Below are 269,310 nucleotides of genomic sequence, written 5' to 3' on the forward strand. Positions count from 1 at the left end.
GGGACTCAGAGACTGGAATGCATGGAAGTCGATTCACCAAAATGCGAGGGGTAGCAGAAGTAACATCATATACCCCTTGACCTTAATGATGTCACAGGAAGGGACACCATATGACCTTTGACTTGAAGTCTTTCTAGGCAGTGATGTCACATTACCTTAATTCCACTGACATCTCAATAATTAACACTGGTGAAGTTCCATAATAATTGCATGATTAATATAATAAACAAATGTCTATCTTTGGACATCATCTATGTTAAAGGTGCAGATATAGTATGTTAAGGGAACAGTTACTTGAATTGTAGTAAGCAAGCAAAGTGAGTTTGATATCTTCTACTGGATACTGGAGGGGGGGGTTTTCTCTCCCTTGAGAGAAATTTGAAAAAAATGGCCCTAATAGTCCATTTCAAAACCTTTTATGTTGTTCCAAGCTATTGAATTCTGACACTCCCTATGAGTTGAACCAATTGTTTTTAAACTGTCCTATATGTGCCCCACATGTCAAAAAGTACCTTCATTGCTGGGGCTAGCATTTCGCTATGGGCGCCTCTTTTGCCGAAGCATTACATACAGTTTACCAGTGGCAGAATTTTGCTAATACTACTGTCCATGTACTATGGGGGGCCCTTATGTAAAAAGTTATGTCTAGTATGTTGAGGACCACATTTTGTCAAGGAGGGCCCTTTGACATATGCACAATGTCCTCCCATATGCCACAAATGTCCTCCATTGTGCCAGCATCAATTTGCCACAGATGTCACCTATGCCAAGAATTTTCTCCAGTATATCAACACTGGCATTTCTCTTTGGGTGCCCCATGACAAAATAGACCTATAGAGCGGCCACCTCTAGCATTTTGCAGTGGGTATCCCATATGCAAGTATTGCCTCCAGTGTGCCAATGCCATCATTTTGCCAAGAAACGTGCCAGGTCCAACATCAGACTTGAAAGCATGACTGTAGGAAACTGGCACTCATTGCAGTTATTCCCCCCCACACACTTTTTTGCGTGATACTCATACTGACTTGACTGAGAGTGTGCTGGGACCCTTCTAACCAGGCCCCAGCACCAGTGTTTTTCCCCCAAAAATGTACAATTATTTCCACAATTGGCACACCTCTGTCACACACATAAATCCCTTGTAAAAGGTACCAGTGGTACCAAGGGCCCTGTAACCAGGGAGGGTCCCTAAGGGCTGCAGGATGTGTTGTGCCACCCTAAGGGACCCCTCACCTACAAATGCACACTTCCATTGCAAAGTGTGTGTGCTGGTGGGGAGAAAAAGGCAAAGTCGACATGGCATCCCCCTCAGGGTGCCATGCCCACAAAACACTACCTGTGGCATAGGTAAGTCACCCCTCTAGCAGGTCTTACAGCCCTAAGGCAGGGTGCACTTTATCACAGGTGAGGGTATAGCTGCATGAGCAACATGCCCCTACAGTGTCTAAGTCCATTCTTAGACATTGTAAGTGCAGTGTGGCCATACTAAGTATATGGTCTGGGGTATGTCAAAACAAACTCCACAGTTCCATAACGGCTACACTGAATACTGCTACCCACTAGCAGACGGGTTTCTGACCCCATGGGGTGAGGGCCTTTGTACCCTCTGAGGCTAGAAACAAAGCCTGCTCTGGGTGGAGGTGAGGTGCTTCACAACTCCCCCCTGCAGGAACTGTAACACCTGGCAGTGAGCCTCAATGGCTCAGGCCTCCTGCTACAGTGCCCCAGGGCACTCAAGCTAGTGGAGCTGCTCGCCCCTCAGACAAGCCCCCAATTTTGGCAGCAAGTTCAGCGGGAAACTTATGAAAAACAAGGAGGAGTGACCACCCCTAAGGTGTCCAGAGCTGAAATGACCCCCTCCCTGCAGAATCCTCCATCTTGGTTTGGAGGACAGGGACCAATAGGGAAAAGGAATGTACCCCCCTCCCCAAAGGGAGTGGACACAAGGAGGGTGTAGCCACCCTCAGGGACAGTAGCCATTAGCTAATGCCCTCTGACCCCTGTAATGCCCCTAAATCCTGTATTTAAGGGCTCCCCTGATTCCAACTCACCAGATTCCTGGCAGCCTACAAGAAGAAGAAGGACTGCTAAGCTAAAACCCCCAGCAGGGAAGAAGGAAGACGACAACTTCTTTGTCCCAGCCCTACCAGCCTGTCTCCTGCTTCAAAGAACCTGCACAAAGACCAACGATGCTTCCAGCAGGCCCAGCGACCTCTGCCAACTCCAGAGTACTGCCCTGCACCTAAAAGGACCAAGCACTCATGAGGACAGAGGTTCTGTCTGAAGAAACCTACAAAGAAGGACTCACACCTCACTCCGAATGCATGACTCTTGACCCCTGTACACCTGATGCCCACAGTCCGTGTCTAGGTGGTCCACCCAACCAAAGAGGGTCCCCAGGCGATTGTGAGCAAGTGCCCACCCTAGGTTGACCTCTCCACCCCTCCACAACAACACCTGCAGAGGGAATTCCGAGGACCCCCCTGACCGCGAGCCCTGGACAAAGGTATCTGATGCCTAAAGAACACCCTGCACCCTCAGCTCCCAGGCCTTGGAGAAACCGACCCCGAGTGCCTCATCTTTCAGCAGGAGGCCCTCCTCTCTGTCTGACCAGTGGTATGCCCGAGACACCCCTCACCCCCACCCCCTGGACCTCGCCTGCAGCCTCTGAGTGACCCCCAGGGTCTCCTCATTGACCAGCATTGGAAACCCGAAGTCTTGTTTGCACCCTGCACCTGGCCACCCCTATGCTGCTGAGGGTGTGTGTTTGGTGACTATGTGTGGCCCCTCCAGTGCTCTTCTAATCCCCCCTGGTCTGCCCTCCGAGTCACTGGTACTTACCTGCTGGCTGACCAGATTCCAATTACCCCCTGTCTCCATAGGAGCCCACGTTAATTTTGCTCAACTTTGACCTCTGCACCTGACCGCCCTGTGTTGCTGGTGGTAGGTGTTTGGGGTTAACTTGAACCCCAATGGGAGGACTTCCTAAAACCTGGAGACTGAGACTGTAAGTGTGCTACTTACCTGTGAACAGATCTAACTTTTCTTCCCCCCCAGGAACTGTTTGAAAATTGCAATGTCGATTTTTAAAATAGCTTTTTGCCAATAATTCAAAAACTGTATTACTTACCTAATTCAAACAAAGTACTGTTGATACCTAGATGAAATACAAAACTTTTAAGGTACTTACCTGCAACTTGAATCTTGTGGTTATAAAAATAAATTAGGAAAATACATTTTTACAATATAAAAACCATTGGTCTGACGTTGTCATTGAGTGTGTGCTTCTTCTATTGCCTGTGTGTGTACAAAAAATGCTTTGCACTACTCTCTGATAAGCCTAACTTCTTGACCACACTACCACAAATAGAGCATTAGTATTATCTATTTTTGCCTCTGTCAAGCCTCTGGGGAACCCCTGGACTCTGTGCACACTATATCTCACTTTGATATAGTATATACAGATCCAGCTTTCTGCAATAATACATTCTCACTGATGCTTACTTACATTCACTTACACTCATTCACTCAGACTGTCTTGCTCACTCATTAGCGCTCACTTGCTCTCCTTAATTTCCACTGACTCTTACGCTGACTCACTCATTCACATTCTCTCATTCACTCTTACTCACTTATGTTTATTCACTCACACACACGTACACGATCCCACATGCAAACATAAATGCTCACACATATGAACACTCTCTCAGACAAATTCACTCTCACCCACAAGCACACATACAATATACATTTTAAGCATTTTTTTCTTACCTTACACGGCAGTGAATGTCTGTTCCAGATCCTGCTTCTACACCTTTTACTACACTAATAGTGAATAATAGACTTTTATTCACCATCAGTGTAATAAAAATGAGCTGGAAATATGAGATGAGGCCAGGGGTCACTAGGGCAAGCCAGGGGTCCCAGCTGAGACCCCTGGCGACCATTAAATGACGTCCATGCTGAAGTGTGAAATCTGAGTAGGCAAGATGTGTGATTGTGTGGGTGGGGCATTGCAGGACGCCTGAACATGGGACTGCAGCCACAGGTGGCAGGGTGGCATGTGAAAGAACTATTCTTGCTTTATTATTCGCGAAGGTCCGTGTATGGAGACCTACCCCGCAGCCGCGTTCCCGAAAGTCCTGACGGTGTTCGCGAATAATAAAGCGTTGATAGTCCTTTGGCACGCATGTTCTCATTGCGCCCCGTCCCTAATGGAGGAGGGTCCTCACCTATCTAGGCTGTTAGATGCAGAGCATTTTGAGTAAGTCAACTCAGAATTCCTTTCCCACAACCCATGACAAGTGTAGCTTAGGAGAAATTGATTACATTGATCCTGATGAAGCGCCATTAGATCCTTTGGAACTTTTTAGGTGCGAAACATGTTGACCTTTATTAGTGGTTGAAGGAAGAATTTTCTTTCACCCCCTTTGTTCTGTGTTTTGGTAGAGTGGTGGAACATTATCTCCATTCCACTCCCTAGTGTTTTTAACCTTGACCGAGACCCTTAACGATCAATAAAATATAGGTTTTTGAGGTTCTCTAACCAATTTTATCATTTCTCTGTCCAGCTCCTTTTTGCCTGTAGGTTTAAATTTATCCCACATACTCTAACCACGGCACGCACTACCAATTAAGATCTCTGACAACGAACTCCCTTGTGGGCCCATCAGACATTGCAGTGCCAGTATGATGAGGAGCAAGCCCTATGATGAAGCATGAAATCCAATGGATGTGTAAGGGCTCCTGCTTCTATTTTTAGAAGTGCCTTGTGGACTGTCTTTTCTTGTGGAACAGTCTATTTTTTTATTTGTATTACTGGTAGGGAGGCTGTACACTGAACCATATAATCTCCCTGTCCCTCTTATGGTTATATACGTTGACATTCCAAGATAGGACCTTGAGTGGATGGGGGAAGAATGGGCTTGGGGCGGCCATGGAAGTGGCGCGAATATGGGGCTGACTAGTGGGGGGGCGAGGACGAGAGGAAATGTCAACGGCCTGACCCAATATATAAAACGTAAGAAAGTCCTCTCGTACCTCCAGTCCAAATGGCAGATGTGGCTCTCCTCCAGGAAACACATCTCGATGCAGCTGAGTCAAGTAAATTACAGTGCGATTGGGTAGGGAAATCTTTCTTCAGTTGCTGCCCTAATCCACAAAAGGAGGGTAGCAGGACACCCAGGAGATTTGGAGTGGCAGTCCTGATCTGCAAGGCACTACCCGTCACGTGGTGAAGACGTGGTCGGACCCGGAGGGCAAATATGTGTTTACCAAACTAAAGAGTGGGGGCTTTGTGCTGTGTGTCAGTTTGATTTACATGCCTATCGGTCCCAAACGCTCGTTCTGTTTCCAAATCAATCGGCTACTCACTGAGATTAGAGCATCCCACTACATCATAGGAGGGGATTGGAACCTAGCCCGCAATGCAATACTCAACAGGACTGGCCCCATAGATGTTGGTAACCATCAGGATATGGACATACTAATGGATGTGTCCGTGGATCATGGGCTTGTGGATCATTTGAGGCTCACACACCCAGTGGATAGAGAATACACATTCATATAGCCGGCCCACAGGACACAGTCACGACTGGACTACTTCCTGGTGACACAAAACATAGTGGCCCGACCTGGGACTCCTGTATCCTGGAGTGTGCCCTTTCGGACTACTCCCTGACACCGCAGACTGTTGATACAGGGTTGGTCTCTCCAGGCCGTAAACCATGGTGACTAGCTGTATATCAATACTGCACACCTCAGGGTAAAGTACAATTGCGGTCACATGTTTCCACCTACATGCATGATAATAAGGGTACAGTTTCATCCCAAAGAGTGCTATGGGCGGCCGTGAAAGCAACCTTTGGCGGGTAAATGATGCAAGATTTGCAGGCCAATAAACAAAGGGCGGCTCACCATACAGAATTGGAGGGTGACATTGTGTGCCTCACCCAACAATATAAAGCTCAACCCTCATTAACCACGTGCCAGAGCCTTGAACGAGCCCGGTGGCCCTTAATGAGCTATTCACGTTGCGGGCCGAATATGCGCTGCAACGACTGAACGGGGGGGCCAGTAGGCTCTTAGCAGCTCAGCTTAGGCAGAGAAAAGCAGCGCAGGCCACCCCTGCCATCTTGTCCTCCAGCGACCAGCTGCTGACTCAACCGCTAGACATTGTCAACGAGTTTGAGACATTCTATCGCGGTCTTGCCCAAACCCGGGTGTGAACCCCTTCACTGTCGTAGCTATCGCCCTATCTCTCTTCTGAATGGGGATATCAAAATACTCGCCAGTGTTTTGGCAGCCTGACTGCGCAAGGTCATCCCATCCCTAATAAACCATACTCAGGAGGGGTTCGTCCCCGGCCACTCCTCTGGAAACCACCTCCTCACCCGTTCACATGCCATATGGAAGGCCAGGAACATACCAGACGAAGCCCTAGCACTCTCTCTCAACGCTGAAAAAGCTGTACCGTATCGAATGGGGTTACCTATTCGCGACCATGAGGAAATTCGGCCTGGGTGACCAATTTATTGCAAAAGTGCGGCTGCTGCATGATAACCCCACAGCACAGGTCAACTGCGGTGGTTTTATAGCAGACCCTTTCCCAATACGCAGAGGTACGAGACAAGGCTGTCCCCTCTTGCCCCTTATATTTTATTGGCCAGGGAACCATTGGCAGCTACAATTCAACAATCTTCTCAACTAACCGGTATCCCTTTGAGGGGGGGACGTGTCAAAACTCTACCTCTACACAGAGGACATACTGCTCACCCTGATGGACCTTGGACGCTCCCTCTCACCCTATTGGAGATTATTGATGGCTTTGCAATCCGTTCGGAGTACTGGGTAAATTGGGATAAGAGCGAAGCACTGCCTCCCCTTCTGTTGGACGCTGCTACACCTTAAATACCTGGGGATCCTCGTCAACCGAGGTCTGAACCACATGATAGCAGACAACCTAGACCCCCTCATCACTCGCATGGCTGGGGACTTCGAAAAATGGTCTCAAGTAGGTTTCTCTGTGTGGGGAAGAGTGCAGGCAGTAATTGTGGTTATGTTGCCACACTATACGTATGTGTTAGGCTTGTTCCTTTTACAGGTGCCTCTCTCAACCCTTAGACTGATCGACAAGGCAATCAGAGGTTTCATGTGGGATACCTCCCCCCCGCTTGTCATCAGCCAAACCAATGGTGCGCCACCCCCACAGAGGTATGGGGCTTCCGTCGATAGAACATTATGCCTTAGCCCTCCATGTCTCTCCGATAGCATATCTACTACTACCCGAAGTAACGGACCCGCCATAGTGGGTTGTCACAGAACGTACACTGTTGGATTGCGGAGGTGGACTTAACGTCTTGTACAGCACTCTGCCAGGTTCTGGTAACCCGATGCTGATGGCAATGATGAGGCCTGGTGTAGGGCACATCACCTTTTAGCGACCCATCCTTTCCTCCACTCGCGGGCCCCTATATGGGATAATAACGATCTAAAGATAGGAGGGATCTCTTTTCACTGGGAGCCCTGGAGCGCGGTAGGTATTGAATACCTAGATCAGTTGTTCGAAAACTGTGAAATTGAACCATTTGAGAGCCTAAGGGAGAGATACGGCCTCCACCCCTGTCAGGCATGGCATTATATGCAACTCGCACACTGCATCCAAAGTAGTATGGTAACCAGACCCAGGACATTGCAGGTCTCCTCTATCCTGTTTAACCTTAAGTCGTGGGGCAGCCTCAGGGGCATAATGGTGGGCTTATATGGAGTTCTTACATGTCACCTTTATTCCTAGCCCCTCTTAGACAACCTATGCTCTAAATGGCATGTACGCCTGTGGGCGGAGATCGAGGTGGAGGACTGGATGTATATGCTGGAGGCCCTGGACAGAGGAGTCAGAGAAGCACGCTTGAAGTTTTGTCTTTTTAAAGTGATTCACGACTGGTACTGGACTCCTGAAAAACTGCATAGAATGAGCCTCCTATCCCATGCCGACTGCTGGTGCTGCCCAGAAACTCGCTGCGATCTGCGCCACATCTTGTGTGAATGCCCATCGAACTGGCCCTTCAGGGAGGCTGCGGCCTCTACCCTTAGCGCTTCCATGATACTATGGACACCACTCTTCTCCTTCATACTCTTACACAACATGAGAGATACCCATGAGCTAACCCGGCTGCAGAAGTGCCCACTACATACGGCAATAGCGACGGCCAAGATCTGTATCATCCGCCATTGGAGATCCTCTACACCTCCCAAGTTGGAAGAATGGATTGTGGCAATGATCCGAACCGTCTCACATGAACGTGTTATATACATGATGCAAACCAATCCACCTAGTATGAGCAAACATGGGCACCCTTTATCACAGGTAATCCGCACACCCAGAACAACCATGACTGACAATGCCTTCTCCCCTCCTCCTCCTAGATGACTGCCCTCATAGCCCCTCCTCTCTCTGCGTACCGCCCTCTCCTCCATTGCCCCCTCCCACCCATTCACCAACTCTCCTTTTCCCCTGCTTACAACCCTCCCCCCCAGGCCCCTTTGAAATACAATGGATGCCGGGCACCCTCCCACCCCTCTCTCCCCCCCACTTGCCCTTCCCCCTCCTCTTTTTGTGTTAAATCTTCTACATACTTCGTCCTTGTCGCCTTACGCCGCTATATCTCCTCCCCTCCATATCCCCCTTCTTTATTTTGTTTTACTCTGTTAAGCTGAATCCTGTTTGTTGTCGTTCTTGCCCCCCTCAATTTGACCTTGCCCCTCTCTGACCCATCCAACCAAATCCAAGCACACTTCGGCACTTCGTCCTCTCTCACAGCTCACAACATTACATCCTCGCACAGGCTGTCCCCACAATCCCCTTCACCATCCCATGGCAGGGACTCCTGGCCCTGACATCAAACACAGTTGCCCATAGTCTTTGACCTTCCGGTTGAAGCACTCTTCTGTCCCTATTCCTCTTTATGCCTCACTACCGAACGCTCCCTTCCCATCCCCAGCCCCTCTGCAGCAGGAAGCTCGTAACACCTGATGGTCAGCTCTACCCACGTCCCTCAGCGCTCCCTAACTGCTGAACATAATCCTGGGTCTGGGCCATGGTGTGGGTCCCTTCGACACTTAGGCCAACATGCACTTGGCTGGAACCAGCATCCTCGTGGCCCAGCAGCGGTCTGTCACCTGCCAGATGGAAGCTCCCCTGCAAAGGAGACTTTTCGTACAACTGTACCCCGACTTTACTGTTTATGCACCATATGATGGTCAGTTGTGCTCTGTTCACTTTTTTTATATGTATTGATCCACAGCAGCTTATACTGCGTATGTGTATACAGCCTTGTTACACCTATATATATATATTTTTTTTTTAATTAAAAGAATACGTCACATTCCTGCCTTTATCCTTGCGCTGGTGCCACTCTGGCTGCCTAGCACCAATGCACCCTGTAGAAAAGTCTTCCTTTTTTGCCCTGGTCATCCCTAAACCTTTTGGACAGATATTGGTGGTTACTGACTCTTGGCTGTGCCCTGGGTACTGCTTACTAGTCCCAGGGCCAGTGCTCTTTGTAAAGTGGATATGCAAATTAAGCTAAGTATAATTGGTAATTTTACCCTACCTATAAATCCGTAGTATATGGTAGGACATGAAGGTTAAGGGACCCGAGCATAGACAGTTCACCCAAAGGTGCACTTCTGAGGTGCCCAGTGTCATTTTAAAGGCAAGCCTGCCTTTCTGCCTGCTTTGAAATTAAAGTTATATGCAAATTCGACTTTGGAATTAAAAGTACTTCCAAAGCCTTAAACTACCTTATTTTGACATATGTCACCCCTAAGTTGTGCCCTATGTGCCCCTAGGATTGGGTGCCATGTAACTATAAGCCGGGACCTTATAAAAACAGTTTTATAAGCCCTGGTGAGGTAAAACAACCAAATTTGTTTTTCCCTCATTGTAGTGAATGGCCTCCATTGGCTAGAATGGGAAGTCTTTATTTTAATTTATAAAGTCCCCTTAAGTGTCAGATACCACACGTTTAGTATCAAATTAATTGTTAGAATATATCCCATAACTTACAATTGTTGGATTTATCATAACTTGTTCAGGTAAAGAATTTTAAACTCTACCTAAAAAGTTACCAACTACAGCCCTGTAGTGCCCTTCTCTGATTGGCCAGCATCTGGCAGCCTGGCCAGGCTGCGTTGATGAGGTGTGAAGAGGCCTCGGCCGAACACTAAGAGATGTGCCTAGAGGAGGAGAACTTCCCTCACAAATGGAGAAGCAGGAAGGGGGGAAGGCAGCCAAACTGGTCTTCAAATGCAGGGAAGGACATTTGGAGCAACCCAGCACCTCCCTCACATCCTGCAAACCCAGACAATTAGGTTCCCGCTTGATTAGGTAAGGAGAGGGCAGGAGGGGGTGTTTTAAGATTTTTAGACATACCAGTGGGTGGGCTTAGCCTTAGGTAACCTCCAAAAATCAGTTTCAGCCATAATGGATTTTTGAGGAATGTTGCTCCCAGCGATAGATTTTTGCCACACTTCCCAGGAAGTAGTCATCACAGGGGGAAGGACCCTGCACCTGATTGGAGAACCAGGACCCCACTGTTTGTCACGCAGGAGCAAAGATAAAACTGGCATAGATGCATCCACACCTCAGATCCCTACGAAGAAGAACTACAGGAGAAGAAAGACTGCCCTGCTGGACCCTGACCTGCACCTGGACACTGCACTATGGAGGGCTGCACCAGCTGCACACTTGGGCTTTACCACAAGAAAGACTTTGCCTGTCTTAAACTGGTTCAAGGAGGGACTCCCTGTTTACTACAGGTGAAAAACTGCTAACCAGAGTCCCCTGCACCAACTCCTGAAGAAACTGACCAGCTGACCACTGTCCAGTGGCCAATGTTGAAACTGCACCAGGTGCATTCTGGGAATTGTACTCCGCACCCTCAAGGAGTAACTAAGAGCTTCTGGAACCTTGGGGTGAGCTGTGGACACCAAAAAACCTTAAAAGAGCATCTGGACGAAGATCCAGAAGTTTAAAGAAGTTTGGAGAACTTTTGGAAACAAAGCTCCATAAAGGGACCTCCCAGGCAGTGTATCCAAAGAGAACTCCAGGGACGTCGGATCAAGATTCAGGTTTGCCTTGGTCAAAGGATTTTCATATCGAAAAATCATCTAAGTCCAAATGTAGAAATGTCCCACGACGGCTCCCGTGACGCGTATCCAAGGAAGGGTTCCTGGAGGTCAGACAGGACTGGTGACTTGGTCCAGCTGAAAAAAATCTTCAAGAAAACAACTAAGTCCAAAGGTAAACTTTTGGACGAGGCCTCCTGCTTGCTTTAGCCGAGCAGGGCTCCATCGCGGTCAGCCTGTCAAGGTGCAACCAGATGACTAGTTTGGCGCTATTTGTTGCTGCGCGCTAAAAAGCATTAATTCTTTTAAAAAATCTTATTTCCGGTTCGCTTTATCTGATTTTATTCGTTTTCGTGTCATTTTAAAGCTAAACATATTTCCTATTTTTATAAATTGGTTTTGGATTTTTAAACTGTTTCCTGTGTTTTTTTAAAATTACTGTTTGGTGATACTTGAATGCTTTACACTTTGTCAACTAAGTTAAGCCTTGTTGCACATTGCCAAGCTACCAAGGGTTGAGCTGGGGTTAATTTATTGAGACCTAACTGAACCTAGTGGGGGTTAGTGGCCTATTGCTAGGTGAAGGTACTTATCTGCCCTTACAAATAACCCATTTCTCAACACAGGCACTCTTGCACCATGATGCAAGGGTGCCTGTGTTGTAGGGAGGATTGTTTTGTGTAGGAAGGGGCACCTTCCTGCACAAAAACAATCCTCTGAGGCATTGTCCTCTTTCTCTGTGTAAGGCGGAATGCAGCACACATAGAAAGAGAAAAAACAAGGAGAAATTAAGATATTTCTCCTTGTTACACCTCACCTGGAAAGGAGTAGCATTTTGGTGCATTGCCAGGTGCACTAATTCTGCGTTGCCTTACTCCATATTTATGAAGCCACTCAGGGCCACGCAGGGTGGCCTTGCGTGGCTTGATAAATGGCATTTTGGGCTAGTGTTGTAAATGCACCACGTTGCGTGGTGCAGGAGCGATGCAACCCTAGTCATACATATGTCCCTAAGGCTGCAATAGGTTTCTGTTACAGGTTAATAATTCACTATGAGGAGGTGGGGTAGCCGATTCACTCAGTTTAATTTGTTTTGCCACATCTCAGAATTGTACCCAAGGGTATCCAATGAACTTCACATCCTGATCTTAGTTTCAGCTGGTCAGGGGTTTCACCGAAAATGTTCCTTGATATTAAGAGGCATGTTTTTGATTGGGGTTACGTCGCTCTTGCACCACGTTGCGTGGTGCAATAGCGACACAATAGGTCCATAAATATGCCTCTTATTTACTACACAGACACAGGCGTTTGACCAGTTCTAAAGGGATGAATGCAGTGGCAGTTTCTTTTCGAGTGTGGGGAAGCATCGCCCCCCCCCCCCCGCCGCCCACTGCAAGCCACAAAGGAAAAAATCAAATGCATTGAAAATATTTTTTTGCCATTTGATTTTAGCGGTGCAGTGCGCACTGCAGCAGCGCCAGCCCCAAGACATGCTGGGCATGTCCTCTGCTGCCACTGCAATTGGCAGAGGAGGACTGAAGCAGGGCGCATTTCACTTTGGTCAGCTGTTTTGCACCAGCCAAAGTGACATGCACACTTTGAAGCTCTCAAGACAGCTGGGTGGAGACCAAGCACAGGCCTCCAGGGCCTGAAGAAGCATCCAGCAAGCCTGCTCCACCCAATCCAGGCTCTTCTCTCATGCAGGTTAACAGCACAAAAGCAGCGCCTGGATTGGTTAGTAAAGCCCTTCATGCATCAGAGAAGGAGAAGAACACCGAGGAGGTCGTGGAGCCAGTGGGGAAGTGCCATTTTATTTTATTTGGTATGTGTAATGCACGTAAGTGTAGTGGTTGTGTTTTATTTTGTAGTTAGTGTTATGTTTTTATTTGGGCTTTTGGAGGTCAGAGGTATTTTATTTGGGGCTTTTGAAGGGAGGGGTGGTTTACTTTGGGGTTTTGGAGGGAGGGGTTGTTTTAGTTCGTTTTTTTGGGAAGTGGTGGGGCACTCGCCCCACCACTTTGAAAGGGTACCAGCCGCCCCTGGAGGAATATTTTTCATGAAACATATCTACACACATTTTATGTGGCCACCAGAATCATCGCCCTTAAATCATGTTATGGGAGAATAAAAGCACACTTACAAGTTACGTAGCATAGTAGTCTAAACATAAACTTGTGTATATTTGATGTGTAACGAGACCACATTCAAGATACTTCAGGTCTCGCTCCGTAAAAATTGTGTTTTGGCTCTTGTGTTTTTACTATTGTTTTATGTAAATAAATTAGGCACCGTGAGAGGCTTTTGTGGTATAACTCAATTCAAACAAAATAACAGCAAAGCTGGTGAAGTAAGATGTTCGACGCCTGCGCCCATGTTGCTCTACTTTCTGGATATTTGAATTCATCATTGTTTGTTAGTACAGAGATGTCCCACACTTGTGCTTGATGCCTTAATTGTGTAACTCATTTAGATGAGTTCGGTGCTTCATTATGTTAAGAAATGTATATATTGCTTTTTTGCCATTAGAAAGGCTTTGCATCACTATTATCTTCCTGCCTATATCTTGAGGATTTCATCACAGACCAGTCTGCTTTCAGTTTGAATACGATCATTATCAGTGCAGGTGTGAAAATGCCCATTAACAATGACATTCAGCAGTGACCGGAACTTTACTGTGCACTGAACTGTTCTACTTTCATGGAAGGAGTCAGTTATAGTGAGTAAAAGAAAAGTAACAAGCCCAAACATTTTAGAACATACGTTAACCCACCCTTAGCCCGCAGGTTTCCCCACCCCGCCCTACTTTTCAGGGAATCCAGGTGAATAAAGATGAGCGTAGCACCCTGCTCATTGTGTCAGTCTCCATTGTCACCTTTAATTATAACACAATATTCCAGGAACCTAGGACACGCTTCTAACCCGTAGATTACCAGCAGAACCTCTGGTGGTGCCCCACCCAAACACTCATGTGCATGTTACCACTGAGAATTGTGATCCTTGTACAATAGTAGTAGACATAGCAATGTCTGGACTTCAGGCACCATCCAAATATGAGAAAAAAACCACTTCTTGCTCGAGGTTCTGTGGGACAGTTGCATGAAACTGTTTAGAAAGAACACAACTGTAACCAACATTACAATAGAGCTCTCATGCTGAAATTGAAATTAAAAAAGGGCAGCCATTTTTCAAAATCTCATATATTAATGGTAATTGATACTGGTAACCCAATTTGGATCTTTTTCGAGCCTCAGAAAATGGAAATATGCAACCTGGAAGTACACACATATGTGGCCTTTGCTCTTTCATGGCCCTCTAGTAATACTTGTAATCTGTTCATCCATACATCAACAACACATTTGTGATCTCTGTTGAAGACAAAAACAAAAAAACAGGCTTGAAATTAGGCTCTTTTCACCAAGAACACAAAGTAATTACAATCGTATTCGATGTCTTCAGTAAAGTATGAGAAGCTGGTCAAAATGTTGGTCATTGACTTGAACGATTATGAGAATTTCTTTAGGCCATTTGTTCAAAATGGCTGTTGTCAAGCCACACGTACTTTTCCACGGGTTCTGTCTCTTTGCTTCCCTGTGGGGAGCATTAGTGCATACCATTCTCCTGACAATGGATATGTAAAACAGTAAGCAGTTTACATAATATATGTGCATTATACACATACCTTCAAGGCACTTAAACCAGGACAGCCACAACTTGTACTGCCTTGCAGCTTATTCATCATCATGGAACTATTCCTATGTTTAGCCTGCACAAGGCCTATACATCTGTCAACATTCTGAAGGGGAGTTCCACCAAGGGCTTTGCCTGTTAGTGGTGTTTAGTCTGACAATGGTAGTACTATAGATTGTGCTCTTCCAGATAACAAGTATTTCGACATACATTTGTCTTGAATTGATTGTGCCTCACTTTGCTGGAGTACGTAAGAATTAATAAGAGCTTGTCACCATTGTAGTCTAAGTAAGCTGAAGTGATAAAGCAGCATTTCCTCATATAGGATGTAGAAATCCAATGGAATTCAAGTTCGTACAAGATCAACAGATGCTTGAAAAACAAAAAGCCACCAACAAAAGCTGGGCCCTGGAATCCACTCTGGATTTGGCTCTTCCACATTGAGATTTAATGAAGCACCAGATTCTCAGTCTGTTCGAATATGGTAGACAGCCAGTGCTGCCATGCTATTGTGAGCCATAACATCCCTCTGTTCAGGAATGTGAAAATATCAACTTTTTCTCTTAATGCATAGGGAGAGGGTCCAAGGTGTGTCCTCGAGAGCAACAGGGAGAAGCAGAATTCAGTAGCTTCTAGATATTATGGAATTCAAGATTATAACAGATCCCAAGTCACATGCCCTATGATGTGATGTAGACGATGGGAAGAATATTTCAGAGATTGTGAGGATCACAAGAATCAGACCGTGGCCATGAAACAACTCAATCACACCTCAATCACTAAATCACTGTGATCACAATGATTAATGAGTTCAAAAATATGTGAGAGAAATGCAGTTCTATGTTGTACTTAATGAAAAGCAGTAACAGAGCTTTTCCATTTATATGAAATATCTTATTCCTATTGATGAAATATTAATAGTGAATTTATAATTTGCATAGAATATGTGTTTTGCTAAAACGTATTAATTAAAAGCATTTGATATTGTCTCTTGCGTTAGCATGAGTGAGGCCTGTTGTAGCTTGTAATTTCTGATTGTGTTATAAATGTTGATTCATTTCCAGGCGTGAACATTCTTTTAGGTTATTTTTTCATGAGAAGCTTAGCTAATTAGTAAAATATTCTATTGTTTAAGTGCAAAGAAAATGTAGCTTAGTGTCCTTAACAGAAGAACAGTGTCCAACATGGACTGCTTTCAGGTACAATTGTTTCAAACATATGTGGAGTCACACAATAAAAGATGTTCCCATGACAGACCTGGGAAGAAATTGGACTGTTTCAATTTGGAATCATACGATTAATTTCCATTGGATAATGCCAATTCAACAAGACATGAACTGATACCTTTGACGAATCAGAATGGTTTGTGAATTCTATAATACTGATGGACATTTGAACTTTGAGTCAGTGCTGAGCAGTCCCAGATGCTGTCCAGATGCTTGCTGATCTTGATGCTTTGCTGGTTAGGATTCCCTGAATGCTGTACACTTGGAGAGGTATATCCTTCTCAATCATTGTCCCACTGAAATGCTCTTTTAGACTTAGGAATCTTTATTTTTCCCTTCAGAAGACTCTTGATCGAACTTCTGAGATGCTGACGCTTTCCCTTTTTACTTATTTTTGTTAAACTTGGTTAGAGACCTGGAGTCTGAGATTATCTTTTTCCAAATTATTTTTTGCCCTTATTATGCTTTTTAACTTTTGTCTGCATGTGGTTCTCCCCACACATGTATTTCCCTGATATGGTAAGTTATATGGTTGACCTGTGCCCAGCCAAAGATTATTGGCACTGCTAATTTGAGCTGATCAGCGAGTGTTAACTCTGAGCAACAGATTATCTCAGTGTCTCAGATATTCATATTGAAGTTATGCGTTAATCTTCTTGAAGGCCTACTTTTGTTAATGTTAGTTCACCTGAACCTATTTCGACATCGTGGGCAACCCTTGGTGAATATATAATTTGATGTTGTGTACATGACTTTGAGCCTGTGTTTGTAATAGATCCTAAACATTATTTCCGGATTGGAGCTTTCCTTTCTGCAACCACATTGCTCATAGTGTTTAAATTGTTTGAGTTGGTATTGAAATTTGTTGATGGTTTTACCACACTACTTAGTGGATCCAAAGATTAATCGATCTCACTGAGCATTTGAGCTTGCAAAGGATGAAAAATGTTACAGCAGATTTGATAGCAGAGAATGATTTCGTCCAATAAGAAGGGGAACCCTATGTTTGTTTAGAGTAGGGAGTTAGGGATTGTCCCCATGTTATTGCCCAATCCAAAAATTGTCCATCCTGTAATTCGTCCCATGGTGCGTCCCAGCCTACAATTGACGTGTTGTATGAGTATTAATAGGATTATACGCTTGCAATGCTTTATGCTTGAAGATTGCAGTGAAGGATGATGTTGTGAAGTGTTTTGCAGAGTCGTCCTACTTGAAGTGATTGCAGCGCATTTTGCTCCAAAATGTCTGCAGTTGTTGTTGTTGACATGTCCGTAGTGGCCTACCATCCGGGGATAATGCACAAGTGTAGAAAACACTTGGTTAATTTATTGTCTGCAGTGAGGTACTTGTCATGAGGCATCATTGATGGTGCCATTAGTCTTTCCTTGAGTGAGTGTGAGTTGTTGGTTGGTATTTAGTGAATCTTAAAGGCACATGGACAATGTATATCAACCGGAGTGAGAATTGTTGGTCAAGTTTAACACATTGTGTAATTGTGAAAGCTACAGTCGCAAGTGTAGCCTGTGCTCCTTTTGAAGTGTTTGAATTTCTACCCGCATAGTTCAGAGAGGTTGTTGGCTTTTGCTTTCAGTATTTTGCATTTAGTGTATGAGTGATTGGTTGTATGTGAAAAGACAGTCGCAAAGTGACTGCAGCTGCAGAGTGTGATATAATTTTGGTTGAGACAGGAACGAGAAGTGAACCAGTACAGAATGTAGTCCTGAATGTGCCAGCTGCTCCAGTTGAGCAAACCCAGAATCAGATAGTTCCAAGTACACCTCCTAATTTAGTGACACAAGTGCTGGTGGTTTATTCACCAGTTCTGACTGTTAATACAGCACAGTCCTTTTTAAGTTCAGTTGTAAATCAAGCAATATCAAGCCCAGTTATGAATCAGGTAATGTCAAGTACTAATGTGAATCAGACAGTGCAGACACCTAGTGTGACTACGCCTGTTCATTATTTTAATCATAATCAGCCTATGGCTATGTTTATGCCAGTGCAGACAATGTCAAATGCTACCCCAAATCAAACAGGACAAAGTTTCAGTGCTGTTTTAACAGGTCAAAGTGCCAGAATAACAATTCAACAGAATCAGATAAATCCTATAGGCCCCATGCCCTAACAGCTCCTGTGACTATAAGTCCAGTTGTTACCTTGTATGTTTCAAGCAATTCTGGAAGTAATACCCATTCAATAATGTTTTGACAGTTTTTGAACCTCCAGCTGCATCTGCTGGAATATCTCAGAATATCTCAGAATTGGTATGTAGAGATCAGTTCATGCAAACAACTCAGCGATGGAGAGATCAGTTTCTCTTGTTCCACCTTTGACTTTTATACAAATTGCAGAACCTAACCGATGTTAAATCAGGCAGGACCAGTTCTTGATGAAAGATTTCCCAGCGAACCCCACTTCCTTACATGCCCACACCTGATCAGGTTACGAACGTACATTGCAGTAACCCTCAAGCAGATGTGCCTCAGAAAAATACTATAAGTTTGCAAGGTCTTTCAGCACACCAGTTTGTGAATTGGTTAAATAATCTGAGCCTGCAAAGTGCAACAGGAGCAACAAATGGCAACGTTAGATCTGAAGAGACACCAGAGAGAGAGACAGGACTGTAAATGTCCCCAGATGGAAATTAGAGTTAAACAAGTTAATTTCGAGAACATAAGACATGGCTCAATTGGAATCGTACATAGAAGGTGAACTGAGATTCATGTGGAAGAACGTTACTCAACGAGCGGGACAGGTTTATGAAAAGGTAGCAGAATTGGCTGTGAAATATGAAGTGGACTCAGAAAAACCTAAACACCTAAAGAGAAGTTACAGATTATAGTTCAACACCAAAGACATTAACATGAGATCACCCAGAATGAGAATGCACATTAAAAAATTAATTACATACATTAAAAAATGGGGAGCATTAGATAAACGGAAGACAGATGGGCAAAGAGGAGAGAACAAGAGAAAGCTAAGCAGAATTTGTCTTTGGAAGCAGAAGATCGAGCTGATGACAATGTAAAAATTATGCATTTGAGAGAAATACCAGGTGGAGGTTATGTGCATGTATCCTGGAGTAGGAGTGATATATTGTCATTCACTAATAATTACCCACGATTAAGAGAGAAGATAGTGGAAAGGCACAAGCAGACAATAAGGTTTGTGAAACTTTCAAAATGCCTGTAGGAAGATCTGAATATTTTGTTTGACATTGTGGTTCTGGCTGACTTGTGGCCTGAGTGCAAAAGAAGTGTTGATTGGCCGGATCGTGAACCTCCATGAGATCCAGTAGCACATGCGGTGTCTGACGAGGTGATAAAAAAGTATTATAAGGCAATTGAATTCCTGAAGAACAAAGTGTCTCTAAAAGATATTGACAGGCAGGAAATTGATGGACATCACATGAAACCAAAGTGTCTATTCATGCTCTTTATGAGAAATTGCTGTAAGCTTTCAAGCAGAATAGCAGTACAGAGAACATTGAGCTAAAGGATAGGGGTGATTTTGTGTTTAGGCTTGGTAAAAGATAGTGATGTTGCTCAGACTCACAGTATTAATCAAGGTTCAAATTCAAAGAGTTCAAAAACCACAAATTCAGAAAGTACATGCATCCCCTGGACAATTGATGCAAGTGCCACAAGCACCTAGGGTACAGCAAAAGCAGGCAACTGTTCCTCCTCAGAAACAGTTGAATCAGGTTACATATGCAAACCTGAATCCAGTAGCATCTCAATCCCCCTTATAGGTTTGAGTGAAGTTGAATTATCAGAAATCCTTTCACAGAATAATTCTGATGATGATGAGTGCATGTTAGCTGCATCCTTAGCGGTAGATCAGCTGGTCCCTATGTAAATACCAACATTATGGGACACAATGTGTCATTTTTGGTTGATATTGGAGTTATGTCTTGCACTGTCAGAACTGCAAAAGGGCCAAACTTGCCCCTATCAGGAAGGAGAAATCAGGGTGTAAGAGTATCAAAAAAGCAGTTGACAAATCCTGTTACAGAACATATCCCAGTAAAAATAGGTTCATTTGAAGATAAGCACCAATTTGTGTTCTGCAATTCAAGCCCAGTAAGCCTATTAGGATGCAACCTGTTGTGTAAGCTAAACTGTTCCATAAGCTGCACACCTCGAGGAACAGAAATACAAACAATTGTGGAAGAAAATGTTCCCTCTAAAATTGTACAACAGTACCCACTTGCTTCACTGTATCCAGTGATGACATGTAATGATTTGCCTGAAGAATTGCAGAAGACAGTTTTTCCTGAGGTTTGGGATTTTTCAGGAAAGGATATAGGACTCACAAAAGGAGATGAACTAGTCAAAATAACAGTGAAGTCAGATGCAGTATATTCGAGGATGCCACCTTACAATGTGACACCTGAGACAATTGCAGGAATAACTCCCTTGGTTGATAGTTTGATTGAGCAAGACGTTCTGAAGAAAATTTTAGGAAGCCCTTGTAATTCCCCTATTTTAGAATTGCGGAAGCCCAGGCGAAAATACTGCATAGTTCAGGATTTGAGAAAAGTGAACAAGATTGTTGTTCTGTGTTGTCCAGTGGTACCGAATCCAGCAGTGATTTTGTTTCAGATCCCGTGTGAAGCAGAGTGGTATATGGTCATTGACTTGTGTCAGGCTTTATATTTCATTCCCCTTCATGGAGAGTTCCTATATGCATTTAAATTTGCCATTTATATTTTAACATGGTGTCATACTCCACAAGGGTATACGGCGTCACCATAAATTTATAATCAGATTTTGAAGAAGAATTTAGAAACCCTTACAATGCCTTATCATTCAGTTCTAGTGCAGTATATTGATGACCTTTTGGTTTGCATTAAATACTCTTGAAATGAGGGGGCGTGGCTTGGCAATCCAGCAAATGGCCACCACTCTGTGAGGCTCTGCCAGGCTGGAGCGATAATCTGGCATTTCTCCTGCCGGGACCGGCCGCTGGTGTTGGCCGGGCTTGTCTCCTGGTGCGGAGGGGAGACGGGCCGCGGCAGTGACGCAGGTGAAGGAGATTCCCTTTGACAAGCGGTGGCCGGTGCGCGGAGCACGGAGGTGGCGCTGGGCCTGGTGCCATCTCCCTTGGAATTGCGCAGGTGCGGCCTAGGATGGAGGTGCTCCCTCGGTCAGAGGTGTGGTGCGGTATCCCCCTCCCCACCCTTTCCTGCCTGATTGTGGCCCCGCGGCTTCTTGGCTGCTCCACGGAGGCCATTGCTGGTGACGACCAGGGGGGCCCGATTGGCTGGTACTTCAGCCCACGGGCCCCCGGGTGCTGTAGTGAGAGGTGCTGGTGGCCTGGGCAGGCGGGCAAGCAGGGCTACACTTGTGCTCCGCTCTGCCGCTGGGCCTAAATAGTGTGCTGCGGCGATCCACTTGACGGGGGATCGCACATTGGTGGCCTGAGGAGGTGCAAAGGCCTGTTGTGGGGTGGTCGCAGTTGGGTGGCGGCCCCACCCCTATTTTTAGAAGAGGCATTTGGTGGCCCTGCCTGGCGTTTTGGGTAGGGGCCTTGGGCGGCGATCTGTGCCGCGTGGCTGCAGCAGAGATAGCCATGGTTGGGACCCGGTGAAGGTGTATTTTTTGGAGGACGCTGCGGGCCGGGGTCCGCTTATCCTCATCCTGGACTAGCAAGCTGGAGCCGCCTTGAGACTACAGGCTAGGGCGCTTGGCCCCAGGCATGCTGGGTGATCGTCAATGCCTCTTGTCCTCCCTTCTGTCTGGGTGGCTCTCCCCGTTGGCGTGTTCTGGGGTGTGCGCCTGAGCGGCATGGACAGTGCTGTCTGCCATGGGGAAGGCAGATCAGAAGCAGCCCAAACTCACGTTTGAGGGCAAAAAGAAAAGTGGCCAAGCTGGGCGGTCATCGGACAACCTACCCCAAGAGGAGGACATGTAGATGTCTTCTGTGAAAGCTATGTTTGTTGACCTTAAACACAGCCTGGCTAGTATTGACAGTAAACTGGACCATCTGGCTGAACAGATGGATTGCTTGAAGGAGCGGGTGGATGGTCACACCACCCATCTTGAGCAGGTGGAGTCTCACACATAGGATCTAGAGGATGGCCGCCATGAGGATGGAGAGAAGCTACTGCGGATGGAGCGGGTGTTAGAACTTATGATTTTAATGTGGTCTTGGACCCGGTGGCGGATCACGAGAGCCAGACCAGACCTCAACATACAGCAGCTGCGGGGGCGCTGGCGCATGTCATGGCTGAGGGCGCTTTGGTGGATTTAAGGAGGGCCAAGCAAGGTGGAGACAGGCAGGGCATGTGTGTTAATTATGTACATGGCAGCTGGTCTAGATTAGATAGGTGGTTGGGTACCAGAGATGTGGAATTATGGAGGAAGTCTATTGAGCATATGCCTCTCACTCTTTCGGATCACTCCCCGGTGTTGCTGGAGCTGCAGGTGCCTGATGGACCCGGCCGCGCGTATATGTGGCGGTTGCCTAGTGTGGCGTTGAGAGACCGGATCCTCTGGGAGGAGATCCGTACTGCTATTGTGGACTATTTTCGTATTATTCAGGGCTCGGTGACATCTACTGGTACTCTCTGGGAAGCCTTTAAGTTTGTGACCCATGGTATCTGTTTGGTCAAGCAGCATGGAGTGCTGAAGGCAATTCATCAGGAGCTGTCGGCGCTGGAGGTGCGCCTTGTCAACTTGGAGAAGCGGCTGGCCTCCAACTGGTCAATGGATCTTCTAGCTGAGATCCAGGAGACGATATCCTGCTATGAGGAGGTGGCGCTCCGCGAGGTGTGCTTCCTGGGCAAGGAGGCAAGGGCATGACGATATGGTGAGGGTGAGCGTGCTGGGAAAATGCTGCCAAATATGCTTCGCAGGCCGTGGGCTGGGACCTACACTGTGGAACTAGCTGATTCGGCTCCGGGACAGGATGGCCTGACACTAAGTCCTATAAAATCAGGACAATAAACAACTAAAAAAAGAACACAAATAGTTTATTGTCCTGATTTTATAGGACTTATTGTAACCCCTTACCTGCACTCTAATCGGTTCTCCCACCGCTGTTTGGCGGGTCCGGTCTCTGGGGTATTGATTTTGGGCGCCATCTTGGAGTGGTGATCACTCTGGGTGGGGTTGCTGACGAGCGGTCTAGCGCTCCGGCTGAGTGGAGGGACGCCTATTTAAAGCTCCCCCCACCGCGCAGCGGATACGCGCAGCGGGCGTGCCTTCGCTGTGCCGGAGTCGTGCCAGAGTCCTGCCCGTCTGCGCCCGTCCGCGCTAAGGAAGCACGGCTCGTGGCAGAACTCTGGACCTGGTAATCATGACTGTTCGTTTGAGAACCTATAGTAGGTCCGATTTACTGGCCCTTCGGGGTCAATGTACACGTTGCGAGTGTTCGCCTGTAGGCCCGTTGTGTGGCCCATATCACTGTAGGTGCGGTGTATGGTCATTGGAACCCCCTTCCCTTATACGCTCCTTAGGGCCTGCTGTAAAGAGGATAGGACAATGGGACTTGAGTATCTGGAGCTTAAACGTCAGATCTGTGGTAAAGCACTATCAGGAGATTTACGACCTTCTTGCTGATGGTTCGCCGGATGTGCTTTTTCTGACGGAAACGTGGCTCCAGGACTCTGACTCCTCGATAACTAACTTAGCTTTTCCCCCAGAATATGCTATTTTTACTTTAAATCGTACGACTAGAGGTGGAGGTATTGCGATGGTCACCAAACGGTGCTATCCCTGTCAGTGGAAAGCCGCTGAACTTCTGGGGTGTGAGGGTGCCCTATTTAAAATAGCGTTTAGTCATCAGTTTACCCTCTCTGGGTTATTAATTTACCGGCCTCCGGGCTGTGATTCTGTTTTTAGGGCTGCTCTTTCTGAGTATATTAGCATAGAGGCACTAGAATGCGCAAATTTTAATGTTGTGGGAGATCTTAATCTCCATTTGGACTGTCCTTCCTTACCTACTATTAGGAGCTTTTTGGCGGATCTTGAGGCTTTACAGCTCTCGCAGATGATTTCCTTCCCCACACATAAAGGTGGTCATATTCTTGACCCGTTCTTCACAAATTTAGAAGGTCTCAGAGTTCTTGGGTCCTCTCAGTTGGTCTGGACAGACCACATGCTGGTGAAAATGGCATGCTCTCTGTCTGACTCTCCTTTTGTATCTCAGGATAGATTTGTTCTTAAACGACATTGGAACAAATTAAGTCTGGAGGATTTTTATCATCAGCTCGAGAAGGCTCCTTTAGGTCCGCTCACCGAGGTCGATTGTGGATACGACTCCTTCTGTGAGTGGATTTCTGGTGCCCTCGATTCTCTGATTCCTATGTGTTGGTCCAAGTGTCACCGGAAGGAGCCGAGCCCTTGGTATGACACTTCCTTGGCATCTCTTAAGAGGGTCTGTAGACAGGCCGAAAGATTATGGAGGAAGTCATATGACTCTGATCTGAAAATATGTTATCTTGCTAAAATCAAGATTTATCACAGGGCAGTGTGTCAAACTCGTGCCTCCTTTTATGCTCAACAGTTTCAGAATTCTACCAATCCATCGAAACTTATTTTTAAAGTATTAAAGGACCTGATGGCGAAGAGAGTAATTGCAGGGGAATTATGCTCGGATTCACATTGTGAGGGTTTGGCCTCTTTCTTTTATGAAAAAGTGCAAGCCATCTATCGCACTTTCCCAACGGGTTCCCTGATGCTAGAGCAGGTTGGTCGCACCTTAGGTGAGGGGGAATGTCTTTCCATCTTACCCCCCTTATCTCTGGAGATGTTTGACTATCTCAGCGCCAAAATTAAGTCTGGCTCTCCGGCTGACCCGTTGAAACCGGCCCAACTTAAGACTCTGGCACCGGTTTGCCGCTCCCCGGTACTGTCCTTGATCAACCTGTCTCTTTCTTCTGGAGTGGTTCCCGCTAGATGGAAGCAGGCAGTAGTTACGCCAATTCTGAAGAAGGCGACCCTTGACCCCCTTAAACCTGAAAGCTACCGCCCTATCTCCCTTCTTCCTTGGGCCACGAAAATAGCAGAGGCCCATGTGAATGCCACTCTTACAGACCACCTTGGTAGGTTTAACATTCTTGATCCTACCCAGAACGGGTTCCGCGCGGGTCATAGTACGGAGACGGCCCTCCTCTCGATGGTCGAGCATCTGCGCTCCGTGATGGATTCCGGTCGGACGGCGGCACTGTTGTTATTAGATCTTAGTGCCGCCTTCGACACGGTCTCGCACGGAATTCTGGTTCGGCGTCTTGAGGAGGTGGGCGTTTCTGGCTCCGCCTTGCACTGGTTACGTTCCTTCCTTACGGATAGGTCATTCCAGGTGGCGATCCCGCCTGGTAAGTCGTCATTCTACCCGTTAGACCAGGGAGTCCCACAGGGGTCTTCACTGAGTCCCACCCTTTTCAATCTGTATGTGAGACCGTTGGCTGCGGTCGTCAAGCGGTGGGGCCTAACTATGGTGTCCTACGCAGATGATACGCAGCTGGCGGTCACACTGAGTGGGGACTCAGACCTGGAGGCATCCAGGTTTTGTGAGGGTCTGCGGGAAGTGGCTAACTGGATGAAATCCAACTGTCTCCAGTTAAACACCAAAAAAACTGAGATTATGATGGTTGGTAAACAGGTGGTTTTGTGGGATGATAAATGGTGGCCTTCGGAGTTGGGTGTGACTCCCCTCCCAGCGGTAGAGATAAAAAACTTGGGGGTATGGTTTGATTCTTCTCTGAGTTTCATCTGTCATACCAAGAAGGTGGCGGCTTCCTGCTATGGCATTATCAGAGGACTTCGACCTATCCTCAAATTCTTTGATGCACCTACAAGACAGCTGGTGGTTCAAGCATCAGTGCTGTCTAGGTTGGACTATGCCAACTCCCTATTGGCGGGGATAAACCAGTCAGAATTTCGGCGGCTCCAGCGGGTTCAAAACGCTGCGGCCCGACTGGTGACTGGTCTCCCCAGGCGATGTTCAGTGTCCAATACTCTGCGCTCTCTCCACTGGCTCCCTGTGCAACAGAGGATTAGATTTAAGGTTCTCTGTTTTGCATTTAAAATCTTAAAGGGTACTTCCCCGCAAATCATGGAGAAATTGCTGATTCCTTATGTTCCCTCTCGCACTCTTAGATCGTTAGGCCAGAACTTAGCAGTGGTTCCGCGCTTTAAGCTGAGCAGAATTGGGGGTCGCTCCTTTCGAGTCCTGGCAGCGTGTTGGTGGAATTCTCTTCCTCCACAAATCCGGGCCATTGATGAGCTTCTTTAGTTTAGGCGGGCTATTAAGACCTTTTTATTTGTCTAAGTTTATTTGTTGTGTTTTGTCTTCTTTTGCCCGCTTTTAGTGCTGTGTTGTGTTTTCCTTCTCAAAGCGCCGGGACGCCCCTTTGCTGGGGCAGCTGTGCGCGGTACAAATAAAAATAACATAACATAACATAACACTAGCCTTCCATAAGGAATCCGCAGATGTTCTGGCGCCACATCTTCTCGAGGTCTATGCAGAAGCACTTGAGAGGGGTGTCCTTCAAGCTCCACTACGGGATGCTCTTATAGTGACGATTCTGAAACCTGGGAAGGACCCTAGTAGCTGCGATTCGTATCGGCCACTCTCGCTAATTATAACAATAATAAATATTCATAACAAGATCTTGGCCAAGCTCATTGCGACGCGTCTTCAGCTTTTACTTACATCCTTGGTCTTACCAGACCAGTCTGGCTTTGTGCCTGGGCGTTCGACACTGTATAACTTGCGTACCTTTTTTGCAATTTCTAGTGGGATCGAGCATGACAATTGAGCGGCGACAGTCTTCCTGGACGCCGCAAAGGCATTTGATTCATCGTATATGTTTGCCCTGCTGGCCAGAGTGGGTCTTAGCGCTAGATTTAGTCAAATGATATGCTTATTGTATTCTCGGCCGACTGCTCGCTTGAGAATCAACGTGATGCTGTCGGCTCCTTTTTTGATTGGTAGGGGCACTTGTCAGTGTTGCCTCCTTTCGTCGCTGCTCTTTGTGGTGGCGATGGAGTCCCTCACTGTGCAGCTGCAACAGCACCATAATAATAGGGGGCTGGTGTTTCGGCAGCGTCCTATTCTCATCTCTCTGTATGCAGATGACGTTGCGCTGTATGTCCGTGACCTGCAGTTGCATCTGGATGTTCTGCTAGATAAGGTTGTTCAGTTTGGCCGGCTCTCTGGGATAATGATTAACTGGTCCAAGTCGGTGGTGCTACCTCTTTCTGATGCCACTGTGCAGTGCTGATCTAGTTATCCCTTGAGCTGGGCGGATGGGCCAGTGCGCTACCTGGGTGTTTGGCTGAGACGGAAGATGGATGAGCTGTGGCTAACTACGGCGCAGCTGTTGTGTGGCTGGAGGATAAGGTGGCAGTCTGGCACTCGATGCCATTGTCGCTGACCGGGCGTATCGTGATAGCAAAGATGGTGGTTTTTCCGAAATTCTTGTATCTTTTTGTCAATCTGACTCTGATGCTTATGATGGGCTTCTTGAGGCGGCTGCGATCCTTGCTTGTGACCCTTGTGTGGACGGGGGGCCAGCCTTGAATTGCATGGGAGACTTTGACTCCCGAGCAGGTAGGGCTTGCGGCCCGGATCTGGAACTTCACTATTACTGCATGCATGCCCATTTTATAAATTTCAGGCTGCATCCTATACGTTATTTGCCGCACTTGACGGCTGAGCATGACTCAGTTTAGCCGGACAGACTGGAAGAGGTACTTGGAGGACTGACTGGACCCCGTCGGCAGGGTGTGGACACTGTGGGGTGCTCGGCGTGGGCTTGGAAGTGTTTAAGCGGTGCGCCCTGGATGCCGGTGCGTGTTGCGGTGGCCCTCCCCGCTGGAGGATGGCTAGACATTGGAGAACCTCCAGGAGTTAGATATGGTTGCTTTGGGGTCCTGGTTCTCTGCAGGAATGTTTATCTCCTTGGAGGATGCACTGGGACCATGCAGTGACACCGCATTATATTGCTTGCTCTTTTTTAGCATTCTGGCCTTACTGCGGGCGCAATACTTCTGCTTTCCAGCAGAGCCTCCTTTGTGCTGTTCGCTGTCTTATCACGAGCCTGAATGCTTGCTTGCAGACCGCGGAGTCCCTGGCTGATTCTAAGGCCAGGGTACTCTGGGAGGCGGAATTGGGCACGCCGATCTTGGAGAAGTAGTGGAGCTATTGTTATGCTCAGATGCGGGAGCTCTGCCCTAATTATAGATTGCGCCTAATCCATTTGAACTTTCTGCACCAGCTGTACTGCAAGCCCAGTCAACTGAAGAGAATGGGACTCAGAGTTGCTCGGCCATGGAGGCGGATTTTATGCATTTGGCATGGGGCTTCAGGGCGCTGCGTGGTTACTGGTCTGAGGTGTTCCAGGCTATTGATGAGATGACTGGGCTTGTGCTGCCACTCACTCCTGTGATGGCGCTTCTGGGTTATGTGGGGGGTGATCCTGTCCACGTCCAGGCGGCTGGTGGGATTGCTGCTGCTATTGGCTAAGGGCAGGGTGGCGATGTGTTGGGGGCGGAAGCAGATACCTCGCTGTGATGATTGGCTGAAAGATGCTGCGTACTGTCAGGAGCAGCTGGCGGTATGTTGGGAGCTGCTGCCGGAGGGTTCCCGTCCAAGAGATATATGGGCCCTCTTAACAGCTTTTCTGGCAGCTCGAGCACAGGGAGAAGACTAGCCTTCTGTGCCTCCCCTTAGGTCTCCAGCTGTGATGGTTCTGCTTTATATGCTATAGTGCGTGGCCCCCTCCTCTGTGGGTGCTATGATGGCAGCGCTGCTCTCTCCCCTTCCTTCACTATACCTTTCTCTTTTCCTCCCTCTGCTGTTTTCTGTTTCTAACGTTCACCTACAATACTGAATTGAGGTGCCCATGTATGGGATAGGTCTCTCCTGGTGATTATTTTGATAACTTGGACAAGCTTGCGTCTACTGTGGGATCACCCAGCAGAATCTGTTCTATATACCCTGTATGTGAACGCTGCTTTGTGTTGTTTGTTTTCTAAATGCAAAAATAAATGTAAAAATATATATACTCTTGAAGCGTGCAGGAGAGATACCATAGCTCTCTTGAATCATTTAGGAGAAAATCGACAAAGTTTCCCCAGCAAAATTGCAGCACCGTAGAAAGAAAGTCTGATATATAGCTCATCACACAGAGAAAGGTGCAAGGAATGTGTTCCAAGTCAGAATTTTAAGAATCATGCAGATGAATCCCCAGTTACACAGAGGGAAGTCAGACTATTTCTGGGAATGGTTGGCTACTGCCGCCAATGGATTTCAAATTTTTCCCTTTTGCCCAAGCCCTTACAGACGCTGACATACAAATACGTTTCTGATCCAGTACCATTTGATGATGAATGCATGCCTGCCTTCACCGAGCTGAGAGGAAGCTTGTGCCGAGCCTAAGCTCTGGGAATGCCTGATTACAACAAATGTTTTTCTTTGTTTTGCTGTGAGAGGGACGGATGTGTTCTTTCGGTTTTGACACAGTTGCATGGACATGCAAACAGGCCTGGGGTTTATTTTTCAGCCACACTTGATCATGTAGCTGCAGCATTGCCTGGTTAATAAGAGCCATGGCTGCCTTTAGTATCAGCATTGAACAGTACGAAGGCATTGTTATGGACCATCCACTGAACGTTTTTATCCCCGACTCAGTGGAGATTTTGTTAACCTGCACCAAGACTCAATAACTTACCAATGCATGTTTGACCTGTTATGAGCAAGTTATATTGAGTTCCCGAAATGTCAATATGAAAAGGTGCAAAAACATTGAATTTAGCCTCTCTTTTGCAACAACCAGTTGCAAATGTGAGTGACAGTGAAGATGAGGTTGAGCATGACTGTCTCAATGTGATTAAATTATGCACCAATCCAAGACCTGATATTCAAGATGGCCCCTTAGGTGACAATGACTATGTCATGTTCGTTGATGGCTCCTGTTTAAGAGACCCTGATGGTACCCTGAGAGGAGCTTATGTAGTTTGCAAAGTCTCAGGTGTGATAGAAGCCTCCTGGCTTCGAGGAGTCTTTTCAGCCCAAGTAGCCGAATTGATTGCTTTTACCAGAGCATGATGTGTTTCTGAACAGCTCAAAGTGGCCACTTTTACTGACAGCTAGTATGGTTTTGGTGTTGTTCACGACCTTGCACAGTTGTGAATACAGAGAGGTTTCATGACCTCTTCTGTATCACCTATCCAAAACGATGACAACGTTTAGCAGTTGTTTAAAGCATTACAGTTACCTGTGAAAACAGCAAAATATTAAATGTGCACCTCACCAAAAGTCAAATGATTATGTATCTTTGGTTAATACCTATGCAGATGAAGTAGCTAAGTATTGTGCCCTGCATTGCACTTTCTTTAATGAGGAATGAAGCATAAGAAATGACAATGAGACAAGTCAAAATTTCTTTATGACAGCCGTTGATACTTGGGAAGGACTTAAAATATTGCAGGAAGAAGTGCCAGAAGAAGAAAAACAGGGTTGGATTAGATCAGAATGTGTCCAGAGGAATGAGGATGAAGTTTGGGTGGTGAGTATTGCCAAATAGCTTATTGTCCCTGATGGAAAGCTATCACCATGAACAGGCACACATAGGTAGAGATGCGATGATCATAACATTCAGTCAAACATGATACAACCCAAGATTTAGATTATTTGTGGATGCAGTGTGTCACAGATGTGTAACGTGTTAGCAGATTAATGTAGGGAACACACTGTTGTTATCCTGAGGCACACAGACAGATCAGGAGGACCATTCAACAGAATGTAGCTTGATTTCATTGAACTGCTAATGTGCAATGGGCTGAGCTACATTTTGGTTGTGGTGTTTGTATTCTCCCATTGGGTAGAAGCTTACCCAACTTGAAGGAATGATAGCTTTAAACTTGCAAAGCTACTATTGAAGGAGATGATACCTCGATTCTGCTTTCTGACCTCTCTAGAATCAGACTGAGGAACTTATTTCAAATGTGAGATTCTTAAATTATTGTGTGCAGCAATACAAGTTGAGCAAAGATTGTACGCAGTTACAGACTACCAGCTTCAGGATTGGTAGAGCAGATTAATGGAACAATGAAGTCTCCACTGGTAAAATTATGTACGTTGTAGGAAGCTGGATCCGTATATACTAGATCAAAATGAGATATAGTGTGCACAGAGTCAGGGGTTCCCCAGAGGCTTATCAAAGGATAAAGTAGAAAATACTAATGCTTTCTTTTGTGGTAGTGTAGTCGAGCAGTTAGGCTTATCAGAGGGTAGTGCAAAGCATTTGTTGTACACACAGACAATAGAAGAAGCACACACTCAAGGACAACTCCAGACCAATGTTTTTCATATAGCAAAAATATTTTTTCTTAATTTATTTTTAGAACCATAAGATTCAAGTTGCAGATAAGTACTTCAATAGGTTTGTATTTCACACATATATCAACAGTACTTCATTTGAAATCGATAAGTTATACAGTTTTTGAAATATGGGAAACAATCTTTTAAAAATGGACATTGCAATTTTCAGAAACAGTTAGATTGTTTTACAGATAAGTACAACACTTACAGTTCCAGTCTCCGCGGGTTAGGTAGTCCAGAGTTTAAGTTAACCCCAAACACCCACCACCAGCAACACGGGCCGACTGGGTGCAGAGGTCAAAGTGTAGGCAAAATAAACATGGGCTCCTATGGAGACTGGGGGCACTCGGTTTCAAATCTGCAGGCAGGTAAGTACCTGTGACTTCAGAGGGCAGACCTGGTGGGTTTAGAGGAGCACAGGGGGGGCCACAAGTAGGCACCAAACATACACCCTCAGCGGCACTGGGGCGGCCGGGTGCAGGGTGCAAACAAGATGTTGGGTCTCCAATGATTCCCTACGAGGGGTCCCTGGGGGTCACTCAGAGGCTGCAGGCAAGGTCCAGGGGGTCACCTTGGGCAATTCACCAGCTGGACTTGGAGGAGGGTCACCTGCTGAACGTTGCTGCACCGGATGTCGGTTTCTCCAAGGCCTGGGAGCTGCGGGTGCATTGGGTCCTTAGAAGTCGGATATCTTCGTCCAGAGCTTTCGCAGTCAGGGGGGTTCTCGGGATTCCATTAGCAGGCGTCATCGTGGAGGAGTGGAGAGGTCTACCCAGGTTTAGGATTTGCTCAGAATCAGCTGGGGATCCTCTCTCGCTGGTTCGGCCATCTGGACAAGGGCCATGGGCGTCGGGTGCAGAGTGGTTAGGACTCACGCATTTGGAGTGAGGTGGGAGTCCTTAGTTGTTGGTTTCTTCTTCGACAGGGCCATTGTCCACGGGAGTTCTTGGTCCTTTTGGGTGCAGGGCAGTCCTCTGGAGCTTGGCAGAGGTCGCTGGTCCCGCTGGGTGCATCTCTGGTCTTTCGCAGGTTCTTTGAAGCAGGCGACAGGCCAGTAGCGCTAGGGCCAAATCAGTTGTCGTCTTCCCTCTTTTGACTGGGGGTTTCAGCTACGCAGTCCTTTTTCTTCTTGTCAGGTCACCAGGAATCCGAAGACTTGGGTTCAGTGAGGCCCTTAAATCCTAGATTTAGAGGTGTTTTAGGGGTCAAAGGGCATGAGCCAATGGCTACTGTCCCTGAGGGTGGCTATTCCCTCTTTGTGCCCATTCCCTTTGGGGAGGGGCACAAATCTAATCCTATTGATCCCTGTTCTCCAAACTAAGATGGAGGATTCTGCTGGGAGGGGGTCACATCAGCTCGGGACACCTTAGGGGTGGTCCTGGCTAGGGTGGTCACTCCTCCCTGTTTTCCCTAATGCTCCCACCAGACTTGCTGCCAAAATTGGGGCTTTGTCCGGGAGGCGCGCAGCTCCACTAGCTGGAGTGCCCTGAGGCACTGTAATCCAGGGCTTGAGCCTTTGAGGCTCACTGCCAGTTGTGAAAGTTCCTGTAAGCTGTGGAGCTACTGGTAGCTTGCTAGCTCCCTGGAAGTAGCTAATGAAAGCCCATCCCATTGTGTCAAAGGGAGGGTCTGGGCACATTGAAAGAGATAGTGAGCCTCATTTCCAGGCCCTTAAAATCCCAGCCAGAAAAAAACAATGTCAGGTTCCCACACAAACACACACTGACAGCCTGCTGCACTCGGATGGTCTTCAACATGACCACATACTTTGTCTCGCAGAGCATCAATATTGAATAAAGATTGGTCATGTTGCATACCTCATTATGTTAATCGCAGTGTGTAAATTAACACTCAGCCATGAAAGAATAGGAGAAGGAACAAGAGTATATTTGCTTTAGTGGGGGGCTACAAGGAGTGATTCACATTAGTAATTTTATAGGGGAAGGTCTGTACTGGAATCTTTTTTGACCTGGTAATCTTTAGAGGTGTGACAAATCTGCCTAATTTGCTTTTGTACGTAAAAGGACAAATAACGACTGAAATGCAAATCCATAATTTCATGCAATATTTTAGCGCAAAATGTGTCCACTAGTTAATTTTTAATGCTAGGTTACAGTTTTCACAAAAAAAGTGCCAAAAAACACAGCTGCCGCAAACAAAGAGTGCCTGTATTTGTCTGTTTGCATTTATGCAGCACACCAGAGCGAGTTAGTTACATGACGTGCCGTAATGCTGTAACGTTTAGTTTTATAACATGCGTACCACAAAATTACGCTGGTGTAACTTAAATTTCACCCTGGCCTAGTCATATTGTAACAGTGATAATATTCATGAGTAGCTCAGGGTGATATTCATTGACCAAAAGTAATTCCTGTCATAGAAAAGGTTGGAGACCCCTGCCCTATGGTATGTGGTCACTTGGGCCCAGGTGCTTTAATGGCTATGTCCTGCTATGCTTGTCCACTGAAGCTTACTGTGTATGTGCCCTTGTTTGCTATGCATATTTGCTGTTTTGATCAGTTTCAGGTACCTCACCACAGGGGCTTTTACTCCAACTTCCCAGTGCTGCCTCAGCCCCGCCACAAAACTCCTTGCTGCTTGTATCAAGGCAGAGGGTGGCACGAGCATGCTGGTGGTTGTACTGGTGGCTGGCTGGCTGGTGCATGCTGTTGGCACCTGTTTCTGGTCTGTTCCTGCTGAGGCTGAGTCCAACAGACCTACCTGGGGAGGGGTGGGAGCACACCCGGTGGCAAACCGTACCCGGAGTTAGCAGGGCTGCTTCTGTGACTCAGGGCTCAACCAACCGGCAGGAAACTAACATCTCTGCCCCCCCACAACTGTAGCCGCTTGCAAGGAGGGAGTAAATAACAATTTTCCAAGATGAGCAGGTGGCAACAGGGGCAACTTGGGCACTGTGCAGGGGTGGGAGAGAAGGTGTGGAGCAGGGGAAGTGGCGGGCGCCTTGGAGCCGCAAAGCTGCAGGAGGTCGATGAAAGTCTTGAGGTAAGGCAGGGGCAAAGGGGCTCTAAGCGGCACCACAACTGCAGTGTGGGCACGCTGGCACTGTACCCCTTCTCCCATAATCCCTATGCTCTTTCCCCTTACTTGGCTTCACCGCTCTGGTGTCCTCGGTTTCAGGACTGCAGTAGCAGCAGCCGCAAAGCCACAAGGCTTCAGAACCTCCGTGCACCCCCCCCCCAGAATCTCCACTCCTCTCCCACAAGCTTCTCGTTCACAAGCACCGTCCACAGCATTGCGTCATTGAATCACAAAACGTGGCCTTGTAGATAATATGTAAGGCAATGCAGCACAAGTCACTGCATAGCCTTACACTGCGGCACGGAGGCGTACCATGGACATTGCAGTGGGTGTTCCCAGATTTACAAGAAGCTGTAGGCCTCCCTAGGACATGCACAATGAGGAGTAATATTTGTATTTTTGTTACTTCCTCTTTCTATGTGTGCTGCATTTTGCACAACACATAAAAAGAGGAATATGCTTCTCAGGGTAGTTTTTGTGCAGGAAGGTGTCCCACAGGGAAAAGGACAGAAATGCACTGTATTTTGTTAATACAGAGCATTTCTGCCCTTTCCATGTGGTGCATGGCAGCACAACAAGATCACTTGCTCCACTGTCCTGTACCACAGGCTTTTAAATATGCCCCTATATATTCAAGGTCTTTGAGTTGTACTAATAGCGGTCCCTGTCACTCAGGGTCTATATGATCCACACTGAGAGAGACTAGTGTTGGCAAAATGTTTGCTGCCAAAAAATAGAAAATAGAAGAAGATGGTTCCAAAGAACTGTGATGTGGTAAGTGTGGGAAAGGCTGGCAATGGAGTTCTTAACCTAGAGTATAAACCAAAATAGAACGGAATTCCTGAACACATAGATTCAATCCCTATATATATATATATATGTTAGGAAGTGCCTAATTTGTAGAATAATGAGTGCTGTATCTGAAGCTCTGCTCAGAAGCCTATGGCCAGTGCAATAAAATCTCAGTGTGCTGAATACCAAGGATTCAGTGTCTTGAATCCACATCATGTCTCTTTTATTCGAGAAAATACAATCCCTGCCTCCCTTAGTGACAGTTTTCAAAGACACAGATATTGGGACTCAAGGGATACAATCATAAGTGCAGTGGAGGGGTGAGCTTTATCAGCACAAAAAGTAAAACTATGGTGATAGTGGTGTATCCAAAATCAGGACTATACACAGTTTTAGGCCATGTGATGGCAGAAGTCTACCATACAATTATTAATTAGCTAATACAAATTACTTGTCTATTGCGGGAATGTTCTTCTGGGATAAAGGGTTTTATGTGCAATACCACCATTAAGCCTGCCAGCTTCACCTCATGGTGCCAGATATCAGCCTACAAATGATAGCTGCTTTGATGTGCATCACATGCAATTCTTTCTTCCTATGTTTGTCAGAAACTCAAGTCTTAAGACAATACTGTTTATAAACAATATCCCAGTAGCCTAAGCTAGTGGTTGGGACAAACCTGATGCAAACCTTCTACAAAAAACAAAGGTAATGTAAAAACAGGAAAGACAAAGCAAGTCATGCAGCCAAATAAAAAGCCAAAGAAGCAATTAAAAAAATATCCCTCTTTAAAAGATCACAGTACTAAGAAAAGAGAGACACAATGTAAAATAATAGCTGAAAATTCCTTTTACAGCTAATGGTACTACACTCACCAGCTGTTCCCATTGGGTACACTCACAGTAGTATGGCCAGGGAGTATACACAAAATAGTATGCCCAGGGATAACACTCACATTAGTATGCAAACGTGAGTGTATCTAACTACATCATACACAAGGAGAAGGAGCATCCCCTCATGGGATTTATGCACAGTCCCTTCTCCACAAAACTAATATGCGACAACCTTTTTAGAATGTGCTCTTCATTGTTTGCGTAAACAAGCAAAAGTGTAAAATGCCAACATTTTCTTCCTGACTGAACAAACCTAAATGTATATATATCCTAACTTCATGGGAGTCCTCCAGTTGACTATGGCCCTCATTATAACTTTGGCAGTCTCTGAGCGAGACCGTCATAGCCACGGGCGCCAGAAGCCCACCCGTGCTGATGGTCTTCCGCCCGACATACAATGGGTACTGCTGGATTTCCGCCGCACTTTGGGAGGATATCCGGCAGTAGCCATGCTGGCGGGTGGTATAGCTCTTGCGTTGTTGTCACCTGCACTGCCCCGCCAGTAGGATGCTGCCAGCCGTATTAGGACCATTAATACGGCCTGGTGGTGTCCCGCTGGCAGGGGGCTGCTGGCGGTGGCAGTGCCCCTTCCCATTCCCTGCCGGACGACCTCCCCGCCAGACAAGGTAAGTCGGGCATTCGACAGGGGAGAAGGGTGGGAGAGAGGGGGGTGTTGTGTATGGTGTCTATGTGAGTGTATGAATGTGGGTGTGCATGTGTGAATGCGACTGTGAGTGTTCTGGTGTAAGCGTGGTTGTATGCATGTGAGTGAATGTATAAATGTTAAGGTGAGTGCGTGTCTGCATGTCAGTGTGTATGCATGAGTATGCATTTTTGGATGTCTGTGTATAAGCGTGTGAGTATGTGTGTTTGGATGTTTGTGTGTATGCATGTATGCATGTTTGGATGTTTGTGTGTATGCATGCCTGAGTGCGTGTGAGTATATGTGAGTGAATGCATGTATGGAGGTGTGTGAGTATGTGTGAGTGAATGCGTGTGAGTATGTGTGAGTGAATGCCTGTATGGGTCAGTGTGAGTTAATGTGTGTCTGGAAGTGTAGGTGAATAGGCGTATGTGTGGTGCTTGTGTGTGTGCATGTAGGCAGGGGTGTCATGGAAGTAGGGGGGTGGGGGTGTCATGTGAGTAGGGGGTGGGGGCACTGTGCCTGAGGGGGTGGAGGGATCAGGTGCTTGCTGGGGGGGTTGGGGGAGCCATCTACTGGTGACAGGGAAGGAATTCCCTGTCATCGGTAGCCCTACCACCATGGTTTTCGTGGCAGTGTTACCGCTGCGGAAACCATGGTGGTAGGCCAGCTCCTAATACTGCCGGTGGTCCTCTATGGACCGCCAGGTCAGAGATGAACATCTCCAGCCCAGCGGTCCATGCCACCATGGCAGTATGGGTAGAGATGTGGCTGGTTGGCAGCTGCCAACCCGCCACACTCATAATGTGGCAGTCTTCACCGCCAGCCTGTTGGCGGTGATACCGCCACATTAACCCTGGCGGTCGGTCATAATGACCACCTATGTGGGGTAAGGTATTAGAGGCGTGGAGTCTCAAGGGTGACCTCCAACCATAACTGTTAAGCACAACTAAGCCACCCGAGCAACTGTATACAACAATGCTGCACCTTACATCAGCCTACATCTTGGCATACACACAAATGTAACGGCTTGTCCTCACACACCACCCGGGGCCATGCTTCATCATAGGACTCCCTACACTGTTCGAAAACAGGTTTGACGAAGAGCGGTCTTACACCTGGAGATCATGGAGGCACTTCTAACTAAGTACGGACCTTTGACAAAATATAAGTAAAAACCAATGTGATATGCAAAACTGACCTTTATATGAAAACACAATGTGGAGATAAGGGGAACTAGTACCCCATCACCATTCAAACCATCAACATGTTTCTGCCTGTTGGCTCATGCGAGTCCATGGCATTCTTCACGATGGAAACATGGGATCTCTGCATAGCACATACCCTAGCACATGCCACTATCAATACAAGGCTGATCTTTGTCGACCTTCTCAATCTTAGGTACCTGTAAAAACAGTAGTGATACAATTGTGTTTTATGATTGAACATAGGCGACCCGCCACAATAGGCAAACAATAATAATGCAGCACTCGCATGCAATGTCAGTGGCACTGCACTTGTGTATTGTATATAGACAATAAGAGTACTGTGAGACCAGTCACACCATTTTACCCCAACTCTGGGTCATCTAAGCCCTATGGAGGAACCCCAGTTGTCAGTCTATACATAAGAGAATCATCAATTAAATGTATATTAGACACCATTCTCAGGCACTTACATCAAGCAGGGGATGCAAAATGATGATCCTGCCCCCCATCATTACCCTCTTACTTTGTTAAGGTGCATTCCTCTCTGTAAGCCTACTCATATTGGCTCCTTCCTCCCGATGAATAAGGAAGGCTTGGTACCGATGTTTTTTTTTTTTTATATATCCGAGTGCACTCTTCCTATTGGCAGGCTACTCTTCCCTTTTTTCCATTATAACTCTGCACAGCTGCATGCATAACATCCATGTGACTGTCAGCACTGAGGTCAATCACCGCCCCCATGGTGTTGTGCAATGAACACAGTGCGTGCTATTCTAAAACGTCACGCCTCCCTGCCTGAGGCAGAACTTCTTGGTACGGTGCATCAGCACGTAGGCTGAGCAGCCCACGTCAGGAATCATGGGAAGTGGAGTTCCCTGGGTCAGCACTAAGGCTGATTACCGCTGATTACGCTATTCTGAAATGTCAGACCTCCCCGCCCAAGGCAGAAATTCCTGATAAGGCAGGACAGCATGTAGGCTGAGCAGTCCACATCAGGAATCATGGGAAATGGAGTTCCCGGACTCGTATGACTATTGAATAAATGGTAGCCTGTTGGTAGCCCCACCTTTTTGGAACACTGCTGAAATTCAACTAGCCTTCATGAAATAAGTGTATGTCTATAATTGTAGCCATGGTATCTCATCACTGAAGCCCCTTATCCATGTTTTTAGGCAGTATACCCACCTCTGTTTGTGTATGAGCAGTTTCTTGGAAATGTGAAGGACGTTCGTAGCCACTCTTTTAAGAAGCACCTAGCCAATGTCTCTTATCATTGTGATTTGGTTCCAGATAGTGGTATTTCAACTTAGTGTTGTTTTTCTTGCAATGGATTGTGCTCCGGTGTTCATTCATGCACACCTTTATTTTTTGAGTCGTCATTCCGACAGAGAACAAGCCACATGGAGAAGTGATCAAGTACAGCACATTCTTGCTATTACAGTTTGCCAAGGCCTTTAAGGCACATGGTCTCCCTGTTTTAATGACTATTTCCTTCGTAGGTTTCATGCACTGACAAACTACACAGATGCTGCAGGAATAATGTCCCAGTGGGGGTTGATTATTCTAGAGGGTTGTCTGTACTAGATTGGAAGGTGCTTGAGCTTTGGTATGTACCTGTAAGTCACGTAGGTTTGTGCTCAGTTTGAAGGCAAACAGTGGGGGAGACCACTGTTTGGTTCCATAATTCAATATCCTCCAATGTTATCTGATGATATCCTTGACTTTATTTAAAATGGGAGTATATGTTGTCAACAAGACATTGTGTCAGTATTGGGTTTCTGGCAGGTCTCTAACAGTGACTCTGTTTTTGTTCTTCGTCCTTTTATGTTCCTTCCTCACTATTTTACTACGGTAATGGTGTGCCAGAGGTTTCTCTTCAAGTACGGTAGCCTGCATCTCAAAGGTTTCTAGGGAAGAGCAGTTGTGCCTTACTCTCAGGAACTGTCCCACTGGAAGGTTCTCACACAAGGCCTTAGGGTGGAAGTTATCATATAAAAGCAAGCTGCTTGTCTGTGGTTTTATTGTGAATCCTTGTCTTAGTGCCACTGTGAGCAATAGCAATCAGGTCCAGGCATGCCGCCTCTTTTTCACATATCGTACGTGTGAACCTCAGGTGGCCATCTCTAGAGTTAACCTAATTGTCGAAATCTGTGGCCTGCTATTCATTGCCATGCCATATCAGTACATTGTGAATGTATCTGTGCCACAACTTGATGTTGTCTCTGAATGGGTTCCCCTGGGTAACAATGTGGTCCACCTCAAATTGGTGCCCGTTGAGACAGGCCATACTTGGGGCAAAGGTGCTCCCCATTGATGTTCCCTGTATCTGATGGTACCACACTCCTTCTAATTCAAAGAATGTTTCTGTAGGTGCCAATTCTGTACATAGCAAAATGCTTCCGAGCCATGAAATCCTACTTAGGATTTTGCCCTCTGGCCTAGAGGAAACAGGCTACAGCATTGTCTCTGGCTCATAATCAAGCAAAGCAGACAGTGAAGATTGCGACAGTGCTGGGCAGGGGGGCCCTTTGCACTACCCATGCCAAATGGGCAGTGCAGGGACTACTCTGTGGACCCCTGCACCTGCTCTCCGCCAGCCGTTTCATGGTGGTGTTACCGCTGGTGGAGAACAAGGTCATAATCCGCAGGGTAGCGCTACCCTGGGGAATTAGGATCTCCACCACCTCCAAACCACCGGTATCCAAGATCCTGGAGGAGCTGGCCGCCCCTGGCGGTCTGACCACCAGGGTTGTAATGTGGCAGTCAGACTGTCGCATTACGGTGGTCCAGACTGCCACCGCAACTGAGGCAGTCTATAAACCGCCACATTCGTAATGACCCCGTTATTGTCTACATACAATACAAGAGTGCAGTGCCACTAACACATTGCATTTAAGTGCTGTGTGATTTGTTCACCTACCCTTGCAGGTCAGCCTATGTTCAATCATAAAACACGATTGTATCATTATTGTATAACAGGTCTGTAGGGATCTTAGGATTGAGAGAGTCGACAAAGGTAAGTCTTGTATTGATAGTGGCATGCTATGCAGAAATCCTATGTTTCCATTCTAGAGAATGCCATGAATTTCAGTCGTGGCTCACGGGGATTACTGGGGCGGGGTGGTGCGTGTGGGTGGGAGGGGGGTCTAAAATGTAATAATAAAAAAAAAATGAACACTTAGCTTTTCGCCGCCGCACCCTGTTCCACTCCTCTCCTCTGCTCTGATGGCGGCAGGCAGGCACAGGCTCCCAACCTGCCCTGTGGCCAGGGCATTCCCAGGCAGACTGGGAGCCTGTGCAGGCTCTTTCCAGCCCAGCAACTGTGTTGCTGGTCTGGAGAGAGCCCTAAGTGCATGTGTGTTTGGCTGGCCAAGACTGCCGGGCAAACACACGTGCTCCAAGGGGAGTGCACTCCCCTCTGTTCGTCACCCCATTGCCCCTTCCCTTTCACAAGCAAAGGGGAGGGTTTATTATCATTTCTTTGCATCGGTTGCTGTTGGCGGGGACAACGCTCCTCCACCACAGTGGAGGAGCCGCCACTGACAGGTTTGCATTGTTGCGTAGGCTCTCATTATTCTAATGAGACTACTGCATTTGAGCGGCAGAAGTGCCTGCGGTGTGGGGGGACTGAGTCTGACCCACTGCAGGTGACACCTGTTGGCCTAATCCGGGTTTTGCTCTGGCTAACTAGCAGTGCCTCATCTCCACCCAAGTGCAGGGATGATTGGGCAGCCGAGCGCATGACACAATTGACTACTCAGGGAAATTGTGGTCACTCAGATCGCATCAGTTTCTCTCAGTTACATTAGTCTCACATATACAAGGAAACGCCATAATGTTTTAATGAAGTAACTGCATCTTACATAATAAAGCATGAACTGCAATAATCAGGATGATGAAGCAGGACAGGATTAAAATAGTGACGAGGAGAGTAAAGAATAAAAATAACACTACCATATTGTCACTAGAATCATTAAACTAATTCCTACCTAGGTTATATTAGAGCACAGCATGTTAAGCTCTAGTTCTGCCCTTCAGGTTCCCCTGGGAAGACATCATCCCTCATACCTGAGCAAGAGGCCTGGAGTCTGCATAAGCAGCTGTAGCGAAGCGTTCAGCAATCAGCATACAGTTGTGGTCATCTGGATGGATTCGCCCTCTAATGTGTATGGGACAGTGAAGTGTTTTTATAATAAAACTGCTAATGTTCTAAGAAAATGTCCCTACTAAGGATGTGTATGCTTCTATGATTACCAGTGACAAAGCGTTACCACGTTTACCGGCAACCTATCTTACTACAGCCTTGAGAGAAGCACAGAGTGAAATAAATGTCTTGTTTAAGAACACAGTGCTGGCCCCGGCAAAGAACAGCTAGACAGAGAGAAATAAAACAAGACCACAAATGTGGCTATTGTAAAAATAATAAACGAAACTGAAATAAAAATAGCTCTGTGTTAAAGTGCACAGCGGCAGGCCTAGTGACCTAAAATAACATGTATGGAGCTATAACTAAAATGGCTACACAACAGCATGAGACCACAGGCAGAAACATGTTAACGGTTTGAATGGTGATGGGGTACTGGTTCCCCTTAACTCCACATTGGTTTTTAATACAAAGTGGTATTCATTCCATTTCATTTAAAGGTCAGTTTAGCATATCACATTGCTTTTTAACTATATTATGTCACGGGTCCATACTTAGCTAGAAGTGCCTCCCTGCTCTCCAGGTGTAGTCCCATTCATCAGATTTTTTTCAATTATATTATTTCACGGATCCATACTGTGTTAGAAGTGTTTCCCTGATCTCCAAGTGTAGGCCCTCTCTTCATCAAACTGGGTTTTTGAAGAGTGTGGGGAGTCCTATAATGGTGGTGTGTGAGGACAACCCATCACATTTGTGTGTATGCCCAGAGGTAGGCTGATGTAAGGTGTAGCACTGTTGTATACGATTACTCGGGTGCCTTAGTTGTTCTTAACCGTCATCCAGTTCAAACATGGCGCATACCAGCAATCCTAAATAACTCCGAAAAACGTTCTCCAGAACCCTCAAATTTACTTCCTGTGCTTCGGATGATCATATTTATGGCAAAGTAGTTCAGCGCAGCAAGTCATCTTGCTAAACTGTGTCACTGGAAAAAGGCAGGAATGCTCTGTATTTAAGGCATACAGTGCATTCCTGTCTTTTCCCCCTTCGCTGGTGCACAATGGCCTGCCTAAGTGCCAACACAGGCATTGGATGCAGGATTATTTTTGTGCAGAAAGGTGCATCTTCATGCACAAAAATAACTCTGGGAGGCATATTCCTCTTTCTACGTGTGCTGAATAATGCAGCGTGTGCTACATAACGCAGCACACATAGAAAGAGTAAGAAACTACGGGAAATAAAGAGATTTGTCCTCACTACGCGTCCCCTTGGAAGGCATAAGGTTTTGGCGCTTTCCCAGGTTTACACGTTCTTGTAGACCTGAGAATGTGTCAAAATCCATGGGAGTTGCATAGGAACACTCTTGGAACGCCTTCCTGGGGCACAGTAAGGCAACACAGCGATTTACGCTGCTTTGCCTTACTCCATATTTTTGGAGCCACTCACAGCCACAAAAATTGGCTTTGTGTGGCTTCAAAAATATGACTCAAAGTTTGTGTCATGCAGGTATCACCTTGCGAGGTGCAAGCGTGTCACAATTCGCTCAAAAAAAGATGCTCCAAAACCATTAAAAGATCTTCCATCAAGCTGGTAACTACTTTCACCCTCAAATGAATTCTTTTTTTGCTAATTCCATCAGGACACTAGCTACAGAACCAAGACCCTCGGGCAGACCCTTGTATATGTGCCTTATATTTATTGTCTGTGCCTACCAGTAGAATTCCCATCATAAATCATAATTGTGTCTCCAAAGCAGCGTCTCTCATCCCATCTCTTCTGTCTCCTACTCATGAACCCCCTTTTCAGACCTAATTTTCTCCTAATTCCCCAAAATTCTAGTTCGGCCTCTGCATCACCTGGCTACAAGAAGATATAGCAATTATTTCCTCTGGTGACCTAGCTCCTCATCAACTATCAGGTGCTTGACCAAACCACCTCTCTTAGTTCCACTGGGAATATGGGGGAAAAAGGGCTCAGAGTGTTGGAAAAGTAATGTACTGTTTTCTCCTGGTACCATCATAACACATTCCTGTTTCTCTGCATTCCAGATGCGTATCAACACTGTGGGGCAATTTCAGCACTCCCCTCATCTTTCATATTCTGCAACTGGAAATATTTCGAAATATTCAATCATGCCACTTTCAGGTCAGGCAGTTAGGTATCCGACAGTCCGTTTCCTTTTAAGTTAAAAACGTTTTTTGTGAAGTATATAAACAAATAAAAAGCAAAGGTCGACATACATATTTCATCTCGCCATGGCAGTTATGACAGGGTAGAACTGGAATGTAAAGTAATCAATATACAAAACGCTATGAAGCTTGGGCCGCCGCAGTAAACACGGCTGTTATTTAGATGAGGTTTTGAGTTATTGTCATAGAAGAATCTGTGGATCCAGTGTAGAGAAGAATGAAAGAGAGAGATGTGAAGAAGAAAAGTTAGAAGCATATGGAGGGAGTATGGGAAGCTGCAAAAGCCATGCCTTCCAAACTGTAGGCAGCTTTTATAAAGGGAATATGCATTTGAGGTATTTCTAATTTTGGGGACTGTGCCAGGGTAGCCAAATCTCTTTAGTGAAATATTAGATTTACGGGGGTTTTCCCTTTAGTAAGTTAAAAATGTAAGACCAAAGCTCTTCTGTGAGTTACGACCACAGGCCTCAGTGAAAACTGTGTTGTCTGCTCTCTTTATAAAGCAAACCCAGGCCCACCATGTGTGGAAAGATATGTGTTTGAGCTTTTCCATTCACACACAATAAAATTGCTTTCTGGGTTTAAGAGTAGATCAAGGAGAGATAGCTCCGGGGGTGCTTCAATTCAGTATGGGATTAAAGCTACAAGCACCAAAAGCTGCAGTGATTACGGCTAGAGGGAAGATTAATTGGGAAATATAATGACTAGTCAGTTCGATATTTTTCCACAACACGTGTGTACATCTGTAATTAAGTACAGGTTTTCTGCATCCCTGTTTGCTTCTTTACAGTGTCAGAAATTATCCTTAATAAGCAATCACATAGGGGTAGCCATAGAAGAGAGGGATTTTATAAAGTCATATTCTATTTTTGCCCGAGAGGTAGGCATGATTTTTTCTCCTGGAAGCCACCTGATCTCGCTAGAAATTAGATTTCGTATATGTGGAAATGGGGTAAACTGATCAAACCTGGTGACTTATGTGTTACGTTTTTCAAGAACATCTTCAGTTTTTGCTTTTTCAAATGAAGTAGAAATAAGTATCAATCGATTTAAAACGAAATTATCGACAGCTACTCATCTTCCTTTCGAGCATCGAACATGCTCATAATAAAGTTGATCTGTGAGGCAACCATCATTTTAATGGTGTCCATGACCATGTTATAAACGTAGGAGCCCATTCTTTAGTCAGTGATTTTAGTTTTGTGTGGTATTTTTTGTGGTATTGGTCCGGACAGACAGTTTCTAATAAATCCCACCAAATCGCTGCCCTCCACTCTCAATGGGAAGCATTGCTCTTCCACCAATTCTTGGTGTAAGCCTTTAGTCACTTTTGTATGTTTCAAGCTCTCTATCTTCAAATGCCTAAATTTTACCTTCAAACATATGTCCTGTTTTATTTATTTTATCCAGATTAACCTCAGTTTTACAAGTATTTTTTTCAAATCTTTGCAACATCCCATAGTTTCACATCTGGATGGAGAAAGAGCTGTAGGAGGTTCTTCAAATTAGAAGTCGGGACTTGCCAGGAATTTCCTTTGGATTATTAGGATTTTTAAGCTCATTAGAGTGTCTTCGCTGATCAGGGACACCGTTGAACATGCTGCTTATCATGCAGTTATGCATCCAATTTACATTTAAGAGAAAAACTGTCCGACCCCAGGCCTCCACTTTCCTGCTAAGGCAAGATGGCTGCTTACCAGTACTCTCCTGTCAGTACCCTCCTTGCTGAGATGAACGACGTCTGCCCTAGTGGTACCTGCTGCAAATACTGTCAGAGGTTTAGAAGGCCCATTGCCCAGTCACACCACAAGATGGCCTCTTGGTCTGCTTCATTTTGCTCTGCTCAGTGTAAAGTTACACAGATACAGTGGAAGTTACAAGTGGTAAGAAACAATCTACAGAGATGCTGCAGTCTGCATGGGGAGGTGACTCCTATGGCCCTCAACATCCTAGCCTGCAGCACAGCAAGTCTGGCAAGCATTATGCTGGTGTTCACTACAAGGAAGTGGCCACTCAAATCTGTGTCCTAAGCCCTGCACCTACATAGAATTTCAAAATTCGAGGCTTAAGGCCCCTTTCCAGGAGAACTCGGAGAACCAAGCCATCACTGCCAACCTTCAGGACTCAAGCTATGTAAAATATGTTCAGCACGCTAAAGTTTGGCAACACTTTGGTATTTACACAGCCGGGATTTGTTTCTGCCCATTAAACTGTAGCAAGACAGAGATGGCTAATTCTGGAACTTCTTACAACTTCACAGACAGAATCTACATTTTCTGAATGCCTACTTACAAATAGTAGTGGCATACCGAAGAGAATTCAGGTGGAGCTTCCGATATAGAAGTTAGGCGGTTTCGAAATGTACAGAAAAGGGATAAAAGGCTGTATGCTCATCTGAAGACTGGCACGAACTGAAAAGTATGTTTCTTCGAGTCTCACCATGATAGGGCTCAGCCTGTATAACTATGAAGCAGCTTATTACAGCAACATAGAATGACAGTTCCTGGATTCAAAGCATTTGGTGAGTTAACCAGTCATGAAAATGCCCACACTTATGAAGAAAGACTAAATACCAATTTTGTAGACTCCACTTTCCTATGGGTTGTAAAAAGCTATGCATAACATGACATGGATACTGAGTAAGTTGATTAATAACAAGGAAAGCCACCTCTGATAATGATATGCTCTGAACTTGTTGTCTGACATGGATATATTTGATTTCAGAAAAAAAAAAAACATCCCACTGCGTGACCACATCTCAGCCCACCTCAGAGACCTACACTGGCTTCCCGTCACCAAGAGGATCACCTTCAAACTACTCATCCACGCCCACAAAGCTCTTCACAACATAGGTCCTGCCTACCTCAACGAGCGACTCACCTTCCACACTCCCACCCGCCAACTCCATTCCCCCAACCTTGCTCTCGCCGCCATGCCTCGCATCCATCGAACTACAGCCGGCAGCAGATCCTTCTCCCACCTCACCGCCAAGACCTGGAACACCCTCACCGCCCACCTACGAGAGACCCAGGACCTCCTGACCTTCAGGAAATGCCTGAAGACCTGGTTATTCAAGAAGTAGCAGTTCCCCCCCACCCCCTTTTCAGAGCCTTGAGACCCTAGCGGGTGAGTAGCACACTTTGCAAATGATTGATTGATTGATTGTTACAAAATACCATCAATGAGAAACTATGGGGCTCATTACAACCTCAGCGGTCTTTTAACAAGACCGCTGAGGGACCGCCGTGTGGAAGATCACCAGTAGTGGCGGTTTTCCACTCGGCGTATTATGACTGCTGGCTGCTCTCTGTCCTTTTTCCGACGGAGAGCCACCAACAGCCATACTGGCGGGCGGTGAGGGAGTGGAGGTTGCTCCACCGCCACGCCAACAGAACACCGCCCAGCGAATCACGTCTTGTGATTCGGCGCAGCGGTGTTCTGTTGGTGGTGTGGTGTCGGCGGAGCAGCCCCCATGGCTCCCGTCCCCTCCCGGAGGATCGACGGAACAGGTGCGTCTGTGTATGTAGAGGGGGTGTGTGAGTGCTTGTTTGCTTGCGGGGGTGTTGTGTGTTTTGAGAATGAGTGCGTGTATGTCTGTATGTATGTCTGTATGGATGTGTGCGTGCATGTCTGTATATGGGTGTGCGTGTCTGACTGAGTGTGTGGATGTAGGCATGTATGTCGGTGTGTGTGCGTGTGTGTGTTGGTTGTGCCTGCGTGCGTGTCGTGTGTGTGTGAGTGCTATGATGTTGGGGGTCGGGGTGGGGTGGGGGGCCCTGCCACCTTTGGGGGGTGGCAGGGGTGGTGGAGGGAGTAGGGGAGGGAGTCGGGGTGGGGGGTGGGGGAGACCCCTATCAGTGCCAGGGAAGGAATTCCCTGGCACGGATAGTGCTTACCGCCATGGATTTCATGGCGGTTCCTACCGCTGGAAATCCACGCCGGTACGCCGGGTCAAAATACCGGCGGCGGTATTGTGACGCCCGCCGGGCTGGAGACCCAGGTCTCCAGCCCAGCGGTCGTCTCCGCCCTGGTGGGCGGAACGGAGAAGCGGCGGATGACCATGGCGGTAACCACCATGGTCATAATACTCAAAAAAAGACCGCCAGCCTGTTGGCGGTCTTACTGCCGCTTTAACACCATCCGCCAGGGTTGTAATGACCCCCTATGTCACCTAAACCTTTTAATATAAACTTTCAAGATGAATGCCATTAGTCTTGAAAATGTGCTGTGCTCTCACTGTTGGGTTTTATACAGGTTTTGCATATTTATTCCTAGGTATCCTTTATGTATTTATTTTCAAGGGATAAAGCCCCCCCACCAACTTCTGTTTTTCAAACTAGCCCTGCTACGGATCCTACTATAATCCAACACCCTAAACACTAATCCTAAACTTTTTCGACATAATTGTGTTCAAGACTAGACTTGCTTTACTGGGCATGGGGTGGTTTCCTGGGAGGGTGGGGACCGGTTTTGTTCCTAAGGGCCATTTTATCGCTGACTTGGGGGGCATTTTGTTTTGCAAAATGGTATGGGTTTAAAAAGTTCCTTTTTTACCTAGCAATGGTTGTCTAGTGGCACTTTTCACTCATCTAAAGTAGCACAAGGGATTAACAAGCCTGCTGCAAACAATGTGTACCACTCAGATCACAGAACTGTATTTTATGTGCATAGCTCAGAGGGTTACTGATTTGGTCACAGAAATCCTACAATCATAATATGGCAATGTGAACTATAAACTGCCAACAAAGAGCTGCATGCAAACTGGATGATACACGTTAGAAAATTATGTTTTTCCCAGCTTTCCATTACCCTATTGTTGCTAAAGAGGCTTTGCTTGGGTAGAAATACATTATTATTAGCAAAGCCAAACCAGTGTTAAGTGTTGAATTCTGAGTTTGTGCTTCTCCAGACCGAACAATCTTAAAAAATGCCTACCAGTATGGATAACATTTGAATTCTACACCTTGTAGTCACATTTGTCTTTTGTAACATTTTCTATTTACTGATTTACACACAAATGATTCACTGTCTCTGTATGGGTGTGTGATGTTAAGTGTTCCAACACCATACATTGGTGGTATAGGATGTGTTATTAAAAATGAGCTACATGTGAGTGAGGGGCAATGGAGAGATGAGGGGCACTGTTGGAAAGTGATAGTGAGTGAATCTGTGGAGGGGGTCACTGGGAAGGGGGGCACCCACAAATATTGTTGGACTCAGCACCTCCAGTGTTGAAGTCAGGCCTGCCATGCTGCTTATTGGGGTGGAGGATGCTAACATCCCTCAAAATGGTCTTCCATTGTGTTCTCCACTGCTTGTTAGTGCTTAATAGTGAATGAGTGCATCTATGTTATATTTAAATTCATGTTTCATGGTTGATTCTCCATAAGAAAATCTGTGTATGACTGGGTATGTTGATGCACTGTAAGGTCACCTTTTACTATTATATGAATGCTAATACAACTGACAATGGTAGAATAGACACTTTTTGCACAAATTTACTTGGGGGGAGGGGGTAGTCTTCCCACACCACACTGGTAGTGATCAGGCTCACTCACTATGCCAGTCTGAAAAACTTGTTCCAAGCTACTTTGGGTTCCTAGTCCGGCCCTGATGTTTTTAATAATTTCCTTTAATTTTCCATTTACATCTATTTTCTACAAATAGTTTCTTCTCCAATTGAGTTTTCCTTGTATTGGGATCCTTAAATAGTGTTTTCTTTGTTTTTTTATCCAGCTAAAGTGAGTTTCTAGTTCCTTCACGGAAAATAGGCTACTTACAGCAACAGTTAAGCATTGAATCAGCGACCACACTGTGTACTTACAGAAGAGTTAAGCATTGAATCAGCGACTACACGGTGTCGCCAAAAGGTGATGGTTTTCTTCTTACTGTGGTAAATACTTTAAAATACCTCTGAATTTGCCTTGTAAGTTAAAGGAAAGAGACGGGGTCCGAGACGTAGAGAATAATCGGGATTTATTCAGTAACTCGAGTTAAGGGAGAGCTCCTTCACCAAGCGGGTTAAGGAGTAGTCTGTCTTACTTCGCGCAACATAGAGCTTTTATATATTTTTCTACTACATGCAAACAAATGGCAGAGGTTCAATCATTTTCCACTAGTTAGGTATGAAAACATTTGTATGCCTCAGGGGAGAGGAGTGGGAGATTGCTTACAAACAAAAATGTGCAAACAGCTGAAGCGTATAATAGTGTGTAGTAAATGGCAGGTATGACCTTGTTCCAATTGCAGGTTATTCCGTGGAAATTAGTTTTTCTCAAAATTGGCTTAACTGCAGGTATGTGGCTGGTCTGGTATTCGGCCTTAGGCATATTACACGATGCAGCTGCTTTCAAGCTGCATCTTTTTCTGCCTACTTCCTCTGCGACGGGGTGTTTAAAAACACTCACAAAATGGATGCCATATTCAATATGGTTGTCCTGATGTCAAATGAACAGTGGTTGCACGAAGGGTGAGAAACTATTTTTCCACATTCCCTCCTTGCACCAGAGTGCAACCATTGTCCTGTATCTCAATGGCCATAAGATCATCAATATGGTCTTGGAGCATAATCTTAACATTTTCTTTTTTCTGGATGTGTGGTTTAGGAATGCACATGGTAGCACACAATCCACAGAGTGGCGGGCCGCACTGGATGCACAGGCAGCATCCCATTAATGTAAACAATGCTATGCCAATAGCAGAAATCTATTTCCAGCCCCATGTGGAGACTAGTCCCCAAACCCATCCTGACCAGGTCCAGTTGCCAGGATCCTGGTGTAAGCTGGATGCAATTTTGTGCAATCTAGAGATAGCCTCATAGACAGAGGGGGCATTATCGGGTATGAAAACACAGCAGCTCGACCCGATAATTTTACACGCTCCGCCATTCTCTGCTAGTATGACATCAAGAACAAGACGATTTTGAAGAGCTACCATTCTGATAGCGGATTGTTCCTATGTCAAATTTCCCAGAGCGGCTATAGTCTGATTTACAACTGCTTCTACTGTTCGAGTAAGCCTACGGATAAGCTTACTATTCTGAATCGGTCCAATAAAGAAGAAGAAACCTCTATTGAAGTCTGTATACTGTTCCAGGGTAGTCTCTGTTTGGTCTATCCCCGAAGTATCTATAGATCTCTTATGCCTCTCATTAGGGAGTAGGCGATCCTTATGATACATCGGCGGGGCAAGGAAAACGGGAGGCAATAAGAAAGATATATAGCATCTATCTCCCCATCCGAGGGGAAGACGTATATAGGCTATCTCTCCACAGACAAAATATGTATGTCTAGACGCTGGAAACGTTGATTGGCCTTTGTCCTCGAAACTCACAGTAAGATTACATTCACTGTGTCCTACCTGGATTATACCAGTCTTCTGGACACACAGCTGTCCTTTCATTTTGGAAAACAGATATGGAGGTTGGTCCGCCTTTCTTTTTAGGCTTGGTATTTACCAATTTGGAAGACCAATACTCCTGTTTATACTCTTCACTTTCGAATATAGTCCCCTTAGCCTGTGGTATTCCATTATCGTCGGGATAACAGACTTGATTAAGGACGGTATTCAGATCTCCCCATGGCCACCCATTCTTACATATCCCGACATCTCCTTCAGGGCATGCGGAATTAGAGGTATTGTACGCTGTTATTAAGGCAAACCAAGCCTCACAGGTACCATTATATGAAAATGGAAAAGGTACCAGTGGTATCCCTACGTCATTCTGATGAGGGGGAATCTGTCCGCATATCCAGCAATCGGTAGTATTGGCAACCTGGTGAGTGTAGTGCAACATCCGTACAAAGGAGTTATTTTGCATAGCTAATCTGTGGGCCCGTTCATGAGGTGTAAGATCATAATAGGTATGTTCTTGTGTACTGTTGGGTGGGAATATAGGGAGATGACTAGATGGAAAAATTAAATGTAAAACCCAACCTAAACACATTGCTGCTGCCAGAGACAACATTAACACCATTATACAAAAATTTCTTTCCACACACATTTTCTTTCTGTATTTGTCTCTCAACATCTTCTGTTTCACTGTCTCCGTCGTCATTTTTTGTCAGGTACACTTCTCAGAGCCCCTGCCGTTTCACCAACAAGTAGAGCTTGTTTGGACTTAACTGACCTGGGCTCAAGTAGATGACCTGAGTTTAGATCTATAAGTCTGCTGGAGACTTTCTTCTGTGGGTAATGTCAATTGTTCTGCATTCTGTTGTGTCTTAAGTGGCGATGTCTGTCCGCTTTTTTCTTTGGGAAAATGTTTCTTACAGTGACTGGCATGGAGCCATCCCTTACGACCTTCAACTTTTACAGCTGTCCTGGTAACCAGTAGAACGAGCTTCGGTTCCTTCCATCGAGGCTCAAGAGGTGCTGCTCGATCAAAATTGCGGATATAGACCCAATCGCTCGGCTTGATTTGATGTTCTTTGGGCTCAGTATTATCAGGAAATGCGGCAGCAACCTGTGAACGACAAGATTGGAGTGCAGACATCAAAGAAGCCAGATAATCGGTCAGTACAGGCATTTCAATATCTGTTATAGCTTTCGCACGTGGTATTCCCCATATGTTAGGAGGCCTACCAAAAACTATCTCGTAGGGCGCGAGCCCCGTTCTGGAATGAGGAATCATACGCATGTAAAACAGAGCTACTGGTAAGGCAGTAATCCAATCAACTCCCTTTTCAGCACATATCTTTGCCATTTTGTTTTTTAAAGTCTGGTTATGTCGCTCAACCAGGCCTGCTGCCTGTGGAGGACGCACACAGTGAAATTTCCACTGGTATCCCAACAGTAGCGATATCCTTTTCATTAATTCAGACGAGAATGGTTGACCATTATCAGAGTATATAACTCGGGGCAGACCGAACCTAGGGAAATACTCCTTAATCAATTGTTTGGCTGTAGTGCTGGCAGTATAGTCAGGTACAGGATAAGCTTCGGCCCATTGTGTTAATGTACATACTACTACGAGTACATACTTCTGTCCTCTGCACCTTTCCATTTGTATATAGTCCATCTGTATAACTTCAAAAGGGTGTTCAGGAGGATGAAATCCTCCTGCCCCTACTGTTGTGCCTTTTCCAATATTATACTGACAACATATCATACATGTTTGGACTCTTTGTTTGGCTGCTGCCCTAAGATGTTTATTGTCCCATATATGTTGTATTGCGTCTAGCATAGCTTTTTCCCCCAGGTGGGCTGGTCCATGTATTGTATCTATAATAATCTGCACCATGGCATCGGGAAGATACCAGACTGCTTTATGTGGTGTCATCCATCCTTGATCAGTAAGTATCCCTCCTTCCTCTTTCCATTTTTCTTTTTCCTCATTTGTGGCGTGACTCTGTATGTCTTGGATGTCCATAGTTATATCTCGTGTGACCTGCATATGCATAAATTCGGGACCGTGATGCAGCGTACTCTCTACGTCTTTCTGTGTCATGTCTTGAGCTGTTTGATCTGCTAATGCATTTCCTAATATAACATGATCTGTCCCCTTTGTGTGTGCTTTACATTTTATTATAGCTATTTGTTCTGGTAAATGTATATCATCTAACAATTGTGTTATCAAGTCTGCATGTTGTATTTTTGATCCATGCAATGTCATGAATCCTCTTTCTCTCCATAATGTTCCAAAATTGTGTACTACTCCGAAGGCGTACTGTGAATCAGTATAAATATTTTTTTTTTTTCCTTTACCCAATCGACAGGCCCTGCTCAATGCTATCAACTCGGCCGCTTGTGCTGAGAGAATGGGTATCTGTTTGTTTTCTAAGATTTGAGTATTTGTGGTAACAGCGTAGGCGGCCCTTAGCTCCCCCTTTTCTGTTCTTTTACAGGAGCCATCCACATAAATATTTTCTTCTGCATCTGGTAAAGGAGTGTCTTTTAAATCTGATCGTGGTTTCGTCACTTGTTCAATCACCTCCATACAATCATGTACCTTATCTATGTTCTCAAGAATGGGTAAGAGTGTGGCGGGGTTCAGGGTGTTGCATCTTAAGATCTGTATGTGAGGTTGAAAAAGTGTCAGTTCATACCCTGACAGTCTTGCTATTGTTAGATGTTGCGTCTGTGTTCTGTTAAGTAATAGTTCTACTGCATGGGGAACTCGTACTATCAAAGGGTGTCCCAATACTATAGCATCGCTTTGTCTAATAGCTTGAGCTGTTGCTGCTACAGCCTTCAGGCATGCGGGAAGAGCTTTTGCTACAGGATCTAAGGTGGATGAAAAATATCCATATGGTCTTTGTTTTCCAGCTTGCTCTTGTGTCAGGACCGATAGAGCGGTCCCATTCTTTTCAGTGACGAATAGTGTAAAATCTTTATGATAATCAGGGGTGGCCAACACCGGGGCCTGACACATCTCCTCTTTCAATGTTTTGAAAGCGAGCGTGTGTTCCTCTGTCCAGGGAAGCTGGGGTGACGTGCTGGCTTCTGATGTCGTCAATTTTACAAGTGGTTTTGATATTAGTGCAAATTGGGGTATCAATTGTCTGCAGTAGGACGTTAGTCCTATGAATTCGCGTACCTGTCTCTGTGTTTTTGGCTGTGGTATATTTAGTATCAATTGTATTGTATTCTCTCCTTTGTTAGCTGTCTTCCCTCCTTTGACAGCAAGTGCCCTAAGTAGGTCACTTGATGTTGACAGAATTGCAATTTCTTTGATGACACTTTGTGGCCATTTTCAGCCAAAAATGTTAATACCAATAATGAAGCTTCGACACATGACTGTTCAGATCTGGCCGTAATGAGTATATCATCGACATACTGCAGAAGAGCTGTTTGATCAGGCATTTGTATGGTGTCTAGCTGTCTTTTTAGTGCTTGGCTATAGATGCTCGGGCTGTCAGTAAATCCTTGAGGAGCTCGGGTAAACCGGAAACTCCTTCCGGATAATGAGAACCCAAACAAATATTGACTGTCTTCATGTATTGGTACACTGAAAAACGCGTTTTTGAGATCGATGACGGTAAAATGTGTGGCTTCACAATCAATTGTTGTTAAAAGGGTAGATATGTCTGGTACGACAGGATGTTGTGCCACAACACATTTATTTAATTCCCGTAAGTCTACCACAAGTCTATAGTTGGTATTTTCTCCTTGTTGTACTCTCTTTGCCACAGGTAATACGGGTGAATTCACGGTATTTGATGGTACTTCAATCACCACCTCACTAGTGATGAGGTCCTCTATAATGGAGGTAAGGTCTTTCTCAGCTTGTGGAGGCATTTTATATTGACGGAGTCGTGGTAGTATGGCTCCCTCCTTTAAAATGATCTTGTGGGGCGTAATGACCATCCGCCTGACCGATGTGGGACTGGTGGCCCATAACTCGGCCCGGGAGATGGGCCAATCGAGGATCTAAATCTCTGACTGTATAATGGCCCTTGAAGTCTCGAAGGAACAGACGCACATCCTGGGGGGAGAACACTATTATGGCTCCTAATTCTTTCAATTGTTTTATTCCTAATAGATTCTCGGGGCAAGCATCAGTCAAGAGAAGATCTGTCGTAGTGGTAAGGGGGCCAATTTGTAAGGGTAGTGGCTCTGATGTATTACTTGTAATGGGTTGACCAGAAAAACCCAGCAAAATATTTTTATTTCCAGAGAGTGGAGCTTGCGGGAGCTCATTATGATCTATCGTTGTCTTACTTGCCCTGTATCCAATAGGAATTTCTTGTCTTGTCCCAGGAGGTGAACGTCTACATATGGACCAGTTTGGTCCACAGGTATAGGGATAAGGGGCAATTTATCCTCAACCCTCCCTGGGCAGCCTCATAAAAAACTGGGGAAATCGGCATATCCAGTATTTTCATCAGATATGTACATTTGCGTTGTGTTTGGTATTCCCTGATTCTGTTCTTGGGGCGTTCCTTCTTGAGGTCTGTACTGATCTCGAGGAACATGTATTCTGGGTGTAGTTTTCCCAGTGGCCACATTATGTTTTAGAACTGGGCACGTAACGTTCCCTTGTAAATCTTTAACATAATGTCCAGGCTTTTTGCAATAGTTACAAACACCTTTAGTGTTGTTGACCTTCTTTTGTACTTGAGACTGTGGGCCTGATTTGGGCATCAATGTTTGTGCTACCAGTGCTCTCAACTTAGTCTCCTTTACCCTAACCTTTTCGCTTTCTTCTTTCCCCCTTATCCTATTTTGGTGGTATTGTAATATTCGTAGGACTTGGGAGGGACTTTGTGCTTGCCAGGAGCTCTCTACCTTCTGAACTCTTTCCCTTAACTTCGGGAGGCTGTTTTCCACTAACTTGGATACAAAAAGGTGTGCATATGAATCACTTTCTAATTTAAGACCGCTATTGGCAGTGAAACATTTCTCTAATCTCGTATAATAATCCCCTATATCTTCACCTGGCTTTTGTTTACAGGCGGAGATAGGGCCCAATCCTCTTTCCTTGTGGTAAGAAGTTGGGGCAACACTTTAAGAATGAGGGTTGGTGCTAATTTCACATCATCTGGTATGTCGGCTCCAGCTGCCCTGGCGTTCTCATTTGTTTCTAGGGCGGCCCAATTCAAATTAGCGTTATCCACTAACCAGTCTTGTCCCCTTAATTTCTCATAAATACCTGGGGGCAGCAAATTTTTTTGTATAATTGTTAGATCTGTTAAGGTATATATTCCCATAGTAAGGACGTCTGTGAGTTCCTTAAAAAACCCAACAGGATCCTTAGAATGCGGTGGTACCATTTCTTTCATTTTCATTATTTCCAATTTAGTAAGAGGTGTATACACAAAAACTTTCTGCAATTCATTTGCGGCGTTTACTCTAGGATGGACCTCTCTGAGAGGGTATTGTCAATACATTTCTTTCTCCCTATAATCAGTATGGCGGGCCCGAAGGAGTGTCCTAGCCACTTCATCATGATATTCCTGTTGTGCATCTAAAAATATGTTAAGGAAGTGTGCAGGATCTTGCAAGAAGGCCAAGGAGGTACATTTGGATAACAAGTCTTCAAGGGCAGATTGATGGGGTCTGAAAACTCTATTCAGTGTCATCAGATGCTGTGTCATGTACAGACTTGCTAACCTATGCTGGGTGAGGGGTAAACTAGAATATAACTGGGCTATAATGTCTGAATTATAAATCTTCGATTGTGAAGTCCATAGGGTAACAGTACGGACCAGTTCTTGTTCCTCGGCTGTCAATGGCGGTTCTTGTTCAAAGAACCAGTCGAGAGCTTCCTCAGTTTCCTCATATAATTCTTCGCTACTGGGAGGTTCTGGGGACGCGTGTAGGGGAGCAAACCTATCTCCTAAGGGTGGTACACATCGTATAGGGTGCTGTTTGCTGATTTTCCTCTCTGGTGTTACTGCTCCTTCTTTAAATTTATGTCTATGTTCCCTCATAAGATCTAATAATTTGTTTAATTTGGAATCCACCCCTTCTCCCTTTCCCCCCCCTTCCTCTTCCATTAAATCTTCTAATTTCGCGGGATTTCTTAATCTCTTAAATTGGAAGTATCGGGCGAATAGATATAACATGAAGGTATATATATACATTTGTTGTTTTCTGTTTCTTCCTTTCAGGACATCTTGGTAGGGAGTAGAGTCGCCCCCTCTTAACATGAATTCTAGCATACCATTGATATTATTTTGTACAGCGGGGATCTTTTCTATTTGTTTCCAAATGGCAACTAGTCTTTTTCCCTCGTCTCCTAAGGCGGGGTATATCGTGGATAAGGGATCGTGTGGCCACTGTCCTTCTGGTTCTCCCCCACCCGCTTCGTCCTTCTTATCCTTTTCTGCTATAGTAAGAAATCTCACGGCTTCGGAGAGATCCTCGACAGTTTCAGGAGAAACCAATGGTGGTAGATTATGTACGGGTAAGAGTGGTCGTGTATTGGTAGAATATGGGGGTGGCACATCTAATAAGTCTATAAGCGCCGAATCATCAGGGGGCATAGGTGCACTGGGAAGGAGAGGATTCTTTTTTGATTTATCGGGGCAGGAATTTTCACAACTTGGCAGTACGGGGTATAAACCTGTAACATTTCCTTGACTTTCCCTTATCATCTGCTCGAGAACTACCTCCTTTCCTTTCTCTTGTAGTTCCTCTTGTCTATTTTTTCCTGACATTCTCTGCGCTTTCTCAACTTTTCCTTGAGCTTTCTCTTGCCTCCGATGGGCTTCTTTCCTCCACCATTCTATGGCCTCTAACTGGCCCTGTCTTACTTTTCTCTTGAACAACTGTTCCTCTACTTTGAGGACATTCTCTATATCAAAAATCCCCATACTTGGCCATTTGAATCGTTCCGCTAATTGACTAGTATATTCTACCCATAGGTCCAAGAATACAATGGCGGGCATACCATGTTTGTTATACATGAACCTGGCTGGAGTATCCTTGGGTGGGAGTGCAATCGCCTTCTCTAACAATTTTTTCTCTTTTGCCCGATACTTGAATTTAGTAAATAATGACATTCTTAATGTATATCTATACCGTTTCTGTTTAAACAGAAAACGTCTTGATACTTTTCAGCAGTACTCACCGAAAAAGCAAACTCGTTATTCTTCGATCGAATCCAGACGCTGCACGTTTTGAGGGGTCTCGGACGTCTCGGACTCCTCTTCTCCTCGTTGTCGGACTCGAGTATGGACTTTCCGCGTCTCTCACCGCCTCATGTGTATGCCGGGCGCTGGTCCGCCCCTGGGTCTCCGAGGGAGTTCGGCGGGAAATCCCCACCGGGTGTACCTAAAGTCCGTCGTGAGAGAGAGTAGGGGGAAATCCAGCGACCGGCAAAACCGGCGCGTGTAGAGAAGGGAAAGTCCCTGTTCGGGCGCCAAAATGTGGTAAATACTTTAAAATACCTCTGAATTTGCCTTGTAAGTTAAATAAAAAAAGGAAAGAGACGGGGTCCGAGACGTAGAGAATAATCGGGATTTATTCAGTAACTCGAGTTAAGGGAGAGCTCCTTCACCAAGCGGGTTAGGGAGTAGTCTGTCTTACTTCGCGCAACATAGAGCTTTTATATATTTTTCTACTACATGCAAACAAATGGCAGAGGTTCAATCATTTTCCACTAGTTAGGTATGAAAACATTTGTATGCCTCAGGGGAGAGGAGTGGGAGATTGCTTACAAACAAAAATGTGCAAACAGCTGAAGCGTATAATAGTGTGTAGTAAATGGCAGGTATGACCTTGTTCCAATTGCAGGTTATTCCGTGGAAATTAGTTTTTCTCAAAATTGGCTTAACTGCAGGTATGTGGCTGATCTGGTATTTGGCCTTAGGCATATTACACGATGCAGCTGCTTTCAAGCTGCATCTTTTTCTGCCTACTTCCTCTGCGACGGGGTGTTTAAAACACTCACAAAATGGATGCCATATTCAATATGGTTGTCCTGATGTCAAATGAACAGTGCAAGTTGAACGAAGGGTGAGAAACTATTTTTCCACATTACAATGGTCGAACAGACAGCCTTGCCAAGTGTCATGCATCTTGCGTTAGAATAACGCATTTCTAGTAATTTCCCCACATTTCCACAATGCTTGAGATTGTCACGCAATTCCTGAAGTTGGTAAAACCTTCTTGTTCCAGTTTCTCACTTTGCTAGGTAAGCTCCGAGTAGTGTTTATCAAAGGCCACAAAGTGGCGCTGGTGAACAACAGGAGGCATAGAATTCTCAATATATAATATTTATATGGTTCCCTCGTCTTCATCGCTTGATTTTGCTTGCAAGAAAGTGTCACTCTTAGTCATTGAAAAGTCCCTCATAATTACACTGAAATTGTGAAAATGTCATATAGCAATCCAAAACCATAGCAGCTATGAACAGAACTTCTTGGCAGACAGATAAAAAGCAAGCAGTTTATATGCACAGCTCTAGCAATAAAATATACCTACTCGCATGTATCAGAAAATAGGTTTTGCATGACGTAAACATTTGAATCCTATCTGTATCATTTCCTACTGTAATTTAAGTTCTGAAAGCTAAACACCATTAGACTCTGAGAAAGAGTCTCAAAAGGGATATCAACAATTTCTATCAGCAACCTGTATTGTTTAAATATTGAACACTACTGGATTTATGAAGACAAAATTATATTTTTTCCTGAAGCAAGTGCTCCAAGAATGTTCGCTTTTAGACTAGGTGTTTACTTGATGTTAACATGTTGTCCCAACTGAGAAACCTTCAAGGTAGAAATTAGATCCAAGATAATGCTAGATTGTATACTCAAAACCGTGTTCAACCAAAGCCACCGTCGCCACATCTGGAATCTGAAACTTTGTGACACACTGGCGTGTCCAGCGATAAGGGAACGTTCCTAGATGTATGGGAGCCACCAGTCTCATACCTGGCTAGAATAAAGGTAACAGTCACAATTTCCCCTAGACAGATAGCGTTGAGGATACCTGACCAAAACACAACAGAATGTTTTGTGGAGATGATAGAACAGGATGGGATATCCGCCTCTGGGAAGCCTTATTGGAATTAAGGGGGTGGAGTTTAAAAGTTGGGGTATGATGATGTGTGTTTAGGGAATGGGGTTAGTGGTGTTGCTGAGATAATGTGGAAAATTACAAAATTAGGCTTTCCACAATTCAGGAAATAAGGATCAATGCAGAATCGGTATAATGTGCTTCATTTCAAGTGAGTTTGTTTCTGATTTAAGAATCATTCATTAAAAAAATTTGCACATTACTTTGGTCACCTAGATTTCACCTTGTGTTGTATTACGTGTGATTGAACAGAACCCTGAAAACAGCGCAAATCCCCCAAACTATAACACCAGCATGAATGCCTCAGTTTTATATTTCGCAGAGTAATTCTCAGCAGCAGCTGGAAAAGGTTTAGAAGCATTTATCCCAGCACTAAGAAACCTGGCAGGATTGCTAAGGAGTAAAACGACTCACTGCAAAACATACTTTATTGTCCAAGAGGATCATCGTATTTACAAACTCGAGCTTTTGTACATGAATAAAGAAATAAAAAAGTAACTTTTATACAATTTAAAATAAATATTTTACAATATTTACAGAGTGTTACATGAAAGGACAGTGAGCCCACCCAGTTTCACGTGGGAAACATTCCATTTATCACATGCAATACAGTAAATATCACCGCAATACAATTCAAACCAGGAAAGTACACAACATTAATCATGTTTTCAATCATATAGCACAGTGGTATCTCGTACATGCTAGCTATAAGTGTGTTTCTACAACTCATCTGTGTTAGCATTTGATTTAATATTGGGGAATTGCTGCCGAGTCGCACTTCACACACGAAAACCAAGCAATAACCTCAATATTTTTCGAGCATTGAAATCATAATAGTGCAAACATTCCTTCTACTCTAAACTTAAACAAGGAAATGAGAGAATAAAAAAAACTCGTTTTCAAGGAGAAAAAAAAAGTTTAAAAAAAAGTTTCCCCTACACAATTAGACCCATTCCCAATATGAGGCCAAAAATGACCAACTTTATTCGCTCTTTAGGATATATTTTCATATTTTGCTACCTGGTTTGTTGCCGCTAAATAGAGTGACAAGTCAAACTTTTTTGATGCAGGTTCATATATCAGTTTCCATACTGGACCTATCTATGTGCATTAAAAAGCTGCCAAATGTTTTATTTCTACTATATAGTCAACATTTATTTTCATACAACAAGGTTTTCAGTCTTTATCCATTTCTATATCCAGATACAGTCAGGAAGATCTGAAATTCTCTTTAGAAGCCATAATTCCGTTTTTTCTAACTGCCTCACAAATAATTTATTTTAAAGAAACACATCTAACTCTTCCAAGCAAAGCTATTGTGGTCAGACACTGCATCGGTTCTCTATGATTTAAATTTGATGATCTTTTAATTCCATGTTTCGAGAAGTGATGTTCATATTTCAAAGTAAGAATTCGTGCATTAAGATTGACCTCTTAAACTTCAAATCCAGAAGAAAACTATGAAGTGTGACAAGAGAGGTAAAGACTTTGTCTGCCATCTGAAAAAAAAACACTCTGCCTTACTGATGCATTCTTATCTTCTCTGAAATACTTTATTTCAGTTTGAAAGAACCATTAATGCTTCATTCTGTCCATGTGCTTTACCGACTTCAAATTGCTTCTCAAATGCTGCCCAAATTGTGTTTTTTACCTTATGCAAGAACTGGGTAAAAGGTTTCTTTGCTGCGTTTTAGTCTGAGTATATTTACTTGGAACAGAAAAATATTAAAACATAACCCATATCTACATTTAGATTTGGGGATAAACTCTATTTGTTGCCAAGTGCATCAAGTATTTACCACTGTAATTCATCTTAAAATGACTTGTAGTGGTGACATAAAGGAGTGGATGACAGGAGAAAATTGGAAATCACTTGGCATGAAAGAACTAGTAACATAGTTCTAAACCTATTTCTGAATTGTATATTGAATCACAAAAATCAGACTATTGATCCATCTATTTCCGACTGAGCAAACTTTCCTGAGCCAACTGTAACTAGCCTGGATGAAGTAGCTTAACACATAAACGTAGTGGTGTCTTTTCAAAGAGAGGGCCTTTAAAGCATATAACAATGAACCATCACAAAATAACATGGAAAAAAAACATGTGAACAAAACCACTGCTAACTGCCACCTATTCCGAGGTATTGATCCAATGTGAGCTGGAGTTATATTGTCTTTGTAATCCGAAGTAGCAGATAGCACTAGCTTGCAACAAACAAAGATGGCTTGCACACAAAGTGCTCAAAATACTACTTCACAGAGAAAGCATTAAAATCTATTTGCAGTTATCAATCTCTTATTACACAATTTACAGAACGATTCTCAATAATCCAGAGATTCTTGTTTAAGCCTTTTACTAAACATGAGTGATAAAACACTTCTTTATACCGTAAGCACCAAATTCTACTCACCTAAGTATGACCCTCATGTTGTCTACAAACACACACAACATGGGAATTCACACCGGGTCACATTGATAAATATACCGGAAACCAAAAGAATGATGAATGAAACACTGTGAAGAAGCACTTTATGAAATATTTGCAGTTAATTTGCACATGAGCAAATCTTGGATGGTCCAGGGCAAAATCTGTGAATACACCGAAATACGCTGGGGTTTAAGTTGCTGATTTATCAGAATATTGATTTCAACCCAAGAGGTTTGATACAAAATCTCTAAGAGTGCCTGAAACCTCTAAGATAGTGCAATCCTGATAGGAAGATCTAGATGTAGACACTGGCACTCTGCTTATGTAAGTCATAAGAAAAAGCAAAACTGCTAAAATGAACCTAAATAGTTGCTGATACTGGATTATTCAGAGTTTGAATGCACTTCTAGATGTGGTAAAAACATTTTTTGTGTCGTGAGCCATTTAATGAGGCTATTGTACTCTCATCCTTCTCGTCGGACCATCATATACTATATGGTATACAGTGCTTTGAAAACACTCCATGAGTAATTCAGTACACTAGTTTAATAAACTATATGTCTTACAGAAGTGTTGCCTCCACTGCAGAGACTAGTGTGTGCCTGAAAATCATAGGTATGAGTGGCAGTGGTCCACTCAGATGTTTCTCATCCCTAGGTAGATAAAATGTAAATCATTGGCTCGGTATCAAGTAATATTTGTTCTCTGCTATTTGTGCCAGAAAATCCCTGGGGGTACGAATACTCCTGCTATGTATCTACATAAATGGCACTCAAGCCTTAAATAAAACAAGGAATATTATTCTGACACAGACATATTTCTACGTTTCTATCCTGCATCCAGGACATTAACAATCTTTAGCTAACAAAATTTGATCCAAGGCCCGTGCTACAATAAGTCACAGTTATAGTACAAAACTCAACAATGTGTTTACTTTGACTGCCATCAAATCAAACATCAATAAATACCATTGTAAAACTGAACTGAACCAATTACATCCATTGTGTGCTAAGAGCATTGAAAGTATAGCAAATGCAACAAACAAACAATAATATGATTAAATCGTCATTAAATTAAAAAGAAAAAGAAAAATCTTTGCTCTTTGGATTCAGAATTAATTGCACTAAACCAGACTGCAAGTGCAAGCACTGCTTTTTCTACCTATACCTTTAAAGAACACCGCCACAGATTTGTTCTAAAAAGCATTCGCAATGAAGATCACTACTTGGAATTCTGAAGCATAACAACAGAATCATGTGTTGAAATAAATGAGTGAGTAGTGTAAATGTTTGACTGGCATGGATTGAAATGAATGGGCTTTCTCACCTTCCTCAAATTATATAATTGTATCTGTCCAGATTACCATGGATGCCATTGTGAAAAACTTCCTGGTAAAGAACCAATAAGTTTGGCCGAATTGAAAATTATTAATACACAATTCTTCATTTAGAATCTTTACTTCGCTCGACCATTCATGATCTAGTAATTCAAGAGAGGATTATTTGCAAAGGAAGGGAGAAGGAGTGAGTTGGTACTACTATAAAAAGCTCTGTATATTATATTCAGAATGTCTGTGTTAATGTTTCTATCTTGTATAAAGGTTTGGAAAATACTCACCAAACTGCACAACAAACTATAGCTCAAGCACGACTAGGTTAGCACGAGAAGGAAAGTTGACATTTAGAGAAGGCAAATAGAGCTGGTCACCCTTGCATGAAAAACTTCTTAGATTTATGGCATCTCAAATATATTCATCCAATTATCACAGTTTAATGATTAGTTTCTCTTCCCATTCTCTGCTAACCGTTTGTGGCAAACATTAGCTATTTGTTTGCCACTGTAGTGGATATTATAGACAAAGTCTGTATCACTTTACAATCTGCTACTCAAGATTTTAATAAGCATTATTCAATAACTGTTTTACTAAGTTTTAGAGGTCTTCTTGTACGGTTAATACTACAACTTGAATTAGAAGTGTTGCTTATACATACTTTTAATAAAGTTTTTAAAAAACTTCTGTCTATGCTGCCCCATATTTAGGGGAAGTGTTTAATAGTGCAGCCACATGTCAAAGTTTCTTTCCTGAGATATTCACGAAAGGTTGAGAATTTTTTTCCGCCTATGGAAAATATGTCTTTGCAGACTACCGTATTACATGCTGCCCTATAAATAGACCTGGCTACCATACTATTTGAAACTCATTTCACCGTAAATAGCATTGCTAGTTTAAAGTTACTACAACAATATTTTACTAACCCTTACGCCCAAATACCATTTTTGAATTTAATAAACACTTTAACACCCAAAAAATACTTTGCAAAAGATAAGAAAAACTGACGATCAATTTGAGAGTCTCTCATTGCGTAGTGTCTGTCATTGCGTAGTGTTGACGTCTAAGGTTTTGTGTTGTGCATTCTGTGGATAAGGTTTTCCAGCTGCAAATTCACAGAGCCAAAATAACAACCATACTTTTCTAGGAGGACAATTTATTCAACCTGAACAGCTCATAAAATAGCACGACTCGATACACTGACGTTTTTCAGAAACGTAAAAAAGAAATGCATACTAGATTCCTCCTACGGTTGTAGAGTTCTGACACTTCAAGGGTTCACACACATTCCACGAATATACATAAATGCTTTGCTAGTTGTAGATTTACAGGCATATTCATTCACAATTCTAAATGCACACTGCTGGATTTTGCCCACAAAGCATGCACTTTGTTTCAATATACCTTAAGAGTTGCAATTTTCTGTTACATTTTCACCACAAGCAAGTATTTTCCACTACATCCACATGTAACGTGGGGGTGGGTGCACCCTTCATTATTCTACCCTGGCAAGACACTTACTCCTGCCAATTAAGGAACTAGCTTTATGTGTTTTCGTGGATGAAACAGTCTGAAAGATTACTTTGAGTAGTTCCCCTCCCCTCAAAACAACTTTCCCTACCTGTGAATGGAATACAAAGATTTACAGTAGTACTATCATCTGCCAATCAGGATTTGAGAATTTACGATGGCATTTCAGTTGTGAAAACATTAGTGATGAAGCCTTATCTTGTGCTTTCTCACTATGTATAAGTGAGTGATGCTGAGCTCAATTGATGGATATGCCAGTTTTAGACCAGCAGCAAAATAAATCAATTGCAAAGTAAGATACCGTATTACTTGAAGAAATATGTCAACCAAAGAAAATCCTAATTCTAATATTTACCGACAAGAACACTGCTCTCATAACTTGTTCTGCCCTGCATGTCATACCCTATTTTAGTTTTGACAATTCCTTTCTGCTCATCCATCAAACAATTATGTTTTGCCTGGAAGTTTGCATAATTAATGGACGAATGACTACAGAGTTTTCTACTTTTATTTCAGGTTTTACCCACTAAAGTTGACTAGTGAAACTCTTGTCTACACTACACTAAAGCAGAGCATTGTCAGCATTCTAACCAATAATGGTTATTATAAGAAAATTGTTCACAGTTAAAAGTGGGCAAGTGTGCAATAAAAGACCTTAATTCACACGCATAGACATAAAATTCCTTCTTTGAGAGTAAGCAATGGTATGTTAACTGAGACAAACCAGTGCAGAAATCGGTAGAGGGGTCCTGCTGGTTTATAAGTTCCTTTCTTGAAATGTATATTATGTAAAACGTGTTGCTCTATATTGGGCAAGTCCAGCAGCGTGCACGATGTACCTTTCCCTTGCAAAAAAAACAAAAAACACCAACAACAACAACAATGAAGTAAAACACTCTGAAGGGATGATCTGGCCATTCTATGCAGATGATCCTTGCGAAGTGCCCCACACAATCAAATGAAAATGGAATAGCCATAGTAACATCACTAAGTTTAATCCAAATACTACATTTATAAAAATGTGGCCGTTGTGCAAATAGCCTTTCTAGTGGTTAACTAGACATAGTGGACATATGGCCAATGTGTGAGTGGTGCATCAAATGTGTCTGTTAAATGTGAACAATTAAGAACGTACTGCAACTGTGACCTCAGGACCCATAAACTAAAATAACAGAGAGTCTACGCAGTTTCCAAAGCGGAGACAACTACATTTGATGTTCAAGAAACCCAACACTAAGATATGGGAGACCTGTGTATACATCAAACTCCATTTCACTCTAGTTTGCCAGGAGTGGCTCAATTTCCGTGAACAAAACTTGTGCAAGTGAGGTTCACTTGCTGAGCTCAAATAATATTATAGGGCTAACAATGTAAGTACACACAGGGCATAGATGTTTACCAGCAATTAGCTGGTCTACTTTTGACTGTTGCATGAGTGCACCTTGGATGATTTACTAGAGGAAAGTCAGTGTTCACTAGAAACTAGCAGCCCTGTGACATAGGTAATTCACTCTAGATTGATAGTTCCTAGCTTGAAAGCAATTTTCTCCACAGTGACAAATAAGTGTTTGCCTTTGGCCTACTGTCTGAGACATGACCTTGGAATTCACTGACATACAACCTGTTCTGGATCAAAATCTATTAGGAATTTGGTAGGCATACTAAATATATGCAAATTCCAGGGACGTGGCCCTGAACTATGTGGGGGCACATTAGCTAGTGCAAGGGTGCCCTAACACTTAGTAACTTTGCACCTAGCCTTCAAGAATTGAAGGTTAGACATTTAGCTGACTAATAAGTGCAGTGAAAATGGCTGTGAAATAACGAGTGCATTATTTCACGCAAGCTGCACTGGCCAGCCTGTGCAAGGGTTTGTCTGAGCTCCCTATAGGTGGCAAAAGAAATGCTGCAGCCGATATGTATCGCCTGAAACCCCAATACCCTGGGTACCTAGGTACCATATACTAGGGACTTATAAGGGGGGGGGTCCAGTATGCCAACTGAAATTGGTCAATGGGGTCACTGGCCTACAGTGACAAATTTAAAAGCGGAGAGCTCAGCATAACTGTCTGCACTCCAATACCCATGCAAGAGCGTTCAAATTCTGTATAGTGGTAGGGAGGCCTCCTCATGTTATGTTGTCAGCATTTGTATTGTGCTTTCCACCATTAACATGTCAGCAAAGTGCTTTCCTAATTCAGATGTTCTTTTTGTACTGTTCTGGGATTTCCATTCGCTAGTTGTGAATTGTTGTTGGATTGTGTACAGAGGTTTGTGGCAGAGGTGTGCATGAGAGTTTACATAGACAAGATATACTACATCAAATGGAGTGTGAGCTGAGGTATAAGTTTCAGTCAGCAGAATGATGATTTAAATCAATCTTTAAAAAATGAGTCCAGTGGAGTTGACTAAGCAGCCAAAAGAAAAGTTCAGTACAAACCTAATCCTAAATAAATAAAAATACGCATGTGCCCCTTTAAAGCCATCTGACCCATTTAAAGAGTATGGCATGTGTAGCACTAATGGATAATATGTATATCTCCATCCATCAACCCTAGCCTCGCCATACTGTGACATTAATAAAACTTTGCATCAACATGGCCAAACCTGAGACTGCCATGATCTCAACCTTGCCCAGGATAATTTACCATCCTTGCTATGGTCCTAGAAATGTGGGGCTACAACCATATCATGTAAATACATGTCAATGTTGTGGAGGTGCACCATTGACCAGCACAAAAATATGCAATGACAAATGGCTTGCTTCAGTGCTGAAATTCATGTATGTAAACACATTTGAAGCAAATACTAATATTCCAGTGTCAGTCAAGATATAGAAATAATGATCCAAAGTCTCGAAGCTACCAGAGGGAGTTGCTGGAAACTTTAAAATCCATGGTGGAGAGTGGCATCGATCTTGTATTGTTACTAAGAAATGTTATGAACACCCTTTGGGAAACAAATGACAAGGTTTGTGGGATGCCTATCTTCAACCTTTTGCCTGCTTGGTTACCAGAACATAAAACACATGCACACATGCACACCTTTATAAAATCCATAAATCGATTTTTTTATCTCCTTATGAAGAATGAGATACCTTTAGAAAAATGTTTTCTAATGTGGATATTCTTACATTGGAAGGCCCACAAATAATGAAACTCCTCCAGATCTCCACGTGCATGCTTCTGACCCCCTTTCCACTTTGAGGCCCAAGACTCTGTGACAAACACACCATTGCCCTCCACCTTGAGTGCTGTCCTCTTGTTTAGAGGATGAATCTGGTTGTGTCAGGAGCAGCTACAATGAAAGAGAGGCTCAGAGGACATTCTCTGTAAAGGAGCGCCCTCTTCGTTGCTCTGTCTAACTGTTACTGAGAGGGCGACTCTGGGTGAGGACAGCTTGATTCTTTCCATGGGCATTTCCCTTGAGTAAAAACACCTGATAAAAATATTTCCAAGCATAAAATTTTAACTACGTTTTTCTTTTTTTTTAAGGTGTAATGGTGCCACAAAAATCTGCTTTGTACACCTTTAAAACCCCCACCAGTTTAGCATTTAGAATACGAAATGGCAAATAAAAATATAATTAAAAAATGAACTGGTTATGCAGGCTGCAATAGACTTTAATGAAGAGAAGGATAACCTAACACAGCTGCGAGTAAATAAATGACTCACCTCATTAGCACAGGATGCTACTTCAGCCATATTACTGGGAGAGACAGCCATGAAATACTAAATTACCACGGGGGGGGGGGGGGATTCAAAGGAGTTGTTTCTTAAGTACACATTTGTAATACACATACTGTTTAACCTGGAAACTTTTAATATGTAAGAACGTTTTTGTAGTAATCGTGCCTCTTACCAAAGAATATAGATTCTGGCCATGATATAGGTGTCCACGTGGGCTGCTGTCCAGGGTAATGTAAAAGACCATCCAATAGAAGAAATCTTATTTTCAAGCAAGACTCACATTACACAATATATCCACGAAATTATTCTAATTTCAATTGTTCACTCTGGATGGGCTAGCTGCAAGGATCACATATAGATGGGAACAATACCTTAAATGTTACTTTTCTGTCTCTCCTGGTTTTAATTGGAACAATCCTGTCACAAAGGGGTACATCTTTTGTTTTATGTCGCCAAGAAGATGGACAGTGGGCATACACTAGCCCTATGGTGTTGTCCGCAAAACTACTGCATATCCCAAAAGGTGTCAATGTGATAACACATCATCGCTCAACTGCAAAGTTTTTAAGATGTTTGGTCTTCTGGCACCAAAAGAATCAAACCGTTTTAATAAATGTTCATGCATTCTATGATCATAAATATTCTAAGTATGCCAATTTTACAGTCATGGAAGGATGTGATTTTTTAAACTAAGCAAGAACTGTGCATGACCATTTTGATGGTTGAATAGTTTCTGCTTTGCTTAAGACACCAAAAATTGCAGGAAATATTTGCAACTCCAGGAAGTTTAGCAATTGTTTATGACTGTTGGAAACAAATTAGCAAACATTCATGTGCAAGGAATATTATTGTTGTTGCGTTCAATAAGAGGTGCTTATAAATTTAGACCCATATGTAACGATTTCCATACATGTGTAATCTCTGTATAACAAGACTGCTAAAAAAAAAAAAAAAAACACTGGGTGAACTGTCTAATATTGCGACCAATAAGGATGTACGTACTCATACGGCACATTATTTTCATCATTACATGTTAAAATAGGGTATGCAAATAAATGTATGAACTAATTTATTGGAAAAGTTTTTCAATGCAGATTTTCTCCAAAATTTGTTTCGGAATTTAGGATTTTGTGAAAAAGGTTCACACATAACCCAGGGTGTATAAATGTTATCAAAAGTAAAAGTTTTGAATAATGCACCATCTTCTTTGTGGATGGAAAAGAAACTGTGTCCATCTATGTTTTTAAGTAAGACTATGTCTCATTTTTGATAGCAGTTACATTAACCGATGCAATTCATGTTCCATCTCAGTCACACACCCTGTTTGCTTTTCAAAATATTAAGAGGAAATCACATAAGGTTCAATGTTCAAAGTGAACAACTCCTGCCTTCGGGACAAACAAAAAAATTTAAAAACCCAGCTAGTTCATCATATGCAGCTGAGTGGGTGATGCAACGCAGGGTGGACAGCTGGGAACCCTGCATATATTTTCTCCTGGGGTCAACATCTTTGCTTTGGAGCGCGTGAAACCATACACAGAATAGCTTATGTAACGCACCAGAGCTGAGCACACACAAAGTCATTCATAAGCTAAATCCAGAGCTAACATCAGCTCTGCTTTCCCTGCATTTACTTTCACAGTCATTTGAATTCTGGTGTTGTACCTTCAGTGAAATGCTGAATGTTGCATTACTGTCCACTCCTGCAACCACCGAAAGTTTGTTCAACACTACAGCAGGAAGGAAATTCGATTTACTAATTCACCTTAATTCCCTGCATGTAGTGTCACGGCGCTTACATAATACAGCAGTAGGTTAAACAAAAAATGTAAAAAGAAATGAATACCCGTCAGGTTTGGCACGCATAATACTCATTCAATAATGTCCCTTTAGTCCACACAGACGTTTGAGAACTAGGACCTAATGCACTTGTAACAGGGGAAGGGGTATCTTCCATGTATATGAAGAGGTACCATCCACCAAACTCTAAATCAGGACCTTTTCATCAGAACTGTAGGTTTTAATTGGGTCAGCAGATCTTTCAGGCGTTCCATCTTGCATCTCCAACAGGAAGGCTCACACCATGCCTCCTTCTTTGGACAGATGAGGAGCAGACCAGATATCCGCAGGACAATCTTTCTCTCCTTGGCGTAGCCTGTAAACATTGCACACAGGAGCAACCTGCAGCTGTGCTCTCCTCGGTGGCACAATTTCATATCCAAAGGCCACTGAAAATCTGTTCCACACTGGTGTAGAGCAGGCCCACCAAGTGAGTAAAAAGCAGTCCACAAAGACTAGAGCGTGGCAAGGATCCTCGAAAATGAGATGATGATTGTTAGCACTGTCTGTCCAACTCCAAACACCAGAGCCTCTAAGGGAGCCATGTTCTTTCCTGCCACTCTGTATATTCCTGCAACTGCTGCACCTACAATCAAAAACATTGGACAATTAGAGAGAGAAAAGTATTCTAATTAAATGTTTATTCAGATGAATAACTCATTCAAGGTGTTAAATAATAATAGTTTGCAAAAACAGTAATACTTAAATTCATAAGACATCTGTACTTCTTAGAATTCTTAGTGGCCAGGATTGCTCATGATCAGAGGGAAACTGTTATTTTGAAATTTGCCAATAACTGGTAGTACACTACATGATGGGAACTTCAGGGCCTGCACATATTTGCGACATTTCCTGGGAAAATCTCTTTAATGTGTATATATTGGCGGGTCAAAGATAGCTAATTTTTTTCAAAAATCAAATTATATTGATTTTCAAATTGTATGATATGAAAGTGCACACATCAGGTCTAAACAAATTCAGCAAATCACAGTGATGAAGCTTGGGTATCACTAAAACAAATAATCGCAAATTATACGAGCACTGCAAAGGTGTACTAATAGTATCAATGTATTCATAGAGGCTGTGAGCCTTTTAATGTGCATGATGTATATGTTATCTTTACTATGCATCCTTTACCAAGAGGTACCTTTACCACGCAGTCTTTTCAACACAGCGAAGTTTCATGCTGGTCTATTTTCAGGAAACTTAAAACACAGAATTTTACCATACAGAAAGCATATATATTTATTTTTTTAATGACATAAGGTTGTGTTAAGGTGTACATACACACTTGTATACATCCATATTAATGAGTGAAAATATAGGTGTATGTATATATTTATGTATGCATAATATAGAAATATACACATATATATTTACAAGTATAAATATAAAAAATACTTATAAAAATAGGAGTTATCAGTTTTCATCGATGGGTACGGATAATGGATAGTAAAGGTGTTTTACGGCTCAGGAATAGGTAAGGGGAAGTCATGGGATTTAGGATTTAGAGAAAGGCAAGTGGCAAGGGAAAAGGGTAGTAATGCCTTTTTAGGATTTAGGAATGGCGGTTATATTAATACTGTATTCATACTGATATTGTAATATGCAATGCTGAAGTATGGCCACCATGTTCCTTCTATTTAGTCTGAGTTGGACTAATTTTACTATTGCACGGATGAAGGGGCTTTGAGAGAGCTGTGGACGCACTCAGATTCTGAAGCGCTCCATGGTAATACAAACATCACGAGTCACAACTGTCTCTGCGACGTGCTGCACCCAAAGTAGGCAGTGATACACCGAGCTGCAGCTGAAGCTTCAGCTGGGGAAGAAGTGAGTGTTGCAAGCCTCGGTCTCTCATCCGGCATCTGACTGCAGCACAATGGTGAGTGACGATCTCAGAGACCAGTGGGCATTAGCGACAGTGAGTATTGTAGTTCAAACCCGGCAAGGCTCAGCACTCACTGCAGTGCACCTCAACACCCTCAGCCTAACCTAGTATGTGCTTGGAAAGCCTAGTGGCAATCAAGTCCTGGCTGTGTTGTATTCATGGTAGCCCCATCGTTCCTTGGCCCCATGCTGTAGATACTGACAGACTGAAAAGCTGATCTTGTAATATTGTAATGATGAGGATACTTCGAACAATAAGCCAGAGACTGACAGTCTCTAACTGCCTGATACTTCATTTCGGTGTGGAGACAGGCACTGAAATCCATCAGTTTAACCCAAGATGCACTGCGCTTGGAAGGACTGCAACTGGTAGCCAGGCAGCTGTAGTTTAACAGTCTTAGTTGGTGGTCACATCTATATCCGCATATTAGTATATGGGATACCCTTGTAGTACTCCATGCTGTGCATATTAGAATCTAATCAGAATTGACCTCCCGAGTACAGTCTTCCTGTTTAAAGGACATTTACACATCCACAAATCTTGTCACCATGATGAAAAGGACCACACTCACGAAAGCTGCAAACCAGTTACGAAGTAGCAAGACCATCAGCCAAGTTTTCTCCTATTCTCAACTGACTTTTTTTGTAGAGTAGATAGTGACATATTTGTTTTGAAACTAGGTGATAGAACATTCAGTCCTGGGACAGTATTTATTTTTTAAACCAACAGGAAACCATTTTCTCAGTGACTCTGGCCAACAAAGGAAGGTTTCAATAGGATGGGAAGGCGTGGCCAAGCTGCTTCTTAGAGTACAGCTTACTCTTATAGAGCATCTTAGAGTACAGCAACTGCTAAATCTTACTGAATCTGGCAAATATCCAGTGAAATAGAATGAATCCAAGCTCTCAATCAAAGGAAAAGACTGGTGAGGAGATATGGGCCAATGACACCTATGAAAAAGATACTTTGAGTGAACCATGGTATTTCAATTGCACAGACAGAGCCCTTCGTCCACCGATCTTGGATGGCAGTCGAGAAGGCTGAAATAGATGACCTGTGATACACATCTAAAAGAACAGAAAAAAGTGAAAGGAAAGCAACACTTAGAAGGTGGCTGGCCCCATCACAACTAATGTACTAGAAATGCAAGGAGCTGTGGCGAGTGGTCTTTGCGATGCAGTCCGCGCATAGAGACGGTGGTCGGTCTGGAAGCTCAGTACTGGAGCCGAAGCAGACATCTGCAGTGAGGGGCTGCCAGAACCAGTCAGTGTGTCTGGGCTGGGCCCTGGTGACTTCGAGATGCCAGCAAAGCCACTCTGTTGCTGGATAGTAGCCTGTGACCTTCTTTGACAGACTGAAGTGACTGTTGCAGAGGCAGATACACCAGAACCTGGCTGCTACATGGAAAAGAGTCGTAAATAGCTCCTGCTCATTAGAAACAGAGGGAGCAGAATCTGGGGGCAGGCAAATCCTCAACAGTGCTACTCAGGTAGGGAAACAGAGGAAACAGAGGACAGATTGTACAGTACCACAATAACACAGTGGGTCAGACAACTGACTACCGGTGGCTCAGGAAGAAAGCAAGACGGCAAGCTGCTGTCACTGACAATATAAGGAACAAGACCTAAAGTTGGAACTGAGCAGATGTCCCAAAGAGGCACAGTGGTGGGGTTTAGAGCCCACGAAACAGAGTGACTGCTGGACTAGCTACCAGGTACCCATGGGAGTAGATGCTATGAAAAGGTACCTACCCATGAGAGACGTCTAGAACATCTAGAATACCTATTGGGCCGATCACCAAGAGATAAACGCCAGCAGTAAGGGTGGTGGCTGGGGTGACAAAAAGGTGTCCAATACACTATGCATCTCAGTCCACTAGTTGGGGACATTAATAAGGTGAGTGATAAAGCAGGCACACCATCTCAATTGCAGAAACTGGAGAAATACTCCTTTTGGAGGCAGGATGGCTCTCTGGAGAAAAAGGTGGCACCCACCATCCTGAATCTAGAATGTAGCTAAGCAAGCAACAGTCTTACACCATCCCTAAGAGAGGTGATAACGGCAGTCAAGAAGTCCTGAGATGCCAGTAAAATGAAGATCGATCCGGTTGTAACAGACTTCAACATTTTGAAGACTTTGACCAAATTTCAGAAAAACTGAAGTAGGTGGAGCACTCAGTCCGTGGCCACCCCACAGCTCTTAAAGATTTGGAGAGAGAAACTAACCACTTCAGGACGATTCCTGAGCATCTGCACCAGAGCCAGAGTTGAATACACAAAGAGTATGTTGTAGAACCTAGTGGGAATCCCAGAGAAAGCGGAAAAGGACTCAACAGAAAAATACGTAGAGACCCTAGCTAGAGACACTGTCAAACCACATGGCCTCTCTTCTCCCACTTTTCTGATAACAGTTATGGAGACACTACAAAGCCAGTAGTGAAACCAAGGCCTACTATCGCACATGTCCTCTGTTTTAGGTGACTCAACTCCTTGGTTGGAATCAACTTGAAATTCACACACACACAAACACACACAAACACACACACACACACACACACACACACACACACACACACACACACTGGTTCTTCACTAGCCCAGAAACGACATGGGAATAGCTGGGGATATGGCAAAGAATCAGCTGTAACAAGCACTAATCATCACTAAAAAGAAGGCTTAGAAACCTGTCAGAACAGAAACCAAAGTTATGGTGCACATCACTATAGGAATGGAAGAAACTCTGACCACTGTGGAACAGGTGGCAAGCTCTAACCAGAGGAGTATCTGAAACAGGGAGCACAATGAAGATGGGTGGGGCAGTCACCAGCAAAAGAAGCGTTACATGAACCCTAAATCGTACCAGTACTCTTCTGTTCACAGTTGAGAGGTACCACTAAAATGTTGTCAAGATTGTGAGTAGAGAACACTTTGACGTTTACTAGCATGGGATGACAGGTGCTTCAGGCACTGGAGAGGCCGGTAATTTTGAGCCCATGCCAAGAAGCAGTAGGGTAGCTGAGAAAGGAGATATGGTTAGTTAAATAGTTTCTAAAGGGCAGAGACATACGGGGAAGATGGCACGACAGAAGGTCCCAGGGGTGTTTTTAATACCACCAAGAATGGCTGTTCTGTTGAAAGCGACAGTCTCCGAGAGGGCCTTATGCTCCTGGAATGACAAAGTTCTGGACAAGTCAAATTGAAAAGAGATGGATGGTAACACCGTTCCTGGCTGACAACCCAGACCTGATGCTCCTTAAGAAGACCCACTTGGTTGGTAATAATTTTGAGTTTCTCCTGATAATGGAGGGAAGGCGAATACTTCAAACTGACCATGCATGAAGACCTAGATAGTATTACACCTGAGAAAGATTTGAGTAGGAACGCCAGGTGATTATGAACATTTGTGAGAGCCATGGGGTTAATGGACATTTGAAGGCAGGCACATCCCAACGTACAACACTCCTGTGCCTCAGAGGTAATGGGATTGCTCTCCCGCCTCTATTATATTCCTGCTCTATCGATTTTAAAGGGTAGATAAGTGGATGCAAAATACTTGATCAGAGTTATATCAGACCAAAAAATACTATTCAATATATTAGAATAATCTGATTATAGATGAGCAGTGGGGTGGAGACTTCATCCCTGGGAATTGAAGGATAGAGAAACCATACAAGGTCTTCAATGTGCCCCTGACCTCTACTTCAAAGAGAATAAAGGGTCAGTAACGTCCAAAGGCAGCCTGTGGGATGCATACAAATTAGAATTCAGGGGCAGGCCATATCCACAGTTGCCTGCCAGTAGCCACAGAGAAAGAGAAAGAGAAAGAGAGAGAGAGAGAGAGAGAGAGAGCAGCACAGAAACTGGAACAAAAGCTGTTGCAGTGGGAGATTCAGTAACTGGCAGAATACACAGGGAATTTCAGAATGGAGGAAATCACAGAAATAATCAATCACTTAAAGGCGGACAGACTCTGGGTTCCGACGGCCTTTCACCCAAATTCGTTATGGTCCAGGGAGAAATGCTGGTGAAGCCAATTAGATACATTCTAAAAGAGAATAGCAAAGATAGTCTATACATATACACAAAAACAGGCAAGGGCTGCACCTCGTACAGACCCATTTAGCATGTAAACATGAAGACTTAGATTCTGGCAAATGTCCTTGCTAACCCATTAGATACGACAATTATTAAACTGAATTACAGAGGCCCATCAGTTTATGTCATACAGGTTTACTAGACACAAACTTAGACTTCTGTACAGATGCCTCTACAGGATACACATACTTCGAGAACTGGCTGTGCCTGTTGGCACTCAATGCTAAAGAGGCTTTAAATTAATTGAAATAGAATTTTCTGCACTCAATCATCAAAAGAGTGGATTTGGTCCGGAATTTCAGTCTCAGGTGACCCTTATTTTTACTGAATCAATAGCCAGGCTGGGGGAAAATTGAACATAGTCAGAATTATTTTCTCTGGGTAAGAGCAAAAGACAGCTGGCCCACTCTCTCTCCGGTTCGTTGTTCTAGCCCTTAGAGCCGCTGATGAACTGGGTGTGGAGTGGTGCACAGATCAGGGGGCCAGGTGGGCTCCCGACTGAAAAGACATCACCTTCCTATATGCCGACGATCTTCCCCTAATACTTAGTAGATCCTTAACACTCGAAACTCAGAATCTTAAACATGTTAAATATATAAAGGGAATATGCAAGGTTATCAATAAATTGGCAAAAATTGATAACGTATCCGGTAAAAATGGATGGGGCTCCCCCTGGACAACCTGCCCACCCTTGGGGAGTGCCTGCAGAGATATACTTCGGAAGGGTTCAGATATTTGAGAACCTACACATGTAAGGATTAGAATTAATTTATTACACAAATCCTCCCGTGACTGCTGGAGGAATATAAAGTAGATGTGTATCATTGGAGAGAACTCCCAATCTCCCTGCTTGGGATGGCTACATTATACAAAATTAGCACTCTACCGAAATTCACATATAGAATCCAGAATACACCCTACCCAATCCACAGTCACTTTTCTCCATACTGTGGAGGACAAGACCCTACCCTCCTGTGCTCTCTCACAAAATATAAAATACTACTGGGCCTTCCAATTGATTGCAGTTAATGACTGGCTGTTCAGTGATCAACAGTAACCAGTGGTTCAAGTAGGCTGGGCAGCCATGGAACCCAGGGGCTGCTCTCTGGGATACCAGTTTGCTAACACACCTAGTCAAACTTGAGGGGTTTAAACAGTGGGTTTCCCTGAGAATCTCGAACTTGAGGGCTGTGTGGATCAGAGACTATTAAGTAATTTTAGGACCTCAAACAAAAATATGAGGTAAGCAATACTCAAAGGAGCAAATATCTGCAAGTGAAACACACACTGACCACGTAAAGCAATATAATTCAGTAAGTACAAGATAAATCTCCACTAGAATACAAGATTATGGTGGCTTCCATCTAGAGAGTGACACTATCTCACAAATATACCAGCCTCTCATCATTAACAGACAAGGGCCCCTCGATGCACTCAAAGCTAAGTGGGAGCAAGCTTTGGGGGAGTAAAGAAGAGGCAGACTGGTAGGAGGCATGCAGGCACCCCAGGGAGCTGGCAATTAGGGCCAGATTTAGATTAGTCCAGTTAAAGATTTTGCAACCTGGTTACTACACATTATTCACACCCATTGGGGGAACCCACTTTTGCAATCAGAGGCGGGCCATCAAATCACACAGAAGTGATAGATCTCCGCCCACACTTGGCAATAATGGAAATGTGGCTAAAAACTGACAATGCGCAGATTCCTACAGATATTCTGTAACAAAGCATTGGTGGTAGCCAGAAGGATTGTGACTAGGCTGTGGGGGAACGTCCAGTCTCAACCCTCAATCAGTAGGACAGGAACATGAACTGGGGAACACATGCTGAGGAAACAATATGCAAAGAACACTGGTGACTGCAGAAATGTAAAAGGATATGGTGCCACAAGTATGGCTTCAGAAAGACCATCGGGTGGGTCCAGACCCACTCTTAGTAAGTTGATAGAATGCTCAAAATGGTTTTGGGGAGGGTGGGATAGTGGGTTGGGGGCAAGTGGTGAATAGCAAGGAAGTGATAAGATCAGGGGGGCCCTGGAGGAAGGATTGAATACCTGCTGTGCTCATGTCATCCCTTCACCCCCCAATGTATGTTGTTTGCTTCTATTTGGGATCCATGGTTTATTTTAAAAAAATCAATACAATATTTTTTTTAAAGATTTTTCTCATTAAGATAACACTTCCTTTGACGCAGTGTATTTAAAGGAAAATGCCTTAAGGGATTTGTTGACAATTTTGCAAACTAAGGGTCCTCAAGAGAAGAAAAAAAAACTTTCATCATTTTGTCTGAGCAAAGATGATTGTGTTAGTTCCACCTTTTCAATCTATTTACTAAGTCATCCGCCAATATGGAGGAGCTGCCACTTGAAACACCTCGTAATGTTTTCATGTATAAAGAGTAAATATGTTACGCATTTTAGAGGACAACCTGAGCAGTTCTGTATCCAATAAAACCATGCAGATCAGACGGAAGAACCCACTGATCCAATAGTTTATTCTTGCAGGATGATTCTACCCTCTGTCCCATTCCAGGATTTACAAAGGCATAAAGGATTTCATCCCAGAGAGATACTACTGGTCGTCTATGGAGGTACTTCCTCACCACAGCATGAAGCGCAAGACTTTCACATTTGGCCCACTGGTGCACTTCGTGGTGGCATTTGTCAGTTGGGGAAGGGATAACTAATTTCTCCAGATCATGGCTATCCACTTTTTTGCAAGGGCTAGAGCCAGACCGGTAAACTTATTCCCAGCTTTTTAAGGCTGAGGTCTTGTATACTCGCCCAGTGGGTGGGCCTCAGGAGAATGAAAGCCTTCCCAATTGAGAAGACACTCAAGTCATCCCATCACATCTCTCCAGAACGTCTTAACATTCAAACACATCCACACTACGTGAAAGATTATGCATAATGATAAGCGCATCTGCGACAATGGATAACAACGGTCCCTCGGATCAAATTCAATAGTCTGGGAGACAAGTAATGTGTAGATAACTGAAATGGGTGTATTTAAGTCACACACTTCTGGAGACATTCTGTATATTTGCCAAGACAGTTTCCCGCACTTTATTGTGAAAGTCTTGTCAAGGTTACGTTCCCTCTTCTCTCCGAGTCATGTTAGCTGAGGTTTATTCATATTCAGCATGGGTCTACAGAAAGAATCCATCGTGTAAACAGGCTCTCGCGTACCAGCATCAAACCGGTACGCGAGAGCCCATTTACACGATGGAACGCTAATGGACTAGTCACAAGGATAATACACACTCTGGATTTTTGACTACTTCTTGGCAATACAGGTTGCCTCCATGACTACAAACACCTAACAAAAACTGAACTATTTACTTCATTGAAGATTAATATAGCACAGCCTTGATAAAGTCCTTCAGAGGACGAAACACGTGTCGGCTGAATTTGGTTGAATTTCAAGATCAAACTTCTCATTTGGATGGAGAGACAAAAGATGAAATATCTTACCAACTGAACTGGGTTGGATTCTCAAGATCAATGATTTAGTTTGGATGGAAAGGATAAAGATGAAATGTTTTATCATTGATTTAGACATACAATGTGAGAGTAAACACTGCTTAGATTAGGTGTAACACTAGTTTTGTATAATATTAATATCGGCATCAAACCTGTACGCTACAGCCCGTTTGCACGATGGAACGCTAATGGACTAGTCACAAAGATAATACACACTCTGGATTTTTGACTACTTCTTGGCAATACAGGTTGCCTTCATGACTACAAACACCTAACAAAAACTGAACTATTTACTTCATTGAAGATTAATATAGCACAGCCTTGATAAAGTCCTTCAGAGGACGAAACACGTGTCGGCTGATTTTGGTTGAATTTCAAGATCAAACTTCTCATTTGGATGGAGAGACAAAAGATGAAATATCTTACCAACTGAACTGGGTTGGATTCTCAAGATCAATGATTTAGTTTGGATGGAAAGGATAAAGATGAAATGTTTTATCATTGATTTAGACATACAATGTGTGAGTAAACACTGCTTAGATTAGGTGTAACACTAGTTTTGTATAATATTAGTTTTATCACAACTATTTGTATATTGTTTCGTTAAATTGTGTTATATTTGTATTTTGTATATTAAAATTTCTGTTAATGAAACAACACACATATATAATGTTTGTGTAACTATCATTTGCAATACAGATGCCACATTTTGCTTTATTTATGTTTGATTGTATAAAGTCTCTAAATTTAAGGATCCATTAATAGAATTGATAACTTATTAACTTTGCTCATGTGTGCTTCATTCTCATCTTAGACCCAAAAGGCTGGGAGCTCCATTGATCAGCAGTCCCCATTTTGTGTTGAAGGACCATTCCCCCACCCGTGTCCCAGGATCCAATTCTGCCAGGTAAGTCTGAAAAGATCCCCAGATGTCCCTGGGGTGGCTACATGTTTGACTGCACACTGCAAAATGTCATAACTCTGATCCATTCCATTATCGTCAGTAGGGGATCCGGTTCACAGCACATGGCCACCCCTCTCTTCGCCAATAACAGCCTTATTGCCGCCAGGCATCTAACAGCAATCAATAGTTGCTTATCATAACAAAGCAGTGCTAGCAAGGGGTCAGGATCCAGTGGTTCATCAACAATAACACTCAATTTCCTGGATACTGCTTGCCAGACATTTTAAATACCGGGCAGCCTCAGGCCAAGTGTAAAAAAAAAAAAAAAGCCACTTCCTCTGTGCATCGGGGACACACTACACTATCCTGGAGCCCATAACAGTGTAATTCAGCTGGAGTGTAATACAATCAATTAAGGTATTTAAAGTGTATTAGTGTGTGTCTGCTATTGAGGGAGATTGCCTTAGTTATGGAACAACAATATGCCCACTGTCATCTATTAGGGTGTCTACGTCGCTCTGCCATGCCAGCTGGGCCCTCAACACTCCCGGTCTCTGCGATTCCTGCACAAATGTTTAAATCCTCGATATAATATGATGAGATGGGGAGAGCTGCAAATCAAAGTCATAGCTGGCACAGTCGGGGCTTGGGCAGGTTCTCCTCCAAGAGTTCTCGCATCCCAGTACGCTCTCTTTAATAATAAAATTGCATTAATGGAGTATTAGGAGTCCGCACTCTTGTACGTCCTCACAACTACACAAGCAGCCTTCAGTGATCAAATCCCCCAGATCCCCTCCACTTCTTGCATCAGTGGAAACCATGTGCACCAACCCAGGGGCACTACGGGAGAGTATATCAATAAACCCACCTACCTCTCCAAGAGCCGAATCCAGACGAATAGCGTTGCATTCAGTGAGTCCAATACCCTATACCACTAGACCGGGCGCCCAAGCAGGAACCAAGGAAATTTGCACAGTGCACATTTTACATTCCAACCAAACAAACAAACAAGTGGTAAGTCCTGTGGGCCATGTACCGAATAATGTGCAAACTGAGATTGCGCGACTTGATAATACGCCTCCAAGTCACATGCACTAAATCCTCCCATATCACATGGGATGGTCAGAGTGTGCCAATACAATCTAGGTTCCTTGCCCACCCATATTAGCCGACACAGGAGGACCTCAACCTATCAAATACAGAGTAAGAATTATCAGCATATTCAAGAACAGAAACAATAAACGCAGCAGCACCACCTTCATAATAGCCACCCGCCTTGTGAGTGAGAGAGTCTGCCTAATCTAGTGCTCCACTGCTTCAGACAGATGCTGTACCACCTTTCCGTAATTGTCTTGTAACACTATTGTCAGGTCCGAGTGTACCTGAATTCCCAAGTAACGTACAAAGTCCTCCGTCAATTGCAGAGGGTACTCCATTGGTACTTGCCTATTGACAGCAGTAAGGGGTAACACCACTGACTTATCACAGTTTACTCAGAGTCCTGCATGACTCCCAAACAATACCACTTCCCTCAACACTGGCGTCAGATTACGCTCGGGGTCCTTATTGTAGAGTGAGGCATCACCCCCATACACGGACACTATAATAGTGTACAATGGGAATCACAAACTCCTGTGTGAGCAATATTCCCGCAGCGCACACGCCAGCAGTTCAGCAACCAGAGCATAAAGCCGGGGAGAAACAGGCACCCTTGCCTGTTTCCTCTCTCTACAGAAATAGGAGGAGTCACAATACCATTCAGCCGGAGTCATGGCACAGGTTGCGCATAAAGCACTCTAATTAATTGGAGGAATGTTTCTCCAACACCGATATGACACAAAACTGCCTGCATGAAGCCCCATTCCATGGAGTTGAATGCCTTTTCTATGTCAAGAAAGACTGTGACCGCCTTAACATCCGGGTCTATGAGGTATACCGTGCCAAAGTGTTTTCAAAGGTTACATGATAAATTACGTCCCAGTACAACTCCTGTCAGTTCCACACCTATCACCCGGCGCAGTAGGGGAGCTAGTCTGTTCGCTAGGATTTTGGCATGCAACCTTGCGTTCACATTCATAAGGGACAACGGCCTGAACAAGGAACAGCCGTCTGACCTGGCTTTAGTAGGACCACCAACAGTGCCTCACGCATAGTGGGTAGCATGCACCCATCAGCGGTCATCTCTCGACAAGTGTGGCCAGGTGTCATATCAGTAGGTCCTTGTAAGCCTTATAAAAGGCCACAGTTAGGCCATCAGTACCTGGCACCTTGCTAGACGGCATGTCTTTTAATGCAGCCTTAATTTTTTCTGGCCACAATGGGGCCATTAATCTTTCTCTGTGCACAGACATGCACCAGGGCATGGCTATGTGGGTGAGGTAATCGGTGACAGTTGCATCCCTAAACTGCAGACAAGATTTGTGTAAGCCTGTGTAATAATCACAGAATCACTCCATGACAGACGCAGCACTGCTCCACACTCAGCCGGCACCATCCTGAATTTGAAGGATCATGTCATTCTCTCATCTTGGGCGCAGCAGTTTTACTAATGTGGTTCCCAGCCACTCCCCCTCCCTGTATACCTCCCTGTATACCTGCGCAACTGCAGAACTGCATATTTTCCTATATGTGTCACTTCACTTTTGGCTGTGTCTTGAAATCCCACCAGTTTCCTCCAGAGTTAACTCAGAACTGCCTCATCATCACCCCCCCCCCCACAAGCTTATGCTCTAAGTCTGCAATTTCTGTTTCTAGTTTATGAAGGCAGGTATGCAGTGACCGCAGTATCCCCATGTGCTTTACTACAGTAACGCTTCAAATGTAGACTTTAAACGCCTCCCATACAGTGGCAAAATTCACCACTGTACCAACATTCAATGTGAAATATTTCTCTACGTCCTGTCCCTATTCAACCCTAAAGGCCTCATCCATAAGAAAGTTCAGTGCGAACTGCCACAAGAACACTGGTGGGGGAAGCATATTTAAATCCAGACCCATAAGTACTGGAAAGTGATCTGAGTATGCGCATGGTAAAATCTCACAGTCTTGAATCTGAGTGGCCAGCTGCCAAAAGCACAGCCAATTATCAATATAAGTGTGTGTGTCGTGTACCAACCAATAACGGGTATAGCCCGGAATTGCTGGGTATTTATTGGACCAGACATCTAGCGGGTCCCCTCATGATTGGCCTTTTAATAGGTCCCGATCAGGATTAAGAATGCAGTTAACTTCTATACCCCATATCTGTGGGATGTCATCCCATTGCCTAGTGTTGACTGAATGATAAAAGTCAGAGTCATCATAATTTGGGCCATAAATGCCCACTAATAACACTGCAAGGCTTTTTATTAAGCATTTTGCCACTACATAGCGACCAACTATGTCTGTGCACACCTCCTGCAGTCTAATCCCCGTGCCTTTCCGAACCCAAATGAGCACTCCCCTGGAATGTGTTGTGAATCCAGCTGCACAAACCTGCCCTTGCATCTTACACTATATAAAGTAGCTACTATCTGGGGCTAAATGTGACCCCTGGAGTATTCCACCATGAACTTTATGTCTGTGCAGGTAGGCTACCACCATCCAGATTTTATGGTTGTAGTTAAGGACTTGGACATTCCAAGTGATCAGCCTTAAAAGCTCAGATTCTGTGTGATGACCTATGGGTACCTGTTTAACCTTGGACATTCGTCAGCTTAGTGAGCGTTGTGTGCCAGTGAGTGTTCAATGCGTGCAGTAACTAAAACACTGCCATCCAATATTGTAAGTCCAGCAAAACCAAACTGTAGGAAAGTGCCCCTTTTTGCACAGTTATCCTCCCACACACTTTTTGCCTAATATTGATGCTAACTTGACTGAGTGTGTGCTGGGATCCTGCTAACCAGGCCCCAGCACCAGTGTTCTTTCCCTAAACTGTACCATTGTTTCTACAATTGGCACACCCCTGGCACACAACTAAGTCCCTTGTAAAAGGTACCATTGTTACCAAGGGCTCTGTGGCCAGGGAGGATCCCTAAGGGTTGCAGCATGTACTGTACCACCCTAAGGGACCCCTCACCGAACACATGCACACTGCCATTGCAGATTGTGTGTGCGGGTGGAGAGAAAAAAGTAAAGTCAACATGGCATGCCTCACAGGGTGCCATGCCCACAAACCACTGCCTGTGGCATAGGTAAATCACCCCTCTAGCAGGCCTTACAGCCCCAAGGCAAGGTGCACAATACCACAGGTGAGCAATATGCCCCTACAGTGTCTAAGTCCATTCTTAGACATTGTAAGTGCAGTGTGGCCATATTAAGTACATGGGCTGGGAGTTTGTCATTACGAACTTCATGGCTACATGACGGCTTCACTGAAGACTGGGAAGTTTGGTAACACACTTCTCAGCACAATAAACCCACACTGATGCCAATGTTGGATTTATTGTAAAATGCACACAGAGGGAACCTAGACCACATTAATAAACAAAGACTAAACAAACTTCATGCCACGAAGGGCAACAAGACAAAACTGGAGAAGTCTGCATAATTGGCTTGACGTGGTGCAAATGGGTGGTGCTGCTGTATGAGACACCCAGTCCGGTGGTGTTGGCAGGGTTCCACTTAGAGCATGTCACTATGCAGAGGTGCCTCTTGTCGCCCCTTCTTCTCACCGTCTACATGAAACCACTGGCACGCTCTATATGACTGCAAGCAGACATAACTGTATTTCCCAGACAACATCCTACTAAACATTCTGAGAAAGAGATAGCTATTCCAACAGCTTTCTTGTCTTTTGGTCCTTTGAAAAATACTCAGGGAACAGGATAAACTGGGAAAAGTCAAAGTTATTCATTCCAGGCAAGTGGGAGGCTCTGGGATCCACTGGGCCTTCAGGTAGAGAGGGCCGAATTTCGATGCCAAGGGATTGAGGTAACCGTGAATAACACGAGGTTCCTAGCTACAAATAAGGATAAGGTTATATGGGAATACCAGGGTGAGACAGAGCGCTGGAGACAGTGGCCGCTGTCCCTTAGGGGACACGCAGCAATATTCAAATTTATAAATCTACCAATCTGCTTTATGTCCTGCAAAACACACCCTTCACTGTTCCTGCAACATATTTTGATAAAATTGACACTATTACATGGTGCCTCCTCTAGGATGGGGGAGTACCTTGCATAGCTCTGCAGTCCCTGCAGCGAAAGGTATATAGTTTGAGTAGTGCGTTGCCCGGGCGTATTGGTGACCCAGGCAACTACAGAATGTTAATTAATAGGGATTTGTCCTGAGGTCAATTCCAGCTACAAGATTGAAGAGGAAGAGACTAGAAGATCACTCTTATATACACAACCTATAAAGCAAGAAGAGTAAGCAACATCTATTACACTTTCTGACGCAGATATGTTAATTAATATTGAGTGTTTATGTATTTTGAATAATAATAATAAAATGTAGAGAAAATGAATGTAGAAAAATAATGTGCACAATTGAAAATGTGCCCACGAAGAGTGGCTACCAACTTACATGAGTTATACTAAAATGATAAAAAATGTGTGGAATAATGAAAACGCAAAATAAGAATGTAGTAATATGTCAATTTGAGCTGTATAACGTATGTTTTGCATTATATTGTAGAGTTAAGATAGCCAAAGTTGTGACCTAGTTTGCAAGGCTCATGTAGAAGATGAATAATCGTGCAATGTAGAAGGCTGATGTGTTGAAATGACCCTGAATCACTGGTGTTAATAAAAGTTGCTTAGCTAGAATATTCTGCAATGAACCGACAGACAGGAGATGAGGGAATCAAATTTGTATCAAACTTGGTGTAAAGCAGACAAGATGTACTTTCCCAGGACTAAAAAAATAGAGACACTAACTGGAGAAGAAGATGCAACATTTTCGATACCTGATGAGCCGGATGATGAGGACATTGTACAGTGAACCAATCGACACCCTGAAAACGGCGAATTATTAGAATTCATAGATTAGTTTAAAAAAAATCATTGGCTAACATCATATAGGGTGATTAAGTTACCAATTAAGAATTAGGGGATGGACCGGATAACTTTAATATAATGTCATGACAAAGGGAGAAACTTCAGATCTAGAGGCAGAACTGATCGGGGACAGAACTTATTCTGAAATTGATGTGATATTTGGGGAGAAGAGATTCGAGATTCTTTCATTGGGCTCATGCTCTTGAGAGCCTGATGAGTTGCTGATCGACTGATCACCTGAAGACGAAGACCGACTTTGTTGCTGATCTATACTGTGGATAGGTAGCTATGACAATGTGACTGATTGACTTTTGTGCCTTTTCTTTCTAGGTACCAACTGCGCTGTTTTATAGTTTTTCTCCTAAATAGATGTTTTTCTTAATTCATGTTCTAGACTGTTTTCTCATGAAGTCCCATATGCCAATGCTAATCTGGGTTAGGTAGGGTTCCTATTGAGACGTTGACGTATACGATGACAAATGATTGATGGACTGATTTGCTGAACTCTGCTATTCATGTTAACACATTCTTCTTTATTGGCTTATGTTGAGACATTAGAACGCATGTTATCCTAAGTACTGATTAGATTATGTTATTGGTGGACACTAATGAATTAATCTTGAATGAAATGATTAAAGTTTGAATTAATCTTATGACTTAGTATTGTAACTAATAGGGAAATAAAATTGATAAAACTTAAGAATTGAGTTGTGGTTATTCATGAGATTTTGACGCTATTCACTGATGATTAATGATTATTGATTTGTGTATTGATTATTGATGGTCATCGATTACTACATAGCTAGGATACTCCATGCGAATCAAAAGGTTAATCGACCTATACGCGTCCTCTTGTAAGTTTACTTACTATGGACCAGGCGCGCTAACACACTCCACATAAGTGACATTAAATGCATGGGATAAGGCTACCAGGGAAAGGTGACCAAGCTGACACCATTATAGGAAGGGCAATGCGGATGGAGGCTGGGAAGCTAACGGGGTTTTGCTAATGGGATGACATTGGTATGTCCATGGTAGGAGACGTTGCAAATGCAGAAGTAGTGAAGTTGTTTGAAGTCCTACACCTGAATACGATTTGAACCCTCCTCAGAAATTTAAGTTTCTACGATATGCCTTACAAGCAGAAAAAATAAACTGGAAAAGGGCCCTCAATTTCAGCCCGATGAAAAGTAGGCTACTGAATAAAGGGATGATTAATAAGGCAGTCTCACTAAGTTACCACACCATAATTAATAACAAACTGACTCGCTCATGAAACTCAGGGATTGTCTAGGAGAGACGTGGGCCCCATGGAGGATGTAGACTGGGAAGCAGCCTTGATGCACCCCAGGGAGGCAACAATCAAATCGAAACTGAGAATGATATAGTTAAAAATCCTTCACAGAACTTACTACAAGAGAAGCCAGCTGTTAAAAATGAGTAGAGCTCGGGACCCTTAGTGTTGTCTAAAATGTGTGAAGGGCGAGGGTACTTATCTCCATACATTATGGGACTGCCCCAATATTGCTGGGTACTGGGCTGACATTGTGGAGGAATACAAGGCTGTTCTTCGGGTCATCATCCCTGTAATTCCACAGTTAATACTTTGGGAATCCTGTGTGATGTAGATATTCTACGAGCTCAACTTCTGTTCTGTCATCTGGGTTTCATGTTGGCAAAGAGAGACCTTGCCATGTTTTGCGGTAGGTTTCAGCTGACAACTAAACACCATGGGCTTGTGGGCATGGATACATCTGTGGAGGCAGAGAGGGTGGTTTATGGCAGCAGCGGATGGCCAAAGAAGTATGATGGAGTATTGGGCAAATGGAGAGAACAATAGCTTGTGACAGCTTGGGATAAAAGGGACGAGACACATTTTTTTTAAGCCTCTGTTGGGATGGCTTTCAGGGGGCCTGGGTCCTTAACATTGTTGTGCTTGAGACACCAAGACGGTATAAATGGCTGAGCGGGAGGGTCTGTAAGGCCTATTCTCTTGTAACTTTAATACATAAATAGGTCTATGCACTACTTTAAACGAAATGTCACTGAACAGTATATCATCAAAATGCAGATGTAGTTTGTTCTGTGCAAACTAAAATATAAACTTTTTTAAATTAAAAATAAGAAAGTTACAAATCACAAGCACTGGCCTTCTTTTATATGATCTTACCTCGAATATCTAGGCATATGGCCCAACCCACAGGGCTAGTTCTTACCTACCCTTCCCTGTCCTAAGGCATGGTTAATACCATGTATTTAATTTAAAAAATAAACAGGAAAAGACCAAGAAATACCAGATAATGTAAGCTTATCTGCAAGATAAGCAAGACTGCTGGATCTGATGGCTTTGTAAATAATGCAGCTGGCTTTGAAAATGGAGCGGGCCAGTAAGGGGAGGCAACGGAGTATCATCACAACAGGGGATGATGTGATTATTGCTTCATTTGTACAAAGAATACATGGCATGCCAGTGCCCAAAGGTTTGTACAAAAGGCTGTGGCCGGTTTGCTGGGGTCCCCAAAAACCAAGGATGTGCAGTTTTGACTACACCTCTTGCTTCTTTCATCAACCACCTGAGATACTCCCTGCCTCGTTCTCATTCTTGCAGGTTCCTGCTTTCTGCCTTAGTCACAGTTTTCCCTCTTTCTCATCTTTATTCGTTTCCACTTGTGTGTTTTTCTAACTCTTGCTCTAGGTCAGTCTGACGAAGAAACATAAGTGCTGTTCCTTAAATAGGAGTGCTGGTGGGCCCTACCTGCAACCACTTGCTCAAATTAGGCACTGGAAGAGATCATGTATTTCAGACCCTTGATGAGATGTGCTGTGGCATATAAGATACTTTTAAGAGGTCCCAGTCTTAAGTCTGGGAGGCCATGGAAATGTTTTCCTTCAGGCGATATTGGTGTCCAGGGTAAATCCAAGTGACTTGGCATTCTGTGAAATTTTGGGTTTGAAGCCATCAAGATTCATGTTATTGATACAGGTTTGTATTGTTTATGTTTGGTTTTCGGTAATAACAGTAATTCTGTTGTGGTTGACTTATTATGTCAATCATCTGTCGAAAAACCTTTCTAAATCAACATCTACAGTTTTGACTCTAAACGTAATAAGCAGTGGACAAATCAGCATTTAGCTTGCATTCAGAGTCGTGCCAAACACAATAAAAAAGCCTACTGCTGTGAAAAAATACAATAACAATGCACTGATGAAATAAATTTGATATGCTTTTGCGATGTAAAATATCCCTCAAGGATTACAAAGCAAGCAACTACATAGAAAGGGAATGGTGCACCAAACAGCCAATAGCATGAGGTGAGACAGTGATACTCCTCTGGGCAGAGCCAAAGCCAACTCTGTACACGATGAAGTACTGGTAACAGTAGGTCATACAATAGGCCAGACAGACACCTATTCTGTCAAGCTTGACCTAAAGAGAATGCACAGGTGCCAGGACAGGTGAACACAAACAGGGAACATGCATGTAATTTCACCTAACACTGAGTAAATACTTCTTTAAGAGTGCCCAAGCTACATTTATTCCATGTAGATGAGTTCATCTGTTTTCATAACCATAAAAGATCCAAACACAACTTTTGTTTTCCTTCAAATCTGTTTTCCTGGCTGGGCTGTGCCCCTCTGGAGCTGCCGGGCCAAACGTCCCAAACCTGGCCAGCGATATCACAGTACAGAGAAAATTGATGTCTATCATGCTAGGTATTGTATCAGTCACACACATATAGCATTTAAGATCCTTCATGTGAAAATACTGCATTTTGTCTGGTGTGGCTGAGTAGACAAATTGAAACTTGGTGAAGGCAAGAAACTATGTGTTCCTAAATGCATTGCAGGATGCACCCTAGGAAATACAGAAACTCTTGTGAACAGGGACTCAGACAGATAAACTGTGTGTACAACATAGGAAGTTTCACCACATACCTCCTGTAATACAGTCTCTAAATCAGCTACTATCCACACACAGGATCAAATTCAATTTGTTTTGGATCATGTATAAAACGGTCTAGTATCAACCACACGAGATCCTGAGCTCCATTTACTCTTGATTCTTTGCATAACCCAAGTTTTTCCAGATCAAATATTAAGGGGTGCCCATTAATGTAAACAGGCATTGGCAAAGCCAACAGATCTCGCCTATACAGGGCTTGGCAATGGTTTTTTGCCATGTTGAATACCAGAGTAGCTGCTGCTCAGCAGGGCTAAAAGGTAGTGGTGTGGAGTGTCAGTGTAGTGAGAGAGTAGTGTTGTACAGTGGATTTGTTGGAGCAGAGTGGAGTAGAGTGTTGCAGAGTTGAGTGAAGGGGAGCAGAGTTCAGTGGCAGAGTGTGTCAGAGTCCAGTATCGTAGTGTGGAGAGGTGTGGAGTGGTGTGGAATAGGGTGGTGGATTGGGGTGGATTGGAAAGGGGTGGACTGAAATGGGGTCAGGTGAATTGAGGTAGATTGGGGTGGACTGGAGTGGGGTAGATCAGATTGGATTGTGGTGGATGGACTGAATTACAGTGATAGGACTGGGATGAGATGTATTGGATTGGGATGGGATGGACTGGGGTGGGGTGGATTAGACTATACTAGACTGATGTGGATTAGATTGGAGTTGAGTAGGGTGGGTTGGACTGGACTGGGGTGGATTGAACTGGCATGGAGAGGGGTGAATTACACTGGACTGGGTGGGGTGGATTAGATTGGACTGTAGTCGGTCGATTGGAGTGGGTCGGATTGGATTCAAGTGGGGGGACTGGACTAGAGTTGAGTGAATTGGAGAGGGATGGGCTGGATGGATTGATTGGGGTAGGCTGAACTGGCGTGGAGTAGAGTGGGATGGATTGGAGTGGGGTGGACTGGAGAGAAGTTAGGTGGATTAAAGTGGAAAGGGGTGACTTGGAGAGGGGTGGACTGGGTGGGGTGAACTGGATTGGGGTGGACTGAAATGGGTTGGGTGGATTGTGGTGGACTGGATTGGAGTTTGGTGGACTGGGGTGGGCTGGGTGTGTTAAATTGGATAGGGTGGATAGGAGTGGGGTGCGGTGGAATGGACTGCAGTGGGTGGAGTGGATTGCAGTGTGGTGGAGTGGAGTAGACTGAAGTGGGGTGGACTTAAGTGGGGTGGGGTGGACTAAAGTGGGGTGGAGTGTGCTGGATTTGGGTGGATTGGACTGATGTTGGGTGGACTGGACTGGGGTGAATAGGGATGGTGTGGAGTGCATTGGATTGGTGTGGGGTGGATTGGGTTGGAGTGGGGTGGATTTTTGGAGTGGGGTGGATTGGAGTGGGGTGAATGAGATTAGTGTGGGATGGATTGGCGTGGGGTGGATTGGACTAGAGTGGGGTGGATTAAGGTGGTTTAGAGTGGGATGAATTGGACTGGAGTGGGGTGGGCTGGTTTAAGGTGAACTGGATTGGAGTGGGGTGGATTGGTGTGGGATGTGGTGGGGCGGATCAGGTTGCTGTGGATTGGAGTGAAGTGGGATGGAATCGATTAGAGTAGGTGGATTGGGTAGGATTGATGTGGGGTGGACTGGAGTGGTGTGGATTAGATTGGAGTAGGGTGGGTTGTGGTGAATTTGTTTGGAGTGGGTGGATTGTGATGAACTAGTCTGGATTGGGGGGATTGGATTGGTGTGGGGTGGATTGTGGTGGACTGGAGTTGGGTGAAATGGGATGGAGTGAGGTAGAGTGGGGTGAGGTAGATTGGATTGGGGTGAGGCGAGGTGAACTGGATTGGAGTGGGGCGTATTGTTTTGGATTGGAGTAGGGCAGATTGGAGTGAGGTAGGTTGTTTTAGATTGGAGTGGGGCAAATTGTTTTATTTGGAGTGAGGCAGACTGTTTTGGATTGGTGGATTGGATTGGGGTGAGGTGAACTGGATTGGAGTGGGGAATATTGTTTTGGATTGGAGTAGGACAGATGGGAGTGAGGTAGGTTGTTTTAGATTGGAGTGGGGAAGATTGGAGTGGGGCACATTGTTTTATTTGGAGTGGGGCAGATTGAAGTGGGGCAGACTATTTTGGATTGGGGAAAATTCGAGTGGAGCTGATTTTTTTTTATTGGAGTTCGGCAAATTGTTTTGGATTAGTTTAGGTAGATTAGAGTGGGGAAGATTGCTTTGGATTGAGTGGCAGATTGTAGTGGACTAGAGTGGGTGGATTGGAGTGGGGTTGAATTGAGTGTGGTGGATTGGATTAGGATGGTATGAGTTGGATTGAGTAGGGTGGATTGGATTACGTGGGGTGGATTGGATTACGTGGGGTGGATTGGAGTGGGGTGGGAGGAGTGGTGTGGATTGAAATGTGGTTGATTGAAGTGGGGGGGCTGAAGAGGGGTGGAGTGGCTGGATCAGAGTGTATTAGATTGGACTGGAGGAGGGGTGGATTGGAGTGGGGTGAACTGGTATAGTGTGAAATGGATTGTATTGGTGTGGGTGGATTGGAATAGAGTGGGTGGACATTTTGGAGTGGGTGGATTGTGTGGGTGGACTAGAGCGGGGTGCACTGGACTAGAGGGGGGCAGATTAAGGTGTTTTGGACTGGAGTGAGGTGGATTAAGGTGGACTGGATTAGATTGAAGTGGGCTGGATTAAAGTGAATTGGATTGGAGTGGGATGGATTGGAGAGGGGTGGACTGTGGTGAACTGGATTGGATTGGTGTGGTTTAGATTGGATTAGGTTGTACTGGATTGGTGTGGGATGGATTGGAGTGTGGTGGATTGGACTGGACTGAAGAGGACTGGAATTGATTTGAGTAGATGGATTGGGTTGGATTGATGAAGGGTGGATTGGACTACAATAGGGTTGGATTGGAGTAGTGAGGATTGTGGTGAACTGAACTGGATTGGTGTGGGGTGGTTGGAGTGTGGTGGATTGGAGAGGGATTGATTAGAGTGGGGTGGATTGGACTGGATTGAAGAGACGTGGAATCGATTTGAGTAGGTGGATTGTATTGGAGTGGGTTGGATCGATGTAGGGTGGATTGGACTACAATGGGGTGGATTGGACTGGAGTTGAGTGGATTGAAGTGTTGTGGACTGTTGTGAACTGGATTGGATTGGTGTGAGGTGGATTGGGTTGGAGTGGGTTAGATTGGATTGAGTTATACTGAATTGGTGTGGTGTGGATTGGAGTTGAGTGAAATGGTGTGGAGTGAGGTATATTGGTGTAAGTGGATTGGAATGGGTTGAGGTGAAGTGGACTGCATTAGAGTGGGCATATTGTTTTGGATTGAGTGGGCAGATTGGAGTGAGGCAGATTGTTTTGGTTTGAGGGGGCAGATTGTTTTGAACTGAATGGCGGAGATTGCTTTGGATTGCAGTGGGACACAATGGAGTGGGGTAGATTGTTTTGGATTGGAGTGGTGCAGACTGTTTTGGTTTGGAATGGAGCAGATTGGAGTGGGGTGCATTGTTTTAGATTGAAGAGGGCAGATTTTTTCAGACTGGAATTGGGAAGATTGTTTTGGAATAGAGCAGGGCAGATTGTTTTGGATTGGAGCAGATTGGAGTGGGGTAGATTTTTTTGGATTGGAGTGGGATGGATTGTGGTGGACTGGAATGAGGTGCACTTTGGTGAGTGGCTTGGGGTGAATTAGGGTGAGGTGGACTGAATTGGATAGGGGTAGATTGGATTGGGAGTGATTGGAGTGGGGCAGATTGTTTTGGATTTGAGTGGGTCAGATTGGAGTACAGTGGATTGAAATTGGGCAGACTGTTTTGGATTGGAGTGGGGCAGCTTTTTTGCATTGGAGTAAAGCAGATTGGAGTGGGGCAGATTGTTTTGGATTGGAGTGGGGAGGATTGGACTGGGGTGAGGTGACGTGGATTAAATTGGATAAGGGTAGATAGGATTGGAGTGGGGCGGACTGCGGTGAGGCAGTGTTTTGGATTGGATTGGATTGGAGTGGATTTGGGAAGATTGTTTTGAAGTGGGGGAGATTGGAGTGTGACAGACTGTATTGCAGTGGAGTGGGGAGACTGGAGTATGGCCGACTGAAGTGGGGGGAAGATTGGAAAAGGGTGGATTGGAGAGGGGTGGATTTTTTGGGAATTGTAGTGGAGCAGATTGTTTTGGATTGGCATGGGGCAGAACGGAGTGGGGCAGGTTGAGTTTGTAGTGGGGCAAATTGTTTGGGATTGGAGTGAGGCAGATTGGAGTGGACACATTGTTTTGGATTGAAGGGGGCAGACTGGAATGGGCCAGATGAACGAGTTACTTACCTTCGGTAACGACTTTTCTGGTGGATACATTAGCTACCTGTGGATTCCTCACCTCATGAATACTCCCATGGCGCCAGCATTCGACGGAAATCTTCTTACTAGTCTCTGCACGTCGACGAGGACGTCACTGTCTCGCACGCGACGCCGTCTGACGTCATACAGGCAATAAGAGGTCCTCGACGACGTGCAGACGTCAGTACCAATCATTTTTTACGTGCATGAGAACAACCAGGCAATGCAATGAAAGAGCAAGGCAACATCCATTATATTGTAAAAATACACCACATTGTATGAATAACTGTAAATCTTTTTATGTACATATATATATATATATATAAAACTCTCTCTTTTAAAATATATACACACACCAAGTATATACATAAAGATATATACACATATACATATATATATATATAAATATATTATATATACATCTATTGCACCCTCAAAGACCAAGAGGAGCGCACTCAAGGATTACTTGGCAAGACCATAAAGGCAACGGGGAGGCGGGTGGGACCGTGAGGAATCCACAGGTAGCTAATGTATCCACCAGAAAAGTCGTTACCGAAGGTAAGTAACTCGTTCTTCTGATGGATACAACTACCTGTGGATTCCTCACCTCATGAATAGAGTCCCAAAGCAGTACCACGCCCGGCGGTGGGTGCCTAAATGGTCAAACCAAGAAATCCTGCAGCACTGACCGTGCAAAATGGCCGTCCCTTCTAACCTCAGAATCTAAACAGTAATGTTTTGCAAAAGTGTAAAGGGACGACCAAGTTGCGGCTTTGCAGATGTCGACCACAGGAACACCTCTGGCTAAGGCCGAAGTGGCCGACTTAGCTCTGGTGGAATGAGCTCTAATGCCCTCAGGAGGATCCTTCTTTGCCAAAGAGTAACATATTTTAATGCAAAGAACAACCCACCTGGATAGTGTTCTCTTGTGGACTGCCTTTCCTCTCCTCTTGCCCACGTATCCAAGAAACAGCTGATCCTCCAGCCTGAAATCCTTTGTTCTATCGATAAAGAAGCTCAACGCTCTCTTTGGGTCCAGACGGTGAAGTCTTTCTTCCTCTTTGGAAGGATGAGGCGGAGGATAGAACGTGGACAAAGTAATTGCCTGAGCCAAATGGAAGGGTGAAACAACCTTCGGGAGGAAAGCAGCCTTGGTCCTCAACACCACCTTATCCCCATAAAAAGTTGTATAAGGGGGTTTTACTGATAAGGCCTGCAACTCACTCACTCTCCTTGCTGATGTTATAGCTATCAGGAAGACTGTTTTTAAAACCAAATACCTCAAGGGGCAAGAATGCATAGGTTCAAAAGGGGACCCCATAAGGAAAGTCAGGACTAAGGACAAATCCCATTGCGGCATAACGAATGGCTTTGGAGGATATTGATTTAGAAGACCTTTCAAGAATCTGATAACAATAGGGGATTTAAATAAAGATGGTTGGTCTGGAAGACATATGAAGGCTGACAAGGCCGATAAATAACCTTTAATGGTAGCCACTGCACAACCTTTCTGCGCCAGAGATAGAGCAAAAGACAAAACGTCCGATAGATGAGCATGTAAAGGATCAATCTGCCTCTCTCCACACCACGCAACAAATTTAGACCACCTATTAGCGTAGATAGATTTAGTGGAGTGTCGCCTGGCCGCTAATATAACATCCACTACCTCAGGCGGGAGAGAGAAGGAACTCAGGTTGCCCCGTTCAATCTCCAGGCATGTAGGTGCAGACTCTGGAGGTTGGGGTGTAGAACCTGCCCCTGCGACTGTGAGAGGAGGTCTGCCCTGAAAGGGAGACGGAGCGGCGGGCACGTTGAGAGTTGGAGAAGGTCGGAGTACCAAACCCTCCTTGGACAATCCGGAGCTATTAAGATTACTAGAGCACGGTCTTGGCGAATCTTCCTCAATACTCGAGGAATCAAGGGTATGGGAGGAAACGCGTAAAGCAACTGGCCGCACCAGGTCATTTGAAACGCGTCCCCCAACGCTTCCTGCATCGGATACTGAAGGCTGCAGAACAACGGACAATGCGCGTTCTCTCGAGTGGCGAACAGATCTACCCGAGGAAACCCCCACTTCTGGAAGATTAAACGGACTTGATCTGGATGGAGACGCCACTCGTGGTCTGCCGAGAAGTGGCGACTGAGACTGTCCGCACGCACGTTCAAAACTCCGGCCAGATGGTTTGCTATCAAGCAAATCCGATGGTCCTTTGCCCAGGACCATAGTCGAAGAGCTTCTCTGCAGAGAAGGTACGACCCCACTCCTCCCTGCTTGTTTATGTACCACATCGTGGTAGTATTGTCTGTTAGGACCTGTACCGACTGACCACGAAGGGAAGGGAGGAAGGCCTTGAGAGCCAGACGTACAGCCCGTAACTCTAACAGATTGATGTGAAAAATCTGTTCCTCTGGAGACCAAAGACCTTTGATCTCCAGATCCCCCAGATGAGCTCCCCACCCTAGAGTGGAAGCATCCGTTATGACTGTGGCCACTGGTGGCGACTGCTGGAACGGCTTTCCTTGTGAAAGATTGTTGCTTGCAATCCACCACTTCAAATCCACAGCAGCATCTCTGGAGATCTTGACAGTACCCTCTAGATCCCCTCTGTGTTGAGACCACTGCCTTCGGAGGCACCACTGAAGAGCCCTCATGTGCCAGCGAGCATGCGTGACCAACAGAATGCAGGAGGCAAAAAGACCGAGCAGACGAAGGACCTTGAGGACTGGAACTACCGCTCCATTTCGAAACATTGGAACCAAATCCTGAATATCTTGAATCCGCTGAGGCGGAGGAAAGGCCCGACCCAATGTTGTATCCAGTACTGCCCCTATGAACAGGAGGCGCTGAGAGGGCTCTAGGTGAGATTTGGGCTCGTTCACCGAAAAGCCCAGGTCGAACAACAACTGGGTTGTTGACTGCAGATGACGCAACACAAGCTCCGGGGACTTGGCTTTGATCAACCAATCGTCCAAGTAAGGGAATACTGCTATCCCCTTCCTTCTGAGCTCTGCCGCAACCACCGACATCACCTTCGTGAAGACTCGAGGTGCTGAAGTAAGACCAAACGGAAGGACCGCAAACTGGTAGTGTTGCGATCCCACCACAAACCGGAGATACTTCCTGTGTGACTTGAGTATCGGGATATGAAAGTAAGCATCCTGCAAGTCGACAGACACCATCCAGTCTTCCATGTTCAACGCCAAAAGCACCTGTGCTAGGGTCAGCATCTTGAACTTTTCCTGCTTGAGGAACCAATTCAAGATCCTCAGGTCCAGAATTGGTCTCAAACGACCATCCTTCTTGGGAATCAGGAAATACCTTGAGTAAACTCCTTGACCCCTTTCCTGCTCCGGGACCAACTCCACCGCGCCCTTTAAAAGGAGGACTTCTACCTCCTGTTCTAGCAACAGGAGGTGTTCTTGTGAACAATACGAAGGGCGGGGCGGGATGAGGGGCGGAAACTCCCGAAAGGGAAGGGTGTAGCCTTTTCCCACAACACTGAGAACCCAAGTGTCCGACGTAACAGTCTCCCATTTGGTGAGAAAATGCTGTAATCTTCCCCCTACAGGAGAGGAGTGAGTGGGAAATGGTGGAAGCCTAAGGCTGCTTCCCCTGCTGCACCCCGCCAGAGGATGAGGAAGAGGCAGAGTGCTGCTGAGAAGCTCCCCTGGTGCGGACCCTACCCCTCCCCTAAAAGATCTATAGGGATGGGAAGAGGCAGGTTGCTGATATCTTCCCCGAAAGGAAGAGGAGGAAGAGCCACGCCCAAATCCACGAAACCTCCTGAAGAATCTGGAAGAGGCCGTGGAAGAAGGAGCTTGGAGTCCCAACGACTTAGCCGTGGCCCTGCTCTCCTTAAACCGTTCCAAGGCCGAATCAGCCTTAGCCCCAAACAGTTTGTCCCCATCAAACGGGAGATCCAACAATGTGGACTGTACATCTGCCGAAAAGCCCGAGTTACGGAGCCAGGCCTGTCTCCTTTCCACCACAGTTGTGCCCATTGCTCTGGCTACCGAGTCGGTGGTATCCAGTCCCGTCTGGATAATTTGGGTCGCAGCAGCCTGGGCATCAGAGACAAGATCCAAAAGACCCTGGGGAAGCTCTGTAAACGAAGAGGAGATGTCATCCATCAGAGCATGAATATACCTCCCCAGGATACAGGTTGCATTGGTGGCTTTTAATGCCAGACTGCAGGACGAAAAAATCTTCTTCGACTGCGCCTCCAGCTTTTTTGAATCTCTGTCCCCAGGCACCGTCGGAAAAGAACCAGGCGCTGACTTGGACGAACAGGAGGCCTGCACAACCAAGCTCTCCGGCGTAGGGTGCCTAGATAGGAAACCAGGATCAGTTGGAGCCGTCCGATACCTCCTGGCCACGGCTCTGTGAACTGCTGGGGAAGATGCCGGCTTCTTCCACACCTCTAAAACCGGATCCAGCAGAGCGTCATTAAAAGGTAATAGAGGCTCCGCCGCGGCTGAGGCCGGATGCAACACCTCTGTCAAAAGGTTTTGTTTCGCCTCCACCACCGGCAAAGGCAGGTCCAAAAAACTAGCTGCCTTCCGTACCACTGTATGAAAGGAAGCAGCTTCCTCGGTATATTCCCCCGGGGACGAAAGGTCCCACTCAGGGGAAGTGTCCAGCCCACTGGCCGACTCCAGTCCACGCAGCCCATCACCCGAGTCCTCTAGCTCTCCTTCCTCTAGGGCTCGTTGGTACTCCTGCTCTTCTAGTACCCGGAGAGCACGCCTCCTTGAATGCAGTCGTTGCTCAATCCGCGGAGTCGACAATACCTCCGCCGAAGTCGGAGATCGGCGCCGATCTTCCGAAGCCACCGACGCCGCATCCGGCGCCACAGGTAACTTCGGCGCCGACTGAAGAGCAGTTGAAACGGATGGACCCACCGGAGTCACAGGCCGAAATCTCGACGTCGACGGGATGGAAATCCCTGGGGCAAATCCCTCCGAAGCCACCGGAGCGGCCACCGGCGCTGACACTGGCGCCGAGCCCACGTTCCCAAACGGGAGAAAGGGCATAAAGGGTGCCGGCCGAAGAGGCGCAGGATCACCCAAAGAAAAGGCCAAAGGCCCAGCCAGAGCACCCCCTGGAGCCATCTGTTGGAAGATGGCATACATCGCAGTCAAGAATGCGGAACTATCGGCTCCAGGGGTGGGAAAAGCCGGATACTGGGGTGCCTGACTCGGAGGCGACCCCGACGCCGGCCTCGGCGTCTGCGCCGGAGAAAACACTTGAGGCTCCAATACCTCAATCACCGACGCCTGTCCAGGCGAAGTTGGAGACGCCGGAGAGGGCAACGGCGTCGAAGGATGCGGCGTCACCGTGGGGCTGACCTCCCATGTCCTTCGGCGCCGATCCGGAGACCTGGAACGAGCCTCCCTTGAATGACGCCGAGATTCTCTACGGCGCCGGGAGTCTCGATGACGCCGATGTCTTGGAGAAGACTTTTTCTTGTGATGCTTCTCCTTTGACTTGGCCATAAACAGCTTCGCCTCGCGTTCTTTAAGGGCCTTCGGATTCATGTGCTGACATGAATCACAAGTCGAGACGTCGTGGTCGGAGCTCAAACACCAAAGGCAATCGGAATGAGGATCCGTCACCGACATCTTGCCTCCACACTCACGACAAGGCTTAAATCCAGACTTTCTCTGCGACATTATTTCCACAGAGAAAGAGTACGCAGCAAGATATACACTGTAACCGCAAGAGTAACAGTTGCTCCCTCGAAGATAACCGTTTCGAATGCACGGAAAAAAGGGAACTGACGTCTGCACGTCGTCGAGGACTTCTTATTGCCTGTATGACGTCAGACGGCGTCGCGTGCGAGACAGTGACGTCCTCGTCGACGTGCAGAGACTAGTAAGAAGATTTCCGTCGAATGCTGGCGCCATGGGAGTATTCATGAGGTGAGGAATCCACAGGTAGTTGTATCCATCAGAATGCTTTGGACTGGAGTAGGGCAGGTTGGAGTGGAGCAGAACTGTTTCGGATTGGAGTGACACAGATTGGAGTGGGGCAGATTGCTTCGGATTGGAGTGGGGCAAATTGTTTTGGATTAGAGTGGGGCAGATTGAAGTGGAGCAGACTGTTGGATTGGAGTGGGGCAGATTTTGTTTAGATTGGAGTGGGGCAGATTGTTTTGGATTAGTTTTGGCAGATTGGAGCGGGACATATTTGGGATTGGAATGGGACACACTGTTTTGGTTTGGAGTGGGGCAGACTGGAGTGAGGCAGAATTTTTTGGATTGGAGTGGGGCATATTGGAGTGCAGCAGATTGTTTTGGATTGTAGTGGGATGGACTGTTTAGGATTGGAGTGGGGCAGATTGTTTTGGATTGGTGAGGTACAACTGGAGTGGGCAGATTGTTTTGGATTGGAGTTGGGGCAGATTGTCCTGGACTGGAGTGGGCCAGATGTTTTTGAATTGGAGTGCGGCAAATGATTTTTGACTTGAGTGGGGCAAATTGGAATGAGGAAAATAGTTTTCAATTGGAGTGGGGCAGATTGTTTTGGATTGCAATGGAACAGATTGTTTGAGACTGGAGTGGGGTAGATTTGAATGGGGAAGATTGTCTTGGATTGGAGTAGAACAGACTGGAGTGGGGCAGATCGTTTTGGAATGGAGAGGGACAGATTGGAGTGGGCAGACTGGAGTGGGGTAGATTGTTTTAGAATGGAGTAGGGCAGACTGTTTTGTATTGGCGTGGGGTAGATGGTTTTGGATTGGATTGAGGTAGACTTGACTGGGGTAGCTTTAGATTGGAGTGGGGCAGATTGCTTTCGAATGGAGTTGGGCAGATTGTTTTGGATTAGCTTGGACGGATTATTTTTTATTGGAGTGGCTCAGATTATTTGAGATTGCAGTGGGGCAGATTGGAGTGGCTGGGTTGGGAGGATTGGAGTGGATTTGGGTGAGTGGTTTGGAGTGGGTGGATTGCTCTGGGATCAACTGGATTGAAAAGGTGGATTTGTTTAGATTACAGTGGGCAGACTGGAGTGGAGCCGGGTGGACTGGGGTGTACTGCATGATTATGTGTTAAAGCATAATTTCGGCAATTAAGAAAGAAATAATGTAATATTTAAAACACGATAATTGCTATCTTTTGAGAACAATGAGCCAAAACAAAACACAAGTTCAAAGTAAGAAAATAATATTTGGTAAATAAAATAAATGAGTTAACTATAGAAAATAAAACTTTGCAAATTTGCCAGCAGTATGCCTTGTATTTGCAGGTTGCTATAAGTTAAAAAAAATCACTTGAATTACGTCAGGAGTCACGGACCGGCACTGATTAAGTTAAATCAATCAGTGCTTGGTCCCTCCCTGCTCCACTGACAGGAACGGAAATGATGCTATGCCTGCAGTGTAGAATTATGAGGCTGTAAAGTAGAGTGCCACGCAAGCCAACAAATGGTAAACAACGGGTGGGACCCACACACATTTGAGATAACAACAGTCTCACTAGCGAGACACATGTGCTAGCGCATGCTCTTGGAGGCTCGACCCTACAAAGCCCCATCTGTAAGACTCCTCAAGCACCACTACAGTCTCCTAAAGAATCCTATACTTCAGTACTTCACGAAGAACTTTAAGCACACATTTTTCAAGCTAGCCTTTAAAGTACAGAAATATCACACCATGTAGCTGAACTAGGAGTTAGCACAAGAACGATTTTTAATTGCAGGCCTCACGATAAACTGCTACATGTGATCCAGCACATCGCCTTAGCTCATCCAGCCACTACTGAGGAACCAGATTACATAGGATTATTACATCACATGATAACACTGGTATGTTGGTGGTTCCACTGTAGACAATTAAGTGGCTCATGGCTTATAATGGCTGGTATAAGCCTTCTGCTTAAACATAATACTGTTTTTCTTGGTTTAATCCAGAACATTCTACCCTTAATGGGTAGAATGTTCTAATTTCCTTATAGCCATTCTGCCTCGACTATAGGAGTTAAAAGCCATCTCTCTCATTATAGGCCCTCACAGGGTTCAGGCTCTTTCACAACTGGTATAGCCCTCGGCAATAGGCTATAAGGATATAGTATTACCTTATGTTTGTATAGTCCAGAAAAGGATGCCTGATTTGCCCAGTATCCCAGTCAGCATGCTGAAAAGCACTTGCAAAAATAATTTGGTGCAAATGGTTTCCAGCAAGTAGATTAGAAGTGCATTTTAAATTAAAGAAAAATTCACACAGAACTAGAAAGGACAAAATGTTCCAAATCTAGCTTAGATTAATCAGAATGTAAGATTTTGATGCAGCTCAAACGAATGGGCTTTTATGCAAGCTTTTATGTTGTGTCTGCTCTGGATAAAGACACAATAAAGATAACTACCACTCACAAAGAAATATTGATCTTTAGAGACTCGAGTTGGCAACATGAAAAAGCAATGTTTCATTACCAATCTAAGCTCAAGTTTTTACACATGCCGAATGCAAACATTTTAGAACATAAAGAGGCTTATTTCAACATGGGTAAAATATATGAGCAGCGTTTCTACAGATCCCAACCTATGTCCCTTCACCACTTAGGATGGTAAACAATACTTAACACACAAATGACAGTACATAAGAAATTAATTGCCTATAGGGGTGGGTGAAATGTTTTAACCTCAGAAAAACTCCTGGCGAACAGCATATTTTGTTTTGTGGAATTGTCTGTAATTATTGTGAAACCCTGCAGTTTTTTAATGCAACATAGAAGCCAATAGAAGGATGGGTATCATCTCATTTTTCCATTTTAGGCGCCCCATTTCGAAAGACATAGATGTTTTCAGCTTTAATGATGGACATCTTTTAAATAGTGCACATTCAAACATTAACATGTGCCACTGAACCTGCAGAATGACATTACATTACTTCCATGGCTACAAAGTTAATTAATCCACAATTATTTCAAATTAAAGTAAATCAATCTGGCCCACAAAAAAATATTTTCTAACTAAACATGGTCAATATCTTGAACCAAATCTGTAAAATGTGTCTAACTGAACAGAGTAAAATGACTGGCCTCATCAACTCGATGGCCAAAGTGATGAGCAGAATATTTTTAGATCTGTTTGAGACCTGGGGTACCGAAGGCAGCATTTTATGGCACCACAGTAAGGGTTTAGGCAGGGATTGGGAACAACAGCTCAGTGGCTGAACCTCTATCTCCTGATCTGCAAATACACACTCGCCAAGGGAGGATGTTTACACCTTGCCTTCATGGACCTCAGCTGACATTTGACAACATTGACATAGGTAAGCTATGAAGATGTTGGCAATAGGTGCTGATCCCGAGATTATGCTCTTGCTTTTCCAACTCCATGAGGATTAAAAGGGATGTTTCAGGTACGGGCCAAAAGGTGACTGCACATCCCCCAACAAGCTCAGGCAGGGTGTCATACAAGGTTGTGGTCTGACGCTTTTTAGAGTTGAGCAAAAAGTACTCTGTCCCTGGTGTAATCTCTCCGTGGGCTTTTAACCACACCCATGTCAAGCCCATCAGTTTGGTTGGGTTGTTGGCTTGCCTTTTAGAATTAGCTTGATTTAATTAGTGAAATTCATGCATTCGTCATGCCTTTTCCAGTGTTTAGCCCGCCTCGAGCGCACCGGCTAACTACTGAAAACATATGAGGCTCCTTGTTTTTCGTATGGTTTCTGCACTATTTTTTCTCTCTATTTTGTAGGCAGCGTGATCTTGCTGGGCAGTAGAAGAGTGCTTTGCATGACATTGACCCTGCTACATGGATATTTGTACTTTTGCCGGTTACATGGATAATTGCACTTTTGCCCATACGTTTCACTCAGAGCAAACTTCTGTTTCCTTTTGTGTGTTTGCTTTGCGCTCATGGCAGCTGTCGGCTCGCTTATGTGAAACTGTTTTACTTTTCAGTTTATGTGGCAAGAAAAGTCCCGTTAGGAGTTTACAATGCTAATAGCTTTAACTCGAGTAAACGTGAAAACCATTGTATTGCAAATGCTTGTTTCTTTAGTCTTTATACTAACAACCTCAAGACATTTCTGCTGAAAACAGGGGTCGGTCCACCAATGGTGGGAACCAAGTGTTCCCACTACTTATGTACGCTGACAATTGGGTCTTAAAGTCCAGAATTACGGGGGGGGGGAATCTTTAAAAGTTGAGTTGCTAGACAGATATGTAGTGTTTACGGATATATTGTGGCTGTCCGCCAACAAGATCTTTTACTATGGTCTGTGACCGACCGTCAATTAAGTTGAGCCCGTTCTGTATTAGTGGCACCAAATCACAGTGTGTCCCATCATTCGCGTATCTGGAAATCCCTTCTGACAATAAGAGCACCTAGAAATACCTGTTAAGAGTGAGGAGTTTACAATTTGAACAGACTATTGTTCCAGTATTTAAGTTTGCTGCTAAACTGGGTTCATCGCATCTATAAGGCTAGATGCATCTCGGTTGCCTCAGATGGTGCAGACATCTGGGCCCCCCTCGACGCTGCATTGCTGCAGATTGGCAAAAATAATATTTTGCCCAGATTCCTTTGACTCCTCAGGAGTGTACCCACCTCTGTGTGTCATGATGAATTGTGCTTATAATACTTAGGGAACTGCATAAAGATAGCACCACCCTGCTGTGGTTGTCAATCTGGCCTAGACCTGAAGCATCAGTCAACCCAACAATGATTGCGGATTGTATGAACTTAGATCAAGCCTGCACAATTAAGTGGCTGTCTTATGTGAAGGACCAGTTGTGTTCAACTGGGCGGCTGGAACTTTTTCATGAAGCACAGAACCTTAACACGCCAGCTAGCGCTTACATTCAAATTTATCTATTGGCTCTTCTGGCAAGGAAAACAGTAGCCACTGAGTGTGGCAAGAGGATGGTGGAGGCCTACACCTCATGCTTGTGACTAATCATATGAAGCCATGCTTAAATAATGTTCCAAGCTATAAGAGGTACTATTTAGTACGATTCACCCCTCAATAAGGCCCATTTATTGGTATCCTATCTATCAGGGGCCTACTCTAACTAAGACCATGTGCCCTGCCCCCGCGACTCAGAATCCACCCAGTCACAGTTGCATTTCTTCTTTTGTGACTTATACAGGGCCCCAAGGAGGTGCATCCTAACTCCTTCACTTAGAAACCTCAAAATCAGAACATATACACCAGTTTTACTCCACCTGTGGGCAAGTAACTGTTGCCTGATACAAAGGGCATTTCCTTCCAGGAGATAATTTTTCATTATGGTCCCTGTGCCTGTTGTGGAGGTTATTAAGCTGTATGCAATAATTACATTTGGCCTTCTAAATCTCCATCCCCTGCACTTTATTTTGCTAAATCCAACCAGCCTAAGGGATGGCCATCATCTCTGTTCTGAGAAGATCAGAGTGAGTGGAATCACTGAGTTTATATAACTTACTAAACACAAGCCAGCTTACGCATTGTAAATATGACCATCTGATGCTCCTAGTAGCAGCTGCTTTAGGCATATTTTGCAAGTGGTTTATTGTTTTTTGTATTTTTTTTATATGACTGTCTGATGTTGCTAGTGGCAGATGCTTTTTGCGTACTTTGCACATGGTTTATTAGCCAATTGCTTCTACTATGCAGAGCTGCTGACCACGGCACTATGGCATGGAGATTTTATTGCATTGAGATTTTACATTGTATTTATTACTGAATCTGTGTATAATGAATTGTATCATAGTCATCTATTGTTTTAACAGAATAAACATTCTTTTGACTGACTACAAGTAACAGTTGAAATCATGTTACCATCCCAACAGCATATTGTTATAGGCTGAAATGTTTAACTAGAGGAGTAATGTGCTTTTCAATTATGGAGAGCAACAGGTGGACATAATCTACCAGTGGCTTTTATTAGAGACAAGGCATACAGAATTGGTCCAAGTCTTGTCTCTTTCCCCTAACCAAGTTACCTGCTCCAATTAGGGGCACGCTCCCAGCCTGCCAGCTACAATGGTGCTTTGATTCCTTTAACCGGTTCTGTGCCCTGGACGAGGTGACCTCGTCCAGGGCTACAGTTCCCGTGTGCCTTGGACGAGGTCACCTCGTCCAAGGCACACAGGAACTTGTGGGAGCGCTAGCGCGCCCCCCTTTGTCGCCCCCCTCCCACCCAAGGTGGGGATGGAAGGGGAAGACCTTCCCCTTCCACCCCCTACCCCTCCCCCCCGTGACGTCAGCCCCCCTGTGATTTCTCTTTCAATCACTGGGGGAGGCCCGGAGGGGCTTCAAAGGGAAGGAAATGTATTTCTTTCCCTTTGAAGTCTCTCCCAGGGTTTCAAAAGCCGGATTGCTTGCAATCCAGCTTTTCAAACCCCACTAGACACCAGGGATTTTTTTTTTCTTTCAGATATTTACATAAGGGAGCGACCCCTTGGGCAAGGGTCGCTCCCGGAGGGGGGGCATTTTTCGGAAAGGCCTTTTCTGCCCCCCACCTCTAGGCACCAGGGATCATTTTTTTTTTGTTATGTTGTTTTTTTTTTTTTTTTAGGTGGGGAGCGACCCCTTAGGCAAGGGTCGCTCCCCGGGGGGGGGGGGGGGGGGGGGAATTATATTTAGCCCATTTCTGTCCCCCTTGGGGGCAGATTGGCCTATTTTGATGAGGCCAATCTGCCCACAAGGGGGGCAGAAACCACTAGCCACCAGGGAGTTTTTTTTCTTTGCGTGAATTTCACGCAAGGGGAACGACCCCTTAGGCAAGGGTCGCTCCCCTGGGGGGCAAATTGTATTTAGACCATGTCTGCCCCCCTTGGGGGAAGATTGGCCAATTTTAGGTCTATCTGCCCCCAAGGGGGCAGAAACCACTAGGCACCGGGGACTTGTTTTTTGCCGCCAATGTCCCGCAGGGGGAGCGACCCCGTAGGCAAGGGTCACTGCCGGGCGGGGGTCAAATTTGTTATAGGACATTTCTGCCCCCCCCTGGGCCGGCTGAGCTAGAGGCCAAAATCCACAGGTAGGCACTTTGCAAAAAACACCTCTGTTTTCTGTGAAAAAATATGTTGTGTCCACATTGTGTTTTGGGCCATTTCCTTTTGTGGGCGCTAGGATTACCCACCGAAGTGAGGTACCATTTTTATCGAGAGACTTAGGGGAACGCTGGGTGGAAGGAAATTTGTGGCTCCTCTCAGATTCCAGAACTTTCTGTCACCGAAATGAGAGGAAAAAGTGTTTTTTTGGCCACATTTTGATGTTTGCAAAGGATTCGGGGTAACATAACCTGGTCAGAGCCCCGCAAGTCACCCCATCTTGGATTCCCCTGGGTTTCTAGTTTTCAAAAATGCGCTGGTTTGCTAGATTTCCCGAGGTGCCGGCTGAGCTCGAGGCCAAAATCCACAGGTAGGCACTGTTTTCTATGAAAAAATGTGATGTGTCCACGTTGTGTTTTGGGCCACTTCCTTTCGTGGGCGCTAGTCCTCCCACACAAGTGAGGTATCATTTTTATCGGGAGACTTGGGGGAACGCTGTGTGGAAGGAAATTTGTGGCTCCTCTCAGATTCCAGAACTTTCTGCCACAGAAATGTGAGGAACATGTGTTTTTTTAGCCAAATTTGGAGGTTTGCAAAGGATTCTGGGTAACAGAACCTGGTCAGAGCCCCACAAGTCACCCCATCTTGGATTCCCCTAGGTCTTTAGTTTTAAAAAATGCACAGGTTTGGTAGGTTTCCCTAGGTGCCGGCTGAGCTAGAGGCCAAAATCTACAGGTAGGCACTTTGCAAAAAACACCTCTGTTTTCTTTCAAAAAATTGGATGTGTCCACGTTGCGTTTTGGGGCGTTTCCTGTCGCGGGCGCTAGGCCTACCCACACAAGTGAGGTATCATATTTATCGGGAGACTTGGGGGAACATAGATTAGCAAAGCAAGTGTTATTGCCCCTTGTCTTTCTCTACATTTTTTCCTTCCAAATATAGAAGTGTGTGTAAAAAAGACATCTATTTGAGAAATGCCCTGTAATTCACATGCTGGTATGGTCACCCCGGAATTCAGAGATGTGCAAATAACCACTGCTCCTCAATACCTTATCTTGTGCCCTTTTTGGAAATACAAAGGTTTTCTTGATAGCTATTTTTTACTCTTTATATTTCAGCAAATGAATTGCTGTATACCCGGTAGAGAATGAAAACGCACTGCAGGGTGCAGCTCATTTATTGGCTCTGGGTACCTATGGTTCTTGATGAACCTACAAGCCCTATATATCCCCGCAACCAGAGGAGTCCAGCAGACGTAACGGTATATTGCTTTCGATAATCTGACATTGCAGGGAAAAGTTACAGAGTAAAACGTAGAGAAAAATTGATGTTTTTTTCACCTCAATTTCAATATTTTTCTTTTTCAGTTGTTATTTTCTGTAGGAAACCCTTGTAGGATCTATACAAATGAACCCTTGCTGAATTCAGAATTTTGTCTACTTTTCAGAACTGTTGAGGTGTCTGGGATCCAGCATTGGTTTCATGCCCAAGTCTGTCACTGACTGGAAGGAGGCTGAAAGCACAAAAAATTGCAAAAATAGGGTATGTCCCAGTAAAATGCCAAAATTGTGTTGAAAAATTTGGTTTTTTGATTCAAGTCTGCCTGTTCCTGAAATCTGGGAAGCTGCTGAGTTTAGCACCGCAAACCCTTTGTTGATGCCATTTTCAGGGGAAAAACCACAAGCCTTCTTCTGCAGCCACTTTTTCCCATTTTTTTGAAAAAAACGAAATTTTCACTGTATTTTGGCTAATTTCTTGGCCTCCTTCAGGGGAACCCACAAAGTCTGGGTACCTCTAGAATCCCTAGGATGTTGGAAAAAAAAGGACGCAAATATGGCTTGGTTAGCTTATGTGGACAAAAAGTTATGAGGGCCTAAGCGCGAACTGCCCCAAATAGGCAAAAAAAGGCCTGGCACAGGAGGGGGAAAAGGCCTGGCAGCGAAGGGTTTAAATACTTGGGCATCCAGGTGTATCATATGAAGGATGCCATTAGGGATGGTAATCTGGGCCACGTGCTTCGCTCAATAAGAGGGTCTCTTCAATTCTGGAACTCCCTCCCGCTATCACCCCCGGGCAGAGTGGCAGTAGCCAAAATGTTGATCCTTCTGAGACTGCTGTATTTTTTTGCAGCATTGCTCATAACTGTACCCAACAGCTTCTTTCAAGAACTGAACGAATTATTACTAGGGCTCATATGGGGCAAGGATAGACACCAAGCTTCACTCTCGAGACTGCAACGCCCACTTCTGGAAGAGGGCCTAGGCGCGCCAAATTTCAAACTCGATTATGCTGCAGCACAACTGCAATGGCCCTTTCGTTGGCTGAGTACCTCTGCAGATGCAGAGGCTGAAATGGTGAGGGCGCACCTGGAAGGACCACCATATATTGCTGGCTCTCAGAAAGCACATAAGTGCGAATCGAGGGCAATATATTAATGAGATCTGCTCATGCCTGCTGACGTCGATATGTGCAGGGTAAGTCAACCCCCCATTAATACTCCCACCTAATAACGATTGGCCAGATACCAAACAGCACACATTTGACCAAGTCTCATGACCTTACTCCTTGGATAGAAGCGGGGATGGAGACAATGGGTGTCTACTTTAAAAACGGCTCTCTACTGTCGCTTGAAGACATTATGAAGCTCCCCTCCCTAGGCTCTGGACACTTCATGACATATCACGCTATCCGTCAGCTTGTCAAAGCGGCATGGTGATTGGGCAACAGGGAATCTCCACACACTCTCATTCTTCACACAATGCTCTCAGACTCTGGCTCAAAAAAAGTAATCACATCCTGTATGGGGCACTGTTGATGAATGATGTCATGCAACCAGAGGCGGCACTCAACAGATGGAATGCAGTTCTCCCGCAATCCAAGACATCCAAACCCTGTGCTGTAGGTCTCCAACACATAAGGAAGGTGTCCCGTAACCCCTGATTCCGTTACACACAATTTAACTTCATATATCAGACATACCTATCCCCGTACTGTATCAAACGCATGTTTCCTACCTCGACCCCTAAGTGTCAATGTTGTGTGACTGATGAATCAAGTTTTTAATCACATGGTGTGGGAATGTCCCTTGTTATTGACGGTGTGGCAGGTAATTGTAGCAGACGTATCTGACATAGCAGACTGCTCATTTAACTCTTCCCCAGAGTCTTGCCTCTTGGGGGTTCGCACCTGACCCACACAAGACAAATATTGTCATAGGTTTGCTGATCTGGCATTTATTATGTACAACAGACAAATTGCCATGAGATGGAAGGCAACCAAGCCACCAGAGATCTCCGGATGGCGTCATCTGACACTGAAATGGGCACAAATGGATGTACGTGTGTTAAGACCCCTTCAGGACAGAGGTCAGTTGTGCACAGGATATGACATATGGGATAACATAGTAATGAAACTTGAGAGAAAGTGATACTCGCCCGCCGTTAAGAGGTTGACAGCCCGCAAGTATAATTGAGCACATACATTTACCCCACCTCCCGGGCTATTAGGATACCCACCAAAGATGCCCCTAACTACATGCACTCATATAAGTATAACGATGACTGGAATAGATTTTTATTTGCAATGTAGGATTTGACTGATATCCACTGCAATCAAGAAGTGAATAGTCTGGATTACTAGGGTTCGGATCGTGAAGTTATAGCTGTGTGGCTCTCACGCTAACCGTTCATGCAACATACACATCTGTAATGATAACTGTTATTATATGTCTGATTGATCCAAATGAGGAACTAGGACCATGAATGTTCCAGGAATCTCTCTCAAATTATATTGTAAAGGCTGATTTAAGTATGCACATAATTGCCATGTGAGAGTTTCCCCTGAATATGATTCTGTATGTACTGCAACGCCATACCAAAATCTGTAGTTGTTGTAGTTTTCAAGGTTAAAATCAACAAAACAGATTTAAAAAGGAAAAAGAGACGAGGCAAACAGGAGCGACCTCATGGAAATGGTGTTCGTTCCATCCTGTATAGACTTTGGTAATGCCAAAGTTTTAACCCTCCAAAGTCTGTTATAATGTCTCCAGTGTTGTCTCACTCTTTCAAACTCACATCTGTTTGAGATCCATCATCTCTCACCCTCCTATTTAGAAAACTAAAAAAACTAATTTTTTTATCCGTCCACCTGAAATGTTATTACTCGAGCCTTAACTAGGTTTATACATACTAGTATTTTCTCAAATTCCCTTTGGTTATAAATATCTATTAGTGGGAAATAAATTGTGTAATGTATATGATACAACAAATGAAAAAGTACACAATCATGTAATTAAAAAAATGCAATATACAATATGCATTAAATATTAGACACTAAATCTGAAGTACTGGAGACATTCATCTGCAGTAGGTACTTCATGTGACAGCACAGTGCAAGGAAATAGTGAGCAGAAACTGTGTGCACAGCAACATTGTTACACCTGTCAGCTATTGTCGTGGTTCCCCCTGTTATTTTGGCTTCTGGCCTCCTGTTTCGATCCTTTGCTGAATTTTGTTTTTGCTGACTTAAGGACTCTGGGCACTTTATCACTGCTGACCAGTGCTAAAGTGCAAGTGCTCTCTGTCTAAATTGGTAAAGACAATTGGTTTCTCCATGATTGGCATATCTGATTTACTAATAAGTCCCTAGTATACTTCACCAGGTGTGCCCAGGGCCTGTACATCAAGTGCTATTAGTGGGCCTGCAGCACTGATTGTGCCACCCACATGAGTGGCCCTGTAAACATGTCTCAAACCTGCCACTGCAGTGTCTGAGTGTACAGTTTTCAACTGCCATTTTAACCAGGCAAGTGCACCCTTTTGCCAGGCTTAAACCTTCCCTTTTACTAGATGTAAGTCAGTCCTAAGGTAGGCCCAAGGGAACCCCATGGGCAGGGTGCAGTGAATTGAAAGGTAGGACACGTACTGAAGTGTTTTACATGTCCTGATAGTGAAACATTGCTAAATTCGGTTTTCAGTTTTGCAAGGCCTATCTCTCTCATTAGTTAACATGGGGATCGCCTTGACATATCTTTTAAGTGTAATTTTTCATTGGGAGCAGATAGAGATCTGGAGTTTGGGTCTCTGAGCTCACAATTTAAAAATACATCTTTTGGTGAAGTTGGGTTTTAGATTGTAAGTTTGGAAATGCCACTTTTAGAAATTGGACATTTTCTTGTATAACCATCCTGTGTCTCTGCCTGGATGGTGAATCCACGTCTAGGTCAGAGTGACAGTTGGGCTGTTTGTGAATTCACTTTACACAGTCACACAAAGGGAGCTTAGGTGTGCCCTGCATATCCTGATGGGTCTTCCTGGGCTAGAGTGGTGGGAGAAGTGGACACCTCCACCTGTCATCACACAAAGCAGTCTTCAATCCCCCAGTGTGTGTCTGGGGCCAGGACAGGGAGAGGAAGGGTCTTGTGCACTACAAAGACTTCCCTTTGAAGCTTGCCCATTTAATAGACAGGAATGAGTATACGTATTGGACTGCTGATCCCACAACTTCAGAACACCTCTGGACTGAGGACATTCTGCCAGGGAGAAGAGCTGAATGCTGTAGGAGGAACTGCTACTCTGCCTGTTGCTTTGCTGTGCTGGCCTGCTGCTTGCTGCTTCTGCCCGGGAAGTGAAAAGACTTGACTCTGCTTTCTACATCCTGCTTTCCAAGGTTCCCAAAGGAATCGAACTGAGCTTGTCTCCTGTTAAGAAGTCTCAGACACATCAATGACTTCATCTGCCAGTGCCTGGGCCCTTCTGCTGAGAGTTTTGACTTGCCAAGTGGTGCCAAATCAAGTCCCTGGGCCCTTGGAGGAAGAAACTGGTGACCTGAAGAGAAAATCGATGCATAGCGCTGTTGCAGGAGAAAAGTCGACCCAGCGCCTGTACTGCGGCTGAAAAACAAATCAGCGCAGCACCTGTCATGCAGCTGTGAGATTTGACACATTCCTTTGCTAAGCACAGGCTTATCTTCACTGTGCTTCTGAAATTTACATACACCACCTCAGAGCGGGATTTCTCTCCAGCGACACTGCATCACAAGAAGGATTAGACGCATCATCAGTACGGTGGGTAAAGTATCGACGCATCGCCCGTCCGGCGGTAAATTAAAGAAGTCTGACGCATACCTCCTTTGCACCCCGCATGGTCTTTATTTTTTACACATCCTAGGTACTGTGTGGTATAAGGATACAACCTTTAAATATTCAGGATTAAGATTCTTTTAAACCTTAAAAAGTATACTTGTGTATGTTGGATTTTTGTCGTTTTGGTCTTGTTCAACTCAGATAAAAATTGGCTATTTTTTTAACTGATGTTGAGTACTTTTGTTGTGTTTTCACTGTGTTACTGTGTGTGTACAAGCTACCAAAGGGTTAGCAGAGGTTATCCTAGGTGTGTGACTCCCTTACCCTAACTAGAGTGAGGGTCCCTACTTGTACAGAGTGTAAACTGACTGCCAACTAGGGACTCCATTTCTAACAAACACATTTAAAAATAACACTGTGGTTGGATTTAACAAAGTCCTTTAGTGAGCCAGACTAAACTACATGTACCAACTCATAGTGTATACAATTAATATCTTACCTGGATCTGGATATTTTTCTTTGAACAGTACCAACTGACATTTTGACCTGTAATGACTTCTCCATGGGGTTTTCCTCAGGACAGACAAACAGTAGCATCCCTTTTCTTAGATTATAGGTAACTTGGAAACAAGTAGATGCTGCTAGATAGAGCACACATCACCAATCAACAAGGGGTGGAATAAATCTATCTTGTTACAGCAATTCAGTGGAAGGAATGATTTCAAAGCAGGCATCATACCTATCTGTATATTGTACAGATCAGTATTATACTTCATTATAAAAAGATATACATAATAGGTGCCAATACTTGGAGACATCAATGATAAATTATTTCAGAGTACAAACCATTTGCATTAATGGGCTCTTCAAAGGTGCTGAAATATCACAAATCGTTTCCACGCCCACCTGAAATTCTGTGACTTGATTCTCAACTAGCCTAAGACTATCTTACATCCAAACTCTGATCGTTTCTAGCATCTTGTCTGCCCTCCTGTTAAAAAGCACTCCTATGTCTCATGCTGCGGCATCTCTTGCTTACTAGTGTGTAGACTACGGCCTGTGGATCTGGCCTCTGCATTTTAGCTAATCAAAGAGGCCAAGTGGCTCCTGCAGTTGTAATCTTCCAGCCTGCAGGAAACTCTTATACCAACACAGTTCCTTCTGCAGTATGCTAGTAAAAAGATTGCCCTGTCTGACTTGTTTAATTTACAAGATACTTATATTTAAGATAACTAAACCCTATAAACACTGCCTCTGTCACAAGACAAGCATCAGATATGCAAGTAGGCTGAAGCCCAGGAAGCAATGAAATCTGGATTGCGATTGAGTGAAAAAATGTTTGCATAAAATTTCAAAAGACAAGAGGTTTCCCCAGAACATAACATAATTTTAAGTTTTCCAAAACTGTTTTATTTGCTTCAATGGAAAACGTCCCTTTTGACTAGTAGCTCATCCACTGCTGACACAGTTCAACTTTTCCAGCAGCAACGCCTCAGTCAGCAATCTTGTTACAAGACTGCAACATGCTCCTTTCATGTCCAAGTGATTACACATTTTAGGCTACATGTAGGAATAATTAAATAGATTTCTTATTTGCGATTTCCTGCAAATTGCAACTAGGAAATCAATATTTCTAATCTATTAAACTCTTTTGAGTCCCATTTGTGATTCCTAGTGGTTCGCAAATAAAGCTACCTCATGAATATTGATGAGGTAGGTTGCAATTTATAACCCATTAGGAATCGCAGCCATCATGGGGATGGTGGCCTGCTGGGGTCTGGGACTGCTTTTAAATAATGCAATTTATTTTTATTTATTTTTTTAAACGCAGCCAGTGTTACTTCAAGGAAATGAGATGCCTTTAAATAGAAACAATGAAACTTTGAAGTTTGATTATTTTTTAAAGCGTAGACAGAGGTCTGTGGGACCACTGCCTGCCCTTAAAATCTATTTTTCCCACCATTCTCAAAGGGAAAGTGGTCCCTTGGGTACCTCGTTCCAATCTGCGAATGGGTTACCACCAGTTTTCGAAGGGTGGTAAATTGTGAATGTTTGTGACTGCATTTGAGTCGCAAAACATTTGTGCATATCATCCAGATTTGGTATTCGGAAGGGACGCCCTCAACACGCCCCTTCCAAATCCCTGTACGAAGCACCACTTTGTCAGGATGTACTGCTAGGAATGGTGGCTTTGAAGAGAAAGCCTGGAGCTCACTCACTCTGCGAGCAGATGTGATGGCAATCAAGAAGGCAGGTTTAAGGTTCAAGAGCACAAGAGGACAGTAGTGAATGGGATAGGAGGAAACAAATGTGTGAATCCTTTGAAAAACCTTTTAACAATGGGAGATTTGAACAGAGAAAGTTGGTCTGGTAGCCTTAAAAAGGCAGACATGTCAGACAAATAGCCCTGGAGGGTGCCCAGAGCAGAGCCCTGCCAGGCAAGAGAGAGAATAAAGAGGAGAACCTCTGAGAGAGGCGAAGAAAGGGGATCAACAGACTTGTTGATACACCTTGGCACAAATTTCTTCCAACAACATATATATACTGTTTTGGTGGAGGGACGCCTGGCTGCCAAGATAACATCACAGACTTCTGGTGGAAGGTGGAATTCTATCAACTGCTGCTGATCAATCTCCATGCAAGGAGGCGGAGACTGGACAGGTTCGGGTAAATGACTGGCCCCGACTGCTGCGACAGAAGAGCCTCCCGAAGGGGCAGTCTGTTTGGCAGATCGATGGCCATGCTCATAGCTCAGGATACCAGACTCTTCGTGCCCAGTCCGGAGTCCCCAGAATTACTTGGGTCCGGTCATGCCTGATCTTCTTCACCACTCTGGGCAGAAGTGGTATTGGCGGGAAGGCGTACAGAAGGCCTGAGCTCCACTAGTGATGAAAAGAGTCGCCGAGCGAGTGCCGCCTTGGAAACTCCAACGCGCAAAACAGCTAACATTGTGCGTTCTCTGCAGAGGTGAACAGATTTAACCAGGGCTCTCCCCACTGCTGAAAGAGACCTTGCACCACCTCCGAATGGAGACACCATTTGTGAACGACTATGCATCGACAGCTGAGTTCGTCTGCCCTGGTGTTCAGAGAGCCCGCCAGATGTTGAACCACCAATGAAATGCCCTGGCGTTGCCGCCATGTCCAGAGACAAACAGCCTCTTGACAAAGGGTCCATGACCCCACTCTGCCCTGCTTGTTTGCAGTACCACATGGCGGTGGTGTTGTCAGTGAACACCTGCACCATTTTCCCTTTGAAAGAGGGAAGGAATGCTTTCAAAGCAAGTCGGATTGCCTGAAGCTCCAAAAGGTTGAAGTGAAGCTCGGACTCCGCTGAAGACCAGAGGCCTCTGATCTCAGCCTCTCCTATGTGGCCACCCCATCCCAGGAGTGACGCATCTGTCACTACTGTGAGATCTGGTTGGGGATGGGAAAAGGGATTTGCTGTTGACCCAGTCTTGATTCAACAACCACCACTGCAGGTCTTTTGATGTTCCCTTTGAGATCTGGACCATGTTGGAGAGATTCCCCTGATGCTGTGCCCACTGGAACTTCAGGTCCCACTGCAGATCCTGCATATGCCATCTGCCATGTTGGACCAGCAGGATGCAGGAGGCCATGAGGCCCAGCAACCTCACAGTCATTCTCACCAAAATCCAGGATGAAGGCTGAAACATCAGGATCATAGCCTGAATATCCTGGACTCGCTTTTTGGGAGGATAAGCCCGAAACTGCACAGTGTCCAGAACAGCTCTGATGAAAGGGAGCATATGAGAGGGGGTCAGTTGTGACTTCAGCACATTTATAGTGAACCCTGGTGAATGCGGGAGGTTTGCCATAGTCTGGAGGTGGGAGACGACTTTCTGGGGCATGTCCACCTTCAACAGCCAGTCATCAAGGTAGGGGAAGACAGAAAACCCTAACCTGCACAGATGATCTGCAACCACTACGATCACTTTCATGAACACCAGAGGGGCACTGGTAAGGCCAAAGGTAAGCATGGTGAACTGAAAGTGTTGATGACCTACCACAAATCGTAAGTAACATCTGTGGGCCGACAGGAATGTGAAAATAGGCGTCCTGCAAGTCCAACGCTATCATCTAGTCTCCAGTGTCCGTGGCATGAGGACCTGAGCTAGGGTTAGCATTCTGAACTTCTCCTTTTTGAGGAGGAGATTGAGGGACCGGAGATCTGGGATAGGGAGAAGGCCATTGTACTTTTTGGGCACCAGAAAGTAGCGGGAATAACAACTACGACCTACTTCTGGTGCAGGGACTCTCTCTATGGCTCCCATGGCCAACAGAGCTGTGACCTCCTCACGGAGAAGTGCCAAATGATCCTCCAATAGATGATTGTATGATGGTGGCATGGATGGAGAAGCCTCGAACGGAGTGAGTACCCCCTTTGGACAATTTGTAACACCCACCTGTCTGTGGTAATGGATTCCCAGTGGGGCCGGTGATGGCTGATCCTGCCACCAACTGGTTCCGGATGTTCCAAAGGACTAGGAAGGCTTGGAGGCAGAGTAGGGAGTGAGGGTAGACTGGGTGGACTGCTGGCTCACTGATCCTCAAGCTTGTGGGATCCCACGTCTGCACAGAGGCTGTACAGCACGGACACGTGGTTGGGAGCCCCTTCCGTAGCCACGAAAGGAGTTAAAAGCGGACTGTGTATGGGGAGGAGCAGCTACGAGGCCAAGGGATCGAGCCGTAGCACAGAAATCCTTAAATTGCTCGAGCACCGAGTACGCTTTTTCTCTGAAGAGACGGGTGCCATCAACGGGCATGTCCGTCAAGGATTCCCGGACATTCCCTTGAAAAGCCAGACACCCTCAACCAGGTGTGGCGCCTCAAGGCCACTGTTGATGCAACCGATCTGCCCAGTGAGTCAGTCGTGTCCAGTACATAACGAATCATGAACTTTGCAGCATCTCTCCCAACCGTAACGGCTTGGGAGGGAACGGTCCGGGACTCAAAGCAGCACATGTGCGACTGTATCCCAAAGAGCATGGGAGTATCGGCCCAAAAATCATGCGGTGTTCACGGACCACAATGCTAGATTGGTGGAAGAAAACATTTTCATCCCCAAGTAATCCAGGTTTTTTAAATTCCCTGTCCGGGTGAGCGCTAGGGAATGCGCCAGAGGATGGCGAAGCTTGGATGACATGGTTCTCAGATGGAGGGTATTGGGCCAGGAATTTTAGGTTGGTCGGTGCAGGTCGACCACGTCAGGCAACCATCCTATTCACAGGAGCCCCTTTGCAAGGTTTGGACCAGATACCCAGAAGGACATCCGTAAGGGCTTCATTGAAGGGAAGGAGGGGTTCCGAATTGGAGGCCCCAGGCTGAAGCACCTCAGTCAGTTGGTTAGTCCTTACCTCCACAGAAGGAAGCTCGAGGTCCAAAACCTCAGCAGCCCTTCTCACCAACATAGAGTATGATGCTCCCTCCTCTGTAGCCACGGTAGGGGGAAAAAGCATGCCAGCGTCAGGGGAGGCATCTAACCCACTGGCATCGCCCAAATCATGAACAGAGTCCATGTGAGAGTAAAGCTGGTATTCTAAAGGGCCCAGCGACCCCTCTACACAATCCCCATATCCATACCCATAGGAATAGGGGTATGGATCCGCCCTGGGCCCAGGAGAGTCCATGGGATATGGAATTGGCATCGTCTGACACCGTTCCAATTCCGGGTCGTCTAGGAACCGTATAAGATCAACATTGATTGTGGGCCCATGTAATGCTATCTGTATTTAACCACCGGCTCCATCTTGATCACTGATTCCATTTTGTGCTTAGCTTCAAACGTCATCACATTGGTGGCGCAGGTATTTTTCCGTGCATAGCTTGTTTCACTTTTTCTCAACAGGTAAGGGAACATAACATGGGGGAGGATTACATATAAGGATGTACCAGGCTGAGAATGTTTATGGGAGTCAGAGTACAGCTCTGTCTTGGAAATACACTGTGAGATATGGCCAGTCTCTATCATGTTTTTTCAAAACTGGCCTTGTAAGGCCAGCACTTGAGATGCACAACTTTCTCAAAGAAAGAGGTTTCTAGAACCTTCCTCTTAAGTTTGCTTAAAGTATATAAGCTGGGGAAGCTTGACCACTGAGAAAGAAGTAACTTATCTCTGGGAATGGAAGCATTGCTCAGAGAGTAATCCCATCAGGGTTGTTCTCTTTTGTCTAAGTTGAAAAGGGTTCCACAACTTGAATTTGGCAGACAAAGGATGATGGTGGAGTCAAGCCACATGGTGATGCATGTTTAATTCTTATATCTAGCTTTGGGGTGTGCATGCATGAATACATAGTCACTACACACATATATATATATATATATATATATATATATATATATATATATATATATATATTATATTTATTGTTGATGTATTTTCTTTGTTCATTATTGTTCTACTGCTGTGATTATTTTAAGAGTTGCATGTGTGCTGCTCAAGTTATTATCTTCGTGTAATTTGACAAATGCCTTAATAAATTCATTACTCAGTCTAAGAGTGCTGCATTCTTTGCATTCCTTTCACTTTGTTCCCTCTCACTCTGAAGTAAAGCAGGACAGCCCAACCGATGCCAGGGGAAGGTCGCACTGGCACGACCGGCGCCGGCACGGATCCGAAGTTGCCCTCTAGAGTCGGGCCAAAGCTGACGACTTGGGACCCAAGGGGGACCTCACCGACTCTCCTGGGCCCGAGGTGCCGAGGGTTGGTTGGTCTGCCAAAAGATGAGGCGCATGGCCTCATAAAATTCTTTGAGTTGGGCAGGGGTGGCACCGGCTCCCAGCAAGTCGGGGAGGTGTGGAGCAGACCCAGATGGAGGCTCCGAAGATGGAGGCTTATAGGGTCGGCGTTCTTACCGCATTGCGTCATTCGAGCAACGGGGCGAAGTCGGAGAATATTTGGGCTTCTACGACTTCTTCTTGTGACCCGACCATCCAGATGACTTGGACAAGTAGAAGTGGTGATGACTCCATGACTGGTCTCCTGACCTTCCTCTTGAACGAGACTGGGAGCGACGCCGGGCCACCATGACTTCAGGGACCGCCTCCTCAAAGCTTTTGCGTTCATGGTCCGGCACTCAGAGCCTGACTTTGGGTCATGGTTGAGCTTCAGACATCAGAGGCAGACAAGGTGCGAATCCCTCACGGACATCATTTGGTGACAGGCGTCACAGGGTTTGAATCCGGTCTTACGGGACATCCCTTGTCGCATCAAAACTTGACAAAAATATAACGACAAACGTATCGCTGTAGTAAAAAAATGACTAGGGGGTAGCTCTTCTCTGGATCTGCACGTAGGCTGGCGCGGAAAGAAAACAACTTATGTCAGCGCGCTGGGGTGGTGCCTATATACGACCGCGAAGTCATCACGGCTACCACCATAACAACGATGCCCGTGTAGTCGACCAACACCCCCTGACGGCGCGCAGGGGTACTGCTCGAAGAAAAATCTCCAGATCCAGTCTGACGCCTGGGGGAAATTCTGAGGTAAGGAATCTGCAACTAGAAGTCTCTATCAGATAAAAAATGTTAGATCAATCACTTTATCATGTGAATCGCATGTAAGTATGTAAACTTACTGGCTCAAAGGATCCCGTTGTGCAAAGCTAGAACCAGCAAGACATACCGGTCCTTTACTTGCTTTATGGCTTAGAAAAGCAGCAGCAATTAGATGTTAATGCTGGTGAATGTTAAACTACTACATGACGTCTAAAATGAGGTTGTTACTGTAGCCTAGCCTTAACGATGATGAAAGATATGCCAACATCTCCTTAGGATTCACCCAACCAGGGGAGCATTATCTCAGCTGACTTATGTTGTTAAACATTTCTTTGGTGGAATGTGCTCTAATGTTAATGGAAAAGTGTTGTGGATGCTATTTTCACATCAAGGTGTATAGAAGTTGGAGAAGTGTGACTGCTTCAGTGACTCACATCTTACACTTGCCGTTTAGGACTAGAAGGTGCAGTTCAAGTCATAATAGTAGTATGTGTGGTTAGTGTGCAAAAGTTCAATGTCCTTGTGTACTAAAAGAAGTGGCTTCTGTTTAGTTAGGTTGTTTGGGATTGGCTAGCCATGATCCTGTATATTATGCCCTTTCTTGTTTCTTTGCCAGATCCTCAGGGCCTGTCGTTTCCTCTCCGTTTCCAAAGTTGTCACATAATGGGGCTAAAGAATTAGCCAAGACATGTGGTTTGCCCAACAACTTTCCTTATTTTTCAGCTTTGACCCGTCTTACTAGAAGGAACAAAATAACTGGGTAAATGTGACCCACTGCTCGGATATGAATTCAGTTCTAAAACGTTGACAGTCCTGTGAAAATTAGGCAAGAATGCAATCTTAAATAGCAGAGCACATGTGCAAGGTCAGTAGCATTCAAGCAGGAATACAATGGCAACATTAGCATAAGTTCTTGGCACACACAAGAGCATGAGTTGGCAGCCACAACACAGCTCTTCCTTATTTCGCTTGTGGAGCAAAGTCTGGTGCCATAACTGTGTGCTTCAGGAGGCTGGCTGAGCTGTCGAACTTTTGTAAAGGCGCTGAACTGCTTCAAGCTCATACCCTACATCCCTGCTGTACATTGTGAACCATTAACAAAGGTAGTTTTACAGTGCGAATTACTCTTCTGGCAAAGATCATAAACTGTATTGTGACCTGCGTGGTCACTGAGCCGACATGCCCGGGTCTGTAAAAGCTTTAACCAGTGAGGAAGCCTCGTTGTTTGCCTGTTCTGGTCAGTCTGTGTATCTAACATTACCTTCTCTATCATAAAAGGTCAAACAGATCTTGGGGAAAATCATTCCCTCGCTCTTTATTGCATTCTCTTCAGAATTATTGTTAACATCCTTTACTTGTGATGCGGAAGTTCTCGCATGTAGCTAGTACCGTCGTGCCCTTGATCTCAGTCACAATGAGAGGACGAGCTTCAAAAGGCATTCATAACTTCACACCCGGGTTACCTTCTAGAATTTTGTGGACATTTTGACTCCTCCTAGACAGTTTATTCAGTCATTATTCTTTCTACGACTGGCTGCCATTTGGTCAGACTTTATGTCTTAGGGTGCCCATGATGGGCGATTAGGAATAGCTTAAGCTATTAAAAAGCCTGCAGCAGGGCCACCCTTGGGTGAGATGTAAGGTGTTTATCAGTACTGTCCTAAAAACCCTGGATCGCTATTTTGTATATGAATAAATGCTGCTCATCTGTTGCCTTCATGACCTTCTACAGTGTGTGTGTAAAACTCTCAACTTGTTTGATTAAAACAAGCAACACATAATCCTATCTTGCTTTACACCTAAAGAGTCAAGTTTAAAAAAAAGAGAATTGCACCCTTCCAATGGGGTACCATTTTCTGTTTTCTATCCTGTGCTTCCAGCAAATCAGAAGTGAAACAAATAAAGCAAAAGTGAGAGGATCCACATAAGGTATACCTCAAAAGCAAGTCAACAGCCAGAATCAAAGTATAATTCAGAAATAGACTCTCTGATTTTCGATTGTGGCAGACTCTGTGCGGGTCCTAGGTCTAAATCAAATGAAAGACTAGAACAGAATCTGCACAATCTAATAGGTCAGATGAACAGACAAGTATTGAGTCTGCTCCTCCCTAAGAATTAAGCCAAAAGACAGGCATATTTTCTAAAAACATCATTTTTGAGATTGTAGGTGGAAAGGCCCCACACTCGGCATGGTGTGAAATGGCAAATTAGGGATGAATGAACAAATATATATGCGAATTAACCAATGACTGCTCAAATGCACAAGACACATCAAATAAATTGCCTCTAAGAAACCTCTACTTTGTTGCATATTAATATGTTTTATGAATGTTAATTAATATTAATTAGTTCATTTATGCATCTTCAAGAATAATACGTCCAGATGCTGAATGGCTCTTTAGTTTGAGCTTCGGCAAAAGGCCTTAGATATTATAACATACAGGGACATTCTGGACACTTCCTTCTTGTGAGGAAGGCACATTAACATCATTCAAATTTAGCAACAACAGACACCATAGAGAGACTTATTTTGTCTGAAATAGAAAAGCACACAGACAGACACCTGGAAAGGCTCGCCCAGGTAAGTTTCTTTCTGAAAGTACACATTTCTTTCGGAACAGTTGTCAATGCAAGCTGGCTGTGACCTTGTGGTGTCTGTCGACTGTGGCCTAGTTATGCTAACTTAAACACATCTGAATTAAGAAAGAATTTATAAATATTAAAAACTCTGGCTCAACTTACCGAACCTTGCCACATTCACCACTAGCTGTATCATCTACGAATCCCCTGCCCACTATCCGGTTGACAAGCTTATAATAACCGGTGGCACCCAGCTTTTAATAACCGGTGGCACCCAGCACACCATCACAATGTAAAAAAAAGATGACCAAGAGAAAAAAAACAATTGACAGCAGGCTTTCTACATCTGTACACACACAATTTGTATCCACCTCGACTGCACATATTTATCTTCAATTTCGTACAAAGCAGAAGAAACACCACTTTTAGGAAGACTACACTGCTTCCCCTCTCAGAATTTTGAATTCCCAGGCTAGATCCACTAGCTGATTGCATCTCTGCCTTTCACCCCATATACTGCGCCACTGACTTTCGGCTAGATGTACTGGCTTGTTAGGGGGCTAACTTTAATGTTAAATATCTATTGTTAGATTATTTGATGTTTGCTGGACCAAAGCTTCCATTTTGTGGGCCACCAATTTTTAAGTGTATAGTCAATAATCATGAAATAACAAACAACCCACTCAAAGTGTGTTTAGGGTTAGTCTTGGAGTGGCTTAGTTATTGTAACATCTTTAAAGATATTTTAACCTGCTATAAATGTATTTTCTTTTGATGTTTTTAAACAATAAAATATGTATTTGTAAAATCTCTGTATTTATTTGTGTCATTTTTACGGACGATTACTTAAATAAATCGTTTATCAACGATAAAAACACAGGATGTTGTTGCTCACAATGAGAAAGCCTGAGTGGTCGACTGAGCGACTAGCTTGTGTTGTAAAAATAAAAATAAATGGCAGTAAAGATATCAGCAGAGTCCCACTGGAGGTTGGGGGCGGTTTGGAGCAGATAAAGTTAATTTTTTATCTTGACGTCTCTTGCACCATTTGAAGACCACAGTGTTGGACCCTTCAGGGGATGAGCCAGGGTTTGGGAGCCACAGTCTCTATCAAATGGGAGATGTGAAGCATTAACCTTCTTGTTTGTCACACTGTTCACCGAACAGAGGCTGATATTCAGCCAGGATGTCTTCCACCGCACACGCACTGATGCCGGCTCCATATTGGATCAGCTTTGTCTCTGTGTGACAGCTCAAAAAATAAACTCTTTGTCTTTTGCTTCAGTGTTTTTTTCCGTTTCAGCTGAATTCAAAGGGCTCTGAATTGTTCAGCTGCCAAAATCTTGACAATGGAGCTAGTTTCAAGAAGGCAATCACCACCCTTCATTGCATCGTTGCTCAGCATTTTGGCTGTGTCTGTTTTTTCAGTGTATCACAAGACGTCAGGGAAGTTACTTATACTTCATCAGCTAACTCACTCAGGAGATACTCCAAAGGATCTCCTGACACCCTGATCTTCCTGACAGTAAATGTTAGTCAGTGGATCAGCACACATTCACAAGATATTTTGTTTAATACTTGCCGAGAACATTCACATTTGGACGGGATAGTCTTTCTAGTTTGCTGTCTTGCCACGATAATTTCTGCAGGTGGACCTTTGTCCAACATTCTTGTGTAGCCTTCTGTATCATGATCTTATGTTTCACTTTGGCAGTGTATTCTTCCTTCGCTGTTACTGCTAGAAAGGCTTCTTTCACATACAGTTTGTAGACTCCTGAGGATTATAGGGCTCTAACTTGTCCCAACATGTTCTTCAAAGCCATTCACTCATATCTCAGGCAGAACTGATTCATTTTGAGGACTATCAGCCTAGAATTATCTCAGTCAATCCTTTTGGCATTGACGCTGTGCAAATGCTAACGATTTCTTACACTTGGTCGCTGAAGGGTCAACAGAGCCTTGCAGTTTACCCATAGCAATAATTGCATTTCTGTGTTTATCTGAGGATCAAAAAGCATGGAGTACAGACACAGCATTATGTTCCTATTCTTGGTTGCGAAAGGAAAATTTTATGACCGCTCCCCAACATTGTGAAGCAACATCGTCTTTCAATTTAGACTGCCTTCAAAAAGTTGTTACAGAAGTCCATTCACAACTTTCGCTCTCAATAGCAGGCTGATGCTGAAACGTGGTCCTGGAAATCCAGAAGCACATTTACCAGGGGGCCCTATGTAACCCTACAACCTGCTGTGGCATCTTCATTTGGTACAATATAAAATACAATACAATAAAATACAATACAATGCAAAAATAATTTCTAAAGCGCACAGCTGCCTCCAAAGAGGTGTCCCAATACCAGTGGTCTAGGTCAGAAAAGCAAAAATTAGACTGCCAATTTAAAAAGAAAAGTTTTCAAATTTTTCTAAAAAAATGCTTCAGAGGAAGCAAGCTTGAGGCTAGTAGGAAGCGCATTCCAGAGTCCAGCAGTCAGGAAAGCAAACTATCTTCCTCCTCTTCTTGCTTTGTGCACCTGAGGAGTTTGAAGTGGGCTTTGACTGCTGGATCTCAAAGAACGGGATTGGGAATAGGATTTAATTCACCCTCTTAGATATGCAGGTCCTTTAAGGTACAGTGTTCTAAAGGCTAAGGTGAGCACCTTAAATGGGACTCATTTAACAATAGGCAGGCAATGAAGGTTTCGGAGATGGGGTGTTACTGTTTGAGAAAAGAGAATTTTCAGGATCGGTCTGAAAGCTGTATTTTGCGTGCTCTGTAGACAACGCAGCAAGTAAGCAAGCAAACCCAAATAAAGACTGTTTGCATAGTCTAATGTGGACTTCACTACGGAGTGAACAGTAGTCTTACGCATGTCCTTCAACACAAGATGTAACATTCTTAGAGATTTAAGAAAGGCAAAGCAGCTAGCCAATACACTTTTTACTTGGGGCGTAAAGGGAAGGTCAGAATTAAAGATGACCCCAAGATTCCAAGTAGTTGGTGTAAGAAAGGACAGGGCACCCAGTTCCGAAAGCCACCAACTGTATGCATCAGGATAGCAACTAGTACCATAGTACCAAAAAAGAGGAGCGCTGTTTTATAAGAGTTAAACCTGAGGACATTATCGCTCATCCAATGTCCAACAGATTTTAGGCCCACTTTAAAAGGTTTAAGGGTGGACGTGTTCTTCTCTTAAAAGGATAAAAGCAGCCCGGTGTCGTCGGCGTAGGAAATCACCCCAAGTTTCAGTTAGGCTGGCTAGGGGCTTCAGATAAATGTTAAAAAGGGTGGGACTTGGGGCGGAGCCCTGCGGGTCTCCACACTCAAGCGATTTTGCCATAGAGGAGAACGGAGATAACAGGACAGCTTGTGTCCTGTTTTCCAGGAAACACGTAAATCACAAGAGGGCGCGGCCCTATGTCCCTAGGCCTACCCAGAAGAATCTCTTGTGAGAGCTTGTCGAAAGCTGAAGGTAAGTCTAGGAGCACAACCATGGGCACTTAGTTTTGATCAAGGTTCTCTTTTATAAATTCCAAGACTTCCAGGAGGGCTGACTCAGTGCTATATCCAGTAATAAAGCCACACAGAGTTGTGTGACAGGCAGTTAGACTAAAAAAAACAATGTGAGAGTTGTTTGTTCACAAGCTTTTCCAAAATTTTAGTCATGGCCAGCAGACGAGAAATTGTTCTGCAGTTGCTGAAGGTCCTGGGTCAGCGTCAGTTTTTTGAGTAAAAGAAGCAGGAGAACCTATTTCAAATACTTATAAACTAGGGCCGAGTCAATGGAAGAATTCATCAGCTTATTCAAGATAGCGTTCGCTGTGGAAGACACCTTTTAAAGAATGTCAGGTGGACACTGGTCCAAGGAGAACAAAACTTGCACTCAGTTCTAGTAGAGAGTCCTCGAGAGATATAGGACTAAAAGTTGCAAGGAATGGGCATGGGGAACAGCTGACACCTCCAGGCCAGAAATGGATCCCGAATTTTAGGGAATTGGTCATAGATAGCTCGAATCTTGTTTGAAAAAACTCTGAAAGCTGCTCACACATATTTACGGAAGCACTGGGCTTATTCTGAAGAGCACTTGGGGACAGGAAGGAATTCACAATTTTTAAAAGCTCCTGAGGTTTATTGACTGCCTTTGCAACAGAGGTGGAGATGTATTCCTTGTAAGCTCTGATAATATCCCTGCAATAGAATTTCAGAGCTATTGTATAAGGCCTCAGCATCATAAGATTTCCTCTAAATAAGGTCAAGTCTTTTACACAGGGCCAATCTTTTTTTTTAAATCCGCTGTGATCCAGGGAGCAGACATAGTAATTTTTTAACAATCCGAGGTTGTTTTAAGGGAGATATGATCAAACGCTTCTGTAAGCCAGACATTAAAGTTTTTTTATACCCCATCCAGGGTAACTATCAATTCTAGAGGCATATGTATAAGTGTCTCCGTTAAAGAGGATTCAGAGATTTGTTTGCCAAGATCTCAAGGTTTTGTGGTCTCTATTTGTCGGATTCCATAGTCTGGGGAGGGCAGGGGGAGGTGATCGAAAAAGAATAAGAAAGTGATATGCTTATGTTTGTTGTAGAGCAGGCCTAACTGAAAGATTTAGAGGGTCAGCAAAAATTCGATCTAGGGTATGCCCTGCCTTGTGCATTCGTTCCTTCACAAGCTAGCCTAGATTAAAACCTTATAAAGTGGTCAAAAACTGTGCTGAATTTGGGAAATCAGTTTTATTCATATGCAAAATAATGTTGTCAAGGACCATAAAATTGGAACCTAATTGACCCAACAGATTAGAAAGGCAAGCAAATGAGTCAATTGAGCCATCAGGGGGTCTATAATTTCAAGCACTAGAAACCATGAACACAGAGCGTATAGTGATCGAAAGGAAAAGATCTTCTATGGGTCCAATATCCTCCAGCTTGTGAGCAGAGCAGGTAAAATAAGATTGATAAATCACCCTCAATAGCTCCTCCCATTCTGTCAGTCCGATTAATATGTTGAATTAGAAAGCCGAAAATTAAGTCTAACCTCGAAGAAAGTGAATGGTGGAATGTACTGACAGGACTCACTGGCAACATAGCTGGCGCTGGCCATGCTCTGGATGCGGATAGACACAGAAGAGCTTGCCTTTGGTGTGCATCTGGTGCGCCAGCGGTGCACCCACTGCACATCTGCATCATGTCTGTCCTTAAGTGCTCCCAAAAATTAACTGAAGTGAGTGTCCAGCCACTAGAGTGCCAACCACAAAATGGTATCTTAGTGCTGGGACTGCTTGGTCAAAAGTTTAAAATGCCCCCACACACTGGTTATTAGGCCGCTACACACTGCTCAGAACAGAACACATAACAGAACATATTTGATATGGCTGCTAAAGGAAAAAGATAGGGACTTGTTGAGCTGTGCTGTTTGCACCGAACCTGTGGTGATCCAGGAAGCTGAGCTGTCACAAAAGTGGTAGGAGTCTAAGACTTCCTTATCCCCAGTTGCTGGACTGCAGGATATTGCCATAGCAATGCTATTAAGTGTCCTGGGGAAATAGCAGCAGCAAAAGCCAGAACCACATCTGTCCGAGTACTAGGCTGGTGGCATTTCTGTGGCCATCTCGTGTGCCCTGCAGTGCTACGTTTGGTTCTGCTGGTGCGTCCTTCAACTGACCTCTTGAAGCTCAAAGAGCCTTCTACAGGAACAGTACAGCTTCAAGTGTATACAGGCAACAACTTTTGCTAGAATGGTTTTAAAAGTTAATCACATTTTTTAAAATATGTCTGGTGGTTCTCGGCACATCGCAGCCAGGACACAGTCAGACTGCAGACTATGAAGCACAAACAAATTAAAAACAAGACAGTATTTGTACACCCAGGACCTGGAATAACATCCCTGTACCCATCAAGACTGCCCCAACGCCGCTCCAATTTAGGAAAGAGAAGAAGGCCGTGCATCATTAAAGAACATCACATCACAATGCATTAACCGTCCACAACCGAGCAACCTCTCATGTTACTCGTTACTTTATGCTTGTCTTTCACCTTATACAGCTCTCTGCTGACTTGTGTCTAGGTTTGTTTTATAGAAATAACATATACATTCATTGATAAAATACATAACAAAAAACTTACTTGTGATCATAGCGCCAGTCACTGATGCCAGAAATCCAACACTGACCAAAATGACAGATATTAATCTGCCATGCTTATGCCGCTGTAGCATCACAAACATTAACACACCTGCTGCTCCATGGACAAAAAGAGAAGAGAACAGCGCCCACAGGAACACCCAGTACCACATCTCTGTAATTTAATCAGATAAGAAACAAACCATTAGATTGTGCATGCTTGTTGCAGATTAGCTGATTCAATCTTCTTATAGGGTCTAACTAGACAACATATTACTAAAGATATTGCAGTAGGCTGTTTTCATAGGGATTTAAGTTTGGAGCTCGCAGGCCCCTACTTGCCCTCTATCATCAGAGCCTTTAAACAATGCGCCTGAGAAAGTGTAGCTTATATAATCTATATTAACATGAAATGTTTATGAACTAATGTGTGATAATGCTGCTTAGAAAATGTGCTAATGTATTTTATCATAACGTGCGCTTGAAATGTGCCCACGGGGAGTGGCCACTAATGTATAAGGGGACTAATAAAAATGACTAATGTTGATGAATTCTTATATTAGAGGATAGTTTTACACTAATTATTAATGATTATGTTATTAAAATGCTGCAAATAAATCAGTAGGCCTTAAGTTAGCATGAGCCGTAGCCTAGCTGCCTGGCTCTCATATTAAATGTATTTTTGCTAACGTGCAATGTGCTGACTCGCTAAAGGACATGAACTCTTGTTTTCTTCAAACTAGAAGCTGAATGTAACTATAGTAGATCTGTTCTCATGAAGTTCACCGCGCTTGTAAAAAATGAATTAACCAAATGCAACAGTGTAGACTAATGTTAAATACAAGGTCGCCCAAACCGGTAGGGACAATGGAGCTACTGACCGAAGATGCACAAAGAATTACAAAAGGATGAAATCATACCGGACATTCTACCTTTAAAGACGTCAATCATATGGACCAATAAAATTCCTGGGAACTAATGCGGGGTAAAAGATTTAATGACATAATACAATTTTAACTGGGTAAAGATAGTGGGGTGCAGCCCATTGACCAATAAGATTTTAGGGGAATGTACAACAAAAAAGGGATAAAAACCTATGGCACACGGAAGTGATTAGAATGGTTAGGGAAATGCTGGTGATATGATCCAGAAACTTTGTCACACTGTTTGGTGACTTGCTGATTTTACTTAGAATAATCCTTGTCCTTAGATTGCCCATTTTACACTTTACCTCCTTATGAGGGAAGTGCCACTTTGCCCTTTGTGCCTGAACTGAGTTCCTGACTGATGGCGAATAAACTGATGTCATGAAGACGAAGACTGAACCTGAGTGCTGACTCAAACCTTGGAGGGTAACTATATAACAATGGAATTGTGATTGTCTGTTTGCTTTTCCTTTCTAGGTACCAACTGCTTCTCTTTTGATAGAGACCATAGCTAGATGTTTTCAAAATTGGTGTTATAAATTATTTTGCATGAAGCCCAACATGCCAATGCTAATTAGAGGTTAGTTGAGAGGGGTTCACTAGACTGATGCAAATGGACAAATGTCTGAATTAATGCTTTGTTAACAGTACTCTGCTAAGGATAGTTTATGTTTACGCCATGTTATATTCTGATGTTTGTGATTCTTGCTTTGATAAAATCTTATAAGAGTTGCCATATTGTGACTATGCTATTGTGTTTCTTGGTTTTGAGGTTAATCAATTTTCTAGTAGTATTGTAACCAATAGGGAATAAAATCACTAAAATATACTAAACTGGCGTGGTTATTCATGACTGAAAGGTCATGGTGGTGTCCTGAGTCTAACTAAATGTCATTGACTAAAGTAAAATGCATTGTGGTAATAAGTATTGATGATATTATTGACGTATTGATTGACATGTTGATTAGCTATCTCGTCCTAAAGTGTCTCTCAACTGGGTCAAAAGATTCATTGGCCTAAAACGAGTCCTAATGTGTAATAATTTATCATAAAGGGACGTGTTAACACGCCCACCTCCCCATATCTAATGCCAATCATTTTTCCAGTCAGTGCAGCAATGACTGACTGGGGAGCCCCATACGTAACATGCCCACCAGAATTGTTGCCATCGAAAAACCCTTATCTATAGATGAGTCCAATCTCTGTTTGAGAAACAAAGCTATAGCAATGTAATCCTTGAGTTCCATTGCCACCCCTTTCACTACCTTGAACACAAAATGTGGTTAAATTGTCAAAATTGGAATATTGCTGCTCTGGCAGCCGAATCATGTCTGGATGACTCGATTAAATCCATCATTGTCTTCAACATTGTTCTTTTACAGGAAACATGGCCCACCAGTGACTCATCCTATGATGGATTTACTTGCATTTGTGTTCCTGACTCTCCGGCTGTGTTTGGGTGTGCCCGAGTAGGTCTTTTAACTTGGTATAAGACTACCTTAGATTGTGAGATATTGCCCATTAAGACCCTCAGTGGGATACTCAAAGCATTCCATGTCAACTGGTCTCAAAGATTTTATATTATAATCATTAATTTTTATAATGATAATGTATTTTCTACAGACAATCCCAATCGGTCTCCTTTTTTATTTTATTGGTGAACTTGACTTTAATTTTGATAACTAAGGTTCAGTTTTAAATTTAATATTGGCAGGGAATTTTACCAACAAATTTCGTAACCTGACAGGCACCCCAGTAGAACACTTTTTGATGCTTTCCCCTCTTCAGGTCCTGCATGTATAGGTGACCACAGGGGTACCCAGCTGCACTCTTATTTGCTTAAGCTTGATCTTTGTAACACATAATGTTTTGTTGCTCCCTCTTATCTTTCTGTGGCCACTTATATTGAAGGAGGACACAATTCAACATTTTATTATACATTTGCTTCCAGGATTTTCTTGAGTCGAATTGTGGATGGGACAGTTTGCCAGAGTACTTTTTGTGACCCTAACCCACTAACCATCGCCTGTGGCCATATTCGGGGAAATTGAGGTGGGGTGACCAAGGTTTGTATGGTGTATAATGGCTGTTAGCTTGGAGGAATGTAAACATGAGCGATATCCAATGTTAGCTTTACTCCCATTCCTTGGTTTCTGAGACTACCTGTATCACCTCTGAGCCAGGTATAGCACATGTTCATATGTATAACCAACACACACAGTCCATTTACCATGTGTTTAACGTGGATGAGAAACTAGTGGTGAGACTCACCCACTGTAAAAAGTCCAAAATAGGGTGATCAAAAAGGAATAACATTTGGGCATACTATATGGGGAGAACCCAATTGGAATCCAAACCAATAGCGAAAATCCATAAGTCTCCCTACCCTACTTTTGATTCTCAGGGATGTTAGGCGCCTTGCTTGGCCGAGAGGAGGCTACAGTTTTCAAACTCTTGATTTTTTATTTAATCTGACCTCCAAAATCTTAAAGAAGCAAGAAGTATATAAAAGAAAATACTTCCAGAGTTTAATCTATGTTTATGGCTTGTAGGCTTATAAGGCTATTAGTGGCCTAAAGGGTGAAGAAAACAGTGTGTCTTACTGTAAGGTTCCCAACTTATGCGGTTCATGAGGAACTTGGGCTATCCCATGTCAAAGATTATATTAATTTTCTCCCATTTAATATTTTTTTTTGTTTTATATGGGGTAACTTTAAGGTTATTTTTTAATAAAGGACATTAAACCAACTGCCTAACCTGTGATATGGGTCTTTGGATCCCCTGGTTATGTCATATTAAGGCAGGATGTACTAACTTAGGTAGGCCTTCTATTTGATTCCTACGCAAATGAACTAGCAGTTAGGGATATGCCCTAGGTAAAAGACAATTTCAGAGATGTCAGGTAGAGGGAAAGGTAAGTGGACGAACTTCGGAAAACTTTGAACGTTGATTATCTATTGATCAAAACGGTGTATGGGTTGGAGCCGTGCATTGAAATAGTGGCCAACACATGGGACAGGATGCTCCAGACAAGGTTTAGTCTAAGGATCATTAGATGCCACCTCTGTTTCCCTCTGGGCCAGTATGATTCATCTGCTGTTCTCACTTACTTGTGAGGAACATTCTTCGTAAACTGTTAATTTTTTTTAATTTTTTTATTTTACTGAATTTATACTACAAGGTTTTTAATTCTGCTACTCTGAAGTACTTTGATGTCTAGATGTAAACCTGGTTTATTATATTTTACAGCTGCTTAGCTCCCTTGAGGTCTGTGTTGGCATTGTACATTCCCTAAATTTGCCTTGCATCATACAGAGTCTCTTATGTTTTAAATGTTGGATATTTATCATAGAGTATTCATTATGTGACAATATCTTATCTTACGTCTTCATGGTTTTTTTATACTGTTGTGCATTTATGCTTTTTTTTTTAATAATCAAATAAGATGTATTGATTGACTAAATTTGATTGACTTGTTTTTATTTCCCCCCTCCTTTCCCAGCATGTTAACAAATCTCAATCCCTATCTAGATATGCCTTCTTTTGACTGAGCCTGTGTTACTTTTAAGCAATCCTCAGCCCATAAGCTAAATACTATTACTTTCCACTTCCAGCACCGGAGTTTCTGTGGGGACTTTTCAGGTTGTCATGGTTTAGATCAGATGGCTGTGAGCCACAACCCCTGATCTTCCTATAAACCAGCAAACCCTTTATCACGAAACTCCAGAATGACTACCAAGTTCAAGACCATTTAACAACCTCCTTCATCTGTTCTTTCCTCATCTGAAGGGGCCTATTCAGTGGCCTGTTTTGCCACCTCTTTATAATAGATGCAAAACATAAATCCTGTCATGCAGTTTGTACTACTGAATGTCAACATGAAGAATATCAAAGGAGAAAATATCAAAATGTACGTGTCTATAGGGAAGTATAGATTTACTATTTCTAACTCCACATCTATGTACCCTGAATATACATTTACCACACAGGCACATATATGTGAAGTTTCTATAGAAAATCTAGAATTATTTACAAGTCAATATTCATTTCCAATATTTTGTCGTCGATATTTTGTACCCTTGATATTATCACTTCTATATTTAATAGGCACACCGTTCTGCAGCATACATTTATTATGCAAACCATTCTGACGTAGTAATAACTGAATCTGTAACAAAATCTGTAATTGTAAATTATATTTCTATAGCGCTAACTACCCCTGATCTGAAGTGTTTTGCAGCAAGTAGTACGCTACTCTGTAACCCAAGATTAGAGTTAAATAGTTAGTACTTTAGTAATTTGTGTTTTTCTTGTTGATTAGTTGTGCTATGTTTGCGCTCAAGTTCTTTTGTGTTTAGTAGTGTCTTGAGTAGGGATAGAATGATGGGAATGAATTAGAAAAAGGGCAATTGTAAGCTGTTATTCGTAGTAATGGACATGTGCGCCTGTTAGCTGGGTGAACTGCTAAAAAGGAAGGAGAAGTCTGAGAGGGATGTTTGGAAGTTCATAGCAGTGAGAAAGGTTTAGGATGGGTGTGAAGAGGAGGGATGGGACAAGGGCTAAAGGGAGTAGATTTTTTAACAAATAACTCAACCTATAAATGCATATGTAATTATGATACTTAGTAAAGACTTAGTAGCAGGCATACAATACAGACCTTTATGTATATCGAAGCAGCTAAATGTACATGTTCTGAAATACACATGTATCTTGCAGTGAAGTATACAATTGTTTTACCCTTAAAGAAGTGGTTTTCAAACTTTTTAATGCTGCTCCCCCTCCTCCCCCCCACCCCACCAGTGGAAAAAAAGTCATCGGGTCCCTATCAGATTTTTTCACAATTAGTCTATTAAGTTGGCAATGTTTCAACAAGTGTAGACTTATTTAAACGTTGCAGTTAAGTTCTGTTACCTTTTTAAAAATTCTATATTTTTTCTGTGTAGAACATAGCGCTGTTATCTGCATAATGCTTCTTTTTGGCCAGAGCCTGGCGCCCCTCTGTAATCACTTGATTCCCCCCTGGGGTAACCCGCTCCCCAGTCTGAAGACTCCTGCCTTAAAGTAATCTATTTGCTATAACAGGAAGCATAGTTTAATGTTCGAGGACACTTGTTCAATGACAACTGACCACATGGAATGGAAGGAAGTTCCACTGTATGCAGCAATTACCATTCAGCTGACTACACATGACCAGCGCTAAAAGGCAGAGCCTGTGCTAGAATTTCGGCTACCTTTACGAGTAGTGGCATGTACAGCCCCCACAGTAGCAAGTTAAATTAGTTCCTGATTCACTGGGCTATCCAGCGAGCCCATAGCTAATGGCTCCATATTCAATTGCCTCGAAATTGCACAGATCTGGGGACATGCCATGTGGAAACAAAGCTAATAACTAAGATGATGAGAGTAACTGGTGCAGGCACCCCGAGTAGAAATCTGTGTGTTGGAAATCCAGTGGGTAAACAAAATGTCACTGAATTGAACAGCAGTAACACCTAGTATCAGTGCCTAGATGCAAGTCAGTGAGTGACATTTGCAATAACGTTTGTTGTTGTCATGCTATCACATCAATGACAAGAGGCATAAAGCTCATTTGAGCCTCATTTATCCTTGGTAAATAGGAAGATAACATTTCCATCATAAGTAGTATATTATAGCAAATAGCAAAAGCAATCCTGATTCTTTTGTGTTTTACTGCTTTAGGGACTGAGAAAAATAAATGTATGAGCTAGCAAGAGCCTTGATGTAAAATCAGCAATGTCTGTTTATCTAGCACACAGAACAGAATAAATCACCCAAAGGTGCTTACCATTTGGTGCTACTGTGAAACAACCACCCTCAGCCAACCAAACGAATGCACTTAAATACACTGCTTTCAGCTGTCAGCCAGCTAAGGAAATACATATATCAAATTAATTTTACATATTTCTTCAATGGGGGTGGGGAGGAGGGAAGGGACAAAGAAAACTATCTGTCTCCCGGGACAAAGGACATGGCGAGAGGGCATGCAGCAGGACAAAGGACACAGAGAGGCAGTTGGGGGGGGGGGGTAATAGGGCACAGAGACATTTCAAGGTATAACTATAATTTGAGGTTCAACAGATACATTTCTAGCCAACACAAGTTCAGCACTAGCTATGCGGAGGGCGGGGAAAGAGACTGAGAGGTGGCAGGCTGGGGGGAGGGTGGTAGAAGGACACAGAAAGGGCAGCAGATGGACGAATGGCATGGGCATTAGAGATCACTTTAGAGCGTGAGTGGGGGTAAAGGAGCACACAACGGAAACAGGAAGCACAGGCACTCTCATGGAGTGCTTCATGAAAAAGAGAAAATAATTCCCAGAAAGCAGACATGGGTGGAAGCACAGAAGGAACCAGTTGGAGAGATTGTAAATAGGCTATTCTCCTTGGGAGGGACACAAACAAGCTGGATGGGTGAAAATAAATAAATAAAGAGAGGGCGTAAGGAAAATTATTGTGACAAATTACCACATTTCCCAAAAGGAGCTAAACCAAATCAAAAAGTGTAGTAGTAAATACCAGGTGGGCTCAACCACTCTTTTTGAAGGAGCTCTCTGTTGTTGCCAGATAGCTCAAACTAGGGACCAGGAAAAGGAAGTAAAAAATGCCCACAGGTGACACCCTGTGAGAGTCCAAACCCACAGAGCACCCTTAGCACACCAAAAACTAGAACAGGATGTTCACAGACCTTCTAATGACCTCTGTGTCCCCAGGTCAACAAACCGCAGGCGGCTTCAATCTGTATTCTCAGGCAGACAGTTATATAGCTTGAATAGCCCTCTTTCCAAAATGTCATATCTACTTAAACCAAACAAGAACATTATAGCAATCAATATTGCAGCTGGATTGCAAGGTCCTGATTCCACTCCCTATATCATCCCTATAAATCTAACGTGCAACTGACACCCCCCAAAAACCAACTTGTATTGAAACACAGGAGCGGATTTAAATTAAGCTATTCTCATAAATCACATTTAAATACTTCTTAATTGCAAAAAGAATACATATCATCTAAAATGCATGTGGCTTAACCTCATTGGTACTTTTCATGCCAATAATGTTGAAGTAATACTTCTAGATATAGAATACTCAGCATTCTTTCTTACGTACCTCTAGTTCGGGGACCTGAATACATTCTGTGTTCAAATTAATTGCATCTGGGTTCAACTTGGAGGGGTTTTCTACTCACATACAACTACAATCTTGGGACAACAGTAAGTCTTCATATGTCACACTTGCACTGATGCTGCACTAACTATCCTACCTATGGATTTCAACTGGGTTCAATTAAAACCCCATTCTACACCACACTATCACTTACAGATCCAACATGTAAACAGAACAACTCCTTACACCAGGTGTACATCATATTTGAGTCAAGTTCCTACAGTGTATACTTACACCATCAACTGACTGTGAAAAACATGTGGGGTGGGTGTGCCGTTTGGGTTCCCGCTAACAGATGCCTACCATCCCAAGAAACACAATTTGGGTTCCCACGAACAGATGTCCACCATCCAAATGAACACAACAATCTCCTCATACTGTGCAGCAGTAAGCAAATATATTACTTGATCAATTCAACTGATCTTGTAAAATTATATAGTCTGCACCATTTGAATTTCCCTCAGAAGGCAGTCCCACATCTAACAAGACACCTTAGATTGTACAACACCTTAGACTGACCATATCACATACTCACAAGAGACACATGTCGTACAGTCAGCTATCATGGGTCTACCAAGTGCTATTGAAGGATATTTACCACACACAAAAAAATCAATATGAGACATTACACAAAACACATTCTCATACTAAGTAGGAATATCTACCATGCATCCATTCACAATATAACAAACACACCAGATGAGGCAACCACAGTGGACACAAGAAAATTATTCACATAGCATCATAAACACACACTCATTACAAGAGCCGCATTTCACTGGAAACCACAAGTGCCCAACACAGTTTAAACATGCTGCATATCCAGCAACATCATGTTTAAACTATATTTAAAAGATAAGAAATGAACAAGATCCAACATAATAAATATAGTTTGACCCTGGTGGCACTATAGCACCAGGATTCTGATACTTTTGGTGCTTTATAAGCACTCAGTGCTATTCTTAAGCAGCACCAGAAAAACCCTATGGACAAAGTCTGATGCCAAAATATTACACCTGCAATACAATGGATTAGTCAATGATACCTAGTCCAAAATAGACTAGAACATAGTATCCAAATATAACATCAGAGGAAGACTCAGATATCAGTCTGGTGAAAACCATGGAAACTTGTGGAAGGAAACCTGGATGACTAACACTGCTATGAGGCCATGCTAATTGCAGGGTATGAGCTACAGAACTGTTACTGACATGTGTAGGTGATTATGAACTTATGCATAGAGGATTTTAAGTGACAATTAATTGCTTTATATGTCGTTTTCATCTACAAAAAGATTTTATAAAAAAAAAAGAACTGTTATTGACATGGAGAAATGCAATTAAAATGCTGAAATGATCAGGTATTTCAGATGCATCTTGGAACTGGCCATCAGTATCTGTTGCTTCCTTTTTTTTTTTCCTGCTGCATGCATGTTGTTGAAATGCCCAAACAAGACACAGAGGAGTGCAACGTATTGATATAGTAGATCGGGTGGAAATAAGGAGCAGCACTGGGATTTTCTATATGTACTTTCTCACTAATTGCAAGGTCACTCTTCCCTCATTTTAATCGTCATCTATATATGTTAGTATGGCAACTGACCAATCAAAGGGTTCCCCAACAAAAGAAAGAAGGAAGTGGAACAGGGAAAAACCACAGGAACCTCTCTCTTTGGCCTGGACTTTACTCTGACATATAAGGATTGTCGATCCATGACTCTAGGATACTTGACTCCAATAATGACAAAACAAGGATCATGTAGTGGATAGATGGAACTATCAATATATAAATTTATGTTTCTGTGTATGCACTAGAACTTGGGGATTTCCATTTCAGTGGAACTGTTGAAAATTCACGGGAAGCATTTTGTTGGGATCTTTGGAATCGGGACAGTTTGGGCCGGGGAAGGGGGTCTATGTTTCTAGACATTGGTCTTGTCTTATCTGTTTTTAACTACAGTGAGTGAAAATGTGTGATTGGTTTATTATCGGTTTATGTCTTTTCTTTGTGGTATTTTTGCAGCTTTCCCCAGGTTGGTGCTAAAATGTGTATATATATATACACAGACTAGTTAAAAACCCAAAGGGAAGTAACCTCAAATACAGACAGAAAAGGCTTGCTAAATAGAGGACAGAACTCTTGTTTTTAGCAGACACTCAGCCACATATTTCTATGAGGCATGCTTCATCGTCAAATCCTCATTCAGTACATCTTTATGGTACCGGGTGGACTCATCCCCTCTGGTGGGGGGATCACTTTTTGTTGCCTTCAGGTTTTGACAAGGTTACTGGAAAAACGGGGTTCAAAGAGCCCAAGTTTGCATGTTTAAATAGTTTTAATTATTCATATAAAAAACAGCCTTGGCACTGCTAAAAACATAAAATGGGGCGACTGGGAGAGCTGAATTACTTCCTCAACCCCAGGTCAACACGTTTCAGCTGTCTTTTTTGCCATAAGGTATTCCCGCGGACATCAGGACCTTCCGAGTCCCACACAGAACACTGAAACAACAAATGCAAACACCACAGGAAGCACGGATGATGGTTTCTCAAAGGGAAGTTCATCGCCGGATTTAGAGGCTAGAGTAGCAATGAAGACCAGTGGAAAGGGCAAAGAAGGAACAAGTGAAACGGAACTGCAAATATAAATGGGAAAAATCCTTACACTCAATTCCCCACAACATATCATGGACCTTCGGGCGTTAATTGCAGCCCCCCTTCATGGGATGGCAAAATCTTTACCCAACCTACCTTAATTAGCCCTACAACATACCGCCAAACAAATTTACTTTTTTTATAATGATAGGGAGAGGCGGAAAAGGAAAACGGAGACCAGAGCAGGAATTCCAATTGGAAGACCAACCGGCATGAATGAATAAAAGGAGCATGACATGGGAGCCAACTCCAGGTCCGAGCACATCAACCTATTGGTTAGACTTTCCGACAAACCCCTGTCAGCTGGCCAAGTTTGGATTCTCAGCAAGGGTTAGGGCTTTGTCCCTACCCAACCAGTAGACGAATTCATACTCAGTGTGAATTTGCAGAGTTTTTCTTAAAACTGAGATTAAGAGCTTTTTAATGAGAGAGTGTGAAAAGAATGATCAGGACTCTGTTCTGAAGAGAAAATCTGCATTGAGTCCAACAAAAAATACTGTTCCAGTGGAGATCCTAACATTTGAACAATCAGTGGTGAATGACATCGAGTCTATGGATGTCTCCGAAAACCAGTAGTTCTGTAATGTAGGCAGAGAAGAACAAGGGCCCTGATTGCTGATTGGATGACAAATTTGTCAAAAAGCCTTCTGATTAAGTCAGGGCTATTGTTACACAGAATAGAGATGATTACAGAACAGAAAATCCCTGTCTCTTGAATGACCAACAGACCTATCAAATAGTATAAATTAATCCGAATCAGTCTTTGAAAAGGGTGATCTCGCCTGTCTGGTTTTAATTCAATCCTGGAAGCAGTATCCAAGTTCAGTAAATTTCTACAGCCCACTGTGAAGACAATTCCATCTTACATTAATATGTCAAAATTTGTGGTTACCTCCCCTGTGGTTTCTGAACACGTGTGTGCCATGCTGTTTTTTTCCATGTGCAGTAGTTAAATAAAAAAACATGGTCAGATCACAGGGCGTTAAATATATTCATTGAGCTAGAATCATTAAAACTAGGGCTTCCGAGTATGATCCTTACTGGTTTCCTTTGGCCTTTGACATTAAACAGTGTCTTATCAAGTTAGTTGAGCAGCAGTGTGATAACCGGGAATTTGACATTTGAGCTGTATTAATGGAACTGTGAATGTAAGTTTAATAGCACACCTCTTGCATATAATTCCACTGGCATGCTATAAATAGATGTCATGCAAGAGGAAATAAATGTGGGCCAATAATTAGTTTCTATACAAAAATGTCAGTGTAATATGTTGTTTATAACTACTGTTTTTCAGGGGCATATTTCTTAAGAGGAAAAGCCCTGACTGGGTCATGCTGCAAGTACACTACCTCAACAATGGTAATAAAGCATTTCTCTAATCATCTGCATAGCAGTTATAAATATTAGTTTTTAAGTAGAACCATGTCAACATTTTATTCCATAGAGCAATACACTGAAACACAGCAAATCAAGAGTTAATGTATCAGATCCAGAAGTTCTAGCTCTATTACAGCTAAAGGGTTTGACTTGACATTTTACTGTAATAATGAATCTCCCAATCTGCGTTTATTACTATGCCTGTTCCAAATAAAGTGGCTTATTGGACCACATTTGTATTCACTGACATGACAAAAAACATGTTATATGGGGTAAGTGTAGTAATAAACACAGATTAAGACATTGCTACAGTGCAAAGGTCATATTCAATGTCATCATCACAGTAAAAAACTGTTGGGTGATGGCTATTCTGGATCATCATGGTGTAAGATCTACACTGGTCACATCAGGTGTCTATGGAATCAGATTGTGCTCTGGTTCCACTGAAATTCGTATATTTATATCTACTTACTGCACTTGAAAAAATACTGTTGCATAAACCTGGAAACAGCCATTACAACGCGGCCGTTTCCAATCGTTTTCTTTACAACGCGGCTGTTACGACGCAGGTACCATTACCATGCATAACCTTTACTACACATGATTTTACAATGATTATGGCTTTACTACACATGCCTTTCCAACAAATTTCATTGTAAAGGCATGAATGGTAAAGGCATATGCGTGGTAAAGTTTTGACTCATAAATATAAGTATTAAGGAGATATATATATATGGAAAATGTCACTTATCCAGTGTAAATCTGTTCGTGGCATGTAGTGCTGCAGATTCACATGCTATGCATTATTCTGCCATCTAGTGTTGGGCTCGGAGTGTTACGAGTTGTTTTTCTTCGAAGAAGTCTTTTCGGAGTAACAGGATCGAGTGACTCCTCCTCTCGGTCATACTGCGCATTGTCATCGACTCCATTGTTAGATTGTTTCCCGCAAAAGGATGTAGGAAGTAGTGATAGAGTATAATATAAATGTTGTATAGAAATAGTAACTAAGAATAGATGTCCATGCAAATGTAAATGTATCTACATATGTACAATAGAGGAAAAAACTGCAACGACTACAGGCTTCCAGGGAGCATGCATGTGAATCTGCAGCACTACATGCCACGAACAGATGTACACTGGGTAAGTGACATTTTCCGTTCGATGATACGTGTAGCTGCAGATACACATGCTATGCATTGACTACAAAGCAGTCACTCTCCCCAAAATTGCAGTAGCTAGTCTGTAGGAGTTGGAGTTGTTTGAAATAATGTTCTTAAGACAGCTTGACCAACATTGGCCTGCTGCATTGAAAATACATCCACACAATAATGTTTTGTAAATGTATGAGTAGACCATGTGGCAGCTTTACATTTGTCTGCCATTGGTATGTTTCCTAAGAATGCCATAGAAGCACCTTTCTTTCTAGTGGAATGTGCTTTAGGTGTGATTAAAAGTTGTCTTTTTGCCTTAAAGTAACATGTTTGTATACATTTAACAATCCATCTTGCTAACCCTTGCTTAGAGATAGGATTCCCTTTATGAGGTTGTTGAAAGGCAACGAAAAGCTGTTTTGTTTTTATGAAATCTTTGGTTCTGTCTACATAGTACACTAGAGCTCTTTTAAGGTCAAGAGTATGAAGGGCTCTTTCTGCAATTGAGTCTGGCTGTGGAAAGAAGACTGGCAATTCCACTGTTTGGTTTATGTGAAAGGGTGATACCACTTTTGGCAGAAATTTGGGATTTGTTCTAAGTACAACTTTATGTTTGTGTGCTTGGAAAAAAGGTTCTTCAAGAGTGAATGCTTGTATTTCACTAACTCTTCGCAATAATGTAACAGCTACTAGGAAGGCAACTTTCCATGTTAAGAACGGAATCTCAAAAGAATGCATGGGTTCAAAAGGTGAGCCCATGACTCTGATGAGTACAATATTTAGATTCCAAGTAGGAACAGGTGGTGTTCTAGGGGGAATAATAAATTTTAATCCTTCCATGAAGGCTTTAATAACTGGAACTCGGAAGAAAGAGGTATGGTGAATAGTCTGCAAGTATGCTGATATTGCAGTAAAATGGATTTTAAAGGATGAGAAAGCTAGATTTGATTTCTGCAAATGAAGTATATAGCATACAATATCTTGTATTGTTGCTGTAAGTGGATCAGTATTTTCAGATTGACAGTAGTAAACAAATGTTTTCCATTTGTTAGCATAGAACTGCCTAGTTGTAGGTTTACATGCTTGTTTGAGAACTTCCAAGAATTCTAATGGAAGTTTTAAGTATCCAAATTCTATGACTTCAGGAGCTAAATCGCTAAGTTGAGAGCACTGGGATTTGGGTGTCTGATTTGTACCTTGTTTTGTGTTAACAAATCTGGTCTATTTGGAAGTTTGGAGTGAGGTACTACTGACAGGTCTAGGGAGTGTCATGTACTAATGTTGTCGTGCCCACGTTGGGGCTATGAGTATCATGGTGAGAGAGGTCTGACTTAGTTTGTTGACCAGAAAAGGAAGTAGTGGGACGGGGGAAAAGCGTTCACAAATATTCCTGACCAGTTGATCCATAGAGCATTGCCCTTGGAGAGAGGATGTGGGTGTTTGGATGCGAAGTTTTGGCATTTTGTGTTTTCGCTTGTTGCGAATAGGTCTATTTCTGGTGTTTCCCACTTTTGAAAGTACTGTTGAAGTGTCTGTTGGTGCGTCCTGCTTAGGAGATCCACTAGCTGATTGTGTATTCCTGGAATATATTCTGATAATAGATGAATGTGATTGTGAATTGCCCATTTCCATATTGTTTGGGATAGAAGGGACAGTTGAGATGAATGTGTCCCGCCTTGTTTCTTCAGGTAATACCTGGTCTTCATATTGTCTGTTTTTATCAGGACAATCTTGAATTTGAGAAGGGGTTGAAACGCTTTTAGGGCAAGGAACACTGCTAATAATTCTAAATGGTTTATGTGAAAATTTAGCTGTTTTGAATCCCATTCCCCTTGAATGGTAATGTTGTTGAGATGAGCTCCCCAACCTATCATTGATGCATCTGTTGTTATTGTGGTCTGAGGCACAGGGTCTTGAAATAACCGCCCCTTCATTAAATTGCTGAGATTCCACCACTGAAGGGACTTGTGCGTTTGGCTGTCCAACAACACTAGATCTTGCAACTGGCCCTGTGCTTGAGACCACTGCTGCGAGAGGCACTGTTGTAGTGTCCCGATGTTTAGTCTTGCATGCAGTACTATTGCTATGCAGGATGCCATAATTCCTAATAGTTTCATGATAAATCCTACTGTATATTGTTGATTTATCTGCATTTGTGGTATGAGATTTTGGAAAGCTTGTATCCTTTGTGCATTTGGACAGGCTAAGGCTCTTTGTGTATTTATAATAGCACCTAGGTAAGGTTGCACCTGTGCTGGCTGAAGATGGGATTTTTGGTAGTTGAGTGTGAACCCTAGTGTATTTGGGGTCTCTATTACGTATTGAGTGTGTTGTTGGCATTGTATAAAATGGTTTGATTTTATTAGCCAATCATCTAGATATAGACAGACATGTATGTGTTGCCTTCTTAGTTAGGCTGCCACTACTGCTAGACATTTTGTGAATACCCTTGGAGCTGTTGTTATGCCGAATGGTAGAACTTTGAACTGATAATGTTTTCCTGTTATCATAAATCTTAGATATTTTCTGTGAGATGGATGGGTGGGTATTTGGAAAAACGCATCTTTGAGGTCTAATGCAGACATGTAATCTTGTTTTTGTAGTAGTGGAATGACGTCCTGCAGAGTTACCGTGTAAAAGTGATCTGATAGGATATATAGATTTAGGGATCTGAGGTCCAGGATGGGCCTCAGAGTGGCATACTTTTTGGGAATGAGGACATATAGTGTGTGTACTCCTGTTTCTTGTTGAGAATGTGGGACCAATTCTATTGCTTGTTTTAGTAGTAGCGATTGTACTTCTTGATGTAATAGAACATTGTGTTCTGGGGACAGCTTGTGGTAACGTGGAGGACTGTTTGAAGGGGTAGAAATCAATTCTAGGCAATAGCCATTTCGGATAATTGACAATACCCAATGGTCTGTGGTGATGTTTTGCCAATGGGAGTGGAATTGCTGCAGTCTTCCTGCCACAGAAGATGTGTGGGGTTGAGGGATGGCAAATAAGTCACTGTTTAGATGGGGTAGTGGCTTGTTTTGAAGTTTGGAACCTGCCTCTGGTTCTAACGTATTGGCCTTTGGAAGACCCTCTAAATGCCCCTCTCTGGTACTGCTGTTGTTGCCCTTGCTTTGCCTGGGAGGCAGAAGCCTCAGTGGATTGTGGCTTGAATCCTCCTCTGAATTGTGGTCTGCGAAAGGAGCCTCTATAGGGTGTTGTGTATAATGTCCCATTGCTTTGGCAGTGTCTGAGTCATTCCTCAGTTTTTCTATGGCCGTATCGACCTCAGGGCCAAACAAATGTTTTTTTTTTTAAGAAGGCATGTTGAGCACTGCCTGCTGGATTTCTGGTTTAAAATCGGAGGAACGTAGCCATGCATGTCTGCGTATAGTGATGGCAGTATTTATACTTCTAGCTGCTGTATTTGCAGCATCAAGGGCAGACCGTATTTGATTATTGCTTATGGTCCGACCCTCTTTCCACAATTTGCTGTGCCCTTTTTTGATGTTCCTTTGGAAGGTTCCTGTAGTAGTTCTTGCATCTCATCCCAGTGGGCTCTATCTTACCCTTGCTAGCAAGGCTTGCGAGTTCACAATTCGCCATTGGTTGGCCTCCTGTGTGGCTACCTTCTTGCCAGCAGCATAAAATTTCCTACTCTCCTTGTCAGGGGGAGGAGCATTCCCAGCTGGCTGGCTATTAGCCCTTTTTCTAGCCGCACTTACTACCACTGACTCTGGAGGAACTTGGTGGGTAATAAGCTCAGGGTCTGTAGGAGCAGGTTTATACTTGTTATCAATGCGTGGAGTTGTTACTCTAGCTTTGACTGGCTCACTAAATATTTGATCGGCATGTTTAACAATGCCAGGTAGCATAGGAAGGCATTGTTATTTTGAGTGTGTGGAGGATAGAGTGTTAAACAGAAAATCCTCTTCTAGGGGCTCAGTGTGCATAAGCACCACATGGTATGCTGCTGCCCTGGAAATAACCTGAGTGTATGCAGTAGTGTTTTCTGGTGGAGGAGGCTTAGAAGGATATAAATCAGGGCCATTATCAAGAATAGGATCTTGGTCGTATAGATCCCAAGGATCAATGGTATCACCATGTGAATACTGCAAATGAGTTGGTGAAGGCAAAGGTGGTGGGGCTAGTGGGTGAAGGAGAAAAGGAAAGTTGTGGTGAATGAGGGGGAGAAGTATGGACGGGTACTGGCTTCTCCTTCTGTTTATCAATGTTTGCTGGTGGTGGAGCAGTCTAATTGTTCTTGAAAGGCCAGCTTCCTTTTGGTTTGTAGAGGAGGTGCAGCAATTATTCTGCCAGTCTTTATGGGTGTGAATCCTTGACTGTCTTTCATCCATAACCTTAAAGATAGGTTGAATCTCAGTGTCCTCATGAGAAGTTCTAGAAGACTGTTCAGGCAGTGATGGTGATTTTGAGCTCTGTTTAAGATAGTTCGAACGTCCTTGCTCTTCTGAATAAGAAGATTTTTTCAGCTCCGAAGATGGTTGTTTTTTCAGTCCTGAAAATTGAGCTTGTTATTTCAGCTCCGAAGTAGGGTGTTGAGGCTTCGACTCAGAGGAGGGAGGACGCTTGCTCAAGTCTGAAGTAGAACTCTTAATGGATTTACTTAACCCCGATACCGACGGAGGAGTGGCCTATTTCGACACCGAACCCGAAGGTCGGTCGACGAAAGTCTTTTTTTCGGATCAAACCAGGGCTCTCTGGCAGTCGTGTACCCAAGGCCTTTGATGATTTTTTATAAGTGGGCGTAGGGGCAGATGTACTCACGTGCTGACCAGCAGTGATAGGCCTACCTTCTTCCGATTCTTGTTTGGAGTCGGAGCCTCTGATGGAATCCGCTGTCTGCGCCTGTTCTTCCTCCATGATGTCAAGATGTTCTGTAATCTTCGACGCCATTTCCAATCTTTTGGCTCTCTGATCATGCAGGGTCTGTTTGGATCTAAACGATCGACAGGCCTCACAATCTTCTTCTTTGTGATTAGGAGAAAGACACAGATTACAAACAAGGTGTTGGTCTGTGTAGGGAAATTTTGTGTGGCATCGAGGACAAAATCAAAATGGAGTCCGATCCATCAGGCTTCGACGTGGTAGGCCCAAACAGACCTGAGTCGGGTACACGCAACCAGAAGGGTGAAATTTAGTTTCCGACAGTACTACTGGTTCGAGGCTAGGTGGAAACGCGATCGAAACAATACCGACGATTAAGGGAGTTTTCTAAAGTTTCCGATTCGAAATCTCAGAGCGAGAGGAAACACGTCCGAACCCAACAGCGGAAAGAAAACAATCTAACAATGGAGTAGATGACCATGTGGAGTATGACCAAGAAGAAGAGTCACTAGATCCTGTGACTCCGAAAAGACTTCTTCGAAGAAAAACAAGTTATAACACTCCGAACTCAACACTAGATGGCGGAATAATGCATAGCATGTGTATCTGCAGCTACACATGCCATCAAACATATATATATATATATATCTCCAAACCACTGATTCAGAGATTATGCTTTTGCATATTTGGTTTAAACCTGTTCAGTAGTTTTTGAGAAATAAAAGGGGAAATAAATTTGTATATCTAGGGTCGCAGATCCGTCACAATGTTTTTGTGATGATTTCTTCGTATTTGTGAAGACGCATGCCGACAGGAATGCTGTGACTGGCTGATCGCAATATGAACAGAAAGTAGCGGTCGCCATTTTAGGTAACGGGACACGGTCTCTGGGGCTCAAAAATTAAATGAAAAGTGACATAATGGTTCAGGGTGGAGGTACCCTGTCCCCAGAGCTGTGATATAGGGATTTGTGAGGGCGAAATGATGTCCTTAACAATCGTTTTTTTCACGCCACTTGATATTGGCAAATGCGCCGCAAAGCTCAGCGCATCCCCCATGTAACGTTATGAAGAATTTGCAAATATTGGCAACAACAACAAAAAATTCACTCATACACTAATTCGGGTGGGTAAGGGTTTTTGGTTGACAAGGGTAATTTTAGGGTTCAGGGTGGGTAAGGGTTTTTAGGTGGCAAGGGCATTTTTATTGTTTAGGGTGGGTAAGGGCTTTTGGGTGACAAGGGTAATTTTTAGGGTCTAGGGTGGATAAGGGTTGTTGGGTGGCAAGGGAGTTTTTAGGATTTAGGGTGGGTATGGGTTTTTGGGTTTCAAGGGAATTTTTACTATTTAGGGTGGGTTTATGTTTTTGGGTAGCAAGGGTAATTTTAGGATTTAGGGTGGATATAGGTCTTTGGGTGGCTTGGGTTTTTGAGTGTCAGGGTTAACTTTGGAGTTTAGGGTGGATATGGGTTTTTGATTGGCATGGGACTTTTGGGCTTTAAGGTGGGTATGGCTTTTTAGGCAGCAAGGGATTTGTTAGGGTTTAGGGTGGGTTGGGCTTTTGGGTGGCAAGTGTAATTTTAGGGTTTACAGTGGGTTGGGTTTCTGGGTGGCAAGGGTAATTTTAGGGTTTACAGTGGGAAAGGGTTTATAAGGATATATATATATATATATATGTGTGTGTGTGTGTGTGTGTGCACTTATATATATATATATATATATATATATACACACACTTATTTGTGTCCCTATGATATAAAAATATAAAAACATACATATATATGTACATAAACATTTTCTGTATTTTTTTTACATATAGATATATGGAAAATGTCACTTACCCAGTGTACATCTGTTCGTGGCATTAGTCGCTGCAGATTCACATGCTGTGCACATCCCGCCATCTGGTGTTGGGCTCGGAGTGTTACAAGTTGTTTTTCTTCGAAGAAGTCTTTTCGAGTCACGAGATCGAGGGACTCCTCCCATTTCGGCTCCATTGCGCATGGGCGTCGACTCCATCTTAGATTGTTTTCCCCCGTAGAGGGTGAGGTAGGAGTTGTATATGCTAGTAATAGTGCCCATGCAATGGAGTGAATACGTATGTACATAATGTAGATTAAAGTAATATATATATTTACAAATATACAGATGTTCAAGATCAACTTCTAAACGGTTACAGGCTCCCGGGGAGGCGGTTGGGCGCATGTGAATCTACAGCGACTAATGCCACGAACAGATGTACACTGGGAAAGTGACATTTTCCGTTCTGTGGCATGTGTAGCTGCAGATACACATGCTGTGCATAGACTAGTAAGCAGTTATCTCCCCAAAAGCGGTGGTTCAGCCTGTAGGAGTTGAAGTTGTCTGAAACAATGTTCGTAGTACTGCTTGGCCTACTGTGGCTTGCTGTGTTGTTAGCACATCTACACAGTAGTGTTTGGTAAATGTATGAGGCGTAGACTATGTAGCTGCCTTACATATTTCTGTCATTGGAATATTTCCTAGAAAGGCCATGGTAGCACCTTTCTTTCTAGTTGAGTGTGCCTTTGGTGTAATAGGCAGTTCTCTTTTAGCTTTAAGATAACAGGTTTGAATGCACTTAACTATCCATCTAGCAATGCCTTGCTTAGAAATTGGATTTCCTGTATGAGGTTTTTGGAAAGCAATAAATAATTGTTTTGTTTTGCGAATTAGTTTTGTTCTGTCAATGTAGTACATTAACGCTCTTTTGATGTCCAATGTATGTAGTGCTCTTTCAGCTACAGAGTCTGGCTGTGGGAAGAACACTGGTAATTCTACTGTTTGATTTAAGTGGAACGGTGATATGACTTTTGGTAAAAATTTAGGATTTGTTCGTAGAACTACTTTATGCTTGTGTATCTGAATAAATGGTTCTTGTATGGTAAATGCTTGAATCTCACTTACTCTTCTTAAAGATGTGATGGCAATTAAAAATGCAACTTTCCATGTTAAGTATTGCATTTCACAAGAGTGCATGGGCTCAAAAGGTGGACCCATGAGTCGTGTTAAGACAATGTTGAGGTTCCATGAAGGAACTGGTGGTGTTCTTGGTGGTATAATTCTCTTTAGACCTTCCATAAATGCTTTTATGACTGGTATTCTAAATAGAGAAGTTGAGTGCGTAATTTGCAGGTAAGCTGAAATTGCTGTAAGATGTATTTTAATGGAAGAAAAAGCTAGCTTTGATTTTTGCAAATGTAGTAAGTATCCTACGATGTCTTTGGCAGATGGTGTAAGGGTTGAATTTGATTATTGTGGCAGTAATAGAAAAATCTTTTCCACTTATTTGCATAGCAATGTCTAGTGGTAGGTTTCCTAGCTTGTTTTATGACCTCCATACATTCCTGTGTAAGGTCTAAATGTCCGAACTCTAGGACTTCAGGAGCCAGATGCTGGATTTGGGTGTCTGATCTGTTGTTTGTGTTGCGTTAACAGATCTGGTATGTTTGGTAGTTTGACATGAGGCACTACTGAGAGGTCTAGTAGTGTTGTGTACCAAGGTTGCCTTGCCCATGTCGGTGCTATTAGTATGAGTTTCAGTTTGTTTTGACTCAGCTTGTTTACTAGATATGGAAGAAGAGGGAGAGGGGGAAAAGCGTAAGCAAATATCCCTGACCAACTCATCCATAACGCGTTGCCCTGAGACTGATCTTGTGGGTACCTGGATGCGAAGTTTTGGCATTCTGCGTTTTCCTTTGTTGCAAATAGATCTATTTGTGGCGTTCCCCAACTTTGGAAGTAAGTATTCAGTATTTGGGGGTGAATCTCCCATTCGTGGATCTGTTGGTGATCCCGAGAAAGATTGTCCGCCAGCTGGTTCTGAATTCCTGGAATAAATTGTGCTATTAGGCGAACGTGGTTGTGAATCGCCCAATGCCATATTTTCTGTGCCAGGAGACACAACTGTGTTGAGTGTGTGCCTCCCTGTTTGTTTAGGTAATACATCGTTGTCATGTTGTCTGTTTTGACAAGAATGTGTTTGTAGCTTATTATGGGTTGAAATGCTTTCAGCGCTAGAAATACTGCCAATAGTTCTAAGTGATTAATGTGAAAGTGTTTTTGGTGGGTGTCCCATTGTCCTTGGATGCTGTACTGATTGAAGTGTGCTCCCCACCCTATCATGGAGGCATCTGTTGTTATTACGTATTGTGGCACTGGGTCTTGGAAAGGCCGCCCTTGGTTTAAATTTATACTGTTCCACCATTGAAGCAAGGTGTATGTTTGGCGGTCTACCAACACCAGATCTAGAATTTGACCCTGTGCCTGTGACCACTGTGATGCTAGGCACTGTTGTAAGGGCCGCATGTGCAACCTTGCGTTTGGGACAATGGCTATGCATGAGGACAACATGCCTAGGAGTTTCATCACCTTTTTGACTTGTATTTTTTGATTTGGATACATGGCCTGTATTACATTGTGAAATGCCTGAACCCTTTGTGGGCTTGGCGTGGCAATCCCTTTTGCTGTGTTGATTGTCGCCCCTAAGTATTGCTGTGTTTGACACGGCAGAAGGTGTGACTTTGTGTAGTTGATTGAGAAACCTAGTTTGTGGAGGGTTTCTATGACATACTTTGTGTGTTGTGAACACCGTTCTAGCGTGTTTGTTTTGATTAACCAATCGTCTAGGTACGGGAACACATGTATTTGCTGCCTTCTGATATGTGCAGCTACGACTGCTAGGCATTTTGTAAAAACTCTTGGCGCAGTTGTTATTCCGAACGGCAACACCTTGAATTGGTAGTGTACCCCCTGGAATACAAACCTCAAGTACTTTCTGTGTGAAGGATGTATCGGTATATGGAAATATGCATCCTTTAGGTCTAGTGTTGTCATGTAGTCTTGTTGTTTGAGCAGTGGGATTACGTCTTGTAATGTCACCATGTGAAAGTGATCTGATTTGATGTAGGTATTTAATGTTCTGAGATCTAATATAGGTCTCAGACTCTTGTCTTTTTTGGGTATGAGAAAGTACAGAGAGTAAACTCCTGTTCCTTTCTGTTGGTTTGGTACTAATTCTATTGCTTCTTTCTGTAGCAACGCCTGAACTTCTAGTCCTAGAAGATCTATATGTTGTTTTGACATATTGTGTGTTTTCGGTGGGACGTTTGGAGGGAATTTGAGAAATTCTATGCAATAACCATGCTGGATAATTGCCAGTACCCAAGTATCTGTTGTTATTTCCTCCCAATGTTTGTAAAACTTGCTTAGTCTCCCCCCCCACAGGTGTTATGTGTTGGGGATGTGTGACTTGTAAGTCACTGCTTATTTTGAGGAGTTTTGGGACTTTGGAACTTTCCTCTATTTTTTTGGAACTGTCCCCCTCTATATTGTCCCCGAAAACTTCCACGCAGATATTGGCTCTGATAAGTGGGCCTTGTTTGTGAGGTCGTGGGTTCTGTGCTTTGCCCTCGAAACTATGTTTTTCGAAATGTGCCTCTGCTCTGTGGGGAGTAGAGTGCGCCCATGGCTTTGGCCGTGTCAGTGTCCTTCTTAAGTTTTTCGATAGCAGTGTCCACCTCCGGCCCAAACAACTGCTGTCCGCTAAATGGCATATTGAGCGCAGCTTGCTGTATTTCTGGTTTAAATCCTGATGTACGCAGCCATGCATGTCTCCTTATTGTCACTGCTGTGTTGACAGTTCTAGCAGCTGTGTCTGCAGCATCCATAGCTGACCGTATCTGATTGTTGGAGATACTCTGTCCTTCTTCAACTACTTGCTGCGCTCTTTTGTGGAACTCCTTGGGCAAATGTTCTATAAAATGTTGCATTTCGTCCCAATGAGCCCTATCGTATCTGGCCAACAAAGCCTGTGAATTTGCAATACGCCACTGGTTTGCTGTCTGTGCCGCCACCCTTTTGCCTGCTGCGTCGAATTTGCGACTTTCCTTATCTGGAGGTGGTGCATCTCCTGAAGTATGTGAGTTTGCTCTCTTGCGAGCTGCCCCTACTACAACTGAGTCCGGTGTTAGCTGTTGTGTGATGTACACAGGGTCTGTTGGTGGCGGTTTATATTTTTTCTCCACTCTTGGAGTAATGGCCCTTCCTTTTACAGGCTCCTGAAACACTTGTTTGGAGTGTTTGAGCATTCCAGGTAGCATGGGAAGAATCTGGTACTGGCTGTGTGTGGACGACAGTGTATTAAATAGAAAGTTGTCTTCAATGGGCTCTGCATGTAGGCTGACATTATGAAATTCCGCTGCCCTCGACACCACTTGTGCGCAGGCTGTACTATCTTCTGGTGGCGACGGTCTAGCTGGATAACAGTCAGGACTATTATCTGACACTTGTGCATCATAAAGGTCCCATGCGTCAGGGTCATCTTGACTCATCCCTGTGTGGGTCGGGGATTGCATCATAGGTGGAGTGGCTACCGGTGATGGTTGCAGAGAGCATTGTGGAGATGGTGGCGGGGTTACTTGTTTAGCCACCTTTGCCTGTGGCTGCTTGTCTTTCTCCTGGAAGGCAAGTTTGCGTTTCATCCTAATAGGAGGGAGAGTGCTGATCTTTCCCGTTTCTTTTTGGATGTGGAGCCGTCTTTGGGTGTAGTCTGGCTCCATTGTCTCTAATTCCTGTCCAAATCTATGTATTTTCATTTGTGAGGACAGTCCTTGTTCCTCTGTGTAGGAACTTGATTTCGGTTCCGAAGCCGGATGTTTCTGTATCGAAACCTTTTCGGCTACTTTTTTCGGTTCCGACGAAACCTTTTTTGTTTTCGGTGTCGTGGTCTCTCGGTGCCGACTCATTTCGGTGCCGCTGTCTCGGTGCCGAACCTGCTCGGAGCCACTATCTCGAGCCCGAGATTGCTGTGTGGCGGTATCTCGACCGGAGTCGGATGACTTCGCCACCAGCGTGCCCTTTTTCGGTGCCGATGATCGGTCACCTATTTTTAGGGTTAAGCCATGGCCTGTTGGCGGTGGCGTCCCCTGGGCTTTTGTTGTCTTCTCGTGAGTTTTATGTTTCGACGTCTTACTCACGGTTTTCGGCGCTTCTTCGGGATCGAGCTCGTCCGAGTCCGATTCATGGATGGAGAAGCTTTCTTCTTCCTCCTGGAAACGCCCTTGTCCTGTCTTCTTGCTCTTCGGTCTCTTAATGTCTTCCTCGACCGAAACGCTCGACAGGCTTCACAGGTATCCTCCATGTGCTCTGGAGACAGACACAAGTTACAGACCAGATGCTGATCTGTATATGGATACTTGTTATGGCATTTTGGGCAGAAGCGGAATGGGGTCCGTTCCATCAGCCTTGAAGAGACACGTGGCCGGGCCGACCAGGCCCCGACGGGGGGATCGAAAAAACCCCGAAGGGCCACCGGAGCTCTTCAAAAGTCGGTGTCGATCTGTTATAACTAACCCGATACCGAACGCAAACAATACCGACGATGTTTCCGAGATTCTAACTAACTTTCCGACCCGAAACACGGAGCGAAAAGGAACACGTCCGAACCCGATGGCGGAAAAAAAACAATCTAAGATGGAGTCGACGCCCATGCGCAATGGATCCGAAATGGGAGGAGTCCCTCGATCTCGTGACTCGAAAAGACTTCTTCGAAGAAAAACAACTTGTAACACTCCGAGCCCAACACCAGATGGCGGGATGTGCACAGCATGTGTATCTGCAGCTACACATGCCACCGAACATATATATATACACACACGCACAAAGGGTTTGCACCTACCTGTACATTTTTTACCAAACATACGCATTTACTATGCATGCCTTTACCACATCAATGTATTTTACAGGAAAACATAAACTCTTTCTATATACACATAAAAAAGGTTTATACTTACCTGTAAAATGCTTACATTTACTTGCAAAATCTTCACTACATATATGCCTTTACCAGTCACGCTTTTACAATGAAATTTGTTGTAAAGGAATGCATAGTAAAGGCATAATCGTTGTAAAATTATGCCTGGTAAAGATTATGCTTGGTAATGGTACCTTTGTTGTAAAGGCCGCATTGTAAAAGCATGCCTGGTAATGGTATGCATAGTTTTGTCACACAACCCATAAACCATCCATGGACCTGCACAGTGTAGAATGCTATTAAAGTCTGCACTTCCCTACTGTATATATGCAGATGTGTGGAGTGTAATCTATTACCCTTCTTGAATGTAGGGAGAGGCCATGACTTACAAGAAGCGAAACCTCGATGTCATAATGCAATGTAGTAGTAAATTTGCAACTTCATGCTTATTAGTACAGGTATGAATTGCATGGGATTTGACCACTGAAAGAAGAAAAGGCAGATGAAATAGCAACATGGGGTACGGCCTGGTACAAGCTAAGGAAGCTCGAGGAACTGAAAATATCTGATACCGTGAACTGTTATCAAGAGGCTGTCACAGTGGAGGAGAATTATGAGTTCTTACAAGAGTCTATTAAAGTAACTCTGGACTCATCCTGTTAAAACAACGGGTACAGCGAGGAAAGCCTTCTGCATCCTGGTTTACTGACCTTCTAAAAGAATGGAAAACAAAATGCAAAAAAACTAGAAAGGCACTGGAGAAGGTCTTACCTACCACAGGGTAAGGAGCAATTGAAAAATGTACTTAAACTTTATAACATTGGACTCAGGAAAGCAAAGGAAAAATATTTTCTGGAGATCATTAAATGAGCAACAAACAAATCTAAGAAAATATTTGATGTAGTAAAGGATTTAGCTAATCCTCATTGTACAAAGCAAAACATAATCCCTTCTCAGGCGCTCTGTGGTAATCCTTCAGATTTTTTTTATTTAAAAAACAAAAAAAAAAAAAAAAGTATCTTACTTGATATGAACTCTGATTCTTTAGGGCTAAACGCCTACACAGGGGCAAGGTTTACCTCCAATAGAGGAGGGGGCCAGAGGAGGAGGGTTGCATAGAGATCTACCTCGAGAGGAGGAGGGCTCAATACAAAGGTAGACAAACTAGGAGGACTGGAAGAAATGGAAGAGGACTTCCAATCCCTGGTCCTGACAACTTACTCTGGGTCCCCGATTGACCCCTTACCACTGCTAATTTGGAAAGAAAGAGCAAGTTAGTTCCAAGCCTACTAAAATGTGTAACCAGTCCTTGAGAACAGGAAATGTACCTAGGGAATGGAAGAAAGCTTTAGTCACTCCATTACTAAAGAAGCCATCTGCAGAAAAGAATGACCTTGATAAATATAGACCGATTTCACAACTCCCCTAGCCAATAAAGATTTTAGAGAAATATATTAGTGGAAAGCTGTGTGCTTTCTAGAAAAGTTTAACATTCTGGAGGTGGAACAAATGGGCTTTAGAATGGCCCAGGGGACTGTAGCAGCACTCATTCTGGCACTGGATTAGCTGAGGATGATGGTGGATAACAGCAGTTTTGATTTTATTAGATCTGTCAGCTGCCTTGTGACACAATCAACTACCAGATTCTTTCCTAGAGACTGAGGGAGATCAGAATAGAGGGGACACTATTGAACTGGATTGATTCCTATCTGGCAGATAGGTCCCAAGCTATTTCACTTCCACCTTACCGCTCAGAGTTTAAGGGAATTGAGCACGGTGTCCCCCAGGTGTCGGCTTTGAGCACTATTCTATTTAACATCTATTGACGTCCCCTGCTGCTGATAAGATATTTTGGGCTCAAATTTTTAATTTATGCTGATGATACACAGCTAATTCTTGCTGTGGACACAGGAAATCTTGCCTCAGTAGAAGGGTCATATAGCTGTCTCATGGAAATGGAAAACTGGCTGAAACTGAAATCTTTGAAGTTCAATGAAGGCAAAACCCAATGTTTATGCTGTTTCCCTCCCAAGATGCCCCAGTGCCTCCGGCAGGATTTTTGTCCTTGAATGAGCATTGAGAATTTGAAGGTAGCCTAAGCTGTGTGTAATTTGGGGTCTATGTGGACAACAAGCTCACCATGGAAGCACACATCAACAAAACCGCTAGTATCTGTTTTGGTCTTGTAAGAGTCTCAGGGAGATTGTACTGCTATTACCACAACCTGCAAGGAAAATAGTGGTTCACTGTGCGATTTTAAGTACGACTGATTATTGTAACGCTCTTCTCCTTGGAGCCCTGGAATATTTAATCAAAAGGTTATTTTGGTACAAATGATAGCGGAAAAAACTGGCTTTAAATAAATCCCGGTTTGATTCATCCTCAGGAGCCCTGAAAGAGGTTCATTGGCTCCCAGTTAAAGAGAGGATAATGTTCAAATCTATGGTGATGGTCTAAAAGGCCTTAAGAAATACAGGTCCTTCGGCATTGCAAAAACTCTGAACGCTACAGACCTCAGACATCCAAGATCTGCCTCCCAGTATCCAAGAAAGTAAGATGTGGAGGGAGAGCTTTTCGAATAAAGGCAGCACAACTATGGAATTCACTTCCAGCTTCTCTCAGAGCCAGTTCCAGCCTTTTGGAAAAGCCTAAAAACTGGGCTTTTTTCCGAAATAGGGGGTACGAGTACTTTTCCCGTTCCTCTCCTGTTGCAGGGGGGCTGTAATGGTGAAAACGACAAGGCTGTAAACCTGTAACCGGCAAATGGTTTATCGCGCCATGATACCTGTCCAGGTAAACGTTTGCGCTCTAACAAGTGGCTGTGACTTACTTAGGTGCTCTAAATAACGTGTTATTTGCCACGTTTAGTTTAACCGCCAATGAAAACATATGTACGTACATACACATATTATTTTAAGACAGCCATTGAGGTCGTAGTGAATTTAATTTCTGCAACATATGAGTAATCCCATAATGGAAGTCGACAGAGAAAGGCTAAGAAACAGCCCCAACTGCTTAACATAAAACAGGGCCAAACTGTGGACAAACACATTTCACGGTTAGCCTTGGTACTCAAATGTTCGCCCTTTTCTGGATTTCCACACAGAAAGCTGAGAAATTCACAAACACCGCCAGAAAAAATAACAGTAGATGTTGAACTAATTCCAGTTCGAGCCTTTAGCTCGGGCGAGGTGAATAGTCCCAAAATAAAAAGCAACCCTGGAAACAACCCCGGACTCGTCGGCCATGCGCTATTTTGTCATGTCCCACAGAGAGCGGAATCCTAGGAAACCGCAGCGGAACACCAATGCCTCTGTTGGAGAAACTTCTTTTCACGGGGCGTCCTAACAATGAGAGCAATTGTGGAAGATCCGTGCAATGAACGGAGTGTGTTCAGCAGGGGTACAATTACCTGAATACAGTGCTTAATTTGTAAATAAAAAGGTGCCGGTGCCCAAAGCCCTCCTCTTAAACACGCAGCTGCTGCATTTAAATGTGCGAGCACAGAATACTGAGTCGGCGCAATCCTGAAGCCACATCTCGGGCCCAAAAGCCACTCTCTGCCCCTTCTGCAGCTTTCTACTTTCTCCCTTCGTGACGCTTTTTCGTTTTTCCCTTCATCCGACTTTGCCATATGTGTCTGCAAATGCTTGAGGCCGAAGAATAATTCTCGGCCCTCAAAAAAAAAGTGCCGGTGCTCAGCACCGAAAACAACAAGTACAAATTAAGCACTGCCTGAATATACAGAGAGACTAACCCAATATACACACCCGGCTACAATGCCACAAGATTGTTCCCTCTGTGTTTCTGTTGTGCAGGGCAATCTGACTCACTTGTGTTTTAGCAGGAAAAAGCAAACTTAAAAAAAAAAGGTGATGTACATCATAAAAACACCGAAAGAAACATGCAGCCGCTGTCAAAATCATAAGGTTGAATTGTTAATATTTGGGGGTCTTGACCATTATAATAATAAATGTTTTATATTTCTGATCTTATACTAATGCTCGGATTTCTCCTTTCTTTTTTTCCATTTCACCTGTTTGCTCCTCTATGTTAATTTGTACCGCCTACCATGTACATCACAACTGATTACTCCCATGGTTGCTATCGCAAACTACATGTCATAGATCATATAGTATATTAGGTTATTTATTATGCTTCTCATATTGAACTTTTTGTTTCTTTTTCTCCAATATTTATATATTTATTTCGTTTTTGTTTATAACGTAAAACAAGACCTAAGGCTTCAGAGCACTTTATAACTGTAAGATGAACAGGTGAATAACATATAGGTTCGAAAATAAGTAAACATATATGCTCTGGATTTAAGTAAAATAAAACTGCGAATATGATAAACAGTCCACCTTAAAATTCATAAATCAGCTTACCCTGTTTTTTTGGAGAGTGGGGTGTTAGATGCTTCAGGATGAAAGGTGGTGTTCAAACAAAGGGTTTATAGTTTTCGTTTTTCGGGGGTGAATGGAACTCCACAGCCTCGGGGCACTTTGAGAGGGAATCTTTCATCGATTTAGATATTTTATTATCGTCGGAATTTTAAGGAGGAAGGCATTTCGACTCCTTTACCGCGTTTACTCTCCTGGGGTGTGTAATTTCTCTACACCATAGCTAGGAACGCCCTCATTCACTGCTCCGTGAGTGATGCAGGCCAGTCTGAAATTGGATCTTGCGCTGACTGGAAATCAATTTAGTGAGATATGTTCTCACTTCCTGGTGCGAAGACCAGTGTAGCGGCAGGATGCAGAGCTGCTTTGATGGGAGCCAAGTGGATTTTAGAAATTCCAAGTAGTATGGAGTTCCTGCAGTCCAATCTTCGGAGAACGATCTACTGGCATTGCAAGGGCGGTGCGGGCCCGCTTGAAATCAAGGATAATGTGCCCTTCTAGCAACAGCTTAGTAGTAAAATATAGTCCTAGTTGAGGTCCAAAGGGTCCTGAAAGCCCCTGGTGCCACTGCATTTGCTACACTATTAATAACTATGTCCCACGAACTACCGCTAATGTGATTTGTTTAACCCCTTTCCTGCCAGGCCTTTTTTCCCTTGCTGTGCCAAGCCTTTTTTTGGCTATTTGGGGCAGTTTGCACTTAGGTCTTCATAATTTTTTGTCCACATAAGCTATCCATACCAAATTTGCATCCTTTTTTTTCTAATATCCTAGGGATTGTAGCGGTACCCAGAGTTTGTGGGTTCCCCCGGAGGAGACCAAGAAATTAGCCAAAATACAGCTAAAATTTTGTTTTTCTTAAAAACAAAATGGGGAAAAAGGGCTGCAGAAGAAGGCTTGTGGTTTTCCCCCCTGAAAATAGCATCAACAAAGGGTTTGCTGTGCTAAAATCACCATCTTCCCAGCTTTCAGGAACAGACAGATGTGAATCATAAAACCACATTTTTCAACACAATTTTGGCATTTTACTGGGACAGACCCCATTTTTACTATTTTTTTTTCTGATTTCAGCCTCCTTCCAGTTAGTGATAGAAATGGGTGTGAAACCAATGCTGTATCCCGGACAGCTAAACATTTCCGAAAAATAGACAAATTACTAAATTCAGCAAGGGGTCATTTGTGTACATTCTTCAACGTTTTCCTACAGAAGGTAACAGCTAAAATAAAAAAAATACTGAAATTGAGGCGGAAAAAAGAGCTATTTCTGTCCATGTTTTCTTCTATAACTTTTTCCAGCTATGGCAGATTTTTCAATATTCCGTTACGTCTCCCAGACTCTTCTGGTTGCAGGGAAATATAGGGCTTGTAGATTCATCAAGAACCCTTGGTTTCCAGAGCCAATAAAGGAGCTGCACCTTGCCATGGGTATTTCTTGTATACTGGGTATACAGCAATTCATTTGGTGAAATATAAAGAGTGAAAAATAGGTAATCTATGAAAACTTTGTATTTCCAAAATGGGCACAGGGTAAGATATTGAGAAGCAGTGGTTATTTGCACATCTCTGTATTTTGGGGTCCCCACACGGGCTTGTGAATTACAGGGCATTTCTCAAATAGAATTTTTTTTTAAACAGTCTTACATTTGGAAGGAAAAAATGTAGAGAAAGACAAAATGCAATAACACTTGTTCTTTTATTCTATGTTCCCCCAAGCCTCCCGATAAAAATGGTACCTCACTTGAGTGGGTAGGCCTAGTGCCCGTGACAGGAAATGCCACAAAACACTACGTGGACTTGCGTGGACCCCCCAGTATTTTCTTACCCAGAATCCTCAGCAAAGCTGAAATGTAGCTTGAAAAAAAAAAAGTTTTTAGGCTGACAAGTGGGGCAGAATTGTTATCGGTATAGATGCAACAATGCTGGGTGGTAGGAATTTTGTGAATTCCTGCAGATTCCGGAAAGTTCCATCACAAAAATGTGGGGAAATTTGTGATTTCAAGCAAAGTTGGAGGTTTGCAGGGCATTGTGGGTAAGAAAATGGTGCGGGGTTCATGTGACACACACAAACCCTGGACTCACCCAGATGTTTAGTTTTCAGATGTGTCTAGGTCTCGTAGATTTTTCTACATGGCAGCGTCCCAAAGTCCAAAAAGTGCACCCCTCACCATTCTAAGAGGGACAATTTTGAGAGTTAGCCAAGCTCTCAAGGCCCGAATGTAAATCCAAAACCCAAAATAATCAAATGCCCTCTTGCTTGCCGTTGGGATAAGATCTTTTAGTGTGCGGGGGGAGAGCTGAAAGACTGTTACCCCCTTCAGTTGGGGTGTGGGCATAATCATGCCCATACTGGTTGGTATCCACACCGCCCTATTATTATTATTTTTTTAAATTCCCTGGCATCTAGTAGACTTTCTGCCCCACCGCAGAGTGGTTCGAGGGTAATTGCCCCATCTGCCCACCGGTGGGTAGAACAACTTTGCCCCCATTTATTTGGGGTGGGGGTATGGCCAACAGTAATGTGCTCCCATGGGGAGCGACCCTTGCCCAAAGGGCTGCCCCCCCAAACAACACATACACCAATCCGTGGTGCCCAAGTGGTTTCTGCCCCCCCCCAGGGGCAGATCGGCTTAATAGAAATAGGCCGATCAACCCCAAGGGAGGCAGAAATGGCCTAAAATAAATGTACATCCCAGGGGAGCGACCTTTGCCTAAGGGGTCGCTCCCCTTGCGTGAAATTGGCGCAAAAAAAAAATCCCTGGTGTCTAGTGGTTTCTGCCCACCTTGGGGGCAGACCGGCCTAATTAAAATAGGCCAATCCGCCCTCAAGGGGGGGAGAAATGTCCTAAAATAAATTTGTCCCCCTTGCCTAAAGGATCGCTGCCCACGTCTAAAAGAATAAAAATAAAAAATGATCCCTGGTGTCTGTGACTAGTAATTTTTGCCCAAGCACCCCCCCCCACCCCCAGAACAGATCAGCTCTTTTTAGGTAGAGCTGTATATCATCTGCATTGAAGACCCAGTTGATCTTGAATAGGCTCAGAATGTAAGCTAATTTTCCAACTAAATGTTGAAAATACTTAGAGACAGTACTCAGCTTTTGGTAACTGCTTGCAGGATTGATTTGTCAGAGAAGCTCCTTCTGATCTTGGTTTACAGGGTCTGATTCTTTAGAAATTATGGCCGCCATTTGAGAACTATACTGCTGAGCCCCATCCTGTCCTCTAGGATAGTCAGAAGGGAGTTATTATGATGTTCTGTATCAGCGACTGCCTACACATCGAATAGAATTAAAAGCTGGATCCTCCTTCATCTACAATTTGGAGAGTGGCTGAAGATAGTCTGGTAGCTCATGTTCCATTATGACATGTTTAAGCTGTGATTCAAAAAAGCATTCCAACACCTTTGCTAGGAAGAGTAAGTTTGTTACAGGGAGAAAGGTGTTTAGGTCTTCAGGGTCAGATTGTTTAATATCGAAGATACTTTCCCAACTGTAAGCGAGTCAGGGATGGTTTCTTGGCTCAGCAACAAGTTTATGATGTTCAGCCATACTGGATCTATTGAGCCTTTCATTTTTTTCGGAAAGGAGAATTGAATGGTTCCCAGGAGTGAGTTGATAGTCTGGTTTTGTTGATGTTTATAATGTTGTGAAGGCCCATTTCTTGGAAGGTACTCCCACATTGTTTTGGCTCAGTAGATTGATTTGGGTGAGCTCTCCTGTGAGTGTTCTAGATTTTCAATTTCAGGTCTAGTTTTTTCTGATGACATGGTATTTGGCTGCGAAAGTGGGTTGCTGATAGATTCTTCTCACGCATCTCAATGTAGAAAGAGTAGTGGGTGATGAGGCTTGCTGCAATTTTCTTTCTTCTTTCAGTGTGTTGAAGTGCTCTCTTTTCTTCATTCAATTATTCTGAGAACCAGGCCGCTGAGATTTTGTTTTTTTCTTCTCTTGATTTTAGGTGCTAGTGTTACTGCTAAGACTGATTGATGCGGAGTACTGATTGACAAGGTCATTGGTATCCTTAGAGGAGGGGAAGTCTTGAAATTCAAGTTCAATTTTTGGGATAGTCTATCTTTTTCCAAGTTTCTAAAGTCTCTCGACCATGTGAACGGTCTTGTAGGTTGGCCACTAGTAGCGGTTATGACTGAGTATTGAGATGACGAGAGTGCAATGATCAGTCAACTGATACAATGAGTTCAACTTCACTTTGTATTTTTTTGCCATAGTCAGGTCAAGGGTAGCTCCTTTGCCATAAGTCGGGGATGTGAAAACTTGGTTGAGACTGCGGTTTATAAAATAGGCGGAATCAAGCAATACAGTGGGGTCTGATTTCGTACCATTCTATTCATCTCATTGTTACTTTTTCTTTTGATATGATTTAAAAAATTTAATAAAATTATTCAACCTAAAAAAATGTACACCGGCTGAGGTTATCTGGGTAACAGGGCATCCATTTAGAAGCCAGATAATCGCATTATTCCTGTGCAGCCAGTTGCAAATAATGGTGATCACCTGGCAGAGAATTTAATTCACACTGCTACAACAACCAGTGCAGCCCCTAAAACTGCAATATTTCCCAGCCATGCCAAGTACACCCTTTGCTTCCAGTACCAGTCTCATCATGTGGCTTGGGAACCAGAATATGGACATTAAGAAGCATAATTTGCAGAACAGCCCACATTTACACAAGAATCACCTGACCACTTGGACACCTAAAAAATGTCAAACCACGTGCGCTTTTGGTGTGTGTATGTGGAGTTGGGTGTTGTCATTACCTACGATGGCCAAATTCTGACAGTCACGCACAAGTTAGAATTTGCCTCAAGCACCACATGTTTGGGCTTGCCACTGTACTACCAGACTCCTTGAGTTCTACTATGCAGTGTACAAATGAGAAGAAACAAGCACGCAGAACAATGGGTGTTTATATTATACTGGACGTTTTATCACTCATTTTACTCGTCACAAAAGCAGAATTGCGTGGTTTCATCAATCTCAAAGCATGAGAAGTACCTGAACACTACTGGGTAGAATGGTATAGTGTCTGATTTGTAAAGGGGCTACTTGTAAAGTCAAGAACATGCCCTTATTGGGTTACTCCAAGGATTGGAGCACATTTAAGATTTTCTTTGAATCCACAATAAATTCCAGAACTGCTGAACACGAATGGCCCAGATTTTCAGGAGCACTTAGATGCTTAATTATTTAAGCATAGCCAAAAGTATTTAGTCTTTACACCTTTTAACCTTTTCTTCTCTTTGCTTCTCCATTGGAAAAACCTTTTTGCTTGTGGAGAAACCACTTCCCCAACACCACTACAAATCTGAGGGTATATATGCGACACCTTACTCCACCCTCGAAATAAAATGTACTCTTGTCCATGACAGGAGGACATATGTAACTATTCCCAAGGTGGGAACTTCTGGAGAAAGTGATGTGAATATCTATCTTTATCGGATACCCTTAACCTCTTCATGCAGGATGTATTCACAATAAAATTACACTTCAAATACGACTCACTGGCATAATGTTAAGCAATTTATAGCGGGCAAAATAGAACCATTTCGGAATCGGAAATGAATTTTACTCTCATAAATGATGCTTTAGGCACACCGTAATTATTCTTAAATGTCCACATTTATTCATGAAATAGACCCAGAGTGTTCTTTTTAGTTGTTCCATAGTATTTTATAAAAACACAGAATACATTGCGACTTGGAAAGACTTTAAAGGCACCTCTTAATTACGTGTAAATCCCCCAACAGAGCGCAACGTGGACTTTTCACTGTGCAAACCCATTTCTAAGATAAACCCATGTCTTCAAAAGTAAAAACATGTACATGTTCTAATACACAAACAAACAAATACAAACTAACCATAGTTTGTATAAGAAGCAAAACAATGAAGCGACAGCAGGTCAGCTGGGATGGAAGAATGTGTTATCTTGCACAAACCCCTGAACACTGGAAGCAGTTCTGAGAGCCACTGCAGATGGAAATGTTGGTAAGCCTTATACATGAAAATGAAATGCTTTGGGTAAGATATGGACTTTGGGTGGACACGGGAAAATCGCGAGACAAAGTACTTCACAAACGAAGGGTTAACATATTTGAGAAATGGTGAAACATCTTACCAAAGACATCATTCTGTACAAGGAGGAAAGGGAACGAACGATAAGCAATGACATTTTTCGAACTGGATCTGCCATCACCTCCATTTGGCCTAGCTTAAAGTTACTGACAGATGACGAATGACATAACTTTTTGATGCTTAACCCTAACAATACTGCGAGCTTCACCCCCATCGCTGGAAGGATGATCTTTGCACAGATGCACTACGAACAGCTCCCAACTTGCTAACAAAGAAAATAATTTGGACGCTATTTCATCACATTCAGCTATCGTATTCTCCGTAGATCCGTGCTTTAAATGGACATGTGCTAAAAGGTGCTAAGTACCTGCATTTCTTTAATTTAAGAGTACTTGCGTTTTTGAGCAGGGGTGCAGTACTTGTAATGGGAGAGTACAGACACTCTGAGATGGTGAAAACCTGCACTTCTATCGGACAGTCATAGATAGCAGGGATCATGTCGGAACAGTGAAGTGGATTTCCTGATGCTAATCCACAGAATCGCAGCCGTCAATTACGTGAATTTGCTGCATTTTTGGCTCTGTTAGCCACCAAGAGGCTGCAAAATGTGACGTTTCGGCCTTTTACATTGATGAGGAATCCCAATCCTGAATCCCGCAGAAGTTTCATTTTTGAATTCCACAGCCCTGGAGGGGTGCTTAAGTAAACATTAAATAAAAAGTCCCCAATTGTGGCTTTTCACTGGATCTGTTCGCCTTTTATAATGATCTATCTTTGAGGTTTATCTATTTTTCCCCAGAGTACTAGACCTTTGTGGCGTCAGTGAATTGAATTCCAGTTGGATTCTCTATTCTCTATTTATTCTCCAAGAATAAGATGCGTTGACACCAAGAAAACAAGCCAGCAAGAAAAATGCATGCATTTTAAGCATTTTAATCCGATATTAATACAGCCTTGTATTTTTGCTATGCCAGGACCTTTTATTTCTTAACAGTGGATTGCAAAAGTGCACCATCAATTACCAAGAAACGAAATGGTAAAAACTAAACAAGCTAAATAAATGTAGTAATTAAGCAATCTAGTTATACATTTGGGTTCACTCAAGTTTTGCTTTTTAGTGGCCCTCACAATGTTCGTATATAAAAGCTTGCTGACTGTTGCAGTATGGCCCCTGTACCGTCTTCTGTATCATACCTTTATCTTTCCTGTACATCAAACTCTGTTGGATCCCTCTGCAATGGAGAAACCTGTTTGCGTCATTATGGAGTGCCTATAAGGTTTCACATGGATTGTTGTACCCCCTTTCTAATTCTAAAATTCTAACCAGATCATACGCAATGTGCAATTGTCTGCTGGTCATTTCCAAATGAACTCACATTTTTATCTGGAAGTCTATGAACGCTGCTTCTGCCTCACTTCAGATGCATCACTCAACACCAGAACCTCACAAATCAACAAAATGCCACTAGACCTACAGGCCAAGTGGCTCATTGATGTTCATATACTCATCAGTCTTTTACTAGCAGGGGTAAAATATATATTTTAGGTTACAGGTTTATTAATTTGTCAAAATGATTTCATTAAACTGGTGTGTTGTCTGGGTTCTCCTGGTGGTCTCAAATTTGCTGGATTTATTTAGTTTAGACTCTCGAGGTTCAGTTCGACGCCCATCCCCCCTCACCCCTCCCCCCCTGGTTGCCTATACCATGTTTACGCTATTTTTCCACAAACGGTTGCTGTTGACAGACCTTTAAATCTTGTTCTCATTTAGTCACATGTGCTGTGCGCTCAAAGAAAAAAATGGTCAAATGTCAGGTGCTGGTTTCCGGACACTTGTTTACTTTTCTTTCTCTGATCTCAAAGTGAGAGGATTTATGTGACAATATTGCTGGATAATGGGGGGATAATAGTTTTTTCTACCACAGGACAACATTTAAATGAACTGTGTAAATATTTCAGAATATATCAGAATTATAAAAGCACCTATAAAAGCAATTTTTTTGTTTTTTGTCTGAAGTGTGTTGGAAACAAATACTTTAACATGATCAAAATGAATCTATAAGATAGGTGATGCAATTTTCACACATTTTCGTCTGTGCACTATATAGTTTTATTAGTAAAACTGTATGTCTGTGCAAAAGTAATGGTCATTTCAATTGAAAATGTGTGTCTGTAATGGCAGTTTGCTACCACACCATAAATACTCTACTCTCCACCACTCCACTTTGCACTCTACGCCCCTTTATTCAACCCTGCACCACGCTACTCTATGCCAGTGCACTCTTTGCCACTCTACACCACTAAACTCTTCGTCACTGCACTCTACACCACTCCAGTCTAGGCCACACTAATATACACTGCACAACTCCACTCTACGCCACTATACTTTACGCCACTCTGCACTCAACACCACTGCACTCAACACCAACACATTCTACGTCAATGCACTTTACTTTGCAACACTCAATTCTATGCCCCTGCACTCTATGCCAATCCACTGCACGTCATCCCAATTCAATCGGCACCACTGCACTCTACACCACTGTACTCTATGAAACTGCACTCTACCCTGCACCACTCCACTTTACTCCACTTCACTCTACTTTGAAACAATCTACTCTATGCCACTGCACTCTGCACCACTCTACTCCACTCTACTCTATGCCACACCACTCTTAACCACTGCACTATGCCAATGCACTTGACTCTGCATAATTGTACTATATGCCACTGCTCTGTCACTCTACACCACTGTACTGACACTATACTCGCACTCTCTGCCACTGAACTCTACACAACTCTACTCTGTACTACTCCACACTGAATACTATGCCACATACTCTATACTACTCTACGTCATCTCACTCTGTGCCACTTCACCCTGCGCCACTGCACTCCACTCTACTATATACCACTCTAATCTATGCCACTGCTTTCCACACTGCTACACTGTATGCAGCTTAGTTCAATGACTCTATACCAGGACTATATCAGTCCACTCTACACTATGCCACTCCTGTGTATGAAACTCTACGCAATTCCACACTATGTCACTCCATTACACAATACTCAGCCACTCCACTCTAGAACACTCTACTCCACTCTTTGCCATTCCATTCTACGCTATTCCACCCTACTCTCCTCTATGCCACAAATATTTAGCCTGCTGAACAGCAGCCACCCGGGTGAACAACATGGCTAAAAGACATTGGCATAGGCAAAACCTACTGGTTTTGCCAATGCTTGTTAATAACTGAAATTCCTAGGGGAACCGGAGAAAAGCCCCCCCCCCCCAGACAAGACCCATGAAGGTGCGGAGCTCTAAGCAGAGAACTGCCTGACAGGGATTTCTGTTCCTTCACCCTATCACACGACAACCCCTCCCCCCCCCAAACAAAAAACAAACACAAACAACAAAACCTTGCTGGGTCCCCTACTGATGTCCTGGGGTGTTTTCAAATCCCATAATGGACTTCGGCTTCTTAAAGCCTCCAAATATGAGCTGGAAATTCACTCAGTGCAGGGGTTTTCAGCTCACCCTCCCTGCCACTGTGCGATATCGGCGCTTCACCTGGTGACTGTATGAAGGGTGTGACCATCGGTGGCACAGTGCGAGTTGGCCGGTCTGCCTTCCCCAGCAATGAGTCACCGAGGTTCATATGTTATAAGAAGGCAACTTGCTCCATCAAGAAAACAAAGTCACGCTGCCTCACCTCTTGAAGAAATTGTAACCTAAGTGATATATAAAATGATATTTTCAAAGGCTGCACCCCTAAGTGTAACAAATGAATTGAATATTTTTACCATTACACTGAATCCATAAATAACACCAAAGGTCAAAGCAGTCATAACCACTTCACAGTTTACCCAATCACAATTACCTGGGTAATGCATGGCACAATTAGCGAGGAGACAAGACGATGCTATGCAAGGAAAACATGCAGTATTAGGAGAGGGATCATAAGATCACAAAAACATTCAAACTGGCAAGCCTCTTTTACAATCTGATACTATAAAGGAGTGGTGTTTAGCATACGCCCAGGAGATCTGGGTCCAAGCCAGATTTTTAAGATAGTCACTTAAGAGAAATTAGTATGCGAGTAATTTATAAGGAAATGATTTGCTTTGGTCACCAAGCTACAGGTAGACCTATATCTCTAACACACAATACTTCACTGTTTGAAACAATGTAAAAGCTCACATTTTCAGACTGATACCAAGAAGCACCCACTTACACATTAGCCTAATGACCCCATGCCAGGTGCTAAACCTGCAGCTATTTCAGGCGTGTATGAAAACAGCACTGCACATGCAGAAACGTAAAAACGTGCACGTAAAATGGGGCAAAAACCCTAAAAGTCTCAGAAAATAGCGCTTGCTTTAAATCATGGTCAGTCTGAAGGTTCCACAAATGGCAAGGGCACAAACTGGCAGCAATGTACTTACCTATTGAGGTCATCTCTAAAAGCTGAGCACATCAGCAGGTAGACTGGCAGAACTGAGGGAAGACAGCTACATGTCAAGAGAACCTGCAAGGGGTCGCTGAGGTCGGTAAGAATCAGTCATATTTGCTTCTAACAGGTTGGATCGACTTCAGCCATGTCACTTAATTATTAGAGCTGGGCATGGTCACAAACCACGGTCACCTCTCAAGTGATGTGTGGGTGTTGGTAGATTAAGTAACATGTCAACCCTTCTAGGTCTATAATGCCTTATTGCCTTATATCAGCACTAGGGCATCTTCGGTATTTGTGCACTTAATAAATTGTCTAAATTAATAAATGTCCCTTCTACACCAGTATCAGCCATATCTCACAAACACTTCTATATCCGACTCTCAAACGCTGTTGGGGCATAAAAGCACATAACAGACTTAACTGTAGAGCGCACACCGACGCCAAGAGGTCTCTCAGCACTACTAACCTGACAACTGAAATGTATGCTTACCCAGCTCATTTACTCAACTTCGGAAGGATGAAACACTGAATTAACATATAGAATTAAAACAGTGACCATCTTGTCAAATAAAGATCCCTGCACTGTGTGCATTAGTACAGTGACCCACCATCACACAATTGTTTGACAAATTAAAAAAGGTATCTAAAATAACCATGTATTCCTAATCTGAGGAAAAAGGATCGTGTGGAGACGCAGAAGATATAATAACTTCATCACGTTAGCAGATCTGTAGGTCTAGTGGCATTTTGTTGTTTTGTCAGATCTTACACTTCAAAAAGATCACACACTGTGTTATGAAGCGCTATTGTGCCAGAGTTTATCAATGTGCAATATGTAGATAATGCTAAATGTACATTTGCCTTATCTAAAACGTGTCTTAAAATTAAGCTGTATTTCAGTACTGTAAAAAAAGATGATAATTTATAAGGCAATGTTTTTTATCATAAATTCCCAGGGTCAATTTTACACTATCTGTTAAGCACAATCAGCTGATCAAAAGATGGTTATTATTTAGTTAGATTTATACACACAGCAATAGGATCATGTTAGATGGCTTTCAGTGAGGTGAAAGGAAGGAAGGAGTCTAAAGAGGCAGAATAGGAAGTTTTAGGGGGACATTACAGTGAACATTTCTATTAACTGAATGGGATACCCGCAGCTGCCAATATCGCGAGGTAACAGCGACTGGCGTCACCTCAGCTTGTTTTTGCACATACAACCAGGGTAGTCGTCTGAACAATTGAAATACGAAGTCCCACTGCCTGCTGTTGAGCAGAACACGCGCTGCAGTACTGCGCAACTGTTGCATGTGGTGCATCATGCACTGCACGGGGCCGGAAAGCATAATTTTAGTAATCTGGTCTTGAAAGTACCAGTAACATTTTGGTTCAGAATTTGTAAAGGAGGCGGAGTGGTCTAAGACTTACTGCATTATCTAGAGGGGAAAACTAGGAACCAGAAGGGCCACATGATGTCAGAGTCCATTAGGAATCACATCTTCTTCACCTCTGTGGTGGGACCAGGACAGGGTTCCAGTGCCAAGTATCCAATGTTGGCAGGAAGGGTGACAGTATCTAACAGCAATCTTCATTTCAGTGGAGGTCATCTTCAGATAGCTGGCAATCATCAGCTGGCAGGAGGTAGGATGAAAAGTAATTCCTGTGTTTTTTAGATGTCAGTAGGGCTCAATCACGGCTCTTGCTAAACTGCTTTGGTCACAAACATAGGATTTTCCAGAATATGGTAAACATTAAGTAATTTAACAACATACGGTATGCTTGGAGTAGAGAACTCTTGTGCTTATCATCGGACATAGGTAATGGCTCATCTTAAGGCATTCGTTATTGTAGTTAATACTTGAAACGGTCATGTTAGGGCTACACCTGGCCACGTTAAGGTCATTTTTTGAATGTGCGAGGTTCTTACACTGCTTCTCTTTTATATACAAATTGGGCAAGGGACTTTTATGAATAGCTAATAACATGCAAATTGAAATTACTCCACTCTGGTCTGAACATGGCATGCTAAAGTAGATTCGTCATCAGGAATGGCGTATTGTAACCAAAGCTCCTTTGGAGCCTAGATTACCAATAATGGCTGTGGGTATAAAAATCCCGGACAAAACCTGTGTTGCTATATTCTGGGATTAGAGGCACTGTATGCCCAATTTGTCTTGCTATACACAGTCATGCTCAAGGCCAGTCTTGTGTTGGAGGAGGGGAGAACAAGTCAGTTGCTGCAATGACTGAGCCAACAGGGGTGACAGGGATCCGAAGAATTTTATTTCCACATCTAATTTGGAGGGGGGGGATAGGTGTAGGTGTGTGTGTATGTGTGTGTGTTGGGCATTTGGTCCAATCTAGTGATTTTAGTCTTTCATTTCTGAACTTGTGAGGAGAAGTAATACATTATCTCATCTTCTGGCTCGAGAAACACACTCACAAAGATCAAAAAGTGAGGAACTTCACAGACAACGATGGGGCCGAGGATAAATTTAACAAGTTGTGCTGTTTGTTGGCAAGTGAGACCATGCTTTGTTTTTCACAAGAGTTTCTAGTTCGGCCAATTCTTGTTTGGAGCAAGGACTTGGCCTCATACAACAACATGCACAATAAATGTACCTGTTGAAAAAATGTAAAACGTACTTTTTAATCCCAAACATCTTTGTACTGCACTCACTCATAGCCAACCTTGCAGCACTCCATTACGTTTGGAGATAAAACAGCAGACACATGATAAATACCAAGTGATTGAGAAAGCAAAACCATTGTTTATTGCTACAATACTCAAATTTGGGATTCTGTGAAAGTGTACCAAACTGACCAGCAACCAATTTCCAGCAGACCATACCAAGTCAACATTATGTCAGATTTATAATCTGTCTCCTCAGCCTGGAGGCAGTTACCAAGGAGTCTTTCTGGTACTTTATTACTAATAGGGCATACTGTCCTATGTGCAGTGCTACACACTTTCAATTCTGTACCCAAGTCGCAAACAGGGTCAATGTGCCCTATTAGTGATAATGTACTAATTCTAGGGCAGATCCAAACTCACGGCTGCCTGGGGGTAGCATATTAATAAAAGGCAGAGATACGGCTTGATGCAGTCACTCCATCTTTGACAATGCAGGCAGCATCCAGACTACACTTCAGAAGGGGGACAGAGATCACCCTGAAGGCAGGCGCAGAATGACTGACTGCACCCTACAAGTAGATGTCTTGGGATGGACGCCCTAACCCCCCAGAAGGCTACCCCTCAGGAAGGCCCATTGACTGTGCACCACCTTTCTGTGGCCCACAATCAGTGTGACTCCTGTCATCCTCTCTGCTCTGTGCCCACAACCATAATATGTCGTAGGACCAGAGGCCAAATGCTTCCCTCATTTGAATTGTAGCCATCCCCATGCAAATTAGATAATGCTCTCTTAAGATGGGACAAGTGCAATTTGTGTGCTGGTCCTATCTTTATTACAGAAGGTGCTGCACAAGTGCCTGCCGCTCATTCTCCAATACCTTATGGCCCCAGGGGCACAATATAAATATACATAAGCCTGTTGCACCCCGAGGGCACTGTACTTAATGTGGCACCTGGTCTCCACTGGGAGCAACAAATATATGTTCCTGACATTAGTTATGTCTTGCACCCTCCCATTAGCGGTGGTGTAGGGTAACACACCAATGGGCTCTCAGATATTGTGGTGCTAGCAGAAATTCTCCTGCTTCTCGTCTCTCACTTGTGTGAATTACAATGTGGGCTTGTCCATGCCGGTGTGATACATACCTGAATGCTCAAAGTCAGACTGCCTCTCCACCCGTATCTATATATCCATGGAGCTCCTTCCATGAGGGTGAGATGCTCTCATTAAGCAAAAGGTGACGAACATTACTTAAGGGGGGGATCTCTACGGTGATCTGTATTCTGCTGCATGGCACGTCTTGCACGTTGCTTTAAAGTGATTTAGCCGGCCTACTTGAACAGTAAGGGCTCAGGGCTATTTGTGGCTACATAACTAGGGTTACATACAACAGGCGTCAACTCTTTGGGATAGCCTAAAAAGCAGGCGTTGCAACCTATCATTGCTCGTTGAGATGCATGCGTCTTATTGTTGAGACGCAAACTGAAATACTTTAAAAAAAAAAAACAAGTTCCAATATTGCTGTTTCTTAATTATTCACCTGCACCTTCTGCTTGTGAAAACTGCCAATACACGCACATTATTCCACATCCATAGTCATGATGCGGCCATGGATCAGCACCTTGTAGAGGAATTAACACCCTGAGCAAGGCCCCTGTAAGCTTCTGATGACTAGATTACTCCCCGCCCCCAAAACAGTTTACAATGGAGGCTCTTTTATGATGACACTTCCTATGATTTTTAGAAAAGTCACACCAACCTGGCACAGCTTTTCCCAAATAAACCAAAATATGTAAGCTGACATACAGTGGATGAAGAATGAAGGCTACAGAACATTAACATGTCCATAAAATATGATCTGTGTCGTTCAGCCAGTGAGATAATCATAGTTAAATTACAGCGTTTAGGATAAATAGCACTATCCATGCTGTACAGCGAATGCATTCGCTATACAGCAGTGAAGGCTAAACATGGCAAAGAGTGAAAGGCATACAAACTATTGAATTAAAATAAGGTAATGCTCCAATACGTTATTTTTTCATTAGTTTATCGTGTGTACAGGCCACCATTCTGAAGGTTTATAATCCAGCCGATTGATAAGGCATGTGCAGTTCAGATCAGAATCTGTTCGGGAATATCAATTGAAGAAGGTTGCTAGCACCAGCGAAATAAAAATTACGCCTGCGTAATTCGTGACGCTGCAGAGAATTTTGTGTTTCGCTTGTTAAGGGGAAAAAAATTAAGACATTACGCCATGTAATCATGACGCAGTCCTCTGCAAAATAGTGCAGGAACAACAAGAACAACGAAATTACCAGCGGCTGATCATACATTGTAGCCTATCATATGAATGAAAATTCAGCAATTCTACAAGTTATGACGACCTTCGGTATGTGGTACTGTTTACTTCCGATACCACTGTCTCCGTCACAGCCTTTTGGTGTTTTGCTAGAAACACGCACTCATAACTTTTCAAGTCACCCTTTTTAGGAACCGAAATGCAGTAGGATATTACAAAGGAAGTTTCGAGCAAAATACACTAAATGTGCCGGGGAAATCGTACTTTCTTGGAATGTGCACACTATTATATCTGTAAATCGCACTCACAGTTATTCAATCGTATTTCCCGGCAAGGCTTCACAAACACACGGAAATGTTTACCAATCTGTACACCAACGAACTTGAAATAATAATGAAACTACTCAGTACCTAAACGATTAAGCTACGTGCACAACTCACTGACTCGGAGACCTTTTCAAAGTTGGTAAAGAATATTCCAAGACTGCAAAACAAGCAAATTAAGAACTATTATTTACCTTCCGCGGGAACTGAAAAACGATCCTTGTTTCTGCCGCTGTTAGCAGACAAAATTATTGCATGCTGATGAAAAAGTATGTAAAAATCTTTTGAACGTGAAAAAAACACTCCTGGGAAAGCCTATAGCTGACAAGTTCTAACCAATTACAACCTGCTGAGGCAGATGGGTGGAGGTGAAGCTTAATTTGAAGTTTGCTGCATGCTAATTTTATATTATGCAACCTATTCGGGTGATTTTTTTTTCATTAGTTTCTGCTGTAAATGAACAATGGCTACAGGGTAAAAATTGTGATATAGAGTACACAGTTTAAACAATTACAAAACGGAGAAACAAGATAATAAATGATTTAGAGACAGCCACCCTGCTTTCATAACACCAAGACCAGCTATATATATAGCAAGTACTGTACCCACAACAAACTCTCAGATAGAATTCTTGTAGGACAGACACAGGTGCCCTTCAGCAACCAGAAGACACGCAAGAATTGCCTTGGCATCCCATTCTGTCCCTTTCAAACGCACCCTAAGTGTAACATGTGGCTCAACAGGGCTGTCAAGCAGGATCAGACAGTGTAGTGTCACAAGATGCCCACAGTTCCACTTTGCATATTTTGTGGCATTCAGAGCAATCATCTCTGCCCAATCAGGAGAGCCTCTTGGTTGGTCTGGTGCGGTATTTCACATCTGGTATGTTATATAGATCTGTAAAGCATCTTATCACCTGTGAGGGTATTCTGGCGCTAATCAGATGCGAGTCTAGCCACACTTAGGGCCTAGAGGAACTACTTGAAATACCAAGTTTTCAGCTTCTTGCGGATTTCAAGAAGTGAGGGGGTGGGTCTTTGTTGTAACTTAACGAAGATACCGGTACAACTTGTTAAGTGAAATATGAGTTTATTAATTGAGAAACGGCTCCACGTAGTCCTCCCTCACCAGCAAGACATTTCAACTGACTCCGTGTAGGAATTCCACCTGGAACGTCATCCCAAGTTCTAATATTCATTCTCTAAAGGAAAGGAACACGTACGATATAACACATCTTCCTCCTTTGAAACAAAAAAACCCAATAAAATACAAGTAAAACATAATTAAAACAGAGTGAACTTAACAGAAACAAGCACTTACAAATATATATATATATATATATATATATATATATATATATATATATATATACACATACATATATACACATACACACACCCACACTAACACATTTGATTACCTAACAAAATCTCTCAAATACTCTGGAATCTTGTGGTTCCTTTGAGCCCTTCTCCGTTCCACAACTACGGCCCTTTCACCCTCAATCACGCTCTCCTTCCCACACATTTGTATTTTCTCTACCAACATTTTTATGAAGAAACGACTTGTCATCCATTAACATGTAGCTGCTGCACCCATTCTCTTCTTTAACATCTACCGGATTCGCACCACCATACCATGCCACTTTTCTCAAGTTCCACTTCTCACCATTTCCCAATATGACGAAAAACCGAGGCGTCTCCTTTACTCTAAATGGACCTTGAAATTTCCTCCAATTCCCGTACCATTTTTTTTCCTTAATCTTAACCAAGTCTCCTTTCTGAATATTGCAAAAAATGTTCATGCTACTAACCATGGTTGTTCCACCGCTACCACTGTCTTGAATTTCCTTGTAAGAATCCAAGCCAATATCTAACAAATTCCTCATCCATGCCAGGAACATTTTTCTTCCTGCTTTCCTTCCTCTCATCAATTCAAAAGGAACCTTCTCTGCAACACCATTCCTAGTTGTATGGTATGCCCAAACAAGATCCGATACTGTAGATTTAATATTATTGCCATTTGTCACTGCCATCTGAATTATCCCTTTTACTAAACAATTGTCCCTTTCAACCATACTATTGGCTTGTGGGTTGTATGGGCTGGTCCGAGAATGCTTGATGCCGGTCTCCTCCCCCCAAAAATTATTATCTCTGCAGATACTAACTGTGTTCCATTATCTGTTATAAACCTATTAGGATAACCCTCTTCCTTGAATATTTCTTCCAAGACTTTTATCATAGATCCAGTGGTAATTTCTCTAAGGAACCTCAGTACAACGCATTTAGAATGAACATCCATTAAAACTAGGGCAAACTTCAATTCAGCACCCAAATGCGCTAGTAGACCAATAAAGTCTAAACACACACTATGCCATACCTTACCAGGATCTTCAATGACACCATAATTCCTTTGGTTCCCAACCTTTAATCTTTTCTCACTGTTTTTACACATGCTACATCTGTCGACCCATTCTTCTACATCACCATCCATGCCTGGCCACCAAAAATCCTCCCTCGACCTTCTTTTTGTTAACATTTGTCCCAAATGTCCTTCATGTGTCAACTTGAACAATGTTAAGCGCAAACATGGTGGGGGAATACATTTATCTCCTCTCATCAGTACTTCATTTCCAACAATTGATAATTCCTCCAGCACTTTTAAATACGGACGTGCTGACACACTCACCCAACTCTCCCTTTTTCCACCACACGTCACTAAATTTGTGACTACCATTAAAGTGACATATTCCTTCATTTTTAAATGCCACTCTTCTCTGGAAATTGCACCTTGCACACAATCATAAATATCTTCAATGCTCGCTACTGCATCCTCTCTCTCCCACCATTCCAAATTTGCTCCATCCATTTCTCGCCATTCAACTGGCATAGGAGACAAACATTCCGCTTGAATATTGCGCCACCCTGGAATATATTCTAAGACATACATATATTCTTGTAAGCATGAAGCTAATCTAGCTAACCTTGAGGACCCTTTCCCTGCACCATCTGGTACTAAAACCTTAACCAAGGGCTTGTGATCTCTACGTAACACCATGGTCATACTCTAAATATATGAACAAAAATATTACAACGCCCAGGCAGCAGTCCCACCCTCTCTCTCTCGATAACAGAGAGATTCTGTTCACTAGGGGAGAGAGACGTTGACGCAAACGCAACCGTCCTCTCTCCTCCAGTATGATATTGTGACAAAACCGCGCCTAAACCTATAGCACTCACATCTGCTGTAATGATAGTCTTGAACTTCACATCAATTGGAACTAAAACTCTGGCATTATACAATTTCTCCTTGATAGTATTGAAACACAACACCTGTTCTTCACCCCGTCAAAACCATTGTCTTTTTTTAGCAATTTTCTCAAACTTTGTTTTATCCGCAAAAATTATTTGGGATTCAATTTGAGTAATATTCTAATAGACCCATAAATGACCTCAATTGATCCTTCTTATTTGGTGAAGGAGCATCTTTGATAGCTTTTAATAGATCTTTGTTTGGTTTTCGCCCTCCTTAGAGAGAGTATAACCTAGATACTCAATCTCCTCAACCAAAAACGTAAATTTGTGTTTTCTGAGAGTTAACCCTGCCGCAATAAGTTTGTCTAATACCTGTTTCAATGTAACATTATGACTCTTAACACCAGAATGTCATCTTGAAAAAACATCACATTGTTCACATTTTTGAAAATGTTAGACATCATCCTCTGAAACACACTCGCAGAGGACGATAACCCGAAAGGCATTCTATTAAACTGGAACATACCTTCCGAAGTTATGAAAGTTGCGGGTTTCTTTGCTTCATGGTGTAATTTAATTTGATGATATGCGCTTATAAGATCCAGTTTACTGAAAAAACGCCCCCCCCCTCTTAAGTAATAACACCATCCCATTGATGTTTGGTAACGGAAAGGTGTCAGTTATCATATTGTGATTCACACTGCGCAAGTCTACACAAAATCTCAAATTTCTGTCTGACTTCTTCGTGATAACAACTGGAGAAGTCCACTCAGAGCTTTCCACCTGCTCAATAATCCCTTTGGAGATCATATCACTAAATATTTTTTTCACTTCCTCACTAACCGCTAAGGGTATCTTCCTTAAAGCATGTTGCACAGGCACAGCATCTTTCTTCAATACGATTTTGTGCACGTAACCTTTCAACTCTCCAATATTTTCGGAAAAAACATCTTTTGCACCTTCAAAGATGTCTTCAATGGAGATTTCCTCCACCATCATGATTTGGTTAGGAGTTCTAGGGTTGATAATGTGAATATCATACTGGTGCTGCCACCCTAAGATTGGAGGTCCAGATTCCACTACATACACTTTGCCTTCCACAAACCAGTCTTGGAATTCTATTTTCGCCACCATGTATCCAATAATATTGATCTGTTCCCCTTGGTAACCGCCTTGATTTAAGTCCTTGGGCAAAAGGTTAACCTCAGGCCATTCACGTTTCACCATATTCTTGGGTAATATAATATACAAGGATCCTGAATCCACCATGAGTTGCACAACATTGTCTTTCATTACAAAATTTGCCTTAGGTCTGACCAATCTTCCAGTATCGGTGTGTGAGTCTTCCATGCACAAAATTAATTCTTCTTCATAATGCTCAAGACTTCCAATACTCTGTTGATCCTGTATTATCGCGACCTTCGACTGAAATGGAGCTCTGCATACTCTCGCAAAATGTCCTTTGTATCCACATTTCCTGCATTCTTTTCCCAAGGCATGCAACCCTTGAAATACGCATTGTTGGAACTCCTGCCATATCTGAAACATGCTTTCACATTGGACTTGAAATTGCACATTGATTTACTGCGATTAATGGTAGGTGCACATTCAGAAGGCTTTTTTTTTTTTTTTTTAACAAATGTAACATCACTATTACATACTTCTTTTCTCCCCATTTCTTTCATGTAAAATTCTGATTGCTCCATCACCTCAGCAATTTCTACGGCATCTTTAAGTGATGGGTTATTCAGTGCCCATAACCTTTCCTGTATTTGTTTTATTCTTGCACTGGACAATAGGTTGGTCCCTTCATCAACCATACCTCCAAACTGACATTTGGAGGATAATTGCCTCAATCTGAAAACAAAATCATCAATAGACTCTTCCATCTGTTGTGGTTGTGTTTAAAACTTGTATCTGCACATTACTACACTAGTATCTATTGCTAACATTTTTTTTTAGTCTTAGTTTTGCTTCCAAGTACACATCTTCAATTTGAGTTCCATCCTCATTAGCAATAACTGGTAAATATTTGAACACATGTTGTCCCTCTTTGCCCAATACACTCATTAAAATTGCTCTTTTCCGTGTAGGTCTGAAACTTTGACCATCTAGAGCTTTTCAGATAATTTTCAAATATGGCAATCCTCTCTTCCCACTCAATGTCTGGAGGACCAACATCTTGTAAAAACACAGGTGGTGAAATGACGGCTGAACTATTCATGCTGTTTATTATTATTTAAAAAAAAAATATTTATTGAAAAGAACAAATTGTATTTATCGTTGTAAATGTGCAGAACAAATTGTATTTATCCTTATAAATGTGCAGTAGATTAGAGTGAATAAATTATATTTGTAAAGCCTTTTCACAGTTTCTATTCACTGGACTGTAGTCCTTTTCCTCTTTCGATTGCTCGGGTAGAGCTTTTCCTTTGATGATTGCTCGGGCACAACCTGCTTGAGTAGGAGAACGAGTAGGATACCACACAATTCCACACAAATCTCTCTAAGGTAACAATGAGAAACCTAGAACCATAATAGTATTAAATCAAATCAAAAACATTTATAAAGCGTGCTACTCACCCGTGAGGGTCTCAAGGCGCTAAGGGAAGGGGGGTTACTGCTGCTCGAAGAGCCAGGTTTTGAGCTGCCTCCGGAATGCAGGGTGGTCCTGGGTGGTCCTGAGGTTGGCAGGGAGGGAGTTCCAAGTCTTGGCCGCAATGTAGGAGAAGGATTTCCCACCTGCCGTGGTGCTGCGGATGGCAGCGAGTGCGAGGTTGGCGTAGCGAAGTTGACGGGTGGGCGTGTAGAAACTGAGGCGACGGTTGAGGTATTCGGGTCCCTTGTTGTGGAGGGCTTTGTGTGCGTGGGTGAGGAGCCGGAAGGTGATCCTTTTGCTGACGGGAAGCCAGTGCAGGTGTCTCAGGTGGGCGGAGATGTAGCTGTTGCGAGGTATGTCGAGGACGAGGCGGGCGGAGGCGTTTTGTATTCGCTGCAGACGTTTCTGGAGTTTAGCGGTGGTTCCTGCGTATAGGGTGTTTCCGTAGTCCAGGCAGCTTGTGACGAGGGCGTGGGTTACAGTTTTTCTGGTGTCGGCGGGGATCCAGCGGAAGATCTTTCGGAGCATGCGGAGAGTGAGGAAGCAGGAAGATGATACGGCGTTGACTTGTTTGGTCATGGTGAGAAGCGGGTCCAGGATGAATCCGAGGTTGCGTGCGTGGTCTGAGGGGGTAGGTGCGGTGCCAAGGGCAGTGGGCCACCAAGAGTCGTCCCAGGCGGACGGGGTGTTTCCGAGGATGAGGACTTCAGTTTTTTCTGAGTTCAGTTTCAGACGGCTGAGTTTAATCCATTCTGCGATGTTTTTCATTCCATCTTGCAGGTTGGTCTTGGCGCCAGTGGGTTCTTTGGTGAGGGAGAGTATCAGCTGAGTGTCGTCGGCGTAGGAGGTGATGTTGATGTTGTGGTTGCGTACGATGTCGGCGAGGGGGGCTCATGTAGACATTGAAGAGCGTTGGGCTGAGCGAGGAGCCTTGTGGGATGCCGCAGATGATCTCGGTGGGGTCTGAGCGGAACGGAGGGAGGTAGACTCTTTGGGAGCAGTTAGAGAGGAAAGAGGTGATCCAGTCCAGGGCCAGTCCTTGGATACCGGTGGAGCGCAGGCGAGATGTTAGGGTTCGGTGGCAGGCGGTGTCGAAGGCAGCCGAGAGGTCGAGGAGGATGAGGGCGACTGTTTCTCTGTTGTCCATCAGAGTTCTGATGTCGTCTGTGACTGAGATGAGGGAGGTTTCTGTGCTGTGATTGGCTCGGAATCCGGACTGAGAGGGGTCGAGTAGGTGGTTGTCTTCAAGGAAATTGGTCAGTTGCTTGTTGACGGTCTTCTCTATGACTTTGGCAGGGAAAGGGAGGAGCGAGATGGGGCGGAAGTTCTTCAGGTCGCTGGGGTCCGCCGTAGGTTTCTTCAGGAGGGCGTTGACTTCCACATGTTTCCAGCTCTCGGGGAAAACGGCAGAAGCAAACGAGCTGTTGATGATGGTCTGGAGATGCGGGGCGATGATGTCGTCGGCTTTGTTGAAGATGAAGTGTGGGCAGGGGTCCGAGGGGGCACCGGAGTGGATGGAGTTCATGGTAGCTTTGGTCTCCTCCGCGCTGATGTGAGTCCAGGCGTTGAAGGTGATGGCTGGGGTGGTAGGTTCTGTGCTGGTTGGCTGGGTCTGGTGTCCGAAGCTGTCGTGTAGGTCGGTGATCTTACGATGGAAGAAGGTAGCAAGGGAGTTGCAGAGGTCTTGTGATGGCGTGATGGAGTTGGAGTTGGCGTTAGGATTGGAGAGCTCTTTGATGATGTTGAAGAATTCTTTGCTGTTGTGTGTGTTCTTGTCCAGTCTGTCTGTGAAGGAAGATCTTTTGGTGGCGCGGATCAGCTGATGGTGTTCGCATGTGGCGTTTTTGAGGGCAGACATGTTTTCTGCGGTGTGGTCTTTGCGCCGGGCTTTCTCGAGGGTACGGCAGGTTTTTTGGGATTCCTTGAGGGTGTCTGTGAACCATTGAGGTTTCCTGGTGCTGGTCTGTCTTGGGAGGCGTCTGAGAGGTGCGAGGTTGTCCGCGCAGTTGGTGATCCAATGAGTGAGGCTGAGGGCTGCGTCGTTGGGGTCAGTGGAGAAGGTGGGTTGGTTGTCGCTGAGAGTGGAGCGAAGCTGTTCCGTGGGGAGTTTGTTCCAATGTCTGTGTGGGATGGGTTGCATGCGGAGGTGGAGAGTTTTGCGACTGAAGGTGAAGTGGACACATCTGTGGTCGGTCCACTGTATTATGGAGGAGTGGCTGAAGGATACGTGGTTGCTGGCGGAGAAGATGGGGTCGAGCGTGTGTCCGGCGATGTGGGTGGGGGTGTTCACCAGTTGCTTGAGACCGAGGTTGTCCAGCAGGGTGGTGGTGTTGGGGGTCGTTATTCTGCTCCAGGTGGAAGTTGAGGTCGCCGAGGAGGATGTAGTCCGGCGAGGCAAGGGCGTGCGGGGAGATGAAGTCTGCGATGGATTCGCTGAAGAGGGCGCGTGGTCCAGGGGGTCTGTAGATGAGAGTTCCTCTGAGGGTGGTCCTGGGGTCGGTGTGGATCTGGAAGTGCATGTGTTCGGCGGCGAGGGGGGTGTCTTTGGTGGAGGTGGTGATGTTGATGGAGTCCTTGAAGACAATGGCGATTCCTCCACCGACTTGGTTGGTGCGGTCTCTCCTGGTGATCTTGTATCCGTCGGGGATGGCTATGGCGATGTCGGGGGCCGAGGAGGCGTTCATCCAGGAGGTCCCATAGTTCAATGGCGTGCTTGTGGACGGAGCATGCGTTGATCAGGATGCATTTGAGGTGGTTATTGGTGCGTGGGCTGGCGGGCGGGGTGCAGTCGCAGTGGAAGGTGAGTTTGCAGGTGAGGCATGCGAAGGGTCCATGGGTGCGTTTAGGGTTGGCTTGGAAGCAGGTTCTGGAGCGCCCCGGGTTGAGAGCGTGGAGGGAGGTGGGGTCGTAGCGGTGCTGCGGGGGTGGGGAGTGCTGGGGGCCAGGGGCCGTGGCGCTGAGTGTGGTCCAGGCTGCGCGCGTCCGCCATAAGAGGGAGGAGGGGTGGGGGGAGGGGTCAGCTGGGGGCGGGAGAGGGGGCGACAAATGGGAGCAGGGGGGTTGGGGCCAAGCGGGAGGTGGCGGCGGGAAAGCGGAGGGCGGGGGGGGGGACAGGTAGAGGGGGAGGGGAAAAAAGATAGGGAAGGGGGGATTACAGAGGAGGAGAGGAGTCAGGAAGAACAGAAGAGAGGGGTAGAAGAGTCAAGAGAGAAGAGTCAAGAGGAAGAGAGTCAAGAGAGAAGAGTCAAGAGGAAGAGAGTCAAGAGGAAGAGAGTCAAGAGGAAGAGAGTCAAGAGAGAAGAGTCAAGAGAGAAGAGTGTCAAGAGAGAAGAGTCACGAGGAAGAGTCAAGAAGAAGAGTCACGAAGAAGAGGAGAGAGGAGTCAAGAAGAAGAGGAGAGAGGAGTCAAGAAGAAGAGGAGAGAGGAGTCAGGAAGGAGAGGAGAGACCAGAGAGACAGAGGAGGGAGGTGTCCCGAAGCTGAGCAGAAGAGCACAGATGAAGAAAAAGAAGAAAGAACACACAGGACGGGGTGCAGAGGAGGAGAAGAGCAGAAGAGCACAGATGAAGAAAAAGAAGAAAGAACTCGCAGGACGGGGTGCAGAGGAGGAGAAGAGCACAGATGAAGAAAAAGAAGAAAGAACACAGAACACAGAGCGCAGATGAAGAAAAAGAAGAAAGAACACAGAACACAGAGCACAGATGAAGAAGAAGAAGAAAGAACACAGTACTGATGAAGAAAAAGAAGAAAGAACACGCAGGACGCGGTGCAGAGGAGAAAAGAAGAACAAAGATGAAGAGCAAAGCAGGAAGAGAGCGCGGTAAGGAAGAGGAGAAAAGAAGAACACAGATGAAGAAAAGAACACGCAGGACGGGGTGCAGTGGAGAAAAGAAGAACACAGATGAAGAGCAAAGCAGGAAGAGAGCGCGGTGAGGAAGAGGAGAAAAGAAGAACACAGATGAAGAAAAGAACACGCAGGACGGGGTGCAGTGGAGAAAAGAAGAACACAGATGAAGAGCAAAGCAGGGAGAGAACGTGGTGAGGAAGAGGAGAAAAGAAGAACACAGATGAAGAAAAGAACACGCAGGACGGGGTGCAGTGGAGAAAAGAAGAACACAGATGAAGAGCAAAGCAGGAAGAGAACGCGGTGAGGAAGAGGAGAAAAGAAGGGAAATGGACAGCAGAGGTGCGGAGAAAGGTTGGAGGAGAGAGCGGAAGGCAGAAGTCAGAAGTTCAGGGAAAGAGAGGTGAGTAGCGCGGGGCTGTGCGGGGGGAGTATTTACGGTTTTAGTAGGTCTTGCTGGGAGGTGTCAGGAGCCTGGGCTGGTGGAGCTGCAGCAGCAGGGGGAGCGACCTACCCTAGGGTCAAGGGTCGCTGACTCTGCTGCGCAGCGGCCGCCATAAGAGGGAGGAGGGGTCAGCTGGGGGCGGGAGGGGGGTGACGAATGGGAGCAGGGGGGGCAGGGCCGAGCGGGAGGTGGCGGCGGGAAAGCGGAGGGGACAGGTAGAGGGGAGGGGAAAAAAGATAGGGAAGGGGGGATTACAGAGGAGGAGAGGAGTCAGGAAGAACCGAAGAGAGGGGTAGAAGAGTCAGGAGAGAAGAGTCAAGAGGAAGAGAGTCAAGAGAGAAGAGAGTCAAGAGAGAAGAGTGTCAAGAGAGAAGAGTCAAGAAGAAGAGTCACGAGGAAGAGTCAAGAAGAAGAGTCACGAAGAAGAGGAGAGAGGAGTCAAGAAGAAGAGTCAAGAAGAAGAGGAGAGAGGAGTCAAGAAGAAGAGTCAAGAAGAAGAGTCAAGAAGAAGAGGAGAGAGGAGTCAGGAAGGAGAGGAGAGACCAGAGAGGCAGAGGAGGGAGGTGTCCCGAAGCTGAGCAGAAGAGCACAGATGAAGAAAAAGAAGAAAGAACATGCAGGACGGGGTGCAGAGGAGGAGAAGAGCAGAAGAGCACAGATGAAGAAAAAGAAGAAAGAACACGCAGGACGGGGTGCAGAGGAGGAGAAGAGCAGAAGAGCACAGATGAAGAAAAAGAAGAAAGAACACAGAACACAGAGCACCGATGAAGAAGAAGAAAGAACACAGAACACAGAGCACAGATGAAGAAAAAGAAGAAAGAACACAGAACACAGAGCGCAGATGAAGAAGAAAGAACACAGAGCACAGATGAAGAAAAAGAAGAAAGAACACGCAGGACGGGGTGCAGAGGAGAAAAGAAGAACACAGATGAAGAGCAAAGCAGGAAGAGAGCGCGGTGAGGAAGAGGCGAAAAGAAGAACACAGATGAAGAAAAGAACACGCAGGACGGGGTGCAGTGGAGAAAAGAAGAACACAGATGAAGAGCAAAGCAGGAAGAAAACGCGGTGAGGAAGAGGAGAAAAGAAGAACACAGATGAAGAAAAGAACACGCAGGACGGGGTGCAGTGGAGAAAAGAAGAACACAGATGAAGAGCAAAGCAGGAAGAGAACGCGGTGAGGAAGAGGAGAAAAGAAGGGAAATGGACAGCAGAGGTGCGGAGAAAGGTTGGAGGAGAGAGCGGAAGGCAGAAGACAGAAGTTCAGAGAAAGAGGTGAGTAGCGCAGGGCTGGGCGAGGGGCTGGGCCGGGGGAGTACTTACGGTTTTAGTAGTTCTTGCTGGGAGGTGTCAGGAGCCTGGGCTGGTGGAGCTGCAGCGGCAGGGGGAGCGACCTACCCTAGGGTCAAGGGTCACTCATAATAGTACCATAATAGTAGCGCGTGTTGCCATAGAGTTCAACGCGGTTCTGCACGTTGTCATGGTTGTACATTTCACATGGCACAAGAGAAAGGAGCGTTTCAAAGAAAACTTGTTTCTCAGATAAGCGTTGATGACAAATAATAAAAGTATTGTATCCTTAATTGTGCCCATAGTCCGATGTGAAAACGTTCCGTCATGTCAATATTAAATGTTCCAGAGTCCTAAACTCACATTTAACATGTACGCCTGAGTTCTTGTAGTGCAGGCCGTCTCCCACGCTGGTGAATCATCGCCAATAAAATGCCAATTTCAATGGGGTGGTACTCAATTTTGGAGGACAGTTGATGGGGGTGTTTTGCCGTTTTCCATTCTGTTGAATATTTCATTGTTTTCATAAGGGGGGACATGTGTTGTGGCCTCTGAATTTGTGGAATGTATTGATGAACTGTGTTTTAGTATCTTACATGCCATTGGAGAATGGAAGTTAAAAAGAGTGTGCTTATTAACCTGTTCTGTTTATTTCGATGGGGTGGATTCATAATTGTGAAGGATGGTTGATGGGGGTGTTTTTTTTTTTCCCTTTTTTTGTTCTGTTGAATATTTAATTGTTTTCATAAGGGGGGAGATGTGCTGTGGCCTCTTGCTATATTATGCATTCTCCCCACTACCTTAATGTTCCCTAATGCTCAGCCAATGAGTGAGGTCATTGTATGGTTGTAATGTTGACAGTGTTTGTGCTTGGATGAGTGGACAGTTGGAGTCAGAAGGGCTGAGTGGAAGGATGCTGCTCCTGGTAGGGCTTTAACTGTAACCTACAACTAAGCTAATAAACGTACTTCTTTTATAACCTACGACCATCCATCATTGTTTACAACAGTTGTAGGAATTGCGTCATCCCAAGTTCTAACACTAACATTCCTGCATTTCATTTTTTAAAGGAAAGGAACATGTACGATATAACAGTCTTACATGTAGCAGCAGGTCGTTCCATGCTGTAGGAGCAATATAGGAGATGGCTCGACAGCCAGTTCTGGTTTTCCCTATCTGTGGGATTTGTGCAGGTAGGAGTCAGGACGAGCGGAGGAATCTGGAAGGTTTGTGAAGGCAGATGAGACTGTTGAGGAATACTGAGCCAGTGTTATGTAGTGCCTTGAAAGTGTAGGTGAGGAGTCCGAATTGTGCTCATTTGCGAATGGGGAGAAAGTGAAGCTCCTTCAGGTGTGGTGTGGTGGTGTGAGTGCATGTGTGGGAGGTTGACAGTGATTGTGGCAGCCAAGTTCTGAAAGGTCTGCAGCCTTTTGGTGAGTGTTTTGTTGATCCCACATAGGCTGTGTTCCCATAGTCCAGCTTGCTTGTGACCGTGGCATGTGTGGCTGATCTCTGGGTGCTAATTGGAAGTCATTTAAAATTCTTCCATAGCATCTTCAGGGTATGAAAGCATGAGGCAGTGATGGTATTGACTTAGACAGTTATGTTGAGTTTGCTGTTGATGATGATCCTGAGATTCTTGGCATGGGCTGTGGAGTTGGGTGTAAGTCCTAGCTCTATTAGCCACTGGGTGGAGTCCCACAGTGATGTGCTCTTCCTGAAGATCATGATTTCAGTCTTGTCAGAGTTCATCTTTAGACAGCTGCTCTTCATCCAGTATGCAATTTCAGCCAGGCAGGCCTTGTACTTGATAGGGGCACTGGCCATCTTTTCTGAGAGAAGGAGAATGGGTTGGTTGTCATTGGCATAGGAGAGGATGTCGATATCATGAGAGTGGATGATGCTGGCTAGAGGGATTTTGTATGCACTGAAGAGGGTTGGGCTTAGGGAGGATCCATGTGTAACTCCACAGATGGAGAAGCAGGCGTCCAAGGTGTATGGTGCTAGGCTGACTGACTTGTCCTTCCAGTCAGGAAGGAGCAGATGGACAGGAGTGCGTGTTCTTGGATTCCAGTGTTGTGTAGGTGTTGGATGAGACTGGGGTGGGAAACTATTAAATGCTGCAGAGAGGTCCAGGAGCATGAAGGTTGCCGTGTCTCCTCTATCCAGAGTCATGCGGATGTGTTCTATGGCAGTGATAAGGGTATTTAGAATGGGCGTGAGAATGGTGCTGATTGGTTGTAGTCCTCTGGACTAAACGTGGTGAGGAAAGGGGTCGCATGTGGCCCCTGAGTGGAGGGCCTTTATGGTGGCCGCAGTTTCTTTCCTGGTGATGACAGGCAATGTGGTTAGCATTGGTTCTTTGGAGAAGATCCAGAGGCATTTGTTGAGATCTGTTGGGTCTGGTTGTGGGCTGAAGTTTCTGTAAGTGGTGGTGATTTTGGTGTTGAAGAATTGAGAGAGATTATTGCAGAGGTCCTGTGAGGGAGTGAATGAGCTGGAATTGGCCAACGGTGAGGTGAAATATTCCACAATAGCAAAGATTTCTTTGTTTCTGTTGGTGTTGGTATCAATGCAGTCCACCAGCGCGACGCGTTGGGTGGTCCGCATCATTTGGTGATAGCACCTCTGGGTGGATGTGAGTGTGCTTCTGTCTGCATTGTGCTGCCTCGTTCACAATTTGTGCTCCAGTTGTTTGCAGTGAGATTTGATCAATCCGAGTTCCTCTGTGTACTAACTGGCCCGGGGTCTGGATTTTGTCGTACTGTTGAGTTTGAGAGGAGTCAGGGAGTAGGCGCAGTAGATGATCCAATCGTTGTAATTCTTGATGTCTTTGGGGAGGCTGTTGCTGTGCTTCGGTCAGTGGGTGTTGAGGGCAATGTTCCAGTCCTTGTCAGTGATGCTTCTCCAGTTTCGCTTGGTTGGTCTGGTGGTGGTGGATGTGCTTTGGACCGGGAAGAGAACCCAGCTCTTCAACTTGGATGTTGCCAAGGTTGGTAAAATTGGGTCCAGGATATGTGGGTAGTTTACTTGTTAGATGAGGCCTAGGATTCCAAGTGCTGAGTGGAGGTTAGTGTGGTCTTGCTGGTGAACTTCAGGTTCCAAAGTGATATGTAATTGCTAGAATCGAGGGTGAGTGGTGTGGCAAAGTCTGTTATGTGCCGGTGAAGTTGGTGAACAGTTCTAGTGGTCTCAAGATGATTGTGCAGTGTAGGGAGAAACTGGCTATGACATGGAGCTTGAAGGACATGTGTTCCATGTTGGAGGATGACATGTCCATGAATGTGGTGCAGCTGATGGTGTTCTTGAGGATGATGGTGATTCCGCCTATGGGCTTCCGAAGTCTGTCTTACCTAGCAAACCTGTGGCAGGGAGAGTGGCTGTGGCAATGTCAGGTACCAATGCAATGTTCAGCCAGGTTTCCATGAGGAAAAGTAGGTCGGGCATTTTCTGCAGCAGGTCCCACATTTCTGTGGTGATGTCCAGTGCCGAAGTAGGGTTCATCCAATGTTCCATAGAGATAGAGCAGGTTCAGAGCATGGTGTGGGCTAAGCCCCATATCTCTGTGGTGTGTTGGAGAAGCGAACAGGTGTTGTGGAGTGTGCATGTGAGGGTGCTGTTTGGGCTGTATGAGTGGGTGGCTCATTGTGTGAAAGCAAGTGAGTGACATGCTGCTAGTGCAGGAGTGGTGGGTGGAGGGTGTGGGAGAGTGCATGAGAACTAGCAGGAAGTGCAAGTCGCTCCCTCCATGTTGTGGTGCAGTGTGGCAGCAGTGTGGCAATCACCAGCGACTGTTACAGAACAGAGGAGCATGGCAGGGCATCAGTGGTTAGAGGGAGAATTACGGTTCCTGGTGCTGGACATGGTCCAGTCGCTGAGATGCATTAAAGGGCATGCCTTTGGTGTGCCAGTGGCACGTCTGTGATGCAGCTAACCTTAAATAGGTCCTCGGAGAAGGAAGGAGTGCTTTGTACTGTGGGCTTGAAACCAGTGATGTCACTTCCTGTGCGATGGATGATGGGGATTCCAGTGACATCCCTTCCTGGGCAGATGATCAATGGATATTGAAGTCCTCTTGTTTGTAATACAGTGTTATAGACAAGTTCTATAAGATGTGCACGTTTCTTTCTAGAACTTCATTAACGATTTTGAGACACTTAAGATTATTGGACATGGCCCTTTCTGCACGGTCATCCCCAAACTTTTGCCTTCATCCTCCTCTGTTTTCTCAACCCGTTCTTGTTAGCTTTTAGGGCTCTGCACACTTTACCACTGCTAACCAGTGCTAACATGCTTGTGTTCACATGGACAATTGGCTTACACCGAATTGGCACATTTATTTACCTGTAAGTCTTGAGTAAGGGGGTACTGCCTGGGCCTAGGGCATATAAATTAAAAGCTACTAATAAGCCTGCAGCACCAATTGTGCTACTCACTTAAGTAGCCATTTAAACATGTCTCAGGCCTGCCATTACTGTATGTGTGGGCAGTTTTTAGACTGCCATTCCAACCTGGAAAAATCAAACTTTTGCCAGGCCCAAACTTTCCTTTTTAATACATGCAAGTCACTTCTGGGGTAGGCCCTGAACAGCCCACAGGGGCAGGGTGCAGCGATTTTAAAAGTTGGACATGTATGTTAAAAAATTTCAGGTCCCAGTAGAGAAAGACTCCTAAATTAGTTTTTCACTAATGCAAGACCTTCTTTATCATAGGATAGCATTGGGTTTTTATATTACATTTAATAAGCTGTAACTTTTGATTGGAAATAGACAGACAGGTTGATTTTGATATCTAAAGAATTATATTTAAAAACCCTCTTTAAGTTGGATTTTTAATTGCAATTCTGAAAATGCTACAAATAGAAAGTTGCCATTTTCTTGTCCTAACCACTTGGCGTCTGTATGCTGTTTCTGGGTCACATAACTAAGTGCAGCTGACAGTTGGTCTTTCTGTAGTGCCCCCAGACAGTGATACAAAGTTAAAATACGTGTTGGCAGGATGGGCCACTCCGAGTTAGTGAGGAGGGCGGAGAAGTCATCTACCACACTTGCACATCACAAAGTCTCTGCCTGAGCACTCTCACAAAGGGCTTGTCACTAGTCTATTGTGATCCCAGACAAGCTGGGGCCAGGACAGGGAGAAGGGGATGCCTGACACTTCAGGGGAGTGAAAAACCTCTTAAAGCTTCCTCCACTCAAAGTAGGCATCAGGTATAAATGTTGGACCTCAGACCCCACCTCTTCAGTACACTTCTGGACCAGTGGCCTTTTCCAGGAAGGAAGACTGCTGTGCTGCTGTAAGGACGGCCACTCTGCTGGATTGCTGCTCTGAAGGACTGCTGCATCGGTGAGAAGGATCCGACCTGCATCCCTGACCCCAGAGTGTCTCCAAAAGCTAGTTGCCTGGCGTCCTGATCAGAAGCCTCATGGACATAATGGGCTTCCAACAACCTGGAACCTAACACCTGGACTCTGGCCTCTGTGAAAATAATCCGGTCAAGTTGTGAGCCCCCAGTCCTGGACCCTTGGAAGTGGGCCTGAAGGTTTTCTGCCAGCCAATCTGTGGATCCAGCAGAACCAATACATTTCCTCTGCTGTGCAGCGAAACCCCGAACAGAACCGACGCATTGCTTCTGCTGCGTGGACTGTATCAGCAAAAAGGACTTTGCATCACCCTCACAACCTCTGACCTGTTTCAGGTCCTGAGCTCGCCCCCCACGACCGCAGCACCAACCTGCTGCCTCCTGCCTCTGTCCCCCGACCACGCTGCTGTTTGCGTGTTCGAGGCCCTCCTCCACCCGCAGGCATCCTCCTGCGCCTCATCCCTGGTGTCTAGTGGGCTCTGACAAGCTTCACTTGACCCGTGTGCCGCTTTCCGCCGTCGTGTAAGTTGTTTTCTCATTTTTCTGCGCCTTGCCTCCTTGCGCTTCTGCCCCCGCCGTGCCCCTTCTGATTGTGCCACTTTTTCGCCGCCCTATAGTGCGTGTTACTGTTTTCAAGCGCCTCGCCTCCGGCGCTTCTGCCCCCGTTGTGCCCCTCTGATTGCTGTTTCCCCGATTGTTTACTGTGCCATTAGTGTATTTCATATTGTGTGTTTTTCATATTGTGACTGCCTTTAATTTTGCTTGATTTTTTGTGCCTTCGTGTTTTTCGCCCCTTGTGCGCTCCCCCTTGCTCTCCGCTCCCTGCTGCTGCCTCCCTGCGGCCCCGCCCCCCTCGCGCCCCCATTCGCCGCTCCCTCCCACCTCCCAGCTGCTCCTCCCTCCCCCCTCTCTTCTTAATGGCTGGCGCTGCGCGTCGCGAGTGAGCGACCTCTGACCTGTTTCAGGTCCTGAGCTCGCCCCCCACGACCGCAGCACCAACCTGCTGCCTCCTGCCTCTGTCCCCCGACCACGCTGCTGTTTGCGTGTTCGAGGCCCTCCTCCACCCGCAGGCATCCTCCTGCGCCTCATCCCTGGTGTCTAGTGGGCTCTGACAAGCTTCACTTGACCCGCCTGCCGCTTTTCGCCGTCGTGTAAGTTGTTTTCTCATTTTTCTGCGCCTTGCCTCCTTGCGATTCTGCCCCCGCCGTGCCCCTTCTGATTGTGCCACTTTTTCGCCGCCCTATAGTGCGTGTTACTGTTTTCAAGCGCCTCGCCTCCGGCGCTTCTGCCCCCGTTGTGCCCCTCTGATTGCTGTTTCCCAGATTGTTTACTGTGCCATTAGTGTATTTCATATTGTGTGTTTTTCATATTGTGACTGCCTTTAATTTTGCTCGATTTTTTGTGCCTTTGTGTTTTTCGCCCCTTGTGCGCTCCCCCTTGCTCTCCGCTCCCTGCCGCTGCCTCCCTGCGGCCCCGCCCCCCTCGCGCCCCCTTTCGCCGCTCCCTCCCGCCTCCCGCCTCCCAGCTGCTCCTCCCTCCCCCCTCCCTTCTTAATGGCTGGCGCTGCGCGTCCGCGCCAGAGGCAAGCCCGTCTGCGCCCGTCCGCGCCTGGACCGCGCCCAGCGCCACCCCCCTGGTCCTCGCGCCCCCTGCATCCTCTGCGTCCGTTACTCAACCAACGAACTCCGCGAACTCAACCCCGGCCCCTCCGCAGAGTGCTTCCTTGCAACCCCGAAGCACACAAATGGACCTTTCTCCTGCCGCACCTGCAACTTCTCCTGCGACAGAACGGCGAAGCCAACAACAAGAACTTCCAACACCAACCACCTGAACTGCATCCTCATCAACACACGCTCCGCACGAAAACACGCCATCGAACTCTGGGACTTACTCGACACCACCGCCCCTGACGTGGCCTTCCTGACCGAAACCTGGTGGAATGACTCCTCGGCCCCGGACATCCAATCGCCATACCGGAGGGATACAAAATCACCAGAAGAGATCGAACCAACGGAATCGGCGGCGGAATAGCCATCGCCCACAAATCTACCCTCAAAATCCACACCCACACGGACGACACCCTCAAGACAGCCGAACACCTCCACTTCCAGATCCACACGACCCTCAGAGGAACCCTCATATACCGCCCTCCAGGACCAAGAGCCCCCTTCAGCGACACTGTCGCCGACCTCGCGAGCACCCACGCCCTCGCTTCCCCAGACTACATCCTCCTGGGAGATCTAAACTACCATCTGGAAAATAACAACGACGTCAACACCGCATCACTGACCTCCAACCTCCTCAACCTCGGACTCCGTCAACTGGTCAACATTCCCACCCACATCGCCGGACACACTCTTGACCCCCTCTTCACCTCAAGCAACCACATCTCTTTCAGCCACACCTCCGAACTCCACTGGACCGACCATCACTGCGTCCACTTTTCCTATAAGAAAATCACCGAACACCACCGCATCCCTCTACCTCCTCACCGCCGCTGGGGAAAAATCACCCAAGACCAACTAACCAGCACCCTCGTTGAAAACCCACCACCCGACTCAACCGACCCGAGCGCTGCCGCCATCAACCTCCATCAATGGATCCTCGACTGCGCCAACACCTTAGCCCCACTCAAGAAACCCACCGCCAACCAAGGAAAGAAAAAACTAGCCTGGTTCACAGACGAACTGACCGCCTCCAAAAGCCTCTGCCAGAAGCTCAAGAAGAAGTGGATCTTAGAGCGCACACCCGACAACCTCGCCTCCCTCAAAGACGCCAACCGTGAACACCACCAACGGATCCGAGTCGCCAAGCGCGCCCACTTCACTGAACGCATCAACAACAACACCCACGACTGCAAAGAACTCTTTGGCATCGTGAAGGAACTCTCAAACCCCAACGCCAACTCCAACGACATCCCGCCCTCCCAGAAACTCTGCGACGACCTCTCCACCTTCTTCCACCAGAAAATCACAACCATCCACGACAGCTTCAACGCCACTCCGCCGCCAGACCCCACCCCTGACATCTCCACAGACGCCTGCCGCCTCACCGCCTGGACCCACGTGGACGACACCGAAACAATAACAACCATGAACACCATCCACTCAGGCTCCCCCACGGACCCATGCCCACATCACGTGTTCAACAAAGCCAACGCCACCATCGCCCCCAAACTCCGCAAGATCATCAACCTCTCCTTCGACTCCGCCACCTTCCCAGACAGCTTGAAACACGCAGAAATCCAACCCCTCCTCAAGAAACCCAAGGCTGACCCCAACGATCTCAAAAACTTCCGACCGATCTCTTTCCTCCCTTTTCCAGCAAAAGTAATCGAGAAGATCGTCAACACACAGCTCGCCCACTTCCTCGAAGACAACTCCATCCTAGACCCCTCTCAATCCGGATTCAGACGAAACCACAGCACCGAGACTGCACTCCTCGCCGCCACAGATGACATCAGAACTCAAATGGACAACGGCGAAACCTCGGCCCTCATCCTCCTCGACCTATCAGCCGCTTTTGACACAGTCTGCCACCGCACCCTACTGACCCGCCTCCATGAAGCCAGCATCCAAGATAAAGCCCTCAACTGGATCTCATCCTTCCTCTCCGACAGAACCCAGAGAGTCCGACTCTCCCCTTTCCGCTCCAAAGCCACCAACCTCATCTGCGGCGTCCCCAAGGCTCCTCCCTCAGCCCTACGTTGTTCAACGTCTACATGGCCCCCCTCGCGAAACTGGCCCGCCAACATCACCTCAGCATCATCTCCTACGCCAACGACACCCAGCTTGTCCTCTCCCTGACCAAAGACCCACTCATCGCCAAAACCAACCTCCACGAGGGACTAAAAGCCATCGCCGAGTGGATGAACGACAGCCGCCTGAAGCTCAACTCTGACAAGACGGAAGTCCTCATCCTCGGGCGCACCCCTTCGGCCTGGAACGACTCCTGGTGGCCCACTGACTTCGGACCCCCACCCACCCCAGCCAGCCACGCAAGAAACCTCGGCTTCATCCTGGACTCCGCCCTCACCATGTCCAAACAGGTCAGCGCCGTCTCCTCTTCCTGCTTCAACACCCTTCGAATGCTCCGCAGAATTTTCAAGTGGATCCCAACAGGAACCAGAAAGACGGTGACCCAAGCCCTCGTCAGTAGCAGACTTGACTACGGCAACGCACTCTACACAGGCATCCCAACAAAAGACATCAAACGACTCCAGCGTATCCAAAATGCATCCGCCCGCCTGATCCTCGACATACCCCGCCGATGTCACATCTCCCCTCACCTAAAGGACCTCCACTGGCTCCCCGTGGACAAGAGGATCACCTTTAAACTCCTCACCCACGCTCACAAGGCTCTACACAACACCGGACCTACCTACCTCAACTCCAGACTCAACTTTTACGCCCCCACTTGTCAACTCCGCTCTGCCAATCTCGCCCTCGCCATCGTCCCCAGGATCCAGCGCAAGACCTCCGGCGGCAGATCCTTCTCCTTCCTCGCCGCCAAAACCTGGAACTCTCTCCCCACCTCACTACGCCAGACCCAGGACCTCCTCACCTTCAGGAGACTCCTCAAGACCTGGCTTTTCGACCGCTAACAGCTCCCCCCCCCCCAGCACCTCGAAACCCTGACGGGTACATAGTGCGCTATATAAATGAAATGATTGATTGATTGATTGACAACCTATTTGGAACAGCTGCTGTGTGACGCAACCTCGATGCAGGCCTCTCATCGACGGCAGTCACCACAATGACAGAGGACCTCGTACTGCAAGCCCCACAGCTTCCCCTGAATCAGCCTGTGCACAACAAATCCTCGATGTAGGACTCCGCGTCGCAAGCCCCACGTCTTCGTCTGAACTAGCCGGTGCACACTAGACGCAGGGTTTCCAACTGCGAGCCCCTTGTCTACGGCCTTCTTAATGATGATTTCAGTCCTTGCTGCGCAGCTCCTCAGAACAGACATGGCACGGTGCAACCCATCTTCGCCCAGGGACTCCGCAACCAGAATTTAAGGTACTCTTATTTAGCTGGCCTAACTGGATCATTGTAGCCAGCTTGAGCTCCACTGCGGCCGGCCTAAACTTGTGACTTTGTCCCAATCCATTTTGGCCAGATATCCACAGTTGGAGCTTTGTTGTTTTGGGCACTATTTTCATTCAAATCTTTAAACTTGCATATCACCGGTTCTACTGGTTAGATTTTTTTTGTAATTTTTAGGTTGTTTTAATAGAATTTACTCTATTTTGTAAGTTGTGTGGAATTGTTCTTATGTGTTTTTTTTCACTTTATTACAGCTTGAAGTGTAGCATAAATATTTTACACAATGCCTCTGGGTTAACCCTGACTACTTTGTACCAAGCTACCAGAGGATTGAGCACAAGTTTATTTCAGGTTTGCTTGTGAATTCACCCTGAAAAGGACTGTGGTTACTACTTGAGTAGGGTTTCTCCCCCTCAACCAGTAACCAAATTTATTAAACAAATCATTAAATAATGTAGAAGGTAGAGGTTTCTCACTTAGATTGGTTTATCCCCTCCTGGTGTTAAAAGCATGGCTTTAAGGCTGTATGTCATTATGCACTTTTTAGAAAAATGTTCAATGTATTTTACTAAACTATGCAGCATTTTCCATAGGGCCTCACAGTAGGTGCCTTTACAGTGGATAATGCAGTTTTTTAAAGGGTAATCCCATTAAGGTGAATAGCAATGGGTCCATATATGTAGCTTATTAAATTACTTCAGGTCCACAAACCCTATATAATGATTTCACCATGTCTGTATGATATCATCAATGATTTCACATGAGAGATCATGAATGATTTCATTTAACATGTCTTGAGGGACATAAGCAGTGCATGGCGGGGGCACAGGTTATACTTATCTCAGTAAAATGTAACAGGTAAATTTCAGAGGGCTTTGTTTTGTAAACATTGGTGTTTACCTAATTTCCACACCTAATAATGATGTCACTTTAACCTTGTTTTGTCAGTGAATATACTGTATATGTATATTATTGTATCATTTTTTAAACTAAAACACCATTGTAGGAAAATGTTTCCTCGTTGCAGTTACCCCCCCACTTTTTGCCTGATATTGATGCTGACTTGACTGAGTAGTATGCAGGGACCCTGCTAAGCAGGCCCCAGCACCAGTGTTCTTTCACTAACAATGTACCATTGTTTCCACAATTGGCACAAACCTGGCACCTAGATAAGTCCCTTGTAAAGGTACCTGTGGTACCAAGGGCCCTGTAACCAGGAAAGGCCCTAAGGGCTGCAGCATGTGTTGTGCCACCCTAAGGGACCTAACACATGCACACTGCCATTGCAGATTGTGTGTATTGGTGGGGAGAAAAAGATAAAGTCGACATGGCATCCCCCTCAGAATGCCATGCACACAAAATACTGCCTGTGGCATAGGTAAGTCACCCCTCTAGCAGGCCTTAAAGCCCCAAGGCAGGGTGCACTATACCACAGGTGAGGGCATAGCTGCATGAGCAATATGCCCCTACAGTGTCTAAGTCCATTCTTAGAATTTGTAAGTACATTGTGGCTATATTAAGTATATGGTCTGGGAGTTTGTCAAAACAAACTCCAGTTCCATAACGGCTACACTGAGAAGTTTGGTATCAAGCTTCTCAGAATAATAAACCAACACTGATGCCAGTGTTTGATTTATTAAAAAATGCACACAGAGGGCATCTTAGAGATGCCCCCTTTATTTTACCCAATCCTTCAGTGCAAGACTGACTGGTCTGTGCCAGCCTACCACCGAGAGATGAGTTTCTGACCCTCTGGGGTGAGAGCCTTTGTGCTCTCTGGGACCAGAAGCAATGCCTGCACTGGGTGGAGGTGCTTCACACCTACCCGCCCTCCCCCCCACGAAGGAACCCTAACACCTTGCAGTGAACCTCAAAGGCTCAGGCTTTGTGTTACAATGCCCCAGGGCACTCCAGCTAGTGGAGATGCCCACCCCCGAACACAGCCCCCACTTTTGGCGGCAAGTCCGGGGAGATAAAGAGAAAAACAAGGAGGAGTCACCCCCTCAGCCAGGTCCACCCCTAAGGTGACCAGAGCTGAAGTGCCTCACTCCTTGGAAAATCCTCCATCTTACTTTGGACGATTTAGCCCAATTGGGAGAGGGATGTGCTCCCCTTCCCAAAGGGAGGGAGCACAAGGGGGGTGCAGCCACCCTCAAGGACAGTAGCCATTGGCTACTGCCCTGTGACCCCAACACACCCCTAAATTCAGAATTTAGGGGTGACCCTGAATCCAGGATTTTAGATTTCCTGACGATCTAAAGAAGAAGAAGGACTGCTGATTTGAAAGCCCCTCAGAGACAACGGAGGCAACAACTGACTTGGCCCCAGCCCTACGGGCCTGTCTCCAGACTCAAAGAACCTGCAACAGCGACGCATCCAGCGGGACCAGCGACCTCTGCTGACTCAGAGGACTGCCCTGCAACCAAAGGACTGAGAAACTCCCGTGGACAGCGGCTCTGTCTAATCTACAAAAAAGAAACCATCTTTAAAGGGACTCCAGCCTCACTCCGGAAGCGTGAGTCCCCAACACTCTGCACCCCATGCCCACGGCTCGTGTCCAGAAGAACCAACACTGCAGCGAGGACCCCCAGGCGACTCCCACTATGTGGACACCCTGAGACAACACCTCCCTGCACCACCACAGTGACGCCTGCAGGGAGAATCCAGAGGCTCACCCTGACCACGACTGCCCGGTAACAAAGAACCCAACGTCCGGAAGAAGCACTGCACCCGCAGCCCCCAGGGCCGAGAGAAACCAACCACTGGTGCAGGAGTGACCAGCAGGCGGCCCTCATTGTTGCCCAGTCGGTGGCTGACCCGAGAAGCCCCCCTGTGCCCTGCCTGCATAGCCAGAGTGACCTCCGGGTCTCTCCATTGATTTCTAAATAAAACCCGACACCTACTTTGCACACGGCACTCAGCCGGCACTGGGCTGCTGAGGGTGTATTTTGTGTGCCTGTTTGTGACCCCCTCAGTGCTCTACAAAACCCCCCTGGTCTGCTCCCAGAGGACGCAGGTACTTACCGGAACTGGAACCGGAGCACCCCTGTCTCCATAGGTGCCTATGTTATTTGGGCCCTACTTTGACCTCTGCACCTGACCGGCCCTGTGTTGCTGGTGCTGGGTGTTTGGGGTTGACTTGAACCCCCAAAGGTGGGCTGCCTATGCTTCGGAGAGTGAACGTGTAAGCGCTTTACTTACCTGCTAAACTAACTTGTACTTACCTCCCCCAGGAACTGTTAATTTTTACAGTGTCCACTTTTATAATAGCTTATTGCCATTTTGCCAAAACTGTGTACCTTACTGTTTTACTTCAAAGTTCCATACTTACCTATGCCAAGTACCTTACAATTTATGTATTTATTCGAATTCTGAATCTTGTGGTTCGAAATGAATTAAGAAAATAATATTTTTCTATATAAAAACTTATAGGCCTGGAGTTAAGTCTTTGAGTGTGTATTCTCATTTATTGCCTGTGTGTGTGTACAACAAATGCTCAACACTACCCTCTGATAAGCCTACTGTTCGACCACACTACCACAAAATAGAGCATTAGTATTATCTAATTTTGCAACTATCAACCTTTAAGGGGGAACCCTTGGACTCTGTACACACTATCTCTCACTTTGAGATAGTATATACACAGAGCCAGCTTCCTACAACCATCATTAAGGGGAAGTTATGGTTTCTTCTGGTCTCAGCACCCTAACATTTGTTTGGAAATCTCAGAAAATTCCCTTAAAAAAAAAAAAAAAAAAAAGATAGTTAAAGTAAAGGTGTAAGTACAAAATGTAACGGAACTTCCCCGAAATTGGCAAGTTAAATACACAAAGCGTAAACCACGCCATAAAAACCATAACTCGCCTACAAAACACATTTCTTTTGACCCCCGACATGATGAGACAGATGATATAACAAATGACATCAATGGCATTACTGGTGACATCATACATAACTGTAACACTGAAAATATGGATGAAGTCACTATGAAGTTAGTATAATTTGTATAGTTATGTGTTGTAATAATGATTTGACCTTATGTGTTTTCCCCCTTTTTTTGCCTCCCCCGGCTCAAGGAAGAAAGAAAATGCCGGCTGCAACTTTCCTGTCAGGTTGCACCAGCTAATCAGGGCCTTGTTTTCCCCCCACCCAGGATCAGCAGATTCCCCGCAAGTGGATCTGCGAAGGATCAGCATTCCTAGATATCTATATTTTTAGTTCCCTAATAACTCCAAAACTACTGAACAGATTTACACAAAATTTCAAAATAGGGGTCTTTCTAGACCAAGATCTACCTTTCTGCCAGATCTGGTGTAAATCCGTTCAGTGGTTTGGGATGTTGGCGTGTTAAAAAAATGCAAAATCTGCATATACCTTGAATGGGAAAAAAAGCGTTTTGGCACACACCGTTTTTCTCCCTCCCCCCACCGCTTGACAAATCACCCTAAAACTTTCCATATAGAACTAGGCAAAGTAGGGCACTATTTTGGGAAACTTTCATGAAGATTTGTCAAAAGGCACCAAAGTTATTAAGAAAACAAAAACGCTTTGTCTTTGGGAAAAGTTGGACCTAACTACCTAGTAACAATCGCCAATAGGAGATGTATGTATGTGTATAATAATATGTATGTATATAAATATATTTATTACCCACTGGCAGTCGCCAGTAGGTAGTTATAGTTAGGACCTACTTTCCATAGGAAAAGCATATTTTTGTTCTGCTAATATCTTTGGCACCATTTGAGGAATTCTCACAAAAGTTTCCAAACTAGTTTGCCGCTCACTACAGCTGCTGCTCTGAAGCTTTCGGGGTGATTTGACAAGCGGGGCTGAGAAAAAGGAAGGGTTCCCAAAATGCTTATTCCCCATGCAATTTCCAATAGGGATTTTAGACACGACTACAGCCCGAACCGCGGGAAGGAATTACAACCAAATTCGGCAGAAAGCTAAAGAAGAGTGCTTTTGTAATTTGGTGTAAATCCGTTCAGTAGTTTTGGAGTTATTAAAAAAAAAAAAAAATTGTATATCTAGGTAAGCAGATCCCCCACGGATCTCACAGATCTCATGCTGGTTGGAAGTGTTGGCAGCCATCTTGGGACTCAGCCAAGTCACAAAACAAAAAAGGTAAAATAAAAAGAGAAGGGGCAGGGTAGGAATACCATGACCACCTACGCCTCCTGGTGGGGTTCTCCAGGGACCCTGCCGTGGCCAATAAGCTTTTTCTTTTTTTCTTTTTGATGCGAAAATCACAGAGGTTCCATGGATCTGGCACTCGTTTTTTCTTCTGCCCCGGGGGTGGGCCAGGTCCCAGGGTCAAAATGAAATTAGTAAATTGGGGAGGAGCGCGCACAAGGTCCCCTATCCACGGCTGATTTCGGGCTCGGGGACCAACAACACCCTGGGTAAAGCTAATGTAAAATAAGAGGGAGCAGGGGCCATGCAGAGCCCCCCCGAGCCATTTTTGGCTTCAGGCACCACTACCAGCTCCTCCCTCCTCAAGCCATTAATGGCCCTGGGGACCACCAACTCCCAGGGCCGGCTCCATATGACCCGAGGTGTCCACCCTCAGGACATAGATGTTTGCTTTCGCTTGGCAGGAGCTTTGCCAGCTCTAGCCAAGCGAGAGCAAACAGTAAGTCTGCTCCCAGTGGGTGCAGTAAAACTGCTCCCACCCGTTGGGAGTAGACATTTCATCTGTTTTGGAAGACAGATGAAAAAACTACTACCACACCAGGGAGGACAGTTTTTTAAGGCTCCTTTTGTGTGGGAGTGATGCCAGCTCCCGCAGGAGCCGGAGAGCCGGCAGGGACTGTGGGGGCATTGGGGCTTCCCCCGCAGCCCAACCATTGTACACTGGGTGTCCTGGGTGGAGTCATGACACCCAGCATGAAGTAGTCAGGCACCAAGGGTTGGGGTTCCCAGGGCCAAATTCGGCCCAGGGAGGGGGCCGTGTGTCCCCCCTCCACTTTTGCTAATTGGCCAGGCCTAGGGGGTGAGGTTTCCAGGGCCAAAATCAGCCAAGGAAGGGCAGGACACATGGCCCATCCTCTTTTATTTTTTAGCTGGACCCCATCCCCTGGGGTCCGGCCAATATGTAAAAATGGGAGGGGGCTGCATGGCACCCTCTCTAGGCAAATTAGGTCCCGGGGACCCCATCCCTGCCAGGCCCTCCAGCTCACCAACCACCGTGCGCAGCCAAAGGCCTGCGCAAAGCAAGGTTAGGTGTTTGTGGGGGTTGGCCACAGGGCCTAACAGCAGGCCAGTGTCTGCTCCGAACCCCGCCACGCACACCCAAAGGCCATGCTTGGCACAGGGCTGAGTGCCTATGGGGGGTTGCCCGCAAGCTTGGCCCAGTGGCCAACTCCTGCCACGTTGACGGAGGTTGGATTAACGTAAGTTCATTAAATATTACTGTGTATTAAAAAAAAAAAAAAAAAAATAGAAATTCACTGAAAAAAACTAAGGTTACAGGGACGTTATAGTTAGGAAACAATGGTTTAAAAAACCTTACCAACTTCCTAAAAAAAAAAAAAAAAAAAAAAAAAAAGTTAGGGGGACGTTATAGTTAGGTTCAGAGTTTAACATGCACAAACATCAAAATTCAACAGTTAATGTTATACTTATCTTAAGAAACTATAGCTCATGCTATAAGGTAACTATAACTTGCGCCCTGGCCATGCACTGCTACTTACCTAACATATTACATCGGAAATGACATATTCTATGACATCATTTATAATATAACTGCAACATTTGCAATCAAATTATTGATAAGAAAACTGTGCATGTTGGGGTTCCAAGTTACATTTACCTTAGGGGCACGAGGGGCTCTGCGGATGGACTCAAACCAGATAGCCCTCTATGACTACACAGGCAAAATGCCCCTCTCTTCGAATCGGACTGTACAGACAATAGTGCTTTGTAAACCCAAGGAGGGACACTAATGTAGCTGCAAGGCAAATGTCCAGGACGGAGATACAGCATGCTAACACAGTAGTAGCAGCTTTGACCCTGATAAAATGAGCATGCACTCCTTTCATAGACTACTTTTTAGCAACGCATAGCAGATCTTAATGCAGAGCACAATCCAGCTGGAGATGATTCTCTTCCGAATAGCCTTGCCTTTTTTTTGCTCCAAAGAACCTCACAAACAGCTGATCATCTACCCAGTGTTCTTTGATACAATTATGTAAAAGTTCAGCGCTCTCTTGGGTTATACACAATAGAGTCTGTCTTTTTCCTTAGAAGGGTGAGATGAAGCATAATAATGCCAGCAAGGTGATGTTCTGACTGATGTGTAACTGAGTCACAATTTTAAGCAGAAAGGTTGCCACTGTCTGCAAAACCAGCTTGTATGGGAAGAATGTGATATATGGTGGTATGACACAGAGCTGGAAGCTCACTTACACGCCAATGGTATGGCAATGAGGATCAATGTCTTTGAGGTGAGAAGCTGCAAGGAGCAGCTGTGAAGCTGGTTGAAGGGAGGACATCAGAAAAGTAAGAACTAAGTTAAGGTCCCAGTGTGGCATGACAAACTGAGGAGGCGGAAACAAATGTTGTAAACCTTTCAAAAAACTGAGGACTTAAACAATGAGGGCTGATCTAGCAACCACAAAAAAGCCTAAGAAGCCAAAAGGTACCCTCTAATTGTACCCAGAGCAAAGCTTTGCCAGGCCAGGGACAAAATAAATAACAAAACATCAGATAACTTTGCTGGGGAGCGGGGGTCTAGGCATACTCAATTTTTGCAGAGGGATGCCCGACTGCCAAGACAAAATCAACCATATGAATGTGTTTGTCTGTCGCAGCTCAATCTCTAAGAATGAAGGTGGGCATTGTGAAGGCCTGGGTGCAGGACCTTGCCCTGCTGCTGTGACAGCAGATCCTATTATAGAGGTAGCCTGATTGGAGGGCAGATGCTCGAGCTCTGGAGTTCTGGACCATACACTCCTTGCCCAGTCTGGGCCCACTACGATGATTTAGGCCAAGTCAGTTCTGATCTTCTTGAGTACTGGAGGCAGAAGTGGTCTCAACAGAAAGCCATACCGGAGTCCTGAGTTCCACTTGAAGCAGAACGAGCCTCCGAGCAAGAGATGCCTTGGAAGCAACAGTGCTCAGAAGGGTTGACATTGCACGTTCACAGAGGTGGTGAACAGATTGAGCAAAGGTTCTCTCCATTCGTAGAAGAGACCTTATGCCACCTGAGGGTGCAACTGCCATTTGTGATCTGCTAGGCCCCAACAGCTGACTTAATCTGCCCTTGCATTGAACTATCCTGCCAGGAAAATTATTTGGTGGTCCAGCCATTTCCAGAGGCGCAGGGCCTCCTGGCACAGGGTCTGTGACCCCCAACCCCTCCTGTCTGATGCAGTATCACTTGGCAGCACGGTCTGTGAGCACTTGAACCCCCTTCCCCTTGATGGATGAAAGGAAGAGTTTCAACACCAAACAGAAGGCACTCAACTTAAGAAGGCTGATATGGCACAAGGACTCTGCTGGAGACCATCAAGCTCTGATCTTCACCTCTCCCAGATGGCCACCCTAACCCAGACGCAATGCATTTGTCACTACTGTCAGTCTGTGTAGGGAAGGGAGAGGGGTCTGTCATAGATCCAATCTAGGCCCAGTATCCACTACTGGTTACCTTTTGCAGTCTTCTCTGAAATCTCAACGTAGTTGGAGAGGTCCCTGTAATGTTGGGCCCACTGAGACATCGGAGCACGCATAAGCCACCTGGAATGCTTGACCACCAGAATGTAGGAGGCCATCAATCCCAACAGCATCAGTGTTGACCTCATTGAAACTCAGGACAGAGGCAGACAGATCGGGATCATGGCCTGAATGCTCTGGACTTTCAGGGGAAAGGCACAAAACCAAACAGTGCCCAGAATGGCTCCTATGAAGGGAAGTGTCTGAGGACAAAGATGTGATTTTGGCACCTTGATAGTGAACCTCAATGATGACAGGAGTTTAGCCATAGTCTGCAGGTCCTTGACAACTCCCTGTGGCGAGCCCACGTTCAACAGGCAGGTGTCGAGGTAGAGCAAGACTAGCACCCCTGAAGTCCGAAGGTGTACTATCACCACTGCCATCACTTTTGTGAACACCCAAGGGGAACTTGTGAGACCAAAGAGGAACACAGCAAACTCAAAATGCTCCTGCCCTATCACAAACCACAGGTACAGCCGATAGGTCTGTTGGATGGGTATATGGAAATAGGAGTCGTGAAGGTCTAACACCACCATCTTGTCTTAAGAGTGAATGGCAAATAAGGCCTAGGTCAGTGTGAGCATTTTGCATTTCTCCTTCCAAACGAAGTCATTGAGAGGGCATTAATCTAAAATAGGACGAAAACCTTTGCTATTCTTGGGAATCAAAAGGTAGTGGGGATAACAACCATATCCTACTTCTGGCACGGGTACCCCTCTTATATCCCCTTTGGCAAAAAGGGGTTGCACTTTCTGTCGCAAAATGGAGAGATAGCCCTCGGGCAGTCTTTGGGGCACAGTGGAAAGTGTGGCAGAGACAGAATGAGAGGTAGAGCATATACCCGCCAAACAAGTTGCAGGATCCACCTGCCCTGGTTTGTTTTGCAGATCTGGCAAGAATCATTGGATCCTGCTTCCCGCTGGGTGGCTGTGCTCAATTAAGAGCACGCAAAAGGGGTTTGACAGGTGGGGGTGGGAAAAGGGGCAGTGGACTGGGCGGCCCATTGACCTTGATGGTGGGGTCAGTGGGCATCCACACTGCTGGGCACCCGTGGATGTTGAACTTGCTGGCGGTATAGGGTACCTCTGCTGTAACCATGAAAGGAGTGGTGGAACTGATACTGCTAGAGGGGTGGGGCAACTAAGCCTATGGAGCGTGCCGTGCCCCTGCTGTTCTTGAACGGCTTAAGTGTGGAGTCTGCCTTTTCCCCAAACAGGTGAATCCCGTTGAGCAGCATATTCATGAGGGACGGCTGGATAGTGCTTGAAAAACCAGTGTACAGCAGCTAAGCATGCAGGCGAATGTCAGCAATGGTGGCAATGGCCCACCCAATGGAAATCAGTGGAGTCGAGGCCACCACAAGTTATGAACCTGGCTGCATCACAGCCATTCTGTATAGCCTGGGCGAGGACCAGTCAGATATTTTCCGGAAGTCCAGGAGGACTTGAGCCATAGAATCCCAAAAGATGTGTGAACTGCACCCCAGCAGACAGCATGCATTCACAGATCACAGTGCTGGGCTAGTAGATGAGAAGACCCTTTTCCAAATGTACATTTTGATTACCAATCCGGGGAGTAGTTTGGAACGTACTGGGGTTAGTTTTGTTTGCAGATGTCTGCACCACCAAGCTTTCAGAGATGAGCTACTAAAAATGCCGGGTCATCTAAGGTTGAGCAGTGGCATCATGCAATTTGACAACTGACCAAGGGCCCAATCCATGGTTTGGCCCAGGTCCCCCAACAAAGTGTCTATAAGGGCCTCATTAAAAGATAAGAGGGGCTCAGTGGAGATTTTCCATGGCTGAAGGATCTCCCTAAGGTCATGGGTCTTGACCTACAAGGTGGAGAGGTGGAGGTCAATGACTTTGGTCACCGTACACATGACAATGGCATGGGAAGCACTCTCCTCAGTGGCCAGACCAGGGGGTGAGAGGAGCCCTAATTCAGGAAAGGTGTCAAAGTCACTAGCGTCTTATAACTGGTTGCGCAAATTTTCCTGGTAAGGCGGACCAATCATCACCCACATCATAATTGTTATCCGAATCAGTGCCAGAGAATTCAAAAGTTTTGTTTTCTCGCTTGCGAAGGCTCGGGAGGAGGAGGAGGCAGTCGAGGTTGAACGGGCACCAACTGGGAGTCAGAAAGTACAATCAGTAACTCGCCTTCTGGCATCAATGGATGTAGGAGGCTGGCCTGGTTTGTAGTGGGTACCAAAGGTACTTACGCCTTATACCAGGTCCAGTTATCCCTTATCAGTGAAATGTAGTCAGTGTCTAGAAGCCAGACTGTCTAAAAGTAGCTGTAGGCAGAGCAGCCAAGGCTGAACTAGGAGACATGCAAATCTCTTGCAGTACCACTGTAGTCACATAGTACTCACACACATGAAAGACAATTCTCAGTGTTACCAAAAATAAAGATACTTCATTTTAGTGACATAAGGCCAAAATTACTTTGGAGACTATACTCCCTTAGTAGGTAAGTAAATGACACAATATATACACTAGTAACCAAAATCAGGTAAGTAGACAGTCAGAAAATAGTACAAACAGTGAAAATCACAATAGGTTGTAATGGGCGTGGGGGGCACAATCCATATACTAAAAAAGTGGAATGCGAAAGTCGGTTTCCCACCTAGGCAAGAATAGTGTGTAGAGGGGTGCTGGGAGTGTAAGAGAACACCAAAGGTAAGTAAAATACCCCACCCCAAGGCCCAGGAAAGCAAGAGTAAAACACAGCAGGTTTCCTAAAACACACTAGGAGCCGTGACAGAAGACAGTGCACGAACCAGAAGAGGCTGCAAGTCACCAACAATGGATTCCTGGACCTGGGGAAGAAGGAGTACCAAGTCCAAGAAGCACTGAAGAGTCAAGGGAGAACAGGATCCTCTGCTACCCCTGATGAAGGTGGAAATGGAGAACCACCACTGGGAAGACAAAGTCAGTATTGCACCAAAGAAGATAGATACAGGTTCCTGGTTGGTGCAGAAGATGTGGCACGCAGGATGGATGAATGCGGTCTGGTTTGCGATACTGGATTCCGCCAACAAGCCTTGGTGCAGTTAGCAGAAAATGGCGCTGCCTGGGACCAGGAGGGACCTGGTGGCCTCTACCCAGGAGGAGAGAGACAGAGGGGGTTCTCAGCAACTCAGAGAGCCTCAGAAAACCTGGCAGCGCGCACATGAGTCCCATAGCACAGGGACAAAGAAGGTGCAAATGAAGGGCCACACAGCACGACACAAAGGATTCCCATGCCGCCCGAGAACCACTTAGGAAGCTGTGCGTTGCAGGATGGAGTGCTGGGGGCCTAAGCTGTGCTGTGCACGAAGAACTTCTTGGAAGGTCACACACAAGCATAGCAACTGCAAGTCATACGGTGCACGGGGGTATAGTCATGCATGGAGAGGCAAGTTCTTACCTCCACCAAATTTGGACAGCTGGATGTTGGGACTGTTGGAGTCACTTTAGTCCACCACCCGTGTCACTGGATCCATGACCGTCGTCTGGAGCAGGGACCCAAGCCACTGGTCGTCGCTGCAGAGAGGTGCCTGCTGAAGCAGGGAAGTGACTTTGTCACTCCACAGGAGATTCCTTTGGTTCTTCTGGTGCAGGCTGAAGACAGGCAGTCCTCAGAAGATGCATGACCTGGAAACTGTTGCAGTTGCTGGCAGGAGCTGAAGATACAATGCTGCAGAAGTCATCTTAGCTGCTTTGTTGCAGTTTTGTGGAGTTCCTGGAGCAGTCAGCAGTTGATCCGTCGGTAGAAGATGAAGTAAAGGATGCAGAGGATTCCTGCTGGAGTCTTGCAATCCGGATCTGAAGAAAAACCCAGAGGAGAGACCCTAAATAGCCCTGAGAGGGGGATTGGTCACCTAACCAGCTAAGCACCTATCATGAGGGGTCTCTGACGTCACCTGCTGGCACTGGCCAATCAGATGCTCCCAGAGTTCCCTGACCCTCCTGAAAACAAGATGGCAGAAACCAGGGACACTCTGGAGGAGCTCTGGGCACCACCCCTGGGGTGGTGATGGACAGGGGAGTGGTCACTCCCCTTTCCTTTGTCCAGTTTCGTGCCAGAGCAGGGGCTGGGGGTCCCTCCAGTGTAGACTGGATTATACAAGGAGGGCACCATCTGTGCCCTTCAAAGTATTTTGAGAGGCTCTGGGAGGATACCCCTCCCATGCCTGTAACACCTATTTCCAAAGGGGGAGGGTGTAACACCCCTTTCCTAAAGGAAATGCATTGCTCTGCTTTCCTGGGATTGAGCTTCTGAAGCCCCAGGAGGGCAGAAGCCTGTCTGTGAGGTGGCAGCAGCTGGGGATGCAGTGAAAACCTCAGAAGGCTGGTATCGCTATACAGGGAGTGCAGAATTATTAGGCAAGTTGTATTTTTGAGGATTAATTTTATTATTGAACAACAACCATGTTCTCAATAAACCCAAAAAACTCATTAATATCAAAGCTGAATATTTTTGGAAGTAGTTTTTAGTTTGTTTTTAGTTTTAGCTATGTTAGGGGGATATCTGTGTGTGCAGGTGACTATTACTGTGCATAATTATTAGGCAACTTAACAAAAAAAAATATATACCCATTTCAATTATTTATTATTACCAGTGAAACCAATATAACATCTCAACATTCACAAATATACATTTCTGACATTCAAAAACAAAACAAAAACAAATCAGTGACCAATATAGCCACCTTTCTTTGCAAGGACACTCAAAAGCCTGCCATCCATGGATTCTGTCAGTGTTTTGATCTGTTCACCATCAACATTGCGTGCAGCAGCAACCACAGCCTCCCAGACACTGTTCAGAGAGGTGTACTGTTTTCCCTCCTTGTAAATCTCACATTTGATGATGGACCACAGGTTCTCAATGGGGTTCAGATCAGGTGAACAAGGAGGCCATGTCATTAGATTTCCTTCTTTTATACCCTTTCTTGCCAGCCACGCTGTGGAGTACTTGGACGCGTGTGATGGAGCATTGTCCTGCATGAGAATCATGTTTTTCTTGAAGGATGCAGACTTCTTCCTGTACCACTGCTTGAAGAAGGTGTCTTCCAGGAACTGGCAGTAGGACTGGGAGTTGAGCTTGACTCCATCCTCAACCCGAAAAGGCCCCACAAGCTCATCTTTGATGATACCAGCCCAAACCAGTACTCCACCTCCACCTTGCTGGCGTCTGAGTCGGACTGGAGCTCTCTGCCCTTTACCAATCCAGCCACGGGCCCATCCATCTGGCCCATCAAGACTCACTCTCATTTCATCAGTCCATAAAACCTTAGAAAAATCAGTCTTGAGATATTTCTTGGCCCAGTCTTGACGTTTCAGCTTGTGTGTCTTGTTCAGTGGTGGTCGTCTTTCAGCCTTTCTTACCTTGGCCATGTCTCTGAGTATTGCACACCTTGTGCTTTTGGGCACTCCAGTGATGTTGCAGCTCTGAAATATGGACAAACTGGTGGCAAGTGGCATCGTGGCAGCTGCACGCTTGACTTTTCTCAGTTCATGGGCAGTTATTTTGCGCCTTGGTTTTTCCACACGCTTCTTGCGACCCTGTTGACTATTTTGAATGAAACGCTTGATTGTTCGATGATCACGCTTCAGAAGCTTTGCAATTTTAAGAGTGCTGCATCCCTCTGCAAGATATCTCACTATTTTTGACTTTTCTGAGCCTGTCAAGTCCTTCTTTTGACCCATTTTGCCAAAGGAAAGGAAGTTGCCTAATAATTATGCACACCTGATATAGGGTGTTGATGTCATTAGACCACACCCCTTTTCATTACAGAGATGCACATCACCTAATATGCTTAATTGGTAGTAGGCTTTCGAGCCTATACAGCTTGGAGTAAGACAACATGCATAAAGAGGATGATGTGGTCAAAATACTGATTTGCCTAATAATTCTGCACTCCCTGTACTGGAGGTCCATAGTGGAGCTCCCAGAGTGCATGGAATTGTAAAATCAATACTGGAATCATTATTGGGGTACAATTCCCAGTTGTTAGACAGCTTACATGGCCATATTCGGAGTTACCATTGTGATGCTGTACATAGGTATTGACCCATGTGCAATGCACACTTAAAACGGCATCCCCACACTCACGAAGTCTGGGAAAATGGGCCTGGATGACATGAGGGCAACTCTGCTAGTTCAGGGGTGTCCTCACACACGGGTACTGGGCACCCAGCCTTCAGGGTCTGAAGGCCTGACATATAGGTGACTTATAAATGACCTGGTGCAGTGAAAATGGCTGTGAAATAGTGCATGCACTATTTACCATAGGCTGCAATGGCAGTCCGGTAGAAGCCTTTGTATGGGCTTCTTATGGGTGGCAAAAGAAATGCAGCAGCCCAAAGGAATCCCCTGGAACCCTAATGCCCTGGGTACCTAAGTACCATATACTAGGGACTTCTAAGGAGGGTCCAGTATGCGAATTTGGAGTGAAATACTGGGTTACCAGAATGTAAGGACAAATTTGGAATCAGAGAGAGCATAAGCACTGGGGTCCTGGTTAGCAGGATCCCAGTGACACAGTAAAGCATTCTGACGAAAACAGTGAAACATACTGACAAGTAGGCCACAGCCCATAAGCACTGGGGTCCTGACTAGCAGGATCCCAGTGACAGTCAAAACACACTGATAAAAAGGCCAAAAATGGGGGTAACCATACTAGAAAGAGGCTATTTTCTCACAATGGAACTGGCATCATTGTGTATGTGCCGAAAACTGGCATGGAACGGAATACAGGGGTGGAGTCAGAACTGGAATCAGAAGTGGCCCATGGGGGACCCAGAGGGTCTAACCAGCACACAGGGGTATTCCAGGTGGAAGGCCGCTCGGCTCCTTGGGGGCCACAAGCATGCCGGGATATGCAATATCAGCAATGATTCAATGAGTCAGAGCATGACCCGCAGAATTCGGGTATCTGTTCAGGTATGGCACACAGTCCTGGAAAGTTGGGTTGTGCCACAACAAGTTGCTGGAAAGGCTCCAAAATCACAGGACTTTGGAAGCGACATAGAGATGTATGGTGCTGCCCACGCACCTTCTCAGGAGAGAGTGAGTGGCAAGTTGTTTTTCACCTTATCAAATGACTTTGAGCAAGGTGACAACCAACCCCCTGGAACGACTACTGCAACTTCTAAATCTGGAATGGGACCAGTATTGAACTTTCGACTTGGAGTCTTCCAGTGCATGGTGACACAGAGCTTTGCCTTGTGGTTTCAGATTACCTTTGATTTCATCAACGCGCTATCACTGCAGGTCTTATAGTCGTGATTCCACCTCAGGCACCACAGGCAAAACTGATGAGGGTCTGTCACAGATACTTGTTTGCCACAGTCCCTACAAGGTTTAAAACCTGTTGTTTTGGGAGGTGACATTTCACTTACATACTGTTTTACAATTTTGAAGAGGTAAGAGAGTCTCAAGGAGATGAGAGGGAGCTCATGATCCACATCTTTTTGCACTGAAAGAAAGGAACAGACGTCAGTGCATGGGAATGGTGCCTATATATGCTTCGCACTTCATTTCCAGAGCAGAACGGCATCTGTGCGCAACCCAGAAATGCCACCACCCAGCATGCAGAGGTACTGCCAAAAAGATTCCGGATCCAGTGTGGCGCCAGGGGAATACTCAAAGGTGAGTAATCTGTGGCTAGAAGCCTCTATCAGAAAGTACTTTTCTTCTTGAAAGTCAAGCACTGGCTTGGGCAATCAGTTTTATTGATGTGTGTTTGTTGAGTGCAAAGTGCTTGAACCCCCACACATGTCTGGAAAGCCTCTGACTACTTGCCATCGCTACCACTGAGAGTCAACTGTTGAATGGGTTATACTTGGCCCAGTGTGCAGATCAATACTAGACAACAGCACAGACCATCAGAGGCAAACAACCTCATCCACTGTGGTTGAGGGCCAGTAGCCACCGTTTGCCGTGTGACCAAAAGAACAGAATATAACATGCGTAAAAAAATGCAGACTTCTCTGCAATTGCAGCTTCATAAGATTCAAGTGTTATATTTTTCAAGTGAAAAAACTGCTACAAACAGACAAAAACAGTTGCCATCTATGTAAAACAATTTCACTCGATGTGTGCACGATTACATTGGTGATAGGTGATATTTCAAAACATAAACAAGGCTCAGAGTACAACGTCTATGGGAGAAATATTGTAATATGTAATAAAATGAAAACATGCGTTTTTAAAAAACTTAAGACTACAGTTTCTTGGTTTTCTGTAATCAAAAGGCATTGTTATAATACAATTTAAGAAAAAAAAATATCAATGAGAGGAGTTAAAAAAAAACACAAACAAAAACCAGACGTGCTCCGCCAGGATTTCAACAAGTGACCTGTAGGTCACAAAATTGGGTGACCTTATTCATAACTAAATCGCAAAGAAACTGAAATGCTTTCTGTGAAACGCTTTTTCTCACTGTTGCTATTTCTTTGAAACATGTCTTTTATAAAGCTGTTTGTTGAATATGTGAGTTATTACTAAATCGTTTTCATGTCAGATTATGCTATAAACCATATAACTTGGACCGGTTGGGCTGATTATAAAGCTATTATACTCAGAACGGAAGCAAAAGCAAAATAGCAGGACATGGCTATCTCCAGGAGAAAATTATTATAGGTTTATATTACCACTATGTCAATTGTTCTATTGCGCAAAATGGTTTCTAAGTGGCTTACATGTATGTATTGATTTTATATGGTGTGAAAGAACATTCATTGCACAATTTTTAGTGTCTCACGCGATTAGTCCAATTTAATTAATCTGATCCTCATCAATGGCTTTGCTAATGAGCTTAGATGGGCCTGCCAAGCTCATGTGTGGCTAGTTAATTTGTTAAACATGTTTCTATTTCATTTACAGGTTTCCAAAAGACACTAGTACTTCAATTATGGCAGTAAGCCCATATAATGTGTAATGTGTAATTAGAGAATTGTATTACCTTGGCTTGATGGTTCCTGCCGAGGTATCCGTAAATGATAGCTACCTGTTCAGTTGAATGTTTCTATGACCTACCCAACCCGTGTTTTACCAATTACGGAGTGGGTTAAAGGGCTAGAAACCAACAGTTAGTTAGCTGCAAGATACCAGACCTGCCAATTTTCTGAACATTTGAAGTTACGCATGCTCACTTCCATTTGCCATCCAGCAGTGCTGGCTGGACCATAAGATCATTTGCCCTCTGCCACCAGTTGTCAAATAACACCACATAAGTGAGGAGCCCTTCTCTTGCTCCCTTTGCTTGCCCTGTCCCCACCTCCACCTCCTCTCGTCCAGTGCTGTCCTAAAAGACAAGGGACAGCATCTGAAGGAATCACCGAGAGCATGAACGTTATTTAAGGGTCACCAGGGGTCGCAGCTGCGACCCTCGGTTTATCTTTTGCGACTCGTCTTGCCTTTTACGACCCCTGGCATCAGAGGTGGAAAATTCAGTGCCAGGAACACGACAGCTCCTCCTTATGGACATCAATTAGGGCTACACTCTCTTTGTTTTCTGTCAATTTTTATTGCGCTACTAGTGAATAATAATAGATTATTCGCTATTAGAGTAATAAAAACGGAGTACCATTAGCTGGAATATGCCCTTCCCTGGCAACTGAAGTAAGTAAAAATGCTTTTAAGTGTATGTTGTGTTCGCGCTTGAGGGTGAGAGTGTATTTCTCTGAGAAACAGTATATGCAAGAGTGATTTTGTGTGTGTGTGAGTTAAAGTGGAGGTCAAAGGGCATGTGATGTCACTTCCACTACCCCTGTTTTTTGTGAATTGATGTCCATGACTGAGAGAGTACTCGAGTACTTTGAAAAGGCTCTAGGCTCAGTTTGGCGTTTCGCACTATAGCTATTTAACAGGTTGGAGCTATTTGCACTGGTGTTATTTTGTCGTGTGATCGAGTACAGCTAACTCTAGAAATCATACTATATCCAAATCCTGCCTGCGCCCATGTGATATTTTTTCTGTGTTTTTTTTTTTTAGCATTAAATGAGATGGGCCATAATGAGGACCACTGAAATTATGTAGCAGAAAAAGACCAAACTACAGCGGTGGCTCCTTCGCTATGGCGGAGGAGCGTCGCCTCCTCCCTCCCCCCATCCATGTCACCCATACATCCTTTCACTTATCCCATCTTTCAGTCCTCATCCTTCCATTCATTCGCCCTACAACCTATCTATCCTTCTGCTCTTTCATCTATCCTCTTACCTTTCCATGTAGCAATTTTTTAACCTTACATTCTACAAGTCAACTTTTCTTCCTTTTACCTTTCCTTCCTCTCATCCTTAATTTCTCTTCCCATTCTTGCTTACCGCTTCTATTTGTCCATCTTTTATCATTATTTTTTCTTTCTTTCTCTTCTTTAAACTTACTGTTTCGATGTGTCCCTCTCTGTTTTCACCTACATTCGCGATATCATACTTTTTCTTTCTCCCATGTTAGCTCACTTTCTACACCCATCTCTCATTTACTGCTTAACATTATTATTTAAGACCACTTAGTTGCCAGATCTGCAGACAGAGGAGTCCCATAAACAAGAAATTCATGTTTAGTGGGGTAGGAGAATGTCTCTGCGCGCGCAAGTCCCCTGGCTCTGGAACTCACATCCTCTGCCTCTTCACTCTGTGAGGGTCTCCAACTCATGAAGCATCTGTCCTCCTTAGAACATAAAACTCTGCAATGATTTCTTCAGTCCGCGCATCCTTTCTTCACCTGGCTCCCACAGATATTTCGTGCACATCTGAGTAGTTGGCAACTTGAACCCTTGAGCCATGCTACTGGCATTACAACCATCTACCCCAAAAGTCTCTGCGGAGTAAGCATGCATTTTCTTACCTATTTTACTAGCACTGGACAATGCGACCCGCAGACAACTGCTGCAGTTGCACTAAACTGGCAAGCCATTGTATTAGGGATGGAAACTGTGGCCGGCAGACTTGTCGCTCAAATAATTGGCAACACGGTGGACAATGTGGAAGGTTTTTAAAATTATGCTGCCGTACTAGCAGTCGGTGTACTGGCTACACCCCAGGAGGCGTGCTAAAACTTTCAAAATCTTAGTCTACAGTATTTTGAATCCTTGCTAAAGTAAGGCATATCCGAAACACAGTCTAGGGAAACAATGGCATTTGTGGTCAGTAAACTGTAGGACACAGAGAGATAAGACACATAGGGTGTGAACACGTGAATAGGTAATGTTTGGATTTGCCTACTGCCGAAATTTGGGGTTCGAAACTGACAGGTCAGAATTGATTAACATACCTAAATTCTTCACCAAAAATAGAAGTTTGAGGAGGAAAACGTCCATAGCAAAGGGCCAGAAAAAAAAGCACTATGTGAGGCAGAACCCATAGAACTTCAGGAAATCAGAGTACACCCATCTCCAAGACACTGTATAGGCGGCATCTTTTTAGAATCCTAATGTCACCCACAGAAGACATTCACAGAAACAAAGTGCCATATGATTATAAGTTTAGCGAGGACCACACTGATGGATCACAATCTAGTTATGATCAGACAAACCACAGGGAATCCCTTGATTTATTTGGATTGGATAAGACCTGTAGGAGATGGGTTAATGAAGTGATGGCGTTTGAGAGAAAAAATAAATAAATTATATATATATATATATATACACACACACACACACACTCTCTCTCTCTTCAAAAACGTACGGACTGCTTTTAAGTCAAAATACTGCATGTGAACTTGGTGAGGATCTAAAATGTGTAGCCGTATCAGGTGGCCCATTTTCCAAAGACGTTAAGAGATGAACACAAATGAGAAGTGGGCACCTCGTCATTCCATTCAGCAAGCAAAGCACATCAAAGTTACATGGATTTGCAGTTTCAGTGCTGAAAGGTGGCGAAAGCACAGTGAAAGGTTCCCAGTAGAGCATCTGACATAGTATTGCAGGTAGAACAGAATAACTACACATTCGCTTATACAAAAAATGTTTTGAACCCAAGGTAAATTTTTTAATCAACGTCATTTAGCACACTTACATCGGCAGACCTGCATCCAAGAACTAGGATGCACAGTCCATGGACTCCCTGATGTGGTTTACTGCTGTGCAGCCCAGGTGGGGGTATCAATGCTACATCTCTCACAACTGCCAACAATGAGCGGAAATGGCAGGAAAGACATGAAAATTCAGCCGCTTAATAGTATGAGTGGACATCAGTTTATCTGGGCAAGAATCCCTTCCTGACTAACCGGCCCATACAGGCCAGAAGGTTCTTCAGGTCCTTTCTTCACAATCCACCTGTTACTAGTTTTTTATTTTTAAACTAAAGTTACTGTGGGTCCTGATCTGGCTTGCTGAAGGAATCAGCAGTTTCAATCGAGTCTACCGCCAACATACTGTTGATTTTCCAACGGAAGACGAAACCCAGCTAAGATGGCTGCCTTACGCATGGATAACAGGCTGACATTTAATGAGTTTAGCAAAGTTTATAACATTCATAAAGAACAACTGCTCAATATGAAACACTTGTAAAACAGACTAAACACACCGAGGCACCACACAAACCACAAGAGAATAAACTCTTGAAGGCAGAGTTGACATACTATCTTACAGCATTACGGCACGTCATGTAATTAAATTGCGCTGGTGTGCTAGATAAATGCAAACAGACAAATGCAAGCACTCATTTGCGGCAGCTGTGTTTTTTGCGCTTTGCGAAAACTTTAACCTTGCATTGAAAATTGACAAGCAGCCACATTTACTGCTAAAATACAGCATCAAACGATGGATTTGCATTTCAGTAGTTATTTGTCCTTTTACGTACGAAAGCAAATTAGGCGGATTTGTCACACCTCTAAAGATTACTGGGATCAAAAAGATTCCAGTACAGACCTTCCCTTATAAGATTACCAATGTGGATCACTCCTTGCAGCCTCCCACTAAAGCAAATATACTCTTGTCCCTTCTCCCATTCTTACATGGCCAAGTGTTAATTTACACACTGTGATTGACATAATGAGGTACACAACATGACCAATCTCTAATCAAAGTTGATGCTCTGCGAGGGAAAGCATGTAGTCATGTTGAAGACCATCCGACTCTCAGTGTGCGTTTGTGTTAGTGCGGGGATCTGACATTGGTTTTTCTGGATGGGATTCCAAGGGCCTGGAAATGGGATTCACTATCTCCTTCAATGTGCCCAGACCCTCCCTTTTACCCACTGGGATGGGCTTTCACGAGCTACTTCCAGGGAGCTGGCAAGCTACCGGTAGCTCCCAAGCTATTGGTTGGAGAACCCTGCTCTGGACCAACTAACTTCATTACTGATGAGGGTGATAATAAGTATGCAGGTAGAAAATGTACTGAGGGTTTTTATATGTCCACCTACCTGGATCAGTAAAATAAACTAAGAACGAAATCTGTGTGAAACACTACTGAAGTATGTTTCCTAACTAACATGACAAACACTTATTTCACTTAATTCAAACAATACTAGGTGAATTCGGACGTGGAAACCCAAGAGCCTCAACTAGACAAAGAGATCTTGGGACAGATTATCAAACAACACCACTTTTTTTTTTTTTTTTTTAACAAATAAGACGTTATTAAAGATGGCTGTGACAATAGTGGTCAAAACTCAATTTTAAATTGTTATTTGCATTATGCTGCAAACTCATTATCTGTGGATTAATCTAGCACCATCACACATCATAATGCTACTTCAAGACACTTTGACCTCAATTATGAGTTTGTCCTAATTGCAGTGTTAAACAGCCGATTTAATAAATAACGGCAACTAAGAAATTTGCTCCGAGTATGGGGACTAACATTCAGATGTCAGCGCTTACAGCAACGAAATACACATCTCGTAATCTATTTGGTCTTCTTCACTTTGGAAATTCGTGTACTTTTGACCTGCTGAAGTTCACAGGCTGACAAATTCGACTGTCAGTTCTTACAGACAATCTTCTAATCCTGACACACCTGCACACGGTGGTTTGGCCCGGTGCAGGAAATTTATAGGGCATTCTTAATCGAGACACTTTGGAGTTCCATCCATGGTAGTCCAAGGTTGTCCCTCAAGAAAAAGACATGTCAAGTTGTTTAGGATGACCAATGACAATGCAAATTGATTCCCATTCAAATTACCTGCCTGTAAACGCTTGAAATTCTCTCATGGCTTTGGCCCTCACTGATCCAGGGCCAAGGGCACACTCAAAGTACATTTTGTAAATTCATAGGACACAAACGGCACTCCCAATATGCATTGCCAGTCAAACAAGGGGTAAGAAATATCTCTTTGCATATGTGCTCATTCTCTTTATAGGTCGAGCATAGCAGCGTTCATGGGTTTGCCCTACAAAAATCCTTTGATGACATTGGTAAATGGCTTACGTTTGTCCCTCCTTGGGGAGGTTTTGTTACCGCCTTGGCTATCGCCACTGTTACATGGCTAATTGCATTTTTGCCAATAAGTTTGACTGCGAGCGAACTTCTTTTTCCTTGTGTGTCTCTTCATGCTGATGCTCATGGCGGCCGTGGCACTGTGAATCTGCTCGCTTATGTGAAACTTTTAATTTTTAATGTATGTGGCAAGAAAAAGTGGTTTAGGAGTTTACAATGCTAATAGCTCTAACTCGAGCAAATGCGAGACCCGTTGCATTGCAAATGCTTGTTTTCTGCTGCCACTCCCTTTGCTTTCCCAAATGCCAAAATGTCGTTCCAACATTGTCATTCCATTGTTAAACAGAATTCCGCCCCCCCATTACTTCATTCAGTGAGTAAATATTTTATTTTCAGACATCACTCACATTGCTTCTAAATACTCTTTTGAACATTCAGTCACCTAGTGCTATCCCCTATCATCATCCCTAATTATTTATCTTTAAAATTCCCTAGACAGTTGTTGTTCCCAGTATGGCCAGCAGCGCAGTGATGTACCTACGGTAAAGGCAGCACCCACCTGCCTTCAGTCACGGCAAGACTTGTCTCCTAGAGCCAGCGCTATCTCCGAGCCAGTGGCAGCTAGGGGAGAATGACTATCACTGCGCTGCTATGCATATTTCGTGATTAGCACAGGGGATTGTAATGTAACTAGATGTCTGTTAAATGTATTACAGAACATAGGCAACATGAATTTCGCCGATTCAATGGATCGCCCTAAGACATAAACATTGGATGGAATGATGCCTGCAATTACTTTTATTGTTTTAGAAGTGCATTCAAGGTATTTCTGACCTTAAAAAAAAAACAAAAAAAAACGCAGTTTTGTTGCCCGAGTGACTCCGGCCACCATTTTGTTTTCCTCTCTGCATTGTTTTTATTTTTCTGTCAATTCATAAATGCCTTTTGCTTTATTTAACACTCTGACATTCATGGTCCTTCATCATTTTTTAACGTTTTTTACGTTTATAATGGATATTTAAAGGATGGATGCTTATTACTTTGATTTTTCTTGGATTTACACTATGCATTTTTGGATGAATTATTATTTTTGGTGAACTTTGGCTTTTTCTCTTAGAATTGAGTCGGGGTCTTGTTGGTTTGCCCTTTATGTCATTTGCTTCAAATATTTCTTCAATATTTGACATTTTGGGGGGAAAAGCAAGAAATTGTTGCAACATACTAACGCACCCTCAAATTTTGTCTTGGGTTTGGCTCACCCTTATATGATTCCTTAGATGGAGGCTTCAATTTCTCCTGCTCACGTGGCTCAAGCAAATTCTCCTCGTCCAACGACTTCTACCTTCGAAGTCGTCATTATCGTCTTTGACAAATAAAAGACAAACATGATCCTCCTTCCCCTCCGAAGTCTACATCTCCGGTTTCTCTTGACAAAATATTGGAAGAAATCAGGGCCCTATGGCCATTTATTGAGGAAACTAATGCTCAAACTCAAAATTTGGATGATAAATGGTCCTATATGGAGTCTAGAATGAGTTTGGTGGAACAAAATGTCAGCTCTTTGCAGGAATACTCTTCTCGAATTGCATCTCTAGAGAAAGATGTCTCAGCGTTAAAGAAACATACTGAAGATCTTGAGAGAAGAAATAGACGCAATAATTGACGTTTATATGGTCTTCCGGAGAACTTTGAAGGTGGAGATCCAGTTTCTTTCTTCACTTCTTTTCTACCAAAACTGTTGGATCTACCTTCAACTTCTACTTTGAATATTCAGCGAGCCCATCGGTTGGGCCCCCGACTCACTTCTTCCTCAGCCCCAACAAAACCCTGGGGTGTGATCATTTTATTTTTGAAGTTAACCGATTTTTTGTCAAGTTTTAAATGCTGCCAAAATGAAAAAGCAACTTACATGGTATGGAGCAAAATTATTTTTGACCCAAGATGAGTCCTTCTGCCACTGCTAAACGTAGCAAGGAATTTCTTGATCTTCGTCCTGCATTGCGGTCTTTAGGTGCAAAATATGGTTTGTTTCATCCTTGCACTTACAAAGTTACTTTCCAGAATAACACATCCTCTTTTGAAGATCCTGCAGATCTCAGAAAATGTATCCATTCTCATTCAACAGACTTGATGGACATTTCAGGCCCCTCAACTTCAAGATGACTTGATTGTTGATTCTAATTGTCTTTATTCTTGATCTATATGTTTTAGATTAATATGTATTAATGTGTATTGCTGATTCAACCTTATTTCTTTATTCTCTTTACAGAACATCATGGTCTCTCATGTCTTTGTGTCCCGTATGCTCCCATGTGAAGTTCCGGTGTGGCGCGTTCTTCATGTTGGTTGTGCTGTCTCCTGTGTATTACCACTCCCCATTTCCTTCTTGTTTCCTATAAGGTACATTGTTCAGTCGTCGTTGACATGTACTGTCATCTCTCATTGCATTTGATTCCCTTTTCTTCCCCTCTCTTTTTTCTTTTTCTTATTTCCTGTATTCTTCTCTTTTTCTCTTTTACCTATTCCTGAAAGTTTTTTTGCCTTCATTTACAATTTTTGCATTTTTGAAGGTCATGTAGTTTTATCTTTATTCCCTGTTGGTTACATTCAGAATAATATCCTGGAATGTGAAAGGATTTGTTAATCCTGTGAGAAGACAGAGAATCTTACCTCACCTTGCCTCTGATAGTCCAGATTTAGTGCTTTTGCAAGAGACTCATCTTACAGAAAAGGAGGCATTAAACCTCAAGCAAAATTGGGTGGGATTAGTTTTTGTTTCTCCCACCTCTACTAAGAAAAATGAAGTAGTTGTTCTATGTCACAAAAAGTTGAACTGTATTGTTGGGTCTCAAGAAAATGATTTTGAAGGTGGATGGTTGTGTGTAAAATTACTTCTAAATGATATTCCGTTAACTTTTATCAATGTATATGGCCCAATTCAACCAGATCTTCTGTTCTGGCCTAATATGGCTAAGAAATGTCTTCAACATAAAGAGGAGTTTTTTTATTTTAGGTGGTGATTGTAATCAGATTATGGACCCTTTTATGGACCAAAAGTCTCAAATTAGTTTTTTTCCTAATAAATCTCATAAGCAATTCCACTCCACCATTTCCCAGAATTCTTTAGCTGATGTGTGAAGATTATGTAATCCTACTTTTCAAGAGTATACATTTGATTCCCCACCACATGGTTCTCTTTCTCACCTAGATTATATTTTTTTTAGCAACTCACTAACACAGAACCTTATGTCTGCCTCTATTGAACCTATAGTCATGTCTGACCGGGCCCTGTTGTTGCTGATTTAGATCTTGTTCCACCAATCCCCAAGTCTCCTAGATGGAGATTCAATAATGATATTTTGTTGGATCCAAAGTTTTCCTCTTCTTTTGTTTCTTTCACAAATGAGTTCTTTTTATTTAATACCACTTCTGACACGTTTCCCCAATTGATTTGGGTCTCCTTTAAAGCCTTAGCTCGTGGTTTTATCATAACTTTTGTCTGAAAGAAAAATACATTTTTTTGCTCACCAGCAGAAACTCTTATTATCTAATATTAAACGTTTAGAACATAGATTTTATTTCTGAACTTCAGATTCTTCATTACTTTTTCAGGCCAAATTAGCTTTTAATAAAAAATAAAAAATCAAGTGATCAAGCTTCCTCCATATTTTTACGTAGTAGTGCCCATTATCATGGTAGTCGTAATAGATCAGGAAAACTTTCAGCCAATTATTTGAAAATACGTAAGGAGCGATATTTTATTGAATCCAGTCAATCATCAGATGGGAGACTTTTTATTTTAGAGGGTGACATTTTAACTGAATTCACGAAATTCTGCAAAAATGTATATACTTCGAAACATCCCATTCATTCTACTTCTATTGATTCCTATCTTAGCTCTGTTTCTCCTCCTTCCCAGCCTTTATTGAATGTTGATCTTCTTGAAGCTGATTTATCAATTACAGAATTACTCAAAGCCCTTAACTCAATGAAAAAAGGGAAGTCACCTGGCCCAGATGGGTTTACTGTAGAATTTAATCTACATTTTTCTAATCTTTTGATGCCTAAACTTTTACAACTCTTTAAACTTTTTTTCCTTACTGGCAAGGCTGGTGGTACTTTTCAGGAAGCTACTATCTGCCTAATACATAAAGATGGACGAGGTCCTACACAATGTAAGAAATATCACCCTATATCTTGTTAATGTAGATTATAACATTTTTGCCAAACTACTAGCCCTTTGTATTGAATCTTTTTTTGCCCAAATTAATTGGTTAAGAACAATGTGGTTTTGTGAAAGGTAGATTAACTTGAGATAATTCTTGTTTATTTTTGAATGTATTAAATAAAGCACCATCTCTTTCATATTCTCTTGTAGCTAATTCTACAGATGCTGAAAGAGCCTTCGACAGAGTAAGCTGGTCTTTTTTACTCAAAGTTTTGAAATGGTATGGCTTTGGACCCAAAATTATCTCTTATTTAAATAATTGGCTAAAAGATTTCCTGATCTATTACGACCACCATGATAATGGGCACTACTACGTAAAAATATGGAGGAAGCTTGATCAGTTGATTTTTTTTTATTAAAAGCTAATTTGGCGTGAACTAGTTCATGTAACGAAGAATCTGAAGCTGAGGAATAAAATAGATATAGACATAGATCCTCAGACTCCAGTATTAATTAACGGTCGTGTATCTCGCTATTTTTCCTTGCAACAAGGGGTTCGTCAAGGGTATCTTTTATCGCCTCTTTTATCTGTTTTAGCCCTGGAACCTTTCCTCTCTCGTATCTGTGAAAACACTTCTATATCAGGTTTTCAGTATGGTGATAAACATTTAAAACTATCTGCTTATGCAGATGATATTCTTCTTTTCCTTTCTAATCCTGATATTTCTATACCTGCTTTACTTAAAGAACTTTCAAGTTTTTCATCTGTCTCTGGTTATAAAATTAATTCAGAGAAAACCGAAATTATGCCCCTTACATTTGTACTAAGCATCCCTTTGACTCCACTGGGTTTCATTGGAATAATTCTAAAATTAAATATTTGGGCCTTTGGTTTACTAACTCAGTCGTAGAATCTGTTAAAATAATTATGAAGGACTGTATCATAGAATTGACAAACTTTTGTCCTCCTGGAATCCTCTTTATTTATCATAGTGGGGTCGTATGGATTCCATTAAAATGATGATTATTCCCATTGTTTTATACATTTTATCTACGACTCCAGTTCATATACCATACATTTACTCTAAAATATTTACTCACATCTCTCCAAATCCCTCTGGAATAAGAAAAAAATCTCCAATTTCTCTTTTACTTCTTAAAAAAGTTAAGGATAAAGGAACTCATCATAAAGCTTTTTGTTTGAAACAATGTACCAAATGTGTTTCTTCAGCTCTCTTTCTTTTTACTCCATTGTGGCTTGACAGTGAACTAGCATTACTTGCACCTTTATCCAGTAAAGAAATGTTAACGTTTTCTTTAAAAAATAACCATTTCCTCACCGCTTTTTAAACATACCTGCTGTTTATTGAGTCCTTATTATCAAAAGAAAAATCTCATCTAGAGTCACTTTTTTGCAATCTCCACTTTGGTATAATAAACTCATAACTATTAATAATAAACCCTTATATTGGAAATCTTGCTGAACTAAGGGAATTATCTGGGTTCAAGATGTTTTTGATGGCCTCAACCCTCATTCCTTTTTTCAATTCCAAGTGATTTTTGACTGTCCTCGATCATTTTCATACAAATATTCAATCCTTATGAAGACAGTTTTAGACATTTTCTGTTCGCTCCCATTAGAGTCCATACCTCTTTCCCCTTCTCCCCCAGATTCACTTTTACATTTGTTATCTCTTAACCCTAAAGCATCTTTTATATACAAATATTTTCGATCAAGTGATCCTTTTCGTCCTAAAGCCAAAGTGGAACTTTCTTGGGAAGCTGATTTGGGTTGTGATTGGACCTTTCGTTTCTGGAACAAAATATGGTCCAGAAGCTTTAAAATTTCAAGGTCGGCCTCTACCACTCAATCTATGTTTTTTCTTTATCATAGGGTATATCATACATCAACATCCCTAGCCAAATTTGGTATCACATCTAGTCCTGCCCGTTGGTCATGTCATTATTTGAAAGATGATTTGCTTCATATCCATTTTTTATGTCCCCTTATTTTTTGGCAAAAAGTCTGGGCCCAACTCTGTTATTTTTAGAATAAAATGCCCCATGTCAATTATCTCAATTATTTAGGTAGTCTTTTAGGTCAAATTGAATTACATGCCCATGACAAAGGATTATTTGATCTTATGTTGGCCTTACCTTTTCAACAAGTTACAATTAACTGGAAATCCTCTGCTAGCATATCCTTTGCAGCTTGGTGGAATAATGTTTGCCATTATCATTGTTTAGATACTATTTTTGCTTCTGTTTGTAGACCTCTGGTGAATAGGGATTTGTATTGGTCCACATTTTAAACAATGTGATTAATCAGTGAAATAGTTTCTGAAGAGAAGGCAGGTGAGCCTGTAACTAAAATGAAGTCTGGGAAGTTAAAGAGAAGCAGAAGGCAACCATTCGTGCCTCAAACACTAAGTTGGCTAGCTCATGCTGACAAACTAATCATGCAGATTTATTCCCTGCATTTCAGAATACATATCACTCAAACTCTGCATTCCATTCACAATTTACTGCAACAATGATTTTGCTAAGCCATTATACCCTTTCAGACAGAGATTTACAACAAACATTGGCAAAGCCTATGAGATGAGAGCTATCGGCTTTATAATTTTTACCCATATTGTACAGTAGCGCAGCTGCCATGCAGTATGGCTGAAAGTAAAAAAAGAAAAAAAAATTAAAAACGCTAGGATGCAGTTATAGTGCTTTTTTAATTGCTGGAGGGAGGGCAGTGCGGGGGTCCGAGCAGCAGCCCGGGTGAGGGAAGATGGGTGGGGGTCGAGCAGCAGCCCGGGTGATGGGGGTTTTGTGGGGGGTCGAGCAGCAGCCCGGGTGAGGGAAGAGTGGGTGGAGGGGATGGTCGAGCAGCAGCCCGGGTGAGGGAAGAGTGGGTGGAGGGGATGGTCGAGCAGCAGCCCGGGTGAGGGAGGATGGGTCGAGCAGCAGCCCGAATGAGGGAGGATGGGTCGAGCAGCAGCCCGAATGAGGGAGGATGGGTCGAGCAGCAGCCCGAATGAGGGAGGATGGGTCGAGCAGCAGCCCGAATGAGGGAGGATGGGTCGAGCAGCAGCCCGAATGAGGGAGGATGGGTCGAGCAGCAGCCCGAATGAGGGTGGATGAGTGGGGGGGGGTCAAGCAGCAGCCCGGATAAGGGAGGGTGGATGTTGAGGTCGAGCAGAAGCCCAGGTGAGGGAGGGTGGGTGGTGGTGGTCGAGCAGCAACCCAGGTGAGGTAGGGCGGGTGGGGGTCAAGCAGCAACCCGGGTGAGGGAGGGTGGGTGAAGGTCGAGCAGCCACCCGGATGAGGGAGGGTGGGTGGGGGTCGAGCAGCTGCCCGGGTGAGGGAGGGCGGGTGGCGGTCAAGCAGCTGCCCGGGTGAGGGAGGGTGGGTGGCGGTCGAGCAGAAGCCCAGGTGAGGGAGGGTGAATGGGGGTCGAGCAGCTGCCCAGGTGAGAGTTGGGGGTCTAGCAGCAGACGGGTGGATGGGTGGGTTGAGCAGCAACCTGGGTGAGGGAGAATGGGTGGGGTGGATGGGTGGGTTGAGCAGCAACCTGGGTGAGGGAGAATGGGTGGGGTGGGGTCGAGCAGCAGCCTGGGTGAGGGAGGATGGGTGGAGGGGTCCACCAGCAGCCCGGGTGAGGGAGGATGGGTGGGAGGGTCCAGCAGCAGCACGGGTGAGGGAGGGTGGGTGGGGTGGTCCAGCAGCAGCACGGGTGAGGGAGGGTGGGTGGGGTGGTCCAGCAGCAGCACGGGTGAGGGAGCAGCACCAGTTAGGGGGTTCAGCCGCAGCACGGGTGATGGTCAAGCAGCAGCCCGGATGAGGGGAGAGTGGGTGTAGGGGGTGGTCAAGCAGCAGCCCGGGTGAGGGGAGAGTGGGTGGTCGAGCAGCAGCCCGGGTGAGGGAGGATGGGTGGAGGGGGTGGTCGAGCAGCAGCCCGGGTGAGGGAGGATGGGTGGAGGGGGTTCGAGCAGCAGCCCTGGTGAGGGAGGATGGGGGTCAAGCAACAGCCCGGGTGAGGGTGGGTGGGGGTCAAGCAACAGCCCGGGTGAGGGAGGGAGGGTGGGTGGGGGTCAAGCAACAGCCCGGGTGAGGGAGGGAGGGTGGGGGTCAAGCAGCAGCCCAGGTGAGGGAGGGTGGGTGGTGGTCGAGCAGCAGCCCGGGTGAGGGAGGGTGGGTCGAGCAGCAGCCCGGGTGAGGGAGGGTGGGTCGGTGGTGGTCGAGCAGTAGCCCGGGTGAGGGAGGGTGGCTGGGGGTCGAGCAGCAACCTGGGTGAGGGAGGGTGGCTGGGGGTCGAGCAGCAACCTGGGTGAGGGAGGGTGGGGGGGGTCGAGCAGCCACCAGGGTGAGGGAGTTGGGTGGCGGTCGAGCAGCCGCCCAGGTGAGGGAGGGTGGGTGGCGGTCGAGCAGAAGCCGAGGTGAGGGTTGAGGGTCGAGCAGCAGCCCGGGTGAGGGTGGATGGGGGGGGTCAAGCAGCAGCCCGGGTGAGGGAAGAGTGGGTGAAGGGGATGGTCGAGCAGCAGCCCGGGTGAGGGAAGAGTGGGTGGAGGGGATGGTCGAGCAGCAGCCCGGGTGAGGGAGGGCGGGTGGCGGTCAAGCAGCTGCCCGGGTGAGGGAGGGTGGGTGGCGGTCAAGCAGAAGCCCAGGTGAGGGAGGGTGAATGGGGGTCGAGCAGCAGCCCAGGTGAGAGTTGGGGGTCTAGCAGCAGCCCGGGTGAGGGTGGATGGGTGGGTTGAGCAGCAACCTGGGTGAGGGAGAATGGGTGGGGTGGGGTCGAGCAGCAGCCTGGGTGAGGGAGGATGGGTGGAGGGGTCCACCAGCAGCCCGGGTGAGGGAGGATGGGTGGGAGGGTCCAGCAGCAGCACGGGTGAGGGAGGGTGGGTGGGGTGGTCCAGCAGCAGCACGGGTGAGGGAGGGTGGGTGGGGTGGTCCAGCAGCAGCACCAGTTAGGGGGTCCAGCAGCAGCACGGGTGAGGGAGGGTGGGTGGGGGTCAAGCAGCAGCCCGGATGAGGGGAGAGTGGGTGTAGGGTCACGGGTGAGGGAGGGTGGGTGGGGTGGTCCAGCAGCAGCACGGGTGAGGGAGGGTGGGTGGGGGGGTCGAGCAGCAACCCGGTGAGGGAGGGTGGGTGGTGGTGGTCGAGCAGCAGCCTGGGTGAGGGAGGGTGGGTGGGGCGGGGGTCGAGCAGCAGCCTGGGTGAGGGAGGGTGGGTGGGGCGGGGGTCGAGCAGCAGCCTGGGTGAGGGAGGGTGGGTGGGGTGGGGGGGGTCGAGCAGCAAACCGGGTGAGGGAGGGTGGGGGTCAAGCAGCCACCCGGGTGAGGGAGTGTGGGGGGCGGTCGAGCAGCCGCCCGATGAGGGAGGGTGGGTGGCGGTCGAGCAGAAACCGAGGTGAGGGTTGAGGGTCGAGCAGCAGCCCGGGTGAGGGTGGATTGGGGGGGGGTCAAGCAGCAACCCGGGATAGGGAGGATGGGTGGGGGGGGGGTCGAGCAGCAGCCCGGGTGAGGGAGAATGGGTGGGGGGGGGGGTACAGCAGCAGCACGGGTGAAGGTGGGTGAGGGTCGAGCAGCAACCTGGGTGAGGGAGGGTGGGTGGGGGGTCGAGCAGCAACCCGGGTGAGGGAGGGTGGGTGGGGGTCAAGCAGCAGCCCGGGTGAGGGAGGGTGGGTGGGGGTCAAGCAGCAGCCCGGGTGAGGGAGGGTGGGTGGGGTGGGGGTCAAGCAGCAGCCCGGGTGAGGGAGGGTGGGTGGGGAGGGGGTCAAGCAGCAGCCCGGGTGAGGAAGGGTGGGTGGGGAGGGGGTCAAGCAGCAGCCCGGGTGAGGAAGGGTGGGTGGGGAGGGGGTCAAGCAGCAGCCCGGGTGAGGAAGGGTGGGTGGGTGGGGGGGTCGTGCAGCAACCCGGGTGAGGGAGGGTGGGTGGGGGGGGTCGAGCAGCAACCCGGGTGAGGGAGGGTGGGTGGAGGGGGGGTCGAGCAGCAACCCGGGTGAGGGAGGGTGGGTGGGGAGGGTCGAGCAGCAACCCGGGAGAGGGAGGGTGGGTGGCGGTCGAGCAGCAGCCCAGGTGAGGGAGGGTGGGTGGCGGTCGAGCAGAAGCCGAGGTGAGGGTTGAGGGTCGAGCAGCAGCCCGGGCGAGGGTGGATGGGGGGGGGGGGGGGTCAAGCAGCAGCCCGAGTGAGGGTGGATGGGGGGGTCAAGCAGCAACCCGGGTTATGGAGGATGGGTGGGGGGGGGGTCGAGCAGCAGCCCGGGTGAGGGAAAATTGTTGGGGGTGGGGGCGCCAGCAACAGCACAGGTGAGGGTGGGTGGGGGTCGAGGAGCAGCACGGGTGAAGGTAGATTGGTGGGGGGGGTGGGGGGGAGCGAGCAGCAGCCCGGGTGAAGGACGATGGTTGGGGTGGGGGGGTCGAGCAACAGCCTGGGTGAAGGACGATGGTTGGGGGGGGGGGGTTGGAGCAGCAGCCCCGGTGAGGGATGATGGGTGGGCGGGTCCAGCAGCAGCCCGGTTGAGGGAGGGTGGGGGGGGTTTCGAGCAGCAGCCCAGGTGACGGAGGGGAAAAAAATAGAGCAGCAGCCCGGGAGAGGGAGGATGGGTGGGGGAAACTGAGCAGCAGCCAGATGAGGGAAGATGGGTGGGCGGGTGGGGGGAAATCGAGCAGCACCCCGGGTGAGGGGGGTGGAATGTAATGAAAATAGATGTTTTTGACCACTGACTTTGTGTTGCACCGCTTTGCATATTAGTTGTTTAGTGTTCACCAGTTGCAGATTACATTTTGTATTCAGTTTAGCTGCCTATTGGCTTTATCGTGGCGTTAGACATTGTAGTTGAGACATTGAAGTTGAGCTGTGTTTTTCCACATGGTACACTAAGCTTGTTTTTCTTATTTCTTTCTCACCAAACACGAACAGTTAGTCAGTTAGCATGATAAGAAAGTACATATTTTTTGTTTTCTGCAGTGCAGGGAACAGCTCGGCCTTGGGAGGAGAGCCTTGAAATGTTGGCCAATTTGCAACGTTTTTCTTCCAACTCTGACCAACAGTAGCCAGCATGTTTGAATATTTCCATCTGAGGGGATGGGGCTTCTAGAAGGCTCTTTCCATGGTTGTTTAAGCTATAAAAAGGTGGCCCTGCTCGGTAGCGAGGGAATTTCCAAGACCTCGGCCAGGATTGGGCGTCAAGTGCCCGACACTTGTCCCATGAGGGTGGATATCTCTTTCTCGCAGATGAATGGGGTCCTCTTCTTGCTGGCATGAGAAAGATGAAGAGCTTGGAAGGCCCTGCGGTAATGAATTTGTACTTTATTCTTTGCAATTATGCTATAATATAATCACATATATTTGCTGTATACATTACAGTTGAGAATCATTTTGATATATGCTCCTTTCATTGCTGTGACTATCAATAAACGTGTGCTTTCGACCTACTAATCTCCTTTATATTTTTTGGAACCTTGTGGTGAAGTAATAATAAATGTCTTCTTTGAACTAAGAAGTGCATTCCAGAGATTTTTGTCAGCTCGGTCATTAGTGAAAGCAAAACAGGGGGTTGAGCAGACGCCCAGGTAAGGGAGAGAGTAGAGTGTGGAGTCAATCATCAGTCCAGATTAGGGAAGGAGGGTGGGTGGGTGTTATCAAACAGCAGTCCAGGCAAGGGTAGGGTTAAGCAGTAGCCAAGGGAGGGTGGGTTGTTGGGATCAAGCAGCAACCCAGACAATGGTGGGTGGGAGGGGTCAAGAACCAACACAGATGAGGGAGGATTGGTGGTTCGAGCACCACCAGAGAAAATTCCACACTGAGGGGGGAGAGTGGGTGGGTTCAAGCACTAACGTTGAGCAGAGAGGGTGATTGGCAGTCAAGCAGCAACACAGAGAAGGGTGGTTGGGCTCAAGCACCAACACAGAGGTGGGAGGGAGGGTGGTTGGTGCCACGCACAAACACAGAGGGCACCAACGCGGGGAGGGAGGGTGGGGTCAAGCACCAACGCAGAGAGCACTAACACGGAGGAGGGAGGGTGGGTAGGGTCAGCCATCAACATGAAGGAGGGAGGGTGGGTGGGGTCAAGCACTTACATAACTAACACGAAAGCAGGAGGAGTACACCAGGGAGCCAGCTGAGAAAGACGCACTCCAATACACTGCTAAAACACACATAAGAAAGTAGTGCATAAAAATGAGCAGTGGAGGGACAGAAGCAATAAGACCATGCTCCAGGTGGGGTGACAGGAGGACTGAGACAAACATACGAACAGGAAGGAATTAACCCAAACAATGGGAAGCAACCTCTAAGCCCACTGTTAGAAAACAAAAGGTTTTAAAGAGGTAAGAACTCACAAGCATTGGCAAAGCCAATGGGTCTTGCCTATCAAGGGTTATTGCGTTTGCCAATGTGTTTTAGCCATGCTGTACACCAGCGGGGCTGCTGTTCTGCAGGGCTAAAAGTTAGTGGTGTAGAAGAGACTGCCATGGAGTGTCAGAATGGAATGACAAGGAGTGTAGTGGCAGACAGTGCTGGGTATTAGAGTGGCGCAGGGTGGAGTCACATAGAGTAGCATACACTGGAGAGACAGTATAGGAGACTGGTGTAGAGTGCATTGGCATAGAGTGTTGTAGAGTATAGTGGCATAGAGTACAGTTGCATTGAATTCAGCGGTGTATAATGGAGCGGAGTAGATTAGAGTGGTGCATAGCAGAGTGCAGTGGTGCAGAGTGCAGTGATGCAGAGTGTAGCGGCACTGAGTGGAATGGAAAAGAGTAAAGTGTATTGGCATAGAGTGCAGCGGCGTAGAGTGCATTGTTGCAAAGTGACAAACAGTACAGTGGAGTTGTGCAGAGTAGACTGGTGTGACCTGGACTGGAGTCAAGAGAGTGCAGTGGCAGAGAGTGCAATAATGTAGAGGATAGTGGCAAAGAGTGCATTGGCATAGGGTAGAGTTTTACAGGGTTGAGTAGAGAAGTGTAGAGTGAAGTGGCGTGGAGTGGTGAAGAGTGTGGTGATGTGGAGTGCTGTAAAGTGGAGTGGTACAGAGTAGAGTGCAGTGGTGTGGTACAGAGTAGAGTGCAGTGGTGTGGTGCACAGTAGAGTGGACTGGCATAGACTGAAGTATTCATGGTGATTTAGCACACTGCCACTACACACAACTTCAATTGAAATGACCATTACATTTGCACAGAAATACAGTTTTACAAATAAAACTACACAAAGCACAGGCGAACGTATGTAAATTGCATCACTTCCTGTAATGATTTGTTTTGATCATATTAAAGTATTTGTTTCCAACACACTTCAGATATAAAAAAGTGCTTCATTTGTGTTCCTAATTGTGATATATTCTGAAATATTTACACAATTCATTTAAACTTTGTCATGTGCTAGAAGAAAACTCTTTCGTACTCCCAGTATCCAGCAAGATTGTCACATAAGTCCTCTTACTTTGAAGTCCAAGAAAGATAAGTAAACAAGCCCCCTTGGAAGACAGTCCCTAACATTTGACCTCGGTCTTTGAAAGCACACCAAGTGTGACAAGATACGAACAAGATTTACAGGCCTGTTTACAGAAAAGGAGCACTCAGAATGATGCTGTAAGAAAGGTTTGGGCAAATTAATGTCCAAACCCAAGCTAAAACAAAGCTAGGAAATGGAAAGCAAGAAAATGTGAATGACAAACCACAAAGCCACTAGCAAGCAATCAGCAGAATCCATTCCTAGGTCAACTTTTTGAATGTCCCCAAGATGTATTTAGCAAACCAGACATATCTGCTGTCTGGTAGGCTGTGACCTAAAACGCAATCAGGCGGCCAAATGTACCAAATATCTCTGATATGGGTGCAGCCTCTGCTATGCCCACTCTCTTGGGTATGATAATCTCCTCTATTTGTCTCTAAAACAATCTGCATAACACATAGGGCATTAGATGGAAAGGGGCATGTTTCCTACAAATTAAGCTAAACAATGCTTTCAGAAAAGAACACTTGACTCCAAACTAGCACCTGCAATGAATCAGTCCATGCTACAGGAGAAAACACAATTTCTGAGACACCCTTTTCAATGCAAGTGGCAAAATTCTGAAACTTCCTCCCAGAAATAACATGAGCAGGCGAAAAACAGAAAGACTTCAGGAGGATGATCAAGGTCTGGATTTTACCTACCTGAATTTAAAGAAAACAGACCAGTATCCCCTACTACCCGGTACTAGATGTGAATCATAGAATCCTGTCTAGTACAACATCCACAAATTAGTCCAACTGCAACCCACCAGCATAAATTGGAAGTTTACTAGAACCTCATTGTCAACAACAAACCCAATCAAAACTAAAACAAGTGAAATATTTGTAATCACAAAAAAAATGCACAGATAAATAACAGTTACGTAGGTTTGATTCTAATAAAAAATTCTTATAGGCAGCTTAGAAATTGTAATTACTGCATAACTGTACACCCTGCACAACCCTGGCAGAGGTCAACAAGGTCCCGCTAGAATAAGCTTGAACCTCAAAACATGCATTAATTTATTCTTCTTAAATCATGGTTTTTGCTGTCCATTCAAACATAACTCTATAGTACAAATTTAAACGTTTTTACTCATCGGATTAAATGATTCCTTTCATTACTCTATATAACACATTTCTATCCTAAAATAAAGGAATGAAAAACTGTACATGAATGGCATGACAATCTATTGTCTATATGCTGGACTACAAACAGCTTGACAATTGACTAACAATTCATTATCCATATACACAAGGCCACTGGATTTATGTGACGGGGAAGGCCAAATTATGCGGCAGGGGAAGAATATTCTACGTGGCAAGAAAGTGGAAATTATGCACAGCATTGAAGCACATTTTGTGATAGCATTGCTACAAATTGCGTCATTTCAACACTTGTTAACAGCATCTGGGCATAGGTTGCACCTCATTCCTACCAGTTTAACATCCAAATATAGCAATAATCAAAAGTGAGGAGACCACTCAACCCATGCAAAGCGCACCTTCCCGTGCGCAGCAACACTTTGCTGCATTATGTGTTGTACCGTTTAAGCAAGAAACATTTTTTTGTTAAAATCGATGATTATGGTGCAGATAAAGAATTATGTGGCAAAAATATAATTATACCAAAAATGGTGTGGACGCACAATTACATAATTCCATTGCCCCTGAATATGCAGGGCAATACTTACTAACAGTGTGGAACGTCCTGTTAACTCAAGTACGTGAAATTAGCATCATACAGGGAACTTCCATAGTCTCGCACTAATCTGTTTGAGATGAATATTTCCAAAGGCCAAGCACAGATGTAAACCGCATGACTAGCTACAACATTTATACTTGCCTGATCTCTGAAACTGGCAGAGTAGTATGGCCTCTCTCCGTAACGCACTTCGGGCACATCCGGTGTAGTAAGCGTTATATAAATGCCCATATCGTACTACCCTAGGTATCGATATCATGCCCGCCTGTATTTTCTCCAGTTTCCACCGCATCCAATTTCCCTATCATGCCCAACGGCACTGTAATGACCCAGGCCTCCGTTATGCCAACCGTTTATATCAATCTCCGTCTCTCTCATGCCATCCCTTTTTAGCATGCTCGTTTTCTCCTGTGCGGTCACTGGGATTATGAAATGTGTTTACATTATGTAAACTTCCCCTTCATCTATTTCACAAAATGACTTTATTTAGAGCTCGGTTTCTCTTTGTCCCGTCTCAGTCGCATGTCATTTTCTTTTATGGGGTCTCTGTTATGCAAAACGGTAGCACCATGTCCGTTTCAGTTATGTCCACTGTCAATAGGACGTTCTCTGCGTTTAAAACGCCCAGTGTGCATATCATGTTACTTTTATTTTTTACCTGACGTTGGCAATGCTTAATTTGTGCTTGTTGTTTCCCGTGCGGAGCACCGGCACTTATTTCTTATTTTTCTTCCTCAAGCATTCACTCCAAGCAAAAGACACATATGGGAAAGACGGAGGAACAGAAAAACGAAAACGTGTCACGAGAGAAAGCAGAAAGCTGTAAGAGTGAGCTGAAGGGGCAGGGACTGGCTTCAAATGGATTGAAGAGGCCCGAGATTGCTTTAGGATAACGCTGCCTTAATATTCCGTGCTGCACATTTAATTGCAGCAGCCGCGTATTTAAGAGGAGGGCTTTGAGCACAGGCACGTTTTTATTTACAATTTAAGAACTAACCGTCGGTGCTTTAGACAGGGACTGTCAAGTACTGAGTCCCCCCTGCACTTATTTAATGAAGAGAGAATATCAGCACTTCTCAGGTAGGGTACAATACTTTTAATGGTTGAGGACCGGCACTTCTCTTTACTAAGTAGGCCCTTTGGGATATAGGATACCCGCACTTCTTATTTTCCTTTGCAAGCACTGTGTGGTGCAGCTTGTAGGCCTGTGTCTCTTATCTATACTCTCCACCTGTCTTTACCATGTCTCTCCTTAGCTGCGGCACACCATGTGCTTTGTTTCTAATTAAGGGGTGTTTATATATTTTATATTTAGAATGGTGCCGTTACGCCCTTCCCACGCCAGTATTTCTTCTTCCCTGACCCAGCTCTGTGGGAGTCCATAGCCGTCCTCTGTAGGGTGACCAGATGTTTCAAACCAAAACCGGGACATTTAGCAAACATTGAAGGAGTATATATATTTTTTTAACATGAGCTGAGGGGCACAAATGACTTAAATGACAGCGTGCAGCAACATAGAGAATGAGGGACCAAGGAACTAAATTAAAAGCAGCTTTTATACCCAGCCATAAGGGTGTTATTTAAAATGGTGCTCTGAGAAGAGAGGCTAACTTGTCCTGCCTTTGGGCACATAACTTAACAATATGATTGCAATTGATGTTCTCTTGAAGAAAAAAGAAAGATGGAACATGAGCTACATTTCTATAAATCTAGCGGGACAGCTGGTGAAAAACCGGGGGTGTTCTGGCGAAACCGGGTGCCCTGGCGTTATTAAATTAAGCCCTACAGCCCTTACCTGTCAGGCTCCGCAGCACTGTGCCGTGGGCCCAGAGGCTCAGCACTTGCTGTACGGACAGGTTGATCATTGAGCTGCTGTCCCCCTGCTCCGCTTTCATGGTCTCTCGGTAGCTGGGGTGCGTGGTTGGCGGCTGCTGGCTCGGGGCTGTTCGGTAGCGGTGGAGCTCGGGGCCGCTCCAGGCCGCTCCGATGCTGCTGCCGTGGAGCAGAGCGTGGGGGTTAAGGCTCGGCCGAGCGGCGACGTAGAAGCGGCCGCGGCAGAAGGGAGACATTGAGGACGGGCAGCCGGGCTGCTGTGCCGCCTCCGGATCTCGCCTACCTGCGCTTCCCAGAGACCAGAGCCCCGCCGCGACCCCGCTCCAGGACGGCCTAGGGTCGGCTTTTCCCGTGGCGGTTGCTCCAGACTGTGGCAAGGGGTGTACAGCTGCCACGGCGGGACAGCTGACCGGCAACCAACATGATCGCCCGTAATCCTGCCCCTCCTTCTCTTCATCATCATCACCCGAGTCACCATCATCTGTGGAGGAGGAGACTGGCTGAGGGCGGGATGGGGCGTGAGCGGCAGCGTGTCCTGCTTCAGTTCAGCACAGGGCTCCTTCTTGTTGGCCCTCAAGGGATTTTCATACTACAGGTTAAGGTTGAATTCTTTAGTTCGGAAAATGTGGACGCCTGGAACCCTTGAAAACCTGCTATGTTTCCATTTTTATTATTTTATTCAATGGGTGCCGGTAGGTTCGGTTGTATTGCATTTTTACTTTTGTGAGTCTTCTGCTGATTCATCTTTTTGGGTCTAGGTTTTGACAGTGCTGCTGTCAAACTCCGTGTTGAAACGGAAACGTCCTCTGCATGGTACGACGTGTACACCTTCCCTCAGTGTCCAACTGTATTGTTGTCTGGAACCCTAATGCTACTGTTGTCAAAGGGAAACACAGATCATGCATGTGATCCATGAGATAGCACTGTCTCATGGATTGCAGCCGTTGGAGCTGGAGGGGCGCCCGAAGCACTACCCTCATTATGGTGCAAGGCTACCAGCAGGGCATGCATTTGGCATGGGCAGCCTGGGTCAAGGGCACTGTTAAGAAGTCACACCTTGGTAAGTTTTAACTTTCTGTTTATTTCTTTGTGACAGCAGGCCATGGCTGCTCACATCTCGCCCAGTCTCTCCAGCCCTCGTATCTACCTTCCTCAGAATCCTCCCCACCAACATGCATCATAATCCTTAATGCACAACCCGTCTCCTGCACATAAATATTACACAACCCAACACATCTTCCCCCCCCCCCCCATATATATATTTGAACAGAATAAAAATGCCAAAGGAAGTTTGCATTAATATAACTTCACCTAGCAACACAGTTATGACACATGTACATCCCACATGTCAAATCAACATTGATTGATCAGCACCATTAATCCATAATGTAATCTTTAAACTTTCCTGGTGATCTGATGACTAGTGGACAACTTGCGTTTAAAATGGTCGTTCCCTCCCACCGTTTTTGTCTTTCCCAGAACCCTGAGTTTTGGATATAGAAATTTTATCTTCATTCCACCATTTTCCATCTTCCAGTTTTACGACACTGTCTTTCACCTGCACAATTTTCTTCCTTTCTGAAAATTGTGATTGTCCGTTGGAAATAATTCTCAGGCATTTCACTCTCACCTCATCCCCTACCTTCAATTTGAATCTTTGGTTTCCCATCATATGATGAGCTTGAACATACTTATTTTTTGCACACTCCCTCTTCTTCATCATATCTTCAATCTTCTTCTTTGGAATCCCGAACTCACCCACCCATCCATTCTCTTGTTAACTTGGAAGTGGAAATGCGACCACGCAGTAATGTAAAAGGTGTTACCAGTCAGAATTGTTTGTTGTACGCACAGCCAATAACAGTTTTTCAATCTCAGATTTACAATTTAAACCACTCACTTTGGAAAATTGTACATTTTCTTTTATAACTGTATTCAACCGCTCTACAAGACCATTACTTCTAGGTTGGTACAAAGAAGTCTTGGTATGTTTTAAGCCCAAGACAATAAAAACATTCTTAAATTGTTCAAATGTAAATTGACTGCCATTGTCCGTCAGAATCTCATCAGGAATACCCTCTCTCGCAAAAATGTGTTCCAACCTACTTGTATTTGGCACCTTCACAAACTTTACTTCAGGCCAACAACTGTAATAATCTATAAGAGCTATGCCATATTCTGGAGTCCCACCAGCAGTATTCATAGGTCCTATGATATCAATTGCCAGTTTAATCATGCCTTCTCAGGAACCTTGATAGCTTCTACAGGATTCAGAATGGTTACCTGAGATTTGTCACTAATGGCACAATTCATGCACTCTCTAACATATTGATCTACACTTTTATCTACACCAGGCCACCAGAAAATGTCCCCAATTCTTCTCTTCATGGCATGCATGCCCATGTGACCTTCATGGGCCAAGTTCAACACCTTACTTCTCATACCTTGAGGTACCACTAAGGATTTAGAATGGTACAACACATTGTTCACTGTAGACAACGCATCAAAAACATGCTTGTACTTCCATATTCCTCTCTAAAAGTCCATTTGGACCATCCAAGCAATACACCTTGCATAACCATTTTAAGCTCTTGATCAGATTCACACGCATCTCTCCACTCTTGTTCTGATATGGTCCCTTCTAAATGAACCCCTATAGAACATACAGCAACGCCATCACTGTCACCATCTTCTCTGTTATTCCCATTACCTTCACTAGAATCATCACTTGTCAATCTAGATAAGCAATTTGCTAACACATTTATTTTTTTTCTTCCCTGGAATATATTCGACTTCAAAGTTATGCTCATTTCAGCACCTCTTGTTGAGAACCGTTGTCCTAAAGGTTTATGATCCGTCCTCACAGTAAATCGTGTGCCCCATACATATTGGTTGAAATGTGTTATGCCCCACCAACAGGCTAAAGGTTCTTGTTCAATTACAGAATAAGTAGCCTCTGCAACCTTCAAACTCCTTGAAGCAAACACCACTGTAGGAAAAGGGGTCTTTCTTCTAGCATGGTTACCCCCATTTTTTGGCCTGTTTGTCAGTGTGTTTTTACTGTCTCACTGGGATCCTGCTAGTCAGGACCCCAGTGCTCATAGTTAGTGGCCTATATGTCAGTATGTTTTACTGTGTTGTCAGTATGCTTGACTGTGTCACTGGAGCCCTACTAACCAGAAGTCCAGTATTTATGCTCTTTCTGATTCCAAATATGTACTTACATACTGGTAACCCAGTATTCCACTCCAGATTGGCATACTGGACCTCCCTTTTAATTCCCTAGTATATCGTACCTACATACCCAGGGCATTGGGGTGCCAGGAGATCCTTATGGGCTGCAGCATTTCTTTTGCCACCCTTAAGGAGCTCATGCAAAAACCTTTTCAGGACTGCCATTGCAGCCTGAGTGCAATAGTGTAAGCACTATTTCACAGCCATTTTCACTGCACCAGGTCACTTATAAGTCACCTATATATCTAACCTTCAGACCCTGAAGGCTAGGTGCATAGAACCTGTGTGTGAGGGCACCCCTGCACTAGCTGAGGTGCCCCCACCTCGATTTTCCTGGACTGTGAGAGCGGGGACACCATTATAAGTATGTACTAAATATAGGTCAATACATATACGTAGCTTCACAGTGGTAACTCTGAATATAGCCATGTGAGGTGTCTAGGGACCAGAAATTGTACCCCCAATCTGATTCTGGTATTGGGGGGCCAATTCCATGGACTACCAGTACATAGGAGGGGTTTCCTCCCAGAGCCCCTGGAAGTGCTTTAAAGGGCACAGATGGTGCCCTCCGTGCATAATCCAGTCTGCACCAGTTCAGGGACCCCACCCCCTGCTCAGGCACGAAACTGGACAAAGGAAAGGTGAATGACCACTCCCATGCCCATCACCACCCCAGGGGTGGTGCCCAGAGCTCCTCCAGAGTGTCCCTGGGTTTTGCCATCTTGGATTCCAAGGTGTTGGGACACTCTGGGAGCACCTTATTGGCCATTGCCAGCAGGTGACATCCCGGACCCCTTCTGATAGTTCCATACCTGGTTAGGTGACCAATCTCCCTCTGAGGGCTATTTATGGTCTCTACTGTGGGTGTTTCCTCAGATTCGGATTGCAAGACTCCAGCAGAACTCCTCTGCATCCTTTGCTTCACCTTCTACCGCCAGATCAACTGCAGAACTGCTCCAGGAACTCTACAACTATAACAAAGTATCCGAGAAGGCTACTGCAACTCTGTAACTTCAGCTCCTGCCACCAACTGCAACAGTTTCCAGGTTGTGCACAGTCTGAGGACTGCCTGTCTTTATCCTGCATCAGAAGAATTGAAGGAATCTCCTGTGCAATGATGGAATCACTTCCCTGATTCAGCAGGCACCTCTTTGCAGTGATGACCGGTACTCTGGGTCGCTTCTCCCAACGACGAGCGTGGATCCTGGAACACAGGTGGTGGACTAAAGTGACCCTGACTGTCCAAAGGTCCAGCTATCCAAATTTGGTGGAGGTAAGAGCTTGCCTCCCCGTGCCAGACAGTACCGCTGTGCACCAAGTGTTTTGCAGCTCCTAGGGCTTCTGTATGCTTCTCCAAGAAATCCTTTGTGCACAGCGTAGCCCAGCTCCCCAGCACTCTATCCTGCGACGCTCAGCTCCGTGAGTTGTTGCCCGGTGGTGTGGGATCCCTATGTGTAGTACTGCGACGACCGCCATTTGCAGCTCCTTTGTCCCCGTGCTGTGGGACTCCTGTGCAAGCTGCCTGGTTTTCTGAGGGCTCTCCGAGTTGCTGAGAGCCCCCTGTCTCCCTCTCCTGGGTAGAGTCGACCTGGTCCTTCCTGTGCCCGGACAGCACCATTTTTTTTGCGAAATGCAAGTTTTTCGTTTACCAAGGCTTGTAGCCGGAATCCTGTGACGCAAACCAGACTGCATTCATCCATCCGGTGTGGGACATCTTCTGCACCAACCAGGAACCTGCATCTATCTTCTTTGATCCAATACCTACTGTGTCTTCTCATGGGTGGTTCCCCTTTTGCACCTTCATCTGGGTTAGCAGGGGCTCCTGTTCTTCCTGGACTCGTTAGTGCTTTTTGGACTTTGTCCCCTTCTTCCACAGATCTTCGGGTCCAGGAATCCATCATTGGTGTCCTGCAGTCTCTTCTGGTTCTTGCACTGTCTTCTACCACAACTTCTAGTGTGTTTTAGGAAACTTTCTGTACTTTACTCCTGTTTTCCTGGGCTCTGGGGTGGGGTATTTTACTTACCTTTGGTGTTTTCTTACAGTCCCAGCGCTCCTCTACACACTACACTTGCCTAGGGGGGAAACCGACAATCATATTCCACTATTTTAGTATATGGTCTGTGTTGCCCCAGGCCCATTGCAACCTATTGTGATTTTCACTGTTTGCACGATTCTATGACTGTTTACTTACCTGATTTTGGTTACTAGTGTATATTTTGTGTATAATACTTACCTCCTAAGGGAGTATAGCCTCTAAGATATTTTTGGCCTTTTGTCACTAAAATAAAGTACCTTTTTTTTTTTTGGTAACACTGAGTTTTGTCTTTCTTGTGTGTAAGTACTGTGTGACTATAAGTGGTATTGCAAGAGCTTTGCATGTCTCCTAGTTCAGCCTTGGCTGCTCTGCTAGAGCCACCCCTAGACAGCCTAAGCTGCTAGACACTGCCTACATTTCACAAATAAGGGATAACTGGACCTGGTATAAGGTGTAAGTACCTTAGGTACCCACTACAAACCAGGCCACCCTCCTACAGCCACTACCTCCTCTTTTCCTGCTCTTTTCTGCAGTAACACCTCACCTAACCCTTTTTGAGTAGCATCAGTCATAATTCTGGTGTGATCCTTGGTATCAAAAGGTTTCAACAGGACAGCATGAGCGATTTCCTTCCTAATACTTTTAAATTCCTTATCACAACTCTCATCCCACACAAATCTGGAATTTTTCCTTAATTGATTTCTCATATTGAAAGTTTTCTCTGCTCAATTAGCTACAAATCTCAAGTAAAACACAATTAAACTCAAAAAGGACCTTAACTGATCTTTATTTTCAGGACAAGCAAAGTCTTCTATTGCCCTCACTAGACCGATTTTAGGTTTAATACCCAATTCAGATAGTTCAAATCCGAAATAATTTATAGATGCCACACCTTTACAGCATTTTATTGGACTGAGAGATATACCTTTCTCCTTCAATAGGTCCAGTACACGACCCAATCTCTCATCATGCTCACTCGTATCACTACCATATATTAAAACATCATCCTGAAAAGCTCTCCCACCCTGCATGGCTTTAAACATACTTTCAACTGTTCTTTGGAAAACCGCTGAATCCGATGCCAGCCAGAAGGGCATGCACTTAAACTGGAATAACACTTCAGGAGTAATGAATGTCATGTAATGCCTTGAGCAGGGGTGCAGATTGATCTGATGATATGCTGATGTCATATCCAATAAAGTAAATATTTTGCCACCTTTGATAGAAGGCAACATTTCAGTTATATTGGGTAAAGGATACTGATTTACCCAGATCTGTTCATTAAGGTCTCACAAGTCCACACACATCCGTATGGATCGATTGGCTTTCAGAGCCAACATAACTGGTGTAACCCAATCAGACGATTTAATAAACTCAATGACATCATTCTTGCACAGCTTGTCCAATTCTTCCTTGAGATCTTCCCTTAATGGTAATGGTAACTTACGTACTTCGGCTGAGCATTTTCTCTTACTTTTATTTTGTGTACGAATCCCTTGAACAAACTCAATTTATTATAAAAATGTTCTGGATATTGTTCTTCCCATTTATTAGGTTTAATGGTTGACACTTGGACATACTCCCGTTTCATGTTCTGGATTGTTTGGATCTAATAATACCCCCAGTTTCCCTTGATCAAACCATCCTAGAAGACATGTCTAATCCTTCGCTACATATACAGTTCCTCGTGTCACATTACTTTTGATAATCAATTCAGCATCAAATTCACCTAAAACCTCAATTGACTTCCCTCCATATCCCATTGGTTGTATTTTGAAATGTCTTAATGCAGATCCTTGGTTTGTAAATAACTCGCTCCATTTTGTTCCACTCAATATAGTGAAGGGAGATCCTGAATCTGCCATAACTCTCACTTCTATCCCATTTATTACTACTCAGCAAAATGGTCTTTTTGATCCTTGTCCTTTGCACGCGTGGTTTCGGATCCCTACCTCGTCGCCACTGTTAAGAAGTCACACCTTGGTAAGTTGTAACTTTAAGTTTATTTCTTTGTGACTGCAGGGTATGACAGCCAACATCTTGCCTGGTCTCTCCAGCCCTCATAACCACCTTCCTCAGAATCCTACCCCACCAACATTCCAACATGCATCATAATCCTTAATGCACAACCTGTCTCCTGCACATAAATTTTACACAACCCAACAGACACCGATCTTCAGAGGGGCAAAAATAAACAGTCGGCATAAACGGCCTGCAAACAGCAACACCTTTCATCATCCTTGGCTCCAGTGATTTTGCTTAAAGTGCTTACAATCGTTTTTAACGTGCCACGGTTGTTGTTTTAGCACCCCATCAGTCCCTACCCTGCCCTCCCATCTATCTTTAAACCCCTGCTGACACACATCAAAATCCTCTCCCCTACAAACAACTTGCAACCAGCCTGACAGAGCTAAGGTGATTCAGGTGAACTGGAGGAGGTGTGGAGATGTGTGTTCACAGGCAAGTCTCTGCTTTGATGCAGCCAGCTAGTAATTGGCCTGTGAAAAGGGACTGTTGCCTCATTTTATTCCCCAGCAGTTGTGAGGGCAGAAAGTTTCTTTTTACCCAGAGCACTATTGGAGCAAGGGCCAACTCCGGCTACCACGTTCACTAAGACGTACACAGCACGAGCGCGATGGTGGCAGCATACAGTGTAGTGATCAGTAGGAGTAAGCAGGTCCTTTTTAACCTGTCACTAGGAATGAGACTAACAGGCTCACCTTTCTGAATATCTACAGCTGTGTGCTTCACTCGCCATTGGCCTTCATCAGGTGGAGGAGACATGCTGTACAGCGCAAGAGTAGTGACTATGTGCTTGATGTATGTGTGCCTGGGAAGTGTACAGTAAAACGGTATAGAAGTACTGTGCAGTACATGAATGGTTAGTGCAGGTACTGAGTGTACGTATGCCTGCCAGGAATATATTACAAGAGAGATGTAGTGCTGTGCATTGCATGAGAAATGAAAGCATGTGATGGGTGATTGTGGGCTTACAAGAAGTACAATATATGAAGGTGAAGTGTTGGGCAGCCGGCACATGGTGAGTGTGTGTGCTGGCACCACGTGTATTTGCAGCTAGCACAACACAGTGCAATACAGGAAAGCTAGAGTACTGAACAGATTGAATGCATGTGCTGAATGTATGTGCGTCTGTAGTGGCGCAATACACAGAGGTAACACTGCTGGACAGTTTGTGTGCTGTGAGTGCACACTAAGTGTAAGTGTGTCTTCAATGGTACATTACATGGAGGATCCTGGTTCAATTTTGGGAAGCCCAGGCCTGCCTGGTGAAGTCATGGGGAGTAGAGGAATTCCTCCAGTCAGATTTGTGTATTGCTGCATTTATGTGAGCTTGGTGGGACACACACTTGAGAAGGAGAGGAAGAGACTCCTCTTTCACACTTCAAAAGGGTGTTCTTGATTCAGTGATAAAACACAAGGAAGGGGCCTGAGTACATCTTAGGGAGGAGATGGGACTGATAAAGAAATCATAAAGAGTAGGGCTGGGAGCCCATCAATAAATGTTTTGATGCACATGTCACTATGGCTGACATCCAGGTGTGAACTCTGGTCAGTCCCATGAACTGTGCTGTGGGTCTATCAACGGCAGAGTCTTTCCTGCTGTGACGGACAGCCTTTCAAGATGGAAGAAGAGAAGAAAAAATGCACACTTCAAAAGAAGCAGAGCCTCAGAATAAAACTATAAAGACTCAGACTCTAAATAACATTTGGTGTCTGGAAAAGTACTAGAAGAAGTGGAGGTTGAGACCTCCAAAATTGTCAACTGCAAAGGAACCAGATGGCTGTTTGAAGAGGTGAAGCTCTGAAAGACTTCTATTTGTGACTAGGACTAGGGGAGAAAAGACCTGCATGTCTGCCTGCATGGTGAGGTTATATCACCCAGAGAAACCAAAATCACCTGTGCTGGAGCAATAGTGCCTGCCTGCTTGCCAAGACTAGAATGCCTTGTGAAGAACAGGAGAGTGATAGAGGGAGCAAGTTCCAGTAGAGAGCCCTACTGATAAGACTCCGGGAGTAAGGTGTGAAGGAATGGCTGTGCACGTGCCATTGCCTGTGTGCAGTGCTTGGTCGTCCCGATCCCTGTATGCCAGGAGAGGGCCGCCACAGACTGAACTGTTTACTAAGCACTGTGTGGAATGTGCCAAGCATGTATGGCCATTTTGTGGTGAACACGTATGCCAGAGGAGGTCACTACTGACGTTATTGCTGCAAGAAAGCTAAGATTCGTAGCTGCAGTGTTGGAGGCAATTGCAATTCGTCAAGTATTTCAGCAACCCCGTATGCCGGGAGCTGCAACCGGTACCAATATCGCCAGGAAGCTTGGGCTGTCGCCCATGGAAAAACGGAGGTTACGCTCGGTGGGTCCAGCCCACACTGCAAGAGGCCTGCTCCCGAGTAACCCCATAGGACTGTGCAGGACGCCTCCGACCCCGTTGCACCATCGCTAGGCTCCAGTCAGTAACTGAAGGACTGAATCTCCCCCCCCTCCGTATGAGGAAGACTGTCTTATTACATATTTGCAGGCTAGGGGCATCTCCGACCCTTGGGAAGCCGGCAGTGCTGCTCGAGAACAAAGCCCACCCATGCTGAGTGCTTTCGTGTGTACCATGAACAGCCTGACTTCTAACAGCGTCCGAACTCTCAAGTGACTGCGTTCAGGGCACTCACTGAAAAGGTGAATGCTTCTATGTTGCAGGACTAGAACTGGGTCTTTGGGCCACAGGGGACTCAGTGCTGCAGCACCCAAAAACCTTTTATCCAACTCTAAAGGAGTCAAAACAGGAATTCTTGACTACGACCTAGTGGTAAGCATTCCTTGAAGCCAGCCACCAGTGAATGGGGAATGACTGTGACCACGTTACAAGTAACAGTGTGGGACAGGGATTTGTTTGACAAATGCTACACCCCTCACCACAAGGGTACTGTGCTGTTGTTAATGACTGTCATTATTCCTTGCATATGTATAGTTAGAAGTAAAATACTTATTTTTCTTATAAAGGCAAGTATTTGACTGACATTGATTTATTGACAATACGGTGTGGTCTGAGTTATGAGGCATGTTCACTAACCTAGGACTACGCACCTCCACCCCAGAGGGAGACTTTTCGTTTTTTGAATAACAAATTTAATCAGTAATTCCTCACTTCTCAGGGACATCTTGAGGTTTCACTTGTAATCTCTCGTAACTTTACACCTTTGGAGTTACAGGTATTCTGGTAGGTACTGAAATGATCAAAACTAAATTAGTAGCCTAAGAGATAAGGACTCCTGTGTTTAGCCAAACAATTCCAGACTAACGGCCTCATTACAAGTTTGGCGGGCGGACCACTGCACCCACACAGCGGCAGTCCTTTGACGGCGCCAGACCGGCACTCCTTGGACCACTGGATTACGAGTTCACCACAGGGCTGGCATGACTGGCGTGGCGGAGGCAGTAGAATGGAGCCACTGCTTGCCATGCTCCCCTGCCTGTCAGCAACAACAGGTGGATTGTCCCATGACCATGCCTTACACAGGACACAGTTCACCCCAAACCCTAAATTTTTTGGGGGGCCAACATGGGCCCCTGCCTCTTCCTCTATGGAGCTGTACACCCTAATTAGGGGCCCCTTACCTGCCTGACCGCCAAGCTTTCCATGGCAGTGGGGTCGTCATTGAAAGCTTGGCGGTCTGGCAGGTCATAATGGCCATGGGGGTCCCAATGCCAGGATCTCCAACATTGGCCACCGGGGTCACGACTGCCGCAGTCTCTGCCCTACTGACAATGGAGGTGCCGGCGGACCGCTTGTAGCCTTTTAGCGGTCCAGCCGCCAAACTCGTAATCCGGCAGTCCGACCGCCAAAGTTGCAATGGTCGGACTGCCACAGCTACGTGGACCGCCAAACTCATAATGAGGACCTAAGTGCTCTCTGTGTGGCTGGGTCACTGCATCTCATAACCAGACTCCTCCACCATCCAGCAACTTCAGACAAGGTAATTTGAATCTTGTAGGGCTGAAATGAAGAGTCTCTGCTGAACTCAGAATCCTGGACAAAATAACAGAAGATAAAATGCAGAGTGGCCCATTTCCTTTCCTTCATGTTACCAAAGATGGCGAGGTGAACACTGGGAACATACGAGGACCACCATCCTAACAAGATTTCAACATTCTGCTCTCAACTGTCACAGCTGAAAATGTCCCAAAACAGAAGGTATAAATTGCATGGTTTAAAAACTTCCTCAAGGGGATGAAAGTAGTGAATGATGCAATAAAGAGTTACATATGGCTTTAGTCTGTGGAGGAAAAGATGCATTTGATGTATGTACATGTGTGGTATTTGTATAGTGCAAATCTAGCTGAAAGGTAGCAAAATGCTGTACAGCATCTAAGACTGAGACACACTCAACATGTGATAGGATGGGTAGCTGGCTCGTGGAATGCTGCTGCATCATCATGACACTGATTTTTAAAGAAGTAAATCTTCTGCAGTTTCATGAATTGGATCTGGTTTTGGGCAGCCTTGATGGATAAGGGGATATTGTTCTATATCCTAGGTACATTGTTGGAGAAGACCTACTGATTTGTGTTTTTTATGTTTTGCACCCTTAGTCTCCAGTGTGATAGTGCCCTGGATATGAGTGTGCCAATTCCTATGAGAGAGAGTGAGCTTGTCAACCAGGGTTGTTGCCAGTTATTATGGCATTGTTTGGTGCTAGTTGTGATGGCTTTGTAGTTGATGCAGCTGGTATTGAAGGTGTTGTGGCCCGCAAGGGTGGCAAATGGGGTGCTATCAGAGAGGACTTAAAGTGGTCATATTTCTTCAAACCCACAATGAGTCATGCTGCAGTATGTAGGATTACCTTAACTGGGGGCAGTAAGGAGTATGGGAGGTCATGGAGCAGAGCAATGCTACCCTCCAGAGGTGGGAGTGTGAGGACCTTAATAGGAGTTCTGAAGATGTTTTCTGGAAGAAATAGTTTCAATTTCCTAAGTAGAGAGAGCTGGTACAAGACTGTCATGAATTCTTGGAGATGTGTCTGGTGAGGCTGAGATTGTTGTCCGGGTGAGCTGGCACTGGGCAAAAGATCGTAGTAAAATCCACCTAGGTATAAGTTGTTCAGTGAGGTTTGCAAAAGTTGTTGCTTGTCACCCTTGGCGAATAGCAGGAATTCCGAATTGGTGGCGTTAAACTTTTGGAAGGTGCTGTATAGCCAAGTTTTTAGAACACTGCTGAACACAAAGAAAGGTGACAACTTCACAATATCAGTAGTGATGCTGAACACCTGAACAAACTTGAGCCTGATGCAGACTACAAACATGTTGCATAGACACTCCTGGCTACAGCATGGTGAATCCATTTCTGCATTCCACACGTGACTGTGAAATATGGGGAGCATGTGCAATTTTTAAAAGCGAGATGAGGAAATAAGGGCTCAAATAAATCATGAATGCTGATCCTAATGAGTGTTACAGCTCTTTCTGAAGGACACCTGCTTATGAAGGACATCTTGGAACTTGGCAGGTTTCTGGAACTTTTACAATACGAATTACACCAATGCAGTAAACTTTTCCAAGTGCGATACAGTGAGCAGATTAAAAGTTCAAACATTTAAAAGAAAAACCCTGGACACACAATGAATCGAGTGTCTTGTTACCTACATTTCAACTTATTACCAAAATCTAATAACACTCATCTGCCCTTCTTGACCTACAATATCATCAGCACAAACATCTTCAGTCCCAATGCCCCTCCCATCAGATGAGCTTTTAACAAAACAACGTCAGAGAGACCGTTCTCTCATAGTATCAGTCATAAAATATGTTCTGTCAGAAGAGTCAGAAGAATCAAGAGAAAATCTAAATGCCTTATCTCTGTTTTAAACTAAAGCGCAAAAGAAAAATATATATGACTTCCATTTCTATTGCTACACCTATATGCCTTACCTCCCAAACCAATTCTGTAAAACGCAGATACAAAAAGCTCATTAAATCCATTAATGAGCTTTGGGATCAGCTTCTTTTAAAATAGCAACCCAGCTCCTCCTGAAGCTAATAACTAGTTGCCATGAATTAGCCTCTTTCTTCTAAAATAAAATAAAAGAACGAAACAAAAACAATACTTAAAGTCAGAATGGTTTTGTTACCCTCAAATGGCAAATGTTAAATACCATTTTAAAAACAGAACTTGGACCCTCCACAAAAAGAAACTGGGTTATTAGTTGAGGGGGTGAAAGCTCTTCTCAGGCAACAACCACAATCCTTGTCAGGGTAAACCACAAAAGTCACTAAATTAACCTGTGCTGAATTCTCTGGGAGCTTGGCACACATGCAGGCAGGCTTAATTTAGAGCCACTGTGTTAACTATTCATGCAACATACAACCAGTAATAAAGTGAAAACATGACATAAAAAATCCCACAACTATTTAGAAAACTAGAATAAAATGTAATAAATAAAATGGCTCCAAAACAAATTAAATCTGATCAGTAGAACCCGAGTTATGAATTTTTACTGCAAAAGAGTGCCTAAAAAATCAAAGTGCCAACTGCGGGCATCTAGTTGTGCGAGACCAGGGCAAAGTCAAAAGATATGTTTGACTGTAATGGAGGACAGTTAGGATACACAAGGTAGTTTGGGCCCAGACTCGGCTTACCTTCGAACTTACAAGAAATTTCGAAGAAAGGTTACAGAGAAGGTAAAGTTCAGTGGGACAAGGCAACAGGCAGTGTCTGAGGAGAAATAATCGTGAGGGTTACTAGATGAAGTTGCAGTGAAGATTCCTATGTTCATACTTCGTCACTTTTTTGAATATTGAAAATCTGCAGCGGGACGAGGCTGAAGGATTCAGCCGTCAAGGGCGAGGCCAGATGCTGTTTCCGAGAGGACCCACTGAACAGGATTTCCTGCTGCAGAATGCAAAAACAACAAGGTGATGGCTGAAATGCTTGAATTAATCTTGACCACTGGTGATTGCTCAGGGCTGCATTCCCATCCATTGTTTTTTTGCCCACCAAGCCACCTCAGTTTGGACCCAGCCATATACAGTCTTGACCCTGCTCCTTATGGGAATAATCTAGCCCGAACTGTCAGGTCAGGTCCTCCATGAACTGTAACACAGGCAACCTAATTAGGGTTCTTCAGCTAGGTTAAGCTTGGTTCCAGTGGCACAGTGAGACCAGGACCTATGTCTGGGCATACCCAGCACATTTTGGGCAGCAAATGCAAAAACAACAAGGTGAAGGATGGAATGCATGAATTAATCTTAGCCACTGGCGATCACTCTGGCCGACTCCCAGTCCATCAATGTTTTTCCCACATCCCACCTCAGTTTTGATCCAGCATATGCAAATCAGTCTTGACCCTGCTCCTCATGGAGACCGTCCATTCCAAACTGCAAAGCCAGGTCCTCTCTGTGCCCGAACACAAGCAACCTAGGACCGGTTTTTGCCCTCGTTAGGGCTCTTCAACAAGATATAGCATGGTTCCAGTTGCCCAGTGAGCCCTGGACCTAGGTCTAAGCATACTCAGCATACTTGGGGCGACAAATGCAAAAACAAGTTAATAGATGGAATGCTTAAATTAATCTTAGCCACTGGTGATCACACAGGGCTGCATTGAAATCCATAGTTTCTTGCCCACCACGCCACCTCTGTTTTGGCCCAGCCATATGTAAATCAGTCTTGACCATGCTCCTCCTAGGAACAGTCCAGCCCGAACTGCCAAGTCAGGTCCTCCCTGAACCAAATACATGCAACCTGGGATCCATTTCACCCTCTTTAGGACTCTTCAGCTAGGTATAGCTTGGTTCGAGTGGCACAGTGAGCCCGGAACCCACATTTGGGCATACCCTGTGCACTTAGAACGGCAAATGCAAAAATAACAAGCCAATGGAAGGAATGCTTGAATTAATCTCAGCCACTGGCAATTGCTCTGGGCCCCATCCCAATCCATGATTTTCTTGCCCACCATGCCACCACAGTTTGGACCCAGCCATATGCAAATCAGACTTGAGCCTGTTCCTCATGGGAACAGTCCAGCCCGAACAGGTCATCCCTGAACCGGAACACAAGCTACCCAGGACTGGTTGTGACTTGTAAGGGTTCTTCAGCCAGGTTATAGCTTGGTTTGAGAGGCACAGTGAGCCTGGTACCCATGGCTGGGAATACCCGGTGCATTTAGGGCAGCAAATACAAAAACAACAAGGTGATGGATGGAATGTTTGAATTAACCTCAGCCACTGGTGATCACTCTGGCCGCATCATATGTGATTAGAAGGGATATCCAATAGCAACTATTTATTCATACTTATTAAATGCCTCAGTGATGGGACTTTAGATACAGGGACAGTAACAAAATATTAATATGATGTTATCAGTAGATCTACAATGTCACTTCCGAATGTATGTCCTGTGTTACACTTACACCATAAGAAAAGGACTTGATGCATTGATTATACACTTGACTATACCATGATGGTTGGCTATTACTATTAACATGTGTTTTCCAAATTTATTACTGCATATTATTTTTCAAGTATAATTAGAGAAGTTTATGTTGCAAGTGTGAGGCAGTGATGAGAGGGAGAGAAATGTTATTTCTGTGTACAGATTTATGTCATGTTGCAATATACCTGTCTTCTTTCAGAAGTATGTGGTTACACACAGAGCAGAGAGCCTTTCCCCCCACGTACCTCGATTGGGTTTTCCTTTCCTGATTTAAAAAAATTAAAACGATATAAAAAAAAAGATAATAAGGAAAAAAAAAGATTTTTAGATGCATATTACCCCTAGCTCCACTTTAGCCTTACCTAGTTGAGTTACAGGTTTCCAATGTAGCACATGTATGGTTTGCAGTGTTAATGATTGTGCCTTTGATATGTGAATATTACTGTCCTGCCTACATTAGTTGAATGGAATGGTGCTACTAACGGTGATGTTGTATGTTGCATGTGTTATGATGATCCGGTTTTCGATACGGGTAACAGCTGACAGGTGGCACAATAGACTGTGGCATTAGGTGTGCGCAAAGAGGAGGTGGTGAATTAATTTATTTAATTTAGTTACCCCATAAACCAGTCATATATGTCCCTTTATAAGGTTTTGTGCATCTGCTGAGCGGTTCTGGATTGATGCACTACGACTTGCTTCATTGGTTAAGAGAGGCATCCTTGACAAAGTTGTCAAACTGAGCACCGACTGAAATACTGTTTGACTGGCCTATGAACATGTCTGGTGCTGAGAAGTTATATATATATATATATATATATATATATATATATATAGACAACGTATTCACACATGCACAACACAAAGCTAAAAATAAGAATTAAAATTGCATCACCATGGGGCTTGAGATTGACATCATCTCTTTGTCTGCCAGCTTCAAGTCGTGGAACCCGGACGACCGGAAAGAGATAGAACTACCCACAAGGAGATTCTGAGCAAGGCCTCATTCCTCAGAATGAATTCCTTCCAGTTTCAGCTGTCAAGCTTCCTCTCCTTATATCCTTTAGACAAACTGCAGAGGAGAATTCTAGAAACTCCCCCTCCCATACAGTAAGTTGATGTTCAAACACTGGCCACACCAGGTCAGTGTTGAAAAGGAACATGCTAGAGACTGGCCAACTCTCAGTGTTTTTCCAAGACCGAGCTGTTCCTTGCCTTACCATAAACATTCTTAGCCTGGTACATTTTATCACTGATACTCCCCCATATTATGCGCCCATCCTCGGTGAGAAGAAGCAAAAACACGTTGCACAAGCTGTGCGCAGAAAAATACCTGCACCACCAATGTGACAGAGTATAAAGCTAAGTAAAGCACAAAATGGAGTAAGTGGTCAAGATGGAGCCGGTCATTAAAAACAGACCGCATTACATCTGGTTCTGGAAATGTCTTTCCTTCCCCAGCGAAGGCTCCAAGTGGTTTAGGGTGACAAAAGACTGGTGTCAAGTTTTTTTGTGAGTGTACTGGAGGCAGCCCTTTAAAATGTAAGTGGGGCAGGAAACTGCTCTGCCCCACCTATACTCGCAGGATCGCCCATCCTGCCAGCACCTGATACCCCTTTCTTTCACTTTCTGGTTGAGATACACAAGGGCCAATTGTCAAATGCACCAAGTCATGTGACCCAGGAAAAAGGCTGAAGGCATCGATTAGTTAGGAGAAGAAAATGCCAATTTTGTATGTGGCATTTTCAGAATTTTGACCCAAAATTCGACTTTACCATTGAAGAGGATTTTAAATTAGAACTGTTTAGAGACCAAACATAACATGTCCACCTGTTCCCAAGCAAACATTATCACTTATTAAATGCAATGATATAACAAAATGCTATCCTATGGGAGAGAGGCCTTGCAGTATTGAAAAAGAAAAGCAAGAGTTTTTCACTACCAGTACATGTACAATTTAAAAGTACATGTACAACTGTTTAACTACAATGTATCCTGCCCTATTTCCATTGCTCTGTTACTCCAAATTTTCAATCACATTCCTCCAAAAATGGTCGACGCGTTTCAAGGCTTGAATCCCGATATAAGGGCAGTGTTTTTTACGCGTCCTATGTCCGTTTAGGAAAAAAGCCTGAGGATCACTTCGTAACGGAAGGATGATATGAAATGAATGGCAATCTTTTCCATGAAAAATAGTTCCATGAAAGGCAACTATATACAAAAACAAGGCACTGTGTTTGATGTCCTGAGGAGGGCAGAAGTTGAAAGGCTGAAACGCGTCGACTATTTTTTGGAGGAATGTCCTTGAAATTTTGGAGTAATGGAACAATGTAAATGAGATGGTATTGTGTATAAACATTGGGAGGAAATACCCCTAAAGAAAACAATACCAAATACCATTACCTCATGGTATAATACTGTTTGCCGGAAGAAGGTTCAGCAGCTTATTTAAAGAAAGACTGACTTCAGTGCTAAAGATAATAAAAATTATTTTTCTTTATTTTCATTCATTTTAATTGTGTGGTTTTAGGATGTTGTTAGTTTATTGGCTATTTGTCCATTTGTATAATGTCGGGAATGTAGTGATATAGTTATATGTACAGTGGTGTTCACTATGCAATTAAACCCTTGGATATGAGTCAAAGAAGGAGACACAAAAACATTAATAAATATTAGAAATAAAAAAGACAATAATTGTCCACAATGATTAATTGATGTTTTCATTTGGAATATATTGCCATATATAAATCTATCCCCTCTGTATATCGATAATGGTGTATTGAAATTTGACCCAGTTGGGGTTACTGGGCCTCCCCTTAATGGTAGAGACACTAGTTGTGTTAAAGCTTTCTATATTGTGCAATTCTGTGGTTCAAATTATTTGTGTGTATATATATATATATATATATATATATATATATATATATATATATATATATATATATATATATATATATATATAAAAAATAGTCATACCTGGTGATATAGCACACCAAACAAAAGAAATACAACTCAAAAGTGTATTGAAAACAAAGTTTAGACATGTTCAATTTTAAGTGAGGCATTATTTTGATTACAAATGGAAGCTGTTTTCTGGTGTGTAGTTTACCCTGCTCCTGCTCATTTCCCCTCTTAATCAGACACCTGCTGAAAACCATCTTTCTTCACAGTTTCCGCAGATCAAAGCATGTGTGACATCAGTGGTGTTACTGTTCAGAACATGTGTATTGTCAATTAAACTTTCCTTGTGTTCCCTACGTATCATTTTGAAGGACTTCTGCTGGAAGTTCCAGTGTTGGCTGTATAAGACATTATTTTGTAAAGGCGTTTTTCTAGAAAATGCTTCACATTGCATTTCCACATCTCCGGACTACCGTTGCTGAGAGATTGAGAGGGGATTTACTTTAACATAGAAAATGGGTTAGCTTGAAAATTATATTTTGTGACGCTCTTTCTTCTGTATGCTTTAAGTGAGCTAACCATGAACATTCTATGCTGCATTTGTAGTTTTGCTAATTGTGTATCCATAGTATGTGTATAAAACTCCTGGTTTTGAAGGATTGGGGGTGACTTCGCATTTTCATCCTGAGACTGTTGATTTGATTGAGATTTTCCTTACTTAGATTGCTGTCACTGCTCTGTATAAATCAGAAATTTACCTTGGGGTTTTAATTGTTTAACTAGGAATAATATTCTGATGTTGAACTTTGCAGCGGTGTCTTCATGACATTTTACTACATTTTCATATTTAATATCTACAAGATTATGTTGATTTGAAGAATATGAGGGAGGAGGATGGTGTCTCTAACCGTTTGATCACCTGGAAGCATTGCACTGAATCTCCAAGGTAAAACCAGCAGTGTCTGAAAATATTGGGGTTCACTCGATTATTGGGTAAGGCACCTACAAATCTTTGGCAGCAGAAGGCAGAGATGGTTACCGTTTGAGCTCCTCCTCTTTAAGTGGTCCCAAAAATATACCAGTCCAAGGAGAAAGGAGTTTTGTAAGATATTTGATTCTGGATTCTCCTGTAGAGAGACTAGTTACTTTCCCGAGTGAGATTGGAGTTCGTGGAATGTAAACGACAACCCAACCATCAAGGAAATCCACAAGCTTATTGCAGGAAAAGGAAATTGCGGCCAATGGTATCAGCTCAGGCAGGCAGAATTCTAACAGCTTTCCCAGCACCACACTCAAGTACAAACATTCCAACATTCCAGAAGAACATGCCATAACACAGGTGAAAAGGAAGAATGCATGAGATGCCAAATACATGATCAAATATAGCCTTAGAACCCGCCGTAGCGGGCTCTACCGTCTATTAAAGGCCCGCTCCCGCGTTCGGCTCGGGCATTTAACAAGGGGAAGGGCCTTTAATAGCCGGTAGAGCCCGCTACGGCGGGTTCTAAGGCTATTAGAACATTCTGCCACTCAGGGCAGAATGTTCTATTAAATAAAACAAATTGCTCACGGAGCCCGAGGGGATTAAAATCTCCTCGGGCTCCATGAGGCTTTGTTCACAGCTGTTGCTGTGAACAAAGCGAACATTGGAATGTTGGCGCTGCGGGCTTTTACCAGCCAGTAAAAGCCCGCAGCACTCCATTGTTTTCAATGGAGCTGCCAAGTTCCAATGTTCTAATAAATACTACTGCTAACTGTACAACAGAGTGTAAGTCTGAACAGGGAGAGGACTTGAGTTTGCATCGTTTGGGCCATGATTGTGGTAATGGATTTCTGCTTTTTTGTTGAGTTGTTTGGGTATGTGATAATGATCATAGCTGGTGGATTAATTACTGTTGTGCTGGTGTATTATTTTTATTTGTCTAGGTTGTGTGTATCAATTCGGGTTGGAGTAACCAGTTCTTGAGTGCACAGTAGCAGGCACACTGGGTAGACGACTGCAGGTTGGAAGTCTACTTGTATTGGAGTTGTTTTTATATTAATCTCAAGCTATCCAGCTCAATAGTTTTATTCTGATTGTCCTTTCCTTTCTAGGGTAAAAAGACAAGGGATTTATTTAGTTTTATTTATTTAAAGACATTTTGTAGTAGCTTTCCTCTTTAGGGATAAGTCATGCTGTGATTGGTAGTCTAACCACGTGATGATCTGGGACTGGTAAGACATCAACACAAAGCATGAATGACATGTTGCGACGTCGTGGTCGGAGCTTAAACACCATAAACAGTCGGAGTGAGGATTAGTAACAGACATCTTGCCTCCACACTCTCGACAGGGCTTGAAACCCGACTTCCTCTGAGACATAATTACCAGAGAGAAAATCCACGCAGCAGAAAATACACTGTAACTATGAAAGTAACAGTAGCTCCCTCGAAGATAACCGTTTCGAATGCACGGAAAAGAAGGGAACTGACGTTGGCACGTCGGCAAGGACCTCTTATTGCCTGTATGACGTCAGACGGCGTCGCGTGGGCTAATGTGACGTCCTCGTCGACGTGCAGAAGCTGGGAAGAAGATTTCCGTCGAATGCTGGCGCCATGGGAGTATTCATTAGGTGAGGAATCCACAGGTAGTTGTATCCATCAGAATGGTTGGTTACTGACTAAGCCGCACTGATAGTTTGATCCTTGACAGAGCGGTGCTGCAATTGGTTGATATTTATTAATTTTTTTTTTTGTTTTTTGGAGGAGGCTTTGAGCTTAAGAAAGTCTGGTTTGTAAAATTTAACAATAGGACGTTTGCTGACAAAGTCTAAAAATGCAGATGTGTCTACAGAGGGTCCGAAATTACAGTCCGAAGGAACGCCAGCTTATGAAATAATACAAGAGATTGCGTACTACACTTGCTCTCTGAATGAAATAAATACACTGCTTATGATGAGGCTTTACAGTTTCCATCAGTGGGTACCTTTAGTGCCAGGAAACTGGATTTCTTAAGACACACTATGCATGATATGAAGACGATGCCCAGATGCAATTTGAAGCACTAAATATATGGGACTGTATGTGTCTAAAGAGAAGAAGAGAAAGAAGGCGGCTAAGGAAGTAAATAGCTTGTTTAGACACTTGCTCGAAATTAAGCTAGATTGAAGGGAGAAACATTGGAGGGAAGGTATAGTCGAATGTGTAAAAACATTCCCTGCTATTGTCTCAGAGGAGGGGGAAAGAGAGAAAAAAATAAAACAAAAAAAGAGAAAAAAACTCAGGAGACACATGAGGATGAGAAATTCATATCAGCTTTTGAATTACAGACCACCACCATACACAGACAGACCCACAGGGATGGCTCAGTCTGCTGTAGGGTTCGACCAGTGGAGCTGGTGTTGTGGGGCAAACTCCTACTAGGCTTGTACTGAATACACCTATAGAATCAACAGTCCTACCCACAGTTTCTAACACAAGTGGAGTGATACAGACAAAAATGTGGGCAAATGTTACTTCTGTGGCACTTGAACTATCACCTAAAACCATTAGTGTTGGCATTTTAAAGATTGAATTAGGTGAAATGTTACAGGACAATGTAGACTTGAACAGGCTTTTGACAAGCAATTTTGAAGTAAAGAGATACTTGATAATGGAAGCTGCTAGATGTGCTAATGAAGTGCGTTATAAATAGCTGATGATTTGGAAGTTGATATCAGCAAAATAGAAAATGTAAAACAAAACTAAAAAAAAGTTTTTGACGCTATGAAATTAGAGAGATGGGTTTGATTGCTCTGAGGGCCCATATTAAATATTAAATTAGGAAAACCCAAGATTGGAGTGATTTGAAAAAAATATAAAGAAAAATGGAATACATGCACAGCAAATAAACGAAAATGAAAGGGGCTAGGGAAAAACAGAGGAAAGTTCCAAGTGATTCTGAGATGGCAAAGAGTTCAGTACTAGAGGTTCTTTAAGAGAGGTTCATAGTGGGAATTAGGTGCATTTGCATGGACTAAGACTGATTTGTATGCAGTTACTCATAATTTTAAGCATATCCCCAGAGTTCTGCTCCATAGAGTGCTGCAGCCACTGCTTTATGGGCATATAGTTCCAGAATGATACTAATATTTCTTGCTCCTACCTTGTAATTAAACTTCAATATTGCCCCAGCCCCTTGCTTAAGGACTATAGCTGCCTTCTGAACTTGGCGGTCCCAGCTCAAGTTCTCTGAAAACCACACACCTAAATAATCGAAGTGCTTGGTAACCTCAATTGGTATATGGTTAATGGCTAGTTTCCACCAGAGACCAGGGGAGGGTTGCAGGGTCATCCCCATGGTCTTCATGCAATTGATAGTTAATGATTTTTCGTCACAATATTTAACAAAACAGACGAGTAGCCTATGGGCGGCATTCTCAGTGCACGCCGTAAGTACTGCATCGTCCGCAAAGAGTAATATTGGAACCCTCCTACCAGCAGCAACAGGGACATCTAGCTGATCCACTAAAAGATAGTTGACCACATCGTTCAAAAAAAGGCAGAAGAGTAGAGGGGCCAGGACACAGCCTTGCTAAACGCCCTTTTGTATCTGAAAAGGGTCTGTGCACTCCTCGCCCATCCCATATTTGACTCTGGCCGTATTGTCCGTGTGCAGTGCCGCTATGGCTTTCACTAGGGGGCATCGACCCCTAGGTCCATCAATGACCTAAATCATTTGCCCCATCCACTGAATCGAAAGTGGCTTTCAGATCTATAAAGACCAAATACAAAGAGGTAACTACTGTAAATTTGTATGAAATCAAGTAGAGGTGGATGATCTGGTCAATATTTCCCACCAGAGGCCCGGAAGCCAGCTTGTGCTTCTGTTATCACACCCTGGCCATCAGCCCACCCCTGTATGTTGTTAAGTAGGACTTTCCCTAGAACCTTCCCAGCTCCATCTAGTAGGGAGCCCGGCTGATAATTACCGGGACAGCTTTGATCGCCCTTTTTATAAATCGGGACAATAATAGCAGAGCGCCAGGACTGCGGATCTGCTTTACCCTAAAGGGCAGCACTGAACACCTTGGTAAGTATTTTAGCCCAGTAGTAAGGTGCCTCATAATAAAGACCCACCGGAACCAGATCTAGGCCTGGGGTCTTATTCCTCTTCATTGCTCCCAGTGCTCTAAACACTTCTGGGATTAAAATTCCTATTTCACTAGTGGTGGTAAAAAGGGCATCTTGCCTCTGTCAAGGGGCCAAGGGATCGGCCACAAGAGTACTATACAATGTACTAAAATGGTAAACCCAGGTGGTTGTGCCTATATGGGTTTCTACAACGTTCGCTTTCCCCTTCCCCACTCTAGCTACTAGTTCCCAGACGTTTTTGGTGTTATGGTCAGCTATGGGTGCTCGGAGTTCAGCCCACATTGCATTTTGGTACATCCGTTTTTTGGTTGCTAGCAGGCACTTATAATCTCTTCTATATTCTTTAAATTTCTTTTCATTAATTGAGCTACATGGCGCTGAGTTAAGGCTAGCGAAACTTCTCTTTTTGCCTTTGCACACTCCTTGTCATACCATTGTTCACTTCCTGACTGCCCTTTTCTAATAGTACCATCTAGTTTAAGCAGTGCTGGTTTAAACCACAGGGCCCCAAGCTCCCCTGTCAACAGGTCATAAGCAGCCAGTATCAAAGGGCTGTCATTAGCTGAAGCGTCTATGATAGATTGTCCATAATTGGCTATTATGGGTTCAAGCTGCGGGAGTCCCTACCAGTACTTCTCACCATCCCACTGTATTCTTCATCTGCAGTTGGACAGAACACTCTCCCTCTCGTATAGACCCGGGCCTGTCCTAATGTAATTCCTAGCCCCAGATCGTCCGTCCTCATAATGAGGACAAGTGGATTGCGATCACTTTTCACTCTTCTAACCACGGCCATATCTAAGCTAGACGTCCATGCTTCCACTTTGACAATAACATAATCAGTGACCGAAGAAGATCTACCATTATTGAAAGTTGCCTTAGCAGCACCATAAGATTTTAAACGCTCATTAACAAAGCGGAGACTGTTCTTCGATAAAAGATCAGTAAAGGCCTCGTTGTTTTTTTTTGTAGATTTAAAGAAACTCATAGCTGTCTCAGGGATCCCCATACTACGATCTTCCAGCAAGATTTCATGGCTGTTGAGTGTGTCACAAACTGATGAATTGAAGTCACCACAAATCAGCATCACACTCCTACCTCCGTCACAGCCCGTGTACATTTACCATCTACCATGCTTCTTCTGCCCTTTTTGATATTTATGGAGCACTCTTTCCAGAGTGCTTGAACCCCCGGAGACCACCCTGGATGGATGTATACATTCAAGATATCACTCACCACCCCTTTATCATTTCCTGACCTACATCTCACATGTTGAATGTTGGTGCAAGCCATCAGGAGCGGCACATCTACTTGCACTACTTTGCACTCTAACTTTCATGACACCCATATTGAAATACCCCGCAAAGGGCGACCCTTCCCTGCCCAGGCAGCCAGCATATCAAAGCCCAAGAACCCATTAATGCATAATCCTTCAACAGCTCATGCTTCTTGGAAACAACAAATATCATGCAAACTGACATATTGTAACCAGTCACTGTCTTCCAATTTGCTGACAAAGCCTGCTATATTCCAAGACAGTATTCACAAACAGCTCCCCCTTGAATGATTACAGGCAGGAGGTATGGGGGGAGCATACAGGAGGAACGGCTGGGTAGGGAGAAGGTTTCTTTACTAATCAGTCAGTTCTTCCTCTAAGAAATGCTCCTGAGTCACCAGCAAGTACAGCCGCTACACATGACCAGTTCTCACAGTTGGACCCTTTTTTCCTCACATCACGGATGGGGATCCAGATTTGTCTGCTGTTTTTGTAGGTAGTGATGGTCAATGATTCTCGCACTCTTATTGCCCTTGGCTATAGAACGCTTCCTATTTTGCTATGTTGCCCAACAGGACTGCCTTTCCTCAACATATCTGTGCTGCTCCCACGCTCCTCGTCCCTATTAATTTTCTCCTGATTGGGGGTAGGACAGGGCAACATGTCAACCCCCATTATGCGGAAGCAATCCAGGTGGTTGAGGTTTAATCTATCTATACCTGGTAGGGTGAATTCAACCAGAGCTGAGGGGCAGGAGATAGCAGGATCGCCTTGAAGAGTGGTAGAATAAGTGCACCTCCTGCCATAATCAAGCCGCTGTTGCTTAGTTCCCAGCTTGACTAATTTCACATCAATGGAGGAAAGAACTCTCAGTCAGGTACAGCAAAGAAAAGGCTTAGTAATCTAGACCTACTTAGGGTTGACTTAGACCAACGTCAGGAAAGAGATAGACGAATTCCAGGCATTGCCCGCCGTAACTTCTCCCTGGTGCAGCATCACTGGGGCCATCAGTTCTATCGCAATGTGAGTCACAAGCATCCAGGCTGTCTCTGTGTCTAAATCCTGAATGCACCATAAATGGCGAAGCATCCGAGTTAAATCCAGGGAGCGCCCTCGATTCTCCGGGAGTGCATGGAGCCTCCTGTTCAGCTTGTTCAACTTGGGCTGCCACCATCTCGTGAGGGACAAGGCAGGGGGCTGCCAGTCTTAGCTACCTTCATTAAGCCCTTCCTCACTGCCATTCTTTTTTTCTTTATAGAGCTTTTCTTCTTATTCTTAGGCTTCCTTGCCTTTGTTGGACTTTCTTGGCAAACTTCTCCTTCCACTACACCCCCACTACTACGATTATCCTCGCAATATTGTCGCTGGGTGGGTTGTGATGGTTCTGCTACTCCCTTATACTTGGCAGCCAGCCAAGAGGTGTTATCAGCAGGGAAGGCAGCTGAATTTCTGATGCCCTTGTTCTACTCACTTTGCGTATCCTTGTAGCTGGCAACTGATGCTAACCCCCTATCTATGCATTTCTTATTGTTGGAGAACAACCATTTAAGGGAGTAAACTGGGAGTGGTGTAGCTTGCTTCCCCTTTTCTTTAACACTTCTCTTCTTATCACCCCGGCTCATGGTTACCGTTATTTCAACAGGGGCTTTACTCTGGGGTCCTGGAGCTCTCCTTTTACACTCCACTGTGCTAATTGGTCCAATAGCTGTGTTTTTTATTGCTGCTCATCTGCAGAATGGCTACCCCTTTCTGTTGCAGTGAGCCCAGCACCCTCTCCATGGACATAGGCACCTTCACCACGGGGGTTAGCCATGCTTGTGTTAATCTGTACTATACTCCCAGTTTGAGCAGGGACGGAATCTGCAGTTTGCGTCTGTGTAGTACTCCATGTAGGATTTAAGGGATTAAACCGGCTATGGCTATCATACCAGGGGTCTATGGATGTGGAGCCTGGTTTGTCCCAATTGTTTGTTCCCCTAGGACTAGGGCCTGCAGTATTAGTGGCTCAATATGCTCAGTCCCCCCAAGAAATTTCTCCAGTAGTGCAAGGATCGAGACTAAAACATTATTTAATGCAGTCATAGCCTCGGGAATTATAAAGCCTTGTGGGATGTACGCAGATACAGGGTTATTCCTTGAGGACTGGCAGGCAGAAATGTGCTGGTATATAGAGTCAGTCGAACAAAAAAACCCTCCGGGGGGGAGAGCTGTTGTTTGCAGGTTTGAAGTCAAACACAGCCTCCACCGAGGCCGCAGGACTATTTTCAGCTGCTGGCAAAACCTTAGATGGCCCACAAGGTCTGGCTTTAACTACTCAACTGCAGGGTACATCTGGTAGCGTATAATAGAGAAATATCAGGCAGCTCTCATTAAGATAGTCACTTTTCCCCCCTGGGATACCATTGCCTGGAACCCCTATATCCCCTGGTTCATTGCTGTCAGAGGTTTGCCTCTAGGTCATCTATGGAATGCGGAATCCTGCAAAGGCTTTTGGCCCTTACTTCTCTGGGGCCCTCTAGGTTCGCTCTCCAGTGCTGTGTGTGATAGCACACTATGATAGCGTGACCCAACAGTGTTTACCACTTAGTCCAGGTGGTGGAGGAGCTCACGGAGTAAAGCAAGCCAACCTAGTCTGGCTGCTTCTGCACCTCTCTGACTCAACCCTAGGGCCCTGGCTCTAACGCCTCAGCCACGCATCACCACACCACGCCGCACCAGCCCTGGCCTGGCCTGCTGGCCGTCCTAAGTCTCAATGCTTCAGGGTCACGATATCACAATGTCTCTGCACATCCTCATTGCAGAATCCTGGAAAGGCAGTCGCCGTTGGGTTGTCCAATTGGAAAAATCGGCAAAGTGCTCCCATGCTGGTAACAGGCTGAAGGCATAATGGCCATGCAAGTAATGCAGGGGTTCCGTAGCCCCTTTTACAGCTGCGTTTGTCCTTATATCCTTGGGTTATTTTTCTTCTATCCTTATGTACCCCTTTACTGGAACACAAAGGTGCAGGGGCACAAGCAGACAAGTGGACAGGCAAAGTATAGGAGAGGAGACTAGAGATTGTATGCAGAGTTAGTAATACTGTACTGGTACTGGCAGGCGCTGGCAGGTTCGAGTAGTCCAAGCCAACAACAAACAGTTTTCCTCCCATTCCCCTTCTCCTGACCTTCTTCCACCTGGTAGCTGTTGGTTGGGGGTGGGAGAACGATGCAATCCCTTAGTAGCTGGGGTATCTGTAGATTCCACACCTCTCCTAGGTGCTTTGGACCTTTCCTGGCTCCTCTGGGCCCCCTTTGGGCCTCACAAATCAACAGGGACTAGAGGGACAAGGTTTTAGCGTCAGCCTTCACCCCACGGCCGTCTGCCAGCCGTTCACTCTCGCAATCCTTGGCCCTGCCGCAACGCTACATCTGTGGTCCGTACCCCCCCTGCGCACACAGCTCGCACTCACAACGCTGGCCGTCACCACACCGGCACTTCAGCGTGATCTCTCCTCCTCCTAACAATGTGCTCTCTCGTCCTCGATCAGCGTGCTCTCCCCTTGATCAGTATAGTTTAATTTACAATAAATTTATTCCTAAACAGATTAATATACAAAATATTTTTTCAGTTTCAACTGTCTAGTAAATCTATATAGATCGACCTTCCGATCACAAATGTCACAAGTTGTGGTAGGGCAAAAACTCATACTCTTTTTCAACAAAGTAAACATTTCATTAGACAGGCATTTGGTAGACAAATTCACAACCTTAATGTCAGAGATCGTATAACCAATTATTGCTTGTTTCTGCTACAAGACCTCATTTGCATAACCCTTTTTTTGTTTGGTGGTACCTTTCCTCATTCTCCCCCATCTTGTTTTTCTGAAACGCCTGACCTGGAGCTTGAGTTCATGTCCCAGTTCCCCATTCTGATACGAATTACCTCCTTTAAAAAAGTGGTGTCTCTGCACTGGTCTGAAGTACCTTCTTCTGTACCTTCCTTCTCCCTCCTCAGGTTTTGGTCTTTCCAGAAAAAGTCTTTCTTCACTAAATGATCAAAGCGTTTGGCAAGCGTAAAAACTCTCCCATTATTATGATCTGACTCATCTCTCTTTAAGTTTCTGGCCTTTCTCCATTTCTTTTATTTGTTAAGAATTTCCTCCAACAGCTCATAATTCTTTTTTGTGGGTTCTTGTAGGTTTAAGTCTAAGATTTCCTTTTCAAGGTTACTAATTTCCTGTAATAATTTGGCACACTTCCTTTCTGCATTTTCTATCAAAACTTCCCATCAAGTTAACAGAGCTACTTGTGAGCTCCTCCTCCAACCTAATAGTAGTCTTCTTCCAAGTCATCGTATGTTGGAAAAATCTGTGAGCGGAGACCTCTTGTGATCCGGTTCAGCAGCAAATACTGCTTAAGAGTTATCCCGTTGGCTCTCATTATTCTAATGAGACTACTGGACTTTGAGCGGCAGAATCACCCGCGGCGTGGGAGACTAAGTCTAACCCACTGCGGGTGACACCTGTCGCTTCAATCCGGGTTTTGCTCCAGCTAACTAGCAGTGCCTCATCTCCACATAAGAATAGAGATGGCTGGGCAGTCGAGCGCATGACGTACTTAACTTCTCAGGGAAGTCGTGGTCACTCAGGTCTCATCCGTTTCTCTCATTTACAATTC

At 44.5% G+C, this 269,310-nt stretch overlaps 1 protein-coding gene across 1 annotated transcript; it reads right to left on the reverse strand.

The window, feature by feature from the left end:
* Window positions 1–61,161: 61,161 nt before the first annotated feature.
* On the reverse strand, window positions 61,162–240,163 carry TMEM170B (transmembrane protein 170B). The gene is made up of 3 exons (XM_069218832.1): window positions 239,615–240,163; window positions 131,431–131,601; window positions 61,162–72,156 (listed from the first exon to the last, which is right to left on the reverse strand). Exons 1-3 carry the CDS (start codon window positions 239,886–239,888, stop codon window positions 72,026–72,028), a joined length of 576 nt encoding a protein of 191 aa, XP_069074933.1. The 5' UTR covers window positions 239,889–240,163; the 3' UTR covers window positions 61,162–72,025.
* Between the last annotated feature and the right edge of the window lie 29,147 nt (window positions 240,164–269,310).

Source organism: Pleurodeles waltl, chromosome 2_1 (genome assembly GCF_031143425.1).
Source record: "Pleurodeles waltl isolate 20211129_DDA chromosome 2_1, aPleWal1.hap1.20221129, whole genome shotgun sequence".
NCBI lineage: Eukaryota > Metazoa > Chordata > Amphibia > Caudata > Salamandridae > Pleurodeles > Pleurodeles waltl.

Excerpts from the sequence above, each read along its gene's own strand:
- TMEM170B (XM_069218832.1), bottom strand. The coding sequence starts at position 239,888 with ATGTCTCCCTTCTGCCGCGGCCGCTTCTACGTCGCCGCTCGGCCGAGC. Across the intron at positions 131,602-239,614 it reads AGTGCTGCGGAGCCTGACAG|AGATGTGGTACTGGGTGTTC; the intron begins GTAAGGGCTGTA and ends ATTAAATTACAG. Across the intron at positions 72,157-131,430 it reads GACTGGCGCTATGATCACAA|GTGCAGCAGTTGCAGGAATA; the intron begins GTAAGTTTTTTG and ends TTTTGATTGTAG.